This window comes from Hydractinia symbiolongicarpus, chromosome 2, assembly GCF_029227915.1.
Source record: "Hydractinia symbiolongicarpus strain clone_291-10 chromosome 2, HSymV2.1, whole genome shotgun sequence".
Taxonomy (NCBI): domain Eukaryota; kingdom Metazoa; phylum Cnidaria; class Hydrozoa; order Anthoathecata; family Hydractiniidae; genus Hydractinia; species Hydractinia symbiolongicarpus.
In genome coordinates, this window is record NC_079876.1 from 26,260,515 (window position 1) to 26,548,872 (window position 288,358).

The 288,358-nt window shown below is 34.2% G+C and overlaps 22 protein-coding genes and 3 long non-coding RNA genes across 28 annotated transcripts; 12 read left to right on the plus strand and 13 right to left on the minus strand.

Annotated features, from left to right (window-relative positions):
- The first annotated feature begins 309 nt into the window (after nt 1-309).
- LOC130630396 (uncharacterized) lies at nt 310-4,059 on the plus strand. The gene is made up of 4 exons (XM_057443887.1): nt 310-1,689; nt 3,165-3,209; nt 3,299-3,445; nt 3,561-4,059. Exons 2-4 carry the CDS (start codon nt 3,182-3,184, stop codon nt 3,761-3,763), a joined length of 378 nt encoding a protein of 125 aa, XP_057299870.1. The 5' UTR covers nt 310-1,689; nt 3,165-3,181; the 3' UTR covers nt 3,764-4,059.
- A 4,314-nt stretch (nt 4,060-8,373) lies between these two features.
- LOC130630397 (protein FAM32A-like) lies at nt 8,374-10,770 on the plus strand. Its single transcript, XM_057443889.1, has 4 exons — nt 8,374-8,561; nt 8,952-9,111; nt 10,121-10,174; nt 10,324-10,770. The coding sequence occupies exons 1-4, from the start codon at nt 8,491-8,493 to the stop codon at nt 10,390-10,392; spliced, it is 354 nt and encodes a 117-aa protein (XP_057299872.1). The 5' UTR covers nt 8,374-8,490; the 3' UTR covers nt 10,393-10,770.
- Nucleotides 10,771-11,118: 348 nt separating this feature from the next.
- Nucleotides 11,119-26,366, plus strand: LOC130630395 (RNA exonuclease 1 homolog). The gene is made up of 15 exons (XM_057443886.1): nt 11,119-11,548; nt 12,729-12,776; nt 12,872-13,032; nt 13,726-14,454; nt 14,548-14,649; nt 14,933-15,172; nt 15,392-15,731; nt 16,088-16,219; nt 16,609-16,722; nt 17,176-17,249; nt 17,862-17,966; nt 20,091-20,206; nt 23,852-23,990; nt 24,565-24,685; nt 25,804-26,366. The coding sequence occupies exons 1-15, from the start codon at nt 11,449-11,451 to the stop codon at nt 25,935-25,937; spliced, it is 2,655 nt and encodes an 884-aa protein (XP_057299869.1). The 5' UTR covers nt 11,119-11,448; the 3' UTR covers nt 25,938-26,366.
- Nucleotides 26,367-28,309: 1,943 nt separating this feature from the next.
- LOC130630398 (titin-like) lies at nt 28,310-72,600 on the plus strand. The gene is made up of 25 exons (XM_057443890.1): nt 28,310-28,487; nt 29,007-29,053; nt 29,693-29,863; nt 31,947-32,460; nt 33,832-33,946; nt 34,237-34,414; nt 34,504-35,514; nt 35,709-35,828; nt 36,222-36,439; nt 36,647-41,012; nt 42,138-42,277; nt 42,533-42,617; nt 42,847-45,231; nt 45,424-45,648; nt 45,733-46,182; nt 46,757-46,935; nt 47,088-47,325; nt 51,324-51,493; nt 51,645-51,882; nt 52,954-53,081; nt 53,189-53,423; nt 53,501-53,562; nt 53,637-70,482; nt 70,899-71,120; nt 71,485-72,600. Exons 2-25 carry the CDS (start codon nt 29,029-29,031, stop codon nt 72,318-72,320), a joined length of 29,157 nt encoding a protein of 9,718 aa, XP_057299873.1. The 5' UTR covers nt 28,310-28,487; nt 29,007-29,028; the 3' UTR covers nt 72,321-72,600.
- Nucleotides 72,601-76,113: 3,513 nt separating this feature from the next.
- LOC130630400 (UDP-N-acetylglucosamine/UDP-glucose/GDP-mannose transporter-like) lies at nt 76,114-97,553 on the minus strand. Of its 3 annotated transcripts, none has more exons than XM_057443892.1 (13): nt 97,417-97,553; nt 88,987-89,145; nt 88,153-88,186; nt 87,944-88,030; nt 87,720-87,787; nt 86,269-86,340; nt 84,214-84,282; nt 83,876-83,946; nt 79,914-80,038; nt 79,018-79,085; nt 77,887-77,965; nt 77,714-77,796; nt 76,114-76,341 (listed from the first exon to the last, which is right to left on the minus strand). In XM_057443892.1, exons 1-13 carry the CDS (start codon nt 97,536-97,538, stop codon nt 76,251-76,253), a joined length of 1,128 nt encoding a protein of 375 aa, XP_057299875.1. In that variant the 5' UTR covers nt 97,539-97,553; the 3' UTR covers nt 76,114-76,250. The 3 variants fall into 3 exon arrangements, with proteins under 3 accessions (XP_057299875.1, XP_057299877.1, XP_057299876.1); XM_057443894.1 differs by having other exon boundaries at nt 97,392-97,540; XM_057443893.1 differs by lacking the exon at nt 97,417-97,553 and adding an exon at nt 90,871-90,984.
- Nucleotides 97,554-98,112: 559 nt separating this feature from the next.
- Nucleotides 98,113-113,583, minus strand: LOC130630399 (uncharacterized). Its single transcript, XM_057443891.1, has 19 exons — nt 113,416-113,583; nt 110,932-113,244; nt 109,851-109,996; nt 109,093-109,192; nt 108,621-108,905; nt 108,151-108,297; nt 107,553-107,606; nt 107,395-107,463; nt 106,482-106,555; nt 106,278-106,377; nt 105,273-105,370; nt 104,641-104,767; nt 103,239-103,321; nt 102,480-102,584; nt 101,139-101,289; nt 100,625-100,708; nt 100,292-100,451; nt 99,671-99,959; nt 98,113-99,074 (listed from the first exon to the last, which is right to left on the minus strand). The coding sequence occupies exons 1-19, from the start codon at nt 113,504-113,506 to the stop codon at nt 98,919-98,921; spliced, it is 4,632 nt and encodes a 1,543-aa protein (XP_057299874.1). The 5' UTR covers nt 113,507-113,583; the 3' UTR covers nt 98,113-98,918.
- Nucleotides 113,584-113,815: 232 nt separating this feature from the next.
- On the minus strand, nt 113,816-118,590 carry LOC130630401 (uncharacterized). Its single transcript, XM_057443895.1, has 2 exons — nt 118,460-118,590; nt 113,816-115,431 (listed from the first exon to the last, which is right to left on the minus strand). Exon 2 carries the CDS (start codon nt 115,420-115,422, stop codon nt 114,946-114,948), a length of 477 nt encoding a protein of 158 aa, XP_057299878.1. The 5' UTR covers nt 115,423-115,431; nt 118,460-118,590; the 3' UTR covers nt 113,816-114,945.
- Nucleotides 118,591-118,751: 161 nt separating this feature from the next.
- Nucleotides 118,752-135,744, plus strand: LOC130630403 (low-density lipoprotein receptor-related protein 8-like). Its single transcript, XM_057443896.1, has 19 exons — nt 118,752-119,067; nt 121,300-121,416; nt 121,748-121,876; nt 124,902-125,030; nt 125,894-126,010; nt 126,451-126,871; nt 127,272-127,486; nt 127,649-127,771; nt 128,211-128,385; nt 129,797-130,012; nt 130,415-130,821; nt 131,222-131,347; nt 131,964-132,051; nt 132,652-132,731; nt 132,814-132,904; nt 132,990-133,108; nt 133,206-133,305; nt 133,394-133,469; nt 134,489-135,744. The coding sequence occupies exons 1-19, from the start codon at nt 118,929-118,931 to the stop codon at nt 134,543-134,545; spliced, it is 2,925 nt and encodes a 974-aa protein (XP_057299879.1). The 5' UTR covers nt 118,752-118,928; the 3' UTR covers nt 134,546-135,744.
- Nucleotides 135,745-136,602: 858 nt separating this feature from the next.
- Nucleotides 136,603-146,437, plus strand: LOC130630405 (lymphocyte expansion molecule-like). Its single transcript, XM_057443898.1, has 13 exons — nt 136,603-136,709; nt 138,040-138,149; nt 138,878-138,965; nt 139,879-139,963; nt 140,667-140,752; nt 141,178-141,300; nt 141,725-141,862; nt 142,884-143,027; nt 143,703-143,763; nt 144,206-144,312; nt 144,779-144,907; nt 145,540-145,664; nt 146,279-146,437. Exons 2-13 carry the CDS (start codon nt 138,100-138,102, stop codon nt 146,343-146,345), a joined length of 1,203 nt encoding a protein of 400 aa, XP_057299881.1. The 5' UTR covers nt 136,603-136,709; nt 138,040-138,099; the 3' UTR covers nt 146,346-146,437.
- A 213-nt stretch (nt 146,438-146,650) lies between these two features.
- Nucleotides 146,651-158,995, minus strand: LOC130630404 (hydroxysteroid dehydrogenase-like protein 2). Its single transcript, XM_057443897.1, has 9 exons — nt 158,838-158,995; nt 158,491-158,654; nt 157,006-157,174; nt 156,315-156,359; nt 155,996-156,099; nt 155,248-155,349; nt 154,232-154,429; nt 148,645-148,887; nt 146,651-147,336 (listed from the first exon to the last, which is right to left on the minus strand). Exons 1-9 carry the CDS (start codon nt 158,852-158,854, stop codon nt 147,131-147,133), a joined length of 1,248 nt encoding a protein of 415 aa, XP_057299880.1. The 5' UTR covers nt 158,855-158,995; the 3' UTR covers nt 146,651-147,130.
- Nucleotides 149,160-150,940, minus strand: LOC130630408 (uncharacterized). The gene is made up of 4 exons (XM_057443900.1): nt 150,807-150,940; nt 150,375-150,690; nt 150,012-150,201; nt 149,160-149,930 (listed from the first exon to the last, which is right to left on the minus strand). The coding sequence occupies exons 1-4, from the start codon at nt 150,932-150,934 to the stop codon at nt 149,608-149,610; spliced, it is 957 nt and encodes a 318-aa protein (XP_057299883.1). The 5' UTR covers nt 150,935-150,940; the 3' UTR covers nt 149,160-149,607.
- On the plus strand, nt 149,650-151,112 carry LOC130630409 (uncharacterized). Its single transcript, XR_008982068.1, has 2 exons — nt 149,650-149,688; nt 150,614-151,112. It is a non-coding gene; the product is annotated as an uncharacterized LOC130630409 (long non-coding RNA).
- A 721-nt stretch (nt 158,996-159,716) lies between the features above and the next one.
- On the minus strand, nt 159,717-168,325 carry LOC130630406 (PDZ domain-containing protein GIPC2-like). The gene is made up of 5 exons (XM_057443899.1): nt 167,869-168,325; nt 163,631-164,000; nt 163,439-163,551; nt 163,069-163,150; nt 159,717-161,433 (listed from the first exon to the last, which is right to left on the minus strand). Exons 1-5 carry the CDS (start codon nt 168,127-168,129, stop codon nt 161,279-161,281), a joined length of 981 nt encoding a protein of 326 aa, XP_057299882.1. The 5' UTR covers nt 168,130-168,325; the 3' UTR covers nt 159,717-161,278.
- An 889-nt stretch (nt 168,326-169,214) lies between these two features.
- Nucleotides 169,215-180,646, plus strand: LOC130630410 (mucin-2-like). The gene is made up of 2 exons (XM_057443901.1): nt 169,215-169,375; nt 173,429-180,646. The coding sequence occupies exon 2, from the start codon at nt 173,443-173,445 to the stop codon at nt 179,623-179,625; it is 6,183 nt and encodes a 2,060-aa protein (XP_057299884.1). The 5' UTR covers nt 169,215-169,375; nt 173,429-173,442; the 3' UTR covers nt 179,626-180,646.
- Nucleotides 180,647-181,007: 361 nt separating this feature from the next.
- Nucleotides 181,008-185,501, minus strand: LOC130630412 (uncharacterized). Its single transcript, XR_008982069.1, has 2 exons — nt 185,043-185,501; nt 181,008-181,687 (listed from the first exon to the last, which is right to left on the minus strand). It is a non-coding gene; the product is annotated as an uncharacterized LOC130630412 (long non-coding RNA).
- Nucleotides 185,502-188,105: 2,604 nt separating this feature from the next.
- Nucleotides 188,106-193,573, minus strand: LOC130630413 (inactive pancreatic lipase-related protein 1-like). The gene is made up of 9 exons (XM_057443902.1): nt 192,589-193,573; nt 192,113-192,343; nt 191,582-191,719; nt 191,207-191,362; nt 190,361-190,564; nt 189,703-189,945; nt 189,314-189,431; nt 188,637-188,789; nt 188,106-188,251 (listed from the first exon to the last, which is right to left on the minus strand). The coding sequence occupies exons 1-9, from the start codon at nt 192,632-192,634 to the stop codon at nt 188,161-188,163; spliced, it is 1,380 nt and encodes a 459-aa protein (XP_057299885.1). The 5' UTR covers nt 192,635-193,573; the 3' UTR covers nt 188,106-188,160.
- Nucleotides 193,574-193,951: 378 nt separating this feature from the next.
- Nucleotides 193,952-199,292, minus strand: LOC130630414 (ATP synthase subunit d, mitochondrial-like). The gene is made up of 6 exons (XM_057443903.1): nt 199,057-199,292; nt 196,235-196,331; nt 195,381-195,452; nt 195,114-195,176; nt 194,363-194,404; nt 193,952-194,093 (listed from the first exon to the last, which is right to left on the minus strand). The coding sequence occupies exons 1-6, from the start codon at nt 199,275-199,277 to the stop codon at nt 194,016-194,018; spliced, it is 573 nt and encodes a 190-aa protein (XP_057299886.1). The 5' UTR covers nt 199,278-199,292; the 3' UTR covers nt 193,952-194,015.
- Nucleotides 199,293-201,948: 2,656 nt separating this feature from the next.
- LOC130630415 (uncharacterized) lies at nt 201,949-203,217 on the plus strand. Its single transcript, XR_008982070.1, has 3 exons — nt 201,949-202,106; nt 202,532-202,552; nt 203,113-203,217. It is a non-coding gene; the product is annotated as an uncharacterized LOC130630415 (long non-coding RNA).
- A 6,770-nt stretch (nt 203,218-209,987) lies between these two features.
- On the minus strand, nt 209,988-217,723 carry LOC130630034 (polyunsaturated fatty acid 5-lipoxygenase-like). The gene is given in 18 exon segments (XM_057443433.1): nt 209,988-210,320; nt 211,465-211,540; nt 211,543-211,624; nt 211,919-212,106; nt 212,277-212,379; nt 212,678-212,763; nt 213,074-213,179; nt 213,882-213,935; nt 214,751-214,879; nt 214,962-215,004; nt 215,135-215,194; nt 215,383-215,497; nt 215,574-215,670; nt 215,997-216,092; nt 216,611-216,743; nt 216,891-216,991; nt 217,236-217,289; nt 217,607-217,723. Coding segments are annotated over 18 exon segments (1,755 nt in total). The 3' UTR covers nt 209,988-210,205.
- Nucleotides 217,724-217,747: 24 nt separating this feature from the next.
- Nucleotides 217,748-220,368, minus strand: LOC130630035 (uncharacterized). Its single transcript, XM_057443434.1, has 3 exons — nt 220,305-220,368; nt 219,734-220,104; nt 217,748-217,822 (listed from the first exon to the last, which is right to left on the minus strand). The coding sequence occupies exons 1-3, from the start codon at nt 220,366-220,368 to the stop codon at nt 217,748-217,750; spliced, it is 510 nt and encodes a 169-aa protein (XP_057299417.1).
- Nucleotides 220,369-226,549: 6,181 nt separating this feature from the next.
- LOC130630416 (uncharacterized) lies at nt 226,550-234,774 on the plus strand. 2 transcript variants are annotated; one of them, XR_008982072.1, is made up of 3 exons: nt 226,550-226,665; nt 233,147-233,172; nt 233,278-234,774. XR_008982072.1 is itself a non-coding variant. In XM_057443904.1 (2 exons), exon 1 carries the CDS (start codon nt 231,959-231,961, stop codon nt 232,937-232,939), a length of 981 nt encoding a protein of 326 aa, XP_057299887.1. In that variant the 3' UTR covers nt 232,940-233,172; nt 233,278-234,774. The 2 variants fall into 2 exon arrangements, 1 of the variants encoding a protein (XP_057299887.1); XM_057443904.1 differs by lacking the exon at nt 226,550-226,665 and having other exon boundaries at nt 231,959-233,172.
- Nucleotides 234,775-240,042: 5,268 nt separating this feature from the next.
- Nucleotides 240,043-240,595, minus strand: LOC130630418 (uncharacterized). The gene has a single exon (XM_057443906.1). It carries the CDS (start codon nt 240,461-240,463, stop codon nt 240,125-240,127), a length of 339 nt encoding a protein of 112 aa, XP_057299889.1. The 5' UTR covers nt 240,464-240,595; the 3' UTR covers nt 240,043-240,124.
- A 15,419-nt stretch (nt 240,596-256,014) lies between these two features.
- LOC130630417 (leucine-rich melanocyte differentiation-associated protein-like) lies at nt 256,015-259,227 on the plus strand. The gene is made up of 3 exons (XM_057443905.1): nt 256,015-256,217; nt 256,967-257,227; nt 258,060-259,227. The coding sequence occupies exons 1-3, from the start codon at nt 256,057-256,059 to the stop codon at nt 258,196-258,198; spliced, it is 561 nt and encodes a 186-aa protein (XP_057299888.1). The 5' UTR covers nt 256,015-256,056; the 3' UTR covers nt 258,199-259,227.
- Nucleotides 259,228-262,383: 3,156 nt separating this feature from the next.
- Nucleotides 262,384-268,833, minus strand: LOC130630420 (uncharacterized). Its single transcript, XM_057443907.1, has 5 exons — nt 268,172-268,833; nt 267,072-267,161; nt 266,610-266,681; nt 263,333-264,898; nt 262,384-262,959 (listed from the first exon to the last, which is right to left on the minus strand). Exons 2-5 carry the CDS (start codon nt 267,151-267,153, stop codon nt 262,844-262,846), a joined length of 1,836 nt encoding a protein of 611 aa, XP_057299890.1. The 5' UTR covers nt 267,154-267,161; nt 268,172-268,833; the 3' UTR covers nt 262,384-262,843.
- Nucleotides 268,834-277,795: 8,962 nt separating this feature from the next.
- On the plus strand, nt 277,796-286,212 carry LOC130630421 (cytochrome P450 3A4-like). The gene is made up of 7 exons (XM_057443908.1): nt 277,796-278,233; nt 278,872-279,071; nt 279,226-279,496; nt 280,769-280,954; nt 281,132-281,240; nt 281,653-281,803; nt 284,774-286,212. Exons 1-7 carry the CDS (start codon nt 277,889-277,891, stop codon nt 285,003-285,005), a joined length of 1,494 nt encoding a protein of 497 aa, XP_057299891.1. The 5' UTR covers nt 277,796-277,888; the 3' UTR covers nt 285,006-286,212.
- Nucleotides 286,213-288,358: the final 2,146 nt, after the last annotated feature.

The following is a 288,358-nucleotide window of genomic DNA, read 5'->3' on the forward strand; positions in this document are numbered from 1 at the left end:
CGTAATTATTGGATGTAATAAGCCGAAGTCAGATACTTGATTTAATATCAATGTATAGTAAGCTGTATCCAAGAATCATGGTTAAAATAAAGTAAAAATACTCTGCCTAACATCAGGCATCACGATGTGTGATTATTATCAACAAACTCAATTTAAAGGCAAATTAATCCTCGTTTTTTGTAAGAAGCCTAAGCATTTGTGTGCACTCAAAGTTTATTAAAGTTTTGATAATCAAATTTAAATTGTCCTTATTTAACACTGAAAAATCTTTTATTTACAAGGCTTTTTGTCTAAAATGCATGCTCATTAACACATACCAAGTCTTAAGTTACTGAAGGCCCTAATATAATCAAGTTTGTAACCTGACTTTTGGGTTGATTTACCTTCTTGTCTTTTTTCCTTCTAAGAATGTAAAACAAAAGGTTTTTAACATTAAGCTAAGTCAATTTAAAAGTGGGTCACTTCTTGGTTTCCTCCCCTTTTTTTGTAAAATTTTATGTGTTAATAAAAGCATACAGTGTATGACATTCTAAAAATTTAGTTACATATATTGCGTATGTATATATACTTAAAATTATGCCAGGGGTTCATATAACTTAATTTATGGAAACGTTACTGAGAGAAAGCGTTTAAGCCAAAAAAGAAATGTTTTTTTGCATAAAATGAAATTTAACATTGTGATTGACTTTACTAAGTTTCAAGTTTTACTAAGTTAACACAAAAATTAGATTTGAACTTTTTGTGTTTATTTTGCAAAAGTTTTTACAAATTAAGTATGATCCATCATTGAGTATGGTAACTATTGAAACCAATGTCAGTAAATCCTGAAATGTAAAATCTGACACTTTAATGTTCCTCAAAATGAGTATATTATGAAAAGATTTTATTATATGATAATTTTTAACTGGCCATGATGATACTTAAGATATCACACAGTCTTGATTTTAAACCACGAAGGAAAAAAATTAAAAATTATGTGAGGACATTAAAGAGATATATCGGTGAGGATAGGTCCGGTTGTAAGGGGATGGAGGAGACCGGCAATTAATACCTTATAAAAAGGAATTGAATTTGCACTAAATATGTGAAAGTTAATGTATTTTGTAATTTGAATGATACTGTACAGTTTCAGTTCCTTTGTTGCTCTCTTTTGTCTTTTTCCTGTTTTCAGGTACTATAATAAACTTTCAAGGAATTTGTAGAAGACGTTAGCAAGTTTTTTCAAATTCTACTGGAAGATATAACATGGCAGTTATTTTAAATGAAAAACAATCAGATAAGTACCTCTTATTAATTAATTTTATATTTAAATGTGTACTATACATAAAGGCGAGACCATTTTCATTGTGTAATGTAATTTTTAAGTTATTTTAACAATTTTGAAACCACACCCTTTTTAAATTTCCTTCTGTATAAAATTTGACATGATTATGTCATTGTACCACCAGTAAAATCTTTGCTAATTTTTCACATCAGTATTTTTCATGACTACTCTGTCACAGTTAGTTTGGACAGCCAAATGATCATGTCATTTGATTTTTTGACTGCTTAATTCATAATGCAGTTACTTTAGTACGAAAATTAACATTCTAGTTGTAAATCATTTAGGAAATTTCTTTACATTAACAATGGCAATTGATCACATATGAGAAAAAAGTAGAGGATGAGACATACTAGAGGATTTATTTGGTAAGCATATACTTTACAAGCTTTTTTCTGAAATCGTAGCATTAAGGGTGGGGAGTGGTAGAGCCTTAGTTCTAGCCTGTGTTTGGAAATTTGATTGTTCTAACTTTATTTTTAAGAGTTACACAATTTTCTAATCATCATAATCCTCAAATAATTCCCCTTGTTTATATCAGTTATTAGTATAGTATCTTACTGTTATAGGACCCCTCATAGTTGCTAGTGACAACAAGGTTGCAAAGTGAGAAAAATGATTAGAAGTTTACCAGTATTGCAGTTAATAGACAGATTGAACTTGTTTGTTAGGTCTACTTTTATACGGAAGCAGTAACGTCACGTAGAATTCAAATCAAGATTTTAAATTACCTGTGAAGCTACTTACGTTAAACGTCTTCTGGATACGTATGGCCGTATATAGTAGGCGAGATATGTTGCTACATTTACTTGTTATATAAAACCATTTGGCACTGAATATTTCCTTTGATATTGTTTTGTTCCATAGCATAGATTATTTGTGAGTTTAGTCAGTAAATTTTAGCTACCACAAGGGAATTAATTTAGCAAGCTTTTGTCCATTTGGCGAAAATTCATTTTTTTCTTGGTATTTTTGGGAAAAATTAATAATAAATATATATATTAGTATACATATAGAAAATTGTTCTGAAGTATTTCATTATATCGTCTGCACCAGACAGTTAGGGACCGTTCACATATTACGTAATAAATTTTTTATAAATATCCAAATAAATATCCAAATAAATATGTACAAAATTGACTACTGTATTTTTTTGTCACTATGTAGCACCTTGTAGATTTTTTGACCATTCTTTAATTTTATTATTAAACATTCATAAATAATAAGATTCTTTCTAAGCATCCGAAAATATATACAGTACACTCCCGATAACTCGAACGCCCAATAACTCGAACTTCCAGTAACTTGAACTGTTTTTGAATTCCCGTTGAACCTTCACTAATACTTTCTCACAAAAATCACTCGATAACTCGAACCCCCGATAACTCGAACATTTGTTAAGTCGAACCTGGACAGAAATTCCCCCGATAACTCGAACTTCAGAGGAAAAATGAAAACAATCTCGGTAAAAAGTGACTACTTTTCTTTCAATAATATAAATTGTTCTTCCAAAGTTGACAAAAACTTTTTTCTCCTGTATTTTAATTGACAGAGAGAGACGTTACCGCTACAGTGAAACAGAGTCACATTAGAACTTTTTTCAGTGATGTATAACTATGACTGTATTCTTGTTAGAATAGAAAAGAAAAAAAAATTTTAATAACTCGAACTATTTTCACTTATCGGCCAAAGTTCGAGTTATCGAATGCCCCGGTAAGTCGAACATTCGATAACTCGAACTATTTTTTTGGTCCCTTGAGGTTCGAGTTATCGGGAGTGTACTGTACTGATAATCTAGAAATAATTTGTGATGTTTTACAACTGATTTATTTGTGTTTTTTAGCAAATATAGAGAAAAAAATGGCGGCACAAATTAACTTAGAACTTGGTAAGTATATTATTGATTTTGTTACTATTAGTGGTATTAATAAATAAAAAAATTATACCTGTTATTATATATTATACCGTTTTTTATAGTTTCACTTTATGCTAAATTCGTGGAGCACAGGATACAACATCCTGGCTCCATGAATTATCGGTCGTTTGGCCGATGGCTAAAGCAGGGTGGGGTCGAGTGGACCAATGAAGAAGACCCCACCGAAACAGCTCCCAACATGGAATTGAGTAAGAAATCACTTTTCATGTATTCAAAATTTTGTTAGGATCTAAAACTTTGGTATACCTTAGGTATTATCTATGTTACTTATTGTATTAACCTTTACATTATTTTTTCTTTAAGTGCAAGTATGGACAAAATTTTTACAGTACAGACTTAGACATAGCGGGTCAATGGACCTAGAAGTGTTTGGACGTTGGGTGCATAATGGCGGGGTTGAGTTTTGTGGTGGGCGACGGGATCGTGGTAGAAGTAGCAGTCGTGGTTGGAGACGCGGTCGTGGTGGGAGACGCGGTCGTGGTGGGCCGTATAAGCCACAATATTAAAATGTATTTTTATTACTAACCCTTTGTAAAACGAGGTGCACTTTTTTTTAATAAAATATCCTAAATTTAAAATGGGCCTAAATATTGCCAAAATTCAAACAATTGCTAAACTATTTTTCAGGCTGAATTTAAAATAAATACTTTGAAAAAAACAACATTTTTTCCATTGAAAAAAATAAATACTTTGAAAAAAACAACATTTTTTCCATTGAAATTAACTAGATAAACAAATATTTTGTCTACCTTGTTTTACGAAGGGTTAGATGTTATTAAATTTGTTAATTATCTTAACTCTATATTGAAGAATTTTTTTATTCCCTTGATAGATTCAAAATTTTAATGTCAACTGATGGACACCATCATAAATTAAGCTATTCCAAAACGAATATCAAATGAGATATATTTTTATCCACCTTGTTGCGACGGGTAAACGTAAAGGACGGGCGATCCCGTGGATTTTTACACGGGCAGGCGTCGTCTGTCTGTTCGTGCCTCTGTTTGTCTTTTTGTTACGGAAATGTGATATATAAAGGATGGGCGACCCCTTGTTTTTTCAAAGGGCTACCAACTAGTCTCTATAATAATAGCCGTCGTCTGGCTGTGTGTTCAAAAGGGTTACCGCGTCCTGTTACGGAAACACGAAATGTGATATATAAAGGACGGGCGACCCCGTGGATTTCTCCACGGGTTAACGACTAGTCTCTTTAATAATAGCCGTATTTTGTCGGTCTGTCCGCGAGGAATACGTCGTGTTACGGAAACACGAAATGAGTTACATAAAGGACGGACGACTCCGTGGAATCTTCCACGAGTAACCGACTATCTCTTTAATAATAGCCGTCGTCTGTCTGTGTGTCCGCGAAAGCCGCGTCCTGTTACGGAAACACGAAATGCGATATATAAAGGACGGGCGACCCCGTGGATTTTTCCACGGGTTAACGACTAGTCTCTATTATAATAGCCGTATTTTGTCTGTGTGTTCAAAAGGGTGACCGCGTCCCGTAACGGAAACACGAAATGTGATATATAAAGGACGGGCGACCCCGTGGATTTTTCCACGGGCTAACGACTAGTCTCTTTTTAATAATAGCAGTATTCTGTCTGTCTCTACGCAAGATGGTAACCACAGTAGCATGACATGAAATGCAGTATATAGCTAAAGGACGGGTAAACTAATTGCCTACCCTTTTCATGCCTTTTCTTATGCTGTTGCCTGTGCCTCCCATGCCTTGCTTACCCCTGCCTTGCTGTTTCCTATTCCAGTTTCCCTGCCTGCCTTTGTCGTGTCTTTGAATTGCCGTCCTTCCTATGTCTTTCCTGGTGCCTGCCTACTATGCCCTTGCCTGTGCCTTCCATGCCTTGCCTACCCCTGCCATGCTGATTCCTTGCCATCCTTCCTATGCCTTTCCTGGTGCCTGCCTACTATGCCGTTGCCTGTGCCTTCCATGTCTTGCCTACCCCCCTGCCTTGCCGATTCCCTGCCTGCCTTAGGCCGTGCCCTTTCCTTGCCGTGCTTAATGCCTTTGCCTTGGCAACCTCTCCGCAACACTTTCTATACTGGTTTCTCATGACTACGGAAAAATCACAAGATAAATTGGGCAATTATATATTTTTTTGTTTTCAAGACCGTTGCTGAAAATTTTACGACGAGATAAAAATAAATATTTACCGCATTGTAAAATTTCGTTGATGTAATCTTCATTTTCATCATCGGACAAAGAATCGTCCGTAAACAACCAATCTAGGTCGCTGTCGCTATCTGAAATATCTGAATACATTAAAACCACTTTAAAAAACACTAGCTTTTTAAATAAATTTTCGTGTTTAAGAAACCCTGTCGTCTTAGTTCGTCTCAATTCGTCTCCGTGATTTTACCGCAGCGTCTTAATTCGTCTCAATTCGTCTCCGTGATTTTACCGCAGCGTCTTAATTCGTCTCAATTCGTCTCCGTGATTTTACCGCAGCGTCTCAATTCGTCTCAATTCGTCTTAAAATATTTTGTTCCACTTTTTTTATTCTGAGACGAATTGACAAAATATCGTCTCCTGATATTTATGAGACGATTTTTAAATCGTCTCAATTTCAATTAAGAACAAAACGAGACGAATTTTTTTTAACTTTTTCGTCTTATAGCGTCTCGTTAATGGGACGAAATTTGTGGACGATCCCTAATGAGATTTCGGAATTAGGATATATACTGTCTTTATTTTTTTATCACAGAGGAGCAAATTGGACTTTAAACTCCCGTTTTCAGTTGTAAAGCCTAAAGAAAATGCTAAAAAGAAGAGGCTTATTTGAGAGTTTTGCAGGTTTTCTTTAAATTTGTCTACTTTTGTTTATGTGTCAACATCATATTTTGAGGCTCGCTGGTTTTGCTTTAGCAAAACTATATAAAGTTCCAAAACATGCCAAATCCAAAGCGACTTTAAATTTCACAAATTGTAACCTAATGCAAGATCCAAAGGGCTGGGATTTAATTTTGATATCTAAATGTAAACAAAAATGTAAGTCTGTCAAAGAAGCCCTTTTTAACATTTTTTGCTTGCTTTGCCACTAAGAACAGTGGGTTCAAAGTGCAACTTGCCTCACCACAATAGAAATTAAGGATGGAATCCTAATTTTGAAATTATGTATTTACTCATTAAAAACCATACTCCTTATTACATGCACTCAAAATTAGTTTTAGCAATAGATAGATAGATAGATAGATGTGCATATTTTACATGGCTAGCCTCACAAATATCGAGGGATATACCCTGTCTATTATTTCCAGGAGGGGCCATGGCGTAGATGGAGAGTCCTAGAGTATTTAATGCTCATTTTGAGCTACGCAGACCCAATTAGAGCCCGCGCTCTACTAGACAACTCCCGGCAACATCCAACGGCCCACACAGTGTGCCATCTTCCCAATTTTTCACATGGCTTGGGTTAACCCGGGGCTATGGTAACATTCACTCGCCCATGTTGAATCGCCGTCAAGAGGAATCGAACCCTGGTCTCCCGCACAGAGTACGAGAGCTATAACCACTAATCTACCGGCGCCAATGCCACAATCACCAAACTAGAGGAGGTTCTAAAATAGGTTCACACTTCCCTTTGTCAACAAAAGCCTTCTCGTTTAGAGCTGCAGAAGTGTGAAGTAATCTTCCAGACCAAGTGACCTGTAATGGAAGTCAGCTCTCATTTGTCAAATTCCAATGAAGATCACTTTAAAATTTTTGTTTTAAATTCTTTTTGTTTTTCAATTTTTACAAATTATAAAATATGTTACTATGTTTGATTTAGCCGAGGCAGTCTAATGTTTATCATTTTTTTGTTCTTGCAGTGGCCCCCTGAACTCACAAAACTCACAAAACCCTTAAGAGATGTAATTATAACAAAAGAGAAACGACTGCCGCCACGCAAAGTTGTGACAGCGTGTACGTGGTAGATTACATTCAGACTGTACTGTATATAAGCGAAACAATCTTCTCAACTATATACTTTGTTTTCTTTTGGATCAAATACATAAGTTTCTTGTTGAGGAATTATTTAGTATGGATAAAATTGTTCTCCAAGGTGTATTATAAAAAGCGTCAACAAATGATCCTGTTTCTGAATCCTAATGCAAATCCTGGTATATATACCAGGATTGCAAGATCCTGCGCTTAGCGGTTTTTCTTGACTGTAATTCATATTCAAAAGTCAAACTTTTTAAACATTAGGACTACTGGCCAGTGGTTAAGTGATCAACGATGATGTTTAAACGTCATGGTCAAGAAATTTTCTTTTTAATTTGTTTTCAATCTTCTGGGTAAAACTTTGTCTATTTAGGAACCCAGGGTTAAATTTTGAGCCTAATTTACTCATTGATAAATTTAGATGCATCAATGTAAACAAAAGTGTGCAGTAAAGTTTGCTTATTTTTAACTTCCAAATCGGAAAGTTTTTTTTTACAGAAGGGAGTCATTAAAAACTTAGATGAGTTGCAAATTGGTACAAAGTTTGGTATATGTGTGTGCAACCTAACAGGCAAGAAAAAGAAGGACTACACAGGCCAAATCATCTATATTCTATATAATTTATAGATTTTCAAGAATGCAAAATTGAAAATGCACTGGAATTGTTTTTTCTTAACTATTATATCATCTATTCAACAGACAGACTTTATATATTTTCATGTTAATCTTTTTTTGCTTAATTTTTTCAGTCGTTGCAGTCTGTTGTTTATATTTTTGTCTGTACAAATGCATGCACATACCCATTGTTTTTAATGCAAAATCTTCCTAGGTCCAAAAAATAATCTTCCTAGGTCTAGTTTGATCACATACGTACTCTTAAAGAGATTTCGGGTAATTTGGAAGCTGGAATTATTTACTGTATGAGAAAAAACTTTGGGGGGACATTTTCTTACCTAAGGGCTTGCCAGGTTTTTTGTACACTAGGGCAGAAATATGAACAAAAAACCTTGTTGTCAGTGATGAATCCAAATATGCCACTCATTTTACTTTTCTTCCTTAAAAATTAGGCGATGTCAACACACATCCAAAAATTGAAATGACTTAGTTGAGTTGTTCCTTACTAACTCCTGGACTTTCCCTTGCCATACACCAATATATACATCCAATTATGTCAATTTAATAACAAAATAATACTTTCCCATCTGTACTGTAACAAAATGTGAATTATTAACCTATAAACTCTTTTCTTTAATAAATTTTTCAGTGTAAAAAGATTCATACTTAGTGATGGCAGATGATGATCCATATGATGGTGTTACAGGTGGTGGGCTAAAATTAAAAATTGGAAAAATCAAAAAGTAGGAGTTGTTTTTGGATAATATACCAAACTAGTCGCTAACCTGTGGAAAAATCTACGGAGTTGCCCGTCCTTTATATATCCCATTTCGTGTTTCCGTAACACAACGTTTTCCTCACGCACAAACAGACAGAATACAACTATTATTAAAGAGATTAATTTAATGATGAAATTTTGTAAATAAACAACAAAATCTTACTACAAATATACCAGTAGATCCAATATTTTGAAGGTGGTTAGAGTGAGTAAAGTAGTAACATTTTAAGACATAAAAGTTGTAATGTGTTTTTATTGGTCTAAAATTATGACAGCAGTTATTGTAGGACAAATGTGGCATCACTAATGCTAATAAGTCTTATTACACAATGATTGTTTTTTTTTTAAATTCGAGGAACAAGAAGAAGAAAAAGAATAAAGCCAAAGATATTGTTGAGCAGTCTAGCCATCCAGAGGTCCGTTCTGATTCACCTGTGCCTCAAGATGCTGTGACTAGTAAGAAACCCAGAAAAACAGCAGCAGAATTAGCTTTTGAAAAGTCACAAGAAAAGAGAGTAAGTTAATTTTAACAAACAGCTTTTTTCCCCTCAAATTTTAGATTGTAACCAATATATGTAGAAGCTAGTCATTGCTTTAAAAATAGGAACATAGAGATAGATAGATGTGCATATTTTACATGGCTATCCTCACAAATATCGAGGAATATACCCTGTCTATTATTTCCAGGAGGGGCCATGGCTTAGATGGAGTGTCCTAGAGTATTTAATGCTCATTTTGAGCTACGCAGACCCAGTTAGTAGGGCTGCGCTCTACTAGACAACTCCCGGCAACATCCAACAGCCCACACAGTGTGCTATCTCCCTAATTTCCCTCACATGGCTTGGTTTAACCCGGGGCTATGGTAACATTCACTTTCCCATGTTGAATCGCCAAGAGCTATAACCACTAATCTATGGTGCCACTATGCTAAGGAACCGTGTACCTACTGTAAATCCAAATTGTATTATTGTAACATTAGAGTCAGGAGAAATGTGATTTGCACTCCCTCTAACCCCGTGTTTATGTGTAAAGATTTATCACTATTGTAAGACTTATTTCTCAATAAAAATTTGAAACGTCTTCACCACAATTTTACCTTTTTTTTTAATTTTTTTTACATTATCTCCAACAAATAGAAAACATTAGGTGATTATAAAATTCATAACCAATATCAGAGAGCAGTTACATAATATAATTTTTTTAATTTTCTAATTGACCACCCACAATTATATATTCTGCCAAGCAAACTGAGATGTGTAAAATGAGATGTATGAAAAATTTCCAGAGTTGCACCACATATAGATCATTTAGTTCTTTTTACTGTTTTTTACTTGTAAACTGCCTGAATGCGTTGTGGAAAAATAGACGTATTAAGTTAAAACTGGAAAATAATGTTACGAATCCAATCGTCTATGAAAAGTTTTTTGTTTGTTGTTTGTTTTTGTTTGTTTGTTTGTTTGTTTGTTTCTTTATGTTCAATGTATTATTTTTAATTCTTACTGAATATCAAGTTTAAATTTCTAGGCTGCTGAGCGAATATTAAAAAAAGCGTCAAAAACTCATAAACAAAGAGTTGAGGTAGGATTTTTATTCTTTAGATATTACATTACGACTATTTTATCAGAATAAAAAAAATTTCGATCAGAAAGAAAAAAAAATTGGCAAAAAAATCACGAAATATAATGTGCTATAGTTGACAGTTACAATATGTTTTGCTTCTTCTTTAGGAACTAAATGAATACTTGGGTGAGCTGTCAGAACATTATGATATACAGAAAGTGAGCTGGACTAAATGATTTTGTCACCAGAAAGGATTTTTTAGAATTGTAATAAAAAGATTTTACTGTCTGATGATATTTAAAAGACGTTTTATTTCAACTTCTTTATTTAAAAAGTAATTTGCAAACAGCCAACTTTCTATACAAGTTCCAGCTATTTTATTTCATCCTGATATTTAACCTTTCCAGAAGGTTAAATTTTACAAGGGTATTTCATTCTTTGTTAGTAGAGGTAGTATAGATTTTTTTCTACGATATTGTTTCGTGTTTATTGTTTCTACGATATTGTTTCGTGAATCTGCTGCCTTGCATTGTTTGGAAATTTATGACAATGATGCTGTGAATATTCTTTTTTATTTTTTAATTTATTACGGAAATATATAACAGTAGTTATTCGTTTTGTACCCTGTCTATGCTTCTGAACCTGAAAATTAATTTTTAAATTTTTATATGTCTGGTGCATTTAATCATTTAAAATTTAGAAACAGGTATATAAACAATATGTAAAACAGTATGTATCAAAATAAACATATTTTTGGGCGTATATAATGCACGGAATAGGAATAAATTAAATTGACAAACCTTTTCCTGATCTAATTCAATGTCAGAAACTTTCCTGTCCAGAATTTTTTACTAATTTCCACATGATTATTAAATAGCGAAAGTACACTCTATGAAAAAGGTCTTTTGTAATTTGTAAAATAAATCTTGGTAAGAAGTAATTAATATTGATTTTAAAGTTTTTATGTTAACATTCATTTTGATATTCCATTAACAATGTACAAATTCCTGTAATGTTTATCACTTTTGCAAATGTAGTGATTTTGGACTTTTCTACATTTTAAATTGCAGAAGGTTATTATAACTACCATGGTTTGTACTTTTGACCTTTAGCTTTCAATTTTACGGTACAACGTCAAAATATTTCTAAAATGACTTTCAAACTAAGTTATATACAAAAGAGTTTATATATATTAATTTAAACCTGATTAACATGTGTGTTATATTTTAGTCTTAAAATAAGAACATATATATACATTCCGTAGCAGTATCTTAGAGCATACTGGACTTTTAATGTTCCCATCTAGTGGGTTTTTTCGCAATGCGTTTTGTCCGTTCTATCAACACGAGTTGTGTCACAGACCATATTGTCATTTTAAGCACGTAAAACAAGGTAAGAAATTATTTATAGTGGTTTATAACTAACCTTTCTAATTCAATTTATTTTACACTTGCAGAAAATTGCTGACATGAAATTTCAATTGCTTTATGTTGTTAAGAGATTTTTAACTTTGGAGATTTTTTTTTGTCTTACAATCGCCTGCCTGCATGGCCAGTTGACTCCTACAGCATTGCTAAAAGCATTTAACTATTAAAAGTATAAAATCAATGGTCAAACATCATAACTGCATCATTAAAAACAGTTTACAACCACCTGTGGTTTAATTAAATTATTATAAAGTATGATAAAATGTATTTAGTCTGCGGAAAAATCCATTGGAAATCATCCATCACTATTTGTAGCTCCATTTTGGCTTACAGACAGAAATATGGCCAACATTTTAATATAGATTACATTATAATCATTATATTATAGACATTAGTCATTAGCCAGTGGAAAAATCCGGTAGTTTGTCAGACATCAAATTTTTGCCCATCATACATGTTTCTTGCATCGGTATTTTCTAGATTTTGTCTGCCTGGTAACATGAAGTAATTAAGTTACTCAGACAGGGGTTTGAAATAAAGCTTTGGGGCAGCCATTTGAACATACAGACACTATGTTTAGCATTATGATATAGATATTTTTTTGCCTGTAGTCAAACTAAGCGTTCTTTTAATTTATGCATCTGAACTAAAATGTTTTCATGTCAAACTAATGTTTGCAGATTACATTTTATTTTTATTTATGTCAAATTTATTGTGAATGTAATAATTTTCTCTGGAAAAAGAGAAAACCATTGACTATTATTAAAATAACTATAAAGAGGTGGTATTCATTTCAAAATTACTGGAAAAGGACAAAAAAACTTGCACGCACAAACAAATTTAAACACTACATGCATAACAATATCCCTACAAACAGTACTTTTTCAAAAAAAGTTTTTATATACAATTAAGATCTTGGTGAATTTTAAGGCGTCTTGCTTAAAATGATTAGAAAGAGTCTAAAACGACTATCCTTGGGATTCCAGGCCCTGCCAAGTCTATGTGAATTTCTTTATACTTACAAGAGGCGAAAAAAATTGTTATCAGGAGAAAAAATACTATGGCAATCAAAAAAAAGTGTTGTGTCTCTGTCTTTTATAATGAATTTGATAGTGGTTTAATTTATAACAAACCTGTTTATCTAGAGAAAAAAGAAAAAGAAAAACTAAAGAAAAATGAAAGTGACACGAAGAGTATGTTGAAGGATTTTTTTCAATTTTCTGTTAAACTCTTATTTATATATGTGTGTGTTTTCAATCTTTATATTATTTGTCACATCATTCCATAGATAAGAATTCAGTTAATAAGCAGAGAAGTTTAAAGGAAGTTGATGGTTCAACATCGCGAACAGAAGCACAAAAAACTAAAAGTAATGACGAGGATGATGTTATGAAAATAGTAAAGAACATACCTCCATCAAAACTTGTTGAGTATGCCAAAAGAAAACAGGTTTGTTTTTCTTCAATGTGTTTATCTTCTCAGGCTTAGAAATTTGGCGGAAACGATTGTTTCGTTTCCCTGACGTTTCCCCAAATCAATAAAGACGGTCAAGATAAATCGTTTCCCTTGGACAATTTTTCAAATTATAATAATTTTATATTATAATATATATATATATTTATATTATAATATTTTACTACTATGGAGTAGGTCTTGTTACTAACTAGGGCGATTATGAAATGGTTCTCCACTCGGTTTAAAGCTAATCGTTACCTTCGTCAATGTATCGTTTCGGCAAGGTCTACTTCACAGAAACGAAAACTACAATGATTTTTGTGTTGCAGAATAAAAAATACTAGGTAATGACATCTAAAATCTCCAAAATAAACCTAAAAAAATGATGATACTTCTAGAATCTTTCTTAGTTTAGACCAAAAATATTGATTCCTTTTTAAATCTCCTAAATTGTTTATTTTAAAGCATGCATTATGATTTTGTAAAAATAGACTATTACCTATAAACACTCTATAATGTCCTTTTAAAATTGAGTCAAATCTCCTTTGAAATAATTTTTTATACATTAGTGTTTTTTCCTAAATTTTGACCCTCAAACCTTCTTAATTCTCCTAAGTTTTAGAATGAAGCAGCTAAAAAATGGGTAAAAGGTATTTTCAGCATTTTTAATATTTTTATTTTTTTTAGGAGGAAAAAAAGTTAAAACATTTGTTAGAGTTGATTGACAAAGAAAACAAAGAAAAAGATCGCACATCCACTTCATCTGAAGGGGATGACCAGAGAGGATTAATTGATGCCTTTTACAATAAGACCAAAGTCATTGGGCAATTCACATCTGATCGCGTGCAGATAAATGATAAACCGTCACTAGATAATATTACACCCACTTTGAATGCAGTGGAAAGGAAAGTGTGCGAATGCGATGACCCAGATTGTACCGGTTTTATTGATAAAGTGGATAAAGACGAAAATGTATTTTGCTATAATGAGAAGGAAAACTCAGATGATGACGATTATAGCAATAAACATAAAGTGAAAAAGAAAAAGAAAAACAAAAGAGCACTTTCTGATCTTGATTTCTTCGGTGTTGATTCTGTCAAAAACGATAAAATTTTAAAGCAGAAAGCAAAAAAGAAGAAATTGAATAACAAAAGTGAGCTTGAAACCAGAAAAGAAAAGAGAAATATTGACTTTTCAGGTAATCAAGCTGAATTTCCAGAAGATGGTAATGTATTTAATATTATAAATGACAATAATAAAGAAAAAATCAGGAACAAAAGCTGTGATGCTGGAAAGTCTGTGGATATAAAAATGAGAGTAAACGAAGCTGGTATAAAAGACTATATTGCAGAAGATTGTGTCATAACAACTGGTCAAGCGAGTTTAAAAAAGAGGACTGCTCATTCAGCTGAAGAAGTAACTTTTTATCATTGTGTCCAAGTAGCTATTTCCATATACTAATGTTTATTGAAACAAATACAGTAATTTATAATTCTAACTTTAATTTAGGTATCCCGAGCTCCTGTTCAAGCAAGGAAAACAAAAAAGGCAACCTTGTCATACGTTTCACCTGGTCTGGCAGCTCCACCACCGCCTTCCTCTCTACAAAGTGTATGTCACATTGTCCTGTTCTTTAGTTATATAGGTCAAGCTGTGCAACAGTTGTGGATTTACAACCTTGTTGCCTGTAAAAGGGTTTTAAGAAAGCCAGTTTTCCGAGTCACAGGGAGAACCTAGGGATAAGGTCTTATGAGAGACATTTTATTCCTATAGCCAGCCATTTCAAGAAAGATAGGTCAATTCTCAAGGAAATCTCAGGGAATTTGTTTGCAAATATTCCATAAAGAAGCTACAGCATAACCATATGCAAGTTACTTTTTTGCCTTTCTTTTAGACCTCAACTGTACCAAACGTGAGTGCTAACATGGGTTATACAACTGAGACAGGAGTCTATGTTGGTAAAAAGCGAGTTGCTCATGCATTCGTTCCTCCAGTTGTTGAGGAAGTTAAAAGACCCAAACTTCCAATCGAGATAGGTGGAAAATTGCCGCATTTGTTACGTCAACGTTTCTTGAACAAAATAATTGATGAGTTAATGCCAAAATGTAAATCTGAAGCTGTCGCATGTGAAAAGGTTTAATTTTTAAACGTAATGTTATCTTACTTGCACAGAAAGATTTTACTTTTCATGGTTAATGAAAGTATGATAATCATTCGTTTCTGTTGCATGTGAAAAGGCATGAAGAGTTTTGAGGAAATATTACAATTGTTTTACACTCACAGGAAGAATAATTTGTATTCCCCTTGTCTGTGTTCTTGTCTATAAATTATTCTGTACTAGTGTTACATTTAGGGTTTTGCAGAAGAAGCTGTCGCGTACCAACGCAGCTCTCGCAAGCAAATTTACCTTAACTTATGTGCAAACATAATAAAGAGAATTCGCGGTATGCCTGATTTTGTCCCTACGATGGAGAGCAGTTTTAATCCTTTAATGACAGCTGCAACGACAGTCCAAGTTGTGAACCGCATCAATAGCTCTTCCCTACAAGGCTACAAGAAGATCAATACGGAGAAAAAAGCAATCAAAAGAGCGATCAAGCCTCCCTCTTCCACACTGATCAATGCTGCCAGTGTTATAGCAACATCATCAGCAACCAAAAGAAGGTTGTCTGCAGAGGTGGTTGAATTGAATGGTAATAGCTTATACCAACTGTTTGATAGTTATACGAACTAATGTAGATGCAACACTTATTCATTCAATCATTTGCAATTCTTGAACTGTTGTAGATATGCTTACTGTTCTTGATTTTCAGGTACATTTTTTCTGACAAGGTTAGAAAATATTTGCGAAACTCAATAATAATGTTAATCGTTATAATAATAGCCGTTGTCTGTCTGTTAAATTTTATATGCAGCTTTTACACCTGTAGTTAATAGACAAAAAAACATAAAAAATTCTGTAAGAGGGTACTACTTAAGTATTTTCTTAAAGAAAAAACTTTTATTTGTATTGTGGCTGGATTTATCGACTGCATTGTTTACATTATAGAATCCAACTTCTACCACCACTTACAGCAATATCTTCTCTCGGATACTCAACTTTGGGAAAACAAATATCCACGTGAAGATCCTGATAATTCTGAGCTAACTATCATTAAAGATTACACACCTCAGAATAATTGTAAGTGGCTTTTGCACTGGTGTTTTTGATGAAAAAATTTTCTTGGAGGAGGAAAGAGCTTGTTTGGGTGTTATTTATAACAATATGTTAGTATTAGGTCAGGAAAAAGAAGGAAATATATTGAATTTGACGTCTAAATTTGTGCTACTTAAAAAGATATCATGGACTATTAATTTTCTTATTTTTTAAAGGCTATTCTATAAATTGTCTTTATTTTTTTTTTGCATCTTTGCATGTGTTAAATTTCTTACTTTATTGTTGGTCGATCAAGAAAAAATTGGAAGGGCCAGAAATTGTGCATACAATAAAGTAACACCCTGGAGGAGGATAGGTTCTTCCTGCTCTCGATATTTCAATATTTTTGTGTTAATGTGTTAATTTTGTGTTAGTACTGAAAAGATTGTGTTGTCGATGTGGCAAAGATTATTTCATGAATTTGAAGGGAAAATATGTTACACGTGAAGAATGTCACTTCCACTGGGGAAAGTTACGGAAACGAAAAGGTATGGAAGTATAACATATACCCAGGTTTCTTTTAACATAAATTTTATTCAAAATGGTGCAGGGCTTTTTGGGAACATCCAATTTCAGTGCCTAGAAAAAACACAATTTTAAAATCTATGAAAATTGCTTTATTTCTTTCTTGTATGATATTTCCAGGGTTTTAGATCTAAAGAACATATCTTTATGAAGAAACACTAAACACAAAAGGAAAAATGATGGATATTTTAACCCTTGTATTTTTGCATACTTTTTCATACAACTGTCTGTGGAAACATAACCAAACACATGTAACAAAACAACCACACGACTGATTATGATTATAAAAGATTTATCAGCTAGATTCCCCACTGGCGCTACTGACGGCCGAAATTATTTTGTGGATCAACCTCTGGGGGTATAATGCTTGTATTCTAAACATAGACAACTGATTTGATTTATTTTTTTATTTTAAGAGAGGGGTGCTTGGACATCGTATTTTTCATGTTGTGAATCGGATGGTAGTGGACAACCATGTTCCATGTGTAGGGTGAGAGCTGTGTTTATTTGATGTTTTATTGGTACAAACCTACGAAAACCAAGAACGCTTTTTTTTCACAAAGTTTTCCCAATTTTTAAGTGAAAAAATATAATGCCTTTATTCTTCGTGATTCATTAAGAAAGCATTAAAAACATAGAAGGGAAGAGAGTTTTTTGTAATGGTGAGAATAGTTGTAAATGCGATTAGATCACGTGCATGAGAAAAAGATTTATTAAGTAAGTCATCTAGCTTTGAAATGCTTAATTTGTGACCCAACTTATGGGAGCTTGAAAGAGTCTGGAGTCTAGTTCTCCCTAATTTCTGACTTTTTAGAAGACCATTCACTAGGTGTGAATAAAAATAACCTTTATAGATGAACATATAACTGTTGCAAAAATCACGAAAATATGTCTTAAGCTATATGGAGGTTAATATCAGCCAAAATGTTTACGCGATACCGAAAAAAAACCGCCCACTTTATGTCCCAACCACTTCAGTCGGTGGTTTTTGATTTATTACCCCCCCTTTCCAAAAAAATACAGAAAGATCACAGAAATATAAGCTATTTCGAACAGATAAAACACGGGTGTAAATACAGAGATTCAGATATTATTTTTATAGCTGCACGTGTGTGATATGATTGGTTCATTGCACAATTATGTATCCACTGACAACTGCGACAACGAGGATGCCAAACGAAAAGTTTTTGCGCTTGATTGTGAAATGGTGAGTGATCTTCTAGCGTGGTGTTGTTTGAAATATTGATGTGGTTTTTGAATGATTCTGATTATTTCTATTTCGTGTCGTTTACATCAAAATGTCTGTTGATTTCCGCCAGCGAAGGCGAAATCTTTAAAATCGCCTGAGAAGATGGATCGATGGATGGATGGATGGATGGATAGATTAGACGGATGGAGGGATGGATAGATTAGACGGATGGAGGGATGGATAGATTAGACGGATGGAGGGATGGATAGATTAGACGGATGGAGGGATGGATAGATTAGACGGATGGAGGGATGGAGGGATGGATAGATTAGACGGATGGAGGGATGGATAGATTAGACGGATGGAGGGATGGATAGATTAGACGGATGGAGGGATGGATAGATTAGACGGATGGATAGACGTTTCACGAAAATAACACCATCAAAAAAGTCTTTCATCAAACATTCAGAAACAAAAAAAAATAAGAAAAAATATAAAAGTATTGATAAATTATAAGGGTTTTTCTGACACTACTCATCAAGTGAGTTTTTTCCTTTACAGTAACCTTAAAGATATTTTCCAAGTTGTTTTTCAGAGAAAAAGAGAAAATAGACAAATTTTCAGCCTTGCCGTTGTTCGTATTTTGTTTTTATTGTTCATCAATTTTCAGGTTTATTATTTTTTTTTCAAAATTGTTCTTATAGAGAAATGAAGTTTATGTAAGTTAAGTTAGCTATGATTTACAGTTTCATTAATAATCAAAAATTGAATTTTAAAATTTTAAAATATTCAATGATTTTGTTCCCCCATATTACCCACTTTTTCAGATTATTGCTAATGGCAGAAATTTTTAAGCCGTAGGCCTTCTTGTTTTTGTTTCGTGCGTATCCAAATTATTTTTTTACGTGTTTTTTCAATTACTTCGGAACTTACTAATTTGCAGTGTCTATAATATACCGATAAAATTGATAAGAGAGTTTTAAATAGAGAATCTGGATGAGAGAGTTTTAAATAGAGAATCTGGATGAGAGAGTTTTAAATAGAGAATCTGGATGAGGTAGTTGTAAATAGAGAATCTGGATGAGAGAGTTTTAAATAGACAATCTGGATGAAGGAGTTGTAAATAGAGAATCTGGATGGGAGAGTTTTAAAAAGAGAAACTGGATGAGAGAGTTTTAAAAAGAGAATCTGGATGAGAGAGTTTTAAATAGAGAATCTAGATGAGAAAGTTTTAAATAGAGAATCTGGATGAGAGAGTTTTAAATAGAGAATCTGGCTGAGAGTGTTTTAAATAGAGAATCTGGATGAGAGAGTTTTAAAAAGAGAAACTGGATGAGAGAGTTTTAAAAAGAGAATCTGGATGAGAGAGTTTTAAATAGAGAATCTAGATGAGAAAGTTTTAAATAGAGAATCTGGATGAGAGAGTTTTAAATAGAGAATCTGGCTGAGAGTGTTTTAAATAGAGAATCTGGATGAGAGAGTTTTAAATAGAGAATCTGGATGAGAGAGTTTTAAAAAGAGAAACTGGATGAGAGAGTTTTAAAAAGAGAATCTGGATGAGAGAGTTTTAAATAGAGAATCTAGATGAGAAAGTTTTAAATAGAGAATCTGGATGAGAGAGTTTTAAATAGAGAATCTGGCTGAGAGTGTTTTAAATAGAGAATCTGGATGAGAGAGTTTTAAATAGAGAATCTGGATGAGAGAGTTTTAAAAAGAGAAACTGGATGAGAGAGTTTTAAAAAGAGAATCTGGATGAGAGAGTTTTAAATAGAGAATCTAGATGAGAGAGTTTTAAATAGAGAATCTAGATGAGAGAGTTTTAAATAGAGAATCTAGGTGAGAGAGTTTTAAAAAGAGAAACTGGATGAGAGAGTTTTAAATAGAGAATCTAGATGAGAGAGTTTTAAATAGAGAATCTGGATGAGAGAGTTTTAAAAAGAGAAACTAGATGAGAGAGTTTTAAATAGAGAATCTAGGTGAGAGAGTTTTAAATAGAGAATCTGGATGAGAGAGTTTTAAAAAGAGAAACCTTGATGAGAGAGTTTTAAATGGAGTATCTAGATAAGAGAAAATAAATTCAGGAATTACAAAAAAAAGGCAATAATTACCAGTGTTGTAGAAAGTATAATTTTTTTTTGATAGTGTTACACAACGCAAGGATTAGAATTAACACGTCTCACCGTCGTTGATTTCAACCTGGTGCAAGTCATCGATTTATTTGTCAAGCCATATAATCCGATCGTCGACTACAATACCAGGTTAGTTTTTACCGCCCCTGTTAGCTTTTTTGTTGTAAACAACGTTTTATATAACATGAAGACCAAATCCTTTGTAAAACAAAGCAATTGGCAAGAAACAGTTCAGTCTGAAGTGTGTAAAAAAGGGGAAAATACAGGAAAAATAAAGAAAAAGGAAAAAATACAGAAAAACAAAGAATCAATATATAAAGGGTTGCATAGCGGAAACAGTGGTCTATGCTCTCAAGCGAAATATTTACATCGTACTCCATGACACATATGAAGAGAACTTTTATCTGTTTCAATAAACAGATTAAATAGGATGTTATAAAAAGATGCTAGAGTATAACGCAATCTTCTTTTATACTTTTTGCTAAATGCGTGCTAGCGTGACCCTAGCCACTATTAAATTGCGAAAAAATAAGCCCTGGGAAAAGATCATCACAATAGGCATTCGTTTTCAGAGTGAAAAAACAGCAAACATACAAATTTGCAGCATAGGTTATCTTATTAGTTTCCATAATTAAACGCACTTTTCCGTTTCCGGGATTTTTTTGTTTGTTTAACAAAAAATCTAGCAAAATGGGAGAACGGAAATCAAAAAAATCTAAATACGCGCTTAGTAAAAACCTTAAAAACATTTTCATACAAGGTAGAAGTAAAGATATCTCTATGGTTAACTGAGCAATGTTACGTGTACTCTCTCATAGAGCATTCTGGCTATTAGCCTGCATTCTAAGATTATAAATTAATTTTAATAGATCTTTCCCGAATTTCCTAATTCTGCCAAACAGAACAAATTACCTAATTTTGAAAATTTTCTGTTCCTTAAGTGCCTCAACTGCAAAGTGAAAGTTACGGTCAAACCCTTATGTAGCCGAGCTTCCTAAGAATATCCTTGTTTTCAAAATAATTATTTTCTTTAAATCTAAATAAAATCCAACCAGATTATATTGCACTAAAAACTTCATTTTTGTCATGATAATCTAATATTGTATCTGAATATTCTTATTTAAAGAGCACAGAACCATTAAAAAAATTTGCATGATATCAAATTATTATTATTTTTGAAATTCAAAAAAGATTTATTGATCATACTTTTCAATACGTTTTATACTGTGACTACTCAATAATTGTGGTTTTTATTGAGCTATATAAACAAGCTGAAACGCATCGCAAAAAACTAATTTGAATACAACGGGCCGTTCATAATTTATAATATTAATTTTTTTTAATCTCCTTTATGTCATGATGACGTCAACGCATGTCCATACTCTTACTCCTGACCTCCCCACTATTATTCTTCCCCACAGTGGTAAATTTTCGTCCTATAAGTAAATGTGTTCCAATCATAACTATAACAGCGGGGTGTTTCTGCTATAAACAAGTAAATACAATTACAAACGAATCAATACACATTAATTTTGTGGTTTTTAAAGAGCTATATAAACGGACTCAGGTTAAACGTATGGCCTGTATTTTCATTACGCCAAAAGAGGTCATCACAGTTATGTTGTTCATTCTGTGTGGAATTGTCGCATGTTTCTGCGATGCTGAAACGCTACTTCTACGCTTTATTGGTACAAGAAAGGAGATACAACAAGAATCATCAACATCTGCATCAAGTGAATTGTTGCTTACGAGAAAAACAAGAGATATGAACTTGCAAAGTGTGAATGAAGATGCCACTCGTGTAATTATAATGAAAGACGATGCAAAGATTTGTGTGGTTTTGAACTAACGTTTTGTTTTAAGCCTATGTATACACCCTTATTGAGACATTGGGATAATTACAAGGTAGAAGAATGGAACGTAACAGTTAAAATGATGGTTTTCGGAATATATTTGCAGTTGGTGCTTCTTATCATGTTCATACAAGAGGGTGAAGAAAATAGCAAAGGAGGAAAGATTTTCTACAATCAGATAATCTTTGTTATCAAAACAACATAAATTATTATTTTGCTTTATAACTTTTTTATCGTGGTAAAAAGTTCAATGTAATCCAATAAATATCTTTACCATTTTCACCTTCTTATAAAGCTTCCCGGTGCGGGAATAAGTGTAGGATAAATATTTCAAAACTTGCAGTTGTAAATGCTATTATAAATTGAATATAATTAACATTCCGAAATTTTTGTAGCTAATTCTTTTCTATGTGCAGACTACGCCAGTTTCTGCAATAGAAAGTCGAAACTGGATAAAAATATATCGCAGAAACATTTGTATTAGATCTGAAGTTTCTCGACAAACACAGGCATTACCTACGGAGTTTACGGGGCCTGTATCCTCACGAGCTTATTGGTAAAAAAATCAGCAAAACAAAGTGGTTGGTAAACTTATTACGGTAAAAAATATTTAGTGGTTTCAAACAAGGAGCTTTAAACCTGTTGGTGCGAAGTAGTAGTCACTGAGCCAAATATTAGTCACTTTGGGCGCAACTTATAAAAATATGCCAGCAATGCAGAAGTTAAAAAATCCGAAGCAATTAAGTAATACTTATCCAATAATTTAAACCAAAGAATTACATTCTCCTTGAAAAACCGCTCTAACAAATTTAAAGAGAGTTTAAAAAACAAAAATCAACCGCGAAATTTGATTGTTGTTTTTGTCTCACTTATTTCAAGATCCATATTTGCCATCTAACAAAATTTATTAGGTAAGCGAGCTGTCACATGACTGTTTTCATAGCATTGTCCATTGTTTAACATATTGAGAAACTTCGTCCCAGACCTTTTGTGTTTGTTATTCAGTTGCGTACACAAAGACTGTTTTACAAGTTGGTACGCAAATCGCAATTTCACCTATATCTAAGAAAAATGGTGAAAATTTTTAATAAGCCCACTCCGCAATAATACGAGCTAAAATGCAAAATGGGCTACGCTTAGCTCCGCAAAAATGAAAAAATACAGGAATTAAAAGTAATCTGTTGACTGTTGGAAAAAGGCGTCAAATATCGCGAAAATTTCTCTGTTGTACATTCTGAAAAGATTTAGAACGATAAACTACCTAAATATTTGTGAGGACAAAATTTCTAAAATCACCCCCACAAATATGAAATCACCTTTTTATTATTGGTACAGTTATCAATGGGAGTCCTGCAAAGAGGGTTTCATGGTACATTTAAAGTTCCATTATGAGTTACGAGAGCAGTGCGAATACGCAACTGTTCAATTTTACAACAACCTAAGATATCAATTCAATTCTCAGGCTAAGTTTTGAGCAGAAAGGATTCACACTTTTACAGTTTCTGTCATGACATCTCGGGAGTGAACCCACAACCTGCACTGGAAGCGAAGGTTGCCACTCGATGTAACACTTATTTCAAATTTAAATTGAGTTATTCAATTAAATTCATAGACTGGAAGGAAATTGACTGTTGCGGGCATCGGCACCCCTTTTTTAAAAAATTCAAGGTTTTAACGGATCGTAATGTGGGCTGTTTTATTAGAATATTTAACAAGGGCGTTTTAAACTACCTATCTGTACAGTCTTCTGTAATGTTTACACTTGCCAAAAACTTGCAAAAGTGTCCTTATATTTTCATACAAGATTGTAGTCTACATTTAAACATGGAGGTCCATGATTTAAGAAACAGCAAACTTGATGTTCGTGTGACCACTCACTAACTTACATTTAAATTAAAACAGTATTTTTCTTTTTTTTTAGATTCAGTGGAGTGACAAAAGAACATCTGCAAGACGTGACGACAAGTATCGACGATATACACGACATTTTGTTGAACATGTTTGATAAAGAAACCATCCTACTAGGCCACAGCCTGGAGAGTGACTTTAAAGCACTGAAAGTAAGTGGGCCTGGTTTCTGTATGTAGTAGCAGACCCATGAGTGGATATTGTAATGAAGTATATTAGTATAGGATATTAGCGTAATTTTTATTTTCGCGCAAAACTTAGTTGAACTGCGAACTCCTGAGCAATCGCTTGTTGACTTACGTTAACGAAAAACGTAATGCGCGAAAAGAGTCAATTCAAGGGTGTTTGTAAACTGAACCCACGACAAAATATAACGCGTTAACGAAAAACGTAATGCGCAAAACTGAACCCACGACAAAATATTACGCGTTAACGAACAACGTAATGCGCGAAACTGAGCCCACGACAAAATATTACGCGTTGACGTATTTACTTACTCGTGATATTTTATTCGTGTTTCTATATTTAATTTTTCTCATCTCCTTTATAAGAAATACGACTGCTTTGATAGGTGCTTAGTTGAAAAGAAGACTTTGCTTTCATATCAATAGAAAAGAATGCTTAAATAAGCGAATACGTCGAATTGTTCGATTTAGTTAACTGATTTTCTGTGACAGACGCATAAGACGTAGATCACATTCAATACTAACACGTACACCTTTTTAGTTAATCCACAGAAATGTAGTCGATACCGCCCTCGTGTTTCCGCACCGACTTGGTTTACCGTTTAAAAGAGCGCTTCGTAATTTAATGGCTGAACATCTGCAGAAGATTATTCAAGATGGAGGTTAGCTTATACGGTTTTGTTGTTGTTGTTGTTGTTGTTGTTGTTGTTGTTGTTGTTGTTGTTGTTGTTGATGATGTTGTTGTTGGGGTTTTCTTTTGTTATTGTGCGCTTTAGATTGTTTGTTTTTAAAACAAATAAAAAATTTTTATCAAGAGACGTTGAATTTTAGTTCTCCATTAATTTTCGTTAAACGTAAAAAAATTGTGATAGGTTTAATTTGGTGCTTGAGTGAAATTGGGTTTCTGGTGGGGATTACAATTCGCGAATGATAACGAAAAATGCTAGTTTTTGTGAAAATCGAGTCACATTTGGTAAAAAAAGAGCTTCGAAAGTATTTTGACTAAATTTACCAATTTTTCCAAATTTTCCTAAATTTTCCTAATGCAAATTTTGTCTATGGTAGCTCTTATATGAGAAACAGGGGTCAAAGAGGCTCCACCGATTGGTCTTCAAAGTTAAGATACATCGTGGCTAAACCAGTTACTTGAGCGCTTGAGGGGGTGCGGAAAATAGCTAGAATAAATGTTCGCTTCGCGAGAAATATTTTGAGGAACGAATTAAATTTTTTTATTAAGAGATTAAGTAAGGTTTCACGGGAATGTAATTTTGTCATTCTGCGGAAATAGGCTAGAACATTCCCTACGGTTGTTGGTCATTTAAATAAATCCTTTTAAATCGACGAAAGCTGACACTGATCACTAACAGGCTAAAATCTGGATCCAAAATATTGATTTCTCCTAAAATCTCCTTAAATTAATATGGTTGCGTCCATTTTTTTTTTAAATAGTAAATTTTTGTTCTTCTATAAGACGAAAAATTAAGCATTTGTGTATCTTCCAACAGGACTGATAAATTTTATTTAAATAAGTGCAGGAAAGATTGAAATAAAAAGCCTCTCTGACATACAAGAAAAGAAAGACTTGATTATCAGTACTTCTCTATTTCTTCCTAAAGTTTTTACAAAATTTTCCATGGACGGATTTTTATACATTTTTTGTGTGTTTTTTCTAAAACTTCAACCCGAAACCTCCTAAATTCTCCGAAAGTTACAAAGTTTTACATCTGTGGCCACCCTGACGAAGTAAAAGTACGCTTATATTCTGTGTCAAACTGTTTAGAAGCTGGTCACGATTCGTGCGAAGACGCGCGTGCGTGCATGGAGCTGATGAAATATAAGTTTATAGAAGACAACAAGAAAGTGAATAGACCAAACAGTTTCAAAGCTATTCCGTCGTCATCGCTGAAGCTGTGACCGTGTTGTCAATTTTAAAACTGTCCATCGTCGTCATCGTTCAGGCTTTGATGGCGTCGTTTTCGTAGTGGGTGAGCTGTGACGGTGTCGTAAGATAGCAAAAGAGACCCTTGTACCAAAAAAGGTTGTTTGTTTGTCGCCGACTTGCTCGTGCTGAGCGACACTTAATATACTCGTCTATAATCGATGCGATATCTCGCACAAAAACCCGACAAGTCGTCACTCATAATGACTTTCACGGATGGTAAGAGAGAATCGAACGTAGTTCTCGCATACTAGCGTTATGTCACGCCACTTCAAGTTGTTGGCCGTCAATTTACTTTACTTGACTCATGAAAACAGATCGATGCCTTTCTGTTTCGTTGACTGTTTCCATGCCACATATTTTATTTGCGTTATTAATATTTACAAATTAAATTAATTTATCGACGTTATTTTTATTTGTTATTACATTATAAACTATAGAAATGATTATTTACCTCTGTTGGTGATCACAAAGTTTTGGTTATAGATTGCGAATTCAAATTTATTTTTTAAACTATGACCAGAAATGCCTTCTAGAGTTTTTGTATTCGCTATCAAAATTTTTTTAGGTTTTGTTACGTCAATGTTATATTTAAATTGATGAAGTTCGTATTTCAAGTGTACAACAAATATCAACATAAAGTTTACATTTTAATCATTCGCCTGACCACCCATCTTTTTGCCCCCGTCGCCCATTCCCTCCTTCCCCCTTCTTCTCCCATCCCTAACAAAAGAACACCTCAGATAACCCACCACCAACCCGTTTAACGTTTAACCCACCCTTTTCGACTCAGAAAAAATGGAGCTCTACATATATCAACAAGCCAGGCGTTTCCGATGGATGTTGGATCGTATTCGCACAACTTACGAACATGAACAGCGACAATAAAAGAACTATTTCACTAATGGTCTACAACAGTTACTTTGAGGGGAAATTATTGCAGTGCAGTGAGAAGAAAATCATGAATGTGAACTTCATCACCAGAACTTTGTCATATAATATTTTCAACAAGAGCTGGAGAGAAATGATCAACATTATCCTGCTATGTCATCGTTTTTTTATTTAGATGTGAAAATCACGTACTGCAACGTCGTTCCCAGGGCATTTGCTTTGTTGATGAAGCTGATAGGGCCGAAAGGCTTGGTCACTCCGTACTAACGGCTTAGGGGCCACAAGATCCTGGGGACGAGGTTGTAAATACTGGTTTGCAAAAATAATCGTGAGTAAGCGCTTTAAATGTTGACTTAAATTGACCTGCCAACTTCAGGCTGAGGTATTCATATATTTCTTTCAATAAATCATCGGGGGACTGGAAACAAGGTTACTTAATTAGCTATTTCTAAGTTATAGTGTGTTTAATAATAACAGAAATATGTGCAAATTAATTTTGAACAATAGACTGCGTTTAAAGTGATTATTAAGTTGCCTGGCAACAAGCAGTGATTTAAAATATAGATAAAACGTAAAGTAGCTGCAATAAAAAAAAATTGTATTGATAGATAAAATACAACAGAATCAGATCCGCCTCGAAATCCTTTGTGTTAGATCGATAAAGAGTATTAAAATGTATTCCTTGTTAGTCATTCTATCATACGGCTGTTCAGAAGCTAGTACAAAGTCAAAACGTGTTTAATTGGATTGTTTATAAAATATGTCAACCTCTTCGCCAGGCGTATATCGAAACGACGATGATTGAGGTTCAGCTTTGCTACGCCAGCAGAAATACGGATTAAGGTTGAAGTTTTTGATGTGCTGTATAATTCTTAGACAAGAAACAATATTTTTGCTGGAAAACACCAATTTTTGAATTAACCTGCATTTGCCTTCAAACTTACTCTTAAAAATCTCAGAAACTTTATCCCAGTTCTAGGTTTTAAGTATGCTGTTTTTTCTTACCGTTGTAACGTTGCCGTGTTGCCTGATGTCAAAAACGCTAGCGCCTAATCCAAGAATCCGTGGTGACGAAGTTGGCGTGTAAAGTTGCCGTTGCGCTGTTACACTTGCGTAATAGTTTACTGTTATTATTTTGCCGTTGCGCGTAATGTTACCGTTTTTGAGTTGCCGTTGCGCATAATGTTACCGTTTCCAAGTTGTCGTGGCGCGTAATGTTACGGTTTCTATGTTGCCGTGGCGCGTAATGTTACTGTTGCATGCATATTACCACTGCACTACATATGTTTTTCTAAGACTTAATAATTTGAATGACATGGCCACTCAGAGATAATTAGCGTTGATTTCATGTTCTTTTGGACTTAATTGGTTGAATACAACTTCAATGATATCATAGATCCCTGATGAGATCTAATTTGTATTTTTGCATAAAAACATTTTTTTTCTTCAAAATAATGAGGTTCAAACAACAACAAAACAAGTCACTTGACTGCAGAAAAGCAACCTGTTTAACGAGAGATTTGTGGTGCGAGAAAGCAATTTTTAGTTTGTATTAAAAGTTTACACAGAATTAACAAATAAAGAAAAATTAATATGAGAAAATACTGAAAAATAATTGCATATTTAGTTTAACGGTAAGTGTGTCCGTTTTTTAATTCTGTCATATTTTTTGCCGACTAAAATCCGTCAGTAACACGTTGGTAACACGTCAGTAACACGTCAGGATCGTATTTATTATTGTTGTAACTTCATTGATTCGGTTTTTGACATAAGCTATGCACATGTCTGAAAGGAAAAGGTATAGAACTCACAAAAAAGTTGTGATCTAACTCGACAGATATGCATTTTTTTTGGTTTATACTATAGGCTTAATATTGTGACTTACACGCTCTTTAGCAACCTGAGACTCAAATCCTCTAAAAAACGGTTTAATTGCTCAGTAAATATAAAGAAGTCTATCTAAAGTCATACAACTAACACGTGATAGAACTAAAGGTCATTAATTAGCACACACATTGATCTGGTTTCCAAATTAAACTGTCAGCAAGCGACGAAAATGATCCAATGACGCTTCTCCCAAAATGTTGCTTTTAAAAAAACGTGTATTTAAACTGCCCTCAAAAATTATCTTGCTCTTCTTGTTTCTCTCTTAGGTTAAAAATACAGAAGAAAATAATGGCGGAGGGCGGATACCCAACAGGTAAGTTCGCTTTGAACAACTGTGCAAATTCGTGATTCAACTACACAAAAACAGTAGCACGTGTTTTTTAGGTGAGATCGAATGGTGCAGAGACCTAAGCATTTGACCATTATGCATTTTTGCATTCGTTTGCTTACACAAGATGTTTCGTTAAAGGGGCTACGAAACGGCTGTTGTTTTTTGACTTTAGTGACTTACACAAAAGTCGAACTAATGGTGGTGGAAAAGTTTATAATCACTGGGGACAAAAACAACAACTTAATTAAAGCAAAATATTCAGGGTATTGTATTATGCTGAAAATAAAAAAATTAAGCAGTCTGGAAACGATTCTTGCCTCCCCCTTGAAATAATAGTATAGTATAAAAAGGCATGAAAATTATCCATAGTATTATAATTAAAAAACACAACTTTGGCCCCAGGGCATCTTGTATCTTTTCTGATATCTAGGAAAGTCACAAGATGCCCTCGGGAAAGCAATAACTCCACTTTCCAAAAAAGTATAAATGAAGTTCTATTACTACTATATTTTAAGTGTTAACAGCTCAGGGATCAAGACGTCCTGGGAGCGAGTATGATTTTGCTAGCTACTTTTACCATATTTTTCCTGTTCTTCAAGTTTTTGAATTTCTGTTATCTAGATGGTTCGAAGTATATTCACGCGTTTTATGTGTATCCAGACGCTACAGATGAATCGCAAGCTGAAGTTGAACAGTTTCGCGAGGGTGTCCAAATGGATCCAATCCAGGCTATGGCTGGCTTTGAAAATGACTTTAATAATTACTTATGGCAGAAACGCACCTTCATACTTGGTACGTTTCTTATGCTCAAATTTGGTCCTGTACTAATTCTTAATTAGCAATTCTGTAATTAATGACTCCGTTCGCGAAAAAGCTGTCTCACGAGGATAAAACTGAGAAATACACATCTGGTAAAATGCAAAATTCTGGTAAAAGGCTTTCTTTTAAAATTCCCCATTTATCGAAATTGCATTGACGCATTCTCTTATGAGCTTTTATAGGCTCTACAAAACCTCGGAGGAACAAAGTTCGGCGGATGATTTTCCTCATATTTTAAAAAGCTTGGATTCTTAAAGAAAGCTTGGTTAATAACAGTCTTAAACTCGCCAATGCTGCAATTAAATTTTCTTTTTTAAAAAAAAAGTTATTTTTTGGAGCAGGGAGGCATAATGCTTTTTTAATAGTCAAAATCGAAATGATGTGAAATCTTCTCGGCTTCAATAATAAAATTGCGTACAAGCTCGTACGAGATACGTTCATGTTATTCTCCTTGCTTTTCAAGCTTCTTAAAAATTCCGCTCAAAAACGGATTGGAACGGATCGGAACGGACAAGTGTGAAATCTGATTGGTTGATAAAATCTTCCGTTCCGAACCAAACTAAAAGTTGAAACCATTTCAACTTTCCTTGCGGGCAGGAGCGAAAAAAAATTATAAACACAAAAGAATAATTAGAAGTTAGCCAATCAAATTTAAGTATTTGTCTTGTTTCATTCTGATCCGTTTTGCTTTTGAGTGGAAAATCACCTTTTACTAAGAAAGGATCTCTTTGTTCTTGGCGGCTTTCGCGAATGATAGTTTTGAGCACAAATTTGTTTGTTAACTTTGTTGTTTTTACCTTCAGAAATGTGTGGTGTTCTACAAGAATTTAAAATTCATTTAATTCGGTTGAAAGAAAATACCATACGCAAGCAATAAAGAGACAATAAAGACGTGGAATACGAAATTAAACTGAATTGACAACCTTTTTTTTAAAATCTATTTTCTGCTCAAGTGAAATTAAGAGTCTATTTACTCGTTCAGTTAAGGAGATTAAAATATTTAAAATTTAGAAATCAATATTCTATGATTAATAGAAAGATTAATGATAAAAACAGTTTGAAAACTTGGACAGGTAAACAACGGAAAAAATTGAACGTCAAGCATCTTCGTTCCCGTGCTTCTTATCTCTTTTTTGACACACCTATTAGCTTTAATAATAAAAAAAAAGGACAAGTAGTTCTGGGACCTAGGTTGGTGTTTATACTGTCTACACATTTATGCTGACACTAGCATCTTTGTTTCTACCAACATTGCCTGTGTTTGTAGAATGCCAAATTACGTTTTTAAAAGAATCTGAAAAATACGTTTCATCTGTTCTTCCCGTTCACAAAAATTTTTCTTTTTTTATTTCGTAAAATAATAAACATTTACAACTGAATAGCCCAACCTCGTCTCCAGGGCCTTGTGGCTCCTGAGCCGTTATTACGGAGTGACCAAGCTTTTCGCCGCTATCCAATTCATCAACAAGGCAAAATGCCATGGGAACGAGGTTGTAAATATGCTACATCATAACTTATGTTATAAGTGTTTTCGAGAGTTTACTGACACGATACGTCTTACAGAGGGTTTCAATTTGACCTTCAGAAGTTTTACGGCTTTCAAGATGAATTGTTATCTATATTATAGTTATCCGACTTTTCGTATGTGAGTCAAAGATGGTAGCTGTTAGTAACGGCGGACGCACCATTGTGTCCAGGGATTTTCGCCTTATTATACGGAGAAGACGGAAAGAGAAGAGACGAGACGAGAAGACGTCTTGTCTTCTCGTCTCGTCTTGTCTTCTCGTATCTTCAGACCAGTTCTTTAAACTTTTTAAGCAGATAAAATTATCAGGCAAAATTGGTTCTGGAGAATATATTAGAATTTAAGCTGCTAAGAAGTTTTAATACGTGTTCAAAATTAGCAGTGTCATAATGGATCTTTTGAATAAATATATGGTTTTAATAGGAATGAGATCAACGAGATATGAGATCGTTTAATTTCTCCTAACAGTCATCAATACCTATGATTGTCTAAAACAATTAGTTCAAATAGTTAGTTGTTCTTCAATTTTAGGACATGGGAATGGACCATCAAGTCACGCTGAATGGTATCGCACGCCATACACGATAGAACAAAACGTGATCTCACCAAGTAAAGCATTTATGCGAGAACATCCAGCTGATGAAGAGCCTAACAGAGCATTGATGTTACCCGATGGTTCCATCACGGAGATAACTCAGTACACTGATCTGATGTGCAAAAAGGGGGTCCAAACTGAATTTTATGTTGTTTCGAAGTCGTTTCCTGATCTAGGATTCAGCGTTGTGCAAAACTTTCGCAAGGTAAACGACATGCAAAGTGGGATAGAGACCTATATTAGAGGTGAATGTATTGAATACAAGACGAAAGAAGCTCCGACTGAAGACATACCTACCAACAGAGTTCGGACTTTGGAGGAAGTGTTAGCCTCGTTTCACGTCCAACGACAACTAACGTCTAAAATTTTATACTTGAGCAAACCGCTATTGAAGCAAAACGAGCAGAAAACCGTCAAACGGTTAAATACTCGATCACCACATTGGACAAGGTAATTGGATTGTCTTCATTTTATCTCTATATTATGATGCTTGCGTAACAAAAAATGGTAGCTGTAAGTAGCGGCGACCGAATTCTCGTAAATATTTTCACACGATTCAGTCATTACTACCTTAATAGACAAAAAAATGCGTACAATATTTTCGGTTGTTAAGATTATCCGTCGGGCTAAGTAGTTGTCACTCATAGATAAAATGTCCATTTTAAAGTTTTCAGTCAAGGTAAACGGTAAAATACTCAACAACTCTTTGCTCAAATTTTAAGTCAGTATTCTAATAAATAATTTGTCGGAAAAAAGATTAGCCACTCATAAAATATTTCTTCACTTGTGCGTGATATATTTTGTCCGATAATATAGTTTTCTACATCATGTCTGGCCAGCTGATTTTTTTTTGCATGAACAAACCGTATAAAATATAATTTTATCAATCAAAAATTTAAGCCATGTTAATTCCTCTCTCAAGTCTACTGTGTCTGCTAGTCTACAACCTTGATTCAGTGCTAACAAACATATGGTTTTTCAACGCCCCTTTTTACCACTTAAAAACGCTGTAGTAAGTAGAAAATGGCGTAATACCATTTTTGTCCCCAGAGCTCTTTGAGATAAAAGCTACTTTTTAGGTTTATTTTAAAGAGCTCTTGGAACGAGGAGGATTACGTAATGCTTCATATGGTCACATTTATAACAGTTAAAAAGGGGGCTATGGGTCGCATGTGTTTGTCTGGAAGAACAGTGATAATATAATCAAACAGCTCACATGATTCCTTGCTTTTAAAAACATATATTTTTCTTTCCACAAAACATTGCTTCTCGAATATCTCGAGTTTGAACAAGCTGTTCACAAAACATGCGAATTTTATTTAAAATTATTTTCCTTCGTGTTCCACAGTTATAACAGTTCTTCTCCCTAAACTTAAGATATTCAAAAATAATAAAAAGTATATACATATATTTAGCATGTAATAAATTTCTAAAACGTAGTAGCAAAAGTCTAAATAATAAGATTTGGAGTAAGGTTAGGAATAATGGATAGGCACAGGCGTTAGAAAAAAACAAAACACTTGAGAAGCTGTCGACGCAGAGATGGTTGGTGCGTGGGACACAAGGAACGTAAAATCTGGTAAAAGAAAATAATCACACTACACGTATATACAGATTTTCATCACAAATTTAAAAAAATTGTAATCTCCATTTCTTTTTTGTACAATTAAGCAATCTGTTTTGGATTGTTCAGTATTAATTTGATTTGATTTGAAAGTCTGCAGACTAAACATTGATTTAGTGGGGAAACGCTTGCCAATGAAACCACAGACTGATTTTTTTGTTTGCTTGAAACTGTTATTGCCAAGTTTTGTGCTTTAGACGACCGAGAACAATCACAAGACCAGGTCAAAGGGACGTTCATACTGTACCTGGAGACCGTGAGACAAGCACAACATCATCCGAATCAGAAGGAGATAAACCAAAAGGCAGAAAAGTAAGTTTCAGTCAACTAAACCATTATTTGACAGGATGTAGTAGACCTGCACAATTTTTGAGCAGGGGATAGGCAGAGGCGAACATATCTTAACATTTTGGATTGGGTATAAACCCATCCTCTGCACAAGTCTCCAAACCAAATTTTAAATTTAACCAAATTTATCAATAAAAATCTTTTTTTTTTTTGTATTTTGGGGCGTTGGGAACCGGGGTTGAGCCCTTGTACCCTACGATGTCACGGCCCCGTTTTACGTATTTATCTGCACATTTTTTACACGTAATCTTCAGGTGACGTCTGTTCTTGCTGTGCAAATCAACCAGCAGCATTTTAAAAAATCTTCCACGCCATCTTGGTTTCGCAAAGAAACCAAACAAACAGTCATTAACGAGCTTCGAACTGAATGTAATCAAATCATGCAAGAACGCAACCGTATGATTGGTAACCCGCAGAAAAAGCAACCGTTAGGTATATTTCGCATTATTTGTCTTGCTGGACACACAAAACAGTGTAATTTCAAAAATTAAAAAAACCGAGTGTTTTTATTTTAATTTTAGGTCCAGTTGAAATACCCTTGCTATTCGGTTCATCACAGTCTGATGATATCATAGAGGACTCCATAACGAACTCACCTTTAGCAAGGAGGAAAATACAAGTTCCTAATGTGATTCTCACTACAAAATTGCATCGTATGAGCAGCAAAGACTCTCAATCTTCAGTTGATCCTAAAAGTTCGACATCTGATGACGACCAGTTTGTGCACATTGATTTGTCACCCTTTCAGGATCTACCGGACAAGGAGAACATCCCTGTCACGCGAAAAGGAAGGGAAATTAAATTTCATGGTATCACAAGCACGAAGAAACACGGTAAGGAACTTGAAGATGAGCTTAAGGAAGTGCAAAGCTCTAGAACGGACGAGGTGATGTATAAGACACATCAGCTAGAACGACCACCGCAAATTCGGATTCGTCCAAATTCAAGAAGAATCTATACTCCGTATACAGATAAACCCAAAGGCAGCACTACGACACGTGCCTCTGTTCCACCTGTTTCGCTAATCGATATGGAAAATACGCTTTCCCAGTCAAGGAGAGAACGAGGACACCTTGTTCAGTTCGTCTCTCAAAGTTCTTTAATTGACAGCACAGACCCCTCTGACCCTTCCAACCCGGAAGATACTGAGATGGTGCAGCCTGTGGTAGAGTCCTATTCGTTGCTCCAAGAGCCTGAATTCCAACCTTTTGTTTTCGAAGACGATGGCAACGAGCTTCAAAATCTAAAAAGAAAAATAGAGAGATCAGCTGATTTTACTGAAACGAAATTTATAATCAATGACAAGAATAGAGAGTCTACAAAACCGCCAAATAAAGTTCAAAGAGTACACTCTAAGACAACTGAAACTGATAGTTACACCACTGTCATCCTACGAAGACGTAGATCCGTTGATTACGAGGAGATATCTGAGGTGTACGAGTCAGACGACTATCAAGATTTACTACCGAAACCAGAAGACGTGATTGAAATCAACACTGATGATGATTTTGTGGTTGTTAAAACAGGACCAGGTAAAAATAATCCTTTTTTTCTTTGTGATCATGTTTGCATTAGAGATTGTTAAGAAAATTAGAAATAACCACGCCCTACGACAGCGTTAGCACGTAACAAATAAACGTTTGAAATGGCCTACGTAAAGGGTTTGGTATCCCCCTCCCCTTAAACATCGTGTCATAGGACCTCACCTAAGAACATTTTTATGCAGATTATAAAAGTCATCCAAAAGACACTGACAAGAAAGAAGAATACGAGGATATTACCATAGTAACAGAAGCTGTAGTGGAGAACATACGCGATATGCAGAAGGATTTTGACAAGCTGGATGGTAAGATATTATTTGACCAACGCCATGCGAGTACCATACCAATATCATGGCAATGTAACATTTAGTGTTATGTTATTTAATTACAACCATCACCATGCCAGCACTCAATTAATACCTTTTAAAATTTAGTCACGTATTCAGGATTCGCCTAATAATGGTTTCGACCATGCTTCAAGTTAGGAAGATTGCACTCTGTTTAAGATTTGAAAAATATATCCTGTCTCCTTGGGGTTTCGACCATGCTTCAAGTTAGGAAGATTGCACTCTGTTTAAGATCGGAAAAATATATTCTGTCTCCTTGTAGTGACTTCAATACAACATTCAGAGGGATAGAACATTTTATTACCTCGATATGGGATTAATTTTATTGACCATCTTGTTTTACATATTTAGATTTATTACCAGAAGAGCAACTTCCGCCGGGTGAAGAACTAAGTGAATTTTCCACAGGACAAACAATCACAACTCGATTACGTAATCCAGGTCGTAATGTACGGGTACTTGAAGCAGAATACATCGAGGTGGAAAAAGATAAGACAACCAGGACGCAATCAGAGCGTGTCATGTCGTTGGAAACTGTCATCAGAGCATCACAAACTACTAATTTCAGGGTCAGTTGGATATTATTTGTATAATTTAAAATCGCATAGGTTTTTTCATTTTCGTAAATTTTGCCTTTAATCTTACTTGTTTAATCTTAAATTGTTGTGTTTATTCATATGATAATCAAAGGTCTTCAATTTTCTCCATACTTTGGACAGTTTTCGTTTATTCAATATTCATATTTCATCTATTTACACAATCATTCGCGTTTACAGAATTCCGTGAAAATCATCAAACATGAGCAGACTACAACAGAAGAGGAAGAAGAAAAAAAAGGAATGAAAGAATCCAGCACTGTAGACGCCATGCCACCCATTCTTAAGGATGCGGTGAAACCAAAGCAACCAAGGGTGGTGAAGAAAGATCAACTGACTAAAGAAATGATTATTCACGAAAGTAAAGTGTTCAGCAGCGAGTATGAATCATCTACTGACGAAGAGGTTTCGACGGATGAGGACACATCTTTTGCTGAGGTACTACTGCCTGTGGTATACGACGTTGGTATGTCTGGAAGGAAAAGAACAGCCGACAAAGATAACCTTTTAAAGGAGCTAGTCCTGCACGAGAGTTATGTTCCATCAAAAAGTTCAATCTTCCATGTGGAAGAGGACCGGCAGCTGCTTGAGAAGACGGAGTATGAAACAAGAAGTGAATACATGTACAAGAGAACACAACACAGGAGGGATTCGTTTGAATCTTCAGACAGGAAATTTCGCATGTCGCATTTTGATTTTCTGGACACCACCACCGATGAATATGCGACCACGACAGAAGGTACCTCCTCTGATGAAGAGCGATTCACTGACATTCCACATGTTCTTTCGTATTCTGACGAAGATGAAGAGACCTTATCGGAAGGGAGTATGCCAGAAAGCGATGTTGAACTAAGTTTACAAGAGTTTCAGAAGACTTTGGATCGCAATGAAATGGTTGTTTCTATTAGACAACCTGTTGAAGAAGAAGAAATTCCATGTGATCGATTCCAAGACGTGCAAACAGACGTCGCGTTTGAGGACTTGTTTCCTCCTGAAACAACACAACTGGAGTTTGTGGTAGAACCCATTGACGCCGATGTCGGAAGTGTCACTGTTCACAACCTTGAGCACACGACAAGGAAAAGCACCACAGAAGTCCCTGTGAAATCCAAAGAACGCGACGTTGGTGGAGTAACAATCCATTCACAAGAGAGGACAACCAAGGTAACTGATGAAGAAGTTATAGTTTCGTCAAGAGATAAAAACATTGGGGCAGTTACCATCGTGGAAGAGTTTTCTGAAATTTTAGATAAATCAAGTAGAACATTTATCACTGTTCGTGATGATCACCACCACCCCCACCATCTTGCTCCTGATCAACTCAGTATGCTGGAGGTGTCAGTGGAAGAGGATAGTAACGACGAGGAATATGTCATCGTTGATTTTGTTGATGCACCTGAAAAGATAATACAAGACGAAGAATTTGATAAAAACAGTGTTGAAGAATTGTCAGAAGCGGAAACAAAAGAAATTGACGAAGATGATGTTGTGACTGAGAAGACGAAGTCAAGAAAAAGAAAACCTCAAACAGAGGAGGACAATGAGATTGAATTAAAAAAGAAGCCGGAACCGGTTATGGATGAAAAAATAGATCCAACTACACACGATCTATCAGTTGATACTAAAAATAGTTATTCTGATGAGGAGGAAAAAAACGAAAACGAAGAAGTTAAAATTATTCACATCGGGTCTTCTTTAGATGATCCAGCAAATTTGCATCAGGAGCCAATAAAAGAAACGTTTAAAGAAATTATCGTTCAGGATGTTGAGCCAGTTGTTGAAAGCTATCCAGAACCTGAACCCACAGATGACCTGTCATCACCTTCATCAAGTGAGGACGAGGAAGAAAAACCAAAGGAGGAAGTACAAGAAACATCATACGAAACAAAAGTAGAAAATCCAGAATTGGATTATGTAACTGTGATCGAAGAAGTTGTTATTGAGGAACACGAGACAGCGAGAAAAACTTCAAACCCTGAAATTGATGAAATAGAATCTTCTTCCTCTTCCAGTGAGGAAGAACCAGAAATTTTTAATGAGGAAACTGAAGAAGTTACTGTAATTAAAAGGGAAGAGGAAATAGAGCCAGAAAGTGAAACATTTGAGGAGATTATCGTTCAGGATAGTGAACCAGTTGTCGAAAGCTATCCAGAACCTGAACCCCAAGACGATCTGTCATCACCTCCATCAAGTGGGGACGAGAAAGAAAACCCAAAGGAGAAAGTACAAGAAACATCATACGATACAAAAGAAGAAAGTCCAGAATTGAATCACGTAACTGTGATCGAAGAAGTTGTTTTTGAAGAACACGAGACAAGAAAAAGTGTTTCCAAACCAGAAGTTGATGAAATACAATCTTCTTCCTCTTCCAGTGAGGAAGAACCAGAAATTTTAAATGAGGAAACTGAAGAAGTTACTGTTATTAAAAAGGAAGAGAAAATAGAGTCAGAAAGTGAAACATTTGAGGAGATTATCGTTCAGGATAATGAACCAGTTGTTGAAAATTATCCAGAAACCACACCCAAAGACGATCTGTCATTACCTACATCAAGTGAGGACGAGGAAGAAGAACCAAAGGAGGAAGTACAAGAAACATCATACGAAACAAAAGTAGAAGATCCAGAATTGGATTATGTAACTGTGATCGAAGAAGTTGTTATTGAGGAACACGAGACAGCGAGAAAAATTTCAAACCCTGAAATTGATGAAATAGAAACTTCTTCCTTCTCCAGTGAGGAAGAACTGGAAATTGTAAATAAAGAGACTGACCAGGTCACTGTGATTAAAAAAGAAGAGATTAAAGAACCAGAAAGTGAAACATTTGAGGAGATTATCGTTCAGGATACTGAGCCAGTTGTCGAAAGTTATCCAGAACCTGAACCCCAAGACGATCTGTCATCAACTTTATCAACTGAGGACGAGAAAGAAGACCCAAAGGAGGAAGTACAAGAAACATCATACGAAACAAAAGTAGAAAGTTCAGAATTGAATCACGTAACTGTAATCGAAAAAGTTGTTATTGAAGAACAAGAGACAAGAGAAAGTGTTTCTAAACCCGAAATTGATGAAATAGAATTTTCTTCCTCTTCCAGTGAGGAGGAATCAGAAATTTTGAAAGAGGAAACTGAAGAAGTTACTTTAATTGAAAAGGAAAAGGAAATGAAGCCAGAAAGTGAAACATTTGAGGAGATTATCGGTCAGGATAATGAACCAATAGCAGAAAGTTATCCAGAAGCTGTACACCACGATGATACATCGTCGTATTCATCAAGCGATGGCGAAGTTGATGATCTTAAAAAGGATGTTATGAAGATAACGTATATAACTGAGAAAGACGAACAAGCAGTGGATTATGCGACTGTGATCGAGAGACTTATCATTGAGGAGGACGAAATTGTAAACATTGTTCCAAAATCTGAAAATGACGAATTAGAATCGTTTTCTTCCTCCTCCGAAGAAGAAAAGGAACAGACTGCTAATGAAATCATAGTCCAGAACTATGAGTTAACAATAACTAATCCCAGTGATACGTCTTCTACAACATCAGGTGATAAGTCAGAGGACAATTTCCAGCATGTCGAGGAGGAGTCTACTCATATCGTTCAAAGGGAGGAACCAGACACAGACTATGTGATCACGATCAAAGAAGTTGTAATGGAAGAGCACCAGAATGTGAGTTTTTCACGAACTGAACTTGACGAAGTAAAGTCCTTATCTCCTTCTTCTAGCGATGACGAAACAGAGAATGTCGGTTCAGAACCGGAAGTACAGAGTCCAGCTGAAGAGGAAAAAACTGGAGAGCCAGAAAGTGAGGTGTTTGAAGAAATTGTCGTTCAAGATGACGAACCAGTTATGAAATGTTATCCAGAAACTAAAGATGATATTTCGTCTTCCTCGAGTGAAGAGGAACTGGAAAATTTAAATTCACAAGCTAAAGAAATCAATGTAATTGAAAAGGAGGAGGCTAAGGAGCCAGAGACATCTGAAAAAATTATCGTTCAGCGTAATGAACTTACTGTTGAAAGCCTTCCAGAAAATTTATTTCAAGATGATCTCTTCCCCCATGACAGGGACCAGGAAAGCACAACTAAGAATGTTAAAATAAATGATGACGTTGAAGTGATAGATGATACTAGAATTATTGAAACAGTTCAACATCAGGATTTCTCCGAATCAGATTCTAGCGACGATGAGCAACATCGTGACAAGACCAAATTTTGTATTGACACTGTGACGGAAGAAGATGACGACTTTGTGTCTAGTGTCAACGAAGAATCCGAGATTGACGAGAAGAAAATAAACTTCCCTGAGCCAGTCAAAGATAAACTAACCGAACACCTTCCCTCTGATGTCACTGAAGTTGTGGAAGTTAAAGTAGAACATGTCAAAATCGAACCAGTTGAAAGTGAGTATTCATCCGATGACGGCGACATCACACCGACACCATCGGATAATAACGACGAAAAAGAAAGTCCAGCTGTGCCAGAAAATTTAACTGTTGAAGTTGATGAAAAGAATACGATATTCTTGTCAAGTACAGAAGAAGGTAAATTAACTCTATTCCTTGATGTATATCCTCTGTGAGAGAAGTGAAAATGTAATCTTACTTGACCTAGGGACACTGTACCTGGGGTCCAGGGCGCGCTGTAAGCCCTTTGATGGGGTCCAAGGGTGAAGCCCCTGGAAGCCAACGCATTTTTAGAGTCCTAAAACACGTAAAACGGCTTTTTCGGTCCTGGTTGTTGTGTACTGATTTCGTTGGTAAGCGTCACTGCATAAAAAATTGTGGAGTCCCCCCCATTCCTCAGCCACCTTAGTGGTGCCGCCCCTGTATACTAAATAAGAGGCGTCTTCCCATTTCATTACTTTTCCATAAGTCTGTTAATTTTATTTCTGAAAAATATTTGCTTCTTTGAAAAAGTGGATCGACTTATTACAAGCTCGTGAGCTTGTATTAAAACGCAAATGCGTCCTACAAGAATGGAAATTTTTGCCTCTCTGAGCACCGACACGGGAGTCGTCGTGTGTTCGAATCTCATCTTGGTAACTTTTTTTACTTTTTTTTCTTTTTTCTTTTTTAAAAAGATAAGACAAGTGTTCAAAACACTTGTTTAACTAACTAGTAAATAAAGGTGTTTCCACCAAACTTTTTAAAAGTGAATGTAGGCAGAATTAACTGAATTAATGAATTTCGCAAATTTGGGGGTTTGTGGGTTTGTGGTCTTTCTTTTTCCTGTCAGTCGGTTCACCCAAGACGGACCCATCGAAAATTAAAAGTTCGAGGAATTTTCCGTTCAGGAAGGTCTCACAAATCAATTTTGAAAAATAAGTGTGTAACAAATATTATTGCGTATCTGAATAGTAAAATATGTCGTGTCTAACTTCGTAACAAAAATCCCAATTTGATAGACAGCTTTTTGTAAACTTTATTCGCGAGGTTGTTTGCGTATATCATACGTCTTGTTAGATGATAGGAAAAATGAGGAGGTTTCTTACAATTGAATTTGTTCCACTGTTAACATGATATCATTCCCCAAGTATTTTCCAAACCGTTTTTGGGAAAATCTTGTTTTTTCGGCTCCATGCATCAATACAAAAGTATCTAAAGAATAAAAAAAATCATTTATAGTTTTGTTCATTGACAATTTAAACATTAATTTTTTCCAACCAGGTGCAATTAGACTTGACGCACCGTCATCCGACTTAGAGAAAGTCATTCGCTCAAATGCCACCATTGACGAATATGTTGTTATCACCGTAAAGAAACCTGACCAACCAAGCTTTGATGAAGAAAGGTCTCAAGTACAGAAGGTTAGTATATTTGGTCTCGCTTATTAGCTGGTCATATTACCGAAGTTTAAGAAATTTGTTTGTGTAATAGAGTAATTACTAATAGTATTATAAATTATTATAAAATTCGAAAAGTAACAGGAAAAGCTTACAAAGTCCCACAATATCATATTATTCCACTGATTTCAACATCAAATGAAATATAGTTCGCTACGCTCGAAACTAGAATGCCCAAATATAGAAACGCCCAGATATTGGAAATTCTCATTCGTTTAGAAATCTACCTCAGAAGAAGTGTGCGGCCAACTTGACGAAACCGATAAAAGTTCGTCGTTTGAATCGTCTAATGACGATGAACCAGGTATGAAAAATTAATCGTTGCTTAGCAAAAAATCATCCATTATTGTTTGCTACCCGTTAAAGAATTTTAAATTATGTTTTGGTTCTTTCGCCGATCGGTATGGCTTAGCATTTATAAGTCTTGTTAAAGCGTTGTCATGGCGACTGACGTTAGGAGTCATAACGAACAGAAAGAAAAATGTTTCTATCTAAAGTTAAACCTTCTATATATTTACGTTGTTGTCTTTCAGTTGAAGAAATCGTAAGCGTTGCGACTGAACAAATTGTCGAATCTTCTCCCGTGCTTGACGAGATAGTCGCCGACCAACAAGAAGAGACAACCTACGACTCCACTCTTTCTGACGTCGACATTATAGAGTACGACCTTGTTGAGACGCCTTCTTTAGTTGAAAATGTTGTCGCTTTAGAAGAACGAGCTGAAAAGGACGAAGTACTGCACGATACGGAATTACATGAAAATACATTTGTGAGAACGGAGTCTACTTTGGAAGCGAATAAAAAAGAATCGCCGTTAACCGTGGAAAATGTGGTCGCACTTACTACGGAAGTGTCATATGAATCAACGAACCGTGATTATGTTATCATGGAGCCACAAGTAGAAGAAATAGAAAGTATAAATTTAGCGGAGGTTGAGCATGGAGAAACTCACGAAAAAGCAGAGCATATTCAAAACACTGTAATATTCGAGGCTGCTTTTCCACGTATTGTTTATCCGTTTCGTAGATCCACTGTTGAAGTGCCGGCGGACGAGTATCCAGAAAGTGCTAGCGATGCCGAAAGCGAAGACGATATATTTGCAGAAGGAGAAAAAGAAGAGTCCGAGGAGGATCCAGCACCATATAATGACGAAACTTTGGTTGCAGCTACTATCTTACAGCCAGTTTCACATACGCCAACCTTTTTCTACACTGGTGAAGAAGACGAACAACTTGGGGAAGACATACAACTGCCCACAAAAGTTGAACTTTCTTCAGACAATGATGTTTCTGCCAATGAAAGCGATGTTGACACCCTAAAATCCAGTGATAATGATGATGAAGAATATATACACGTGGAATTTGTGGAGCCTGTTGAGTCTGAACCAACAGAACCTGATGCAGATACACTTTTCTCTTCAAAGCATCACATTGATATCAGCAAGCAACCAGATGTTATTTCTCTCAGATTGGGTCTAACTGAACCTACTGGACCCATAGATGAAGAAGTAAGTAAGTGTTCCTCTTCGGAGACTGTAGATGATGCAGTTGAGGAGATGACTACACCAAAATATGTGATAACGCCTGAAATAAATTCTGTAGATGAGTCAGTCGAGCAGTTCGATCCGCGTTATGTTGATGTTTTTGTAAAAAACGTTACCTCGGACGATGAGCTGAATACTTCAGATGAAGAACCATCTTCTATAGTGAGCATCACATCTGATAGTATCGAAGAAGAGGTTAAACGAGTCATAGTTGAACCAGTCGAAAGCTTACCTGTAGATGAAAAAGTAGATTTTAAAGAACCAGATGGTATATTAAGTCAAGAACCAGTACTCGAAAAGAACGAAACAGAAAGTCTTTCTGACGGAGAACTAACAACATCTGAAAAATCCGGATCTGAAAAACCCAATGAAGAAGAACCCGCCGCTGAAGAGTCAAGCACTCAACCCGATTCGCCTCGATTCACTACATCATTTGACGTAACTGTTATAAAACCTAACGATCCATATACAGTGTCCTTGAAATATGTTGATGTGACAAGCGCCCCCCTTCAAACGCAAGAAGTTAACTTTACAAAATCGGAAGATGAAATCGACGCGTCATCCGAAATATCCGAAGAGTCGCCTGATGAGCGTCCTGACCTAACGTTACCATCCGATGAAGAAATACTCGAGGTTGAACGAAGTCTGGAGGACTTGGACAGGGAACTGAAGCTCAACGAAAATGTTACATTGCAGTCACCTATAAAAAAAATCCCCGATAAGGAAACTCTTCGCGAAAGCGTCGTAGTTGACACCATATTAGAGCCGAAAAAAGCACAATATGAAGAGTCCTTGCCGGAAGAATTTATGACAATTGGCGATGTTGTCGATATAGCCCAGCAGAAGTATCATAAGGTTGACGTTTTTTCATCCGAGCCGCACGTCATACAAGTTGCTCGCGCTGAAGAAACCAAAAAAGTTGAACCCCAAGAAGAGATTAAGCAGGTTTTTTCGCAACGAATGAAAGGCAAACACTTATCCCAAGTCTTTTCCGACGAAGAAGAGTTACAGTCGGATATCATAACTGGTCGTTACACGCCAGTAGTCTCCACCGTAGAGCTCGGAGTACAAGAGAAGTTCGCCATCAGCGATGATGAATCAACTAGCAGTGGGATCAATGATACTGAAGATGAAGAAGAGCATAAAGAGGATGAGGAGAACAAAGAGGATGAAGAAACTAAAGAAGATCCCATACAAGAATTTGTGGTGGAAAAACCAAAAGAAAATCGTCCTTATGACGAAGGTTATTCTTCGCCTAAAGAAATCAAGTCCTTTGACGTTCAAGCGATTACTCAAAAACCAATCGAGTTTGAAAGTCTATCTGAGATCAAGCCTGTAATATACGATTACAATGAACCAATGTCTCCTACAAAAGGTAACCATTCTCATCTCTATGCATTGTTTTAACGGTAGCCTCAAAGTACAACAAATTTGGTATTTAAAGCCAGAGAAACAGGCCTAATAAATGAGGTGGTTATTTCTTTTTCTACAGTCGGGTACAAATTAAGAATAGGCATAAAAAACCTGCATTTCCATAATACCTGTATTTTTCTGCTGTCTTGTTTAGACGACGACACAAAAGCTGGCCGAATCTCTCCAAAAATGCCAGAATTTCGCCAAATCGAACGTATGGTATTAATCGAAGATGAAATTCCCGACGATTTAAATGAAGTACACATTAAAGAAATTGTACCCGAAGAACTTTTTCCCGATGGTGACCCATTCGAAAATGAGGAGGAAGCAGATTCTACTGCAGAGGAAGCTGATGAATCAGACACCAGCACTGACAAAGGTATAAACAAATCATTGTCCCCTCAATGTTGCGTTGTATTCTTATGTTACTATTAAACGAACTGGTAAATTTTAATATTTATAGATTCGACTGATGAAGAACCCTCTTTCGTACCGCGCCCCCTGACGTCACATAGGCAGAAATTAGGAGATATATATCAAAGACCAGCACAACAAGAACCTGAAAAGGTCCCGGAAGATGACGATGCACCAGAATACGACATTTCAAAGTATTTATCGTTTGAAGAACAAGAGCTAAAGCAGATAATGGAGAGTGATGAACAACAAGAAGAAGATAATAAAGAAGAAGCTACTCCAATCAATATATTATCATATTTCTCTGATGATAACACACTTAATGTTAACGAGGAACTCATCATTAATGAAACAAGGGAAACGGAAGTGTTTTCAGTACCGGATGTAGATTACAATCAAGACAAAGAAAAAGAGGAGGAAGGAACAGATGATACGAAAGATTCTGATCTAACAGATGCAGAATTCGAGCCTCATGAAAAGGAAAAGCTGAAGGAAAAAGGTAGGAAACGAATTATGTAGTGGTTATTCTGAAATACCTTATCTCCGCTATCTGTACATAGATGTAGTGAGTTAAAGGGTTTGGATCTTAGCACCATCTTTTTCCACCTTAGCACCATCTTTATTCTCTACTTCAAATATGTTTGTGCAGCAAGTGTTTATTATTGGGGCTTTTAGTCCGCAAAACTTTTAATATGTATGTCACGCGAATTTTATACCAGACAGATTACGAGCATTACTGTAGACTAGTTGATGGCACGTGAAAATACAGAGGCTTGTGAACGCCTTGTACATACTATGTAAATATTACTCTGGAATTGTTATTAGCTGGCGTTAACCACATCATTTTTTGGTATGGTCATCGATGCACTGTACGCATCAAAACCATCTAGTTTAAATTCGTCACATCTAGCGACGTTCCATGCTTATTAATTTAAACCTTGGTTGTTGTATCAATGTACCCTTTTTGTTGTTATATTTTCCCTGTCCTGATAAAAGATAACTAATCTCAATGCATATGGCGTATTATTTGTGTATGAATATGACTCAAGAAATTTGTTTCAATATATTCTTAGTGATCCAAGAGAGAGAACTTGAAGAGTCTGGCGCAGGGTTTTCATTCAAATACGGCATGCATATCATCGAAACTGAAGTGGAAGAAAAACCTGAGAAAGAAGAAAGAAGAGTTGGGAAATTGGTTATACCTGAGTTGTTTGATAAAGAGCAAAAGCCGAAGGAACGTTCTGTTAGAAAGGTAAGTGCTTTATATATATTGTTTTGGAAATATAGCTAACGTGAAGCGTTTGTTTTGCTGCTTGATGAGATAGAAATGATTTCCTATATACATTCTCGTATGCCGAGTGACTTCTATTTATAATGTTGACGTCAATTCTTTTTATTGATTAGATTGAAAACACAAAACCGATCTTTTACGTACCAGAAGAAGTGGAATTTTCTGGTGAGGAAAAAGTCGAGCCGTCAGACGTAGAGGAGAAACTATTGGATAAAGAAGTTAAAACTCCTACAGAAGAGGATCAGTTAGAAGATGTTGTGGCGCAGCCACTACAAGAAGCAGTTGTGGAATCTGTTCCTAAAGTTTGGCTGGAAGATCCAGAACAAAATTTTCAACTTGATGACGATAAAGGTATTGCTTGATTGCTTTAAAAATACCCCCAGCAGAATGTAATTCAGTTACTCCTGCATTTCTTAATAATATAATCTTTGTAACATTGCAGCATCATTAGCGACACTTTGTTCTGTTACGCTTAATTCTCTTTTATTTCTCTTGATTAAGTGTTACTAGTCTATAAAGCCCGTGGAGAAATCCACTTAGGCAAAAGGTCAATAAAAAGAAAGTTGCTTTAGATGTTTTGCTGACGTCAGCAGTGCAATGCAGATATAAAAATTCGCGAAATTTGTTTATTCTTTGTCTGTAATGTGTAGAGGTTGAAATGCTGGTTAAAATAATGTACAGGATCATATGTTCTCGACGAACGCCTAAGGAGATATCACGGATTAAAAATTTTGCTGATGTCAGCAAAGACCCGTCAAAACCTTAAAATTTTTTTTTAGAAATTTTATACCTGTTGCCTTCATCATATAGATCTTGAAACGCTGATCAAAAAAATGTATAGGATCATGCATCTTTGACAAATGGTTGCAGAGATATTAGGGTTTGAAGGTTTTTTGATGACGTCATCAACCCGCCCATTCCGAAACGGATTTGGGAACCCAGGTTTGGGAAAATTACCCAAATTGGTCCTGGGTGGTGCCTAGTTACCCACGCAGTGAAAAATCATTGACGTCACCACCTCGTTTCCAAGCTATTTAGCCTCAAAATTTTAAGTGCACTGTAGTGGCTTCATTAATTTAATATAGGATATTGACGTTAAAGTAGTGTAATTGACGTCGCACCGTAACGCCCTAAAATTTAACATTTGAGACATAATTTTTTCGGCGACTTCAAAGAAAATTTCGGCGACATAAAAGGAAAATGAGGATATCCGCTATGACCGTCACATACACTTCGTATTATTATATAAGACTAGTCGATTAGGCCCGTGGAAAAATCCACTTAGGCAGAAAAACAATTGAAAAGTTCTGTCATTTGAATTTTGATGACATCAGCAAATATTTCAGTATATTGAATATGCCTTTTACTAAAAAAAATAATCTGAAAATGCATAAAAAGAAAGTATATAAGTCATAATTTAACAAAAAAGTTCTTAAAATCTAACACAAAATATCAAATGTCAAATTGAATGAAATCCTCCCAACAAAACTTCAGACAAAATATGAAAAACAATGGCATGCAAGGTGTAAAATCTAGTTAGTAGAAAGTTACAACATTGACAGTCACAACCCAGACAGTTACGACAACAATAATAATAATGTCAGAAACACATATCTCAAATATGTATACATCTTATTATGTGATTATGTTGAAAACCTTCAATATTTTAATCTGAAGTGTCGAAAAGAAAGGCTTGCAACAGTAAGCACAGATCTATGAAATAAGTTCTTTACGCATTTTAAACATTGTCTTTTCCCTAAATGCTTATACAACAATACAACCTGAATAATATCAAAAAGCCAAACTTAAACAAACACAAAACACCTAAAAACAAAAAGTTAAACTTTGAAAAATCATTTATTTGGTTGCATACCATCCTCTCCCGCAAAAATATGCACAAAATGTAAAAATTAACCGGTTAACAAAACAATTTTTTGTCTAATGATCCGTACTGACTTTACCAAACATTTTAACCTGAAATGTCGAAAAAGCAATGAGCAAGGAGTAAATTTCAAATCAACAAAAATCCTTATTTTGAAAACATTGTATATATATATGGTCCTTCCTCACAAAAGTTTACAATAAATGTAGAACACAAAGGTTTATGAGGAGCAAATCAAAATATGAACAAAAATCAGTTCAATTGGCATATTCTATATTGTCTTCAGCCATAAAATCTTCCACAAAATTGATATGAAACCTATCAAATTCAACTCAGAAAAAGCAGTCATTTAAGTGCATACAAAAATACAACTTGTAGAATATCAAATTATTATTTTTAGTATATATAATTGCATATGGTCCTCCCTCACAACAGTTAAATTTTTGCACTAAATTTGCAACACAAAATACAAATTCTAAATAATTCCTATGGTTTTCCTCAAAAGTTTAATCAAAATATAAAAGATGAGAGGTGAACGACAAAATCAAAGTTTGGAGAATTTAATTATTTTGGTATATATATGTCTATTGATATATGCCCTTTATAACAATATTTCAATCCAAAATGTGCAACAAAATCAATTATTCTGATGATATTGCATACACTTTTTCTCCACAAAAGTGCAAAAAAAGAATGGTTGTAGGAAATACTTCTGATTCAACAAAAATCAGTATTTGCATCTTGTACTCATTAAATATTACCCAAAATTTCAAAAAACTGTGATTTGGAACGCATCAAATTTATAAATAGAGAGGGATCAGTCATTTCGGTATGTTGTACATAGTCCTGCCCAAAAGAATTTATACAAAATATAAAAAAACACAAGTTTTTTCGGTGTTGTACTCCCTCAAAAAAGTTGAAACTTTTCTTAATTGAGACAAAATGCCATAAACAAAAACATTTTAGTCAGAACATCTAGAACAACAAAAATCACTACACTTAAGGTACCAGAATTACTACATGTTAAATAAAAAATCGTTTCGTCATATTGCATGTAACCGATGTATATAAGTTTAGTTACACAAAATGTGAAAAATACATTATTTGCATACACAAATTGTGAAAAATACATTATTTGCTTAAAAACAGTCCTTAAACTCTTCTTAAATATTATGTAATACTTTTTTAAAAGTTGTTGTGGCTTGTTAATTTAAGCTTAAAATGTCAATTAAAATAAGTTACAGTCACATTCTTAGCAAAGACCACTAAGATTAGCTTATATACATGTAAAAAGCAACATAAAACTGAAGCTAACATAAGGTAGCTACAGCAGCTAATAGCTGGTCACTTAAATATAAACTGGAGACTTAGCTAGGTATAAAGAACATTGCAACATCAAAGATTTTTTTCGGCAACATCAAAGGAAAATGACGATATCAACTTTGCCTGTTACAGACACACAGACACACTCTCCGTATTATTATAAGAGACTAGTCGATAAGGCCCGTGGAGAAATCCACTTAGACAGGATAACAAAGAAAAAAAACCGTCATTTAAATTTTGCTGACGTCAGCAGAGACCTGTCAGAACACAAATTTTTTTTCTTCAGAAATGTGTATGCCTGTTGCCTTCATCGTATAGATCTTGAAACGCTGATGAAGAAAATGTATAGGATCGTGTACTTGTGACAAACGGATGCAGAGATATTAGGGTTTGAAGGTTTTTTATGACGTCATCAACCCGTCCATTCCGAAACGGATTCGGTGACCCAGGTTTGGGAAACTTACCCAAATTGTTCCCAGGTAGTCCCTAGTTACCCACGCAGGAAATGACGTCAGTTATTTCCACCCGTTTCCAAGTTATTTAGCCTTAAATTTAAAAGTGCAATGGAATGGCTTCACTAATCATACTTTCCTTTGACGTCAATATTGATCTAACGTCAAAGTTTGCTAATTTACAGAACAAATTTATAGGCGATGTTTTATAGACTTTATCAAAGAAATTTTATCCACTTTGCAAAAGTCACAGACAGAAGCTCCGTATTATTATAGAGATTGACGTTAGTAGTAGAGTTATTGACGTCGCGCCGTAACGTCATAAAATTTAGCATTTGAGACATACTTTTTTCGGCGAATTCAGAGAAAATTTCGGCGACATCAAAGGAAAATGACGATATCCACTATGACCGTCACATACACTTCGTATTATTATAAGAGATATCTTCTCCAGGAAAAGTAACTGCTCTTCAAATTACGAGTAGAACTTTAGTGTAAGACATTTTATTTTGCCATACTACACATTCCTGTTTGTAAGCTTCCCTTTGAAATATCTTTCACTCTACACTGAGGCATAATAACAAGGAAAACAAACACAGCAGACGTAATTTTATGTCTAAAAAATGTTTGCTCAAACTAAGTGGAAGCTTGCTAACTGTATCACCTCAATAGCTCTCTGATTCATTATTTAGCACCTCACCTTGAAGAATCTAGAACAGAGTTTCTATCCACGTATATGACAGATATCATCGAAACTGAAGTGGAAGAGAAACCTGAGAAAGAAGAAAGAAAAGTTGGAAAATTGGTTATACCTGAGTTGTTCGATGAAGAGAAAAAGCCGATAGAACGTTCTGTTAGGAAGGTGAGTGATTTACATATATTGTTTTGAAAATATAGCTAGCGTTAAGCGTTTGTTTTGCTGCTTGATGAGATAGAAATGATTTCTTAAATATATTCTCCTATGTCGAGTGATTCCATTTACGATGTTGATGTCAATTCTTTTCATTAATTAGATTGAAAACACAAAACCGATCTTTTACGAGCCAGAAGAAATCGAATCTTCGGATGAGGAAAAAGTGGAGCCATCGGAAGCAGAGAAGAGACTATTGGATAAAGAAGTCAAAACTCCTACGGAAGAAGCTCATTTGGAAGATGTTGTGGCACAACCACTACATGAAGCAGTTGTTGAATCTGTCCCCAAAGTTTGGTTAGAAGATCCAGAACAAGATTTTCAGCTTGATGACGATAAAGGTATTGCTTGATTGCTTTAAAAATACACCCAGCAGAATGTAATTCAGTCACTCCTGCATTTCTTAATAATATAATCTTCGTAATATTGCAACATTATAAGCAATACTTTACTCTCTTACGCTTAATTTCCTTTTCTTTCTTGTGATTAAATGTTTTACTCTCTCCAGAAAACGTAACTGTTTGCTTAAATATTTTCTTCCATGTTTGTACGGGGTAAAAATAAGTAGATTTTTAATGTACTTACTAGTAAACATCACAAATAAGAACATTGACTTCTGATAATCAAGAATATTTTACGTACTATAGTAGTAGCAGCATTTTATAACCTTCGTTTAAACTACTTTGGAGTTAAGGAATATCTGTCATGACCAACAACAATATCTTTTTCATGTTTTGAGTCTTTGAACGATGAAGTTTGTTATGATGAGATGGCGCAAAGTTTAATAAATTTACAGACCGGAAACATTCAACAACAAATCAAACGCGCAATATAGAGGCTTCATCTGCATTCACGAATCGTTGTTTTCTTTATTTTTTTACTCGCAAATTTACATAAAATATGTTCGTCACATGTTGTTCAACATTTTTGCTATTTTGATCTTCAACTATTTCTTGTTCAATTATTTTGTACGTATTGACCTGTGGCCATCAAAATGAGAGAAAATACGTCCCGTTGTTTTTTAATAAAGCTACCCGATTGGCAAATGTGTAAAAATACTGAGCTATAAATAATTGAGCATTAACAAAGATGTAAACAAAAACTGTTATTTTTAACAGACTGTTTTATATTATGGGTCTAGTGTGTGTGTCGTTCTGCAAAGTTCTAAGTGAAAATACCGTTTCTAGGTGAAAATATAAATTTTTATAACTCTACAAATATTCTCAATATCAAAACCTTCTTAGCCTTTGTTTCAGGACTTTTTTGGTATAATGGCTAACATGTAAATTGATTTTTTATGGAGCAGACCAAGCAAATCGGTCATCATGAACTTTTATTCAGCAGCTGTGCCGTACATAGTTTGTCTCTCCTTTAAGTGTACCACTTCAATAGCTTTCTGATATAATATTTAGCACCCCAAGAAAGAGAGCTTGAAGAAGTGGAAGAGAAACCAGAGAAAGAAGAAAGAAAAGTTGGAAAATTGGTTATACCTGAGTTGTTCGATGAACAGAAGAAGCCGATAGAACCTTCTGTTAGAAAGGTGAGCTATTTAAATTTATTGTTTTGAACATATAGCGTGAAACTTTTGTTTTATTTGTTGATGAAATAGAAATGATTTCTTATACGTCAATCCTTTTGCTTGATTAGATTGAAAATACAAAACCGATCTTTTACGAGCCAGAAGAAATCGAATCTCCGGATGAGGAAAAATTCGAGCCATCGGAAGCAGAAGAAAACCTATTGGATAACGAAGTTAATACTCCTACTGAAGAGGATCAGTTGGAAGATGTCGTGGCACAACAACTACATGAAGCAGTTGTTGAGTCTGTCCCCAAAGATTGGCTGGAGGATCCAGAACAAGATTTTCAATTTGATGACAAAGGTATTGTTGAAATGCTTTAAATTGTATTCAAAATGGTGTAGCATGTTTTCTGATTTTGTGTAAATGATTTATTGTAGAAAGTGACCATAAAGATAATGATTTTGACAAGCCTCTTGTTGATTCAAATCCATTATCCGAGGTCAGTACTTTTCCTTTATCTGCATGAACAAATTTGTTTACACAAACTAAGACTTTTAAACAACTTCCTTCTAGGACGAAAGTGTGTCAGAGGAAGATGAGGACAATGTGAACGACCGAAAAAATAAACCGGTTTATGTACGTACTATGAGCGGTTCAGTAGAACATTCTGCCAAAGTTTACGTCATTTCCAGCTACGAAGCCGAAGTGATTCCTCCTCTGCTTCGAGAAGAAAAACGCTTTGTTACAGAGTATCAAGCTACTCCTAAGGAGCATGAACCATTTAAACTAAATGAGAGCGTTGAAGAAAGTGTCCGAGAAGATAATGACAATTATAGCAGCGATGGTAAGGAAGATGGTAACATATCAGGAACAGAAGAGGAGACAACAGAAGAATATGTAAAGCCTTTAGAAGATGACAAGCTTCCTGTAGTTAAAAAACACGTGATCGATGAAGAAAAAGCTCGCGAGCATGAGAAGTATGGCAAGTACATACTTCCAAATGAAAGTGACACAGAAGTCATAATTATTGACAAGCTGCAGGAACCAACGATTGACGAAGAATCTTTTCCAACGCCTGCAGAAGAGGTCAAAATAGAGCCTGTACGTTCTACTGATGCGAAAGTTGATTTCCCTGACCTACCATCAGATGGAGAGTTTAAGGTTGAGAGGCCTGTTCCTATCGACGAAACACAATACGAAGAGTACGTAAAGTATGAAAGGTTCGGTATGCCAAATGATGAAAATGATACCAATTCCGTTATATTTGATGTACCAAAAAAGCCTTCTGATGATGACGTTGATGATGTAAATGAGGACGATAGTGAAAGCGATGATGAGCCTAGGCCACGATCAAGGAAGTCTCAAGGAGATTGGGAAGAGATAAAAAAGGTTGGGGAATTAATGCTTCAAATAGCATCACCACATAAACAGGAAGTCCCCGATGACGAATTGATTCTCACTCCAGAAGATGAAAAAATTGCTTTTAATAAGCCTAATGAGTTTGCATTGGAGTTTCCAGAAAATGGTGACCAATATGTGGAAGATAATGAAGAAATTGAGGAGTTTAGCAACTACTTAGAGTTGCAACGTCCTTCTTGTACAACAATGAACGTTTATAACGAGGAAGAACTGGGAAATGTAGAACCTGACGAAAAAAGTGTGGTTCTGCCTGTAGAAGTAACTGAAACGGCCGAGAAAGAAGAAGTGTTTCAGAAAAATTTTAATGACCCAGTCGTATTAAGCGAGGATGAGTTAGAAGAGCGTAAAGTTGTTGGTAGAATGTTTCTGCCTGATCTCAATAGAACAGATGGAATTATATTCGAGTCCCTTGCAGATCCAAAGTTTATTGAGCCGGAAGAAGAACTCCCTGCATACGTTCAGATTGAAGAAAAAAATGAAGAATCTGAAAAGCAGATAACTGAACCTGTTAAATATGGAGAGACTACTACTCTTGAGAGAAAAATAAACAGTCGACCAGTAACGTGTGATTTTAGGTATCAAACTTCAAACGAAGAATCTCCAGATGAGGAAAACAAAGTATTTATCCAACCAATACAGGCAGAGCCTATCTTACATAAAGAACCTGAAGAACCCCAGTTAGATTCTGACAAGGAAGACGATCAAGAAGACGAACCAAACAAACCAAGGGAATCTTCTACAGTGTACAAGAAGGTTGATGGGAAACCAATAACAATTGATTTCAGATATCAGCCTTCAAGCGAAGAATCTCCAGTTGAGGAAAATAAAATATTTATTCAACCAATACAGGCAGAGCCTATCTTTCATAAAGAACATAAAGAGCCCGAGTTAGATTCTGACAATGAAAACGATCAGGAAGACGAACCAAACAAATCAAGAGAGTTTTCTACAGTGTACAAGAGGGTGGATGGAAAACCAATAACATTTGATTTTAGATATCAGTCTTCAAGCGAAGAATCTCCAGATGAGGAAAACAAAGTATTTATCCAACCAATACAGGCAGAACCTATGTTACTTAAGGAACCTGAAGAAGCCGAGTTAGATTCTGACAAGGAAGACGATCAAGAAGACGAATCAAACAAACCAAGGGAATCTTCTACAGTGTACAAAAGGGTGGATGGAAAACCAATAACATTTGATTTTAGATATCAGTCTTCAAGCGAAGAATCTCCTGATGAGGAAAACAAAATATTTATTCAGCCAATACAGGCAGAGCCTATCTCACATAAAGAACATGAAGAGCCTGAGTTAGATTCTGACAAGGAACACGATCAAGAAGACGAATCAAACAAACCAAGGGAATCTTCTACAGTGTACAAAAGGGTGGATGGAAAACCAATAACATTTGATTTTAGATATCAGTCTTCAAGCGAAGAATCTCCTGATGAGGAAAACAAAATATTTATTCAGCCAATACAGGCAGAGCCTATCTCACATAAAGAACCTGAAGAGCCTGAGTTAGATTCTGACAAGGAAAACGATCAGGAAGACGAACCAAACAAATCAAGAGAGTCTTCTACAGTTTACAAGAGGGTGGATGGAAAACCAATAACATTTGATTTCAGATATAAGTCTTCAAGCAAAGAATCTCCGGATGAGGAAAACAAAATATTTATTCAACCAATACAGGCAGAGCCTATTTTACATAAAGAACCTCCAGAACCCGAGTTAGATTCTGACAAGGAACACGATCAAGAAGACGAAACAAATAAACCAAGAGAACCAGAACAGCATAGAAACATGAGTAGCCTTCCTTTCACAGATACAACAGATGATATTGTCTTTGATACGAAGAACGTCTCCGATACAGAGCTAAAACCAGTCACTGATGACGAACTCGAGGAATACAGAGCTGTGGGAAAAGTATTTCTTCCAGAGGTAGAACATGAAGAAATGGATATTATTTTTGACAAGGAGCAACCACAAGAAGAAAATAATAACCCAGTGAAGGAAACAGTCTTTGTTAACGAGACAACGGAAGAAATTATAATAGCAGATGCTTTGAAAGATGTAGAGGAACAACCAGCCAATGAACATTGGGAGGAACCTGGGGAGCAACAAGAGGTGGAACCAGAGTACAAAGAGACTACGTCTATCATACTACCAAAACCTAAGAGATTTGTACCAAGCACTGTTTCTCACGTTGTGGAGCAGAATATAATCATGAAAAAGAAGCATGCTGATTATAGAAAAGACGTTGCTGATCATATAGAAAGACCTAAACATTCGATACTTGACAAGCCTGAGTTCTCAACAATCAGTACTATTCTCCAGAAAGAATACCCCCAAAGGAATGTTTTATTTCATGTTTCTGAAGAGGAACCAAACAAACCTGTTGATACCTACGAAGAATTAATTGTTAAATTTCAAGATGAGGAAGAAGCTCCGGAAGAAGCTAAACCGCAAGAAACTCTACCGGCGGATAAGGATGAGAAAACAGTGAGACTACCGGTAGATGAAACTATTGATATAGAGGTTATAAAAACAGATTCCCCTGTCAATGACGAACCAAGTGATGGTGAAACTGAGAGTTCCGATTTCGTAGGTCACTTCTCTGTTATTCGACATGATTCTGTTACTAGCATTGAATCGAATGATCGTCTGAGTATCATTAGTAGCATGAAATTGTCAAAAGACGACACTGTTCCAGAAAATGATGAGGAAGTTATTAACGAGATCATAGAAGATAAAACTCCTGAAGAGCTTACAACTGAGAACAAGATCTCAAAAGAATTTACTGAAGAGGCAGAAGTTTCCATAATTAATGCCACAGCTGAATTAAACGATCTACCAGACCCAATTTTTACAGAACAGGCTAAAGAGGACACCGGAGTTGATGTTGTTGTGGATGATACCCTTTCAGAGGAGGTTTTAAATGAAGCTGTTGTGGAAGAACCAATGACAAAAGATAACAAGCGCAAACAAAACGAAGATTTTCTCTCACGATTCGAACAATTAGGAACTGCTACAAAACGGACGTATGTGCAGCAGAAAAAGTCGCCCGAAGAAGAAACTGTTCCTTTTACACCACTAAACGATTTGATTTTCCGTTCTGTGTATGGAAATGATTACATAGCAACCGAAGAAACAATTGAGATATTAGACGAGCCTGAAGAAACAATAGAACATCCAACAGATGCATCGGATGAGATTCATCCTCTAACGAATAAAGAGGTAGATAATAGTACAGTTATTACCATCCCACTTAAAGAAAAAACAGAATTAAAGTATGATGACTATAAATCTGACAAATCTACGCCTCAATCGCTGAGCTTTCCAGACGAAAATCAAGAAGAAGTGTTAGAAAAAAGCGAAGAAAAATCTTACAAACTTGACCTGCCAATTGACGAGGAAGAGATACAGTATGTATACACTGCAAAAACAGAATATGTGCCTGAGTTTGAAAATGATGATCTATCTTCAGAAACGTCTTCTGACCACGAGAACTTTGAGCTAGTTCATCAAGTATCTCCTAGAACGAAGCGAAAAGCGTCTAATGAATTAGAAAACAAAAAAGTTGTTGCTCCGATTGCGGTTGATGATGCCAGAATAGTCGTCAGACAGTTATCTATTAAGGAGCAAATCTTTTCTGATCTTGAGAAAGAAAGGGGAAATAAATTTTCAGATTATCCGGTAGATGAAGGACTCATCCCAACACAGGTGAAAGAAGATGAAAAATTACCAGACTTTGACGACAACGACGAAATGCTAGACCATATTACCCAAGAGACGGAAGTAATCGTTAATGTAAAGGATTTAAGAAAGACGCCAGATTCACCTCAGCCTACTATTAAAGAGATAATTTTTGCTGATCTCGAGAAAGAGAGAGAAAATAGAGGCCAGTCGTTGGAATACCCTGTTGATGAAGACATAATACCAACGAACGTAAAAGAAGATGAAAAATTACCAGATCCAGATTTTAACGATGACAACAAATTACAAAACAAAGTTATTAATGAAACAGAAGTAATTCATGTTAACATGGATTTGAAAAAGACGCCAGATTCACGTCAGCCTACTACTAAAGAGATAATTTTTGCTGATCTCGAGAAAGAGAGAGAAAATAGAGGCCAGTCGTTGCAATACCCTGTTGAAGAAGACATAATCCCAACGAACGTAAAAGAAGATGAAAAATTACCAGATCCAGATTTTAGCGATGACAACAAATTACCAAACAAAGATATCAATGAAACAGAAGTAATTTATGCTAACATGGATTTGAAAGAGACGCCAGATTCACCTCAGCCTACTATTAAAGAGATAATATTTGCTGATCTTGAGAAAGAGAGAGAAAATAGAGGCCAGTCGTTGCAATACCCTGTTGATGAAGACATAATACCAACGAACGTAAAAGAAGATGAAAAGTTACCAGATCCAGATTTTAGCGATGACAACAAATTACAAAACAAAGTTATCAATGAAACAGAAGTAATTTATGCTAACATGGATTCGAAAGAGACGCCAGAATCACCTCAGCCTACTATTAAAGAGATAATATTTGCTGATCTTGAGAAAGAGAGAGAAAGTAGAGGCCAGTCGTTGGAATACCCTGTTGATGAAGACATGATCCCAACGAACGTAAAAGAAGATGAAAAGTTACCAGATCCAGATTTTAGCGATGACAACGAATTACCAAACAAAGTTATCAATGAAACAGAAGTAATTTATGCTAACATGGATTTGAAAGAGACGCCAGAATCATCTCAGCCTACTATTAAAGAGATAATATTTGCTGATCTTGAGAAAGAGAGAGAAAATAGAGGCCAGTCGTTGGAATACCCTGTTGATGAAGACATAATACCAAGGAACGTAAAAGAAGATGAAAAATTACCAGATCCGGATTTTAGCGATGACAACGATATACCAAACAAAGATATCAATGAAACAGAAGTAATTTATGCTAACATGGATTTGAAAGAGACGCCAGAATCACCTCAGCCTACTATTAAAGAGATAATATTTGCTGATCTTGAGAAAGAGAGAGAAAATAGAGGCCAGTCGTTGGAATACCCTGTTGATGAAGACATAATACCAACGAACGTAAAAGAAGATGAAAAGTTACCAGATCCTGATTTTAGCGATGAAAACAAATTACAAAACAAAGTTATCAATGAAACAGAAGTAATTTATGCTAACATGGATTTGAAAGAGACGCCAGAATCCTCTCAGCCTACTATTAAAGAGATAATTTTTGCTGATCTCGAGAAAGAGAGAGAAAATAGAGGCCAGTCGTTGCAATACCCTGTTGATGAAGACATAATACCAACGAACGTAAAAGAAGATGAAAAGTTACCAGATCCGGATTTTAGCGATGACAACGATATACCAAACAAAGATATCAATGAAACAGAAGTAATTTATGCTAACATGGATTTGAAAGAGACGCCAGAATCACCTCAGCCTACTATTAAAGAGATAATATTTGCTGATCTTGAGAAAGAGAGAGAAAATAGAGGCCAGTCGTTGCAATACCCTGTTGATGAAGACATAATATCAACGAACGTAAAAGAAGATGAAAAGTTACCAGATCCAGATTTTAGCGATGAAAACAAATTACAAAACAAAGTTATCAATGAAACAGAAGTAATTTACGCTAGCATGGATTTGAAAGAGACGCCAGAATCACCTCAGCCTACTATTAAGGAGATAATTTTTGCTGATCTCGAGAAAGACAGAGAAAATAGAGGCCAGTCGTTGGAATACCCTGTTGATGAAGACATAATACCAACGAACGTAAAAGAAGATGAAAAATTACCAGATCCGGATTTTAGCGCTAACAACGAAATCCCCGATACTCCAGAAACGACTGGAGAGTTTGTTAGTCACGTCATTGTTCCAGAAAATTCTCAACCAATTAAACCAGAACTTACATACGAGGTTAAATTGGGAGATCACGAAGTACTTCATGCAAATCTTAATGAAACACCTAAATCACTTCCAAGAGTCGTGAAAATAACTCGAACTACTCAACATACTGTTACGAATGAGGATAGCATTCCCGTAGATGTCGATAATGCCTTGGACACGAAGTCGGAGCCAGAAGAAGTAGAAAATCTACCAAACATTGTATTCCCTGTAACTTTGAATGACAACGACATGCCTCAAGAAGACGACTCTTCTTCTGAAGAAGTAGTAGACATCACGCCAGTTAACGAAGGAGACGAAATACCTCATCCTTCTAATTACAATATTAAATTTTTGGATGAGGTTAAAGAAATTGTTAAAAGGGAGGAACACGAACAAAATATTCCATCTGATCAACCGTCTTTATCGGAAGACGACAAACCGTCAACAGAACGTCAACCTCCATTGGTAACACATAATTTCACAATAATTTCACCTGTTGTTGTGCCTTTACCTGATGACAGACACGAAGATCAAGATTTTATGCTAGTTTTCAAAGAAGATGATATCTCTCCGTCACCGGTGAATGAGGAAATCAATGAAGCTCAAGAACCCTTAGTTGAGAAGGAACCGGAGTTCCCCGATCCTCCCCACACAGAAGAAATTGTTAGTCACTTTGTGGTTCCCAAACATTTGGAACAAATTGAACCAGAAATCACGAAGGAGGAAAAATTGGGAGATCCCGAAGAAACTACTGTAAATTTCAATAAAAAATCTCAGCCACTCCCAAGAATTTTGAAAGTAACTCGAACTTCGCGACATACTGTTACGAGTGCAGATGGCCGAACTGTAGATAAAATTAGTGATGTTAATAGCGACTTGGAAGACGTGAAACCAAATCAAGAGTCAGAGGCAGAAGAAGAAGATCGTTTACCTAACATTTTATTCCGCGTACCTTCAGAAATGTTGGAAGAAAATGACCGAACTGTAGATAAAATTAGTGATGTTGATAGTGACATGGAAGACGTGGACAAAAATCAAGAGTCAGAGGCAGAAGAAGACGATAGTCTACCTAATATTGTATTCCATGTATCAGATAGTCTTGAGCATAAAAACGTGCCTAAAAAAGACGATTATTCGCCCGAGGAAGAATTAGAATTCACGCTAGTTAACGAAACACCTCATCCTTCTACTTACAATATTAAATTTTTGCGTGAAGTTAAAGAAATTGTAAAAAGAGAGGAACACGAAGAAAATATTCCATCTGATAAACCATATTCATCGGAAGAGGACGAACCGTCAACAGAACGTCAATCTCCATTTGTAACACAAAGAATAGTCACACATGTTGTTATGCCTTCACCTGATGACAGACACCTAGATCAAGATGTAATGCCAGCCTTTGAAGAAGATAATGTCCCTTCATCACCAGTGAATGAGGAAATTATTGAAACTCAAGAACCTTTAGTTGAAAAGGAACCGGAATTCTTCGTTGCGGCTGATACTACCAAAGAAATTGTTAGTCACGTCGTGGGTCCCGAACATCTGGAACCAATTAAACCATTATTAACAATGGAGGAAAAATTGGGAGATCCCGAAGAAAATCACGTAAATGTCAATGAAAAATTTCAACCACTTACAAGAATTGTGAAAGAAACTCAAACTGCTGGACATACCGTTACAAATGAAGATGACAGTCTTGCAAATGACGATAATGAGATGGAAGACGTGGCACTAGGTGAGGTATCAGTTCCGGACCATCTGTCAAACATTGTATCTCCTGTAACTTCAGATCTGCTGGAAGGCAACAATATGCCTAAGGAAGACGATTCTTCGTCCGAAGATAAAGTGGAAGTCAAACAAGGTAAAGAAAGAAACGAAACACCTCATCCTTCAAATTACAATATTAAATTTTTGCACGAGGTTAAAGAAATTGTTAAAAGAGAGGAATACGAACAAAACATTCCATCTGATAAACCGTATTCATCGGAAGAAGACGAACCATCAACAGAACGTCAATCTCCCATGGTAACACAAAGAATAGTTACACAAGTTGTTATGCCTTCACCTGATGATAGAGACGAAGATCAAGATGTTATGCCAGTCTCTGAAAATGATGATGAATATCCTTTACCAGTTGATGAGGAAATCGAAGAAGTTTACAAACCTGTGGTAGAGAAAGAACCGGAATTTTCCGATACGGATATGACCGAAAAACATGTTAGCCACGTCGTGGGTCCTGACGATTTTGAACCAATTGAACCAGAATTCAGAGAGGAGGTAAAATTGGGGGATCCAGAAGAAATCCTTAAAAATTTCAATGAAATATCTAAACCACTTCCAAAAATTTTGAAAGTAAGTCGAACTACTCGAAATACCGTAACAACTGAAGATGGTAGACCAGTAGATAAAGTAAGTGGTGTTGATAGTAACTTGGAAGACGTAAACACAAATCAAGTGCCAGAGCCAAAAGAAGAAGATCGTCTACCCAGTATTGTGTTCCGTGTACCCTCAGATGATTTGAGAGACCACTCCATGCCTGAAGAGGGCAATTTTTCTTCGGAAGAAGAGGTAGAAGATAAATCAATTATCGCTGGCGACGAAGCACCTCATCCTTCTAATTACAATATTACATTTTTGCATAAAGTCAAAGAAATTGTTAGGAACGAGGAGCACGAACAAACTATTCCTTCTGATCATCCGCGTTCATCGGAAGAGGACGAACCATCAACAGACCACCAATCTCCGTTGGTAACACAAAGAATAGTCACGCATACTGTTACGCCTTCGCCTGCTGACAGGTACAAAGATCAGGATACAATGCCGGTTTCTGAAGATGATGATGAATCTCCATCAGAAGTTAATGAAGATATTGAGGAAGTTTACGAGCTTTTCGTGGAGAAGGAACCCGAAATTCCAAATACTCCGGATATGGCTGAAGAACTTTTAAAGCCAATCGATTTTGAGCTAATTGAACCAGAATTCAAAGAACAAGTAAAATTAGGAGATCAAGAAGAAATTCTTGTAAATTTCAATGATAAATCTAAACCACTTCCAAGAATTGTGAAAGTGACTCGAACTACTCGACATACCATAACAACTGAAGATAGCCGACCTGTAGATAAAGTTAGTGACGTTGATAGTGACTTGAAAGACATAGAATCAATAAAAGAGTCAGAAACGGAAGAAGTAGATCGTTTGCCAAACATTGTATTCCACGTACCTTCAGAAAGGTTGGAAGAAAATGGCCCAACTGTTAATAAAGTTAGTGATGTTGATAGTGACATGGAAGACGTGAACACCAATCAAGATTCAAAGGCGGAAGAGGAAGATCGTCTACCTAATATTCTGTTCCGTGTACATTCAGATAAGTTGGAAGACACTGAAACACGAAAGGAAGATGATTCTTCTTCTGAAGAGGAAGTAGTAGTCAAGCCGGATAAAGAAAGAGACGAAACACCTCATCCTTCCAATTACAATATTACATTTTTGCATGAGGTTAAAGAAACTGTTAAAAACGAGGAGCACGAGCAAAATATTCCTTCTGATCAACCGTATTCATCGGAAGAGGACGACCCTTCAAGCGAACGTCAATCTCCCATGGTAAGACAAAGAATAGTCACACAAATTGTTATGCCTTCACCTGATGATAAAGACGAAGATCAAGATGTTATGGCAGTCTCTGAAGATGATGATGAATCTCCATTACCAGTTGATGAAGAGATTAAAGAAGTTCACGAACCTCTGATAGAGGAAGAACCGGAATTTTCAGATACTCCGGATATGACTAAAATAGTTGCTGGCCACGTAGTGGGCTCTGACGATTTTGAACCAATTGAACCGGAATTCAGAGAGGAGGTAAAATTGGGAGATCCAGAAGATTTTATTGTAAATTTCAATGAAAAATCTAAGCCGCTTCCAAGAATTGTAAAAGTTACTCGAACTACTCGACATACCGTAGCAACTGAAGATAGCCGATCTATAGAGAAAGTTAGTGATGTTGATAGCGACTTGGGAGACGTGAAACCAAATCAAGAGTTGGAGACGAAAGAAGAAGATCGTCTTCCTAATATTGTATTCCGTGTACACTCCGATAGTTTGGAAGATAACGCTTTCCCTAAAGAAGACGGTTCCTCTTCCGAAAAAGAAGTAAAAGCCAAACAAGTTAACGAAAGAGACGAAATATCTCAACCTTCTAATTACGATAATACAATTTTGCATGATGTTAAAGTAACTGTTAAGACAGATGAACAGGAACAAATTATTCCTTCTGATGAACCGTATACATCGGAAGAAGATGAATCATTAACAGAACGTGAATCACCATTGGTAAAACAAAGAATGGTTGCACATGTTATTATGCCTGCACCTCGTGACAGAAACAATGACCAAGATAAAACGCCAGTTTATGAAGATGATTATGTCTCCCCATTACCAGTTGATGAACAGATTGAAGAACTTCACGAATCTTTGGTGGAAAAGGAACCAGGTACTCGGGATATGACCGAAGAACTTGTTAGCTACGTCGTAGGTCCTAAAGATTTCGAACCAATTGAACCGGAATTCAAAGAGGAAGTAAAATTAGGAGATCCGGAAGAAATCCTTGTAAATTTCAATGAAATATCTAAACCACTTCCAAAAATTGTAAAAGTAACTCGAACTACTCGACATACCATTAAAAAAGAAGATAGCAGTCCGGTAGAAGGTGGTGATGATAGTGACCTGAAAGACAGGGAGGATAAAAGGAATGCGGAGGAGGAACATCTACCTGCTATTGTTTTCCATATACCTTCAAATAACAAAGGGCACACGGAATCATCTACGGCAGAGGATTCAGTTCCTGAAGATTATAATGTTATCCCACTGCCTGTTAGAGAAGAAACTGAAAATGAACAGAACCTATTTGTGGATGAGAGACTGGAATTCCCCGATGTTCCTGATTCAGTTGAACCAATTGTTAGTTATGTGGAGGCTCCCAAAGATTTAAAATTAATTGATTTAGAATATACACAGGAGGTTAGTTTAGGAGATTCTGAGGAAATTCCGTCGAGCTTTGCTGGACAATCTAAGCCGCCACTAAGAATTGTGAAAATGGCGCGAACTACTCAACAAGCTGCTACAAACGAAAGTGGAAGTCCCGTAGAAGATGCTAGTGATGTTAGTGACTTGGAAGATATGGAAGAAACAGGTAAAACAGAGGAAAGACATGAACCGGTTATTGTGTTCCCTGTCTCTTCAGATGATATTAGGGATACCGATACAGATATTAAGGATGATTCAGTTTCTGAAGATTCTACTAAGTTTTCATTACCAGTTCACGTGCAAATTGAAGAGCATCAGGAACCACTGTTAGAGGAAGAACCTCAATTTCCTGAAGTTCCTGATTTAAGTGAACCAATTACCACATTCGTCGAGAATTCTGAAGATTTGAAACCAATTGAATCAGAACATACCGAGGATATCAGATTAGGTGATCCAGAGGAAATTTCTTCAAATATTGCTGATCAATCGAAACCGCTACCAAAAGTTGTGAAAGTGACGCGAACTACTCGACGTACTGTAACAAATAAAGACGGTAGTCCTGTACAATATTTTTATAGTAACTCAGAAGACGTTGATTCATACGGGGAGAAAACCTCGCAGCTGCTAGAAAATGAAAGCTTGCCTACTAATGTAGACCTTGACCTGCCTGAAGAGGATCATTCTTCTTCCGAAGAGAATCGTTTTTCTTCAGAAGAGGGCACCCGAGGCAAACCAATTGGTGGAACTGGGGATGATCAGATAGAACCACCTACGTCAGTACCAACAGTTATGGATGTGAAGCAAAGAACTCACCATGTAAATGGAGTGATTGATTCTTCTTCTGTAGTTGGTGATAATAACAGTTTAGATGAAGAAGGTTATGCAAAATTGAGTAAAACGCTAACTAGTATCGCCAAGCCACATGAAAGTGACCCGTCATTTGCAAAGGCGTCTCCCTATTCAAACAAAAACAATATTATCCTTGAAGTGCAGGCTTCTTCGCAGGTCTCTACAGAGAGCGTCGTGGCTGTGGATTCTGATACTCCTGATAATACACCGGCTACCTTTGATAATGGCGGTTTGGGTTACCCTGAAGAAGACGGTGGGGTGATCAAAGATTGGATGTCTAATTGGCTAATGCCCGAGAGGAAAGATCCTCCAACTGAGCAGAAAGCTGTTACTGACAAACCAGAGGGAAATAAAAATGAAGAGTTTAATCAAGAAAACAGTTTCATAGTGCTTCCAAATTCAAAGGAAAGGCATAAACAAGAGGCTGTGACGCCGGTGAAAGGAGGCGTTTTGTCCCGACTTGTGAACGAAAGTAATATTGAAACTAAAAATAAAACGCAGAATGTTAGGTCAATAAAAAAGAAGGAAAAAAAGCTTGCAGTTGACCAAAACACCCCATCTAGGGAGAGTGATGTTGCTATAACCGTAGAATCTAGACGAGATGTAAATGCCTCAAACACTCAATCTGTAGTGGAGATAGTGAGTCAACCGATTGCTGTATCAAACGTTCAAGAAGCCAACTTGTTAGCTGATCCTGATTTCCCTGACCAGGACAAAAGTGATCGCGGTAAGACTCAACAAAAAATAGAAAATGGAAGCACGTTCACAGTGCTGTCGACAGAGAACAAGCCAACCGTTTTTGATGAAGAAATATACGATGATCCTAGTGAACTTGATAAGCGCTTCCGTTTCGTAGATGGTCACACGACTAATGTAAAAGAAGTAATTTACGATCTGCCTGAAACTAATGACTACGCCCCCCCTCGTGTAACCAAAGTGAAAAGAACGAGCAGGAGACATACAAATCAGGTAATTAATCAAAACCAAACAATTAGGGTAGATGTTAATTCATCTCCTGCAGCAAGCACGTCTCAGCCAACAGAATTAAACGTACATTATAAAGTTCCTGCCGGCAACCTTCCTGACACTAGCAGCGACTCTAATGTGCCACCGGATGACGATGAGTCAGTCATCTATTTAGATGAAGACGGGCGCCCTGTTTCACCTACCCTTGTCGCCATGCTCAAGCAACAACAGCAGCAGCAAATTGAAATCGATGAAGAAAGCATTCGTTCTGTTCATATATCGCCTAATGAAAGCACCGCACCAGTTCCGAAACATACTAGGAATTACTTAATCACTATTAATAGTACAGGCAGACAGACACCTGTTAGTGAAACACATCGCCAGGTAAACTGGCCAGAAGATGAAGAAAGTATTAAACAGATTGAATCTTCAGTGATCGTTGATGACGACCCTAAAGAATCGGAACTTGCTGCATTTTACTCTGTGCACAGACGCGACAGTGTGTCCACAACTTCATTAAGGGAAGGTTCCATTAAAGGTATACTGTATGGTGCCAACCCGAGAGATAAGGACCTTCGAGGTTTCCGGAATACGAATCCTGTTTTGGACTTGGAAAGGCAATCCGCTTCAACTGTTGCATCGAACACAGAACGTAAAGAGCTTGTTGTTAAGTACAAGCAAGGAGTTGAGGATATTTTAGAAGAAAACAAAATGCGTCACGTTGGGCAATGGGTGACAACAGTGCACATACCAGATGGCAGCAGTACTACCGATTCAGCACCTCAATCACCTAACTCCGCTACGAATATAGACGTGTTGTGGCATCCATCCACACAAATGGATGTATACTGGAAGTCGGGTGCAATTCAAGACGATAGTTATGTAGAAAAGAGTTCAAAATATAACGTTTACTGGAAATCGCATTTGGAGAAAGAAAGTCACCCTGTAAGACGCAGTCAATCGCTCACTCGTTTAACACCAAGAGTTCAGCTAACTACGTCTAAGACAACGAGAACTGAACGATCGCAGCGCGAGGAACGCTTGCTTCATCCGCGAAATTTATTTTTCATGAAAAACGCCCGCCTTGGTGGAAGCATGGAAAGTTTATTCCCCTACGATTCAAGTGACTCCGCAGACAGTTACGATGACGACCTTAATGATGAAGATCTTCAGGGTTGGATTGACGAACCCTCCAAACACTCCCTTGCTGTTCCATCAAAACATGTGGTACGGTCACACTCACTGAAATTAGATACAGAGACGAACTCTCTACAGCGAGTGGAACCGTTGAAATCACGTGACTTGATTAGCGTAAAGCCAAATCGCATTGCTAGCTGGATTGTATCTATTAAAGAACAACCGATGCGCATTATCGCTAATTTTAAGCAATTCACCAAAGAGATACGCAAACCGAATGGTTTGACTGATGAAGAAGCATTCTTTGTATATTGTTATTTGTATGGCAGAAACAAATGGAAAATCGTAGCACGCCTAAATCAACAGGGAATGATGGTTAGCATCAAGGCAGCACGAAAACGAGGCAACAAGTCGTCACAAAAAAGTGATTTGACAGAAGCTGAAATCGAAAGAAGATTGTTTGAAATTGCTGCTAACGGAAAAGACAGAAATCGTTTGCACGCAGTGGATGAAAACGAGGATGATATTCCCTACGCAAGGCTGGAAGAAGATGACATCCTGCTGGAAGATTTTGCACACCAGTTACGTCAGAAACGCGCAAAGCCCGTACCTATCGGGAAATGGTTTATCGTATTGCGAACTGTACGACAGGACAAAATCAAGACGTTTAAACAATTCAGCGAAACATATCATAAAGTTACGCAATTGACGGAACACGAAAAATTTGTTGTTTACGCCTTGCTATATGGAGAAGCACGTTGGAAGGTGTTGTTGAGTGCTGACAAAAAAAGCAAATGGATGGGCGTTTATGTCGAACCTCGGGAGATTCCAGAATACCTGCGGGAGTACGAAGACGTTTCAGACGCACAAGTACGCAATGCTCTGATCGAGTTAGCTATAAATGATCCCCTTACACGGAGACAATTAATCAAGGCCGGTTTTAAGTTGCCTGAACAAGAGAGTTTTTCCAAGCCTAAGCCTTTACCTGGATCGCTACGTCACTGGGAAACTCGATTAACCAATCACCGACAAGAAGGGTTATCAATGGCTGAATTTGAACTCGCTTTTCCAGATGTAAAAGAACTGACAGAGAAAGAAAGATTACTATTATTTGCATTTTACCATGGTGACCAAGAATGGGCTGTCATGATTCAATCGAAAGACGGGGGTCAACAAAATGGCGGAATAAAATTCAAAACACAGCGAGTTCAAAGCAGTTTAAAAATAGAGGAGTTGCTTGTTGAGCTGGACAACGCAGATGTTTTTGATAAACACCACCTCGAGAAGTTGAGTTTAATGTTGGCAACGCCCGAACACATTGCCGAATACCTAACTATGTGGAGTGCAGCTCCAAAAAAAATTGTCAACACCTATGAAGAATTCAAAGATGCTTATCCACAGTTTGCTGATACGCCCTCGTACGAAAGGTTTGTTGTGTATTGTTTGGTGTATAAAACACACAAGTGGATGTTACGTGTACAGAAAAGTACGCAGACGAGTGAAATTTATTTGAGACTTGCGCTCCGTCATGTGCATTTGGATAGCGACGAGTTTTTGATTGAATTCGAAGACACTAGCTCCCTTGAATGGATGCAGTCAGTAACTTCAATGGATGAAATAAAAAAAAATTTGAAGCACGCTGGGTTTTCTATTCCCATTGGTTACTTTGTAACAAACCGTAAAATAGTGCGAGAATTACCCACTTCCTTGCAGCAATGGTCAAACGTTTTCGATGAAGGTGCCTCAGCCAAAACTGACAGCTTGACAGAATTCCAAGATATGCACCCAGACGTAAAGAACCTACCACTTCGAATACAACTGCTACTTTTTGTACATTATAGTGGTTTTGAAGAATGGGAATTAGTTTTAAAATCCGATTTCGGTCCTATATCCAACTCTGAAGCGATATATTCTGTCGTCGACAAAACGAGAAAAAGACGACGATCGTCTCGCAAAAGCGCATCTTCGTCGGGCGCTAAGAGCATACGATCGAACTTTTTAGACAGAGCTGATGGCTATATGAAAGTTCATAAGAAAATTATCAGAACTGAGAGGATGGAAGAAAGTGTGCAGAAGACGCAATTTTCATCAAAACCAGGAAAGAGAAAAATTTCCTATGCAGGTTAGCGATAAATTATCTGTATTATAATGCGCCCCTATTTTTGTCTGTGTGTCTATCTGTCTATCTGCAAACCAAATATGGCAGCTGCGAGCAGCGACAGGTTTTTCGCATAGGTTTTTCTACGGCTTATGACTAAATATATGTATTTTTACACTCAGCACTTTTGAGCCTGTATATATTAAAACACAAGTTATTTTTTTTAAACAAAAAGTTGACTAACTCATGTTCCTATTACATGAAACTCTTGGTTAAAACTACGGAAATGACGCAACGAGTGAAAATTGGAGTAAATTTTCGTGTTTCGTTACATAAACTCATAACATTATTGGTATGAATTTATGTAACGAAACTTATGTTGAAAAATTCGTCCTGTTTTCTTTTTTATTTCCATGCTTAAGTATTTCTCTTTTTTTCAGGAGAAATTCGTGACATAGCAATTGATCCTTCCCGAATCTCCCACCTCGTTCCCGTGTTGGAAGAAGAGGAAGAAAAGAATTCGGTGCCAAAGTCGTACGAGGAATTCCGCGAGAGATATTTGTCGCATGCACCGAACGCCACCGAGAAAGAATTATACGCGTTGTATTGTTATTACTACGGCAAGGAAATATGGAAAGTCGTTGTTGAATCCGAAAATAAGGGTACGAACATCACCTTTTTTTATCGGTTATCTAACTATCGGTTTTTTTATGTAAGAAACCAGTTTATAAGAAACTAACTAATCGCCTTTCGAAAGGTTAAGAAACTTTTACTAGTTGTAAAAATGTAAAAATTTTAGGTCAGAAACTCTTTTTACACTTGACATTCGAATATTATCATCTGACACAACAAGGATCATGCAACACTATAGATGATCAATAAAACGCGAAGGCATTACTTTGCCTTTTCTAGTACATTAACCTCAGAATTTCAGCAACTTGTTTGTTTGTTTGTTTTGTTTTTGTTGTTGTTTTGTTTCGTTATTTGATAGTTTGTTTAACTGTTTGCTATTTCGACTTTTACCAGATTGCTTGCAAGATATGAGTATTGTTTCGACAGAAATGCGCAACATTGATCTTCCACACAAAGATGTCCGACCTGAAACTATTGCTCACTGGATTGGTCAAATCGAATCCAACCTCGGTCAAATTAGCATTTCAACGCTTGACGATTTCAAGCGAAGTTACCCTGAAATTAAAAACTTATCCGATTCGGAACAATATCTATTGTATTGTTACTTCCATGGGCGTTGCTTTTGGAAAGTCACAGTTCAACCTTCGACGGCCGGTGGAACTGTTGTCGCGCTCCGAGTAACGCCGATGCGACGACACGAAGAAATTGAAGAGGAGGGGGATTATGACTTAGATGACGTCATTAGCACACAAAGTGTTGCTGGTTCAGTCGTAGTTGATAGAGTAATTACATTGCCGGAATTCGAAGACAACTTTCCACAGCGAGATTACGACAACGATGATAATGACGACGACGACTTTGAGTTTGTCGACTTTGGACAAGTGACAAACAACGACACGACTCTTTATGTTGCTGAGGCGGGAGAACAAGTTGTCGATGAAGCCATTTTTGTCGTCGAAATACCAGCGGCATCAAAATACACCAATCGCCGTCAAACAAACGTTAAGCGTGCTGAGGTCAAAACTAGTCGTACGAGTAAAAAACGAGATAAGTCAACGCGTTCGGTAAAAGAAGATAAGAAAATGTTGGGAAAAGCTGACCAATTCTTGAAATATAATCCTAATTATACACCGAGAACCAGAAAGAGAACTTTAGAACAGACGGCGTCGGACGAACACGACGAACATTTAGACTCTTTAAAACGAGCTATGAAGGATGATGCGTCGTGAAATATTGTCGCGAATTATTTAAATGTCGTGTAAACAGTTTTTCTATTTTATAATTTTTTTTTTGTTTATACTTTTTTGCGGAGCAAATAAATCAAAGGTCTAAAAAATTAAGAAAAAACGAGAACATATTTAGATTTATTTTGAAGCAAGACTAGCTAAAACTCCACATAAAGATAAAAAATAATTTTTTCACGTATCGCATTTGAAAGATAATTTGTAGAATAATGTATATATGAATCATTTCACTTTTCTTTAGTTTTTTTAGGAAGAAAATATTTTCATTTTTTAAGTTAAAAATCCGTTTTCTGCTCAAAGCTCTTGCACTGTAGTCACAGTGTCTGACAGTTTTACAACCATACCCCCTTAAATTGATACTGTAAGTGACAGTTTTAGCCGTACGGGGTAGCCTGTGTTTTAATTTTTATTAATTTAAATTAATTGCGTGTTCACCCGGACATGCGACATGGTTTACAAGTACAAAGCGCGGGTGTTTGGCGCGGTTTACCTGTAATTAAACGCTCAAGCTGGCGTTCAACAAAAGGCCACCCAGCTAGTTTATTGTCAACCTCGTCCCCAAGGTGTTGTGGCCTCTGAACCGTTATTACAGAGTATCAACAAGGCAAAATGACCTGGGAACGATGTAGGTCTATTGTCATAATACTCGTATTCCGTTTGTCGTCCAAAAAGTCGGGCTTAATTCCGCACGCAATCTTCATACTGCTTTGACCACTCGCGCAGTACGATTTTCAAGCAACAACGGTCTCAGAAATCTGTTTAATGTCTAAATGTGTCTACAATCGTGGATAAAATTATTAATATAGTAAAAGTTTTTTATCAATTTTTTAAAATATGGACAAAAACGTCAAATGGTCAACACTGTACAGTTGCAGGTGGCAAATTTGCCACTTCTGCGCAAGCACCTAGGTGAAAATTTGCTAGCCTTATTCTCTAGCATCCCACACAATGAAATAATTCACGTCGAGCTTCACGACGGTCCCGCTATTAATACTTGTGTCGGCGAACACCAAAATTAACTTTCTTCTTTTAATATAATTTAGTCCATGATTGTATAAGCAATACGCTGTACAGATGGCTGCGTGCGCAGAAGTACCAGTTTTGCCAACTACCGGCTGCAGAGTATTAACCATTTGACTATTTCGTATTTGAGAAACCGTGGTCTCTTTTTTCACGATTAATTCTGAACTGCTACTGAATGGTATTTTGAGATAAAATATGTTGCTACTATTTCTGTTATGGAAACTGAAGTTGCGGAAAAGTTACAAGAGATTACGCCGAGAACGATGAATCGAAACACTAACCAATATTTGCGATTTAGATTATCATAGTAAGCGGTTATCCCGTCAGTTAGTCTTATAATATTTTAACTATCACAGGAACTTATTCTGCAAATTAAAAAAACTGTCTGCTTTAGTTAGCTACACGAGATGTGACAGCAGGCGAAAGCTTGTGTTTTTATTTAACCAAAGTTACGGTGTCTTTTTGAATTTTTCAAGAGAATATTTATTCACAGATTCGCCAGTTTTTTCTAGGATTACGCAAGGGTTTATCATTTATGTTTACCTAAATCGATGTTATGCGCGATTAAGTAAGTATACCTCCACTTTAGCTCCCACCAGGCTATGTGGAATGCTTTAGCTGTACTAAACCGCTCAACTTACCACATACATATACCACCAAACAGCAAAAATATGCAAAAATTGTTCGGCTATGCTCGAAATGTCCTCGAAACAGCCTTAAATTTATAAATTAACAAGAAAAACTGAGATTAAACATATTCTGTATATCCCGATTAAACATTCTAGTTTAAGAACGCAAAAGCACATAAAAAAATTTAACGTCGCATAAACACCAATTTTTGTGCTAAAAATTGCGTTCATCACAAAAGCAACATAAAAAACCATTGTTTGCAGCAATAAGCAGTATTTTGCATATCTCGAATTGTTTTTGTGATTTAAGGACGCAAAAGCACAAGCAAATATTTAAAGCCGCATAAACACCAATTTTTCACAATTTTGTTGCTGAAACTTCTGTTGATCATCAAAACAACTTGAAAAACCTTTATCTGTAGCAAAAATCAGTATTGTGCATATGTCGGTGTGTTTTTTTGAATTTAGGGACGCAAAAGCACATAAAAATATCTAAGGTCGCATAAACATCAATTTTTCACATTTTTGTTGCAAAAACTTGAGTTTTTCACAACAAAAACATAAAATACCATTATTTGCAACAAAAAACGGTATTTTGTATATTTCGGAATATTTTTTCAATTTAAGGACGCAAAAGCACATCAGAATATTTAGAGTCGCATAAACACCATTTTTTAATGTTTTTGTTGCTAAAACTTGCGCTTATCACAAAAACAACATAAAAAACTAATATTTGCAGCAAAAAGCAGAAATATCTTTGCAGTATAAGGGCGCAAAATAAGTGGCATAAACACCTGCAACTAGTGTACATTAGGAATTGTATTTATTTGTGTATTTTTAAAGGCAGAAAAGTAAATAATTTTTAGGATCGCAAAGATTCCAATGTGATTAATAACTACAGGAGAGAAAAATGTGACAAGAAAGCAATTACACTTTTTTTTTCTAAACAAAGTTATTTTTTTCTTCACTTTGAGACCTAACTTTAGTCGGGGGAAAGCGATGTGCTCGAAGTCATTTTTTTTAAAAAAAATACGCGAAAATATTAGATTGCGTGAAAATGGTAGCTGCAAGTAGCGGCAGGCAACTTCTCGTAGATTTATTTACGGCCTAGTGGTTACCGGAAACACACACACATGCCTCTCTACGATTGAATCGTCTAACGATTTGTTGTTTTGCTGAAATAAAAAAAAGACAGACGGGCAGACGTATACTGGTATTATAATATAGATTAATTAGTATTAGTATTTAGTACATTAATATATGTATATCATTATGAAGTGCAGAAATTATGAATTTGTTTCTTGGAAATACTTTTCCAGGGCGGCAGACGGTAGTTTATCTAGGAACAGGCACCAAACCTGAGGAAGCAGGTTATTTCAGGGGAGTTCGATACATATATGCGTTAGGTAGCTATCAAATTTTTCACAGCAAACCAAACAGGCATTAAAAATCATTTTTACCCTACCCCCGACTGCAACACTGATTTAAGTGGAATGCTTGTGAACGCAAATCTCTTGCAATATCCTTATATTTCTTGGTTCACAATGTACAGTGAAAGTAGCTTTATCTGGAGTAAACGTAAAACGCGAAAATCAACATTTTGCTTTCTCTTCAGCAAAGAAATATCTCAGGAGACAAATTTCTGCGAGTTTATATTTGTTCATATCTACGAAATCAAAATATGGAAGTCAGTTAGATATCGGTTGGAGATCTGCTAATAAGATTTCCAACCTCGTCTCCAGATGCATGTAATCACGTGTCCCGATGTCAGAAAGACACAAGTTTCCCTGGGGACGAGGTTGCCAGATTGCCCTATAAGCACCTTGTCATCCGCGCAGCTAAATTCTCGTGGAAATTAACAACCTTCCAGCCTTTTCAGAGGTTACAAACGCATGCAAAATCGCAAAGGAGGTGGGGTAGGGTTAGATACTTTGACGCCAATGAAAGAAAAAAAGTATGTAGACGAGGGTTGAATTTCACAGAAAAGAGTTTCGAATCGCTACAGCTGCTCTCCATCTGTGCGTTCTATCATTTCTATCCCTTAACTCAAATTTAATGTAGGCCGCTAAATTAAATCATAACAAAGCATTTCGCCTCCCCGCATGAAATGATAAAAAATACACAAGTTTAATAAATATTACTTGCAGTGAAAATATATTTATACATTGCAGATTACGTTATATTTACCGATATCCAAATCCGAGCCTATATAACTAACACATCATTGGTTTGAGTATGGGTAGAAAAACATCGTGTTTTATTTTCAAACTTTGCCACTTGAACTGCTTTGTGCTGGCGGCGTTGTAGCAGGGTTGTATAGTACCAAATAAGAATAAATTATACTACCAACGATGCTAAAAATAAAAGTAAAAAAAATGTATACATATACAGTAGGAATCCGCTAATGAAAATATAAACAATGTAAATGTATTCTTTTTGGATCGGATTGGTAGCTTACAACTTCGTACACAAGAATGACTTTAAGCTCTACGAAACTGCTTTGAATATAGAATATTTGAACAGGTCATGTATCAAATTTGAGCATGTTTTGTATCCAATAATTCGCTAACTTAATCTTAGTAATTAAACTTTCGCAAAAAAGCAAGAAAATTTACCCCTATTTACGTAGGACCGAGTAGGGGGGGGGTCGGTCTTTGTTAGCTTATGATACGTGTTATAATGGCCGAGAAATTTTTAAAATAAGGCAGTACTTCCAAAAGTTAAAGAGTCAAGCATCCCAACGTTTTTTTAAATATCGTCTATAAACAATCACAAAATATGTTTTGTTTACTTTATTAACTTAACTGAAAAGAAGGATTTTTTAGGCGTTGATTTGTCTACTGTAAAATTATAAACAACAACAGAACCAAATTATAATTGCGGTCGCTGGACAGCAGGTACACTATCCGTTATATTTTTGAAGTATCTATATTAAAATACCCGTATACGTCTTTCCGTCTATCACGCAAAATGGTACCGCAAGTAGCAAGACACATACAATGCGGTATTAAAAAGACGAGCGAAACCGTGGATTTTTCCACGGGCCATCGACTATTTATTTAAATTTAGCTGTCGGAAACCATGAAAATGTCTACATGAATTTATTTTTGTCAATTTACCACAAATTTGCAAAATTTAACAAACGCAAAAACTCATTCTTTATTCTTAGTAAAATTTCAAAATGAGGAGAATTGAAAATAACACACAAAAATTTCAAGATCAATTCAGCATTATCGAGGATAGATTTGAGATATTTAAAATCATGGCAAATAATACGACCAATCCAACATGATTTATGTAGAATACATAAATAACTTGAAAAGTAAAGAGCTTTCCAAATAGAAGCTGCACAACATGACACTATTATCATTTGTCACTTCGGACTTTCTTTTAAAGTAAACTGTTGGATTTCTTTGATGCGTGGTTTTTCAGTCTTGTTTCTCCGCGGGATTTACTGGAATTGTAAAGGAGTTTTCTCCGACGTTAGGTTTTTATTTTTTCCAGGACTTTAATTTCACGTAACGAGTTTCACCTCTCTTTGTAGTCATGTTTTATTTTTTATTTTTTTATTTATAATAAAATCTTCTCTCGTTTCTTGTACACCAGCTGTATTTAAAAAGCCGGGGAAAGTTTCACTATACGTAACATGTGTACAAGGAAATATGTCGTGGTTGAGTCTTTTAACTCAAATAACAATATCCATAAAGAAAAAAAAACGAAGCATACCTAATATTTAATCCTAGAAAGTTCGTCCATGTAAAAACATAATCTCCACCAATGACCATACCAAAATATGTTACTAAAACATTCTAAAACGAAAACAAAAACCGTGATTGGTTCACTTATACAATTTTAATAATAACAAAAACCGTGATTGGTTCGCCTATACACCGACTTACCTTTAGACATCCAATGATGGTCGTAGTTAACGCCGAGTTGGCTTGTGTACACAAAAATAATGAATAGTTTAATACGAAGCTGAAACAAAAAGAAAACTTCGTGACTACGAACTCTAGCTAGTAAGTTAATAATTTGGAAATTTAAAATTCTTAGGACACGATTAGGCAATTTCTTTTAACTAAAACGAAAAACGCAGTGCTTGACCTGCAAACACAGCCTGGCTGATAAGATAAGGTAAAGGGAGATATATATTTTGTCCAAGATTGTCTCATGCAATCTAAAGCAAGCATATTATGGGTAGGATAAATGGGTCACTAATTTATTAACTCTATTTTCCACAAATAAATTTGAAGTAATTTAAAACGTTTGAAACCATCGAATACATCCAATAATCGTCCATTGGTTTCACCAACGACCCTGAATTGACTCCTGGGCAGCAATGGATGACAGATTTGAGTATGTTCAAAATATCCCTTGAAGTTTAAGTTTTTCACTCGGTTAATACGATACGTTATCGATTTTCCTAATTACGCACTTGTTAGACAAGGCGGCCCTAGATTAAAAGGTTCATAATTTTAGATTTTAGGGAAAATTTAGGTGATTTTGGGGTCAAATTTTTTAAGAAAATACTGAAAGCGTAAAAAAACTCTTCCTAAACTTAAAAGATTTTGGAAACATTTTAAGGCGGAAATAAAGAGTTGCAAAAAAGAATAATCCAGAATCCAGAGGATACTTATCTGCATTATGTATTAAAAGGAATCCATATTTTAGGTCTAAATTCGAGAATATTTAATTGATTTAAGTTTTGGCCACCTTTGTCAGATCCCAAAACCATATAATTTGAAACGTCTGTTCACGTTGGCACACATAAGAATTGACACTCTTTTTATAAAGCAAAATTTGAGTAGATTGGAGGAGTTATAATGAAAATATTCAACCCTTTTTAAAAAGATAACAGTGTTTTGATAAAAACAATGCTTTACAAATATGGCATTTCCATATATTTTGAAAATATTAAATGAAAGTTGACGAGAAGGAAGTTGCTAAAAATCCTAATTGTAGAGGAGATATGACGAGTTGTGAGGAGGCGTGGCAACCTTGAAAAATGTCTATGTAAAATTTTTACTTACCCCATTATACAGGATAGTATAAACTGGACCACAAACTTGACTGAATTCCAACTTTCATATCGGTAAGCCTGGAATGATTTAAAAATAAAACAAATATTTAGAAGTTACCATTATGGCTGATGGCTGTTTAAAGAGATAGACCTTTTTAGAACAACATTAGCCAAGTTATCCATTTTAAAAATTGTGTAAGAACACCAGCAGTGAAAAGAACAACAACAACAACAACGTCGATTAAAAAAATCAACTACAGCATCAGTTGGGAACAAATTTTTGACTGAAAGGTGCTAAAAATGTGCTAAGAATATTCTTTAAATTTCACAAGATTTCAGCTTCAAACTTTTCATGTTTTAATGTTATTCTTTATTAGATTATTATATTGACCCAATGGGAACCAAACAGCTATGGTTTTGGATCATACAGCTTTAGCAGGGCCATATATCCACAGACAATAACCGTGCATTATTCACTTTACTGCTTGATGGAGCGACGACAGATAGAAAAACTGTTTTATTCTGTTTGCATTTCATTTTACTCAAAATTTGTTTATTATGCTACTATTATTATTCCGAATATTGATACATTATATTACTATTATTTCAAATATTTATACAGGATATAGCCACTTCAGTGTTGGAAACACTGTTATCAATGTGGGTCCTGTGTTTAGAATGTATACATTAGGTATACACCGGCATTACCTACCCAATTTCCCTCACATGGCATGGGTTGACCCGTAGCTCTTGTAAAGGCACTTGCTAAATATGCCTGCACAATACAGTGATGCAAAAGGTGTTACAGAAAGAGAAGATGGAGAGTGAAGATATCAGAATTAGGAAGCAAATCCAATCATATGGATGATTACATAGAGTGAAAAGTAAATTTTGAGTTATGTTTACCTTTTCCATATCGCCAGTGTATGTAGCGAGTATCACAGATGGAGCCAACATAAAGAGACTGTTGTAAAACATTAGGCCATATTTACCAAGATCTTTAGAGTCTAGTTTCTTCTTCATGTACACACCTACACGAAAATTTGAAAAATAAATTGGTTAAGCAAAAAAAATCTTTTGTTTTCGCTAACAGGTACCTAGCATTAAGTTATTTCAATGCGATTGTAAATCTGCCTTTCATTACGAATACTCAACAGTACCCTCCTTCAGCCCACTGCAGGGGGAGGCTGCATCCCCCAACCCATATATGCCCTTATGTGGATACCAAATTTTTAAAGGGTCAAGGGAGAAAAATGTAAACCAATGCTAATTTATCACTTCGCACCGAGTAAAAAAATTGTCTGATAAGAAAAGAACAGCCTGTATGCATCATAAAAAATTTGCTTTTGCCTTTGCTTCTAATCATTCTAATTGAATCGCATAAATGGAAGCCATTTGGATGCATCGTTAACATATAGTCTGAAGCAGCTTGAGTGTTGTGACTGTGACTAAATTTTATAAGTGCAACTTTTTCACTTAAATAACTTGGGGCTGTTTTATGGATGGATTTAAACATAGTAATGCCATGATTAAAATTTAGTAAATTCTTCAATTCAATATTTGGTTTATTTATAAATGTGCTTATATTCTTGTACAACTTATCTGCTTTATTCAATACAGACTTGTTAGCATTGCATCATGCAGAAGAACAGTAGTATAAATAAGGCATAAACAGAGCATTAACTAATAAATTTTTGGTGTCAGATGTCAAGTTGGAACTGATGTATCTTATTTGACTAAGTTTGTGATAAGATTTACCAACAAGACTTTTTATCTGATTTTTCCAGCTCAAATTTTTATCAAAAATCACACCAAGATACTTCACTTTGCTTTTAGATACCAAAGGAATGCCATCAAAACGAATAGCTACATCATTGCAAGACTTTAATCTAGACTTATTACCAAAAAACATAACTTCTGTCTTACTAGTATTTTAGTGAGCTTTTTTAACTTAAGCCAGTTACTTATATCTTTCAAATCCTGCTCTAATGACTATTTCAGTTCTTGGGTCGAGTCACAACTGCAAATGATTATTGTGTTATCGGCATAACGATGGAAAAAAGAAAGTTGTATGGCCCATTTCAGGTCATTAATGTACACAAGAAAAAGTAAAGGGCCAAGGACAGATCCTTGAGGGACACCATGTGATCCCTCACCAATGACGTCTGATGTGCAGTTGTTTACTAACCTGTCTTCTATCCGAAAGATAGGATTCTAGCCAGAAGAATGCAGCATTCCGAAAACCATAGCAAAATAATTTCTTAAGTAGGATCTTATGATCGACAGTATCAAACGCTTTTTTTAAATCGATTAGTACCGCCGCAACATATTTATTTTCCCCCATTTCCTCTAAGATAAAATCTGAAACTTGTGTCACAGCAGTGAATGTTGAGTACAATTTATGAAAACCAGATTGTTCTGGGTTCAAAATATTGTTATCTGTTAAGAAAGAAGTCATTTGGTAGTGGATCACCTTTTCAAAAACTTTCATTGCAACTGGAAGAATAGAAATAGGTCTATAATTATGTCAGTGGGATTACTAGACTTAAAAATTGGTGACACTCTTTTACTTTTCCAACAAATAGGAACATACCCACTCTTCATAGAATCATTAAAAAGTATGGTGAGCACCGAACTGAAGACCGGAAGTCCAGCTTTTAGAATTTTTACACCAATCATATCTGTGCCAGTGGCTTTATCATATTTTAATGAAGAAATTAATTTACTGGCAGTGGATTGGGATATCTTTCCAAAGTTTAAATCATGTTTATTTACATCAACTTTGATGTCACAAAGTCTCTGTTGAAAAGTTTTCAGCTAATGTAGCCCCAATAGTTGCAAAAAATTGTTAAAGTTATTTGCAATCAACTTAGGATCAGAAATGTTCACACCAGCATTTGATATTATTTCTGGAGATTTTTTATTTTGCTTGCCTGGTACTAGCTCTTTTAGTGTTTTCCTCAACTTTTTAGGATCTGACTGGGATTCGTTTAGTTTACTAATGTAGTGACTGCTTTTAAGAAGTGGAATAAAATGAGAGATGGAATAAAATGAGAGCTGGAATAAAACCAGAACTGGAATAAAATGAGAAATGGAATAAAATGAGAATTGGAATAAAACCAGAACCGCATTAAAATGAGAACTGGAATAAACCAGAACTGGAATAAAATGAGAGATGGAATAAAATGAGAACTGGAATAAAATGAGAACTGGAATAAAACGAGAACCGCATTAAAATGAGAACTGGAATAAAATGAGAACTGGAATAAAATGAGAACTTCAATAAAATGAGAACTGGAATAAAATGAGAGCTGGAAAAAATGAGAGCTGGAATAAAATGAGAACTGGAATAGAATGAGAACTGGAATAAAATGAGAAATGGAATAAAATGAGAAATGGAATAAAATGAGAGATGGAATAAAATGAGAACTGGAATAAAATGAGAACTGGAATAAAATGAGAACTGGAATAAAATGAGAACTGGAATAAAATGAGAACTGGAATAAAATGAGAACTGGAATAAAATGAGAGCTGGAATAGAATGAGAACTGGAATAAAATGAGAACTGGAATAGAATGAGAACTGGAATAAAATGAGAACTGGAATAAAATGAGAACTGGAATAAAACGAGAGATGGAATAAAATGAGAAATGGAATAAAATGAGAGATGGAATAAAATAAGAACTGGAATAAAATGAGAACTGGAATAAAATGAGAACTGGAATAAAATGAGAACTGGAATAAAATGAGAACTGGAATAAAATGAGAACTGGAATAAAATGAGAGCTGGAATAGAATGAGAACTGGAATAAAATGAGAACTGGAATAGAATGAGAACTGGAATAAAATGAGAACTGGAATAAAATGAGAACTGGAATAAAACGAGAACCGCATTAAAATGAGAACTGGAATAAAATGAGAACTGGAATAAAATGAGAACTGGAATAAAATGAGAACCGCATTAAAATGAGAACTGGAATAAAATGAGAACTGGAATAAAACGAGAACTGGAATAAAATGAGAACTGGAATAAAATGAGAACTGGAATAAAATGAGAACTGGAATAAAATGAGAACTGGAATGAAATGAGAACTGGAATAAAATGAGAACTGGAATAAAATGAGAACTGGAATAAAATGAGAACTGGAATAAAATGAGAGATGGAATAAAATGAGAGATGGAATAAAATGAGAACTGGAATAAAATGAGAACTGGAATAAAATGAGAACTGGAATAAAACGAGAACTGGAATAAAATGAGAGATGGAATAAAATGAGAGATGGAATAAAATGAGAACTGGAATAAAATGAGAACTGGAATAAAATGAGAACTGGAATAAAATGAGAACTGGAATAAAATGAGAACTGGAATAAAATGAGAACTGGAATAAAATGAGAGATGGAATAAAATGAGAACTGGAATAAAATGAGAACTGGAATAAAATGAGAACTGGAATAAAATGAGAACTGGAATAAAATGAGAACTGGAATAGAATGAGGGTTGAGAATGGCCAACAATATTATTTCAAAAACTCCACAACATCGACAATGGTTTTTTTTGCCGACATAATTCTGCTTATTTTTAACATTTGTTGATCTTAATAATTCTAGAAACATTAGAACATTTTCCAACAAAATAAAGGATGGCGACAAGGATACAAACTTGATGACCACTAAATCACATTTCACTTTTCAGTTGTTTATCAAATGCTTTTTTAACAAGTCACTTATCAAAATTTTTGCTTTTCAGAAAAATTCCAGAACACGCCTTAAAAGCGCTATTCAAGTACATTTCCAGTAACGACTTAAGAAATCTATAGAATTCCGGAAGTATTGACCAACTTAAAAGAGGTAAAAAAAGGGACCTACCATTCGCTGCAGTGGTGAGATTGTTGATCATAATCATTAAATAACCAGTAGCGTCAAAAGCCAAATCAGTGCTGATAAGTAAACAATAGTTAGAAGTCTAGCTGTACTTAACAAAGATTCGCAGGTATCAAAAGTTGTAGATAAGGAGTAGTAACATATCTTAAGATAACTAAGCAAAAAATATAAATCTGCGTACGTTAACAAATGTTTTTTAGAACAAATAGCAAAGTTAAGAAAATTTAAAGAGTTGGGCAAAAAACATTGCTATGAGGCTGCTTTTTTTCTTTCTACTACACTTGGGAAGCTTTGATAAATATTTAGAAGATCAAACAAATTACCTCGCAGCAACAATTGCACCAAGCAACATTAAATATACAGAAAGCTGTATTGCACAATTTGGTTGCTTCCTAAATGTAAAAAAAAAAATTGATCCCAACAGATATTTTATTTTTAACCATCTTGTTCCTAAAGAATTCTATGCTTTTTATATTGCTTCTGATTGCAATTGCTTTCTAGACACTTCAAAGTTATTAGGAATAGTCATAGAACTAGAGAAGGAGATAACTTTCTATTGAGCTACTGATGCCACGATGGGTGAGCAAACAGGTGCTACATATAAAACACAAACAAACACAGCTTTTAATTTGCCCAAAGGAATTTATTTTGACTTTTTAATTGCTGCAAGGTATCGTCAAATGTTGCGCAAAGTTCCTTGTTCAGAGTAAAAAAGATTGCGAACACCTAAATATGAGTGTGCTAAGAAAATACTAAGACATTGGTCTTAAGACAAGGTAGCCTTCAAAATCACCAATTGTGATCATAATTATGGGTGTGGTTTAATTTTGCAACAGCAATAAATTACCGCACTGTTCATGTCATTTTTGGACGTTTCAGAGGTGTTACAAATTTTCTGTAAAGTCTTAAAATTCACCTGTAATGTATAATATAATATATATTATTTATATTTAAAATTAGGATGAAGTTATAAAGTAATGTTCATAGTGATCTTCATTTTTGATTCTTTAGCTATCCCTAATTTTAAAATGAAATATTAACTGACAATAATCCTCTTTTTTGCCATGGAAAAATTTGTTTATAATAAAAGATACAAAATAATCTTCATTAAATAAAAGAATTCAAGTGCACTGTTAAATAAATATTAATTTATCCACAGGCAGAAAAAAGGCGTATTAATTTATATATACTTTTCTAATGATGCAGTTAACGCGCAAGCTAACCATCAATTGATTTTTCCCCCAAAAGTTTTTTAATGGTTAACAATTATGTTTTCATTAGATTATTAGTTGCTTTTCTATGCTAGAAAAAGAACATTTGGCGTGTACACATCTAATAGAATTCCCTCAAAATTGCCAATTCCTTACTTGTGTCAGCAAATTATTGCTGACTGATTGCAATGGACTCTGTCATCAGCGATATTATTGCTGACATAATTTTTGGCTAATTTCCTGAGTTTTAACAGTTGGTCTGATTTTAATAAAAGTAAGGCTTCAATTAAATCTCAAACATATTACCATTTTTTCACCCTCTCTTTAAGCTTTATCCAGTGAGAGTAATTTCTTAAAAAATTTCACTCAAATAGGGGAAGTACATAAGTTGGTTTATATGTGTTTTGGTCTGCAAAATACCACAAATAAACCTAATTAGCTGGAAACTCATCCTGATATAATACCTAGAAATGCATGAGTGTGAAAATATAAAATTTTATCTAGTTAGGCGTGGTGCCTATTTGCCTTGCCTAATACCTAGTGAATTGTGCATCAATGAATTTATTTGCCAATGTAGTCTTGAAATAGCTAGCTAGCTCTTTCAGAAACTCCCCCAAAGGTTTTTTAAGCATTTACTAGCTATTTGGTACACTTGCTGATCAGAGAATTAAATTCTCTGATCGCTTTAACTATTTTAGCCACCTTACAGCTTGTGTAAGGCATTTAGTTAATCATACTTTTGACAATTTAACTCTAATACCTACTTGAGAAGTAAAGTAAGACATCAGGCTTAAAGGAATTCCAGATTCAATTAAAGTTACTAATTCGCATGCAAAAAGGGTGGATGTTTTGTAAGTATGTTTTCCAATGCTTTAACCCAAGTGTTTACATTTCATGTGCATAAAGCAGGAGTGTTTGATGTCACTTAATGAGCTACCCACACTGCTTTGTTTGTGTGAAAACCATTCTGCACATTTTTGAAATCGCTCTAACGATACGGAACTATTACATACAAAACCATTGTTTAGTTGTGAATGTAGTATTTTTACTTCAGATAATTCTCTCCACCTTTATATCTTGATTTATTGTCTTTAAAGTTACAAAATAATGTTAAGAAAAAGCAGTAAAACAAATACTGCCACAACAAAGCACTGAAATAAAGGTTACCTTAAAACTATATATTCACCAATCATTGTAAATAAAATTGAAAATCTTCGTAGCACTGTAAACATGGGTAAACTAAAATGAGAAAACATTGTTATTATAAAGTTATAAAGATATTTAAAATTCTTAAAGGAAAAAAACAAAGGCTAAAATGTATTTTGCTGTATTTTTCAGAATTTGTTTGAACCGGGGATTACAGGACAAGTACACTTTTATATCTTCTTTACATGAAAGTAAAAACAGTTCTTAGACTTTTGACCAGGGAAATATTTTTGCTTTGCTCAAAAGGGTTTTTATATTTTTAGTTTCTCGTCTCGTGAAAATCAAAAAAAATGTTTTACAGCTAAAAATGTACCTTGATCTTTATATTGTTCAAGTTTTATGGTGTTTCTTGTAAGTAAAACCTGCTTCAGCAACCCAAATATTATGTAATTCAAGTTATCATTTTGATATCAAAATCTTTGAAGAAGAACGAGTTTAGCTACCAAATTGACAAAATTACCTCCACAACAGATATATCAATTTTATAAGAAGGTTGCAGTTTGTGTATTCCTATTTTTGCCACATCTTCATAGAAAATACCTACAATTGCTAGACAAGCTGTTGAAGCCTTTCTAGTTTCTTTCAGGTTTCCTTCACAAAAGATTGTCTTAGTTGCCTGCCTGTTTTATTAATACGCATGCATTTGTGTTAAAAATAGCTGACAGACAACATACAAAGAATAAGGACTGTGTTGTGGAGACATCATTTTACTTCTTGTTTTCCTGACTTACACTGCGACTGGTACATGTTTTTTTAAAGGCATCCATAGCCTTAGATTTGGTCATTTTTCAAGCATATGCAAGAATTATGTAAAGCCTAAAAAAATGTTGTGAAGTTATCTTTTTTGTTTCTTTTTTCTTTTTATTATGTCTGAATTAAGCAGTATGTAGTGAGATTTAAGTTGTAATTACTGATGTTTAAAATTCAAATGCAATATTTTTCTTTCAAATGAGCATGTTTTGAGCCTGATTATGTGTTTTGCATTCGCATATTACAATAAATCATTTTGCTATTAAGCATAAACTAAGCATATTTTGAGCCTGTAAAAGTACTTTGCATCCTTATGTCTCAATTGCTTTTAAAAAAACTTGTATATAACTTCTAGTTGAAATTAAAGGCTGATGGCTAACAATAGCAGAATAGTAGATTGACCTGTAGAAAAATCCACTTAATTCAGAATGATTACCTAAATAAAACTTTGATCAACAAATCTCCTCCTTAAGCAAAGAAAATTTTGTTATGCCACTAATTTTACAGCTTGAAATGCTATAATGTATAATAATCATGTGATTTGATGAGCGGTTAAGAAGATATCAAATTTTAACAACTTCAACAATGTACATATAAAAAAAAGCCATCAGGATAAGAATATCTATAACATTTAAAGCTTATAAAATGTATGATTAACTTACTTTAATGTTTTTGTACTTCCTAACCCGAACACCAAGTTGAAAAAGAAGAACAAAGGGAGTGGAAATACCTAAAAAGCAAAATTAGGGTTTGGAAAAATTGATAACTTACCAATGTCTCTGTGCCTATATCCCTTAACAGGGAGTTGAGCCTTTATTGGTACAGTTAAAGAAAAAACACAATAGAATCCTTGAGATATTGTAAGCAATGTTAAAATTCTGCAAACCTTCTTCACTGTGTCTTTTCCAAATGCAGGAAATGTTATGATACCAAGAGATCGTGCTAATAACAAAACAACCACTGACGTACACATCTAAATATCAAAGCACTGTTTCTCATTGTGTTGCATTGTAACAGTTTCTTTCTTTCTTTAATAATTATGTTTTAACTATACCAAACCTGACAAAAATGAATATAATAAGAACAACAACTAACCTGTCCAAGTCCCAATGCTTGAAATGAAGGGAATCTAAGAACAATCACAGAAAAACCCTTGGGTGAATTTCGCAGCACAAATTAGGAATTTGTCCCAGGATAAAATCCATGGGCGAATTTTGTTTAGAAAAAAATTAGTGATAGGATTGGCTGGGATTTTAAAAAAGTTCGTAAAAGATAACGGATTTGCTTTTTTGTTGAAAAATTCTAATAACCTGCAACACGACTTTGCTGTATGGAATACAGGTATGGTCAAAGAGATTCATCTATGCAGATTTGGTAAGACTTTGTGTTGTTGAATTGTGTATTTTAAATTCACTTACTATCTCAAAAATGAAAAAACATAAACGTTATTTTTATTTTGTTCATGAACAAAATGCACTGAACAAAGCAGGCCTATCAATAAGGGGAGAGCAATGGCTCTTGCTCAAGCAAAGGCTCGCCCAATTCTGAGAAATAAGAACCCATTAATTGCTCCCTCAGTTCCAAAAACAGTTTTTCTGGCTGAGCAATATCAATTCATCTCGCATGGAAATCAATGTTCACTTTCTTATTATTTACAATAAAAAAGAACCAAAATATATATAAAAAAGATAAAATAAAATAGATAAAAAGACTTTCTGATAAAATATGCATTTATAAACTTATTCTATTTATTCAGATTTTTAAATTATTGTAACCTTGGGGGAGCGATTTATTGCTCAGGTCTTTTTTTCTTATTGATAGGCCTGCATAGAACTCTTAAAACTATCCATCACAAAATTAAGATGTGGAAGTCTTGCAAAATCAAGTGATGAAAGTTTTAAACCCAAAAATTTTTAACGTTAAACTCACTTGTATGTAGTAAGAATATTTTTGTTCACCATTACAATAAGCATTGAACTTGACGCATAGAAAAGCGCTGTGGTTACCTTCCGGAACGTGCTTGCTGTTTCCTGCATGATTGGTGATGCTTGTACAGTTTCGATACGTTCTTGGTTATTCTTTTGTTTGCTACAAACAAATATATTAAAATTAATATTAATTCAACAATTTTACTTACTGCTTTTATATTTAAAAGTTTATTTATCGATAAGTGCTACATCTTGCTTTTCGCCAGCGATATTGCCAAGTTTTTTTTGGATAAAATGATCTCTAATTAAAAAGGATTGATAAAACAGTAAGGGATTCCCTTCACTGTTGTATGAAGGCCAACTTTTTTGTAAAATATCTATGTCAAATATATATACCAAATTACTGTCTGTAGCTATAAAATGACTATGTACAAACTTTCAAATATTGATGGCCTTATCAATGCTCACAAAGCACAAAGTTAACATGCCCGTACACAGTATTCATGTTGTTATTTAAAAACACTTTGGATTAACTCTTGCGAGAGTGTTGTTAGCATAATCATACAGTGACAAGATATTTTCAAGGAATTACACATTAAAATAAAAAAATAACTTCTCCAACATCCTGCAATGGGAAAGAGCATGATAGAGCAAGACATAAACACAATAGGTCAAAGATAAAAAAAGGGGGAAATGCATGATTTGTTGAAAATGTAAAAAAGTGTCCAATCCATCAAATTAACCTAATTAATTAAGTTGTTTCTGTTTACAAATACATGTAAGTATTCATTGTACATCAATTGTAACTTGTCACTGTTATTTCCTACATTTACTTATTTATTGAAAGGCTTACAATTATCTAAATAATAATGTGTCTTTGTTAACTTGTCAGAGATAGGTGTTTTTAAAACAATTAAAATTAAATTAGCCTCCACAGAGAAGCAGGAAAAAAACAAATTAAAATAAATTAAATATGCATAATACAACCTATCCATACTGATTTATTGGATAAATTACGATAGAGGTATCAATTATACCACAAGAGACGTATTTCAGTTTAAAAAAATCCATTCCTTCTGCCTTTTACAGTAATTACAATGTTAATTAACTGTATGGCTTATGAAAAATATCCTTATCAGTAAAAATAGATATGATACATGCTTTTACTAAAGGCAACAAAAACAAGGACTAAACGTAAGAGATGTTTGTAATTGGTTTTTACCAATCCAGAATTAATCCAGAAACTGTTTAGAGGAATAGTTGGGATTCAATGAAAAAGTAAGCATTTCTTTTATGGACAAGTATATAACTTTAAATTTTTGGTTGACTCTTTACCATTATTCTATGCAGTCAACAGTAAAATAAAATTCTCATTTTTCTATATTCTATACTCAGTTTTCAGTTCAAATGGTATCAATGGTAATCATTGATATGGTTTTGTCAGTTATCTCATGGATCCTTTGGTTTTGCATGTGACATGGTTTAGTGTCTTGTATCTGTTATCATTCCCATCTATAAATCTTTTGGTCAAAATTGAAATCTTGTGATGTAATATTGAAAATATATGGAAATCCGTTAATACTCCCACCACTTTAAACTTGCCTTGAATCTACTTTCTACTAGTCAAATCAATATGTTTAAAGTGTTTTTGAATCTTATGCTAATTTTTTAACAAGCTTTAATGAGAAGTGGGCATGAATTTAATAATCCTAATAAAACAGATTATAATTAAAAGATTAAGAGATTAACTACAAACAATAGATTTATACTTGTTCCATGCCAAGTCTAAAATTAGACAAAGTTTTGTTTGAGGAAAATATAGTAAAAATGAACACAAGACAAAAAATGAAGAAATTTACAGTAAATTTTTAAAATTATACCTTACCTGTTATCAGTCATTTTAATAATTTTTAAACAATCCACGACAAATTTTAAACAAATTTTTAGGAGAAAAATAAAAGAAATAAAATAAAAAAAGGAAGTTAAAAAATAAATGTTTCCAAAACTCACATTAACTTGTGACTTGAGATTTGAATTTAAAAAATATACACTGAAAAAACAAATTTTCTTACAAACACACGTAAAGTATTATTTCATTGAAGAATTTTTTATCAACAAAAACAAAATGAAGTTTTATTCTAAATTCTTCTTTACTAGATTTTTGTTTCTATTTAAATTTAGTTTGTACATACTTCCTCGTTATTCAAAGAAAAGTGCTCAAACTTCAGGATTATGATATGAATGTATGGTATAATATCAAGTTTGCATTTACTTAAAACTAACCGTAAGACTAAAGGAAAAATTTATTCTTAAGTTGTCAATAAAAAAGCTAGGTGTGTGACACATCACACACACCAAAATTGTTTCTATAGTGTCTCGAATTTTTAATTCTTATGAATAGTTGGTTGGTTTTCACAGGTGCGAATTAGACCTGAAAACACCGACCCTAATTTTGTTTCATGCAAGCCTCGAGAATAATCAGTAACAATCAGTAAGAGTAACAATGTGGTGAAGGGTCTTTGTGGTGAAGGGTCTCTTTAAGAGACAAGAGAGGAGTTGAACGTCCTCCACCATACCTTAGTTTAAAGGGGCGATTGTGGAAGTCCCATGAAATGCCACATAGTGATGGTGTTACTTTAAAAAACACCCAGTCCGGTCTGTGAACAGTTGGCGCTAGGAAGGGCATCCAGCTGTAAAACAATGCCAAAACTCTTTATTAATGGCCGTAAGAATATTTGATCAGACAAACTGCGTAAACAGGGCTGGAACTCTAAGGAGTGAAGGTGTTGCGCACGGTAAGACAGATGTCAGGTTTGAGCATCGTTAGACCGTTACCCAGCTATCACATCACAAGATAGATAACACTAGGTTGAGGATGGCTAGTGTAAATGTTGGTAAGAGGTAGAGCAGGTGAAGTAGTTAAAATGTTAGAACGTAGATCTGTTGATATGTGTTGTGTTCAGGAATTTAGGTGGAGAGGAGCTTCAGTGAGATTTGTGGAAGGTAGGAGGGCAAGGTATAAGCTTTTTTGGATTGGTAATAGTGATGGATATGGAGGAGTTGGCATATTCGTTGCAGAGAAGTGGGTAGAAAAAGTAATAGATGTTATGCGTGTTAATAGTGGTATTATAGTGATAAAGTTTTTGATAGGTAATAGGATTGTCACTTTTCTGGCAGTTTATGCTCCACAATGTGGACTCAGTGAGGAAGATAAAGATAAGTTTTATGATGAGTTAATAGCAGTCACATCAAAGTTTGGAGACACTGAACTTGTCATGGTGGGCGGCGACTTTAATGGTCATGTTGGGAAGTCATCTGAAGGTTATAGAGGTGTGCATGGAGGCTATGGATTTGGGAGCAGAAATAAGGAAGGGGAGAGATTGCTTGAGTTTGGAATGGCAATGGACATGGTGGTTTGCAACACATCATTCGGTAAGAGACAGAGTAGGCCGATAACATATGAGAACAGAATGGGTAATGGAGGCTATTAGGAAATTGAAGATTGGCAAGGCTGCAGGAGTATCAGGTATTGTTGCAGAGATGGTAAAAGCATCTGGATATATTGGAGTTGAGCTTATTACAAGTCTTGCTAACCAGATTATAAAGGATGGTGCTATTCCGAATGAGTGGCAGGGGAGTGTAATAGTGAATTGTTTCAAGGGCAAGGGTGATGCATTAGAAAGGGGTAACTACAGAGGTTTGAAATTGGTTGATCAAGTAATGAAAGTTATTGAATGTGTGATTGATAAGTTACTTAGAGAAAGAATTGATACGGATAAGATGCAATTTGGTTTTGTTCCAGGGCATGGCACTACAGATGCAATATTTTTACTCAGACAGCTTCAGGAAAAGTATTTAGGAAAGAGAAAGAATCTCTATTTCGCCTTTGTAGATTTAGAGAAAGCTTTTGATAGAGTGCCACGTAAAGTTATTTGGTGGGCTATGAGAAAATTAGGTGTGGATGAGTGGCTAGTTACGATGGTAATAAGGATAGTGTAAATGTTGGTGTACATCAGGGTTCTGTACTTAGTCCTTTGTTGTTTATTCTAGTCTTAGAAGCGCTGTCGATGGAGTTCAGAACAGGTTGCCCATGGGAGTTATTGTATGCAGATGATTTGGTTCTCATAGCAGAGTCGATGGAAGAATTAGTTGAAAAGTTTGAGAAGTGAAAGAAAGGACTAGAAGAAAAAGGGCTGAAGGTAAACACAGCAAAGTCTAAAGTCATGATAAGTAGCATTGCAGCCAAGTGTGACCTTGTAGTTGGAAAGTGGCCTTGTGGAGTTTGCAGGAAAGGGGTTGGTAGTAACTCAATTTTTTGTCAGACCTGCAAGCATTGGGTACATAAGAAGTGCAGTAGTATTAGTGGAAGGTTAAGAGCTGGCATACAGTTTGTATGCAAGCGTTGCAAAGGTGAGATTATAGAGAATGAAGTATTTCCAGCTTTAATGATGTACAACAGTGGCTCGTTAGAGATAGTTAAGAACTTCTGTTACTTAGGTGATATGTTGGGCAGTGAAGGGGGTGTTGGAAGAAGTGTTACTTGCAGGATAGGTTCTGCTTGGAAAAAGTTTAGAGAGTTACTTCCTTTATTGACTAGCAGAGTCCTGTCAATTGAGGTAAAAGGTAGGTTGTATGAGGCCTGTGTAAGAAGTGTTATGTTGTACGTTAGTGAGACATGGGCAGTGAAGCAGGAAGATCTTGACCGTTTAGAAAGGAATGATATGAGAATGGTTAGGTGGATATGTAATGCCAGTCTGAGAGACAGAAAGAGTTCAAATGAGCTAAGAAGCAGGCTAAGTCTCTGTAGAATTAAAGATGTTATCCAGATAAGAAGATTGAATTGGCTGGGGCACTTGGAAAGAATGGAGGAGGATAATTGGGTAAGAAAGTGTAGAGACTTGATAGTTCCTGGGGCAAAGCCCAGAGGCAGACCGAGAAAGACTTGGCAGGAGGTTATAAGGACAGACTTGATAGAGAGGAAGTTGAGTTTAGATCTAACACAGTCTAGATCAGATTGGAAGAGGGTCATTAATATACCCTGTCCAACCCATGCTAGCATGGAAAACGGACGTTAAGCCGAGAATGATGATGATGATGATGATGATGATGATGATGATGATGTACAGTCTATGTACAGCAATGCTAGAAGTCGTGTCAGGATTAACAATTCACTTAGTGATGAATTTAGTGTATATGTTGGTGTACATCATGGTTCTGTACTTAGACCTTTGTTGTTTGTTCTAGTCTTAGAAGCGCTGTCAATGGAGTTCAGAACAGGTTGTCCATGGGAGTTATTGTATGCAGATGATTTGGTTCTCATAGCAGAGTCGATGGAAGAATTAGTTGAAAAGTTTGAGAGGTGGAAGAAAGGATTAGAAGAGAAAGGGCTAAAGGTAAACACAGCAAAGTCTAAAGTCATGATTAGTAGCATTGCAGCCAAGTGTGACCTTGTAGTTGGAAAGTGCTATTGTGGAGTTTGCAGGAAAGGAGTTTGTAGGAACTCAATTTTTTGTCCAACTTGCAAGCATTGGGTACATAAGAAGTGCAGTAGTATTGGTGGAAGGTTAAGAGCTAACATTCAGTTTGTATGCAAGCGTTGCAAAGGTGAGATTATAGAGAATGAAGTATTTCCAGCTTTAATGATGTACAACAGTGGCTCGTTAGAGATAGTTGAGAACTTCTGTTACTTAGGTGATATGTTGGGCAGTGAAGGGGGTGTTGGAAGAAGTGTTACTTGCAGGTTAGGTTCTGCTTGGAAAAAGTTCAGAGAGTTACTTCCTTTGTTGACTAGCAGAGTCCTGTCAATTGAGGTAAAAGGTAGGTTGTATGAGGCCTGTGTAAGAAGTGTTATGTTGTACGGTAGTGAGACATGGGCAGAGAAGCAGGAAGATCTTGCCTGTTTAGAAAGGAATGATATGAGAATGGTTAGGTGGATGTGTAATGCCAGTCTGAGAGACAGAAAGAATTCAGATGAGCTAAGAAGCAGGCTAAGTCTTAAAGAATTAAAGATGTTATCCATATAAGAAGATTGAATTGGCTGGGGCACTTGGAAAGAATGGAGGAGGATAATTGGGTAAGAAAGTGTAGAGACTTGATAGTTCCTGGGGCAAAACCCAGAGGCAGACCGAGAAAGACTTGGCAGGAGGTTATAAGGACAGACTTGATACAGAGGAAGTTGAGTTTAGATCTAACACTAGTCTAGTAAACTAAACTCATCATTTTTCCCTTTTTGATATTTTTGATAGAGAAGAGAAAAAAAAATATTTACCACAGCTTCTAATTGTTTGGGTTTAATTGAAAAAGAAAGTGGAACTAAAATGTTTGAGATGACTTTTGAAACATCCGAAATAGTCGCCATGTTCAATGAAATAAATTAAATCCATAATTTTAATCATCAGCCTCACTATAATATAATTAAAAGGGTGTAGCTTTCTTTATTAGTTTAGTTGATACGGCCATGGATCAACAAAATTGTTGCGCAACTGCCTGCAAAAATTAGCCAATCAGAAAGTAGCAGTTGCATTCCTACGGTAGGTTAGTCCTGTCTCTCTTTTCAGCGATAGCGCGCTAAAAAAAGCAGGGTTAAAAAAGCAGGACAGCGCGAGAGCAGAAAAGAGAGACAGGTATCCTGTCTAATCTAACACAGTCTAGATCAGATTGGAAGAGGGTCATTAATATACCTTGTCCAACCCATGCTAGCATGGAAAACGGATGTTAAGCCGAGAATGATAAATCATTTCGTTCACATTTTTAGTTAGAAATAAGAGGGAGGTAAATCCTCAGTTAAAAGTTCAAAACCGAAATAAATAAAATTGGGTGGGTTGACTCTGCTTTGAAAATATGTCAAAGTTTCAAGTAGACCCTACTCAACCATACTCTTCAGGAACTAATTGTAAAGAGGGGGTGTAATAGAGAGGGGGGAATACCAAGGGAGGAATAATTTTGAAAAGATTATAAACAGGGGGTGGTAATAAATGGGACGATATGGATTTTTGTAGAAATCCATAAATTGGGGGTGTGTCATTAATGGAAGGGGGCGGGGGATTTTGGTAAGATTTGTTTTTCTTACGCTAATTTCCAACTATTATCTCAAGTAACAAATGTATTCGAAATGTTGTGAATATGATACCCTCGCATTGCAATAATAATCAAAAGAACATCTTTGTGTTTGTTTTTAACAAACATTGATTTAACACTGTTGTATAGACAAAAGTTTTATTAAAAGAGGTTGTTCCATTTTATTTTACCTGTAGAAAGTGATATTTTCTTTCAAAATCCTTAAACAGGAGGGGTTGCTAATAAACAGGAGGTTGGTATTTTGACAAAAACTCCAAAACAGGAAATAAAAAGGAAATAAAAAATAAATGGAAATGGGTGGTGATTTTTTTTCAAAAATTTTAAAAAATGAGCGTCAGCATTTGGCCCTGCCGATGTAATTGCTGACTTAAAATACAAAGATACCGTAGTTGCATTGTTAAAAAAAATGCCGACATAGTTTTGTTGTGAAATTTTTAAATAACAATAATCTTGTTTTGTTTCAGCTACTCCCACTCCTTGCGACTACAAAATAATTACATTCCTTTTCTAGTAAGTTAGGCTATCATCAAATAAAATCATTCAGGCTACAGAAATAATGTGGTGCCATTCGATTTGTAATAATAATCGAAAAAAATGTATATATATCTTATTTAAAAGAAGTCCAGAAGTTCTTTCTCCCACACGACACAACGGGCATTAAGTCAGCCCTGTCCTCGGTTTTGTGAGGAGAGATGTTCTGCGAGGACTTTAACAATTGGGTCTCCTGTAAAGTTTTGCTTCATGTTAAACTGTACCAATGACCTTAGATTTAACACAGTCTATATCAGATTGGAAGAGGGTCATTAATATACCCCTTCCAACCCATGCTAGCATGGAAAACGGACGTTAAGCCGAAAATGATGATGATGATGAGTGACAAGCATTTTTTAAAGCATGTCACCAGTGACTTCTACGATATACAACTTATTGATGCCCTAACCTAATGAAACATAAAAAGCCAGTTGGCAATGAACTACTAACATTAATTTTTTTCCACATCATTTAAAACAAAAATGGTTTCACCGACATGTAAAAAAGTTTTCTTAGCACGTTTTGTATGTTCAACGTTACATGGAGAGTCGTCTATAATTCAACAATATGAAATGTTCGATTAGCTAGCTACCTTATTCAGCCTTATTTGACAATTTGCAGTTTATCCAGACTTTTTGTTTTATCCCTCAAAATATCTATCATTCCCTAACACATTATTTCATTATGCAACTGATTTTGCACACATTTCGTTTCGCAATACAAATACTGACATTATACTTGTGTTATTACTTGGAAGTACAACAATTAACAGCGAAATTAATAAAAATGAAACTTTACCACGCAAAAATTCTATAAAACGTGCCTTTGTTTATCAGGAAGCCATATTGAATTCGTGTCCGTGAGCTCACAGACCTCACCTTGCGCAATTTGCGCAGCGAACTTCCCGGTTCGTCTGTGCGGATCTCCTTGGTGCGCGATTTGCATGAGGTTCAAAATTTTTTGTAGAGTTTATTAGACTGGAGCTACTTATAGTTTAAGGGGATCGAGGCTGAAATACTTCTTATTACTTTCCTGTCTCAATAATCTTTTAAAGCGCGAGAAATCAGTCGAATTGCTTTTTAGTAAGGGCCTCAAATGCCTTGTTGCACATGTGTTTCCATTTAACTCCAGTCTCGTCCAGAGAGCTTCGTATGCTCTCTTTTGTGTGCGTGCGCTAGCCACACTTCAGAAAGCGAAAAAGAACCCTGGGGATGAGATTGCGTTAAACCCGTGACGCGGTGACCGCCACTTAGAACATTTTATGTTAGAACCGACCTTGGGCTACAGTGGTTTTACATCTACTGGAAATGTATATACGGAGGAAAATCCAAATTCCTTATTTTTGCAGTAATTTATTTTTGTTCTATGTCTTTAGTCACACTTTGCAGTATTAATGCGTTGATTTAAAATCCGGAAAAAATAATTTTTTTTTACGCACTAGACTAGTAAAAGAGAGGAATTCTGGTCTTTTTTCACTTCGGGCTCAAAATTAAAGTTCAACAATAATAATAACAACATGTAAATTGATTTTGATATTTTTTAACAAAAAGTAAACCCACGGTAAATAATAAATTCCCAACTCCAAAACCAATACGTTCTTCGCTTTCTTATATTTGACGAGAAAAAAAGAGCTGGTCACAAAGGTGTTTGTAGACACAAAGTTGTCCTTCTCGAAGATAAAATGTGACCTTCAATGACAGAAGCTAGAAACACTGTCATACTCACAAAATCGTCGATGTAATAATGCTAAAATACAACCTCTCCCAAAACGGAAACACGTGCGAAGAACACGGCAATTTCATATTAACATACAAAAAACAAATATAACAAGTGTAATATATAAAAATATATAAATATTGACAAATTCTGTACCACTGCCCTAAAACCTCAACGAAGAAGATATGTAAATCCTCACACTACTTTAAAACCTATCCGATGGAGAAACAAATATTTATGCAACGTCATTCGTACTTTATTAACTCAGATGCTTAGATAAACTTCGTTTCCATGTTTCAAAAAAATCTCAACGTCAAAATTCTAGTTCAATACCAACAGAAATAAATAAGCTTTTTATGCATGCAATGTAAAAAATTTATATTAATAAACCAAAAAAAAAATTAACAAACATTTTAAAGTTACACTGACCATCGAGTGGAACAAAATTAATTGATACCTTTACAGTAAGTGGCATTCCACTACATTACCATTCTTTTCCAAGAGCCGTATACAACCAGCATCTCTTTCCACAAACTTTAGCGCTGCACCAATAGGGAAAATAAGAATCACACTATAAGTCGCTATCTTCACGACACCCACTCGCTTTCATTACACAATCTTTACAACTTGAAAGATGAGCTCGACCGCGACACGTTCCTGCGCATTCGACATCACACCATGGATGGCAGGTACCAACTTGTCATCGAGGTTGGGTAAAAGTTGGAGAGGCAAGGTAGTGAGGTTGGCACCAATTTTGTATTCAACCTAAAACAGTGAAGGAGCAGATCTATACAATTAAGGGCCTACATCTTAAACATTCGCACTGTATTTGACAAAATTGTGCTGAAGTTTAACCGATCCAGGATGTTAGCTAGCTTTTATTTTGTCCGTTAGAAGAACAATTTGAATTAGTTGAGCTGTATTTGCTTCTCAAAATCCCCCATACAAAGACGACGAGTTAGTATCAAAAGAATCGCCATGAGCATTTACTAGGACTATAGAATTTTGAACTTTTTTCTCCTTTTGCCATCATTGGCCATCCTAAAGACTTTCAAGAAACTTTCCATATAGACCCTAACATAAGTGAAGTTCTAGGTGACACACTGCGGTCATATGAGACGTGATCACAAGAACATAAAAATTTTACATTTCACACTGTTTGCTAGTTCAGATAAACCCAAAAAAAATTTTTTTGTGTGTTTTGGACGTGATTTGTTTTACACGATCCATTCGTATTTATTTTAATATGTTCTTTTGACAAAAAACCTTGATAGAAAATTTAAATGCTTAGTATTGATTATTTTACTAACCCCCTTGCAACTTGAAAGAAATTGTACAATAAGTCGAAAAATGTAACTCACAAAGTCTGCGGCTAGATTAACTCTTAACCCAATTCTCGTCATCTCCAAGGCGATCAACGTCATTAAATGCGGCGACAACGCACTCATGCAAGCTTTAGCAATAGACGAAGTCATCTGACCGAGCTCTCTCGCCGAAAGACGTTGGACAGTGTCATTATCTTGCGGTAAAAAATACACTTCCACCCAGTGTATTTTTGCTGTAAGGTTGTTCGATGTATAGTCGTAACTGTGTCGTATTTTCATGTTTGTAAGATTATCGAATGACGTAGCGTCAATTGGACTGAGTAACCTGTAAAGAAATTTCAATGTTATCGAAGACAGTCTTGTATGTTGCTGAAGACACTTCGAGCGTGATTATTACGGAAAACTACAACACTGGCTGACAACTAACAACAAACAACAACAACGACAAAACTAGCAAACATAAAGGGCGTTAATATAGTTAAAATTCACCATTGTTTAATTTTTCTACAGAGAATGATGGATATTCATTGTTTTCAAGGTTGCCTGGTCTGATTTAAATATTTTAAAATTTATCTAAACTGACTTAAATATTCAAGTCCGCCACCCACCCTGATTATGCATGTTTTTATGTTACATAATAAGCTAAAGAAGCACTACCTTGGTCTTTCCACAACGTCCGCTGTGCACCATTCTATACCAACTTGAGAAGACTCTTCAGAAGATGGCGCGCCAGCAGTGACGGAATATTCCTTCATATTTTTGATGGCAGCTTTAAATTCTTTCATCACATCCGTGGTCACTTGTACCATAACTCCGTCTAGAAAAATCACATTATAAACAATTTTTCGCACAAAACGTTCGGGCGCCAAATGCGCCAAAATATAAAAACAAATCTCGGCGACAACACAAGAATAAGAAGTAGTAACGCAAGATTGTCGTAGAGATTTTGGGTAACCGATAAGTTGCAATGGTTATAAAGACAAGTTATACCTTCAACAATACTAGCTTTTGCTTTTATCCCTTCTGGATTCGATTTCAATGCTGCGCTGATCACAACAAAACTTGCACATGTCACTATAAGAAAGAAAAAAAAATTCAAGCCTGACACACAACAAAGGGACCAAACGAAACCCTAAAATTTTCCAACAATTGCGAACAGGGAGAAAAACATTGCAGGCTAAAAATTATATAGGTTATACCAAAAATATGAAACATTCTTTGTTAATTTTGTTACCGTCGTTTCCCCAGTAGAGAGGGAACCAAATTTTAAATTAAGAATAGATGATAAAATTTTGGGACGGGAATATTGAAAACAAATCCCTTGAATTTCGAAAAAACCTGACCACCTTGATGCTTAGATCTTAATGGAAGTAAAATTTCTACTTTAAAAACCGTCTAAAAACGCACGTGGGGATAGTTTTCGGACTTCTTACAATGAACTTTTACAATGAAAACGATTGACACAGGTTCAAGAAATCATTTTTACAAGGGTGTAGGTACATACCTTTTCTCTTTTCTTTTAAGACAATGCTCAAAGTCTGTGTTTTGTAACGCCCGTCTTTCTCAACGGAGACCAAATGACCATCGCACGTTGAAGAAAAATTTCCAGCAAGTGATAAAACGTTCTCTTCCGAAGCGTTGACGGCTTTCAATACCTATTACGAGAAAAAAATATTCAACACAATCTTAATGTGAGAGAATGCATTCTCACTGCAGGTAAATACGATGTCATATTTATTTTTATAGTAACAGCCCTTCAGCTATTTTATTACAAGCTCGTGAGCTTGTATTAAAACGCAAATGTGTCCTACAAGAATGGAAATTTTTGCCTCTCTGAGCACCGACACGGGAGTCGTCGTGTGTTCGAATCTCATCTTGGTAACTATTTTTACTTTTTTTTTCTTTTTTAAAAAGATAAGACAAGTGTTCAAAACACTTGTTTAACTAACTAGTAAATAAAGGTGTTTCCACCAAACTTTTTAAAAGTGAATGTAGGCAGAATTAACTGAATTAATGAATTTCGCAAATTTTGGGGTTTGTGGGTTTGTGGTCTTTCTTCTTCCTGTCAGTCGGTTCACCCAAGACGGACCCATCGAAAATTAAAAGTTCGAGGAATTTTCCGTTCAGGAAGGTCTCACAAATCAATTTTGAAAAATAAGTGTGTAACAAATATTATTGCGTATCTGAATAGTAAAATATGTCGTGCCTAACTTCGTAACAAAAATCCCAATTTGATAGACAGCTTTTTGTAAACTTTATTCGCGAGGTTGTTTGCGTATATCATACGTCTTGTTTCTTTTACTTTAGATAACACACACTATCCTGCAGTTATCAGTTCATACACCACCCTGTAATTATCAGTATGACTTAGATCAATCAAAAGTGAGCTCAAATAATAATCTCGGTAATAGCAAAACAAAAGAACACCTATTTTCAGAGTTACCTTGGGATTCTCATGTTTTGGTTTTTTATTTTTCCTAAATAATCCTCGTCCTGAACAGAGGTAAATCAGTACAAAAACCTTGTTTTAACAGGTTGCTTATTTGCTGTATGAATCCCAAAATTTCGAACTTTCTAAGTTCCATGTTTCCTGTATTCCTGTATTCCTGTTCGTATAACTTATCCGTGTTAAGAACAAAAATTGAGGTGTAATCTGATTGGCCAGAAACATTACCACTCAGAAAAATGATCTTAAACATTCTTTCTTTAAAGATCACGAACTGATTAAAAATATTAGGATTTGTTTAGAGAAGAAGAATATTCGAAAAATTCAAAATGGCGGACAAAAATGTCAACACATCCAGTTGCTGACACACAATAAACGCATTTTAGCAATTCTTCATACCTCATCATATCGATGCTGCGGTAAACGTATGATAGTATCTCGTTCACGAAGATTTATTGTCACACCTGCCACCCGTGGTAAAGTGTATTGAAAATTGCGAAAATCCTAAAAAATAAAACACACAGTTGAATCTACCTTAAACTTGATAATACAATTAGTCTAATTGAATGTTTTGTCTAAAACTGCTGTTAAACTTACATCTGCTGGATTCTTTGTGTGTAGTCTACCTTCCACTTAAAAACAAGTTGATTTTATATGAAAGAGCTTGGAAAGTTGTCTAGGTATTATTTTATTTTTTTTGAAAAATTGGTTTTCACTATTTTTGACTTAAAAGTTTCACTAATCATGCATGACATGCGTTGTTTCAGCCATTTAGGTTGATATTTGGAGCATATTGAAATGAATTTTAATATTTAATCATTACAATTATCATTGAAATCAGCGATTGCTTCTCATCATCAGGGAGATGATCGCATAATTAGTGGAAATTTTAAGTCCAAAATCATCTTGAGAACTAATAAATGTTTTTGAAAAAAATAAAAAGATTCATAGACAACTTTGCAAACTCTTCCATATCAAATAAACTTGTTTTTTTACGTGGGAGGAGGTAAGCTTTAAATATACTTGCCTATTTATTTCTAATTTCAGTTTCAAGAACTTCTTGTTTATAAAAAACTCCTTTTTAAACGCTTCATAATTTTGATTCGCAGTTGGAAAATAGGCATAAAAATACAACATAAAAAGGAGAGAAGAACTCACGGCCAACAAATCCAATATAGTTCTTCCAACACCAGAATAAACCGGCGGACGATCCAAAATGTTGGACAATGGACATGGGTAATCTAAACAGATGGTAGACATAAAAAAGAGGATGCGTTGAAACAGATATTAAATTTTAATCGTTTTAACGGGACTTCATTTTGTTTTTATATATTATTATGTTTTAAGGCCGTTTTACATTATAGAAATTTATATCCTGCAATATAATGAAGATAATTGATAAATATTGCAGAATATTGACTTTCAATATCTTAATAAAAACATATGACGCAAATGTTTGCAATATTCTGTGATATTCTTTAAATCAAGATGCGTTTATTAAAAAAAATATTAAAGAGGGATTTCTTTTGTTTCGTAACTTCGCTGATTCGCTCGAGATCAAGATGCGTTTATTAAAAAAAATATTACAGAGGGATTTCTTTTGTTTCGTAACTTCGCTGATTTGCTCGAGATCAAGATGCGTTTATTAAAAAAAATATTACAGAGGGATTTCTTTTGTTTCGTAACTTCGGTGATTTGCTCGAGATCAAGATGCGTTTATTAAAAAAAAATATTAAAGAGGGATTTCTTTTGTTTCGTAACTTCGCTGATTCGCTCGAGATCAAGATGCGTTTATTAAAAAAAATATTAAAGAGGGATTTCTTTTGTTTCGTAACTTCGCTGATTCGCTCGAGATCAAGATGCGTTTATTAAAAAAAATATTAAAGAGGGATTTCTTTTGTTTCGTAACTTCGGTGATTTGCTCGAGATCAAGATGCGTTTATTAAAAAAAAATATTAAAGAGGGATTTCTTTTGTTTCGTAACTTCGCTGATTCGCTCGAGATCAAGATGCGTTTATTAAAAAAAATATTAAAGAGGGATTTCTTTTGTTTCGTAACTTCGGTGATTCGCTCGAGATCAAGATGCGTTTATTAAAAAAAATATTAAAGAGGGATTTCTTTTGTTTCGTAACTTCGCTGATTCGCTCGAGATCAAGATGCGTTTATTAAAAAAATATTACAGAGGGATTTCTTTTGTTTCGTAACTTCGCTGATTTGCTCGAGATCAAGATGCGTTTATTAAAAAAAATATTACAGAGGGATTTCTTTTGTTTCGTAACTTCGGTGATTTGCTCGAGATCAAGATGCGTTTATTAAAAAAAATATTAAAGAGGGATTTCTTTTGTTTCGTAACTTCGCTGATTCGCTCGAGATCAAGATGCGTTTATTAAAAAAATATTACAGAGGGATTTCTTTTGTTTCGTAACTTCGCTGATTTGCTCGAGATCAAAACAAAAAAATTAAGTAACACAAAGTTTAGCAATATATTTTATTCGCATCCAGCAATATTCTAGAATATAAGGCTGTAATGTGAAACGACCTTCAAACAAAAAATACTTACATTTGAACTCAGCACCAATTCTTAGTAGCAAACGAAGTGGAAAGTTTTTCGCCCAAGGTAATTCTGAAGGTTGAATATACAAACCAAACAGATAAGGTGAGGTTGGCAAGATCAGCTTTTGTAAACACTACAGAAAAAAGGCTTTTGATCAGTCATACCACTTTTTTATTACCTAACAAAACTTTTTAGTATAAGCCACAAGTAAATCAACAAATTAACATCAATCATAAGTTTTTATTTGACATTTTTGGCCTAAAATAAAATCTTTTACACCAAAAACCAATTGACGTCAGAAAAAAAGTATTTACCAGGGATTTTACACTCGTTCAGAGTTCACCAAAAAGGAAGGAAAACTCACTTGATCTTGGTACCCGAAGTTAACTGTCAAAAAAAAACATTTTCTAGCTCAAAGTAAGTGTTCCTAGCTTACACTAGATAGAGTTTATTTTAGGCCTTTCAGCCACTGAGATTGTTTCTCAAATCAAGAAAGGATTGATTGCAATATATTTGTTTTCTGTGGTTTTAAAGGCTCTTCAGCGACCGCAAGTATCTCGCACGTGCAAGAACTGTTAAAATCAGTTATTGTGGTATTATGTGTGAGTTTTTTCAATAACCAGTTCAGTTGAACATACCTGCAAAGTAGCTTTAAAAAATAAGACACCAACGTGCTTTGGTGAGCACAGCATGTTAGGATCAAACTCCATTTCTTCAAGTTCTGCCACAGGATTACCTATCAAATGTAGAGGTGATGAAAACAATCAAAAGAGTAATCATGGCAAGAGCAATAAAAGACATGAACTAGAACAACAAACATTAACAACAGAAACAAAAATAAACAAACAAAAAAGACAAAGTTAACAGACAGTAACAACAACAACAACAACAACAACAACAACAACAACAACAACAACAACAACAACAACAACAACAACAACAACAACAACAACAACAACAACAACAACAACAACAACAACAACAACAACAACAACAACAACAACAACAACAACAACAACAACAACAACAACAACAACAACAACAACAACAACAACAACAACAACAACAACAACAACAACAACAACAACAACAACAACAACAACAACAACAACAACAACAACAACAACAACAACAACAACAACAACAACAACAACAACAACAACAACAACAACAACAACAACAACAACAACAACAACAACAACAACAACAACAACAACAACAACAACAACAACAACAACAACAACAACAACAACAACAACAACAACAACAACAACAACAACAACAACAACAACAACAACAACAACAACAACAACAACAACAACAACAACAACAACAACAACAACAACAACAACAACAACAACAACAACAACAACAACAACAACAACAACAACAACAACAACAACAACAACAACAACAACAACAACAACAACAACAACAACAACAACAACAACAACAACAACAACAACAACAACAACAACAACAACAACAACAACAACAACAACAACAACAACAACAACAACAACAACAACAACAACAACAACAACAACAACAACAACAATCACAACATTAATAGTAAAAAAACAATGACAATGATAGAACTAAAGCGGGAACACCAAAAACAACAATAGTGGTAGAGTATTTACCATGTTTAGCTTTTTCAAATACAGCATTCATTTGCTGTAGAACCTTACGTGTAAGTGTAACATCTTCCAGGTTTGATGAACCATGCTTAATTAAAATGACCTAAAAAATAACACAATTTATTACACATACTTTCTGTGCAAAATTAAAAATAACCTACCTTAGTGCTTAATCTCACAAGAACACACAAAAAAGATAAAGCTTACCACTTCCTCTTGGTTTGATGCTCCCATGCCATCAGAAACAAAACACCAACATCTTTTCTCAACACAGCAATCCACTGAAATTTTATAACAGCAATAAGATAGACTAGTGGATCACAAGTAAAAGCGTTGGATAAAAAGTAGCTTCTGATTTCTGATTCCATAGGTAATTATTATTATTATTATTATTATTATTATTATTATTATTATTATTATTCCGAATATTTATACAGGATATAGCCACTTCAGTGTTGGAAACGCTGTTATTAATGTGGGTCCTTTGTTCGGAATGTATACATTAAGTATACACCGGCATTACCTACCCAATTTCCCTCACATTGCATGGGTTGACCCGTAGCTATAGTAAAGAAACTTGCTAAACATGCCCACGGTGTTTTATGTCTGATTAGGCTACTCCTGTGCCTAGGTGCATGACTTTTTTGTCAATTTATACCAGATTTTTTTATGTTTGGAAATCGGGAATTGACATTGTTGGTTAGAGAGTGATTATTATTATTATTATTATTCCAAATATTTATACAGGATATAGCCACTTCAGTGTTTGAAACACTGTTATTAATGTGGATCCTATGTTCTGAAAGTATACATTAAGTATACACCGGGAATACCACCCAATTTCTGTCACATGGCACGGGTTCACCCGTAGCTGTGGTAGAGGCACTTGCTAAACATGCCCGCGCTGTGGACTGAACCACGGACCTTGTGATTACGAAGCGAACTCCATAACCACAAGGCCATGCGCCACTCACTCACTAACACTCTGGGCAGTATTTTGACTAATTGCTGTAGCGTTTTTTGAACGACTCATTCTCCACAATCAAGATAACAGAACTGAATGTAAACAAACAAATTGATTGCAAAGAAAAGAACTGACTTGAAACAAAAAATAACTTACTGTTGATAACTTTTACTTTGACAACCAAATTCTTGTTGACAATGAACGAAATAGGCTCTGCAATATCATCTTAACGAAACAACAACAAATAAATCAATAAAAAACAAATATATGTCACACAAAATGACAACGTACTGAAAATTTCGCCATATATTTACCATTAATTTCGTTAAATAAGGTGGTTAGGTCTGGATTGTTCACAATTCTTGTTTCTAAAATGAAAAAGAAAAGTGTTTTGTAGTGTTTTCCACCTTTATTGCGAACTCTCCTTTACTAAAGCTATATATAACGAAAAATATGCAAGAAAAGTTTGATTAAAGACCCTGCATTTATACTTGCAGTATTTCATATTAATTTTGCCTTACAAAAAATTCCGAATTAGGGAAGACCTGCATATCATATTGCCCAATAATAATTTTCTTAAAAACTTCTACATATATGTAAAGGGGGAAATATTATTATTTCTTATGTATGGAATCTACAATCTTCCACATAATATATGGAGACAAGGTGGAAAATTTCTGTCTCAATATATTGATAAGGGATTGTAGTTGTCTTTTGGTGTGCTAAATTTATACCTTATTAATTTCACCAGACAAATATACTTGTATTAAAATCTATTATTAGATTAATTTAAAAATTTAACTGAAAAAAGGGACTGAATCTTTCCCTCAAACAAGTTTCCTTTTTCGACTCACAAAAATTGTTTTAATGCAGAACTTGTTCTTGAAATAAGTGCTAAAATCCTGTTCTTACCTTCATTATTACGTCGCAAAATAGGTGGGAGGTTGGTGACAGTACTGTTAAACATGATTACTGCACTCATTTCAGACTCACTACGGTTTCTACTTTGGCGTTGACGTACACTTGGAGTATAGGCTGGTAATTGGAAATTCATCATATCTAAATAACAAAAAAGATTGTTGTGAATCAAAATGGCTGACACCGTTTGTATAAAGGGTTGCCCTTAACTAAACACAAAAACAAAACAAAACAAAACAAAACAATTTTTATGCAAGAACCATAGGTAAAACAATGTTTTTCTTCTTCCTATATTGAAATATGTTGATTAAAAGCTTTATAAGAAAACTATATAAAATATAAGATCGCTAATTTTATCGTTCTTGCAAATAAACATCACTATTATCTTTGCTATTAGATTTCTGTAATTTATTTCATGGTTGGCTCAACAGGCTACTACAAAATATGGGTAAAACATTTATTACCATTTACTGGTGAACCAGGAAAACCTGGAGGCCTCATTGTAGGTAGATGCTCCAATGCTTGAGCTGCTGGTAAAACTTGCGCTGGCTGTTCTGAATACCTTCCACTAGAGCTTGGAGCTTCTGAATAGGGAGGAGCATCTGAAGAATTCGAACCTAATCTTTCTGTACGACCACCATCATTTATTTCTGAATATGGTGGTGGAGCTTCAGGAAGGGACGACGAAGAATTGTTGGCTTGGTAAGGTGTGGGAGGTACTGAATCGCCAATTCGTGGTATATTTAAGACTGACAAAAAAAATAAAATGAAAACAAGTCTGCACAATTCCCCAGTTCTCTGGACAAAATTACTCTGCTTTTCTTACCAATACTATTCAGTTGGTAAACATATTCTCAATCAATTATCTCAGACAAATAAAACCCAAATCGAAATAATACTGGGTGTCAAAAAAATAATAAACATCTAGCAATATACCTGCCACCATAACATCACAACATGTCTGGCAAACTCTAGCAGGTTTATAGTCCATGTAAGGTAAATGAAACTTCATGTTACAACATTGGCCACAAAGCACCTACAAAACAAATGGAGCATTTTCAAAATTACATGATAACTTTATGTGACATGTAAAATCTTGGACAGATTTTTTTTTTAACTTCAAAGCTTGTTCTGACAAGGAGTCACAAGTAGTTATATAGGTTATTTTATTTATTTGTTAACCTTCACAGGACTTAGAATCAGGTTGAATTGGAACTATGCCATGTATCCATATCTGTTTAAAGAAATAAAATGACAATTTTTAAATACATACGGCCTTAAAATCCGAATTGATCCAAGTTGACAAATAATATTGAACTTTTGTTGTAGATCTTAAAAAGTTGTTTAACAATTCTTTATGATTGTGTTCACAAAATTCCACTGCAAATCAGCAAGCAAATCCAAAGTTGCAGAGTGTTCCACAAAAATACAATACAAGGGGTATGGTAGTAGTAAATTAGTCTTATTTTTAAAAATGATTCTAACTATTTGCTGCAGGAATCCCATTTTATTCATACGTTTCTTATTAATGATTATGCTGTAGTGTTCTTAGCATAATTGGCTTTTTGTACAACGTGATTAAAGTTTGCTTAAAAAATTTAATCTTCCTGCATACGATGCTTATAAAGAGACACATATATTCAAGTTTTGTATTTAAAATAAAAATAACATTCAACAAAAATGGTAGCACAAACCTTTCCACAGGCCCGACAATGATGTCGTCTTTTGACAACTGTAAATTTCATGTCACATTTCATACAACTTTTAGCATCTATGTCCGGGATCCATTTTGGTGCATACCAGCCCAGATTTCTCATTTCGTCTGTTATTGCTGTTGCCTCTGAAATTAAAATTCACTTTCACTAAGATCTTAAAGGACAACCATATTGACGAGGTAGACCTGATCAAATGAAGATTTTTCAGTACCTACAATACTAAATTTTTTTTTATTTTTTCACTAGTACGGAAGCTGTTGATACTCTTTAGGAAAAAGGAAGTTTTGATTCTGCGAGTTGCATTTTGTAGAATTTTATTAAATTTCTCATCAGCCATAAAAATTTTTCTTAGAACCAGTTTACAAGGAACTGACATTAGACCGCCCAAGTTTAAGAATGTTTGGGAACCTGAATGAATTGTAGACATTAGGGGGAAGCCAAGGTATAAAATGATGTTGGACTTACATTATAGACCTTAAAAAGTTGGTTACCAAGTCTTTTCAAATTTTGTGGGTAAGCTTGTGAAGCCTTATATTAATGTATGTCAAGCCGAGTTGCGGATCCTGAGTTAATGGTCCGTCAGCAAAAAATTAAAAGGCCTGAGACAAGCAAACGAGTGTCATTTTGGCAGAATATTATATGTCAATCAATTCACCTTTATAATATCTTGGAATTGATAAAGTTTTTTCAGATTTTATCCAGGGGGGGACACTCATTTTCTCTGGTAAATTTTACTTTAGCTGAAATTGTTGTTTCGGAACATATGAACAAGTTTTAGTAGTAGGAACTAAAGAGTATTGAGTCTTTAAAAATGTTTCTAATAAAAAAAATTATTTTAACATATAGATAATAGAGCACAAAATTCTTAAAAGAAACCTTTCAACCACTCAAAGCGAACAAAACCATTATAAATATTTTATGTGACTATTTCCCATCAATGTTAAAGGCAAGTGATTATTAGGTTTAAACTTTGCATGTAGACATATTCAGTAAACACTTGTGTGGCCCCCTAAACTTTTCTTGGGCAGCCTTAAAAACTAACAAAAACAAAACAGTTTACCACTAGTAGCTGAAGTTTCATTAGCCCTTGCTTCCTCTCTGTTTTCTTGCTCTGCATCTAGAGAAAATCTTACTCTTCTGACAGAACCAGTAGACCTTCGAGGTTGTTCAGATATGGTGTCAGTTGCCTCTGATGTTTCAATAGTTTCTGTATTATTAGTTTCATGGGTGTCAATGGCAGGTGTTACATCAGTGTTTAATTCTTCAACTATCTCGTCATTTGTCTCTTCAGCAACTATTGGTTCATTTGTAGCAATATTTTGTGAAGTGTTTAAATTTTCAGTTGTATTCTCTGTTGCCGATTCTAGTCCCGTTTCGTTTATATTGTCACCATTATTTGTGTTTTCAAGCTCATTATTGACAGTGCTTATATCATCATTGGACATAAGTATTACAGTATTTTCTTCTTCTGTCACATCAGTCACAGATGTAAATTCATTATTTTCCTGTTCAGATTCAATTTCAGTTTGCACATCGTTTAAACCGCTATTTTGCAACGAAGCTTCCACAGGAAGTGAACATAAATCATGACTAATAGTCTCCTCATTTGAGATCTCCTCCAAGGTGTTTGTAAGAACTTCTTCATCTTCATCATCTGGAGTTAAACATTTTAATGAATTTCTTAGCTGTACAGGGGAAACATCAACATCATTACATTTTGAATCATTACCAACTGATACATTTTCCGATGAAATTTTGGAAGTTAAATTTTCATTAACACTAGCAGTTTCACTACTTAGTTCTACAGTTTTTAAAATATTTATATGTTTTTTTTTTGGTAATTCATTAAAATCATTGCTTAGTGAATTACTAGCAGAGGTAAGTGCTTGCTCCTTGCTGTCACTTGCCTCACAAAGTTCATTTGCAAATTCATTCTCAAGTACAGCAAGGTCATTTTCAAAGCTAGCCATATCAACCAAATCAGTTTCTTCCTTGAAACCAACAACATGTTCACTATTACTACTAACATCTTCAATATTGTCAGAGGTATCCACCACTTCAGTGGTAATATTAGTGGTATTATCAGTGGTAATATCGGTGGTAATATCAGTGGTATTATTTGCTTCAGATGTACTCGGACTACTTGTTACATTAACTGTTTCAATGGTTTCATTCACACTTGTATCATTGTCAACATTAGTGGAAAAGTTAGAACTTGGAGTATCTGTTAATTCTGTAGTAGGAGAAAGGGAAGAATTTTTGTCTTGGTTCTTATCTTGAAATGAAGTCGAAAGAATAAGATTCTCAGCAAGGTCAACTAATGCATCAATATCAGTGGTGTCACTTGATGAGATTATATTTTCTGTTGTTGTATTTACGATATGCTGACCTTCTGCAACAATGATTGGAGAAGAGGTGAAGTCTGGCTCTGATTTTGTGGCTTTATTGCTTGTTGCAGACTCATTACTTGGCTCTTCCACAATATTTTGTTCAATAGCATTAAGGTCACCTAAACTTTTTCTATTGTCATCGTTTACATCTGTTTTTTCTGGCAATACCTGTACATCAAATTGATGTGAAGGCAGTTCAGAATCTTCTATGTCAACCAATTTTATAGGTTCCTCTGGAATGGATAATTCAACATTTAATAAATTATTATCATGACTAGTCTCTACATTCTCAGTTACCGGTATAACTAAGTCTTGATCAATCAAAGAAGTAGTGTTAATAAATTGACATGCTTCGGGCAATTCATGGTTATTATCATTTATATTATTGTCTGTTTTAAGTTCTTTATTAGAAAAAGCATTGGAAATAGGTGGACCCTGCAACAATAAGTCAACATCAATGTCTCTATCTTCATTCTGCTCTTGCTCTAAATTGAGATTATCTGATATGAATTCATCAGGCAAAACATTTTTATTATCAGAAGAGACATCTGTATCTTGATCAGAAGACAGTTCTGTTTCAACCTCGTTATCTTTTTCAAGGGACGATTGTTGTTTTATGTAAGTATCGCTATTTGACACAGGTTCTCCAATATAAACATCTTTTTCAGAAACTGGATCACTTTTAAACACGTCTTTATCAGGTTTATCAACAGAATTTTGCCATTTTCTTAAACGGTTGAAATCGTCCAGTATACTTCTTTGATTGATAGCATATGGTGTGTCCAGCACTTGCAGTCCATCTTCAGTCTCTAAGGTAAATTGACTGAGATTATCAGTGTTAGTTTCACCTGATGTAGCGTCAACAGCATCTAATTCTTGTACATTTAGTTTTAGAGGTTCAAAGTCGTCATTGATTGCAACAATGTTTGTCTCAAATAAGGAGGCAAGTTTGTTTGGAGAGTATGCAGATTGCTCATTCCCACCTGAAAATAAACAAAAAATTTATGTGGTGAATAATGATAATGCACAAGGTTAAAATTTGACAGGATATAAATGGATAAAAGGCACAATGGCATATTTTTGTATGCCCTTTTACTTTATTTTTTGAATCATTTAAGGACTGGGAATGCATAAACAGTAACAAAGTGAAATACCTGTTGCTTCGTTCTCCTCTTCAAAATAACTCACAGGGTTCCATGGTTGATTTAACAAAGTAGATTCATCGTACAGATCATTTTCATTCATTTTTTTGTGTTATGTGCATATTATGTTTATCTAGAATACGCTTGTATTTTTTTCTAAACATACAATTGTATATATGTATATAATAATTACAACTTGACTTCAACAAGTAGAACTGGACACTTATCACTTACTTCAGGCAAGTCAGTAAGGTTTTTAAACTAGCAAATTTTATGCAATTTCAGTGTTTTCAATTCAATTCAGACTCAGCAATTGTCTGTGTGAGTGTGAAATTAGTATTATTAAAGCCTGTTTGTCAACAGCATTTTATGTCAGCAAATTGTCATTATGAAAAAAATTAAAGCAATAAAGGAAAAAAACTATATACTTCTTTATCAGAGAGAGGGAAATTGCCTACTTACACTCGTTTAAGCATAAAACTGTCTAGATTGTGCGATCATAACGATGTCAGCTAGCTCTTTAGCCTTACCAAAAACTTTTGTTTTGACAGAAAACAAAATCAACTCTTAAGACTTGTGTTATACACATTTACAAATATAAATTTTTAGCAAATATTATCAAATTGTATCTATGTACATTAGTTTATCAAAGAAAGATCATAATTTAACAAATCTGATAGAAATACACTGTAAAATCAGACCAAATTCGAAAAAATAATTGCAAAAAACTTATGTAAACACAATTATTAACGAAATTAAAACTACACAAGCAGAAGACTACCACAAAAGAAGTTTCAATACACAATGTATATACAATATGAGAAGTGTAAGCTAAATGTCAATTATATGTTAAGATTTTACCCTCTACCCTAAATCAAATCAAAAGATATTATATAACATGTAAAAACACTCTCGCATGTTCCTGTAAATCGTGTAGCAACAAATCAGTTTAAAATATTTTCCGAAAATTTAGTATTTTATGATATAAAAATATTTAAATGTATGTGGATTGACGTTCAGCTTACACATTTCTGTTTGTCAATCACCTCTAAATTTTCATCAATTACAATATGTATTTAAAGAACTAGTTGGTTACAATGGAAACCTGATAACCGAAATTTTAAGATGCTAAAAAGTCAAATAAGAATATTATTTGCTTGAGTCCCTTATAAATTGAATGAAAAATGGTGAGGAAAACTGCAAGGTTTGAAAGGTAAACATTTTCATTCCATATTAGTCAGGTTAAAGTGGTTGTGTATGTTTAAGAAGACTTGTGTTATTTTATGGACGTCATTTTGGTACTTTTTTAACTTTCAACAGAAATATTGCAAAAAGATAAATTTCACTTTACAAAGTGGGAAAGGAAACATGGTGGCAGATAAACATGAAAAGATCAAATGTTCTTAATAAAATGAGAACTTATATGATTTTTGAAAATAATATGTATATTATATAGTCTATCTACACAAATTAAATACATGACATTGTGTATCTGTTTATTGTTTAAACAAGTCAAAATTTTCAAAATTATTCCCTTTTATACTAATTATACTCCCCTTTCTGTAAAGAATATTTTCTTTCTAATTTCCGTTGTAATTCATCCAATTTTTTCACGGCAGCCTCCTCATTATGTGATGTTCCCTGGTCAACTGCTGGTAAACTGTTTAAAATCAGATCCACATTTTGATCCATAATGGGTTCTTCTGTTATTGTGTTATCAACAGGACTTGACATTTTAGTTGGCTCTGGAGAAGTTTTTTCCATTGACTCACGCCAATGCTTGATACGATCTAAATCATGAAATATAGCTTTGCGATTTATTGAAGATGTATCGTTTAAAACTTTAACACCATCTGCGATGTGAGTATACTTTGATAAATCATCGATATCTGTGCTTTCATCACCATATTTATCTTCAGTTTTTAGACTAGCTTGTTTTGCCAGTTTCAGACGTTCCTCATCTTTTTTAATGTTGTTTATATTAGCTTCAATCAACTTTTGGTCGGAATTCTCATTCATTGTAAATATCTAAAAGCATATAGAAACATAATTCCTCAACCAAGCACATTTTCTTCTTCAAGTTAAGACAAAATTGGAATAGACAATAAAAAGAACACCTTACAAACATTTTAGGCTACAAAGTGTTATACTAAAATGGATCCACAAATCCATTTCAGAATAGATAGGTGTAATAAAGAAACCATTAAATATCTCTGTAATTGTTTGTGAAAAGTACATAATACTATACATTTCCTAATTAGTCCTAATCAAGCTCTACACAATAGGGGTAATAAGTAAACGAATTTTCAAAATATAATTTTTGTGCACATTTTTTTTCTATTGACTAAAACCCGTAAACCCGAACATAAATATATTTGTAAATGAACAGACATTCTATATTTCACACCAACTGCTTTCGATTACCATAATTAAAAATAGGAAATTTGATTGCTATATTTTATAACAAAATACAACCAATTTTAAGCTTTTTAAACTTTGTAGGGTCACCTTCTTATAAATCTAGAACAAAGTATGTTGTTTTCTGGTCATTTTAGAATAAATTGCTACAATTTTTAAGCTATGTCGAGTTGTATTTTGGTCATTTTCAGAGTCAAATAAAAGGATATTTTAACCTTGTTGGCTCGTTTTCTTGTCATTTCAAAACAAAATAAGACAATTTTTAAGCCTTTGTTGGCTCGTTTTCTGAAAAGAAGTCAGAACAAAATATGGCCATTTTTAGGCTTTGAGAACAGACATTTTATCTAATAATAATAATAATAATAACAATAACAATAATAATAATAATACAAACTTAAAAACTTACTTTATGTTTTAAGGGATTGTCTCCTAGATCGTTTAAAAAAAATCGCTTTAAATCTTTTCTTTTTTAATTAGCATAGCATGTGATACGAATTTGAAACAATTTTAAAGTAATGTTTAATTTTTTGAAATCGTTTCAGATCGTATGGAAATCGTTTTGCTATTTTGTAAATCATTTCATTAAAAAATAAAATCGTTTCATAATCGTTTCATATTTGTTTCCGACTGCTTTATTACATTTACTTGAAATTGTTCAAAATCGTACCATTATGATTGTTTCAGTATATTTATTTTAGATTGTTTCAATATTGTTTCAAGGTGTTTCTTTAACATTCTTTTAACATAAAAGAAATTATTAATAAAAGTCTCTCAATAAAACCTACGGGCTGTCACACAGGTTTTTCTATCGCTGATTTCCTTCTTAAATTTTTAAAATGCGATCTGAAAAAGCATTTCTATCGCTGTTCTTTGTTCTTAAATTTTTTAAATGTGAACTAAGGAAGCTTTTCTATTGCCGTTCTTCGTTCTTTTAAAAATTTTCCATTTTAAAGGAAATTGTTAGTTTAAAGAAAAGCTGTTTATTTTTACTTTTGAAAAACTGTTTTACAATAGTTACGATAGAAGATTTGTTGATGATGTCGATGTTGTGTTGAATAAAAGAAATAGATACAATAATTTTACATTTATATATAAGTTTAATTGGTTTTTAATTAGTTCAACATCGTTTCAAAATTCGTTTCAATAACTTCAAAGACTTTTACATCGTATCACAAATAATATTTTGACAATCGTATCAAATCATTTCAGAATTTTTTCTAATCGTTTCAAAATCGTTTCATTTTTATGTAGTTTATACAAAATCGTTTCAAAATAAAATATGAAATATTTAATTCGTTTAGGGTGAAAAACGATGTGAAAAAATATTAAAAATCGTTCCAATTCGTATCAAAACTAAAACGATCTTGTAGACGATCCCTAAGTTTTCTTTAGCGATGGTATTATTTTCGATTTATTGGCTCATTAAAATGCGCAGCCTTACTTAATAATTAAGAACCTTCCATGATGGCACATGGCAGACAAATACGAAAGAGATGCGGAACAAAGATTGATTACAAGATTATATTTGAATTATCACATTAATTTTGTTTCAATTTTTAACTTTCGAACTTATAGGGAAGGTGTAGCTACAGAAACATACCAGACAAAATTAGAGGCCAGAACTGACTTTCATTACACATATTTGCATCTGTGTCGGACAATGTCTGATGTCAGACCACTATTTTGAAGTCTGTCTAAGACAAATCGCGAATCAATGCAACCATTTTAATCATAAACAGACTTTAGAAATAATTTCAGTGGATCTCACATTGGAAAAATCACATCACGGAATTAAACGCAAATCAAGGAAAAAGGACAATTTTGACAGTTTCTTTCTCGCTCAACACTGCGCAAACAGTCACCTTGTTCACCTGCATCTTTGCAAAGTTGTTTTACGCTAAAGTTTAAAGAAGTGTCAAAAGTACAAAGCACTGGGTAAGGTGCTTTGTATATACTTTTTTTAGTGTCTTAATGTCCTGTGTGCACGAATAGTATTTTCTACCTTTCAAAGGTATTGCAATAAGTTGCCTCAGAATGTTCTCATTGCAGATACTTTTTTAAAAAAAATAATTTGCAATAACAATTAATCTTTCAACCATCAAATTTAAAATACCAGACATTCTCCCCTATTGACTTTTGTTTTTTTTCTTGGATGGGGATTGAACATCCAGACTGGTTACTTGGTTTTGAAAAGATCATTAAAGAAATTACAATAAACATGAAATAAAAAAGCTTTCAACCGGCATTGCAGGAAAAACTTTGTTTAGCACATATGCAGATTTTCATAACTGTAATTCTAATTTTATTTAGAACTGTAATTCAACTGTTTTCCCTGCACTACCCTTCTCCTTTTCATCAATTTAGTTTTATTGCCTGGCATTTTGACTAATTCCCTAAATAAATAAACTGCGTTTCAACGCAACTGACTCTGTATTTATACATTTTATATCATAATACAGAACTCTCTTATTATCAATTATGTTTTTACTGTGGAATCAGCGCACGCATATGGTTTGTTTGCCTCGTTAGCAAAAATGGTGAGGTTAGCTGGTCATAATTTTATGGCTTATGTAAATTTTTGAATGAGAAAACAACTATAAAATTAAAAAACAAATTAAAATATCATAAAAGCCCTTACAAACACTTTTTAACACTTTCCATGCCAAATAAACTTCGGGACAAGATGGCAAAATATTTTTAATATCGAATGTTTTGATCCATAGTATAATGTCCAGATTTGCAGGTTAGTAGGACTAGATAGCTCTATCCTGTAAGTTTCATGTCTGTGTTTTATAGTATGTGATGTCATAGTATGAATGATATAATGGCAGCCTTACTAGACCTTGGTCACGCATACTTTCTACTTTTATATATATGCACATTACTTTTAAAAACAGGGTTTGTGTGTAAACAATAATCTTTATAAAACAATCTGCGGTGGAGGAAGGAGATCCAGCGATTCACTTCCGCGTAAACACATGCATTTCCAAATGGAAATTTTGTGTAGGACAGGAGCGAGTTGCTGATGGCTAATATATGAATTAGCGTAAAGCCAACCCATTATGGAAGGTTAAAAGAATGCATCATATAAGGAAATATGCCTTGATATGAATAAGTTATTAAGTCTTGCATTTTGGACGTTAAAATTTGTTTGCCTGTGCAATTCCCTATCTGCAAATGGAACCTCAACTCTATCTCCCAATTTTGCAAAAACAACTGCTGCTACAGAAATTCTCACCACTACAGGTATTGTGGTTTAATATTTAGTGTAAGCAGTTATTACTAATACAATTTAGCTAGAAATGTGAGTAGTGTAGGTGTTTTTTCACCACCATATACCGATGTTTTCGGCAAGTGGGTATCCTTTGAGTAGCAAATATAAACAAAACCTCTTTTTAACGGAGCCAAGCTTCAGCAGTTCAGCAAACAGATCACTTCTTTTGATTCCCTGACTCACTTATGCTTCTTCAAGAGAAGTTTAAGAGCATAAAATACAAAATTAACTTTGTGTAAAAAATATTTGAATTTCACTTCAACTGCAGGTTTCATTTTCAATCTTTAGGTATTAGCCCGAAGTAATAAAATTTAACAGCTTGTTAATTAAGTGAAAGAATAAAAAAAATCGCACACTAAATATTGTTATTAAAAAGTTTTTTAGGCATTCTTTTTTTAATATATTTAAGATGTACCCGGTATTAAAACAATCTTTCTCAACATCTTTTTCTATAGATATAAACTTTTTTCAACTAATCATTATATATGTAAAAGATTATAAAAGTTGTGGTTAAATAAAAAAGTTATTGCCCCTTTTTTGGTTAAAAAAATATCCTTCTAAACATTTTATTTGTATATATTTTGGCAAAACCTATCAATCCTAATACTAATACTATTATCGATATCAGCAGAGAAAACAAATCAAGTTAGCGATAAATAGCTTAGCATTGTTTTTTATATAGCCTTATTACTATTCAATTTCTATTTAGCAATAATTTTATTGTTTTTTTGATCTAATTATAGCTAAGCTATCGATAATTACAGTTTGTTATCAAATTCTTGGAATCGCACATACAGTACTGGAATCAGGACACCTAACATCATGAGCGTGTATCATGTGCAACACGAACAAACCACGATACTATCGTGACCATCGCGATAGAAATGTATAAAAAAATAACGATGCTATCGCGATCGTCACTATTAATCGTGATCATCACGATGGATCGTGAAATTTTACATATATTAATCATAACGAAGGAGGGTGTTACGACATTCAAAATCTTTTTTTTCACGAGATGGGATAAGAAAATGTTTGTTTGTTGATATTTTTATTATTTTTTTTATCGTGAAAGTTAGGGTTGAGCGGGCCCGTAGAACAACATCTCGACAGCATTGTGAATCGTGCGGGACGCGCATGATACGCAATTCACAATATTAGGTGTCCTGATTCCATTACTGTATATAAACGACATATTTATATCATGTTGTTCGAAAAATGCTTGAAATATTTTTATTTAAGAAAAATATCCTTCAAGATAGGGATTAAGCTGATATTTTTTACTTGGTAGTACAGAAAAGTTTATTTTTTTATATTTTCAATTGCTGTTTCTACCTGATTGGGAAAAAGTGAAAACTACTTCCCTTAAAAATAAAAATAAACAGAATTTTTTGTGAATGTTTATTTTCATAATTTTTTTTAAAAAATTAATTTTTCTTCTTTGTAAAACTGAAAGTTTTCTTCCTAAATGATGTAAATATAATGGATCGACTGAGACTTGAACCCACAACCTCTCGGTTGCTGGGTAAATGGCATGCTCTATCAACTGCCCTATCATCTTCCTATCACATGTAAGGCACATTTTTTAAACAAATTTAACGCAAAATACAAAAATTTTGTGGTTTTTAATTTCTAAAGTTTTTTTTTGAAAATATTTTATTTCATATATAATTATTGATTAAACATTAATTAATAAAACATGAATTTATGAGGATTTTGTACAAACAATAATGAACATGAATAATGAAAATGATAATCTTCGGCATGGTGTGAATATGATATCCTTGCATTGCAATAATAATCAAAAGAACATAACAGTTTCTTTGTGTTTGTTTTTAACAAACATTGATTAATACTGTTGTATAGACATAAGTTTTATTAAAAGACGTTGTTCCATTTTATTTCACCAACAGAAAGTGATATTTTCTTTCAAAATCCTTAAACAGGGGGGTTGCTAATAAACAGGGGGGTCTTATCTTGACAAAAACTACTAAAGGGAGGGGTGTTAATAAATGGAAATGGGTGGTGATTTTTTTCAAAAATTGCAATCCTCCCCCCCCCCCCCCCCCCTACAATTATAGCTGCCAAAGAGTAGTGTATTTCAGCCTTAATGTTACAAAATGCTTTAGACATATATTTGGATTTTTTCAGTTTTTATTATTCAGGTTTGTCTAGTATTTATTTATCCTAACTTTTTCCTTCAGAGTTTAAATGTGAGGAAGATCACATAGCATGTTATAATGAAACAAAATGTATCAGTAGAATGTGGGTGTGTGACGGTGATTATGACTGCAAAGACCACTCTGATGAACTAAACTGCTGTAAGTTTAATGTTAATAATAATCACATCTATATACAGCTCCCTTTGGAAAATCCATCTTTTATTTTTATTTATTTCAATGTATAATAAATTTTTTTCGGTAAGGAGAGAATCTAGATTTCATACGCTAAACAAAGATATTTCTAAACAATATTTTTATGGGGGCTTATCTCAATTTTAAAGGGAAAATTGATAAAATTCAGTTTATCAGAATAAATATAAAAAGTTGTCGACAATTGAATATCGAATCAAACATTTTAACTTGCAGAAATTAAACATGTAGAAGTTTAAATTTGAGGATTGATTTAATATGTTGTGTTTTCCGCATCTAGCTAATTTGACGTGTGGCTATGGAAAAATGCGATGTGATAATGGAAAATGCATTGTTAACAGTTGGGTGTGTGATGAAGAAGTTGATTGCAGTATTGACGGAAGTGATGACAGTGATGAGAGAAATTGTGGTTTGTTTGTTGTTGTAGTTGTTTTTAAAATTGTATTGCTTACAGTACAGTCCAGATGTGAGCGTATGCTTACGCTCAAGTTTCACACCTTTTTCTCGGAGGAGGTAGTGTTTGTTTTTTGTTCTTATTAATTATCTTGCGAGTCTTGTAAGTCATTAACTTGCGCGTTATAAACAAAAGATTATTGAAGAAAAAATAGCTTATTATAACTGCGCGTAACTATTGTAAATAGTGTTAACATAACTATTCCCAATAGCATAATTGCAAATGTTATCAACTCTATCCATGTGGCACGAAGAGCCATTGTTTAATATTTTTATTAAACAAATGTTTTGCGTGGAAACTAAATAAACTAGCGAGAAGGCATTGTTGGTTGCGCGGGTTAAATAAAGCTTTTAAGCAATAGAAAATATTATATTTTAACAAAGATTGAAACTTCAATTTTGATAGAAATGTTTTTTTAGATCGCATTTTAAAACTTTAAAAACGAAAAACGGCGATAAAAATGTTTTTTAGATCGCATTTTAAAGGTTAAAAACGAAAAGCGGTGATAGAAATGTTTTTCTAGATCGCATTTTAAAAGTTTTAAAACGAAAAACGGCGATAGAAATGTTTTTTTAGATCTCATTTTAAAAGTTTAAAAACGAAAAACAGCGATAGAAATGTTTTTTTAGATCGCATTTTAAAAGTTTAAAAACGAAAAACGGCGATAGAAATGTTTTTTTTTAGATTGCATTTTAAAAGTTTAAAAACAAAAAAACACGATGGAAATGTTTTTTTAGATCGCATTTTTAAAGTTTAAAAACGAAAAACGGGGATAGAAATGATTTTTTTAGAAAGTTAAAGAACGAAGAACGGCGATAGGAAAGCTTCGTTAGATAGTGTTTTAAGTATTTAAAATGTTATCAACTCTATCAATGTGACACGGCGAGCCATTGTTTGATAGTTTTATAAAATAAAAGATTTGCACGAAAACTAAATAGACAGCGAGATGCATTGTTTAAATCTTTTAAGAGATAGAGCTGTTGGGCGCTAGAAAAAACTAAGACAATGTTTTTAACAATAAAATGTAGCTTGATACTATAAAACGTCAAAAGTTATATTTTTAGATTTTTTCTTTCTTTGGTATTAAAATTTAATTTGTTTTCGAAATCTTATCGCGAAGGGAAAAGTCCTGAACGTAGGGTTTTTCCATGTGCGTTGCTAAACGTTGCTTTTTATAAAAAGAACTTTTAAACGTTTCGCATGTTAAAAAATATGTTTCGACGATAAAGAAATATTACTAAAAGTTTTAAAAGTAGCATTAGTTTTTTTTAAATATTTAGATCATTGGATTTGTTGTTTTTTAAAAGAGCTTGTGTTTTTTATAATATATCGAGATTAAAATTGCGTTACTATAATTAGTTTCGTTGTTAAAAAAAGTAAAAATTCAATGGCAGAGTATTGTTTTTAAACAATGTTTCTTGCTATGCTTTTGTTTTTAACACGAAGCAATTTTTTTCGCGCAATTTGAAAGGAACTCGCTATCCTATTGTTTTTTTAATGAAAGCAATTATTTTTGCAAGTTGAGCGTACGCGTACGCTTACATCTGGACTGTACTGTATCTTTTTAAAGCCGCGTTAGAATTTTTGTTCACTCTTCTGACTTTAAAAGAAACGATAATTAGGCAAAAATTAAACATATTTTAGGAGCTTTGCATCTGCGGAATTAATGTTAAAATTTTCTTTAAAGTTTTTAACGCCTTGTGATTTACCGGAGAACTATATACATGTTTTTTTGTAAATAAAAAAATATTTACCTGAAAAATACATGCCATGCAATATATATGACTTTTTAAATACAAAAAAACAGGTTCCCTTTGAGTATGTTTATTCTTCACATTTTTTTGTATGTAACCATTTGATTTATTTGAGACTAAGTCAAGAAAACAAGAACTTTGATATATCTTCATAGGTAAGTCTTTATAAATGCAAGAAGCAAGAAAATTGAAGTTGCAAAAAAATGTAGTTTTACTTGTTTCATTTTTGATTGTGTGGCTTTCTAACAATTTTAAAACAAATAAATGAAGAAAATTTTCATATTAGGGTTAAGGTATCCTTAGGTAAAACTATATCCGTTCAATTAGTTTCTGTAACACTTGTAATAAATGTTTTCGGACCAAATACAGTACTGTGAGAAGGTTTGTTAACATCAAGGTTCGTGTTTATTTCTTCTTACGCACGAACCACGATAGCCAAGATGCGTATTTTTATAACAATCGTGGACCTCACGATCATGTTTCGTGGACTACACGAACAAAAGTTAGGCATTGCACCGTGGCGTCAATGATAGATAACTTCTATTGTAAAACAACAAAGACCGTATTAGTTCATCAATTAAATTAAAAACTGTTGGCAAAAAAATAAATTAACACTTGTTGTTTTAATTCGTTGTATATAATAAAGCTAGCCAAATAATAGATTTTCATCGTTCGTGAATCAAAATGCGATGTAAAAAAAATATTTCTATCGCCGCTTGTCGTTTATGAACTTTTAAAATGCGATGTAAAAATCATTTCTATTGTCGTTCTTTTTTTTAAACTTTTAAAATGTGATCTAAAAAAACATTTCTATCGCCGTAGACAAATTTAACTTTTCTAGACAAATGACATTTTTTGAAAACAAAAAAAATTAAATTATACTGGCTATAAAAATCTTGGAGCTCGCGAAAATAATCGTGGGACACACCATCCTTCGTGGAGATATTAATATTTGCGTGGTGGCCTCGATAGAATGTTTGAATGTTTGTTATACATAAAGACCACAATTTTATCGTGGTTCGTGTACACCACGCTCCTTACATGAACACAATTTTAACAAACCTTTTCATAGCACTGTACATCAAGAACCACAAAGAAAGCCATTGTATTAATAATATTGTGTTCCAAACTTAACAAGTTGATATCAAACCAATATTTTCTTTTTCTCAAGAAAACGCATAGAAAAGGCATAAGAAGACTACTTAAAATTAGTTTTCATTTCATAGCTAACCAGAATGTGACATGTGCACCATCACAGTTTCTGTGCAAAAACAGTGGTAAATGTTTTGATCTGCGATGGAGATGCGATGGTGATAACGATTGTGGTGATGAAAGTGATGAAGTTAATTGTACAAGTATGTTGTTTTATTGTATTAATGAAATTTGATTCCTAAGCAGGCCTCAAAGTTCTGAGATTACATTTTGTTGTCTCCTTTTTGTTTATCGACTTTGTTGCAACAGGAAAATTTCCATAGATTTGTTAATGAACTAGCGACTAGTAATTATAAAAAAGGTTGGGGGAGTTGTATAGCACTCATTTTGTTTCTTTAGCTGTGCAAACTGCTGCATTATTTCCTCAATGTTTTTGACTTATTCTCTTAATAGCCGAGTCAGCAGGAATTTCTAGGTAAAATGTATAATATACAAGAAAAAAATTCACTGTGATTTTTCATCTGATATTGTTTTTAAATAAACTTTGGATTAATCATATTGAAAGGGTGTGCAGAGTTTTTTGTTCATTCATATTTCTTAAACATTAAACTTATATAATTTTAATGATCCTTGAGTGGCATCCTCAGCAGCATAAAACACTGTTGAAAGAAAGATATCCAGAGTAAAAATATTTCCGCACACCATATAATAGATGTATGATTTTCTAAACAAACCTATCAGAAGTCGGAAGGTTATACAGTGCAGTACTATAAAGATGTCATTGCACACCATCTTGGTTGTTGTTGCTGTTTCTCTGTTATAATTATGTCATCTTTTCTACATATTTCTTGAAAGACATAGCACTGGAACTATATTCAGTGGAATTCATCAGGACACTTTAGTTTAAAGAGGAATTGTTGAAACTAAATAGTTTTAATAAAAGATAATAGTATTATAGCTATAAAGTCGTGACAAGGATGTTTTAATAGAAAATTTATAAATATGTAGTCTGAAAATAACTTCATAATTTTTAAACGGTTACCGCTACCTTAATTATGTTTTATAGAAAAATGCGAGGGCAAAGATTTTCAATGCAGAAATGGAAACTGTATAGAACCACGTTGGCAGTGTGACAACGAAAACGATTGTGGAGATAATAGCGATGAAAACCCAATAACATGTCGTACGTTTTTTTAAACTTGTTTTGTGGTTTATTTTATTGTGACATTATATTAAATACCCTAGGTTATTTTACATTATCCAATATAAATGTCTTGTGTTTTGCCAAAGCGGGATGTATTGTCCTGTACGTTATCTTTGAGCATCAGTAGAAAATCCTTTAAGTTTGCCATTATTTAAACACATAAATTTGCCTAATAAAACATAATATAACATACAATAAAATCATGTTACACATCACAAACGTAATGGCTTTTTCCTGAGAATTTGCAGAAGCACCAGACATTTTAAGATGTCTAGTAACATACGTTTTTTCTTTTGTTTAAATTTCGTATATGCTACATAAAGAAAAGAATCATAAGGATCCTAAGGACAAATTATATTGAAAATCCGTAGGTGTGAGAACAGACAGCCTATTTTATTAGCAAATCAATTTTCTTCCAGCAAAAGCAAGCTGCCGTGCAGGACTTTTTACATGTAGCAATGGCATGTGTATTAATCAGTTATGGGTGTGTGATGGAGACAGTGATTGCGAGGACAATAGTGATGAATTGCCACCTGCTTGTACTGCTGAACATAAAAAAGTTTGCGGAGAGAACTATTTTCACTGCAAGTCGGGTAAAGTAAGCGGTGCTGGAATGTGCATCAAGAACAAGTTACGTTGCAATGGGAGAAGAGATTGTATTGATGGAACAGATGAGGAAGGGTGTCCCTCCGATCGCATTATCTCGCCACACTGCGAAGAGTTCTTATGTGATTCAGGACAGTGCATCTCTATGAAACAAATGTGCAATGGTGTTATGGATTGTCAGCATGGTGACGATGAAAAGAATTGTGAATTTGAATGTAAAGCTGGTTACTTTCGGTACGTATGATAATAGTTGCAAGCAGGGATGTGTTGAAATTATTATGTGGTCTTTGCGAACTATTGTAAGGCAGAAAATTTACACACCTTCACACACCCTTTTATTTTACATCACTCCAGCATCAATTAGTAGTTTACAACTTTTCTTATCATCATTCTCGGTTTAACATCTGTTAATGCTAACATGTGTTGAATGGGTTTTAAAAATACAGAAAGTTTTTAAAGAATATACAGAAGAGTGTTGTTGCCAAGGGTACGATTGTGAAATTATTTCAACTTCTCTTACCATTTTGTTACAACACTTTTTCACTATACATTTCTTGTTGTTTTTTTATTGTATGCACATGATGCATTCCTTTAGCAAACAATTTTTTAAACGTATTTTTTTTCCACCATACAGATGTGCTAACTCATATCAATGTATTAACCAGTCGTTAGTTTGCGACGAGAAGTTTGATTGTCGCAACCATGCTGACGAACCTACCAGTTGTGGTAAAAATGAGTGTGCTAGTAATTATGGTCACTGTGCTCACCAATGTGAGGATCTTCTTACTGGTTATAAATGTCACTGTAATCCTGGATTTGAGCTGGAAGCAGATGGTCATAGTTGCAAAGGTATACATTTGTATGTTGGGTTGATAGCTTTACTTAAATTTTTATATTGAATCTCCAGTATTGTATTTTGTACATTATGATAACCCTTTTCAACTTAAATTGCCCAAAAGTTGTTTTCAGAACTTTTTTAAATGCATCTGTCTTTTTTTGTTTTGTTTTTAGATGTAGATGAGTGTCGTATTCTGGGCACATGCAGTCAATTGTGTACCAATAAAAAAGGTAGCTACAAATGCTCGTGTCTGCCAGGTTATCAACTGGAAGGAAAAAGACATTGCAAAGCCCTAGGTAGGACGGTTTGCATGTTTTTTTCATAAATTATCCAATAACAGAATCAGAGCTCCCTTATTCGTCTTCAAAAGATTCCACAATTAATCATTTGTAAAGTATATGGCATAATTCTCTGTATAAAGCATAAGTACTTAAATGTAAAAAACGTTTTTCAAATACCTAAATTTTTTTGTACCTTAAGCAACTATTCCCTTTTTTTAATATCCCCTAACCTCTAGCAGCCTTTTTGAACCTCTAAAGGCTGAAAAGAGAAGTTGCATTATTTGTTTTACTTGATTGCATAAGGGAAATTGTAAAAAACTGATGCAAACAGATTGAAGCTATTCAGTTAACAATTACAAAAGTGATTTGAAAGATATTTTCAGGTCCCGATTATTTCTTTGTTTTGCACAAACATGAACAACTTGGTGTAGTGTGCTAATTTGTCTTGTTTTAGGATTTTCATTCTTCGTTCTGTTTTCCGATCAGATAAGTATTCGCAAACTGCAACTTCGCCAGTCTCACGATTACCATGAAGTTGCACACGATTTAAGCTGTGTGGTTGGAATTTCTTACTTCGCTATGTATGGTTATGTGTATTGGAGTGATGCAAAAGAACACCAAATCTCTAGGTACGTTACTCAAAAGATCACTTTTCTATTCTTCTATTCGCAAAAGAATAGAAGAATAGAATCTATGAATTAAAATGGCGTCTTTGCAAATAGTTCTACAAATAAAATGTTAAATTGGGAACCCTTTTTTTCATCAATCATTTTAAACTCCTATTTATGCTGGAACAAAATAACAATTAACAAGGGATCAATTGTAAGTGGTATATAGTATTCTCAATTCACAACTGCAAGAAGATTTTCTTCTATACAGTCAGCAAATTTTTGCGAACTGACTTTTTATTTCTAATTTGAACCCTGCATTTCTTCCATTCTATCATAAATTTCTTCATAAAAATCGATTCTGCCTTTTTTTTAAAAAAGATAGTAATCTTAATTCTCTTATTTTTGGCATAACAACTAAATCCTCTTGAAAAAAAAAAATTTCTAGTTAAGATACTTCTATTTTACGCCAATAATTTGTTGTTTTGCACTTTGTTTATTGTTTTATTGGATCATGTTTTCATTTTAAATCCTTCATGTATAGTAAGATATTATTATTATTATTATTATTATTATTTTAACTTTTAAAATTAAATTTTTGTGCAGAATTATTGTCAGTTTGTAAAATTGTGTGGTGACAATCTGGTATTAGTTTGGTATTGATTAAATGTAAAATAATAAATAAAAATAAGTCAAATAATAATTTTCAGTACCTAAGATTCGTGTTTATTGGTCAACAAAATGATGCAAAAAAAGAAGACGTTAAAAATAAATTTTGTGAAAATATAAAAGTCTGCAAAGTATTCTAAATATGCGGGGTTTTTTACATTCAGTGTAAAGCAATAGCTTCTGAAAATCAATGTTCAGTATTATTTCTTTGTAACTTAGAAATCTTATTGGCACAACTTGTGGTTAAAAATGTGATATACTGCAAGGACATATGCTAAAATAAAATAATATTGATTTAATATATAAATAACAATTCTGATATATTTCCTTGTGTTTATCTGTTCAAAGTTCTATAAAAATCAAAGTTATAACAAAAATCCTTGGCAAAAAACATAAAAAAGGAAAAAAGGGTTGTAAACGTCAAAAGTGCTGCACATTTATCTCTATTTTTTTAAATACTGACTATTTTTTTCGATATTTTTAAACTGAAAATGCCACCACGCTAAATTTTTAACCATGTTGGTGATAGTTATTTCATGTTTTTGAGGACTTAATTGGACCTGAAGTTGCGCTAAGGTGAACACTTTTAAATAAACCCAGAATAACTCAATGTCGTTGAAATCTTGTGACTCATCTCAAATATCTTTTAGTTGAACTATTAGTTTTAGGTTGAATATTTACATTCCAAGTATTCCCAGACCTCCTTAAATATCCTTGATTGTGTCTGCATGAAGTGTTTTGATTAGCTCTCATTTTTGTTTAGGTTGAGTCTCCATGAGCCAGGTAAACATGAAATTATTGTTCAGAACATAAAAGAACCTGATGGTGTTGCAGTTGATTGGATGAGTTTGAAACTATACTGGGTGGATGCATCTGAAAAGGTGATTGAGGTGTCCGAGTTAGATGGCAAGCACCGTTCTGTGTTAGTGTCTACTGGTCTAACAGAACCGAGAAGTATAGCAGTTGACCCCACTGATGGGTAAGAAATTTGTTTTTAGGTTGACCACTACTGATGGAAACTCCTTTACAAATCTAAGAGATGGAATTACTTGCAAAAATTACTGCAAAAATGAGAAAAAGTCTCGTGAAAATTTTTTCTGCCCCCTTTTTTTTAGATTTAGGTTTTTCAGTCTGCAAGTTGTAGAAACCGTATGTGTTGTTTTTTTCTCATTAAATTTCCGGTTTTGTCAAACAACAGTACTTCTGTAAAAAAGTCAAAAAAGTTTGGCAAATGTGGGTCGTCCCTGTGTTTGCAAAGGTGCCAGGGTCATGCCTGTTTTACTTAAGAATTTGATTTGAGTAAAAGGTTTAAAGTAAAAATAATATCACCTGTGGGAGAATTTACACAAATTGTAAATGAGTTTTGTATGTCTTTTTTCAGAAACCGGTTCTTGTATTGGTCAGACTGGGGCGAAAACGCTAAAATTGAGCGAATCAGTATGGATGGTGATCTGGAAAGTCGAATCACGATTTTTACTCGCATTGATAGCTGGCCTAACGGACTCGTGATCGACTTTACCATAGAGCGTTTGTTCTGGGTGGATGCGAAACGAAAAACCATTGAGTCTAGTTCCCTGAACGGCAGTGATCACAAGTTTATTTTAGAAATCAGTGGCTATCATCCGTTCTCTGTTGCCATCTTCGAAGATTATGCCTACTGGACGGACTGGGAAATTGAGGCAGTTCATCGAGTGAATAAATTTAACGGGGAGTCGTATGAACGTCTGCAAATACAAGGATACAAGCCGACAGGGATATCAGTGTACCACCCTGTGTTACAACCTTCTGGTACATTTCATAATTTTTTTTGCATGGACTCCTTAAATTTCTTAAATTCTAAAGTTTAAGTGGCTCTGGAATTTTTCTTGAAAAGTTTAAGGTATTAGGATTTTGGATTTTGAAATATTTAGAAATTTATCTTTAATAATTATTAGAATTATTAACTATGTGGACTTTTACATTAACTGCAGTTGATTATGTTAATTTCTCTCTTACGTTCTTAAAAATAAAATGCTCTTAAATTATTTTGAATTTTAACCCCAGAAATTACTGGCCACCCTTATGTAAGCAAGAGACACTACTGCTGGTTCTATTTTTAGCACCAAATTTGTTTTGTCTGTAGTTGTTTTCATAAAACTTGCATGTTTTCGTAATCATCTTTCTTATGTTACTGTGTTTTTTGTTTCAGCCTCCAATCCTTGTAGAAACAAGTTTTGCAGCCATCTTTGTTTATTTTCACATCGCTACGGTCATCGATGCGCATGCCCGACAGGACATCAGCTCATGAAAGATGGTAGAACATGCAACACATCAGGTATATATCGAGCTGATTTTCATAAACATATCAAAATCGTGTTTAACATAACGTTTGATTAAAATGTAAAGTTTGATGGAAACCAAACAAGAAGCATTATATATCCTTTTTAAGAATACTCTCAGGATTCTCACGCCTTCTGAAACACATTAAACATCGTAAAAAATAAAATCCTGAATAATTCTGAAATTTTCTGATTTTTTGTGAAAACTCCTAAACCTCCTATTTGTCAAACTCAAGTTTTTATAATAAATTTTCTTTTGTAGGATATAAGTCTAAAATATTGTAATTTTTCATCAGCTAATACGGAAATGAATTCTGATCAATCTAATTTGTCTTCCTTGTTCATTTCTTTTGACATCCTTTATTCTTGTGTTTCTAAGTTACATTTATTTATTTAAATTCTCTAAAATCTTTTAAATTATGTTATCCCTGTTAAAAGAGATCTCCTTAAAAAACAGCTACCCCCCCCCCCCCCCTCCCACTAAATATCCTTACAAAATTAGTTGCGAAATGAGTGTGAACCCTTTCTTGTGGTTTCAAAACATCAAGCCTTCATTTTCTAAGATTGATTTTCTGGCCACTCAATAACAAGTTGCATAATTTGTTTGTTTAGATGCGTATAATTGTGTTCCAGATTTTTGTTTACGTGGAGGAATATGTTTTAATGAAACTAATAAGAAACCTTCTTTACCAAGATGCAGGTATGTTGTCTATTGAAATGCTGTCATGCCAAAGAAAGATACGACTAGTCGTTAACCCATGACAAAATTCACGGGGTCGCCCGATCTTTAAATTTCACAGAAATTCGCCCGTCTCCACAAAGTGGATAAAATATATTGCATTTGCAGTTTGGTGTGCCCGTAGCACGATTTTTATTGCGCACACAAACACAGAGAATACGGGTTTTAATATAGCAGACTAGCTGTGAGACCCAGCGTAGAAACATCGCGTTAAACCGCCCGTAGTTAGGCGTTGAATGCCAGGTTGAGCTCCTAATAAATACAGGTAGACCATGATCCACATCTGGGGCTGGAGACTTTTAGTACAGGTATATGGTGTGTCACAATAAGTAACAATAGCAATAAACCTTCCGAACGTTAAACGTCAGGTTGAGCGCTTAAGTGTAGGCAAACCATGCTACCGTCCGTGTGTGGAGTGCTTTCATCAGTGTGCCCTATAGGCGACATATCTCGGCTATTAACAAAGAAGATGAATCTCCTTGATATTTACATAATACACCACTCTAACCTTTCTTTTGAAAGTAAACAATGTTTCAGTTCCGCTACTTATTTTCGTTTTAGGTGCCCACTTGGCTTTGGTGGCGCTCGATGCGAGAAGCGGGTTGAGCCATTTAAACCAGTTTATCAAAGAGGTCGCATAGGTGAGATATTTTTTCTGTTATCGCTGTTATCGTCGTCTTTTCTTTTTTTATTTATTTATTTTTTATTTATTTATCTTGTTAGTGAAGTACGCATGCGTGGACGGTTATTGTTTAAATGGTGGAACCTGTGTAGAATTTTATAAAAACCGATTTCTCCTGAAGCCGAAATGTTTGTAAGTACGTTTCTTGGTTGCTGATACATCACCCTGTAAAGAACTAACATCTGTGTTACGCCCTTTATGTTTTCTTGTTTACTAGATGTTCGCGATATTTTTACGGTAAACGATGCGATCGTGATTACAGCTATTTGTTTGTTTCACCACCCACAAAAGCATCAGTCAACGGAAACAAAGAATCGTCTGATCGAGCGAGGCAACGTAAGTGACTTTAATCATAGTGTAAACACAAAAGCTGTTAACGTAATTTGTTTATTGTCAATTTAATTTTTAATTTATTTTATTTATTTACTTTAAGATGAGCTTGTGGCTATTTCGATTTTTATTGTGGTTGGTACTTCTTTTTTAACCTTGTTTGGTATGTTTCTCATGTGTCACTACATAAAGCCACAGCCTGGGTAAGAATTTGTTTTCTATTTATGTTTGCATAACGGTATTTTAACTTGATATACGACGTTGTGCTATTCACACTTTTCCTTTATGTAGACCGTCATTAAGAACGTTTGCAAACCCAGTGTATAGATCGACTACATCTAATATTTTACAAGCACCAAACGAACAGGTAGGGTTTTGTTATGTTGTGGATTTGCGGGTTAAGCGAGACAAAAAGGCGAGAGATACAAAAACCTGTGTAGAGAATTTATTGAGTTTTCTACAATATTTCTAATTTATCACAGGGTGGCCACACCTCTAAACCCCTCTAAAGTCCTCTATTATCCACTAAAAAGATGAAAATATAACCAAAACTTCTGTTTAACTCCTTTACCTTCTTCAGGTACACTAATAATAGTTTAATAGTTTCACTTGCTATTTCCACATGACAGATAAAGACATCGTCTAATTGTTTGGCATAGCTTGGATTTTTTGTTTGTTTCTAAAGTGACAGCTCTTACTAACTGTTGTATCCTATAAAATCTTCTATTTTTCTTCAAAATTTGTGGCCAATCTGTATCAGCAAATCTAAAGGATGTTTGGGTGAGTTTGTGCACGCGTAGTCTGGAATACTCTTTTGAAATGACGAGGTCCTTTTTTTTCTTGGCAAGAACTAGTCATGGCCGTTTTATGTCGATAAAATCAACAGAATACTCCCTATGCAATAAACATGTGGCAAAGAATGTGTTTGCACAGCCAGCTCTCAAAATTCAGATCAGCGTTTTGACAATTTAAAAATTACCCGTTGTCCATTAAAGTCGGAATTTGACTACATGCTTGAAAGATCGATGTTCTTAGCAAACCATTTTAGGACCAATTTTTCAGTGAGTATGCTGAGACACAGATGCCAACGTCAACGCGCCTATAGGGTTACTGCTGCTCTTAACTACGTTGATTTTATGACTATAGAATTACGAGTACCATCATATTATTCATATTTACCGTTATTTAATCGTTATTAAACCACCTTGCAGTTTAGGGGTAAAGCGGCTTTCTTACAGTAAAACGAGAGCCTAAAGCGGTTGGCAACAGTCAAAAAAGAAAAACAGCCTTTCTTAAAGTTATAGTATCTTGTGCCAACCCTGTATATGCACAAAATTCCTCCACAAAATAACAGCCCAAATATATTTGCTTTTCTTCGTTTTTCAGGATACAGAAGAAGAGGATGATTTCGATGAAAATAACTGGATGTTGAGCACCTTGTGACAGAAGAGCGTTGCATTATTGTTACAACACAGTTTTCAACGCTGGCAAGTTTGCGACGTATCATTGGACGTGAATGCGACGAAGTAGTATGGCCAGAGACTTGACGTCGTGTTTGTTTTTCTTATAACAGAGCCTTTTTTTATTTACGCATGCTTATATTCTGTGTTTTGCTTTTTATTGAGATATATTTATATATTTATAGTTGTGTCTATATTTTAGATTATATATTATAAGCCAGTAGGGATGAAAACAGAAAGTATATGATTATTTTTGAAAATCTTAAAGACCATGATCGAAGGGTTAACTTTAAGGTCACTTTAACAGAAAATCATACACCAAAAAACAAAAAATTCTTTAAAATGTCTGCATTTCCAGTCCGCAAATATGCCCAATATAATTTTTGGCGTTTTTTACTTTTACCTGTTAACAACAAGTTTAAAAAATCAATTCTTCATCGAAGGAAACAAAATTAGGTGAATAGATGGTCATAGGTTTTCGAGAGCACAATCTGCCGTGAATATCGTGAATATAAAATGCTGACATGGGTAGGGTCAGTTCCGTCTAAAAGTAGTTGATGTCCAGTCTATCAAAAATGTTTAGATTTTTACTTTCCAGTTTTCAAATCGCAAACTACGAAAGTTTTCAGAACATAATCTGCTTCGTGAAACCTCTGCATTAGATTTGTGCATTGACTCGAAAAGAGAAATTTGCTCGATCCCAGTCATTTAGGTATTTTTTACGCTATAATAATTTCTTGTTTGTATCGCAGAGACATATTTATAAAAACGAAAAAAAGTTACTGTACATATGTATATATAAAAAAGCTTTCGTACAACTTATTAGAAACAGTTTTTTTTAACAAAGTTTTTTATCGGTTGCAATCTTTCTTTTTTCAGTGATATTGTCATTTATTATTTTTTGTTTGCCCGTTAAATTTTTATTGTTGTTGTTGTTGCTGTTGTTGTTGTTGTTTTTGTTTTTGTTGTTGTTGTTGTTTTTGTTTTTGTATTTGTTACTGTTTTTGTTGTTGTTGTTGTTTGATGATGTTGCTGCCATGTTGTTCGGCATCATTCGCCTACGTTTGACTGTGTATAAGTATATTTGTTATATGAAGTTTATATGAAGAAGAAGATATTTACAAGAAGTATTTATTTATACGAAAAACGATATTTATATGAGAAAACTACGACACGTAATAACACTCGTCGTTTTTGCAACTATAAAAAGAATTTTTTTTGTCTCAGTTCGCGTTTCTGTGTGCGAGGAAATTTGATTTTTGCGTTAACCGGTGTCTCTATCTAGCATCATTTATCTAAATCTTATATCCGGACCACCTTAAAATATATGGGTGCATTAAAATACATTGAGGAAATTTATCAAACCAACTCCTACTTCTTCTTTTACACACAACACGGTCTTCGCGTTCAAAAAAATAAACAAAAAAGAAATGCGATCGGAATTGTTTTTTGACTGTGGGATTAGACAGTGAATTCGTACTAGTGTCGCGGCGTAAGAATTTTGTGTTTTAAATGCCATTTTTATTTTTAAGTTTTGTAATTTTCAATTCTACAACTCTTGGCTAAAAAGGTCTTAGCACTGAAACGTAAGACTGATCTGAAACATTTTTATATATGATACCCTTGATAACGTCTTTTCGACTTGTTCCCAAAGGTTTTTTTTCTTCTAAATAGACTAGTAAAATAGCCAAGTAATTACCTGGAGTTTTATTCAGGGGGTTTTCTTAGCATACTCTTAGAACTGCTTTGGGGTTCCATCTCCTCCCTCCACATCCAAAACGAAATAGCAAAACTGTACAATTGCGCGCTAAGAAAGCGTATTTAACTTCTCTGCCACAAAATTAAGTAAGCTGGTTCATTCGCATGGTAAACCGCGTAGACGAAAAATCAATTCTATAAAAGTGTTTCTCTGGTTAAAATAAATAAATGTCAGAGGATTTATAGAAAAGGGTCCTCCTCATACAATGTTCGGGGGCTAAAGTTTAGCGTAAAAAAGACAGTTTGAGTGTAGTTATCATCTGCAACACCTTCGCAAGCATCGGGCCGTCGTGCGGCCATTAATGGATGTTGTTTACCTCGGCAACAGAATCTTAGCCTCGATGACCTTAAAATCTATGGTTTTCCGCAACTTTGTTGATCTTGTTACGGTGAGTTTGTATACAACCAGTGTTAACGTTCCATGTGGCTGACTAATTCTATCAGTTGACTGGCTTTTTTCCTGTAATTGTACTTTTGTAATGTATTTTTAATGTCAAGATTTTCTGTGATTTTTGCGTAGCTTCTTTACCTGGCTGTAATACAATGTATAGCTATCCTAAATATGTCTGGAATTATTTTTATGTGCACATTGTAAACTTTGTGCTAATAAAGCTCCAACTGATTGGATTAGCTAACAAGTAGCTATTTAATGTTTTTCTTTCTCACAATTTGTGATTGTTGAACGATTACTTATCAAACCAACTTCTACTTCTTCTTGTCTATATACAATATAGAAGAGTGTTTTCTCATGTGCAATAGAGAGGTGATTTATATATTTTCTGTGGTTAGCTAACTAGCCTCACTAAGTTTGAGAAATAGCTAGCTATACCTTGTGAACTGTTTTCAGGGAAGATCGCACTTCCCAGCTGGACAATGTGGAGGATTGAATCCAGAAAATCTGAGTCTCCGAATTAGCTAGAGCTACTGACTCCCACAGAATTTGTCTTTATACTTTTCTTGGTCTTTAATCTAAGGATATAGATGGGATGTTCCAAGAAATATTTTTGTGTTTTCTGGTCACTAAACACGCCACCTCAGAAAACGCAGTATATATTTGTCTTGATAGCAAAATCAATGAGGTTCGAAATAGAAGTTTTCTAATTTGTTTTTCTTTTTAATATAGTAATTCTTTATATATAAAAAATTAGCCTATATTTAATTTGTGGCAGGGAAATTAAATAAGCATTTTCAGTGTGCAATTGACAATTTTGTTATTTTTCACAAAAACACTAGTGTTTTCCTTACACTCCCTGTTGTTAATTTTAGAGATTAATCAAGGTAAGTTGGCCTAATACTATTTAAAAACCAATTGTGACTTAAGTCCTCAGGTCTATATTGAAATGAGTCCTGGCTAAAGGAAATTAAAAATTGATGAATCACAAGCTAGAAAAGATATAAGGAAAAGGTTCATGGAAATGTTTTTCACTTATTAAGCATTTTTTTACTAAGGATGGATTCATGAAAGAGGAGTGCATCATCACTGAGTTTAAACAGGTGGTGTGTATAAATCTTTTTAGATAACCTCCTGGTTTAAATAATGTAAAAAAGGTTGTGGGATGTAGTAGTTAGTGGGGCTGACAACATGGAAAAGGGGTAAAAAATTTTAACCTTATTTAACCTGGTTAAAGAACTCGCTAACACCATAAACCCAAGAACATATTTCACTCATTTGTAATATTATACACATAATATACTACATATAATACTACATATCTTTAGAATGCATGTATTCAAGAAAAAATTTTATGCATCAAATAAAGAGTAAATATCTTCAATAAAATGAGTAGCAAGAAGTTCTCTGGTGCACCTTTTGGCATTCAAAAAGCTAGGTTTGTGGGTTTTTAAAGTTGTTTCCTACCAAAGTAAATATAACTGTTAAAGAGATTCTTTTTGGCAGAGAGCAAAAGTTACATTGACAATCAATTATGCAAAGTAGTAGTATTGTTCCAAATATTAAAGATTGATTAAATTATTTTTAACATGAAATACAAACTCAAAATTTTAAACAATCTATATGGTACACGTTGTTTAAAATTGTCAAATTAAGTTACTGTTAGGTCTTTGATTGTTTTAATCGCAACCTTCTATAAGAAGTTCTTATTTTCATGAAAGTAAACACTATTTATAATTCAAATATGCAGTTTGCTTTAGTATATTTTTTTTGCGATTTTTTTCTTTGTTTTAACGCAATAAAGACGCTAAAAAACAAAGCAAATTCCAGTCCAAAAATGCATTGGGAACAAGTCAAATAATGTCCTCTCGATCAGCACAGTCGTGCGTAATATATGGTATCACATTGTTTTGTTGTATTTTAAAGAACATTTTTAGTTCCAGGCAATAACTTTTTACCAAATAAAAAAATGTGTTAGCATCTTATAGCCTGAATTGACAGAAACACAGTGCTGTAACTCTTTTCTTTACTGTCAAAGAATCTTGATAATATCAGAAATCATATTTTTGTTAAAAAAAACCTTACAGTATTCTTTAAACCTAAGAATTATAATCGTTAATTAACCTTTCTCCATCATAATGTTAGTTTTATGTTAACTCACTCCAGATTTGAAGTGGCTGGAATTCATCCTAAGAGGAGACCACCTGGTACTTTAACTCAAGTTAGTTATGATAGAAAGTCCATGTTACCTTTGGTATGTATATTTTACTTTCACATTTTTTCTTTGTGTTGGGATTAGCCAACAAGATTGCATTCAAAAATTAACATCTATTTTGTGACATTTTTAGTGTCAACAGATAGCGAGAATTTGAAACGATACTAGGCCAAAATTGTGCCTGGCATCGTTATTTAGATCCAGAACATGCCTTCCAAAAATCAAAATAGGCTTTGTTTCTAATGCTATTGTTAAAGTTAAATTTTAGTAGCTTTAGGTTATACTATAAGACTTTTTGCAAGTTCTAAACTATTTTTTTGTGGTGAGCACCAGTCATTGTTATGGAAGCACAAACCTTTTTGTACAATTATAGTTCATTTAAATAATGTGCCTGACAAAGACATTATAAAAGCAAATGTTTTTCGGAGAGGTATTGTATATACTGAAACAATTGTGGAATAAAAAAGTGCAATAACCAAACTAATGAAATTTTTGAGATTTTTTCCTTACGTTTTTTTTTCTTTTCTTATGCTATTGCAAACAAAAAGCCTCACGTATAGTTGATATTTTTAAGCCTACGAGTTTCTAACACGTTATGCTTTAGTGACTTCCGAAAGATAATTTCAGATTAATGATTCATGAGCTGTAATACCATCATTAGTCTCTACGCTTACTTGTGTCTTAAATAAGCCACATTTGACAACTTTAAAAAGACCAAAGTACAAGAGTTCTTACCAAACTATCTTGTATAGAATCAAAACTGTCAGTAGTGGTCGATAAAGGTTTGAGCAACGTATGTTATTTTTAGCTTATAATTGCTCTTAAAAAAAGATAATGAAGTATCAGCCGCTTCCCGGCCTTAGCATTTTTGGCAAAACCAGAATTATGTTGCTAACTCTTAGCCTGTTTCTTAAGTTTGTTATTAACCTTATTATTAATCTTATTATTCTAGAGCCGAAAACTTGGACCAGGGACATACAACATAGATAATGCCACCTTTAGTGCCAAAAATGTTGCAAAAAGTGCATCAGGACCAGGTGACATACCTTTCTTCGTAAAATATTATAGATTCATGAAATATTGCATTTCTGATTGTTTTAATAAGGCTTCTTAAGTGTAAGGTGATTTTCTTAAAAACATTTGGCACAAATCTGTAAATCTACTACCTCATTTGGTGTAGATTTTGTTGATTAAATCGGATTTTTTGGCATAGATTATATTTGATGATTCGAAAATTTACCAAATTATGTATATATGTAGTTATTTTGGATAATGATAAAAGGGACATTATTTTTCTTTAAAGACGAGTCATATTTAATAAAGGAAAGAGACTTAAAATGTACACTGTGTTCATTTCTCACCCATGATCTTAATGATACCATCAAGCTCAAACTGTTTTCAAAGAAACGGATATATATAAGTTTTCTTAATTTGATGTAAATTTGATGCGACACTAATTTTTCCAAATTCTCTACACCAAATTTTCTCCCAACGAGGTTCTGTAAACTCGTTAAAATTATGTATCATAAGACCATACTAGGTTTTTTTACCTGATAATACCAAATTATTTTGTGACTAAACCAACTCAACTTTTATCCATAATTTGATTTTTTATATTACAAGCCTGATTCTGTTTTCAAAATTAACCCATATAAACAAAGGAACTAGTTATAACTTTAGAAAAAAAGTGAATCAACCAACTTTTACATGAGCTAAATTAATTAATGTATATTTTTGTAGGTTGGGAGCGAGCATATGAAACTAGTCAAGCTGCAAAAATACCTCATCTGTTGTACCGAGAAGAGTGGAAAAAGAAACAACTGCAAGTGCGTTTATTTGTTTGTTTGCTTGTTTGTTTGCTTGTTTTGTTTGTTGGTTTATTTATTTATTTGATTGTGTGTTTGTTTGTTTGTTTTATTTGTTTGTTTGTTTATTTGTTTGATTGTGTGTTTGTTTGTTTTACTTGTTTGTTTGTTTATTTGTTTGATTGTTTGTTTTATTTGTTTGTTTATTTTTTGTTTGGTTGTTTGTTTGTTTTATTTGTTTGTTTATTTTTTGTTTGATTGTTTGTTTTTTTGTTTGTGTTCAATAATTTATGTTCTTATTGGCAAACTTACAGAACGAATCAAATGGACTCTTAAGTAATATTTCTTTGCTGTAAACTCTCAACATCCAATAATAATTTATCCATCCAGTAATAATTTCATTTATGTATTTGTTGTTTGCATAATACACTTTGTTCTTCTCATAGAAATGCCTCCTTGGTCCAGGTACATACAACATTCCTGATTCATTTGACGAGTTGAGCAAGAAACCTGGCAGTAAAAGAGGTGTATGTCAGACAAGGGCTCCAAGATTTGACGATTCTGGAATGGTTGGTTGTGTTCTTACAATTTTTAGAAATCCTATTGAAAAATGTTTATTTTTGTTTTTCATTTCCATGTGATTCATTGCTATACAAGTTTTGTTAAGACGAATATCATTCGTAAAGCAATCCAGAAACGGACTTAGTGAATTTTTGGTAACATCACTTCACAGACCCTCTTTATGTTTTGCTAATTTCCTGTTTTTAATCCTTAAGATTTTTTCCCTTCTTATATTTTGCTTATTTAGAAAAAACACTTTGTAAAAGTTTAGATTGTATTGCCATGTGGGATTTGTGATAAAGAAACAATTTTTGGACCTGGGAGTAAATTCAATATTAGGTGACCCAGGAACTAGAAAACAACGTAAACGAAAATCACCAAAGCTGCAACGTCAAAAAACAACAACAAATGCATTGTATAACTGTTCTTTAGAGTGATGTTCCTGGTCCTGGAACTTATGGTAAAGGTGGCATTCCTCATGCACTACTCGAGGAGAAACAATTAAAATCAGCAAGTACCATTGGTATGCTTGATGCTGGAGCATCTGGTAAAAGACAGTTACCAGAAGTTGTAAGTGTTTCTAACAGTTTCAATAACGCATATCTGTGAAATACATACATAATAATCATCATCACTCGAATCTCCAGTAACTTAACCTATTTGTTATTATTTTGTGTTTCTATTATTATTGTTACTAAATTCATCGAAAATATACAACAACTAGTCGTTAGCTCGTGGAAAAATCCACGAGTTCGCCCGTCGCAGCTAAGCTACCATTTTGCGTGACAGACAGACGGACGGACGGACAGACGTATACGGGCATTATAATATAGATTAACAAAATTCCAACTTAATTCAAAATTTGATGACGTTATCACCAAAAATGCTGAAGTCATCAATTTTTTTCACCAAATTGTTTATCAATACCTAGACATCACTCGTGGTAAGTATCAAGTCCAACGGACAACAATTGTAGTAATTACACAGGGAGGAGTCCCTAAAAGGCCCAGCAGGAATAGGGTTAAACTTGCAGTAAAAGTGTTTTGGGATTCTCCTTTAAACCTTCACTAACCTCGAACCATTTTTGTGTTCCTCTGGTGCAATATTGAGTAGACAATCTGTGACAGTTACTACTTCTTTTTTGTAAAAAAAATTTAATTGCTCATATACGAGAGATACAATTGTTCTGCTTCAGTAAACTTTGGCCTTTACAAACCCAGGCCTTTATCATTTATATATATATTTTTGTTTTGGTTGGAAAAACTATTTTTATTTTCAATTTTGTGTTAAAATTTGAGTTATCGAATGTCCCGATAGCACAAAAGTTTTTTTTATCCCTAACAGGTTCCACTTATTGAAGATTTTTTTCACGTTTTGCAAAGCATTATGGTTATAGTTTTTCAATTTTTCTGAATATACATAGTGATGGTCACCTTCTTCTCTTAAATCCTTGCTCCCATAATATTTCTAGGACATCTAACATAAAAAGTGTCTATTATTATACTGGATCTGCTCCTAATTCTGTGACTACATTTAGCATATTGCTATTATCACACGGCTTTGTACAAATGCTTTCTGCTTTGTTTTATAGGGTTCTGCTCTGTGTCCTGGACAGTATAACTGTAAAAGCTTCACTGATGAGTTGGCTGAGCGAGTTATTAGTAAACGTGGTCCCTATGATTTGTTTACTGGTGATCGAAATAAGCCTATCACCGTTGGTCATTTCGCTGCACCTGTGAGTTTATATTATATAACATTGACACACTTCGTATATAATATATTTATAAACAATATAATTTATAAATTCTCCCCAGAATTTTTTACACAAGCGGTTTTTTTTACCCTCCACATGCTGCTCATAGGTGAAGATGAATTTTGTTTTAAAGGTTTCGTTTTTTAGTTTTTTATTTATTCCCTCGATGATTGGTTTGCTTAGCTTGCTTAAAAGATTGCCTAAAAGCGAAGGTCATCAGCACCCGTCCTTACAGAACACGTAATTAACACAAACTATTTTAAGCCCTTCACTTTCGAAAGCGTTTTGCAGATCCTAAAAGCTTATTGAGAGATTACATTTTTAATTTATACCTCGAGTTATCGGATCACCCAAGATTTAGCAGCGTATATTCTTTTTATGTCAAATTACAGTTATCGAGTCATCTAAGACTTTGTAACGAATATTCTTCTTTTATCGAGTTACAGTCATCGAGTCATCTAAGATTTTGTATCGTATATTCTTCTTTTATCGAGTTGCAGTTATTGAGTTATCTAACATTTTGTAGCGGACATTCTTCTTTTATTGAGTTACAGATATCGAGTCATCTAACATTTTGTAGCGTAAATTCTTCTTTCATCGAGTTACAGATATCGAGTCATCTAAGATTTTGTATCGTATATTCTTTTGTTGTTGTAGAACAAAGCACACTTAGGACCTGGTGAATACGAGATCAAATCATTTTTAGATGGACAGAACAGTAAGAAAAGATGCTTCTGTTTGTATTTTAAAAATTGTAGTTTTTGTCATGCATAAAATGTTTTGTTTAATTAATTTTTGTTTTCTTGATTTTTGGTCTGTTCGATTGTTTTTGGTATTCACGTTTCTTGTGGTTATTCAATCGCGATAGCGCGATGATTTGGTTTCAGCTCAGGCTTATCGTCATTTCGACGTTTATTAAGGAGGTTTACAACAATTACTTTTATATGCACTATATTCACAAAGTGCGGGAAAAATGTGCTAATTGATCTCTTATTTTAACCTCTCTATAAATTTTTACATAATATAAGTTTGTTTTACATAAAAACTTTTTCTTCGCGATTGTTTTTATGCACAGCATTTTCTTGCTGATGTTAATTTTGTTATGGTTGCGGTTCTTTGTTTGTTTTGTTTTGCTTTTGAAGCGTCTGTCTTTTTTTCAGGTGAACACAAGAAAAGACAAGGAAAATTCGGGAAGGTTGCTCGCTTTCCAGATGTACCATCAGATCGAATTCACTGCAAAACATTGTCACAATGGCCACGAAAATCAGTAAGATTTAACAAACTTAAATTTTGTCACCTTAAGGGAATAAATTTTATCTTATAATTGTTTAAAATTTGCTTTTATTTAATATTTCCAAAATTTATCGATTCGTGGAAATAAATTTACGCTAAATCTTATGTAGAACCTTTCTCAATGAAATCTTGGTAAAATAAATTTACGCTTGTGCTAAAGATCGTGAAGTCCATGTAAAAAAAATATCTACTCAAGGTACCATGTTTACGCTTGTTTTTGTCGATTTTGATGTCACAGGTTTAAAGCAGTGAGCGTTAGAAGTATTGCTATAAGCTTCTGGTCATGAACTTGACGCTGCTAAAGGGGCGAGTCTGGCGGAATAAAGGTCTGCGTAAAACGACCCAGTGTTCAGTTCAGACTGTTGTAATGAAAACGAGCGAGACAAATTTATTTTTTCAAGCAGAAGATGATAACATCGAGTTTGTCATTCTCATTTCAGGACGAACCTGGTCCTGGTAGTTACGATCCAGTGGATTTGTCGAAACCAGAACCATTATGCCGACCACCCTTTGGTTCGACCTCTGAACGGAACGATAAAAAAGCTACGCAATTTTTTCTTGGAAGTAACGTAAGCTTTTTTTTTTGCCTTCGTGAAAGCAAAGATATTTTGTAATAATTGAGAGCATTCAAGATGGACGTTCGTCCTTGGCGGAGGGAGAGTGTCACGTGGTGCTAACAAAATCGAAAATTGGAGGGGGGTATTTGTTTGGCGTGTGTTTATCTTTTTCTTTTTCAGGTTTTTTGTTTGGTTCTGTATGTTTTTCGCATTACGTTATATATAACGTTTATATAAGCGTCACGTGGACTGACCTCTCGTTTCTTTTGTCAAGGTACATGCAAACAAATTTCTTTAATAGCTTTGTGTTTTGTTATTGTAGAGAGGATAGGTAACAAATAATAGGTATGACGAAAACAAACCCGACTAATCAAGGGAAAACATAGTGAATATTTTGACGAACGTATTTTTTGAGAATTTCTCCTTTTCTTTTAACAGTTTTAGTTCAGTGTATAGAAACAACCCAAAGATTTTACGTTGATTAGAGGACGTAAAATATCCGTCTGTTTATAAAATGGATTTCAGTTTTTCATTGGATGTTCTTATTTTTGCATGTCATCAATTATCCTGTATTTTTCACTTCGGTGCTTTTTTTAAGTTTTTCAAAAAAATTGAGGTATTTAATTTTTGCATATATATTGTAGAATCCAGTTGGTCCAGGTCGTTACAACATAAGTCAGTGGCACCAAAAACAACACAAGAACGGTAATGTTAGCGCTTTTAATTCTAACACCAAACGATGGGACGCCAATCGAGATAAATATTTAATGTAAGTTTAAATATTTTTTAACTTGGTTGAAGTTTTTGTGAGGGAAGAATTTCGTCTTCAATTCGCAATGTAGGGTGTTATCTAATCGCTGACGGCTTGTCAACCTGTTGTTTTCTTTTTGTTGTGTCATTCTCCTTCTTTACTCACTTTTCCCGCGTTTTAGTTCTTACAGTTACGTTTGACTCTCGATGACTCAAACTTTTACGGGACCTTAAAAAGGTTCGACCTATCGAGAAAAAGTGACTTTTGAAAAGCTTTACGAAACTTTTGCAGAATAGCTCTAATTCCTCAGCCGTAATGACCAAAGAAGTTAAAATATAATTTCCAGAACTTTACAGGCCGTGTCTGTAACAGCCAGCCATGCTAAAGTTCCAGAAGTCCGGGAATTGAGAGAAAAATCCCAATTGAAAACGAGATTTCACCTTTCCACATTCGAAATCTCGAGAAAGAACTTTGTCAGTGAGAAGTATATACTGAGGTAGTTTTATCGCTTACGGATGGCGGAAGAGACTTCTTACCGGTTTAACAGTGGTGCATCGATTAAAAGCCAATTTACTCCTAACAGACTTCAAGTTGCCCTTATTCAGAGTTGTATAATTGTTTCTATTTTTTAGGGAAAGAATACGCGCGAAAGATGTGCCAGTTAAAGATCGTGTATTTTTGGTACCTTCAGAAGTTTAAAACATTTTGGTAGTTATTCTCATGTGAATATTGTAATTATTATCTGTAGAAACGTATATTTTTTTAATTATTACTAAAATTAATTCCTTTTTCTTAACGTCTTTTTCTTAGTTTGAATTAAATTTTCCAAGAATCTTTGCAAGCTAAATAAACAATCGCGAAATCAAAGGAAGTTGTCGTTTTAAGGGGAAAAACTTTCGCAATCCGAAGCAGAACCTTTCTTGTTCCCAGTTTCCTTAAATGTATTGTCCAGTGACACTAAAACGTGTTAAGTACGAGGTTACCAATCGAATATAACAACGACGTATGTTGATAAATTACTATAATTTGAAAAAGGAATCATGAAAAGAGGAACCTAAAATCCAGTGAGAAACACATGCGCCCCAAACTTTCAATTCACGCTGATTATTCGTTTTGAACAACAGAATGGAAAGTATTTAGTTTTATATCATATCACCTTCGTTCTCAGGGCATTTGGCCTTAAACGGTTCAGTGACCCTGGGGACGAGGATGATGCCATTTCGCATTTGTAAGTGCATCCATATTTTTTCAAATTCAACTTTTTCGGCTCGAATTAGATTTATGGGGACACAATTTCCATTGGATTCAAGATTTCCCAAACTACAGCCGTTTTATATTTACAATGCAATATAGTATTACCAGTATTGCGATAGATACACTGCGGTGGAGGGCACACAGTATATCAAATGCATTTTTAAATACTTTGCATAAAAATAATTTTTTGCAAAAAACATCCCCGCTACTATATTTCACGTGACACCAGTCTATAATTTCGATTTAGCCTGGACCGACTTCATTAATTTTTCTAATTTTAACGCTTGGGACATGTCTCCTTTGATCTTCAGTTTCCCGCCCATAAAAGCTTGCATCGAATTCAGTTCTCCATTGAACATTTTCTCAAAGTCCACACTGTCCATGATCATTCTGCAGGTCGCTGCACTCTCGTTGACTGGGTTGAAAGTCACTGAACCTATGAACAACCGGATAAACAAATGCTTTTGTAAACAAATAAAAAAATTTTAAACAGGAAGGGAAGAAAGGTTTGCGCAACAAAAGATTGTGGAATTAAAGAAGTTTTAGTGGAAAAAAAACATAACTTCCGTAACTAAGTACTGAATTGGTGCATGACATTTTAGAATTAATTATTGCGAATCTGATATTGAGTCAAAAAATTGCAAATTGAAGTAATGGATCCATGAATTTTTCCTCGAAATCGTTTGATAATTTTTTTCATCTTGGTTATTAAGATGTTCATTGAAATTTTTTTCCTCCTATAAATATTTATATAACAAAACAACGACAGAAATAACTCGTCTTTTTCCTGGAAATCGACAAAATTAGATGGCAAATTTGATTTTTTTTTTCTTGGGATTGCGGAAATAAAGATTTCGAATAGATCTTTCCCGAATTTCCTAATTATGTCAAACTCAATTAAAGAGGTCGATAAAAAAATGATTCTTATCTCTAAGTTCCTTAGCAAAAGGTAGCATAAATTACTTAATTTTGTAAATATTTCTGTTCGTTAAGTGCCTCAATTGCGAACTGAAAGTTACGGTCAAACCCTTCATAAAGCCGAACTTTCCGAGAATAGCCTCGTTTTCAAAATAAATAATTTCTTCAAATCTAAATAAAATCCAACCAGAATATTATATTTCTTTAAAATCTTAAGTTTTGTCATGGTAATTTGATATTCTATCTGAATATCCTTATTTGAAGAGCATAGAAACATTTTAAAATTTTGGATGACGTCATAATTATTATAATTTATGAAATTCGGGAAAGGTGTATTGCGTAAATTTTTCTAGAAATTGCGGTAGAAAAGATTGTAATTTTGAACAAATTCGCAATCCTTAATTCCGCAATATTTTTTTGCGCAATAATTTCTTAGGTAGGGTTTACAAAGCTTAAAGATAAGACAAATAGGAAGCGGCGAAAATGTTTACTTGTTGGAAATTCGATGTCCTTTTAAAATATAATTATTGTTGATTATTTTTCGTTATTTTTCGCAAGTTCCTAAAACGCATTTCGAAAAGATTAACTTTCGCAATCTAGTCATGCTGAGATATTACGGAAGCACAAGTGAAAAATTATATTCGCGAAATAGTAGCACTTTTTTTTAAGATAAGGTAGCGTTCAACCGAACTTGCTCGTATCACAAAGGCTAACCATAATTTTCTACAAAAAAAGAATGACTAAAAAAACATTTGACATCAAAATATTGTTTGTACGAAAATAAGAATCTTCGTACAAACAATATTTTGAGCTCGCTCCATCTTACCTGCATCGTGTTGCAAATCAAGCAACCAAACACCTGGCTCGGCACCGGTTAATTCGAACGCATAAACAGCCGAAACTTTCCGCACTAATTCTTCATTTAAAATGGACTCGATGTGATTGAAGAGTGTCGTTACACCTGCTGTTGGACCAGATTTCTCCTCAGTTTTTCCTCCGATATTGCCTGACCTGTCCATGAAGAAGTCCTCTGCCCCGTCAACGAAGTAATCAGGGATCAAGTTGGCACCTAAAGGGAAGAGCTATATATTGTGGTGGTATAATTGGCATCAAATCCAGCAGCATTCACGGGTGGTTCGAAGCGGAATCTAAGAGTTAGCGCATGCGCGGGTTTTTAACGACATCCGTGGAGGAATAATGGCGGCCGGCATCAAACTACGTAGTCAAAACAAACCAAGAGCAAGTTTAAATCTATTGTTATCCTCCCATCTAATATTCCAATAGATCTAATTTAGCCGTAAACGAACATGTGATAAGTCAACGAAGAGGCTCAGCGAAACATTTTTGTTGTAGTGGAGCTAGGTACGAGGAACAAGACTACTCAAGTAGATGAAAGAAAAAATCAAGATTTTTGCTTATTTGCGTTACGTTGCTAACGTCAAGGTAATTAACTTGTTATTCAGAGTTTTCTAGGGCTGTAGAAAAGTTATTTTACATCAAGGACACATGGCCCTAAGAGAAAAATACAACTTTGAAGTGCTTTCAGTTTTTTTTAATCAGAAAATGACTTTTGAAGTAGGCATATTTTTCACAGTTTCACGATAACTATCAAATACGTATGAAAGCTTCAATATCGTTTAACTAAGCCAATGTGGCATTACTGTGTTATAAATTTGCTAGAAACTGGTTAACACAAGGTTGGTTAACATAAAATATTTATATATATACATGCTAGGTAGGCGACAAAATACAGTCACATCCACTTAACAGCTAGTAGAAAATTCTGTCACTACTCTTCCTCGCCTTTTGTAAATTTACGCTTTTTAGCTGCTGGCTTCAAGTCTTGAGCTTCTGGATTTGTTGTCAAAAGGTGCTGTTTCATAATGTATTTGAGCCTGTCAACTGGGTTTTTGATGTTTGAATAATTTATTCTCATACGATGCAAATCGTGGTGAATAGATTCTCCACCTTGTTCACCATAAAAACCTAAGCCCGTTCTCCACTTGTTTACAAAATCCAATACATGGTCTTCTAGTATGTGCAGCTTTGGACTGATGTATATTGAAGGCCAATTAACTCTTAAATAACACATGAACTGATTGATAGATGTCTCTAAAAGTTGGTTAAACAAATTTTATAAATTGACTTTTCTACTTTTAAGCATTTCATAAAAATCAAACTTGCATATTTTACCTAAATTTGATAACATTTCTTGGGTCATAATACATGAAGAATTGAATATTGAGTGACACGAACCATACAGCTTGAACAGTTGTTCAAACTTCTTGCATGTTTCTTGACACTCCAGATATAAAACTTGATCATCACATTGATTCTGTACAATTTCAGGAATACGATCACATAAATACTTTATGTTGCCATCCTATAATATTGTCTACTGTTTGTTGTAAACCAATTTGTGAAATTATACTTATGCATAATACAATTTCATATTTTTCGTTTACTTTATCTTGTTTCAATACAAATTGTATAGCATTGTATTGAAACAAGATAAAGTAAACGAAAATTTTTATAAATTGCAAAAATAAATCTAACCTTGAGCATTTTATGACAATGGTTGCCAATAAAGCTTTTTCCGTGGTACGCCTGCCTCTCAACACCAAGCTCCTGCAGTGTATCGTCTAGGGATGATACGCAAGGACCAGATCCAATTTCCAATTGGTACTTTTCTTTGAATGCTTTTATGCTTCTATGTTTCTCCTTCAGTTCAAATTCTAAGTTATCCAACTCTGGTTTGTAGTTTTTTTCAAACTCATCCTTGGTAATTTGTTTAGATATAACCATCCAGTTCATATGTTCCTGCTGGTTATCATACTCGTCCTCCAATTCTTTTGACTCATTTTGTAAATTGCTAAATATATACATATATATATACATATATATATAGATATGTTATAAAGAAATGCAGCCCAAGATATGATTGGAAGTAGTATTAATAATAATAAAAATCTAGTAAGGTGTACATACATTAAAATTCTCATATTTGCCATAAACTCTGCAAATTTAATATTAATTTCACCATCAGTAGTTTGAGCATGAATTGTGGCAATTCTTAAATCAACTTCTTGACAGTAGCTTTCCAAGTTGTTGAACATTTTTAAATATATCCCAAGTGTTAGGTGGAGCCCTGGTATAGCCACCTATATAAAAAGTAATAAAAAATAGGTTTGCTGAATTTTCATAACATTGCACGAAGTACATTATACTTACTTGTTCTAGGGGGATGTTAAAGAAGCAATCATGTATCACATTTTGATAGTGTTTGGCGTTTTTCACTAACGATCCATTGTCACGAAATCGCTGCAGGTTTGTGTTCAAACTGTCCAAGCTACGTTTTGGAAAAGATCCACGAATAAATTTTGGGATGCAAAGTTGGTCAGTCTTTATGCTGCACCAGAGACAACAGTGACGGCCTGTAAAATTTAAAACACTAAGGTAATTTTATAGATAGATTTTATTTTATATAAGACACATTGTATTATTGATATATAATATACACATAATTTTTTTAAGGAATCTGAAGTGATATGTGCCCAAAGAAGGAACTTTTGAAGCTATTTTTGTTTTTCCTTAATGTGAAATTTGATATTTATTTTAATTTAATAAAACATGTCATTACCATTTGCCCCACTAATTCCATACATAGCACATAAATACTCGTAATCTCCATACATAAAGAGACGGATCTTCAAATTATTCCACTTCTGTTTTTGTAGAATCCTAATTTGTGGTTTAAATCTTTCTAAGCAGATTCTTAAATTTGTCACGGAATCCTTTGCCTCAAATATGCTGAAGATGGTCGTATTTTCTTTGCGATTAGGGTTTCTAATATTTGCCACTTGATAGCTCATTTTGAAACTGTTATCACCATGGTCACCACCAATTTTAACATGTATTTCATCATCCGGTATAAATGAGTGATGAACTAATTGATTATTTTTACTCAGTTCTGTTAACCGGTTTAATATATGACCTACAACATTGTAAAGGTATACCCAAGGCTTGGGATCTACAACAAGCTGCTTATTACTACTACTAAATTTTCGAGTTAGAGGAGCTAGCTCAGCAACAAGCCCTTTCCCTATCCACTTGTCTGCAACCTGTCTTGTTGTTTTTTCAGATGCAAGTTTGATGTCAAAAGTGGCAAGCCATCGGGAAATATTTCGCATAAGGTTCCATGGCAAATTCAAGGTGGCTTTCATGGCGGCAGCAGTCTCAGCTGGAATGGAGACATGATGGATTTCTGCGATTATTTGTTTTCGCTGCTCCTTGTCACATTTTTTCATGATCGCAGCTGTTTGTTTCACAAATGCATCATTTGAATTTCCTGAAATCATGTTGATTATATTTTTAGCTGTTTTGCTCCGATCAGATAAGCTTCTTTTACTACTTTCATTTGATAACTTTCTTGGCATGCTGATCGGTGTAACCGTTATTGGCTAAAATAAAGAAATGTTTTTTATTTTTAGTCTTTGTTAGATATATAATATATATATATATAGTAGAAATATGAATAATTTTCAGGTAAATGCAGAAAAATATGTATATTCTAAATGTTTATTTATATACCTGTGGTCCTTTTGTAGCAAATTGAATTGTTTGATTCGGTAGTTTTGACTGTTTAATTTTGATACCAACCAAATGTGTCATGCATTTTTCAATAATTGTCGGTACAGGCTTAGACGGACTTAGCTTTAAAATGTCGTTGGGTGTCATCAATTCTGGCTCAATGGTTTTTTTCGGCCTTCCACCTTTTTTAGATTTTATAGGCCGTCCCCCTTTAGATTTAATTTTCGAGAAATTTGATGCACTGCCTTCTTTCCATCTTACTGGGCATTTTGATGTTTTTGTGCCCCGCAAATTACAATTTTGCATTGTGCAGTAACATTTATTACAAAATTTTGGTGGATGTATTTTGTTTACATCTTGCTCAAAGTCCTCCTGAAATGCTGACTGAAGGCCAGAAAGGTTTTCCTTTACAAGATAGGAAACTCTTCCATTCAAAATATTTCCACATATGCGACAAAGTTTGGTTAGATCTGTATGTTCTGCCATTCTATAGCTATAATTATTCTAAAAAATAATATTATGTAACCAGTTTAATCGTTGCCTTTCCAATTATATTTTTTAACTTAGTCAAAAGCTTTTTGCAAACATAAAGTTTCACATTTCATGACCATAAGCTTTTTTTCCTGTCTGTGCCACCATTTTAAAAATTTGAATTTTGTTCAACTTTGATGACAAATATTTTTCAGAAAAAAACTGAAAGCAGTATGGAACTTTAAAAAATAGAAAGTATAATCCTTGGGCTTTCGTAACATATAAGTTTGATTAGGTGAAAAACTCTATATAACGTTATAGCCGACCTGTTAGCTAGGTCACTTTTTGACTCGACATTTACCGTCTCGTCTTATTTACGTTTGTTGCGCTTGGAAACGACAACAAAATTGTTTTTTGATTTTTTCCACAGCATCTGAAGACCTTAGATGCTAGTTAAATAGATTTACATAAGGCCACGCGAGAGTAAAATTTCTGTTATCGACATTAGAAGTTGTGCCTTTATCAGCAACTTTGTTACAAAATTTTGGAAGCTCGCCCCAGACTCCCGGCAAATGCGCTTAAATTCCATTGTACGGCCGTTTGAATCACCCGTGCATTCGGAGCAGTAAAAATGATCGAATTTAAAATTTAAGTTCTCCCTAAAGTAAAACAATAAAAATATAAATGTAAAAAATTTTCCGACTTTATCAAAGAGACAAATAAAATCGAAATTGTTAGAGATTTTTGAATCAGAAACAATACTTTATTAAAAAGGGGTACCCCTTTTTCCCCTGTTTATCCCAGAACCTGATTCTTTCCATGTGTATTTTAGGTTTTCTTCAAGAATATCAAAAAATGTCCACCATTTTCCAAGGTACCTTGAAGGTAGAAACTTTCGCGGAAAAAAAGTTTGGTGGAAAATAAATTTGGCATAAATGACGAAAGGTAATTTGTCGGGCGACAAAATTTGACGGGAATTTTATTTGGCAGAGAGCTAAAATAAATAATTTTTGCGGGAGGTGTTGATATTCAAAAATGGGCAATGTACGCTCATTGCTACGTGATGTTATTGATATCTCATGGTACAGAAAAAAATTTGTAATGTCAAGCTATAGATTTGTGGACTTCTAACAAAAGGATTAGATCATATTTTTTTTGATGACATCACCTATCTGATGAGGTGTACCGGCATTTTTAGATCAATAAAGAAAATTTGATAATAACCGAAAATTATTTGCGAGCCAAAATTTTCTGTCGACCCTGAGTGACGACAGTTTGAGGCGAAGCACCGACAAGTGTGAAGAGATAATGTTTATCTATGCTGAAAAACACAATAAAATCGTTTATCGTACCTTTCACCCAAGAATAGTCCTCTAAATCTGTAACACCCACTTCTCTTAGAGCTTCCTCATCGATAGCAAAATTACCAGTGTACGAACGACTATTTCTTGTCAGTATCACATAAGCTGCATCAGCCATGATGTCGGGTTTACGACTTTGATTCATTAATTCGTCACCGCCTAGCATTTTGATGGCAGCTGTTGCTATACCTACAAGAAAAGTGCATAATGGTGTCTGTATCATTTTTGTGCATTCGCAATTTGAGAGCTTTAATCTCAATTGTGTAAATTTATATTGTTGCGCTAAATGCCGGATGGCAAAGATGAGATATATTATGTGATCCATTTTTCGGATAGGTGTAATCCTAGCTACATTCTGTAGCCAAAGTGACAAGCTAGCCAACCAAATTATGGCTGCGTATACATGCTGACATGTTGCAACTAACATAAAATAATTTTTTTTAGTTTTATGCTCAAAAGAACTGGTGAAACACAATTTGAATACATAAATAATTTTATTTTAAATATTAAAGAATATTTTTGTTGGAAGTTTAAAAGAACTGGTGAAATTCAATTTGAATATAAAACTAATCTTATATATTATATGTGTATCATACTCGTGCGCAATTTTTCTAACCATTACACTACCTTTTTATAAGAAAGGGACATGCAAGAAAGTAGTCCTCAGGGTTCCAGGGTATTTGTTGACGTCAAGTTACGCCCTGCCAACGTTTCGTTAACAAAACTCTTAACGATGTCTGAACGCTGAAACTAGAGAAATGCTAAAGACAATTACAGTAGGCTGGATGGGTTGAGTGGTTGAATATTTTGGCTAGGTGTTGATAGGTAGAGTCGAGTCTGGGTGTAGGTGTGAACACACGGTACTACCCTTACAGTAACGGCAGTTCAAAGTCTTCATTTCTAAAAAGAACCTTAGTGATTTCAAAATTAAGGGATCATGTGTTTTCGTGTTCTATTTTATTACTCGATGTTTCGGTGAGGATACTTCATATTGTACAAATAAATACCTGTCTTCGGCCACAGAGCATTCACAGCTACACCATCATTTCTGAATTCTTCGGCCATTCCAAGAACGCACATGGACATTCCATATTTTGCTATCGTGTAAGCTAGCATAACAAACGAATACAACCATAAGCGAAAAAACAATTTCGCAACAGGAAGAAAGCTGCTTCACAGCTCATTTTTAGGATCGGGGGTTTCCTTTTAACACTCAATCAAAACGGTAAATACAGCTTCTCCAATCTTTATCGGAAAGATGGGGTCCAATCATCGTTCATTGGGAAGGAAGGTCTATTAATAGAACTCTCTTCCCAATAAACTTGGGTGTTTTGTAGGTGGAAATGCCAGAAGTCTTTAGTTGTAAGAATTTAGATGCGCTTGTGACCTTTTGCTTAGTTTGCTTTACTAATAAAAACAATTATCGAGCCCAACAAGTAATTTTCTCTACTTTAATTTGAATTTAAGCAGCCCAGCATTAAAAAAACTCACCAAACTGGTGAGTTTTTCAAGGGTAGGTACTTATTGGAAGAGCCGTTTTGTTAAATTTATTTCGCAAACATTTGGCACTTATAGGGGGGGGGGGCTTAATTGATGTATTACAGTAATTCTTACAGTATGATAGCTAACACTGAATGGCTGATTGATGTGTTACAATTATTCTTACAATATGATAGCCAATAAATGGCTGACTGATGTTTTAGAATAATTCTAAACGTGTATACTCAACACAGAATGACAAAAAAAAAATCTTACCTGTATGGTTTTTGAACCAGACTGGTTTCATGTTAAGCGGTGGACTGATATTTAAGATGTGAGGATTTTTGCTTTGTTTCAAGTATGGTAGACAAGCTTGAGAACTAAATGACATAATATAAAAGTCACTCCCCATTGACTTTAGGTCTTGATTGAATAGTCAATTGACTTTAGTGAAGTATGCAAACCTCAGAACTACAGCAACTTTTATTTAATTCCAATTTACCTGGTTTAGTCTCCAAGCATTTATTTAATATCCATTTATACAAGCAAATATTTAACCTTAAGCAAACACACAAAAACAAAATAGAATGATTACCATAAATATGTTCCCCTCGTGTTGATGGAGTTCATCAGATCGTACCTACGAAAATAATAACAACTTATTTTTAGATAGCATTTCAGAGTCTTAAACGAGCTATGAAAAAGGCCAAATGATTTATTGCAGCGTCAGAAAAGCTGTGTTAGTATACGGAAAGCAACTCACATTATGAGACTAGAAATAAAGCCTTGTTTTCACTGAGGGTGATGAGCCCATCACTTTCCTCAAGGAATCATCACTTGGGGAGAGCTACTTATTAAAAAGCGATGAAACTTTTTTGTTGCCTAGATCTTCATTTACTTAATGATTTTTTGTTTGTCATTGGAGAATTTCCTGTCTCTAATTACTATTGTCTTCAAGATAAACATGTTTGAAAAGTTCCATCATCACCACAAGCCTTGTCAAAATATTTCTAGTGGGTATAGCTTGTCCAATCAGATCAATTGATTTCAGTACGATATGTATATACCATTTTTTGAAGTGAAAATCTGGTTTTAGAAGTGCAATTTGCCACTTGCCTAGCCTTTTTCCATCCGTGTATAATGCTCAGTAATGTATGACAAAAAAAATAGATTTTGTTGATTGAATTTTTGGACTTTTAAAATGAGACTGATGTTACAAAAAATATGAAAAAAACAATATGTATCTAATAAAACTCAAAGAATAAAAAATAAGTACAACAATATACCTTTTCATTTCAGTTTCTAATGTCCCTGTTAAGCTTATAGCAGATGCATTGTTTACCAGAATATCAATACCTCCAAATTTCTCAACTGCTTCTTCCACAGATTTCTGCACAGCTTGGTCATCTCTGATATCAACAACACAAGGTAGACATTGGCCTCCTGCTTGTTCAACTATTAGTAAAAAAAAACTTCATATCAAAGCAACCAATAAAGGAAAAAAGGAAAAAGGCTTTTTTCAAAGGAAAATTACCCCTTTTATACTGTTTTCAATGGTGTCTGCATTGACAAACATTAAAAATTTCTCCATTTGAGAAAAGACATTAAAAAGCTTATGAGGTATTTATTCAATCAATTGTTTACCCGGGGTGGTCAACAGTTAAATAAAAAACCCAAAAACGCAAACGAGATAATGTTTTGTTAACATATAAGACTATAAAGAAAATTGGCTTGAAAAATATCTTCCCCAGCATTTCTTGTTAGCATGTGGATGTTTGTTTATTGCTGTTTAAAAATTTAAAGACATCACCTCATGGCTGTCTGTTTTTTTTATTGATGTTATTTCGCCTGCTCTGAAAGAAATAGGATTAGTTGACAAGTTACTTCAGTTAATACAATCAATAACAATTTTGGGTAAAGAAAATTTTGCAATTTAAAAAAAAAGAAATTTTTGCATCTCAAAATTAATTTTTGTTGATGACCAAGTTAGTTATTTTAAACATTAAATACCCAGTTAAAGATGTATTGAAGGATATATAGATAGATATGCATATTTTACATGGCCAGACTCACAAATATAGAGGCATGATATTTACCCTGCCTATTATTTTATTATAGTCGTTAGTCCATGGAAAAATCCAGGGGCTCGCCCTTCCTTTTTATATTGCATCACATGCTTCTCGATACTTGCGCAGCTAAGCTACCATTTTGCGTGACAGACAGACGTATACAGGTATTATAATATAGATATAAACTATAGTCAAAGAGTAGTGAGTGGGATTACCAGATTGGAGCAAAAGCCGTTTTTTAGATAATCACACAGTAAGATGGTACATGCTTATGGCATGGCCTTAGAATACCCCTCTCATTTTAATTTTACAACTGAATTAACCTACTTGACCAAGGTGTAGGTGGCAAACAAAAACAATGCATTACAATCACGTCCGTTAAGGTTAGAGTCCCAAACTTATAGAACAGGCTGGTCACGTAGGTAGGTCATATAGGTTACTTTGTAGAAAATCCATCATCAAAATACATAGCACACGTTGGTCACGTAGGTAGGTTACTTTTATAGGAACTGTTACATATTGCAAGGGGGTATTCTTAAAGGTGAGTGCATGGGGGTGATTCTGATATTTTCCGAATCAGGTTAATAAAATGAAGCTCTGATCGAAAAATTGGCAGATTCTGAATACCTCATGTCTCCATGATCATAGTATTTTTTAGAACCACTCATGCACACACTCTTCAATGCGACACGTAATACTTACTTTCTTGAGCAGCAGTGTAAACAGTACCAGGCAATTTTGGGTGAGCTGTCACAGTTTTCGCAGCTATCACGATATTAGCACCATCTTTTGCTAACTTTAGTGCAATGGCTTTTCCAATTCCTCTGCTAGCTCCAGATATATACGCAGTTTTACCTGCAAGTTGCCTGTGTTAAAGTAATACGATACAAATTAAAGAAGGAGAGAAAGCTAAAAACCACATCAGATATATAAAAATGGACAAATGTTTCACAACGTTTCTATTATTTTTCTGAATCTTATAATATTTTAATATTTTGTAGAGACCATGACTATACAAAGCATCAAATTGAATTAACACAAAATTTTACCCAGTATTTAATGCCATTTTCTTTCCTGCAGCCAGTCACGCTTACAATGTTGTTTTCCTGAATGGACTTTGCCCCCTCGCGGCATCTTTTATATCTCGTGAAATGTTCACACGATGTCCCAGGTGGCAATTATATTTCCCCTAACAAAGGGTGTATCCTTTTTCGGCATCCAGGTAAGTTGTTCTACTCAACCTCGTACCCAAGATCTTTCAAAAATCGAGTTATTTAAATTTTTTTTATCCAACCTCGACGCCTCGCCGTCCCGATATAAAACTAAAGAAAAGAGCGTCTCCCCCTGCAGAAAAGGCATATCACTTCATTCGCAATTATATTGAAAATGTTTTTTTTTGCATTCCTCTTTAGTACCGACTGATAGCCTCGTGATAGATGGTTTGCTTCCAGTGTGGAAGGTCCTGGGTTTCAACCCCGTTGAGTATTGCCAGAGACTATAAAAGGTGTAAATTGTTTCTTCCTGCTTAGCGTCAGCATGAGAATAGGATTGATAACTAAGGCAGTTGCTGTCCTAGCACGGCTTTCGTAGCTTAAATAGGAGCTTTAAATGCACTAGAACCTCCATCACAGCAGGACCTCTGTTGATAGCAGCACCAACAGAAGTAAAAAAGCTATCCTGAATAAATAATTTCAATATTTTAATTATCTTACGCGCGCTTTCGCTTTCAAAGGTCATATATTATCACAACGGTTGCCTTTATCGTGCCACTGCCCTTAGTACCGCCGTTTTTGTAAAAGGTCGATAATATAACAACATTCATATTTTTGCCAACCTTCCCTCTTCTCGTTACAAGTCATATCCTTCGTTTATATGTGGTATCATCTTGGCATGGGAGAACAATGTGGCCAGAAATCAAAACTCAGTCATTAATAATTCTCTTCCTTCTACACAGAAATCGTACATATAAAGTTAATCTATTTATATATCCTGCGCACAACAAACCTTGTTCCCAGTGCTTGCTATCTTAAGGGTCAAAATTGTTTATATATTAAAGTACGTAAGAAAAGAATGAATGATTGAATGAATGAATGAATGAATGAACAGAAATAAATATATCAGTGAATGAATAAATGAACAAACGAACAGACAAAGAAACAAACGAATGAATAAAAATTAATAGACGCATGTGTTCCCACTTAAATAATAACATTGTATGTTCCTATAAATAAACTTTGAATGTGGCCTCAAAGTATGTGTAATCCTGCAGTATTATGTGGCGATATAACCCTCGTCTCCAGGACTTGTTAGGCTTTTTATATTTGAAAGGCCTGAACAAGTCCTGGGGACGAGGTTGTATAAACCCAAAAGTCTCATGTATGGTTAAGCATGCTTTAAAAACCAAGAATAGAAGAAAACTAGTACTTACTTCAAAAAAAATCTTAGAAAAAGTAAATATGAAAAATTAAAATTAAAACTTTTTGCGTTAAAATTTTTGTGTTACCGCACTATCTAGCCATTAGCGCCAAATACACAGCGCGTAAATAACAAAAACACCTTAAATCCAAAAGAAATAGAAAATTTTTTGCGTTAAAAATTGTGTTACCGTAATATCTAGCCATTAGCGCTATACATATCGCCTGAACAACAAAGAACACCTACAATCCGAAACGAAGAATAAACTTGAGGAATAAAATGAAATGAAAGAATATAATATGCGACACATGAGAACAGAACAGTCTAAAAAAAAATTGCATTATATATGAAGCGGAAACACCGGTAGACACAAAGCATGAAAATAAATCGAAACAAAAAACAACATAAAAGAATAAACTATTCTTTAAAAGAATGCACAGGAAATTGTTCGTAAAAAAAAAATATGTGAACATAAAAAAAATCCTTTCTGTTTTCTCTTCTCTCCTAAATTGAGATAAATTGAAATACTAAACAAAGTAAATTGCAATAAAAATATACACCGTGGAGGCCAAACGCCTTAATTTTCAAGTAAACGCCCTACTCCTTAACCAAAAGCCCTATTTTTTAACTAAACGCCCTACTTTTTAACTAAACGCCCTACTTTTCACCAAACGCCCTACTAACCAAGAAACAAAACGTGAAAACTGCAGAGAACGTCTTAAAAATTTTGACGTCAACACAAGCCTCTTCCCACAACCCAACCAATGATTACATATGAAAAGAACGATTTAATGAAGCTGCATTGATTTTTGTTTCAAATTTTGGGTTATTTTCCTTATTTTTCTCCCTTCGGGATACTCATTGAAAAAAGGAGTTTCAAGCTTCATAAATTAAAATCTTATTAAAAAAAGTTTGCAATCATTTTCTCATGTTTATAATACTCACATGATCTTATACAATAAGATTCTTTCCGTATTTTCATAAGTGATGTGCCCAAAAACGAAATATGGGAAGTTCGTAAGATACCTTAAAAAAATTTAAATGTATAAATTCCTATATTATATTTAAAAAAAATCTATTTTATTCGGCCAGTTTTGGCGTCATTGATTGCCCCCCATATGTCAAAGATAAAATCATCTGGGAATTCGAAGTCTCCAAGTTGGCCATCAACAGCAAGAGCGTAATCGCTTGGATTTTCTAAATTGTTACCAAGGTCAATAAGCGTGTTTGCTGAAATAAAAAGAATAAAAAAACACTTACAACGACAATGTAGCAAATTATTGGTTTATCGCCATTTTTTCACAACACGTTAGCTAGTAGCTTCCGAGAGAAAAAATATCCACGAATTATTTTTTCAATTTTTTCTTCTTTATTTAGCGAGAAGAAATTTTCGCAAAAACTTTCGAAAACCATAAAACCATATAAATAACCGCCACTTCAGCTTAAAGGTTCGATCAAAGCCCTATTCTAATCATTGAGACAAAACGCTTATTAGAATATAATTTTCAAATATTAAACCTGAATTATTTTATTTTTTATATATTTCATATTTTACTTTAATCGTGTTTTTTTAACAAAATGACGGATCGCTGGCGTGCTGCAAACACGAGAAAGTTGTTCACAACATTAGAAGACTGGTAGTCTTGTGGTAGACCCGTTCGCTTTTAGTACGGGAGGTCTTGATTTCAAACCCCCGCCGAGCTATGCCAGAGACTACAAAAGTGTGAATCTATCCTTTCTGCTTAGCGCTTAGCAAGAGAATAGGATTGATATCTTAGGCGGTTGTTTAGTTGAGCGATTGTTGTGCTTGCACGATTTTCGAAGCTCAAAAGGGAGCTCTAAATGCTCTAGGACCCTCTTCGGAGAAACGTCGTTGATAACAGTACCAAAAAGGAAATCCTGGATAAATAATTTCAATAACAATAGAGATTGAATTCGGGTTAAGTTGTTATTTCAGAGTAAAACCTTTTGGTGTAGTTTATGCTGGTCAAACTATAGTGGTTGTATTATATAAACTTAAGAAAAAAAATTTAGATTGAAAAAGGATTAAAATATTCATTAAAATACGCAAAGTAAACATGACGCTTTATATCTGAAGACACTGAAGGCGAAGTTGTAAAAGTGTGAACTTGTTGTTGTAATCTACTTGCAAATTTTTAGTTAAAGAAACATTATCGACCGCGTGTACCATTTTTGAAATGAGTGGTGAAAAATTCCAGAATTAATTAACTCCATAAAAAAGCATTATCTCCATCAACGTACGCGTACACTTGGTCCGAAATGTAAAATAAAGCTTTTTTCGCGAAAATTTGTGACCGCGAGAGTTGAAACTTGTCAGGTAGACAATTCTTACGCAGTTTCGCGAAAAAAAAAACCTTCGCGAATTTTGAGGGTTTGAATATTTCGCACTCGAAAAATCTTGCATGTGATAAATGCATCCATTTAGAATTTCGTGTACAGCCCGCTGGCGGTCGCCTACCCACGTGTTTTTTAAACTGCACTAGTTATGGTGTAACCTAGCTATCTGATAGGTTCTTCATAAACTTTATTCGTGGTTCTGACTAGAGAATATATCTCACTCCTTTCAAAGAGGCTTAAGTCAAAAATTTTGAGCATAATGAATCTTATTTTTGATCGTTGCAAATGTGTTTTCAACTTTAGGTGAATGGCAAAAACTGAGTTTTAATGAAAACCGGTTTAAATTAAACCAGTTTTATTTGGTGTGTGTGGGGTATTATTATATTTTTTAATTCGACTTGACACTAAGTTTTTTCCAATTCACACTTACAAGCGCGCAAAATAAGCAAATTATAGAATGCGAAGATTAGCAGCATTGGTAAATGTCAAAATAAAAGACATACTAACCTAGCTCCGGATCTCTGATACCAAGAAACTTTTCCAAGAGATCATCTATTCTACTTATTGCTTTCCCTTCCCACGACGGAGCCTTAAAAAATGTATATTGAAAAATCATAAGAAAAACTTACTTCTGTAAGACACACACAGTGAAATCAATTGTATTATTAATAACATTTTTTTATGGAAAAGAACTTTTTATGAATTTTGTATTATAAAATAAAATTCCCTGAGTTAATTTTTATTTAAAAAATTATACAGGGAAAAAAATTTCGCGGTTCACCAACTCATTTTCTTTGGAAATATACTTTTACGAATTTTCCAAAAACCGCAAAAGTTTTTTCCACAAACACCTTTTTTCCTAAAGTAAACAACATACCTCTTCCACGACAGCAGGACCTTTCGAACGTAATCTGAGAGTAGCGCGACCTGAACCAACTATTTCTGTATTTTTAGACGAGCTACCTTTGCCTTGCCTTGGAGCAATACCATCTAAAAATAGTTATACATTCCCAGTTAAAATCACCTAATACTCAGAAAACAAAAAATTATATGCCAAAGTCAAACTTACCAAAACCTCCTTTCATTGGTTCATATAATTTCAAAGTGAATTCAGTTCCTTCCGGCAGCTCCCTTAGTATTTTAGCAACTTCAAAATGGCGCGATCCAACAACGAATTTCCCGTTTATTGAATCAATATGATCACCTACGTGCATCTGCTCATACTTTGCTGCCACGCTACCGTCTCGAATGCGTTTAATGAAAGCCAAACCGTTTCCGTTATCAGTAATTGTGAGACCTAATGCAGCAGCATCTTTAGATATGGTAATGTTTTTACAGTTTCCTTTGCAATGCGCAAAAATAAGATCTTCCAAACCGATCTGTCCACCAAGCAGTTTCTCCATATCCACTTTTGGACTGTTTAAGGTACAAAATAAAATCTAGAACAAAAAAAAATAAATATATGATAACTTTGTTGGTACCACTGTCAAAACATGTTCCTATCGATAAAGCTATCTTAACCCTGTTTAGGTAGGGTTTGGGGCAGGTTGAGACCTTTTTAGAAGGGGGGATTTGCCACTTCTATAAAACTTGCACAGCATGTAGCTCACCAAAGTGGAAATGAGTTACAACTGCTGACGTCAGCATTGCCGTTACTTTTATAGTCAAGTTTGAGTACATTTTAAGACATTTACATATTTTTATAAATTTTTATGAAAATATTGAGAATATTTGCGGGAGATTTTAAAGAATAACGTCACAAGTAAAGAAAATTATTTTTGTAACAATTTCAATGCATTTTGTAAACAAAAATGTGACAAAATTTTTGTAATAGGAAAATTGAGGAAAGTGTTTATTCCTACATTTATTAAAAACTAGTCAATAAAGCACGTGGAAAAATCCACTTACTAGCCACAAAAACAATGGGTTGTTTTAGATGTTTTACTGATGTCAGCATTGCATTTCTAAAACAAAATTGGCGAAATTTATTTTATCCGTTGCCTGTAACGTGTAGATGTTGAAACGCCGATCAAAATAATGTATATAGTATCATTATGTAAAGATTTAAGGGTTTAGGAATTTTGCTGATGTAAGCAAAAATCCACAAAAACACAGAAATTTGGTGACATTAAGTGTATCTGTTGCCTTCAATGTGTAGATCTTGAAACGCTGATTAAGAAAATGTATAGGATCATATACTTTTGACAAACAGTTACAGATATATTGTGGTTTAGAGATTATAAATAAAAAAAATCCACTTTGCCTGTTACAGACAGACAGACACACACTCCCTGTATTATTATAAGGAGTTTTGAGGAGACTTTTAAAATAGAGGGGAATTGGGCAGTTTTTGGGAGGCATGGAAAAACTGCTTTAAAAAATTTTTTTTTTAATTTTTTCATCTTTTTAATTTAAATTTATGAAACTTTCATTACGGAAGAAATGTTAAAAATCACACTTTTGTTTTACTGATAGCAATAAAAGTTCCACACCTTCTCGTAAATGGAAAACAATAGATTTAATACATTTCTAGTTAATCACATAAACCGATGGGGGTAGTAAAAACCCTAACCACTTTCCCTCTCATCCAAAAAAAGGGTTAAGATAAGACTTTTGTAATCTGGTTTTCTCTTGTTAACAAAGCCTCTAAGCTAACAAAGTTCTAAGTTTGAAAAGAAAAAAGATTTTTGTAAAAAAACAATAGTCTTTTTGTGCGAAAACTTGTAGCCCACTTAATTTTTTTATTCTTATAAATGCAACACATTAGCAACCAGTGCCAGCTAAAATCCCAATGCCATTTTTTTAAAATATACGGAAATACATTGAATTAAACAGTTTAAATAGTTTATGGAGGTTGATGAGCCTCTCAATATTTGTCAAGTTAATTCTTAACTATCTTTTTAACATTATCCTAGGGTTAAAATAAGGAAAACAAAACTGACTGGAAATAAAATTCACATGGTTGTTCACACCAGCACCCCAGCAAAGCAATTGCCTGAATTTTAAATCTATATATATTCTAATTTGATTTTTCTTTAATTATATACTACAGTTATTTATGCAATTATATAATTATTTTTTGTCTACTTTTGGAGATTAATTTTTGTGATTTTCCTTAACTTACAAATTTTTGTGACAGAATGTAATAAGAACAGTCTTGATGCAAAGGAATGTGAGTTTAGATCTAACCTAATCTGGATCAGATTGGAAGAGTGTTATTAATATACCCTGTCCAACCCATGCTATAGCACAGAAAGCTGGCATTAAGCAGAGAATGATGATGCGACCTGTTTCAATGGAGAAACTGGAGGTTTCTCACCAGAAACAATTTTGCCACATATATACACGGATGTGACATTATATCTTCCATCTTAAATACAGCAGGTCATTGATATGGTTACTGATGAAAATTGAGAAACCGTACCAACATCAAAACAGTTTCCTTAAAATTACAAGCTTAGACATTATGGTTTAGCATGTTAAGTTTTAAGACCTAAAAACATCTGCATAATATGCAGATACTATAGGTGAAATCATCTCAGTCTATTCATAAAGGTATTGTGGTATCATAAAGGTATCATAAAGGTATGACCTTAAGAAATTACAATGAAACAACAGGAACACCTCTAATAAAGCCAAAGGTCACTCTGATATGAAGCAACAAAAGTGACTGCATGATAAAGGGCTCTTTAAGAAACCTGTGGACAGCCACATGTTGATGGCAACATGCTAAATGCAGATAGCAAAAAGGATGATTTTGTAGTTGTTGTTTTCAATATTAAAGAAAATGTAGACATCACAAATATGTGGTGTTGAACTGACTGAGTTCTGAAATAGGATTAGTCAGCCATTTTGCAAATAAAAATTCAATATTTATGGATAACTGGAATGCATTGTGTAAATGAAGCTATTGTGCACCACTTCAAATTAGTTCTCAGAATCCATGGCACTCATGATCAGCATTATAAGGCGGTGGATAATGGCTGTGGGAAGACAACTAACAAGCATATAAATATTTTTTGTTGTTCTATTTTTATTCCACTCTGTGTGGCAAAAATTGTCATAAAATATAGGGTTAGTCAGGTAACTTTAACATCAAATATTTGTGACTTTTGGTTAGCATCTCCCTCTATAGTAGAAAATCATATTAATCAACTCATTTATGACAGACATAAACAAGATGTAAACTTAAAAAATCTGACATTATTAACATTCCAAAGACGTTATTTGCAAAGCAAGGGAATGGGCGTATATATACGATGCAAAAAAAAAATTTGAAAAAGCGTGACAGTTTTTTGTCAGTTAGGAAAAACTGTAAAATATGCTGTTACATTATAAATAAACTACACCTCTTTTAGGCGTCTATTGCATCCTACTTAAACAGCAAATCACTGATTTAAACTGTTAAAAGCAAGATTCACACACTTAAGCTGAAAGTCGCACCTTCTTTTAGTACTGGGAAGAAGGGAAATGTGACCTACAACTTTTCTAAGCCAATAAAAAAATTGATGAAGGAATGTGTGTTTTTACGCAGAAACTTCCTCACCTAAATAATCTTTTTTTAATTTTTTTTGTTCAATGTTTCAAATGTTCATCTAGATTCAACTAATTTTAAGAACACTTGAATTTCATATGAACATAGTCAATAGTATTATGTAACTACATCGATTAATATTACAATGGCAAAACTGCATCGCAGTTCAATTACAGAACTCTAGACGTAAATCAACCTACATCTGATTCCGTCAGTGATATTCACTTACTTGTAAGATTACGTTTTCCAAAATCACGCTCCTTGATTCAAATCATCAAAGACCGTTATGGCGATTCTTTGTAAGATTGATTTGAAAGCTCAAGAAGAATCACTTAAATAAGCTGTAATATTCATCTTGTTTTCATTCAACCAAAACAGCATGTACATGCAAGATGGTGGCAAGTCCATGTTTCCACTGCTTATTATTTTAATATGTCTGTTGGTAGGCCAAATTTTAAGTTACACGTTCATTAAAGTACAAAAAGACAATGCAACCAGGCTGTATATATACATATATATTAGTATTTAAAATGTAACACAGTATAGTTAGGTAATGATTTGCTTATTGAAGCTATATTATAGATTTAATTTTAAGGTAATGTATTAATTATACTGTTACAGCATTTAAAAGTTTTATCTATCTAATTATACTGTTACAGCATTTAAAAGTTTTTCCTTAACTGTATGTCACTGGCAGCCTGAAGGCAGATTTATATACAAGCGTTTGAGCTCTATAAACAGCTAATAGCTCTTTACATAACATAACATAATACCTCATCTAAGGGCACATTCAACCCTTCAGATATTCTTTGATAAAGTTCTTTCACGTTTGAAAAATTTCCTATTTTGGCAGTGGGGCTTCCATGTGCTAACTGGGCATTAAAAGCTAATTGTCTAGCCATTTGTTGAGCTTTATTTTCTTCCTGAATCTTTCGAACCCGTTCTTCCTTAGAAGCGTCAGCTATTTCGTCTTGTTTGTCTGATTTTTCTTTCTTCTCCTTATCCTTATCCTTTTTCCCTCCAAACAAAGGCATTTTAGGTTCTAGCTAGGTTTCTAGTTTCTACGATAAATTTGTAACATATAATTATGAATGAACTTATATAATAACTACTAAAAACTTTAATCAGTTTAACATTTCGATATTCGCACGTCTGGCATAACAATTTGTTGGGAAATCTTAAAGCACCAGCAGAATAGAAAAGATCCATCCAAAACAGACATTGTTTTTCTTTTTTATCTTGCTTAGTAGAAAATTCCAACAGAAATCATATTATTTTTAATCGGGTTATCGAGTGCTTAATTAATGATTAATAATTAGTTTAACAGGATATACAGTGAGAATAAAATCGCTGGATAACCGTTTTCCCTGGAAACACTGCTAGCATTCTACACTTTTTGGGAGTAACACAGTGACTGATTCACGTTTGCATCTTCTGTTCACTATCTCGTTACTACTTCCTTATCTTTATTATTAGTTACAGCGGCGCACGGGATGAGTTTAAAAAGATGGTTATAACCCCCACTCCTTTACACACCAACACGATTTGAAAACACAGTGTACAACACTTTTTATTTTATTAAAGCATGGCGAAATTTCTTCAGGAATATTTTAACCACAGACATGGGTAAAACAAAACTTGCCTTTAACGGTTTTTTTAAGTTTTTACATCATGGTTTGGCCCCAATCTAAGACGCCTAGAAAGCCCTGGAGACGAGGTTTAGTTTTGGTGCCCAACAACATAATTTCTTCTTTTTTAAATATTTGAGAACACTACAACTTCAGTCCCAGGGCCTGATGTTTTCTTTTTTTCATATGAGGATGAAACGTTGAGTTCTTGATATTAACAGTAATACCGCGTGATTTTTTTAAAAACAGAAATGGGGAGTTACTATCAACAAATTAAATCCTAAAAATGCCAAGCATGTTATTAAAATGTCGAACTGCATGTAAGTAATATTAAACACAAATAAATAGATAAGAAAATAATAATATTGAACGAAAACTAATCACGTGGAACTAACGAACCAATGACATAGGAAACAATAGGCCTTAACGAAACATTGAATGCGAGCAATTTTAATTTCTATAGCCAGTTAGTTAAAATGTTTTTTATATAAAAAAGGAATGGCTGTATCAAGATTTCTAAATCGCATAGGGACACATTAATTGCAATGCGAAAAACGTTATAAAAAAAAGTTTTTAATATCCTCAAGAGAGATTTGTGTTTATATTTTACAAGATAAATACCTATATAGAGTGATTGATGTGAAGTTGTAAGGTATGATTTATATAACTTTTTTTATATTTATTACATTTTGTAGGGATAAATCTTATGCTGAGAAGTTCAATCAATTTTCGCTTTAATAACTGACAAGTATATCTTTCTTAGAGAATTTTTTTTTGAACGAATGAAACGAAGTAATTGACTATCATAGATAGACCTTTTTTCTTGGTTAGACATATTGTTTTGACTTTGTTATTAACGTTCTAACAAACAAATTTTACTTCGATTATTTCCAAAACTGCTTTGCAAATTTTTCACAGATTTATTCGTCTGGTAAATTATGTTGACTTTAGCCTTTCCTATTATTTCACAATATATATAACACACAGAAAATAGTAACTTGCTTTCGTTAGAGAGCGTTCTTAGTCTTTTTACAAGTAAAAAAGTTCAAATTTCGCACTTCCTTCCTTTTCTGGGCTGCTTCGCTAATTTTACTAGCGCAATTTAATCATCGTTCTGTGATAACCTAAGTGGCCCGGGGGCTCGTCACACCCGCCATCTTTTTACTCTATTATTGCTAACATAGGATAGGTTTGTGCAGAAGATGCGTTTTAGGCCACTTGAGGAGGTTAAAATCTCACAACATTTTCATTTGGCGGTAAATAATTCCTATTTATTTATCAATATTTTTAACCTTGATTATAGCTTAACAATTCTGCCTGGTGTCGATTGATAGCTACATATATTACTGTACTAAGATACCTTTGATCTCTTTGGGCGAAAACACACCCATAAACGTCGTATACAAGCTCAACAGTTTTATGACTTAGCAATGTTACATAATTGGTCACAGATACGTAAAAAGAAAAAAAATTAAATGGTCACGATTGTGAGCGGATTTCTAGAGCATCAACAATCTCGTGACAGGGCAATCTGCCTTCTGATTTTTTAAGAATTTTTGAGACAGGGTAAAATCTTCTGATGCAAAAGCAAAAAATGGAAATTTGCTTAACTCTTGTAAACGCAATTCTTTAACGATTCCACTTTTGTATATAAACAACCGAGTTGCTAAAAGCTGTGGCTTAGATTTAGCTGGAAACTTAGCAACCAGTTTACAATAATTTTTGGCAGCGAACTTTGCGTAAAATCTTAAGTCATTTGCTGCCATTTTTGAACCAAAATAGAAATACAGCGGCTTGAGGCGTGGAAAGTATGCTTTTTGTTACCAAAAAAGTCATAATTTTATTTTCTTCCATTTTTTGCAAAATCAAAAAAAATATCGCTTCTAAATCGATTCTAATATTACGGCATATTTTTTTTCTGAAGTGCTTTTTTCTTTCTCCACAGGAACAGTCTTGTCTTTGGCAAATGCACACTTAAGTTGGGCTTAAATCCGGCTAAAAACACCTATTTTCATGATTTTTTGTATAAAAAATGTTTAGGTAGCGAAAACGCGTTTGGTAGCAACTACATTTAAAAATACAATCTTCTGGCATCACAAAGCAGCATGCATGGTATATTAATAAAAAAACTTACCCTTGGCAAATGCACTTCTAAATACTAATACCACCGGTTAAATAGACGTAAGATTACAAATGTTACAAATATTTGAGAACACAACGCTGTAAATTTACGCTTGTCTCAGGAAGACCTTTCTTGCAATGCAAGTTAAAATTCGAATGTTTTTATTTTCGTCTTCAGAATAAGGGATTGGACAAGGTTATATGACTGGGGGTAGCTAATCTAACTATAAGTGACAACTAAGTGATATTTATTATCCACAACAATTTAGTTTGAAGATACCTTATTGGAAATAAAGTATCAGGAATATCTAAGTATAGTCTTATTTTTTTCTTGTACCGTTTCATAACAGAGTATGAGATAACAACAAAACGAATGTTGCCCCGAACTTTCACAATTGCTTACCTCTTAGGACCGCTTTAATACACCTAGTTCCCAGTCCCTTTCCATAAAAATGCGGCAGTGTACCGGGTAGCTACGATAAATTTGAAACTTTTTAAACCCGGTGAAACACTAAAATTAGGAAAATAGCGAGCGTAGAAAAAATCCAACCGAAAAACAAACAAGCAACTCTTGTCTCAGAATTTAAGATACAAAATCCGAATTTTCACGACCGACACCCAAAAGTTGAAACATGTAGAAGATTTGCTACGCCCGCATGGCGGTATTCTGAAGGAACCAAGCAGACATGAATTTATGACCAATTTACTCCCCGTTGTTGCATAAAAAAAAATGCGTAATGGAAAGATAATATTAGCATGAGAAAATATTTAGACTTCAACCCAAATCTTAACCTGATTTCTGAGAAACTCGGTTGTTCAAAAAAAACGTGTATTGTCATGTTCCACTTATAATATCTTGCTAAGCATGGAAATCTGCAATGGTATGGTCAGTAAGTTTTTTTTATAGGCTGCCATATGTAAAACGCGCCATATTTGTTTTTAATTTTTCGCAAAGTGAAAAACAGAATCTAAACAATTATGGCTGATTTTAAAACTGCAAATAATGCGAAACGATTAGGAAAAACTGTCAACTAACCGCCGAACACAATAATTATGGAAAAACCTTTGTCCCCATGGCTTGTTGCCTGGTGCCAAAGCGAGTTTCTTCGCCGCCAGTCTCGATGTCAAAAAGGCAAGAACTCCTGGGGAAGAGATTGTTTTTCTGCGTGCTTTTGTTAGTAGTATTGTCATATGAAAGTATTACTTTTTTTAAACGTTCTACCCAAATAGAACAACCTTAAAAATTCTTCTCTAGAAATGTTCGGAGAGAGAACGGCAACTTTGTTTTGCTGGTTTTAACCTTGGAGGAAAGAATACGGATTCATCAAATTCATCATCAAATTATCTAATTGTTTTTATAACCAATCATAGTTGCGAATTGTTTTTCACGAATAATTTAGTCACACAACCGCCAAAATTTCAAATTAAGTTTCTATACAGACACCTGCTAGAACCTCACGCAGTGTTTTAATAGATTTAAAAGAGTTGTTTCTCCTTCCGTATTCTTTCCTCCAAGGTTTAACTTGTTTTGTGCATGCGTACTGAAAGAAATTACATACTTTTCCGGCGTAGATGGTCCCATCCTTGATACGTTGAGTCGCTATAAAGAAAGTCTTGTACTGTAAGTTGTAGAATCGGAAAAAAAGCTTTGAACACGTCTGCCGCACACGGAAAGGTTCACCTTAGGGCCCACAAATTTGATAAAAATACCATACTGAGATCATGAATAAGTTTAAACTGTGTAAATCTAGCATAAAAATATCATAATTACATGTGGCGTCGAACATCGAAATTGGCGTTGTAGTTGTAGCTTTATTCTTCATCATACGTTTTAAGCAATTTCAATCTATTTTAAAAAATCTATTTTGGCAAAAAGGAATTCTTACATCGAAAAGTCGTACGTACCCATCATACCCTTATTAACCGCTTACATTGTTATTTCCACCACTTGAATACTGACAATGCTTGCTCAGAATATGTCTTCTATGCAATCAACATGGCGACTATTTGTCACGTTATCCATAACCATAATTCAGTATGCATAGCCAGCTGCAGCTGAACTCGCCCTAATTTATTTTCTCTAGTAAGTAAACAGAAGTAAACAGGTGCCAACAAAGACAAGTGATAAAAAAAAACGCGAGCCTCTTTTTATAGCTCTCTTTAACATATACTGACTCAGCGTGTGCATTTAGCTTAAAATCTGATCTATCTTTCGCAGTAAGGTTTCTTAAAAGTTGCACAATATTTCGTGTATTAATACCCCTATTCTATTTAAAGCGACTGCCAAAATCCCTACTTTGTGCTGGAAATAAAATAAATTTGTGCTTGGACCAGACTGAAAATTACTAGCAACCAAAAGTAAGGGATTCAAAAATTTACTAAAAACGATTATAGAATGAAGTGTGTTCATTGTGAAACATGAATGGCTTGTAAAGGGGCTAAAACTGAAATTAATTTTTTTTAAAAAACAAACATACGGAAAAAAATTGAAGATACATTAGGAACGACTTGTAGAAAAACGTTTAGATTAAGTTAAATGCGTTTTAGAATTTACTGTATATGTTGATTTGTTTATTTTTTCTAGATCTACCTGCAAAGATGACGACGGAAAGCGTTCCACAGGAAGAATCATCCCATGCGGTCCGTCCGATTGTCAACAATATAAAAGTTATCAACTATGCTATGAATATAGTACCGAATGAAAGCGGACCAATCAAGACATTGCCCAGAATAAAACCCGTTGAAAGTTCCAAACCAAGTGTGATACCAGGTGTTAAAAGAACCTCGTCAAAAAAGGTGCAGCCGCTTAGTTCATTCATCAAAGGCGATGCAGAGGAAACAGAAAATGGCTACGATGCGTTTTCACCTGGCAGTGTTAATCCGACTACGACTTCTTCATCTGTAGGCAGGGATGCAACATCTATAGCAATTAAACTTAATTCGTCAAATAATTCCGATAAACTTTCAACCGTAAACAACAATGTCCCCGACGTAATACCCACGTCGATTTTTTACTCCCAACCTGCTAGCAATTCTGAAAATTCCAACTCGAACAACGGTGCTGTTAAAAGCTTTGTAAATTCCTCAGCCGGACCATCTCTTAGTAAAGAAGAGAAAAAAGGGGAAAACGTTGAAAAAATCGTGAAAACAATACAACCTCCAAGTATGCATAATACTAAAATCCTAAACGAAATTCAAACAGCTTCATCGAGTAAGCCTACTGGAAGTAGTAGCCTGACCAACCAACCAATCTTCTTTAATCCTAATGCCGTAAAATCTGACCAGTTAAGCGAGAACATTAAAAATGGAGCAAACAAGACGATAACGTTAGCTGGTCAAGAAAAGGCGCCAAAAATTGAAAAGAAAAATGAATCTAAAAAAGTGAATAATATAGTAAAGGAAAAGAAGTCTGCTTCGAAACAAGCTAACATGATTGAAGTAAAAGAGCAAAACTGGAAACCAACTGCGAAATCCGCCACAAGTGCAAGTTCTAAAATTGTTGTTGTATCTAGCCAAACTTTAGCCCAGTTGAAAAAGCAACGTGAGAGGGAAGAAAATGTGGAGAAGCCGAAAAGTATTGAAGTTATCACAGATCATGTTAGTTCTAGTAACGGACGTTCCACAGAAGAAACAAGTGAAAGAAGTACTAATTCCAACTCAGAAAGGACGAAAAATATAAACAGTACTTCTAAAGACCATCCAGTTTACAGAAAAACAACTGTAAAAGGTCCCACTGAAGATTCTACTTCCTCTTTAAAGCTATCTGAAGCAAAAGTGAATTATCAAACAACCGCTTTAACTACGCCTCAAACTGCAAACCAGGTTAACCATATTGTACCAATGAAACATGACATTTCAAAAGGAAGCAAACCTGTTTATACCACGACTAATGTTTCACGTCAGCAAAATGTTAAAGAAAAGCAAACTAATTTGGAAAAAAAGACTCAAGAAAAGACCAAACGCGGACCCACTAGTGATGATCAAAGGAAAGTACGTCTAACGAAAACACATTCAACTCACTCTGACAGCTCTATTCCTCAAGTGAGAAAACCTGCACTGAAAAAACAAAAGTCAGATAGTGCTGTGAAAGTCCAAACCTTTAATTCGAAACCAACTAAAACCATCGATGGTAAGCCGACAAACAACAAGACTGAAGCTAGTGTTAACCTACATGTCACATCCGACCACAAACGACATGCGGAAAATGCTACGATCATACGCCAGCTTGATCCTACTGTTATCTCGTCCGTTGTAGCTAAACCCACTGAAACTGTAAAAACTCGAACACAGGACATTGTTAGAACTGTATCAACCGCCCCACCAAATAGAACAACAGCAACTCAAAACACAGGAGAACACGTTAAAACTTCTGTCGTCAAGACAAAATCAGAATCCACTCGTGTGATCAAAACAACAGAAACAACAAGAAATTCAGCTACGACTTCTGTTTCCGCAACAGTGAAAACATCAAATGCTGACATATCGATAAAATCACAAAAGAAACACACAACCGATGATGAGATTAAAACAACCACTGTCCAACCTACAGGAACTGCAAAGTCTGAAGTGAAACGAATGGGAACACCCCATGCAGTAACCAGTTCAGAAGCACCAACTACCACATCAAATCTAAAAAAATCCGCTGCTAAAACAAACATAACCCAAATAGAAACCAGTCACAAGCCAGTAACAACACCTTATGCAAACCAAAATACATCAGTAACCGCAGCGTCGAAAAGTCAATTGGATTCCACCTTTAAAGCAGCTACAATTTCAACAACAAGTACAGCTACTTTGGGATCAAACTATGTCATGAAACAATCACCTGAAACATACCCACAAACTAACCTGGAGAAGCATATATCAGTAACAAAAAGCGAAAGTGTAGTAGCGGTGAAGAGTCATGGTTCCCAGAAAACATTTGATTCGCTAGTATCCAAAGTAGAACCATCATCAACACCAGGACTGGCTACCACCAATAAAAATGTAGAGAAGAACAAGATGTTTCATGATTCCAGTTTGAATCATAGTAAACCTGATGTACTAGCATCTACAGTGGAATATTATGAACAAAATCATACCGAAAGCAAATCTAAAAATAATGGTAAACAAAGCAAGTCTGAAGAAAAAAAAGCAAGAAAGGACAGTAAAAAGAAGAAGAAAGAGAACAAAAGTTTATCCAAAGCCAAATCAGACAGCGAGAAATATAAAACCAAAAAAGATAAAATGCTCCTATCAAAACAAAAATCCACTGGTTACAATCAAGATCAGCAAAAAAATCAACTTTTAAATCATAACGCCGATAAGTTTACAGCAGAGTTGCCTTTACGCAGTAACAACAATATACCTGCACCCGTGTTCACAGACGTCGTAGGTAGCAAAATCTCCAAAGTTGTTCCTGAAATCATAAAAAATGATACAATAACAGACGTTTCATCTGCAAAGGATGTTATTCATAGTGCTGTCAAAAAACATTCTGATACATCGAAGTCTGTATCCACGAACATTGCATCAACTGCGGCTACAGATCCGGAAATCATCACAACTCAACTACCAAACAAGCACGACTTTATAGAAAAAGAGGCTAGCCTTACACAAAGTAAAGAAGTCATTAAAACCACCATATTGGACACGACGAAGCCTGCTGTCACAAACCAAAATGAAATCCAAAGGAATGAACCTTCAAAGATTTTATCTAGTGTTTCAACCATCACCACAGATAGACAGTCTGGTGGAGAATTCATGTCGTCCTCAAAAGCAATGTTGTTCCGAAAAGCTTCTGAAAATCACATAGTTAGGGGAGATAGACCTGCATCCAGCAAAGCTCCACTTGAAAGTAGAATGTCGCTACCTGTGAATTTGCCTAAAGAAAATGCTGAAGAGATAGCACAGAGTTTACAAATTAACAAACCAATTTTGACGGTTGGTCAAGCGTCATCAGAGCAGTTGCAACCAAAACCGGAAAATAAAAAAGAAATTGGTGTCCAAATGGTTTTACCAGAAAAAAACAAAACCGACCAGGACATTCTACATGAACATCTAAATATAAAAGAACGACACCAGGTTAAGAAATCGTCTTCCGTAAAGAGATACGTAGATGTAGTCAACAAAAAAGAAGACATTGCTCCCATTTTGAATGATTCATCAAAGGGAATCAAGCGCACGAGAAGTTACTTGGAACCCAATTCTTTAACAAAGAAGAAGATAAACACTGATTTGACAACAATAATGCCTCCAGAACCTCCTGCAGAATTTTATGCTCAGTATACAAAGCCAGAAATAACAGAGGAGGTAGTTTCAACGGTAACCGAAGTTCGAAACGTTGAAAGTTATCCAGATCCAGACGTGCGAGTTGTAGAACCGCCTAAAGCAACTCGCGATAACATTCAAGCTAGTAACCGCAATGCCACATTTATTGCTACAAACAATTCTCAAGCTTCCGTGGAGGAACTCAAGCCACATGCAATCTCTTCAGAAGATGCTGAGCTTATACCAAAAAGGAATCACACTCCACCTATTGTGTCTGCTAAACCAAAACCCATGAAAACATCCGTGGATAACTCCTTATTTTGGGGGAATTCCAAAGAACAATCTACCCTGTATTCAGAAACTACAGGGATGATACAAAATAAGACAGCCTCGATGTCAACCACAAAACATGAAAAAGAAATTAGTATGGAGAAAGTGGAAGCAGGATCTATTGCAGTTGAGAAGACCAGTAATACATCCAAGAAAGCGACGTTTAATACCGCAGATTTAAGTGAAACAGACCCAATAATGGACGTCGCTATATCAGAAAAACTAAGCAAACGAAAAGCACCACCACCTCCTGTTATGCCAAAAACATCGAAAGCTATAAGATATTCAGCATCAAAAAAAATCGAAACTCGGTACAGCGTCGAAACAACTAAGGAAACAACCTCGGATGTAGAGGCCGTGCACAATCCGAAAAAAATGGAGTTGCTGCAGAAACTAAAGGAGAAGTCTTCGACAAGTTTTGCGGAAGAAAGTAAGATTCAACCACCTTCTCCTGAAGAACCTTCTCCCGAGCCACTTTACGCAAAAGTGATAAAGAACAGAACTAACAAATTAGACGAGCAGCACCAAGGTGGAGAGATCGAGCGAAAATACGATGGAAATTTGACGAATACAGTGATGGAAGAAAACCATCGTGAAAGCAGCAGTTATATCACCACAGGAGAATATCAACAAGGAAGTAATACTTTTATCATCCCAGGAGGAGAGTTACAAAATGTTGATAAAACAGAACATACGCTCGACGTTTCATATGAAAGTCCTTATGCAGAAATATCTAATATATATCCAGCCAGCAGACCATCCTATCCTGAAATCCCAGATCCTGATTATGAGGACGACACCATAGAATTTAAAATGACCAACAGTCAGAGTGTAATCGCAGAGGAAGCACCTACCATGAACTTGGATGCAGGTGTTGTTGAAAAAGAAAAGATTGAGGAAGTTCCTGCTTTAGATATCAATCAAATTGCGGTAAAAACACAGAATTCTGAAAAACAGGTGGAAAATTCTTCTCCGGTGGAAAACTCGAACAAAATGCCAGTTATCCCTGATCCTGACTATAAAGCATCTGCCATGGGAGCGGATGTAGGTGCTGTTGAAAAAGAAAACATCGAAGAAGTTCCTGTGTTAGACATCAATCAAATTGTGGTGGAAGCAGAACAGTATTCAGAAAAACAGTTGGAAATTTCTTATCCGGTGGAGAGTACTAAAGTAATGCCAGCAATTCCTGCACCTGATTATGACGAGGTTACAAGAGATGAAAAATTGCAAAGTATTGGCACAAGTAATCATCCAGATGCTGATCTTACATCCACTGAACCAGAAAAACAGACAATTGTAAGGTCAACTTCAATTTTAGTCGAGAAAGAAGAGAACTTGAATTTGTATAGATTGATTCACGGCAAAGACAAAAACATTGAATCTGTTGAAAAGATAGAAGAAACTCGCGTTAAAACAGACCAGCAGGACAGCAGCACTCCTCCTGTAAACAAGAAAAAGGCAGCACAAAGTGACTCCACCTCGGACGTTCCCAAATCTTTATTAACGCTATTTAAACCTACCGAGGTAGCGGCCCAGAACCAGCCTAGAAAAGTTGTTGTTAGAGTCGAAGTACCCGATGAAGAGACAAAAGGAAGTCGCCGATTTAGTCTCGGTAGTTTTAAGAAAACAAGACAAGGCAGCAAGCATGCTGTGATATCGCCGGATGTAGCACCAAACGATTCCAACGAAAAAGACGAGTTTAGAGCAAGGTCGCATTCGTCTCGATTATCTAGTTTTCTTGACAAGGCTAAATTTAGAAACAAATCGAGGAAAAAAGATCACAAAAGACCACAGAGTGATATCATATCAGACAGTTACATGAACTTTTTATCTGGTCCTGATATTAGTGCAGAGACCGAAAACATGTTCAATACTTTTGAACAAACCAAAGAAGAGAGTACATCCCAAACTGTTCCTTTTTCAAATAATTTACCAGGTCTATCAGCCGCCCAATCATTAAACTTTCTAAAGAACGAAAATAATTATCCTCAGCCTTTACCAAACACGAACATGGAAGGCTTTTACGATATAAAACAGTTCAAGAAAATTGAAAAAACTGCTCCGGAAAAAGCGTACTTTGAAGACAGCGCTGATAACTCAGATGAGGAAGAAATCACCTACGAAGGAGATTACATTGACGCCTCGTATGAAAAACGGAAAATGAGAGAAGTACGCGGTTTCGACGGATTTATGATGTACTGAAGGGCGTTTAATGGCAAATTAATTTGATCGGATGCAGAAGTTATAAGTTCGCAATGGACGTGACGCAAAACAAAAGCGTGGAGAAATGATACTTTCTCTATTATATATTATACACTTGCTATATAATCTTAACTTTCCGATTTAAAACAATTTAAACATTGTTATTATTTATATCGAATTAAAATAATGAGGATGTAGGTTAGCGATATCTGCTATGCTGGATTGCATCGGTTTGCGTTTTCCTTGCCAACCATTTCTTTTGTAGCGACTTTAACAGGCTTATTAGCACATTTTCTTTGTAATATATTCTTCTCGTTTTCAAGAGAACTTTCGAACACAATTTTAGAATTTTTCGTAAATAATAAAGTTATTGGATCATTTATAATTCATTATTTCTTTCTTCACTTTACTTCACTTCAAACGTTTTTAAAATGAGTTTAAATGGACAAGCATAAATAGTGGTAGCGAGTTTTACATAAAATTTAAAATTTAGAACTACATCTAATTACATTTATCTTGCTCCCTGATCAGTAAATTCAAATTATCAACAATCCTCGATACTAAAGAAAAATTCAGTTTTTTCAAGATAACTTTGATGACAAATTCGTGCGTCCTTGACAAGGAATCATAACACACTCACCTACGCAAGAACAGTTTCAGTCCACACCCTTTTGAAATTAGTGTTGATTTGGGTTTTTACCCGGTCTTAGATGCCCCATTGAATAAATCGTGACGTATATTCCTGCTATATTAAGTTGAGTAATTTACTAAAGCGACCACGGTTCGAGTAAACATCTAGTGACATTTGTTATAGGGGGTGTAAAAGATGTTTTTTATTACATTTTCATTCGAAGGAGATGTTTAAAAGAAAAGGGGCTTTTTATCAAAGCGGTTTAGTATTTTTTTTACACGAATCAGCGTACACCAAAGAATGCTGCCAAGTTGTATTTAAGGTTAAAAATATGTTATTGTTGATAGAAAATTTGTAAATTATTTTCATTTTGAATTCTCAGCTCTTTTCTTTTGACTCCTTCCTCTGTTGTCGTCTCCTCTCTAACAGAAAAGCACTTCGTTATTACTGTTATCAATAAAGAGCACTGGGAACAAGATTAATGTTATGGGTTTGTTTACATCATACTACTTTTTCTATAAAATGTATATTTATTATTGAATGAAATCTGGTGTCTCGATTCTGTGCCTAAAACCAACTCGTTTTAAGTGTTTTGGCATTTCTTTTATATAAAAAAACAAACACGAGACGTTATAAGGCGTATACAAACTCTTTTAAACGCTGCAACCGATACTTCAGCCGCAACCGCCCTAGCTATGTTTTTAACTCAGTTGCAACCTCCCTTTCTAATCAGAATCTAAAACGCAAACAGTTTCATTCAGGTCACTTTATCTTGCATACAAATTCAATGTTCAAGAAGGCGTATACAAGCCAATGTAGCTAATTATAGTTACAAAATTTATATTCAACACAATGCTATATATACAAAGTTTAATAAATATAGACTTTATTATCTCTTGCAGTAAATACTCTAATATGGCATATCTTTTTGTAAGTTCCGTAGGTTTTAGTACATCATAAAATCATCAAAACCTTTGATTTCGTCATAAACTATATCAGACGAAGATCCGCATAATACATCTTCAATAACTTCTAAACTACTCTTCGGTCGACGTCCAGCAATTATCTCTTCCTTTATGATTTCTTCAATTTCCATACGTGGCGTTGTTTTCTTTTTTACAATGTGCGCCATGCGCTCGTCAATGGTTTCCCCGTAACGGGAAAGTCCGGTCGTAGGACTGCTGGGCTGTGAATTGCGCACAACATCGTAATATGTGACGCGAGTGTGCTTCCGTGATTTTGAAGTGAGCTTAAATCTTTTAAAAAAGCCCTTTCCCATCGCGAAGAAAAAATCTTTAACAATCCTTTATATTTTTTTCAATAATTCAATAATAGTTCAATAATTTGATTTAATTCTAACCGAATTCTAGTTTCTTTGTTTTTGCCGTCTCATCAACGCACGTCAGCACTGCACGTCGTTATTTGAAGTCACTAAATATAAAGCGTATATTGGTGACATCACAAAAGTTTCTAATCATACAAAAAAATAATCAACACTACAAGTCTAAGAATTTATTTAGGAGACGAAATTTTATAAAATACACTTTTGGTAACATAATCGCAGGGAAGGAAATACACCAGAATTCAAAATTATTACAAGCTCGTGAGCTTGTATTAAAACGCAAATTTGTCCTACAAGAATGGAAATTTTTGCCTCTCTGAGCACCGACACGGGAGTAGTCGTGTGTTCGAATCTCATCTTGGTCACTATTTTTACTTTTTTTTTCTTTTCACTATCTTGCCTGCGAGGGTGTGTTTCCAACTCGTAACTAACTAACCAAATGGTCAATCGCAACGTCACAGATTTAAACTTCGTAACAAAGTACTTGTAATTCATCTAAATGACATTTCAGGCCAAAATTGGTATTATTTTCGACAAAATTTGGCACAGTTAACAAAAAATTATGATTGTGACATCATAATTTGGATTTTTTTCACCTAAATGTCATTTTAGGCCAAAATTTGTCTGAAAATTAAAACTACTTTATTTTCGACAAAGTTAAAAAAAAGTATGCCGAACATGATGGTGCCATCAAAGTTTTGCTTAATGTCATTTTAGGCCAAAGTTGGTCTAAAAATTAAAACTGCTTTATTTTCGACAAAATATAGCACAGTTGACAAAAAATTATGCTGAACATGATGCTGACATCAAAATTTTGATTTTTATCACCTAAATGTCATTATAGGCCAAAATTGGTCCAAAAATTAAAATTACTTTATTTTCGACAAAATTTGGCACAGTTAACAAAAAAAGTAGGCTGAACATGATAGTGACATCAAAATGTTAATTTTTTGTCAACTAAATGCCGTTTAAGACCATAAACGTTTCAACCGCGCAACTTTCAACCATGAATGATAGGCTGTATTTTTTGTTAGCAGAAATTGTAGAATTGGGTTGCATTTTCGATGTTTCATAGTTGTGCATTTTTAATAGCGAGATTGCTTAAGCACCTTCTGCATCTTGTATATTGTTTAAAAAGATAAGTGTTGAAAAGATGTATTTAACTAACTGGTAAAGTAAAGGTGTTTCCACCAAAGTTTTCCAAAGTGAATGTAGGCAGAGTTAAGGTCTCCCCAAATGCCTGGAAAGTAGTCTGCAAAAAATAAAATTTCCACAAAAATACGTAAGAGAAAAACGAAGACGCTACACCTTATATAATTAATGACAAGAGCGAAATTCTTTTCGCTACGCTAATGACACGCCAACATAGTGAAATATGATTTCGGAAACACTCCGAAAAACGTAAATTTTTCGATTCCCTTCCTCTTATTTGTCTCCGCGTCATAAGCGTACAGGAGTGACAGTTCTGGTAATATATTTTTTTAACTAAAGCCATTTCCTTTTTTAAACAATTAACATCGTATATTATTTTTCTTTTTCTCACTGAGTGACTTTCTTATACCCGGTCCTTTTTTTTGAGGGGGGGGGATTACTGAATTTCGAAAATTTTAGGTGCAGCTTGTGGTTTTTCTTCTTCCTGTCAGTCAGTTAACTCCAGACTGACCCAACGAAAATTAAAATTTCGAGGAATTTTTCGTTCAAGAAGATCTCGTAACAGAAATCACAATTTGATAGACAGCTTTTTATAAACTTTCTTCGCGAGGTTGTTTACGTGTATCATACGTCTTGTTACATTTTAATTTAATACCTCTCCTTCACACGAGGGAAACATTAAAACAAAATATAACAGCTAAGAAATACCTTTCGACAAAGAAGTCAGAAAAAATCGAAGTCATTGGGTTGATAAAGAAAATCAACCTCCCCAACTATTGGAACATCCTGTTTAAGACCTTGAAAATCAACCTACCCCAATTTATTAACACGCTAACTATCGATTTGATGAAAATTATTATACCCCCTACTTCAATAAGCCCCCTCTAGTTCTTAAATTTCGAGATGTTGACGGTAACAACTGTTAAATAACGATTTTGCAATGAGAAAATAGTTATGCGCACGCATTTTGGTAGGTAGAAAGTATAACCAACAGACCAGAGTAAACAAGAAAATGTAGTTAAAAAAAAATTACACTACGTTTTCAGGCATTCTGATTAGCTTAGCGCTCTAAACGACGCGCTTTTACCTTCAAGAACGGGTGTGACGAAGTAAAAATCCAAAAATGCTGTGAAATATACTTTTGATATAAAAAAATTGAAATACCTTGCTTCTTATTTAACAACATTATAGGTCTTGTCAAGCGAGTTATACTTCTCAGTCATAATACGTAGTTATATATAAGAATTAATGGCGTGTATAAAACAATATTTAAAAGTACACCATGGGAAAATTATTGTGCGACTAATTGCATAGATACGAAATGAAGTTTTGTTGTATTAAAAAGTGTTTAGTAAACTTAGGTGCATCTTAGAACAGTACTAGTCGATAGCCATTTGTTATTTGTACCTTTCGTGCATGACCTGATATTGGTTAACATACAGATAACAGCTTTTATTATAGAAACTAGTCGCTAATCCGTGGAAACATCCACGAGGTTGTCCGTCTTTAAGTTACATGCTATTTTGTGTGCCCGTTAAACGACACTTTTCTTGTGGACAGACAGACAAGATATGCGTCTATTATTAGGGAGAAGCGTAAGCAAGCAAGGTAAAAATTCGTTCGAATCAAAATGCAGTACGAATTTTCGCAACTTTTTACATTGAGGGAGGTATACACCTTTCCCGAGACCATGAGTCATACTTTTTTTAAACTCGCAAAATATGAATACCATATTTGAATTCAACATAGTTTGTTTAATTTATGTGTAAAAGTTTAACTTGATACGCCAACAGAAAGTGCTATTTTGAGGAGATATACATCACAGTGTCTTCTTAATGCTCAAGTTACCATGTCCCGCCTCGTTTTTAAAAAGAGGTTGGACATGCCACAAATCTTTAAATTAGAATAGCAGGTTGTTTACTTGCTGCATTGTTTCGAAATTTTCTTTGTTTATGACATTTTTGATAAGGAATTGAAATCTGTTGTCCGTCCTTTATAAAATTCAACAGAAAAAGTTGCGGCACATCAAAAGAATAAGTCTCGGGAAAGGTGTATTGATTTTACATACATTCTACATTTTACATATTTAACATTCACATGCATATTCAAGTTGCGGAAAATTAAAATATTGCCAAGAACATGTCGCTATTCTGTGAAAACTTCACGAATAATTTTTTCAGCAGTTATGAAGCCTATCTACAAATTCGTACGGTATATTGTATATCCTGCATATCTCTCCTATACAACACTTAAGAAGTCTTGTATTCAGCTTGATTGAAAAAGTTAACTTACACGCACTTATCGCCAATAATGTCTTCACCTTGTTCTGAATTTTTTCTCAGTTTTTAAAACTTATATCTTTATGTGGGACCTGATATTGAACAATTTGGGTAATGATGCGTATAATCAGTACAATGACACGCCGAATAACAATAAAATAAAAAATAACCAAACGGCTTGTCATTACTGATTTGGTGTTACATCATGTATCAAAATAAATTGCCGGTCATGATAAACCATTATTTTTACATTCTATAAAAGATTTATATTACAAAACCGCGCGTCATATCAAACCGCGCGTTATATCAAATCGAATCGGCAAAAAACAAGCAATTGAATATACACATACCATTGTAGTTATGCGAGTCATGTAGAATTGACTAAAAATGATTACTGTTAAAATTACATACGTGATAAGCACTTTTTTTATCTTAGTAAATCTTGCTTTGAAAAGTTTGTGTATAACTTTTTATATAATCTTTTATCTCTTGAAATTGCAAAACATCTCGACAATGAAATGGAATTAGGCTCAATTAAATTGTGATCTCATGCTATTGTGTGACTCACTGTCAATCAGTCATCGTTGAGTAAGAAATAAAAGGGATGTTTGTATATTGCTTCATTAACATGTGCATGAGTATGTTTTATATAATTACTCTCGCGAGATATATGATTTCTCCCTTTTTTTAGAAGAGAAACCACAGAGATAGTACATTGTATAATGAAAAGTTCGCATAGCAAGTTCTTATGATATAAGAAAAATTCGCATCGCATAATAAAGAGAAGTTATGCTTTAGTAGATAGAAAATTTCACGAATAAGAAAATTCGCAAATTTTTTACATTTCCAGAACGTAAACATTTGAAGGACTTTCGCGAATCGATTCTCTTGGACAATATTGCGAGCATATGAACACCCTCGCGAGCATACAAGCACCCTCATCCCCAGGTTTTTTTGCCTTTTTATATGAGAGAAGACGTAATACTTTATATAAAAAAGGCAAAAAAACCTGGGGACGAGGGTGGTATAACGTAAGAAACTCATAACATTATGTCATAAACACGTACATAGTGGTAAACTCTCAACAAGGCGTTAAATTTTACGCCTTATGGCGGTTCTGGTATTCCATATTTCTGCTTTAAAGTTATAATTACTTTTATCACTGAACGTTGACATTACAAGTATACAAAAATGTGATGCTAAGATTTTAAATGTCGGACAGGAAAATTGATATGGATTCATTCAGGAAATTGTCTTGTTACTTATTCCACAAAAATAAACTGTTTATTATTCTCACACAATGGCGAAAATCTCAAATCAATTAATATTTTTATATTAATTTACAAATTCTTCTACACGCGATGGTTCAGTCTTCCACGGATCTCTGTTTTCATCATAAAAGTCAACAAAAATTTTAGTCACTAATTTAATAACCTTTTGCCAACTAAATTTCTGAATTTTTTAGTCACTTATTGCATACTAATTTCCAGGTCCACAATGACCACGAATGTTTGAATTTTAAATATTTTTTTTTCTTATTAAAGACAGGAGGACAACAAAATCTGTATAACTCATTTTAAGTGATTATTTTTTTTTTTTTTTTTTATTTGAACATTTTCAATGATTTGGTCATCAACTTCTGCTTCCTTTTTTTTCTTCTTAACTCTTTTTTTCCTTTGAAACGTTATTCAAACTGATACAAGGTTGTTTTTCGTGTTCTTTTTCTTACTGTTAATTAACAAAAATGGCTATAAAAAAAAACAGCATAAAATGGTCAGTAAAAAAATCGTCAAAATTTGTTAATCACCAAAAAAATATTAGTCACTTAGCAAAAATGCTGTCACCTTTTGCGGAGCACCAAATTTTCGCTGGAGCCCAATGTTGTTTAAGATTTTATATTTTACTTGTTTCTTACTTGTTGCTTGTTAACTTGGGAAAACAAAATTCAAGTGATTGGCTTCAAAACTAAACTTTTAGTCGCATTTGTCGTTTCATTTTTTTGCACAAGAATTGTCTACAAAACCAAATTCCTAATCTTTCTAATATATTCTCACTTCAGGTCGGCTGTTGTACATGCTGTTTACAAGCTGCTTCGTTTGTTAGAATTTCAGCCTCATGTTGATAATAAAATACTGCTTCTAAACAAACAGCGTAAGGCTCCACCTCGTCCCCGTACGTAATCACAGGCATAAAAGAGCCTGAGGACGAGGTTGCGTGTATCTTTAATCATGTTATCAGGACATTTTACCAGTTTGAAGCGGAAACAGACTAGTTACCAGGAACATGCACACATGTAACATCATTGTTTTTCTTATCCAATATTTCAGGACGATACAATCTCCACACAGAGAAATACATTTAAGTGTATAACATAATTCTCCTAAGGGTCGCTTGGCCCCTGAGCAGATTTTAGCTAATCAGAAAGGCAAAATTTCCTGGAAACGATGTTAATTGTATAATACACATTGCAATCTAACCTTGATTATAGGTTCCTTAATGCACCTAGTGACGTTTGACGACATAAAGTCTTGGAAACGAGGTTGCCTATACTTGATTATCTTATTTCATATTCTCTTTTACAGAGCTAGTAACTTATAGATGACCAGCTTATTTATGGATTGCTTCGATACATCAGTTCATATATCCTATTTACCACCAAATAAGATGCTGCTGGGATTAATGAGTTTTCGAATCTTAAAATTCAAAATGCTTACCTGGCCTTGTTGTTATGGAGTTCGCTTCGTAATCACAAGGTCTGTGGTTCGGTTCTCAGCGCGGGCATGTTTAGCAAGTGTCTTAACCACAGCTACGTGTAAACCCATGCAATTTGAGGGAAATTGGGTAGACAGTGCCGGTGTATACTTATTTTTACTTAATTTTTACGCCAAGAAGCAATGGAAATTCCGCCCATTTTGTGTAAACTCGCCGTGCGATGAGAAGTTGCAACAAAGAAACGTTCATTTATTAGTCGAGAGGAAGCCTCATTTTACTGCCACGAACCATGTCCCCAGTTGTTTCCAAAAAGTTGCAATATAATAATGTGACGGAAAAGCAGTCAGGGAAGAGATAATTCGTTAAAAAAAATCAAAAAAATAGCTGGTATTTTTTTATTTTTTTATTTATTTATTTATTTATTTAGTTGGACACGAACTTATGGACGCTTGTTGGAAGACTACTCCTGAATCATAACTGTTTAACCATTTGTTGTAGCAGGCGGTGTATCTAAAAAATTCACGTGATTAGATTAAAAGCAGCGTGAAAATAAGAAAATCAAAAAAAGATTTTGACACTTTGTGGGCGATTCAGCTAGTGGAAAAACTTTTGGATAATAATTTTAATTTATCTCTGGTATCCAAAATTTCCGACGGCAATGACAATTCGGTATTTACATTAAAAAGTATATCCACTCTACAAAACAACAGAGCAAAGGAAAATGGATCGATTACCCGATAAGCAAAATGTCGGGGTTTGGGGGTCTGTAATGTAAAAATTTATGTTTCAACTTCATCTTCGGCAAAGTAAAGTTAGGAGTTATCAAAAAATTATCAACGTCCGCCATCTTTTTAATAATGGTATCGTAAAAGTTTGTCAGCCTTTTTGCACTTACTCTGTGTTGGACCAAATAGGTCGCACTGTCATACCCCTCAAGTACCATATGTCGATGATTCTATCATGGCGAAGATTGACTGACTGCACAACTCCAAGATCTTTTTTCAGCAACACATTCAAATGCTCAATGCTACCAGAGTCATACGTGTGTCTAAGTAAGCAGAATAGGAGTTTTTACAGTTTTTGTTCAAGAGCATTGCATGAGAGTTGGTGGAAAAATCAAGGATAAATAAATTTAAGAACAGGGTTGTCTCGTTTAATCAAAATGATTCTTAACTCGACCTAGGAGAATCTACGCATCAATTAGAGTTGGTCGTTAAAACTGGAAAGGAAACGTTTTATATGGGCAGTTCTTTGTTGACGTTTGTTTTTTTCATACGTGTTGTAAGCAACACAGACTGAGTACTTTTTGACGACCATTCTGCAGAGAAGCTTATGCCAAGGCAAGTTATCCCTGGAAGGACGATGTCTTTCGTGTGTAAAAACATTTAAGCGATTTTAAATACTTCAATCCAAAATATATAGATGCATGACAAATGCATAGATTGAGAAGAATCGGATGCACTTTTCAAAACTTCTTTAAGCTGTCGTGTTTTCAAAACATGGAATCAGAATGAGTAATAAACTAAATCAAATGCGGAAAATAATTTAATGCTTCTAAAAAGTAGGACTTACCGAGGCAAATCAATGGTCTCATTGTTTTTGGAACCAATAATTTTTACTGTCACAACACTACTTGATAAATCTCCAAAAAGTCGTTTGTCGGTATAAAATCCAAATATATAATGGTATCCTAAACAGGACTTTTACATGTTACATATCAGCCAATCAACACCCTTACATGTTATATATCAGCCAATCAACGCTCTTACATGTTCTATATCAGCCAATCAACACTTTTACATGTTATATATCAGCCAATCAACACTCTTACATGTAATATATCAACCAATCAACACTCATACATTTAATACCAGCCAACCAACACGCTTACATTTAATGAACAATAAAGCATACAAGTTCTCTAATAGTTAATAAACATTGGCTAGAAAAGTCTAACATACCACAAAATGGAAACTCCGTGTGTGTTTTCAAATAAAATTTAACGCCATCTTGTTTTTGTTCCGGTTTCATCGCGTGATATCCCATACGGGGGCAAGTACTATTAGAGCAGAACACACAATTGCCCTTGGTGTAGCTTTTGTAAGAAGCACATGGAACTCCATAGTATGGACACTGGCTGTTAATGGATTCCATAAAGTATCTTACTGCACGGTAATGACTGCAGGCTAAGTACTGGACCACACCTAAACATGACAAAGTAAGTGATGCAATAGGGAAGAACAACACTCTAAAAAAACGAAGTATTTAATAATTGACACGCTAGAGACTCCATTCCAGCTTAATTTTTTTTCAGCACAAAAAAACTTAGAGCCACTTTTATGCCTCTAACTGAAACTGCTAATTAATAACCCATATAAAAGCGAATTAAACTTCTTCTCCGTAAGCTTTCAATTCCGTCAATGTCACGATAGCAGATGGACGGAAACAGGGTGGCACGTCAAAAAATTGTCAGCATAAGAACCATGAATACTTCCAGATTTTCGAAGAAAGATTAAAGAACTTCCTTTAATCCGTACTTTTGTATCTTTTATTGTCAACTGTCATTGCGCGCCCCTTAACGAAATATTTTTAAGTACTCATTATAAATAAAGTATGTACCTATATCCAGCTTTCCACAACCCAACTGATGGAAACCTCCGTTAGGATAGAAGTCAATATGTCCCATTTCTTGTATTGTACCGAAGCCGTTGATTAGAATCGTTTTACCGTCTGTATGAACTACGTCAACAAAGTCGGCGTCAGTCGGATCTAGCCGGACGTCAATGTGTTCACTTTCGTAGTAGGGAGCAGCTGGATCAAGTCCTAAATAAATAAATCAACAAATAAGTAAATGTGGCGTGACTGATGAAAATCGGAATTATATTGTTGGTGACGTTAGGTTGCTTTTCTCAAATTTGCAAATAATTCAAATATACTGACTAATAAAGAATCATATTTGACACCTGACCATTCTCGTCTCCAGAGTTTGTCAAATCTTGAATGTTTTCAGATTTACCTCAAGTATAAGTGTATAAGACATGACAAAAGTGAATGTCAGTTTTTTTTTACTTTTTTTCTACGCTGACACTTAAACACCATTCCTTGTACTCGCGATTAGACGAATTTTCAAAATGGTAGGGCTAATACTATAAATCTAAAGTTGTTTGACGATTTCCCAGCTAATACAAGTTTATTAAATTTATCGGAGTATTTATATCCTATTTAATTGATCGGGATATTTATATCTTTGTTTAATTTAGCAAGATATTTATACGCCACAATAAACTTTTATAGTTAGAACGGGTGAAAGTAATTCTAGAAGGTTGATTTAAGAGAAACATTATTAGACAATCTTTGTCTTTGTCTTGTCCAATATATTATTCCTCATCAAAACAAACCAAGCTTTCACAAACAGTAACAATCTGGGAACAACATTGTACACTAAAAAAATAACTTCATTCAAACCTGTAATTCTCCCTATTATCATTCCTCTCCTTTTCAAATTTCTTCCGGCGTACCCAACAATATGTGCCCCAATAGAAAAGCCAATCAGATGAATGTTATGTAAACTCACACCAGTGTCATTGTGCAACACCTCCACCATGCGAGACAATTGAGCACCTGAATAACATGGTATATATTCTGTTATCAGGTCGGAGTATCGTTGAGGGGTAATAAACCTTGAATATAGTTACACTGTGTTACATTCGAAACGCAAGAGGTTGCAGGTATACTGTGCTAGTTCAGGATGGTTATCAGTGCCTATTAATTTTTAATTTGTTTATCAGAGACTAACAATTTCTCTAGCATGCTAAAACAATTATTAAGATACTGACGTACCAACAAGTCTCGCGTTTCCGTATGCTTGATGGTAAGGAAACCCTGCTCCATATGACCAGTCAGTAAAAATCACATTCATGTCGTCATGTTTGAGTAGCTCATCAATGAACATCTGGACGTACCACTGCTTGCGAGACTCTAAAGTATGAAAAACAATGGAAACAATCTCTTATAAGCGAGAGCTACATAAACTGAAGAGAAGTTATTTTGCGCATCACTAAGATACTGCCTGGCAGTGAGCGGTAATCGATCAGCGGTCTCAAGAACTGGGAGCCACGAATGAACCCACTAATGCCGCTATTGCGTGCACGTATTATAGTGAGCGCAAAGTAGCGTTTCTTCAATATGATATATACGGCTTAATTTTCCCGTTATTACCGGAGGTCCGATCAGGGTAAAACAGTCTCTGTTGAGAACAAACAAACAGATGCACAATGATAAAAAACATCGGTATTAACAATAATGATAATCAAACAGTAACAATAACAACAATAACAACAACAACAACAACAAAATGAAAACAACTCTCACCAATATAGCCATGTACCAGCATCACTGTCTTTTTGTTCGGATCAAAATTATTCGCCGATGGAGAATTGGGTGCAGTCGGATTCAAAAATAGTGGATGTATCGGATTTTTCCTAGTGAAGTAAAGGAAGGTTGTTCCTACTTCACTGGGAAGTTCGGGTAATTGCACAAATGCTTGGTTGAATGGGAACTGACTGGTGAAGCATCCATAAGGAGGGTAACACACTTCATCCGCTGAAATTTATTACGAGTTATTAAAAAAAGGTTGTGCAGAAAATTAACAATAATATTTTCACCACCACCCAGCAACCGCCTTCGTAGTGATAGTGTTTATTTTATATGCAAGTAAAAATTCGGACATGCTAAAACGCAGAACATGGCCAGGCTTAAAGATTATGTTATGCATATGAATTAAACAAATTTGAAACTTAAACGCTGGTTTGTGAGATTTAAGAACAAAGAATTATACAGCAACATACCCGCTGCGATACCAAAAATAATCAACAGCGTAAAGAAATTAACCATGCTTAGTCTTCTTCTCTGAAACAACCAACTCTGATGTCTAAGTACAATAAAGAACCTTAGGGATGAGCGAGGCTGTTTTGATATGTATATACCCCGTGGTACATGGCATTAAGGTCTAGTTTACATTATATTGTATACCTCCATAATTGGAGGACTTACATTCAAGAAAAGTTGAAGAATTGCATCGATGCAAAATTATATTTATATGGTATGTCAGTGTTGCGTAAGTAGTATTTGGTTAAAAGTGTGCTTACATATTACTGCTACCCGTTATACAACTGATACAGTTTTTTTAAGTTCCGTAGGACGTTTAACGTGTAAATACAGTTTTAATCGAAACCAAAACATATGGCACACTGAATAAATATCAGTAAACGAGCGTATATCGCTATGTTTACACAGCCGTGAACATTCACTCACGCATAAGTAACTGCTAGTTCTGCTAAGATAAACTTTCGCTTTGATATGGTCTCATATTATAACGCTGCGTACCACACGGATATTTATTGTAGCAAACGCAGGTTATGTGAGCATATGTTAAACTCTGCACGGACAAACTTTTGAGAAATTTGTAAAAATCTTTGTTATCAGGTGAATTTTCATTAAGACGAAACAGAGCTAAACTTTAGTCGGTTTCTCAGCGAAAACAATTCCCATTCAGGAAACGCGCCTAAACGTGCACATAAAAATGATTGTATATTTTGTTTCAGTGCTCTCACCGAATCAGTCAGCTTAAAAGTTTCAGCATGACTCAGATTAAACTCAAATCAAAAGAAAAACGACGTAATCTTACTCTGGTATAATTCGCCAATTTTACCAACCGAGATCCAGAGAAAAGTAAACATTGGCCAATAATCGCTCTTTGGTGGATTCTATTGCGTTTTTTATAATGGACATTCATCTTTACGCGCGTTTTTATCCCCAGTAAGAAGAAAGAGATCTGGCGTCGTTTTTATACAAAAAAATTACATGAAATTTAATTTTTGATAAGTTCACGTTTTTTACAAGCATATCAAATTTTCGAAATAGAGTACATACACTCACTGTCGTGATAAAATAGAGTTCCATCATACCTAAAACTTAAAATTTGAATTAGGCTCAATAATATTCTTGGTTTTTGAACAAATGCGAGCCTGATATGCTTGTGAATTTCATGGTTATAAAAAACATGCAAAGGGTTCAAGAGCACTTTTTCTACAACGTTAAATACGTCCTCTATAGAAAACGAATTACACGTCACCCCTACGCCAGCCTACTGTAAGCTAGCTAACTAAAGCACCCAATATAATTGATGAGTAAAGAGAAAGAAAAAGTAGGTTACTCAAACGTCAAAAACATTATTTTATATTTAGTAAGGAATATACAACTAATTTCAAACGTGTTATCTCCAGCCAATTTCGCGAATTTCAGCATCGACTTCTCGTTTCATGTCTGGATGACTTGCCATGAACTCCTCCGTCTAAATAAAAGAAAGCAAACACACATCAATATGTTGGATTTATTGTTATTCATTTAATATTCATTTATTGGATGAAGTGTCTTTTATCAGTTATCTTCGACCACAGCAACATCAACAGAAGTAAAAACAGAAAAAACAACAAACAAAAAGTAACAGTATAAATAAAATTAAGGTGAAACACAGATAGAAAAATAAAGAAAGACACAAATAAACAAACAAAAATCATAGACAGTAAAGATAAAAACAAATAAACAAATAAATAAACAAACCGTCATTTCTTCAAATGGTTTCTGATTTCTGATCTTAGCAATCTAAATAACAGATTATATGTAAACCTTTTTTTATATAAGCAACACGAGGCTGAGATTACAAGTACCGCCAATTGCTACTTGCAAAATTTAATTGACAGGGCACTTAGGGAAAGGAAAAAGCGTTTTAATGGTACAAAACAGGGGTCAGGCTTTATACATTTTTAGAAAATATACAGAAGCAACCAGCTTGAATTTGAAAAAGCATGTTTCTAAATAAAAAGCCAATAAAATTCTATGCATATGGATCGTCAAATTTTGTTTGAACCCATAGTCCTGCCACAAGACAACACATCAAATAGAAACACCAAAAACACCTAGTTTCCTGAGTTTACCATGTAATAAAATGTTAAAAATATATTAGGATATTTCGCCCCAAACACTAGTTAGCTACGTAAGGAAAAGTGTCCAAACATTGTTAGTTATTGTTTACCTATGAAGGTTCATATAGGTAAACTGTTCTCAAGATGTTTATTTATATCATTTATTCTACAAATGTCTTTTATTCGCCTCCTACAATTTCTTTGGCAATTGGTAAAAAAAAATTTTCCACAATTTTTGAAGCAACTAAGCGTATTAAATTTGGTATAAAAAGAGCGTATATCTTATCTTAAAACTTCATTAGGCTTCTAAGAATACTTATATCTGGACATTTTAACGAGACAAAACAATTATAATAATTAAAACTTGAGCTGAACAATCAAGCTTATACCTCTTCTTGTAATTTTGAAATCTTTACTTGTTTTGCTTTTACGGCTTCCACTATCTCAGCTTCCTAAAAAAATAAAAAAACAATGCGAAAAAAATAAAATAAATAAAAAATAAATAAAAAAATAGGAAAACAAAAAATATAAAATGAATAAAAACACTATACGTAAGTTTTTCTCAAAGCAGGGTAACATTTAGATCTAACCCGATTTTTAACTATTTTTGCTGGCTAAATTGATCATGAGTTTTCTGGTCACTCTGGTGCACTTACAATTTGTTTTTCTTCAGCAGCAATCTTTGCAGATTCTGTGTCTTCTGGGTATGGTACTGTAACTTTTGAGTACTAAAAACAACAAAATTTTTAAATTGTAAACAATTGTCACAAAAGAATGAAGTAACCACCACAACAAAATATTGATTTACGAAAAACGTATTTTTAGAGGAAAGACATCTTATTATGCATGTGTTTGCTTTCTATAAATGTTTTCGTTATTTCCTTTTTCCTTTGATAAGTCGCCTTAAAGGGATTGGGATCTGCAACTTGATTTGCAATCAAATTTTGTGGGTAAGCTTGTATAAGCCCTATATGTTTACTCACAAAATTTGATTGCAAACCGACATGCAGATCTCAAGCTGAGTTCGTCAGCAAAAAATTAAAAGGCCTGGGACGAGCAAACAAGTGTCATTTTGGCAACAAAAAAATTATGTTAATCAATTAACCTTTATAATATCTATGCATTGATCAAGTTTGAATGCACACCCCTTAACAGGTCTAAAATTACTGATGAAAGAAAATGTCCAAACTTGCAATTACTGAAATATGGCATGATAATTCATGCAGCATAATTAAATCTAAAATTCTTTAAATATAAAAATCTTGAGAACAAAAACAGCTTTTTAAAAAATTTAAAAAGACTTGTTAGCTAACTTTTTAAGCTTAAGTCTAACATCATTTTATACCTCAGATTCCCTTTAAGTACATACAAACAGACAATACCGAAAGTAAACAAGGTGGAATAAATGATCAAAGAAAAATATATAAACAATTTAAACGCCATTACGAAAGAAACATTACTTCCTTTGTGTAACCTAAAAATATGTTCTGTTTCAACCAATCAAGCTTACCGCTGCATAAAATTTCTCTACTAAGGCTTTTTCTTTCACAGCATTCTGATAAAACTTCCAATCAATTGGTGCTGGCTTTTCCGGTAGCGACTCCAAGCTAAATTTAATAAACATTGCTTTTATATTAGATTATTTGTCAAGGTAATGAGTTTTACTGAGAAAAAGTTCTGTCTGTAGAAAAAAAAAATATGTCAGCATTCCGAGTGTTATCTGGAGCATAGCAGGAAAGAAGACGATCAGATGAGCACATTAAATAAAGGGTAAGCCACTGGACAAGTGCCATCTAATCATTGTTTACACAAAGTCACATCTGTATTTTGCACTGGTTCATCAATCAAAAAAACACTTTGCCGTACTGGCAGATTGGTGGCTATTTAACTTAGGTTGACAACATAGTATATTTTTTTGTTTGCTTAATTGAGGTCACACATGAAATTGTTCTTAAAGGAAGCACACCCAAGCGTTAGGTTTTTAAATACTCCTTAAATTGTGCAAACGGCTTACTTTACCATGGTGTTAGTTCACTCAATCGAGAATAGAAAATAGAAAATACGGTCATCCTAAGCCAAATAGTGTTTAATATATATAGGTGGTAACAGGGTCATGTGCAGAGTCACGCAAAAAATATATCAGTGAAACTTACGTCTTTGTGATATGTTTACTTCAGTGGCATCTGGATAAATTGCATGTATGGTTTATCAATGGGTATTTCAGTTATATACCAATTTTTTAGCAATTTAAGTTCAGATACAGTACAGTCTGAATGTAATCTACAGCGTACACGGTACTATCACACCTTTGCGTGGAGGACGGCAGTCGTTTGTTTTTTGTTATAATTAAATCCCTTAAGGGTTTTGCGAGTTTATATTTGCGTGTTAAAAAACAATGTGCTCGCGAAGAAATATTGAAGCAATTATATTTCTTGTAATAGCGAGATGCATTGTGTAAATGTATTGATAAGCCTTAAGTATTAGCGTGAAGTAATTAAATAATAAAAATCTTTTGCAAAGTTTTATAATACATTGCGCAGGAATGCATTGTTGATTCAATTACTTAAAAAGATTCCAGCGCATTTAATTTAAGAAACATATGAGAAGCATTGTTCACAACTATTAAATGACTCGCGCATGTTTTTATTAAAAGAATACAACTACGGTTTATTTTTGTAAAACAAATGGTGTATAATCTGAAATAAATACAATATCTACATTTCTCAATGAAAACATTTCCTTCTTAACAAACAACGTAAAATAATCATTCCGCATACTTTTTTATTGAAACAAATAAATACATTTCCATCGCCGTTTTTCATTCTTAAACTTTTAAAATGTGATCTTAAAGAACATTTCTATTGCCGGTTCTCGTTTTTAAACTTTTAAATTGCGGTTTAAAAAACATTTATATTGCCGCTTTTCGTTTTTAAACTTTTAAATTGCGATTTAAAAAAACATTTCTATCGCCGCTTTTCGTTTATAAACTTTTAAAATGCGATCTTAAAAAACATTTCTATTGCCGCTTCTCGTTTTTAAACTTTTAAAATGCGATTTAAAAAAACATTTCTATTGCCGCTTTTCGTTTTTAAACTTTTAAAATGCAATCTAAACTTTTATATTTAATTACTGCAATTAAAATTTTCAAAAGAGTTTGCGCAAAATAGATTGCAAAAATTGATCTTGCAACCTATTGTGATTAAAACAATCGATCGCGTGGGGTCATTGTTTATCATTGAGGCAATTATTTTCCTAAAAAAAAAGAAGCTATGGCAATGTTATTGTTCTGTGTAACTATTCATGCAAGTTTCGGGTCTGCGGTAGATTACATTCAGACTGTACTGTAGATAGATAGGTGTGCATATTTTACATGGCTAGCCCCACAAATATCGAGGTATATACCCTGTCTATTACTTCCATGGCTTTGACGAGAGTCGTGGAGTATTTAATGCTCTCTTTGAGCTACGCAAACTCAATTAGGGTTGCGCCCTGCCAGACAACTCCCTGCAACATCCAACAGCCCCCACAGTGTGCCATCTTCCCAATTTCCCTCACATCGCTTGGTTTAACCCAGGGCTATGGTAATATTCAATTGCCCATATTGAAACGCCGTCAAGGGGATATGAGCCTGGTCACCCATACAAAGTACAAGAGTGATAACCACAAATGCGATACTGATAACCACAAATGCAACATATTCTTTATATATCTACCCAGTCAAACAAAGATGTATGGTGATTTTTGCTAATTAGGGTAGCATGGCCAAAACGTCAGGCTAGAATTATCCTAGCCTGACGTTTTTTGCCTCAAAAAAAAATTACTGTGGGCAGAAGTAACAAATATCTGGTGTTAAGGTCATTTCAGCCCCAAAAGTAGGGTTGGTGGGTCAGCAAAAAAAATTAAAATTGAAGAAAATTGTGTCTCACCCTCTCAATATCTATGATAACTGGCAGACATTGTCTTACTGGAGCTTTCACGCATTGTTTTAACTAGTTGTCAAGACTTACAGCCAGCATTTCCAAGCGAAGAACAATAGAAAACCTATTTGGAATTAGCGCAGCCATATTTATTGCCTATTTTAGCATCTTTTTGTTTAGCTACATATAATATTCAGCACTAGTATTTAAATCCTAGACACTTTATAACCGCCTTTTCTCTGACTTAGTGTTGATACAGAGTTAGTCATTTCATCCAGAATTTTAAGCATGTTAACCTGATTTGAGAATGCAGATAGCTAGCTAGCCAGCTAGCCAATAGCAAGAAAAACATATTTCAAAATTCAAGCTTTAGCTAGCTACAAATTATTTTTACACTTCAAAAAAATTGACTTACCTTCCTTTAATAGTTTCATGTCTGGTTCGAAAGGCATTAAAATCAGCAGCAGCTGCCTTTGGAATTGTTGACCCAAGCTTGAGCCAGTCAACGGTTTTGACAGCTACACGTTTTGACGCCATTGCTCTTGTTTGAAATTTCTGGCCAGGATCGCTGAAAAAAATGGAACCGTTCAAAATACCGTATCTGAAAATAACCGAGGAGGAGAATAAATCTACCATTTTGAAGTTTCTCCACCGTCAGTGTTTTATTTGTCCTCGGCTTTAAACTTGCAACTGATTCAGATCAAGAAAAAGTGGCAGCGGGGAGTCTTTTCTTGCTCTTACTTCTTTCAACCGTTTTTATTTTATTTTGTTACTCCAATAAGCAGCTCGGGAACTGGTAAAAATCACTTTTTCCTGTGCTGTTTTTAGTAATTGATAGGAAGCAATGTGTGATGCCTAGGGGTTGCACAGGAAATTTGTCTTATGAAATGAATAATCAGGCATTTGGGTATAAGTAAATTCCTGTTATTATTTATTCTCATTATTAGGGAATATTGGCTGACAGGACATTCCATGTAACCCCATCCTAGCTATGTTTCAGTATAAACCAGTTACAATTATTTAAGTAGCTTCAGCCATTTCTTTATCATTATGTCCACAAATTTAGAGCTTCTGTAGCCCTCTTTCTTGGGTCAGGCTGGGTCAGGCTGCTGTTTTCTTGGGTCAGGCTCCTATTTCCATAGCAATAGTGCAAGGACATTTTGTTGATGAAGTTGTTGCAGGTGTTGTGGTTACACTGTAGCCAGTTGGAGACAGAGTAGCAAACTGACTTTGTGTATTTATGTGTGATTGCATTAGCGTCAATGCAAGGTTTTTATGGAGATTTCTTAGTGACTTAAGTTCCATCTTTTCTAAACTGTCAGCATCATTCCATATGTGGTACTTTCGCAACATATTCGGATTAAGCCTCGTTCTTAGATATTTTATTTTATCTGCAAGATAAGCTTCTGTTGCCCTGAATCCAGCAATAACAATAGGCAAAAGACCAACGTGTCAAATTTCAGCAAGCAGATTAACAAATTGTTTTTTTATCCATTGCTTAATTGTATTTGCCACAACTGCTTAATAGGACCAAAACAAGCTACATCAAGAGGCTGTAGCCAGGACCCGATCCAGAAAGTTATGTTGGGCGTCAATAGCTCCTGTGGCTAGCACAGCAGGCGAAAAACATTTTCGAGACTTTGCGAGGGTCTCTAAATTGGCTAAAACAGCCTTACCTGGAAATTAGAAACTCAAAATGCCTCTATAAGACTGTTGATATTTTCCAGTAAAAATACTACATGAAAGATGGCCACCATATTTTTTCTCTTCGAAAGAATAAAGTTTTTATCATACTTGTCCCACGAAAAACAGTGCTGCGAGTTTTCAAAACGATTTTTCTTTCTGTTAAGTTGACTTAAAGTTCCTTTTTTTTCAAAAAAAAAAAAAATAATAAAGGTAGTTAAGTTTACTTAACTTTAGTTAATTGCTAAACGACATGGACTGGCGTTAGTACGGTAGCGCGTAGCTGTGGTTGCCATCTTAGTTTCACAGGCCTGGGCTCCAATCTTCACTTTGTTCGTTCGGCTCTTTTAGTCACGGTCTCGCTCCACGATTCCTCTTTCGCTCGTGCTAGCCAACAGTAGTTGTGGTTTTACCGCCCACCCATCCCGTCAGGGCATTTTTACTGTTTAGTTCATTAGGTTTTATTCAATGTGAATATTTTTAGGACATTTATACACGGGAGATGTATATATTTTGTATACGTTGTATATATATTTACTTTGCGTTCATGTGGTCTGAAAGACAGGGTCGAGGGGGTGTGTTGTGTATTTTAAACTCATGCTGGTATTCTTAAGTAATATTTTGCTATTCATGAACTATCAATCTTAAGCTGTCCTTGTTGGCAGTTTGTTAGAACCTGTCTTTGTTGACAGTTTGTTTAGAACCTGTCTTTGTTGACAGTTTGTTTTACTTATATTGATTGACAGTTTGTTTATGTGATCCTTGTTGACCACACTACATTTACGAGAAACTGTCTTAGACAGTTTGTTGTGGTCTTTGTTGACCTCTGTTACAATTAGATACAGTACACACATATCCTCCGAGACCCCTCATATCCGCCAAACTTGCAGTTTTTATTGTTGTTTTTCCCTGCGCGTTGTCAGCAATTAATAAATTATTTGCTTGTTGTTCTAGTTCCATTAAATAAACAGGCTACATATCAAAGTCTTTTTTTATTATAGAACATAGTTTTTTCATGAAAATATATCTTGTCTGTGATTAAAGACTCCACAGAAAATAAGAAATCATGTAATTCTTAAGCATTTTAAAGTCTCTATTTAAGCCCCCAAATAAGATTTTCTCAAAATAAGTATGCCTATGTCCTAATTGACCTGGATCAGCCCCTGGTAGAAAATCAGTCGTGTGGTGGGAGTTTTACAATTGTCACATCTTCTGTAAACAAGTAACAAAAGCATTCTTTGCATAACACTCTCAATAGATCTCTTAAACCACGAGCTTAATACATCAGTGGTCATCCATCCCAAATCCAAAACAACATACAGTGTGTTTGGCAAGGCTATATTCCTTTTTCAGGTGTTTATATATTTTTCGTACTAAGAACAAGGAGAGTGTCTAACGCCTGACCAGCTGTGCTACATGTGGCTTGTTATATTTTCGTGACCAGCTCCACTTTGTATCCCTTTCCGCCTCATTAACTGAATTAATATGTACAATGTTCTTTTTCCTCTGCCAATGTGCAATTGTGTTTAAAATCTTTTAATGGATGTGTTTAGTGTTTGCGGATTGATGCTCTAAGAAAATGTTGCGTCATAAATCGGTTCATACAATGTATTATTTATTTCACAGGACATTCGAACAAACAAAAAATGTCTGCTCCACCACTTATGCCACAGATTATGCATATGTTTCGATTAAACAGAAAAGCAATCTGGAAAAACCTTGCAGCTGCACATGTTTCCACAGCATTTGTTCTTTATGCTGTATATAAAATTCCTGTTTCAGGTACAGTTCATTTGATTTATTGATTGTTTTATTTCATTTTTTGTAGGATATTTTTAAAAAGTTTAAAAAGCTGTTTCTTTATTCCCGAACATTGTAAAAAAGAAGCAATAAAAGACATATTAAGGGAAGAAGTCTTCATGAATGGAGACCTTAAAAGAAGCACGAAAAGTAAAATTTTTGCATCTTATATCTAATTTTTGCAACGACTTGAAAATTGCTATTTTCCCAATTTAGGGAAATTGGAGTAATTGACATAACCTAATAAATAAAAAATCTGATAAAAAAATATATAAAACAGAAAGCAAGGGAGATATATGTACTATTTTAACGTCGTAGGCTGTCAGTGCCGCAGTTTTTTGTTTTAATTAGAAGAGTGTAGGCCTTTTTGTGCAACATCATTTTGACGATTTTTTTTTTTACTTTAGAAGAAGCAAAGAGAGCATCGAGTAAGTACATTTTCTTTGCAAGTTAATCCATAAGAGATGTAGGGAAAATCAAGTATTGGGGTGAGGTAGAGAGTTGTGTGTGATAAGCATACGAATGGGAAACGCTATGTGGAAAATTGTTAAATAAATGCGAGTTATGTTATTACACGTCGCTTTTAATGAGAGAGACAATGCTTTTTCACTTAAGGCTGAGATTATAGATACTTTGCACTGTTCTCGTAAAGTATTGGGAAGATTGAAGAAGTAAAATGATAGATTGACAGTAATCTTGCTAAAAAATAATTTTAAGGGTATGAAGTAAGGTAAGGGACTAAGGTAACGGAATGTTTCATATAAAAATTTTTAAGGCTGTAGGTAAGGAACCTTAAAAAAACTTTAAGGTTAAGAAACATGTTTCATTTAAAAAAGGCATTTTTCATTGTCTTTTAACACGAATACTTCAGTGGGATAGAAAATTTTCTTCAAAATTTGAAGTTTTAATCACCCTCGATAGAGTGTATCTGTGGATATGCGTGTTTTTTGGGGGACTTTGAGAAAATGTTTTTTTTCTTCTTTTTTAGAAACTTTAAACCCATGGCAAGACTCTGGTCATTAAAATACAACATATTGTTAAATGTTTAGAACCGGATCGTATACTGTTTCATAAATGATAAAAAGTTGTATTGTATGTGTTTTCCCCATAAACTTTTAACATCATTTAAAAAATGAATGAAAAGTTAACAGACGAATATCAGTTTGACTGGACTGCATAGTACAATCAACTGTGATTTTACTCTTTACGTACTAAAAGAAAATTTTGCGGATTTGATAGTTTTAACAAAAATCCGCGATATTAATTTCTCCACCCAATTCCATTTCCACCAAAATAATTTGTTGTACTGTCCGCCTAATTAAATTTGCCCTAAAAATTCCTATCCCGAGTAACACCGGTAAATATTCATAGGCCAATCTATGTGTTGCGAAATAAAATGACTATTTTGCGAAAAAAAAATACGAAATTTAAGTTTAAGGATGGGTCCTAAAATTGCACGATTATTGAAATTTGGAAGGTTAAAACTACGAACTTCGAGCTGCTATCGTATTACTTCTGCCCTTCTTTTAAGATATCACACGAAGTAGCAACGGGATTTTTACTCAAGGAAGGACGATGCAAAATTTATCGGTCACCATTACACTCAATTTTCGCGCCAGGGCTGCGGGCAATAATTAAAAATCAGATAAAACGGTTTTAGTAAAATAAAAGGTCTTGTAACGTTAAAAAGGGGTCCTGGCATAGGTAAAGGCGCTCCTTCTGTATTGGGAAATTTTATCAACTTCATTGCAGCATTTCCAGTTTTTTGCTGCAGGCCATTCACAAATGTGTCTTTGATATAATTAATCAGGTGCCGCAAGCGACCCTAAATATGTCTACAATCTACTGTTTGTAGACCTTGCGTCTAGCGAGCTTAAAATCATGGAAACGTACAAAATAAGATTAATAAAACAACATTAAACTTCATTCAAATGACGTTAATAAAACATAGCGTACACCAGCAGTCCATCCTCGTCCCCAGGGCTTGTTGCCCAAGGGCCGTTGCGCTTACGTGACGGCTAAAGTAATTTCGCCGCCTGCATCGATGTCAAAAAAGGCAAAAAAAACTGGGGACGAGGTTGACCAGCAGTCACATGGCATTTTTACTTCTTATAGCTGCCTTGTAATTTTGCAGATTGTGTAGTTGTTAGTTTTATGTTCGTACTGATATCATTTTCCTTTTGTGTGTCAGCTGAAATTTTATCGTGTTTTGATTTTCTTATTTTTAAAAACGTGAGAGGAATAAAATTTTAAGATTTTTCACTTGATGTTAATTCTCAGTTTTAAAGGGCCGTTTTAAATCAATGTATATGGTTTTTTCTTTTTTTAAAAGTTCAGAAACTTGCTTTTAAATTATTGTGAAAAAAATAGCATTAAAGGATAAAAAAAAATTTTTGCTGCTCGGAACCCGCTACTCACACAAAACAGTGTTGGCAATAATGCCATAGTATGTGTATTTGTAGATATTTGCCCATCAGCAGTTTTATAGAAGAGGTTTTATGCTAACTGCTTATATTATGTGAGTACAAGATTTTTGAGTCCAATTGGCACTACCTTTTCACCCATTTCAGAGTCCTAATGTTGTGCAAATCTTTTCTGTCTTGTCTAAATAGTCCAGAAAAGTAATAACTGAAATAATCCCTTGGGACTAACGGACTCCATGATAGTGTTGGTGCTGCTGGTTTAGATGATCCCGAATGATGATGGATATGCATGAAGGTTGATGACGGATGGCAGTGATTGATGATGGTTGGTGATGGATAAAGAAGGTTGACAAAGGTTGATTGATGATAGATGATGGATGATGATAGTTTATAATTGTTGATAGTGATAGATGATGGATGGTAATAATAGTTAATAATTGGATAGCGATGGTTGATGATGGATGAAGACGGTTGAAAATGGTTGACGATGATTGGTGATGGTTGATAATGATGGTTATGGTGAATGGCGATTGTTGATGATGGATGAAGATGGTTGATGATGGATGAAAATGACTGATGATGGTTGATGGTGGAGGGCGATAGTTGAAGATGAATGACGATGATTGGTGATAGACAATCATGATGGATGATGGTTTGCGCTGGTTGGTAATGGTTGAAAATGGATACAGATGGTTAATGATCGTTGATGATGGTTGATCATGGTCAATTATGGAATGGGCGATGGTTAATGATGAATGACAATGATTCAAAATGGTTGATGATGGATGATAATAGGCGATGATGGATAGCAATAGACGACGAAGTGATGATAGATAAATGGTGATGATTACAATGCTTGACAAGATAACTTTATTTTTTGAACTAGAGTACAAATTCCTTTTTGTTCAACTAGCCCCCAACCCCAAATGATATAAGCAAGTGAAAAAAAAACATTATTTGCCAACGAACGAAATAAAATTATTGTGAACTCCTACAAATAAGGTTCAAGTCGGAAAAATCGTCAGAATCTACTTGGGTAAATATTCACAATAATAAAAAAATATAATACTTTTATAAAATATAGTAATTGCAAAAATCAATTGCGAAATGTAATTCGCAGTTACTCGGAAAAGTATGTATCTAGAACACTTATCTGTGTGCTTCTTTTTGCATAACCTTGCCGCGGGTTCAAGTTTAGCAAGGTTCTCCTCCTCACCGTTCTCGCAAAGCTGTGTTTGTTTAAGAACCGACAAAAGACAGACGAAGAAAGTTGGAAATTCTTTTTTTCGGTGAGCTGGATACTTCAAAATGAACCCTCGGAGGCTCTGTGAAAACAGGACCGCGGAGATGATAGCATGAGCAAGTAACACTTCCATTCTCCCTAAAAATCGAGTTTGACTTGTATTTAAAGTCCTACTAAAAAATGTGTCGAATATGTGATAGATAATATAGCTTAAGTAATAAAAAATCTGATTAAGCTGAATCTGATATAAAGTGGGCCTGATATATAAAACTGCTTTATATATACGCAGTACTATCGCTTGTTCCTGCATCTCGGAATCTGTTATGATAAGCCCACCAGCGAATACACCTTTCCCGAATTTATATTTTGTAAAATATTGCGTGCATGAAAACGAGGCAAATCTTGGTAAACATTATTCGCGTTCATATAAACATGGAGGAAGACAATACTATGAGAGATATTTTGCTTAAAATAATTGAGGAAAATATAGATTTAGTCTTCGATGAAACTGAAGAAAAAGCGTGAGGGAAAACATGGAGGGAATGCCACCGTTCACGATAAAAGAAATTGAAATGCATCGACAAAATTTTTTTTTTTTTTTTTTTTTTTATTAACTGTCTTTCAGGCACTTCCATATTTTACAATGGCTATTCGTCCTATTAAAATAATAATAATATTTAAATAAAGAAATAAGTTATTCTATAAAAAAATACACTGTAAAACTGTAGACAAGATTAGCAGAGTTCAAAGTGGCGAAGGATTGAAAGACATCGATATAATAGATTCTGACGGAGAATTAAGACCAGAACATATGAAAATGAAAATTATACACTAAAATATATAATAAAAAAAATATACATATATTAAATATATTTATTAATCGACGGGCTTAAGAAATAAAAACAATCGAGCAAATGAACAAAAATTGAGACTAAGTAGAGCAGAAGGAATAAATCAAAGCATAAAGTATTGCTCGTGGATTGGTCTCAATCGGTCAGTAGATGTTAAGTTAGGATATTGAGAAATTGTCATTTAAAAAAAAAAAAAAAAAAAAAAAAAAAAAAAAAAAAACTAGGTATGTTGCATAATAAAAATCGCAAGACCATGGTCTAATAAATATTTTTTCAAAAAAGTACGAAATTTTTTGTGATCAGGTTCTTCCCTGATAGCTTTGGGAAGATCATTTAGAAGGCGACTTGCCTTACCAAGAAACAATTTCTCCGACACATTGATTTCATACTTAGAAATAACTTCGTCAACATTACGAGTTCCACGTCCAGCAATTCTCAACTTGAAACCTTTCAAATACGATGGAAACTCAACCTGGTGAATCGATTTGTGGGCAAGTTTTAAAATTTAAAAGTGTATTTGTTGCTGGATTGGTAGCCAACCAAGTTGTATTACATCCTCGAGCGTGGAATATCTCAGCGTTACAAAAGACGCAATTCTGCACAATAGTTTATCAAGTTTTTTCAGCTGGAATAGTGGCAGGTTTCAAAACAATGAACAGCAATAGTGAATTTTCGAAATTAGAAGGGCTTCTGCCAGTTGCTTCCGCAAACGAAATTTTGCTGTGCGACGAAGATAGCGAAGAACGTATAGTTTCGCATAAACTGATTGAGAGAGTGTATTGATATGGGTTTCCCAGGTTAGATTTTGATCGAACTGGATGCCAAGAAGTCTGTAAACGGTAACGCGTTCGATCAGTTGGTCCGAGTGGTGGATATGGAATGTTGAATGGTTGGAGTTCATGAGGTCGTGAAGTTTTGCCATTCTCGGTGTTGACAAAAGCATGATTTTCGTTTTTCTGTTATTGAACGCAAGATTATTTGTGGTCGACCATTGCTTCAGCTGGTCTAATCGTTGAGTCAAGTTGTTGATTGTAGGTTGTATGTTTATAGTCTTACAATGTTCATAGATACTTGTATCATCTGCATATTGGTTTGTGGTCCCACCATCGACGATGTCTTGTAGGTCGACCGTATAAAGGTTAAATAGTACAGGACCAAGAATTGAACCTTGAGGTACCCCAAATAACACTGTTCAGTAGTCAGATTGTTTGTCGTCTATCTGAACGAATTGGCGGCGGTCACTGAGGTACGATAACATCAGCATAGCAGCATTGTTGGAAAAGCCTATCCTTCGTAATTTAATCAACAGGGTTTTGTAATCTACAGTGTCAAATGCTTTTGAATAGTCCAGAAATGCTGCTAGCGTGACCTCGCCTTTGTTCATCGCATTGGTCACTGTTTTTATTTTTTTGTTTTTTTTTGACAGTTTTTGACAGTTTTTAGACATTGATGTCGTCACCAACATGCCACGTGACCTTATCCAACCTTTTGGCGAATTTCATAACAAAAGATTTATTATGCGATGCTTTATTCGATTCAGCTTCATTTTTCTTGCTTAAACGGAAAATATTTGAAATATTAAAAGACGCATGCGTAATGTAATCAAATATACGCTGGCTTGACTTAAAAAAGCAGAGCTTCAAAAAAATACTGGTCCTGCTTATTAAATCATTCGCTTTTTATAAATACTCCAGTACTTTGAAGGAATTGTAAATTACTGCAAAAGCTCCCATTTATATTCTTTAGCGTTTGTAAATTATTTAATATACCCTAACGGTTACTGGCAGAATGGATTTAGAAGAGCAACCGTGAGAAACCACACAGCACTTTAGTGAATGCTATTTGAATTTGAAATGAAATTCCTTTCTTAAGTAGTTTTCCTCCAAAACTAACCAAGTAGTTAAATGTAAAGTAGTCTTTTCTTTCTTGGATTTTTAAATGATTAAAATAAAGAAGAAAAGGATGAAAAGGAAGGAAAAAGGAAGAAAAAGGAAGAAAAAAGGAAGGAAAAGGAAAAAAACTCAAATACAACACAGCACTTAGTAATTGGGATGCTGATTTATACATAAAAATCCTATTTAGAATCCTAAATTCGAAATTGTGGTAAACAGCACGGTGTGGCAATTATTAAGACTTTGGAGCGTGGCTGAAAGTTTAGGGATGAACTATACATATCTGCTGATAGCATTTTCACATCAACAACTACATTTGCTCCAAGTAAAAACAGAATTTTTAAAGACTTAGTTATGGTCAGCCCTGTAAAAAGTAATGCTGACAAAAAGGTATCCATCTAACGTTATATAATCCTAGAATTATTGATTGTTTGTGTAACATAAATCCAAGAAAATTTAAACTGCAAGAAAATATGCTTATGGTTGACAAACGGGTTGGTTTTGCTCATTGTATTGACAGTACACGAAAAAGAAAAAACAACATTAAATATGCGAACTTTCTTGTTCGATCTACATTGTCACACCAACTACTACCGTTAGAACATACCATCAAGATTGTTACTAATATTAATATATCAAATACTTCAAATAAATCAAAACATACGAAACACAACCCTATGAGTTTATTGATGTAAATCCTGTATTAATCCCAAAAGATTAGGGTAAATTAAATCAACAATAGACACACAGCTAGCTGTTTAGTAAAGTCGTTTATAGTATCATCAATTAGTTTTTCTTTTAACATTGAATTCCTCAGGTTGTTCTTCAGTGATCTCAGCAGAATCAGATGAAGAACTTTCATATGTGTTTTTAGAATCTGTTTCGACTACTACAGGAAGTGCTCATTTTTCGGATTTTTCATTTTTTGTGTTGTATTATTTTGTTTGAACCGTAAATATATATGGCACAGAGCCATTGATTAATGTTTTCCGTTCACAACCAAAACCTAATTTTACACAGTGTACTTCAAAGTGGACTTCGCATACTTTTGTGTTCTTGTTTACTGTGAACACATCTTACCTCCCCTTCTACGATATCTTGAAATGATGCTTACCCATTGTTTTATCAAACTTGGATCCGATGAAAATGAAAACATTCCAATGCCTGTTTAACTCTGGGTTTATTAAGAGTCAAACTTTTGCATAACAGTACGCAACAAGAGTTACCAGGTCGAGAGGTTGATGTACCTGGATAGATTAAATTATGATAAATTTCTTGCTGACCTTTCTGATTGCTACTCGCATCACAAATACATATTCTTCTTTTACAAGACAAGTATGTTTTCAAATACATTATAAGTGGTTTCGTTAAGAAAAACCTGCAATCCTTTAAAAATATACACAATAAAAGATCATTCACAACGCATAAAAGTATCACACTCACCAGCTGTATTTTTAGTGTTTACAAAGAAGTGCCTCGTTTTCATGCCGATGATGTAATCGATAATTTAAATTCGGGAAAGGTGTATTGAAACAAATCTTCTGGTGTTCTCTGTTAAGCTTCTAACAAAAAAATTATCGACTTTTTCTGGTTTCAAATGTTTCTTAAATTTAGGGTGGTTTGGGTGTGTCTATCTAGCCGCTCAGAGAATGATGTGAGGACCAATTTGTCTTTAAATGCTGATTGCATTTGGTACACTGTCAGGATCCAGACAATCATAAGGGCGTTTTCTTTTTTCATTTCGTTCCTTTATTGTGTTACTTATCCTTCTCAAAGATTTCTGGAATCTATCACGAATAAACAATATAAAGTAAAATCAACGACAACAACAAATAGTGAAAGATAAAAGTGTATAAATTTCGTGAAAAAAGTTGGAAATAAAATATTGATTCCAGTATCTGATTTTTTTAAAGAAAGACTTAGGGCGTGTTTAACAAAAGTCGACATGCTGGAACTAAACAGTCGCAAAAATGTAGCTACAGTCAATGTTGTGGGGTGTCGGAACAAGTTAAAGACCGTTTACACATGTCACAAAGTGAACTTAAACAGCGTTGAGTCTTTTCAGTCCACGGTATATTCTTTTGGACTTGTAAATGAAAAGTAACGTGCCATGTTTGGAAGTGACGAACACAAGAGTTCAGCCCTTTATAGGACAGTTGCGACCCTTTATAAAACTGTCGTTTTCTGGACAACTACTATCGAAAAACACTAAATTTTATTGACGTTATGGAACGTCGAAATTGTCCCGGCCAGTTTTTTTTTGTTATTCGATAAAAGAAAACATATCACATAGAAACTTTGTCTTCATAATTTTTATGATATGTACGAGGTTAAAAATCAAGTAGAAAAGAGGGAAACTGGCTATACCACTATCTCTCTATAATGCAATAGCAATATATTGATAGTAGATAGATAGATGTGCATATTTTACATGGCTAGCCTCACAAACATCGAGGGATATACCCTGTCTAAGGATCATGGGTTAGATGTGGGGAGTCCCAGAGTATTTAATGCTCATTTTGAGCTACGCAGACCCAATTAGACAACTTCCAGCAACATCCAACGGCCAACACAATGCGCCATCTCCCAAACTTCTCTCACATGACTTAGGTTAACGTGGGTTACGGCAACATTCACTCGCCCATGTTTGAATCACCGCCAAGGGGGATCGAACCACTAAACTACGGCGCCACATATGTATGTGCGCAAACTCAGTTTGTGGGAAGACTTGGTTCTCAATAAAGTGTAACTATTGAATTTCCAATAACACGAATAACAAAGTGACTCAAGAGATGTTACAAAACATCGTAGGGGTAAAATATTTTAATTTTAAACTGTTTCACAAAAATTAGAGAGAGTTGAGGACAAAACCTAGGCTATTTTGACCAATTAATTTTCGATAAAAGTCCTAAAAACGAAGTTGGTCATTACCTTGCAACAGCTTTTAGTTTATTAGGTTCATATTGGTACTGTATTTCGAAATCGCCCAATCTTCGGGTTGCTTGTTTAAAAGATTGGTAACCACCATAATATCCAAAATCATTGATTTCTCTGGTAAGTGGCTCAGTATGTCTTTTTCTGTGATTTCTTCCTAAAAAGGTGTTTGTTGTTTAGGTGTGCAGTCAATTGAGGGGGTGAGAGTACATAAAAAAATACCAAACGTAAAAAAAGATCCACTTTATGTGCCCGCGTGGTGTCAGAAAGAACACAAGTGAACGATACCAGTCACACATTTAAAAAAATCTTTGTCTAGTTCTAATACACAGTTTATTGGTATATTCTCCGTTTTCGATACACTTAACTTTTGTAGCTTCACAATTTGGAGCGCATGTTAGACAATCTAGAGGGTTAAAATTTAAAAATATTCTGCTTAGTAGCCTCGAACTAAATACGAAAGGTCGATGAATTTACAATCTTTCCCATCCCCCAACTGAAAACATGTGACTTCGCCTCTGTTATTTGATGCATTATAAATGACAGTTAAGAAGGTTAAACTTAAGTTATCTATTTCCCTGCGTTTAGTAGTGCTTCTTGCAATATTGAGCAGCCGCCGAATTTCTCGATTGATTAACGCTAATTTGATTGGTTAACTAAAACTGGGTAGTACAGTATGCTCAAAATACTTAAAAAATGCTAACAAAAACGTATGTACCAAAACTTAATAATATTAGAAACAGTCTTGACACAGGTAGATAAAGTAAACACTCCTCCACAATGCCAAAGTTATTTAAGAGGATTCTTACTATACTGTGTAAAATTCACAGCTGCAGAGGAGAGAAAAATAACAGTGGATACAAACTTGATTAAATCATCTACATTTGTAAATTTTCCTTGGCCAAACACACCCTGAAAAAAAAGAGTTGGTCGTCCATGCAGTCATAGGCTATAAAGGTAAGCAAAAACGCTGAATATTGCGTTTCACGTTGATTTAACACCTCTATGATCTAACTTAGCATTGGAAAGTTTCATTTCGTGCTATAGATGCTGTGTAGCTACGATAAGGAAGTAGATACTGCAAAACACATGTTAAACGCGCGACATCAAGCGACACACGCGTACAACAGTCGCAGCAATGAAAAAGTCGCAATGTTGCATGCGAGCTGCATTAAGTTTATTTAATAAGCATTTTTATATACGCTCGTACCTTGATTCCTGCACCTTCTTTCTCATCAACTAACAATCTTGCAAATTCTTGAAGTTCGTAATCAGCAGTGAGTTTGTGTGGCTCATCTAAGAAAGAATTAAAACCATAAAAATAAACGAACTAGCGAACGGAAAAGTAACGGAAGAAACAGCAAATCAACTAGCGAACAAACTAGCCAGCGAACAAAGCGAACAAACAAACTAGCAAGCAAAGAAACTAGCGAGCGAACAAAATGAACAAACAAACTAGCGAGCAAAGGAACTAGCGAGAAAACAAAGCGAACAAACAAAGTAGCAAGTGAACAAACTAGCGAGCGAACAAACTAGCGAGTGGGCAAATTAGCGAGCGAACAAACAACCGATTAAACGAACGAAAAAACGAGTGTAATTTTTTTACCTTATATGTCTTGTACAACATCAGTGACGTAATTGGTTATAGCCTCGTTTAGGAGTAATGCATCATCCCGGTAATAGTACTTGCTGAGATGCGCTGTATCATCAACCTGAAACCAAGATACATTTTATACAATTTTTAATCACATGCGAACGAGGCTAAAATATACAACTTTCATTCACAACGAGGTTGGAAAAGGTTGGAAAACAAAAGCTACTTAAGAACAATGGCAAGACTGAAATTTACTGAGGAAAAAAATAAGGAAAATACTAAGACAAAGAGATTTGTAAAATAATTATTGCCATTCTAGGCAACTTGTCCTTAAATAAATTGCATCGCAAATATTTCGATTGTACTGTGAATGCTCAATATATTAGAAAATATAAGAACATTTTGTTGCTGAATATGTAAAAAAAATAGGTAAACTTCAGGCTAAAGGGCAACCTCGATCCCAGGGCCTGTAGAATTTTTTGATATGAAGATGAAACGTTTCATCCTCATATCAAAAAACGCTACAGGCCTTGGGATCGAGGTTGGCTGGAGGCGAATTTCTTGGTGGGAATTTTATTAAAACTTTCTGGTCACAAAACAACTACATTTCACACGAAAAAAACATCAGAAACATATCAGAAAATATCTGCGGTTTTTAATAAAGTAATCATCGGTGAATATAAAACGTGTTGTGTGCTAGCCTGGTGTTTGCGCAAAACACTAATGCACTGTACCAATCACACATTTAAAAATATACCCTCTATTTCGTACTCCAAGGTAGTCTAAACAAACACTTCGCGTTATAAAAAACATTACTTACCCCTCTTGCTTTCAAATTCAACCACCATCCCTGTCCAGTCTCCATTTTTTCCATCTAATAAAAAAATCAATCAAATTATCTATATTATAATGCCCGTATACGTCTGTCCGTCCGTCTGTCTGCCACGCAAAATGGTAGCTTAACTGCGACGGGCGAACCCGTGGATTTTTCCACGGGCTAACGACTAGTGTCAATAAATTAACGTCGACTGTTATATCTTTTTTGCAAAATTTAAGAGTATCCTTGCCCAATTTTAACCTTATTCAATTTTTTTGTAATAACTTCTGATGCATATTATTTCAAAGGTTGAAATTTGTAGACTTTTCATTATTTTTAGTTAGCTTCAGAAAATTTAGTTTTACGTCATATCTGTTGTCATGGTTACTTATCTATTAACAGGGGCGCTCGGAAAAAAAATTCGCGGAGAATTTTTTTTTTTGAAATATCCTTAACAACATTTCCAAAAACATATTTTAACCTTTTCATGCTTCTCTTAACTATTTTTATGCATCTGAAACGTTTGAAAGTGTGTCTCTAATTCCAAGGTTTACCTTCGTCCACTTTGGTCTGTTTTCGGATTCGGAAATGTTTAGCTGACATTATTTGGGATTATTTAGCCTCCAGCCACACCTTTTTCACCCAGCTACTTAGAGCGCCTAGAAAACCCAGCCTAAATAGGGTTCAGGCCTTTTTTAATACCGTACTAGGCTACTACATTACTGTACAAAATGTTACTAGAAAAAAGGTCCAAATCTCAAAATTTGTACCCACAAGCAATCATTCACGCTTCTTCCGTATTAGACACACCCAATTCAAAATTGCCAAAGCAGCATGAAATTCTCAGGATGCGAATTTCAAAGGGTTTTTACTTGCCCCACGCATTTTTCCAGCTGCTGACTGTTGTTCAATTGATGTTGCTTCGAAATTCTATAAAAGTTGCTGCAAAACGACCATTTTATCGAAAAATACGTTTGACCAGGCTTGTAGCTGCGAATTAACTAAAGCGTTTTATGCAAAGGATGTCACCCACTTCTTCGACATAAGTTAAAATGTTCCATCTATTCCTGGGGTCGTGGTAACGTCAATCCATCCATTTCGCGCAGTCAGCTTTTTGCCACCACGCCTAAAAATAATAATAATAATTAAGATAAATAACATAGTAATGGTATAAATAAGTAAATGATTCAACTTTTGCGACGAACTGGCGTATAGTGTACGAGGCTCTGATTTCGGTTAAAGGTGGTTTAGCCTACTGTTGTATGTAGTCTTTAGCATATGAGGAACTTAGCAAGGAACTAAGTGACATGAAGAAACTATGAAGTTAACTTGTTCCAAAGAGTACTTAAAGTGTTATGGCAATTTAAAAGTTAACTATAGGAGAAAAAAATTTCTAGAAAAAGTTGGTTGTCTACATATCTGGCCCAGCGTTTAAGTTACTTGTGTAAGATTTTATATTTATGTTTGAAGTAAACGAGGAAACAGATATAAAAAACAACGTTACCAGTTGATTGCAAGTAGGTATATAAAATGAGCCATAAGCCTAAACAAAGGATGAGAAGGAGAGAGTTCTCGATGCATTGTAATGCAAACTGATTCCATAAATATGTGAGTAAATCATACAAACATAATGAGAACAATATTAATAAAAAAACAAATTTACGAATAATCGAACGCAAACAATAACAATCATACCTAAATGAGTGCATGCTTGATGTACGACTACATCAGCGTTATTGTAATACATTTTGACAAGTAACCATTTTAATGGAGGATCGCTTGGTAGAAAGACCTAAAAATTATGCAGGATTAGGTAAGGCACTTTGTAATTTCAAAGCTTGCTCAAACGTTGTGGATCTCTGCGCTATATTAAATTTGTTATTTATTGAGTTGTTTACATCAAGTGCACACTTACTGGAATGTTTACATCAAGTGCACATTTATTGAGTTATTTACACCAAGTGCACAGTTACTGGAATGTTTACACCAAGTGCACAGTTACTGGAATGTTTACACCAAGTGCACATTTATTGAGTTGTTTACATCAAGTGCGCACTTACTGGAATGTTTACACCAAATGCACATTTATTGAGTTGTTTACACCAAGTGCACACTTACTGGATTGTTTTCAGCAGGCTGTTGAAATAACTTAATAGCAATTGGCATCAGGTCACCATTAGGCTTTTCATGAAAAAGGGCTATCGGTCTTGTCATCTAAATACAAAACAAAACATGAATCAAGCGTAGAAAAAAAATTGGTAAAGTCGTAGAAAATTATACGTGAAAGGAAGTAGGAAGGGGCCGCTTATAAATTATACCGCAAACTGATTCAAGCATTAGTCTTGGAATCTATTATGTCTTTGAATTCCTTTTCTGGCAGTTTATACTTTGTGTTTTGTGAACAATAATATTAATGTCTTTCTTTTTTAATTTATAAACAGAGAAGTAAATGTTTTCTAGCCGGGAGCACACATATCGCACTGCGTTGGAAGAGCACACATACTGAAAAGGACAGAGAAGTAGCTTTCCACTGGTAGCTGAATACCTCCATGCAGGCAGTTTTTAACGCAAGTCAACTTTGTCCCCAAGGTTCCCTGGTGCCTGAACCGTTATCTCGAAAGGAAAAATTCCTTGAAAACATGATTAACGTATAATTTTTGCAAAGTTCTCCTCGCAAAATTGAAAAAATTAAAAGCAAGAGGGTTAAATACTCTGCAAAACGAATAAGCTACCGTGCGACCACTTCGTACAGATATTACTTCAATATCCTTCAGATCAATAATATAGATCTCCTTTTTATCAATAGCTTTGCTGAGTGACTTCCCGTCAAGAAACGGTTCAACCATTTCGCTTGTAACTGCAAAGCTGTAAAAAAGCAAAAGTGATTTAAAATAAACGTCTTAACTAGATTTTTATGCATTTAGCAGGCACTTTTATCTGCAGAAAAACAAAGAAAGGAACAATAAAATCTAAATAACTATCAACACAATTAAATCAACCATATTGACCTACTTCTCAGGTATGGAAGTACACAGTGAAATTAGGACTGGGTTGCATCCACGTTATCTTTAAGCGCCAAATTCTTTATCACTCTTCAAATCTATTGTGTAGCCCTGTGGTAGATATATAATTTTATACGCTAAATATACTATAGCGAAACATCTCTAACAGCAGACAACATTGGGATCTCAAAAAGTGTTCTTCTGCAGAGGTTATGCAAGGGAAGAGGAGATGGAGACAAAGAAATGACGCCTGTTAAATAGAGTCCGGTATCAGAAAAATTTAGATCTCGCATATCGCATGCGAAATCTAAATTGCTCTATGTAGTAGATAATTAATATACAAAAATTAATTAACCGTGTTCCACTTCTTTTGGACAATCAAATGCATTTTACGAGATACAATATCCCACTAAAATAAATAACCAGGATTGTTAAAAACAATGACGAAGATATGAAACTTCGTCCCCAAGACAAATATCAACAGCCTAACAAGTCCTGGGGACGAGGCTGGAATATATGTCTACTAAAAAATATTGATGTCAAAAAGTGCCAAAAAGAGTTAGAATGATTTGACTTAGTTTATAGCATAACTCCATCACTTCTTAAGGCTCTCCTTAATGCAATCAAACATGACATAATTGCAGTTCGGTATAACAGGCACAAAATGAAAGCGATATTTTTGCATATGTCAGTATCTTAGCTGCACTTCATCAAAAGCCAAATCACACGTCTTCTTGTTAGATCAAATTTGACGTTCTTTTCAAAGTTCTCGGTTGATAGTTGAAAGCTATTATGTTTTTTGGTAATTATATGTTGCAATTTGTCACTTAAAGGAAATTGCATTTATTGCAGAAAAATCTGTTAGAGTTAATTTCGAAGCAGTATTACTTTACTTTTCATATAGTCATTAGAAAACTGTTCCTCTGGCGGAAGTTCTTCTATCTATAAATTAAAATATACATCAATTGGATAATGTAATTGCACACGTCCTTAAGATCCCTTACTCAGAGCCTTTTTCTCATTCTGTCAATCCTTTAAACGAGGTTGGATTACACTTTTTCCTCTTTCATTTTTTCAACCAGTTTCTTAAATTATACTTTGAGAAGTAAAGTAAACATGTGTGGCACAAAAAGCTGCACTTTTATACTCCCCTTTTGTCCTGAAGGCATATTTTTTTTAGGAATGTAAAAACGATGCCGAAAATAGTGAGTCAAATGGTGGTTAAGTCTTTCGTCATATTAAAAATCACATGTTAATATTATTTGCGAAAAAAAGCTTACACTTATTTTTTTCTGGCAACGAAACACTTAAAACGTGTTCAGTTTATTGACAACACCTTTACTCTATACCTTATGACATTAGAGATATCATAAAATCTCTTTAATAATAGCCGTATTCCGTCTGTCTGTCTGTGTGTCCGCGAAAGCCGCGTCCCGTAACGGAAACACGAAATTTTTAAAATGTGCACGAATATCAAATGCGATATATTTTTATTGACTTTGTTTTGACCGCTCGCGCGTGGAACACCATTCACAACGCCTGATTCTTTAAAAAAAAACCAAGATTTTCGCGACCAGAAAGAATCCAAGATCTTCGCGGAACGAAGGCCATTTTGATAATGGTCGTGTTTGTGGTCAGTGTGTGAGGTTTGTAGGCCTGTTTGACTTTTTTATCTTCTAAAAGCCTTATATATTTGTAATATTTGTTTTCTGTTTGTTTTCAATGTTAGGATAAATATATTGTCACGTTTTTTAGCCACGTATAGATCTTAAACGCACCAGTTTTAGGATGTTTGGCTAGGAACGAAGATTAGCTAGCTATCTAGCTAGAGCATCACTTATTGCTATTATGTATGGTATAAGAGCTTTTTATCCTAGCCAACATTTATTTTTATGTTGAGGCTGTGGCTATTTAGCTAGCTCCTTAAAAAGTGAAAGTATAAAAATGCAGTTTGGCTACAACAATATTCTTAAGCAATATATAATTTTTATGCTAAATGCAGTTAGCTAGCTAGGTATAGCTACATATTTTATTATTTTTCTGCAAACTTTTTCTGCAAATGAAATGGCTGAGCGATTGTTTTGGCTGGACGAGTAACGACAGGCTGTTCCCTGTGTTTTTATTTAAACCGAAGTTGCAATGAACATTTTTGGAAAAGGGTAATACGCCTTATGCGCCTGTTCAACTGTGTTTAACTGTACTAAGCGGTTAGCCCAGTGTTAAAAACAGACTGTTTTTTGTAAAAGGCTGTTACGCCTATGGGCATGTGCAACACCTTTACCTGTATATACTAAGGTCAGCCCACCACTGTGACAATTAATTTTTAAACTTTCTTGGGAATCACGCCTGGACTAACCGCTCAGCCCTGTGTCTGCGAGAAAGTTTTTTTCAAAAGGGTATTATTCCTATACGCTGTGCAACACGGTTTAACTGTACTAAGCGCTCAGCCCAGTGTCACGATTAATTTTTTAACTTGCGCAAAAAGTTATTCTGCAAAATGAAATAAAATTGACGATTGTTTTTGCTATGATGGAGTAACAACACTTTGTAAACTCTGTTTTTATATCAGTTATCGTTGCGGGAAAGTTATTTTTTGAAAAATATGTTACAGTCGCACACTATAATGGTGTATGCGCTTCAAAAAATTAACGACATACTGTATACCTGTACTAAAGCGCTCCACCTGATCGTGTGGGAAAGTTTACGGCTCTTATTAAGCGCTCCACAGAGTGTTCAATGCCGGATCACACCTTTACTTGTGGCTTAACCCGGCGTTTCGACGCCGGGTTTCCCAGCTAGTATAATTATAATAGTAATAAATAATAATTATAAACAATGATAAATAATAATAACAAATAATAATAACAATAGATAATAACAAATCTCATTACTATACTGCAATGTTACACCTTCATTTACCTGTCTTGGTAACCCTAAACAATCCTCACAAAACCTGTAATACTTCCGCTTCTCTTGTAACTCCTGTGAACGTTGATTCACCCTCTTGTCAAACTGAGGCAGGATAGAATCATACACATAAAATACATATTTCTTCTTGCCGCTGATCCATCTATGAATTGGAAATGCAAATTCTCTATCTTTCAAAAACATATCCTTCAATGTGGAACCAACTTTGGTGTGTTGTTTTACTATGATATACTCCAGAAACCAGTCGTCTTTGAATCCTTTGGTGCCACGCGATATTTCTATAGCAATGATGGTCCCTAAAGAAACAGAACATACGTAGTAGAAATAAACAGGAAAAATAAGAAAGAATAAACGCTTTTAGAGTTGATGATACAATGCAGTTGGATCTATTTTGTGTTTTCCATAAAGGCTTGTCGGATATGACTGCGAATAATTCATTATTGGGAAATCTCAATGTTTATAGAAACTATAATTATAATTTGATGTTGAGAGATGCCGGCTCCTTTGCAATCTCCAGTTTTAACGATGATTTCAAAGTCACTTGATGAGAACGCTCCCATTGTTTTGGCTAATTAGCTGTGTGTATATTTCTAAAGGAAGTATGCTAAAGAGAAATGTCAACAATAGGATGTTCTTATTTGTATAATATCAAATACAACAATTTTAGAAAAGAAAAGTTGTGGATTTTCTTCTTCGACGAACCTTTCATTTCATCATTTCCTTGTTTAAAAGGTTTGCGAGGTGCTGGATCATAAAAGTTTTATATCACCCACCTAACGGAAGTGTATGCTAGTGAGACAAACAAACAAACAAACAAACAAACAAACAAACAAACAAACAAACTTTGCTTCGCTACTTCGCTGCTTATACGGTGTTCTGCTTAAATTTTAGATTGGAAATGTAATTAAGAGTGGTCTGTTGAGCGTTAAAATATTTTGAAAAGGGTATCTCTCAATTAATCAAGTTGTAAGAATTGGCATCATCTAAACAAAGCCTTGCTAGAAAATAATTACGTTTCCACAAGGTAAGTCCAGCATTTTGCAAAAAGTGTGCGCAAAATCCAGTTTCTTCTTAACTACTTTTATCCGTTTTATAAGAGCAGAACGCAGCCTTATAAACTCTTTTTTTCAAAACTTCATACTGTAGTTATTTGATTAACCGCGCCCCATTTTAAAATACATACCTCAATTTTCTTCTTCAGAGTTAAGTGTAAACAAGAAGCCCTGGGGGCTCTAAGAATTTCCGCTCGCTACCAAATTATTTGATAACAACCTGCTAATTCGTTGTGTTATCGTGCCAAACATTCGAAGAGGTTTGATGCATGAAGCTGTGAAAATAAAGCACACAAGCGACATTATGTCTTACAGCAAACGCAAACAAAACGAAACGTCTCAAAATAAACTCAGATTTTAAAAGAAATTGCTAACAAAAAATACAGCCTATCATTCATGGTTTAAAGTCTTTCAAATCGGTATTTAGTTGACAAAAAATTAAAATTTTGATGTCACCATCAGTATTCAGTATACTTTTTATGTTAACTTTGCAAATTTTTGTTGAAATGAAGTAGTTTTAATTTTTGGACCAATTTTGGTCCAAAAATGAATGAAAATGAAGAAGAATGAAAATAACGCGAGCAAGTTTTTAAAATCTAACGAAACAGAGCTTAAGGATATTATGCGCAATGCAATGTTAGCATCTGATGTTGACCAAAACAGTAATGCATATGTCAACAATGAGGATAAGGTTATAAAGCTAGATGATATGGAAACTGGTGAATCAACAGAGAGCGTTCCCTAACATACACTAAAAAGGGAAGAGATAAATAACAAAAAGCATTGTGGAGATTGCCACGAGGTAAAGTTCAATAACAATATTTGTACCAATGAAGTTTCCAATGTTGATGGAATTGGTAGAGGAGGATTGTCTTGCAAAGAAGAATGCATAAATATTAACATCAAGGGGGTAGTGAGTTTTAAAGATTCAAAGAATACGTTATCTATGCTTATAAAGAAAAGAAGTTTCAACATAACTAAAAATCAACACAAGAGGATGAGATATTTTAACAACAGAGGTCTAATTTTGACGTGTTTATATGTAGGTTTTATGAATTACAGGATAGATTTGCGAAAAATAAAAATTCCTTCAGATATGAAGATCTAAAAAAGTGGAAGTTATAAACATGTCATTGGTGGCAGGATAAAACAGACGAGGTAGTTTTACAGAAAGTGTATTTATATTTATATTACCTTGCCAATATATATTTTTCCATTGGTGACATTTTTTTGCTCTAATGTTGCGACAGATACAAGCCTCCACAATATTGGGACAGGGTGGCAAATGTTACAGTAAGTTGTCCACACAAATAATTTTTGAATAATATGTCATATAAAGGTTAAATGGCTCTACATGTCCACCTATCTTATAACTGATAAAATATGACTTGGTGAAAAACAGGGCCGTAGCAGTCACCCAAGTTTTTGGGGCTCTAAATCAAAAGTAGTTCATCGTCTATTGTTTTATGGGGGGTTCCAACGACATCACTTGTTTTATACTCCTCTAGCTGGTAGCCTACTGGAAAATGCGGACCCTATCTTTACAACGTCAAAAAGAGCTAGCCCCGGTTGCAGTGAATGTAACTGGGACTAGCAACCAATACCACGGTCTGCGAAGGTGTGAAAATTGGGAGAAAACCATTGTTAAGGTCGGTTTAACATTCTAACCAAATAACCTAGATCCTAAGTCTTCTGATATCGACAAATTTATTGATATTAACAAGTTCAGTCTGTGTAGAGCGTAAGTATTATGGATACAATCTTCAAATTTCAGCCTCTTACCTAAAATAGTTTGTCCTGGGTTATAAATTCTTACCTGAGCTCAAATATGTGCCTTTTAAATGTGCAGAATTTTGATATGATCAAACAAAATCTTCCTGCAATGTCGTCTAACCAATTTTGTTTTTATGACACTCAATTGCGTTGTTTGATAAATACATGAAAATAATTTGCTTTCTATTCTTTTACGATTGCTTACTTTTTTACAAATGACCAAAATAATGAAATCCTCTACGTAAGAGTGCGGGATATATTGTGCCAAATAAAATATGTCTAATTATTTGATAATGATGATGCTACGTGAATGAAAGGGGAGGGATATAAGATATAGTTTTTGGAAAAGGGTATTATGCCTATAGGCCTGTGCCACACTGTTTAATTTTACTAAGTGTTCAGTCCGAATTAATTTCTCAACTTTTACAGGAACTTACTCCGCAAAATAAATTATTATTAACCGGTTGTTTTTGCTGTGACGGGTAAAAACGGTTTGTAAGCTTTGTTTTTATTTCAGATATTGTTTGGGAAACTTATTTCTGAAAAATATGTTACAGTTGTAGCACTATCATGGTGTATGCGCTTCACTTAATTTACGACCATTGTTACAACATACTGTATACCTGTACTAAAGCGCTCCACCTGATGGTATGGCACAGTTTGCGGTTCTTATTAAACGCCTCACAGAGTGTTTAACACACGGTCACACCTTGACTTGTGGCTTACCCCGGCGTTTCGCGCCGGGTTTCCCGGCTAGTCTACATAATAATACGCTAAGTGTGTCTGTCTGTGTTCTGTGACAGGCGAAGTGGATGTCTTCATTTTCCTTTGATGTTGCGGAAAAATGCATTTCTAATATGTCACATTTTCTGACGTTACGGCGCGACGAAAATAACACTACTTTAACGTCAATCTATATAATAATACGCCAGTTCTGTCTGTCTGTGACTTTTGCAAAGTGAATAAACCTTCTTTGATAAAGTCTATAAAACATCGTCTATAAATTTGTTCTGTAATTTACCAAACTTTGACGTTAAAGTAATATTGACATCAAACGAAATTATATTAAAATTAGTGAAGCCATTGCATTGCACTTTTAAATTTGAGGCTAATAATAATACGCCAGTTCTGTCTGTCTGTGACTTTTGCAAAGTGGATAAACCTTCTTTGATAAAGTCTATAAAACATCGTCTATAAATTTGTTCTGTAAATTACCAAACTTTGACGTTAAAGTAATATTGACGTCAAACGATAGTATATTAAAATTAGTGAAGCCATTGCATTGCACTTTTAAATTTGAGGCTAAATAACTTGGAAACGGGTGGAAATAACTGACGTCATCTCCTGCGCAGGTAACTAGAGACCACCTGGGACCAATTTGGGAAAGTTTCCCAAACCTGGGTCCCCGAATCCGTTTCGGAATAGACGGGTTGATGACGTCACCAAAAAACCTTCAACCCTAATATCTCTGCAACCGTTTGTCAAAAGTATATAATCCTATACATTTTCTTGATCAGCGTTTCAAGATCTATATGATAAAGGCAACGGGTATACAAATTTAAAAAAGAAATTTTTGTACTTTTATTAGAGACTTTGCTGACGTCAGCAAAATCTTTAAACCCTTATATCTCATTAACCATTCATCAAAAGCACGTGATTACATACATTTTCTTGATCAGCGCTTTAAGTTCTACACAATAGAGGCAACGTAAAAACAAGGTTCTAATTTTTTTTTAATGATAGATAGGTGACGTTATCAAAATTTTTATAATGCATCAGTGGATTTTTCCACGGGCCTTATCGACTAGTCTCTTATAATAATACAGAGACTGTGTTTGTTTGTAACAGGCAAAGTGGATGCCTTCATTTTCCTTTGATGTTGCCGGAAAAGTTATGTCTCAAATGTCAAATTTTCTGACGTTACAGCGCAACCTCAATAACACTACTTTAACGTCAATAACCTATATTAAATTGATGAAGCCATTCCAGTGCACTTTAAATTTTGAGGCCAAATAACTTGGAAACGAGGTTGTGACGTCAATGTTTTTTCACCGCGTGGGTAACTATGTACCACCTGGAAACAATTTGGGTAAGTTTTCCAAACCTGGGTCCCCAAATCCGTTTCGGAATGGACAGGTTGATGACGTCATCAAAAACCTTTAAACCCTAATATCTCTGCAACCGTTTGTCAAAAGTACACGATCCTATACATTTTCTTGCTCAGCGTTTCATGATCTATGCGATGAAGGCAACAGGCATACACATTTCTGAAAAAACAATTTTGTTCTGACATGTCTCTGCTGACGTCAGCAAAATTTAAATGACGGTTGTTTTTCTCTGTTATTCTGCCCAAGTGGATTTTTCCACGGGCCTTATCGACTAGTATATACTAATATCAATAAGTTTCAGCTAAACAAAGTATTGTTCAATATTTTCTACAGGTTACCTTCAGGACATTTTGGGTGACCTTTATTGGTATCCTTTTAAAACTACAATCAATGATGAACTGTGTTACAATGGTTTGTTAGATAACACACAGGTAAGATTCCAATGGATATATAGTTGCTAATTTGGGTTGAATCATTCTTTTAAAAGATCAGTGTTACTTCAGCTACTTGGAAAGTTGAAAGAGACTCTGATTATTCTTTTGTCGCTTTCAACTCTGGCCACTTTCTTTCACTATACAAGTCAATAAATGATTTTATCATTCCCACACATTGATTGGAGAAGATTCATTAATATTTTATAATTGGTTTAAAATCAAACTTTTTTGGTGTCTTCTGATTAGAATTTATAGAAGAAAAGCTCGCATGATTTTCAAATTTCACTACAGCTACGCAAATTGAATTAGGGTCAATGCTCTGCCAAGCAACTCCAACGGCCTGCACAGTGCGCCATCTCCCCAATTTCCCTCACATGGCATGGGTTAACCCGGGACTATGGTAATATTCAATTCCCATATTAAATCGCCGTCCAGGAGAATCGAACCCCGGTCTCCTGCACAAAGTACGAGAGTGATAACCACTAAACTACGGCGCCACTTTTGTGAGGCTAGCCATCTATTTATATATGCAGAATAATTATATGTGGTACGTACAGTATAATTAACCGCTCATACAGCTACTTATAGGATAGATATTTTTTCCTAAATTTCCACCCTTCTCTTCGTTATCGACCATATTTATGTAGATCCACATAAAGTTGTGCTTCAATTAAAACTAAAAAAATGAATAAGAAACGATTGTGCAAAGAAGTTATAAATTTTACTGTAGCTAGCAGTATTGTTAAACAACAACACATGGAAAAGACACAGTTGGTTGTTAAGAACACAAGGAAGTTTTTAACGGCTGGTTGTACTATGCGTTATACTATATATTCTGTTACAGGTTAATCATCAGTTCACCCTGACTGTTCGGTGCAGCAACAATAAACTTTTGTCAAGTTTCGACAAACGTTTCTGCAAAAATATTAAAATCATCCTGTGCGAATTATATATTATATATTCTTATATAAATTATATATTCTTGTAGTTTCAACCGTATTTAAGTTCCTTGGTGTAGCATTTGAGTTGCTTGGCGTAACAAATGGGTTGCTTGCTGTAGCGCTTTGGTTGTCTGGCGTAACAAATGGGTTGCTTGCTGTAGCGTTTGGGTTGTCTGGCGTAACAAATAAGTTGTTTGGTGTACTTTTTAAGTTGCTTGCTGTAACGAACGGATTGCGGTTTTAATTGATCGTTTGTGTTTTTTAAAAGCCTTTTAGGTGGTGAACTATTCGAATCTAATGCGAGAACGAATGAAAAAGAAAGATAGAAAGAAATTTTTGTTATTGTTACTGCTTCGAAGAAGACGACGTAGCCTGGAAGGAAAGGAGTTAACAAAATTACGAAAAAGGAAACGACTTTGGGTCAGAAAGGCAGGGAAAATCTTTCAACCAGAACACCAACTCTTCTTCATCTTCTTCAAACGTCATTTTTTTAATTTTATCAGCCATTTCAGTTTTAGAATGACCTTTCACAACGAAACAGCCCAAACAGTACGTATTTATTTTTATTTAACTTCTTTGACGTCTCTTTTTCAATTGTTTCTAGTATTTATTCCCGTCCTCCCCTCCCCTCCTGCTTCCTCCTCCAGAGGAAGAGAGATCTGTTTTGTTTTTGTTTGTTTGTGATTTTCAGCAATTGGGGCATTGGATTTTTCCTTTCTTTCTGTCAGTTTGCCCCAGACTGACCACTGAATAGATCATATTTAAATATAATCATATTAAAAAAAAATATAATCTGAAAAATACAAACATCTGCAATATCAATAAAAATTCATGAGGAAAATATTGAATGCACAACACTGGTTAATATGCAACAACATATAGCTAAAACTAACTATAACTAACTATAGACAGTTGGAAAAAGTATACATTTGTGATAATCTGTGAAATCAGTAGTGTAGCATAGACTAGATATTATTGTTTCTCGTGTTTGCAACACCGGTTTTATTATCATCCATCATACAGTTTTAGTCACTAAGAAGGTAGCTAGCTAGCAGGACTAGCAGTGATGATCACATTAGTAGCCTATCAAGCCGCAATTGGTTCATTTCATTCAAGAAAGTCACCACAAAATCAATTAGCTTCCCACGTTAGTGATTTTGAAACATTTTCAATGACACAAGAATTATTGTCATGGAAGAGTTTCCTTTGTAATTTTCTTATTTGTGTTGTAGTGGTCATTATTGAGTTCAATATTAATATGTCATTTTTGAAGTTATTACAATTGCTGGCTGATGGCGATGTGGAAATTTATTCTGGTCCAACATACAAGATTGTTAAATCTGTCCAAGGAGCTTTCAACCAGGCAGATGCAAAATATGGAGAAACTTCGGGTATGCAATGTGTTCCTAATGCATTATTTGCCATTATTTGGTCAGTAATTCACAAGGTCTCACTATGGACTAGTTGGGATCTGGACTATATACTAAAAAAACGGTGATACTATTTTTAAATCTTTGAATAGATTTGGTGCCATTTCCTTCGATCAACTCCAAAATTCTATTACCGTTGAAGGCACACCAGTAACTGTTACGTTTTTGAATCTTATCTCAGGAGAAACAACACTATCTGGAAAAGCATTTCTGAACTTTGATGGTGACCTGAGTGGACTAATGTTCATGACAGGAGGCTTCACCACTTCGATATTTCTTTACAAAACACAATTCTTTGTATTTGATTCTCACAGTCGAAGTAGTGATGGTTCAGTTGTTGCTGATGGACACTCTCTTTTGATGAAGTTCAAGAGGCTTTGTGATGTAGAGGCCTATATTAGAGACTTTTATTTGCGCAAACAGAGTCTAAATACTGCCAGATACAACCGGTGAAAATTAATCTGCAGCTTCTATCAAGAGACTGAAGAATAGAAAATATTATCAAAATTTAGTTGGTAGTGCTAAACACAATCAAAGAAAGGAACAAATGAAATCATACAGTGCTAAACAGTCTGATAAAAAGAAGTGTACCCAATTAGGTGAATGTGACATACAAAAAATTATGAAAGCAAAATATACAAAGAAAGTGATCAAGTTCAGACAAGAAGTTGCAAAAGGCCCATATTATGTTTGTGTTGTTTGCAACAGATGTCTATATCGGCGTTCAGTTAAAATATTCAAAGATGGATATGCAGAGTTAAGTAGTGATTTCTATTATTCCTATGTTATCAGCTTTGATAATGAGGCATATATATGTCTGACATGTGATAAAAAATTGAAAAAGAAAGTTGGCCCATGTCAAGCTGTATGTAACAAATTATATATATGTGAAATACCAGAAGAGTTGATTGATTTGAGAAAATTCGAAAAAATCAAAATTTCACGGAGGATTCTTTTTAAAAAATTCGTAATAATGCCAAAAGGGCAATCTCCGAAAGTGAAAGGTACAATATGTAATGTACCACTTGAGGCAGATGATGTTTGTAAAAATTTACCTAGAGGTGCTGATAGCAATGGTGTAATTATGCTAAAATTGAAACAAAAGCATGTTTTCCATGGCCACGTACTGTTTGAACCAGTAAGACCACATGTTGTTAAAGCTGCTCTGTTATATTTGAAGCTTAAAAACCCATGCAAAAATTACAATAAACATGGAGCAGTTAAACACTAGTTCGATTATGCAAAATGAAAATTCTACTGATGAGAATGAGCAAGGTAGCTCTACACATGACATTCCAGAAGAAATAGAGGAAAATCCCTTAGATCAACATAGACTTGGTTGTAATGAAACTACATTGACATCTGAGATTCCAGTTACTGAAACTGAGAATGTTTCGATCGCTCCTTGTGAAGGTAAAAATCCATTGGGTGTTTTGAGTGATCAATTCTGTGAAGGGTTAGCACATCCATACTTATTTCCCACCGGAGTATTTGGGTATAAAGTTGATCGTAAAATCAAATTATCTCCATCTAAGTATTTCAATCAAAGGCTATTTAATTATAATTAAAGATTTGCATCAGAGCCAGATTATATATTTTTTGTTCATTCAATTTGGCAACAACAAAGTTTAACTAACAGTATCAATATTGCAATGAAAATAGTCAGAAGAAGCCAGCTAACTGTGGGTATGCTCATTAGAAATTTTAAGGTAACGGTAAGTTCATTTGTGGCCAGTGAAAACGCATATAGTTTCATGAATACTATCAAGGGAGCTCCAGCATACCGGAGAAGATTTTTGATCGAAGTTTTAGCTATGGTTAAACAACTTGGTTTGCCCACATTTTTCCTCACATTATCATGTGCTGATTTAAGATTTGGTAAACTGAATGCGCTTGACATTTCTGATGAAGATATAGATAAATTGTATTATTTTGAGTGGTGTAAACTATTAAATAGTAACCCAGTTTTATTGGCTGGACACTTTGAATATAGAGTAGAAGTTTTCTTCAAAGAAATTATTGATGATGGTCCTTTAGGAAAAGTAAAATATCACGCCATTCGTGTCGAGTTTCAGTTTAGAGGAAGCCCGCATGTCCACTCATTCATATGGTTTATCGATGCACCTGAACTTAGAATAGAGACAAAAGATGAATATTTGGCATATATTGATGCTATACTAAAAGTTCACCTACCAAACAGTAACCTGAGTTGTACAATCTAGTGAAGTCATACAAAATACATTCCCATTCTAAATCATGTCGTAAGTATAAAAATGTTGAATGTAGGTACAGTTTTGGTCGATATTTTTGCGACCGCACCATTATCGCTGAACCATTATCTGATGACCTATCATGCAAAATCGTCATAAGCGTCATAAGTGCAGTGCTTTGTCTGTTTCTAGTGAAACAGACTATCAGATTCATTTTAAGCTCCTGTTTTGTTAATAACTATTTTGTTGAAGGATTGATGGCTTGGCAAGCGAATATGGATATCCAACCGGTCATAAATTATTACAAATCAGTTAGTTATATGTGCGCATATTTTTCAAAGTCGGAAGATGAATCCACTGAGGCAATGAGACAGACTGCAAAAGAAGCTTCACTGACGAACAAAACTACATATGAACAAATAAAGTCAGTTGCTAAAGCTTATGTAACTAAGCGGAAATGCTCCATTCAAGAAGCGGTTTATCATGTTATGCCTGAGCTTTGACTCCGAAAGTCTCTCCCAGCTGTCATATTCGCAAATAGTAATATCCCAGAAAATCGCTATAAAGTTTGCCGTAGTGAGGAAGAGATCAGAGAACTACCAGCAAATAGTATTGATATATTCAAGCGGAATATGTTAGATAGGTGCATAGATAGACCTAATGTAAAATTTTCGAAAGGGAAGTATGCTATCGTTGATGCATTGTGTTATGCAGAATTTCTTTCCCATTATTACTTGAAAACAAATGATCATTCAGAAAACGATAATCAGCCTACAGTTCTAGTCGATGATATCATTGAAGAAAACCATAACCCAAATATGTACCCAAGTGTATTGCCACTTATGTCATCAAAAGAAAAGCTAAAATGTCAAAGGGTTAAATCTGTGTTGCGGTATCACGTACCGAAAAGACACAAAAAAATTAGAAGAATATGCCCATCACATGTTGCTCATGTTTTCCCCTTTCGAGATGAATCTACACTAAAATGTCCAGATACTGGTAGTTATATGAGTAAGTTGATGCAACCAACAGTGCTGGACATTGTCAATGAGAATAACATTTTTTTTAACCATTCTCAGATTTAATGGAAGATGCAATCAATAATTATCACAGGGACATGGTCAATAACTTAGATTTACATGCTCAGTAAGAGAATGATGAAGTACAGGAATTATTGAACACTGCGGAGACAATTGAAGATTATGAAGAAGAATGTCTTCTTGATGAGCAATCTATGGTACCTTCTACTATAGGTAACAACACTTCACCAATTCATGATGATAAAATCAATGCAAATATAAGGACATTGAGCCATAAACAGAGAGAAATATTTGAAGTTGTTATAAAATGGTCAAGAGATTGCATTAAAAATTTATCAACTACTGTGAAATCACAAATTGATCCAATATACATATTTTTGACAGGTAGTGGTGGTTGTGGGAAGTCGCACCTTGTGAAAACTATTTACCACTCATTGACAAAAACATTGTCTTATCATTCTGGGAAATATGACAAACCAAAAGTATTACTTCTTGCACCAACTGGAGTAGCTGCAGTTGACATTATTGGAACCACAATTCACCCAGGATTAGCTATACCTGTCGGAAATTTTCAAAAATCCATCCCTAAATTAAGTGACAAGAAGCGTGCAACATTAAGACAAAAGTTATCGGAATTGAAAATTATCATCATTGATGAAATTTCAATGGTTTCAAATTACTTACTGTTACATATTCATCAAAGATTGATTGAAATATTTGGCGTGTCACAGGAAATCATGTTTGCAGGGATATCTGTGATTGCATGTGGTGATTTTTATCAACTCCCTCTTATTCAGCAAAGACCAGTATATGCAGAATATCAGGATGCAATGCTAAATATGTTTTCACTGTGGAGGCTTTTCAGAATTGCAGAACTCACCGAAGTTATGCGCCAGAAAGGGGACAACTCTTTGATTGATTTGCTCAACAAAATCAGAATCGCAGGGCTGGATGATGATGCCGAAACTCTTCTAAAATCCAGGTTCATTTCTGATTGTGACGATGATTATCCAAAAAATGCTGTACATATATGGGCAGAAAATAAACCCGTATCGGATCACAACAATTGTATGCTCGAAAAACTGGACACTCCCTCAGTAAAGATTGATTCCATCGATACCATTCCAAAAAATGTACCAACAAAGCGCGAAATCGAGATCAAATGGAAACTGGAGGACTTGCTCGCACTTTAACGTTGAAAGTTGGTGCAAAGGTTATGTTGACGGCTAACATTGATATTGAAAGCAAACTCACAAATGGACAAATAGGAACTGCTTATCATATTAAGATGGATAGTGTAGTTAATGACCTGAAGGTGGTTTATGTTAAATTTGAAGATGGCAGTATTGGAATTAAGCAAAAGAATGCAGATGTATATGGAAAAAATGTAGTACCTATAACAAAATCAGAAACCAATATTTTTCTCAAAAAGAGTGCTTCATCTGTGACTAATAAAATAACACAATTTCCATTAATGTTAGCATGGGCATGTACTGTGCATAAAGTTCAAAGTAAGCAAATTCCAGATGTAGTGGTGAGCTTCAATCTGCTGAAAGAGAAAGGTTTTAATTATGGTCAAATGTATGTAGCGCTGAGTAGAGTGACTGCTATGAAGGGATTACATTTTATAAGAGAATACAAGTCACCTGCTATACTTGCTGATCCAAAAGCCATTTTAGAATACGAAACATTGCGAAATAATTATATCATGACCCCTATCAATCGTTTATGTAAAGATGAATCATTATTGACCGTCATATTGCTGAATGTACGATCACTGAAAAAACATGCCACTGATATTTTATCAGATAAAGCTTCATGTGATAGTGACATAGTGTGTCTTACTGAAACTCAGATTTCTAACAATGATGACTTGGGTTTGATCAATTCGACCTTGAATCAATTCACAATAGAGCATAGTATAAGCAATGATAAATTTTGCAGGTTAGCATGTTGTGTTCAATCAAATATCGGGATTGTTGATATTTGGACGTTAAAAGGTGCGCTGCTGGTTACTGTAAAAGTGTATGCTATTCAGGAACAAGAGTTTAATATTTTGTTGTTATATCGTAAGCAATCACTATCAGTGACGTACTCTCTGTATGAAATATCACACTTTGTGTCTGTCTGTCTTTCAAGGTAATATCTATATTATTTTAGGAGACTTTAACATTAATGCACAACTGTTAACTCTTCTATTCAACTTGAAAATGCATTAAAAAATTACGACATTATTGTCAATGAACCGACTCACATTTCAGGATCACTTATTGGCCATGTGTACATTAAAAATGATATTTGCTGACTCGCTGAATGTAACCTATATGATAAAAAATGTTTGTTTTTTCAGATCATGATGCAGTGAAAGTCAAAATAGTCAGTCCTCTTTTTTTTGTTTGTTTCTGTGTGTGTTTGTGCGCTTTGTGTTACAAAGTTGATACACTCTGACAGGAATAATTTGTATTACCTTTATAATTGTAGGCGTCAGCCAATACACCGTCTGAGTGCAAATGTGTTCCAAGGAGTCACGATTTTTTTGCAAATTGTGTTGTCGGAAAAAAAGAATTATGCTTATCTCCTTGAAGAATTTAGTCATATAACGATTAAAAAGATTTGATCCACCCATGATGATTGACTAGTCTATATAATTTGATTTATTACGTTATATTTATCAAGAGAATGAAAAGATGCTAAGCTAAAATGTCATAATTATGATAGAAATTAATCAGGTTTCTCAGAAAAACTTTTTAACAATTTAAAACAGATGTGATACGTGTCTCAATCGATTTTCTATCTTTTGTAATTGCTCAAGTTTCTTCACAAGAAGTCGTTCTGTTAATGAGAATTTTACTTGGTTGGAGACGGGTTTTTATTTAGTGGTTCCAGGACTGAGACACAAAAGTCTGAGACACTGACTGACAACAAGTTTATAAGGTTGCATACTTGAAATTCATGTCTCATGTCCTGGTAGTTTTCAGTTCATGGACTTATTATCTTACTTTTGTTCAAATGTTTTTCATAAACACAGCATATAATTCTTATATTTTACAAAGAAAAACTTTCATGTAAACTATATTTTGGTGTATATTGTATATCGAAAAACGTTTATAATTTTTTTTTATTTTTTTCATTTTAAATGTTTATAACGCATGTGAACTCAATAATAATATGAAGCAATCTGCACAACACACGAAGTGTTACAGATGAATAATTGACAGTCTCGGCGGTGTATTAGAGAAAGCGAGAACTCATATTGGTTATAATCCTTCATATGATAAACATTGTTGTATCCATTGAAGTGACAATCAAAAGCAAATTGTATGAAAATAAAGCAAGTGGTGATAGACAGTTTATCGAACCAAACGATTATACGAAAGCATGAATGAAGCACACATGTTTCAACTTTACATTTCAAGTATCCTTCGCTCCATTCATAGAAATGGTGATTAAAACCGAATACATACGGGTGATTAAAATATAGTACAATGAAGTCAATACACAAAAACATGAAGCATGCGTGTTACACCAGTGATCATACAGAAAGAACATAAATTTATAGCTGTTATCAGCTGTGTGTCTTATTGTCAGACATGGACCTGCCCTATGAAGAGAGCGAATGACCCGGAAAGATTTACTAACTCTGCTGATCAACTTATTCATTGTTTTTTTGTCCGGAGAGACACATTCGTTGAATTTGGAAAACCAACAAAATGGTTACGGTGCTATTCATCACATGTACAGTCGGACATTCGTTTTGGTAGTGATGATTTTGGAAGTTAGTTGCATCCACTTCATATTAGGCGTGTTGTGTAGGCGTGTGTGCGTGTTTGTGCAGGAGGAAGAACATTGAATTATTGAAACAAACCTTGATAAATAAATGTTAAAATATGCATAACAAGTTGATAATTTTCTACCAATTTTACAAAACCTAATTTTTGGTACATGGCTGCCCTATCAGGAGAGATTTAGTAAACGAAAGTTTGTGTGATTTTCTACAAGTTTCTTATTTTTTTATTACTATAAAAGGAGTCTCATATGACTCTGCCTTACCCACGTGTGAATGTTTATGCGCACTTCATCTCGTGCTCCAGATGTGAGAATGGCGTCGTCCATCACCTCCTTTGCCGTCAAAAGTCGTATAAAATAACTTCTTGATGCCTTATCCGTTTTACTTGAAATTTGCAAGAAAAAAATTCATGCAGTCCATCACTGTGATGAACCAAAAAAATAGGAAAGATTTTCTACTATTTTACTGGTTCTAGAGAATGAGATTACGTGATGACCCGTATGTCGAAAAATATTCAATATTAAGACTAATAATCAAATTATCGATAGGAAGCAAAAGTCGTCCCCAGTCTTCTTAGTTTTTCTCATTGGTACGCGCACGCGGCTATCAAAGCAAGAGCCATACAGCTCTGGGTTCGACGTTGGGTATGAAGCGTAAAGCCCGTTTTCCACTCAGCGCACAACCCGTGCGGGCAGGAAAAAATACGCACTCTGATTGTTTGCAACAAAAGAGCGCAGTTTGGAAGTTCAAAATTTTGAACTTTCAAACTGCACTTTTTGGTCTCAACCAATCAGAGTGCGTATATTTTCCGCCCGTGCGGTCTGTGCGCTGAGTGGAAAACGGCCTTAAGGGAAAAACTGTCTTTCTCTGCTGTTTGTTATTGGACTTTAATCGGATTATACCTCAAACAACCTCGTTCCTAGGGCATTTTGTCTGTTTTTGATGTGGGTAGCTACAAAATGATACGCAACACCGTCTACCATTTCGAAATTTCGCCAGACTAAACAAATCTAGTCATGTAATTCAAAACCTGAAGTTCACGGCTCAAATGAGCGCCCTTCGTAGAACCAAAAAAGGGAGCGCTCAATTTGAAACTAAGATCTTGGAGGCGCTCATTTGACATGAAAACCAAAAATTCTTTGACTTGCAATTATTTGGAGACTTTTTAAGTATGGTAATTTGTAAACATGTTCTGTTAAAAGTTGCAAGTTGAGAAATTCATATTTGCTTTCTTTCTTCCCCATTGGGTTACTTTTTGTTCCTTCTGCTCAAATTTACTGGACTGCAAACTTATTCTTGCTTCTTTCAATCAGTGTCCCGTCAGATGAGCCCCCCCCCCCTCCCCCCCTTAGAGAATTTCGAAAGGGCTCTCATTCAAATTACTATTTCGTGTCAGAGTTGCCTGTTAACAGGAGTGGTTTCACTTCTCTATTTCTATTGTCATATGATAACGTCATAGGTCATTTTGTCCCATGGCAATACAAATTGTCTTTATTGAGCTACTGACGTAAGTGCTAATGTATATACCAAGTTTTATTCCATGACAGATACTAACACTAAGGTTCTCAAATATAGATTTTTCAAAAAAATTTCTTGAAGATTTGAATTCTGATTGATTTCCATTTTCTCCTTAGAGAAATCCTTTGTCTTTATACCACCTGTTAATGTTCCTAATAATATCTTACATTCTTATATTACTTTTTTCATAACTAGTACTGTGAATAGTTTTAAAAAAGATAAAAGAACAAGAATTTCTAAGAAAAACATATTTTCTTCAACAATTGTCTCATTATGACGTCATCACCTCCTGTGGTGACATGTCAACCTAAATATTTTGTCACTAATTCAGTCACAACATATTGATGCTTCTTTGTGCCAAGTTTTGTCACTTAAAACCAAACTGAACAAAAGTTACATCCCGCGGGCACTTTATGCCCCCCCCATACTTACGAGGGTCAAGAAAGCCCGTACTAAATAGGGTTAAAAGAGCGTTTTATTTTTGTCAATAAACATGTTTCATTTTTCATAGCATGCATGTTTACAAGTTTTGTTTTGAAAACTACAGTACGTTGTAAATATTGTTGTAATTATTTATATAAACAGAAGGTAGAAGAAGAAAAAGATAAGCGAGTAAATTTCTTTCAGTTATGGTAAAAAAAAAAATTTGTTAACATTTTTACATTTACATGTTTCAAGTTAAGTTTTTGTCAGTTAGCCTGTAGCATTCTTGCATCTTCTTTTGTAATAAGTACAACTAACCATTCTTCCTTAACTTCCATCCACTTCGTCATTGTAAAAAAGTTGTGAGTTCTGCACATTGGAACAATAAACAAACATGCCATCGCAGCGAAAAATGGCCACATGGGCTCCAACTTCTCCAACTTTACAGCAATCTTTCACAACACACATCACATCGTTTATTGTATTCGTTTTGTTTTTATAAAACTGAATCCAACTCACACCAGAAGAATGGGTGCAACCAGAAGTATTTTTTACGTTTTGTATAAGATTTGTATCCTGCAGTTGATATATCATTTTGTTAACGAAATCTGATTAAACTTTCTACACCAGAAATAAAAACACTTGTGTTATCAACTTAAGAAAGGCGCCAAAAATGCACAAAAGCGAAATACTTTGTTTTCTCTTTAAATTCGTTTCCAGCGTTTATGTTATTCACAAATATAAGACAGCAGCAAAGTCCTGGTAAGGAGATTGCATTATACTCGGTTAAAATAACTCGGTTCTGAGAACGTTTTTATTTTAAACAATTGAATCAATTCGCTTGAACGTTGCATTGTTGTAAATGTATTCAGTAAGCAGTTTTTTATTATTCTTGCAGTAGTAAAATAAACCGTCGAAGTAAAGAAACTAATTAAAATTGAAATGAGATATTACGCTTTTAGTAGTCAATAACCTAAAGATGTCGGTACATAAAAAATAAATATTTTATTCACGAAAAACTTTATTTTCATCTTATACGTGTTTTTAGTTTATTAGCATTAAGAACAATTTTGACTTTAATTATTAAAACACAAAAAAATTCGCTAGATTCAGCCAAAATTTAGACGCTGTTTTTAAAAACGATTATGTGTCAAAAAAGAGAAGAAAAATTACACTGTGTGAAGGTGTAGTTAATAACTCAAAACGAAAGTTCTCTACACTCGTACAGCAGCACGTTTTTTGAGAGCGCTTAATCCAACTAATAATAACACACGTAAAAGCGACTTCGGGCTGTCCAATTACAACAGAACACAGAGGTCTCCTCTGGGGTCGTTTTCACCTCAGGAACCTGAGCACAATACTTTTTTCGTGTGAATAAACATGGTAGATTTTTCATAACATTTAAAAATTATGTTCTGAAATCTACTGTACGTTGTATAAACCGAAGGTGAAAAAAAAACATCAGTTAGTAAATTTCTTTCAGTTGTGGTAAACAAAAAAAAATTTTACATTTATGTGTTGCCAGTTATGTTTTTTTCAGCTAGTCTAATAGCTTCCTTGCTGGTTATTCGCATCTTGTCCTGTAATGGATACAGCTAAGAATGTTCTCCCGACTTTCATCCAATCCTTCACCGTAGGGTGATTGTGAGTTTTACACATTGGAACGATAAACATCTCAGTGTAGCCAGCAATGGTCACATGCGCTCCCACTTCTCCAACTTTGCTGCAATCCTTAACAACACACATTGAATCGTGTTTGATATCCGTTATGTTTTTATAAAACTGAATCCAACTCACACCAGAAGTATTTTCTACGTTTTTGATAAAACTTGTCGTCATTTTGTTAACGGAATCTGATTAAACCTTCTACGCCAGAAAAAACGCGGTTGTTTGTTCAACTTAAAAAAGGCGCCAAAAATGCACAGAAACGAAATAATATAAATCAGCAGGAAAGTCCTGATAAGGAGAGTGTTTGCATTATACTTGGTTAAAATAACTGAGTTTTAAGAACTTATTAAACAATTGAATGAGTTCTCTAATTAATATATCAACAGGAGTTATTTAATTCTTAATTAACGTATCAGGAGTTATTAGCTGTGGAACACATAGCTTCTAGTTTCGGCTGAAAGCTCAAACAAAATCCTGATCTTCTGGTATTTAAGTGAAGATATGCGTATCTCGGACGCGGTTAGTAAAATTGACGTTTAATCTTTAATTTGCATAGCTCAGGTATGGAAAAGATTTTTGTTTTTTGTGAATACTTCGTGTGTTTTCTATGCTTCTGTATGCTAATAAAGATACCATCACATCTATGTAAATCTTAGTAAAATCATTTTATTATCTTGGCTATATTTGACATAACAGGCCAGCTAGCTAACGTGGTCAGTGTCAGTAGATAGCAATACACGGACAGCTAGTTATTTTGTGCTTTTCTCCCAAGTTTTTTATTTAATTTGGTATGAGTGCATTTTGTGCTATCCATCGTTATTACTCCAACTTTACAGCAATCTTTCACAACACACATCACATCGTTTATTGTATTCGTTTTGTTTTTATAAAACTGAATCCAACTCACACCAGAAGAATGGGTGCAACCAGAAGTATTTTTTACGTTTTGTATAAGATTTGTATCCTGCAGTTGATATATCATTTTGTTAACGAAATCTGATTAAACTTTCTACACCAGAAATAAAAACACTTGTGTTATCAACTTAAGAAAGGCGCCAAAAATGCACAAAAGCGAAATACTTTGTTTTCTCTTTAAATTCGTTTCCAGCGTTTATGTTATTCACAAATATAAGACAGCAGCAAAGTCCTGGTAAGGAGATTGCATTATACTCGGTTAAAATAACTCGGTTCTGAGAACGTTTTTATTTTAAACAATTGAATCAATTCGCTTGAACGTTGCATTGTTGTAAATGTATTCAGTAAGCAGTTTTTTATTATTCTTGCAGTAGTAAAATAAACCGTCGAAGTAAAGAAACTAATTAAAATTGAAATGAGATATTACGCTTTTAGTAGTCAATAACCTAAAGATGTCGGTACATAAAAAATAAATATTTTATTCACGAAAAACTTTATTTTCATCTTATACGTGTTTTTAGTTTATTAGCATTAAGAACAATTTTGACTTTAATTATTAAAACACAAAAAAATTCGCTAGATTCAGCCAAAATTTAGACGCTGTTTTTAAAAACGATTATGTGTCAAAAAAGAGAAGAAAAATTACACTGTGTGAAGGTGTAGTTAATAACTCAAAACGAAAGTTCTCTACACTCGTACAGCAGCATGTTTTTTGAGAGCGCTTAATCCAACTAATAATAACACACGTAAAAGCGACTTCGGGCTGTCCAATTACAACAGAACACAGAGGTCTCCTCTGGGGTCGTTTTCACCTCAGGAACCTGAGCACAATACTTTTTTCGTGTGAATAAACATGGTAGATTTTTCATAACATTTAAAAATTATGTTCTGAAATCTACTGTACGTTGTATAAACCGAAGGTGAAAAAAAAAACATCAGTTAGTAAATTTCTTTCAGTTGTGGTAAACAAAAAAAAGTTTACATTTTTACATCTATGTGTTTCCAGTTATGTTTTTTTCAGTTACTGTAATAGCATTCTTGCTGGTTGTTTGCATCTTCTCTTGTAATGGATACAGCTAACCTTCCTTCCTTGACTTCCATCCAATCCTTCACCGTAGGGTGATTGTGAGTTTTACACATTGGAACGATAAACATCTCAGCAGTGTGGACATCAATGGCCACATGGGCTCCCACTTCTCCAACTTTACAGCAATCTTTCACAACACACATCACATTGTTTATTGTATTCATTCTGTATTTATAAAACTGAATCCAACTCACACCAGAAGAATGGGTGCAACCAGAAGTATTTTTTACGTTTTGTATAAGATTTGTTGCCTGCAGTCGATATTTCATTTTGTTAACGAAATCTGATTAAACCTTCTACACCAGAAAAAACGCGGTTGTTTGTTCAACTTAAAAAAGGCGCCAAAAATGCACAGAAACGAAATAATATAAATCAGCAGAAAAGTCCTGATAAGGAGAGTGTTTGCATTATACTTGGTTAAAATAACTGAGTTTTAAGAACTTATTAAACAATTGAATGAGTTCTCTAATTAATATATCAACAGGAGTTATTTAATTCTTAATTAACGTATCAGGAGTTATTAGTTGTGGAACACATAGCTTCTAGTTTCGGCTGAAAGCTCAAACAAAATCCTGATCTTCTGGTATTTAAGTGAAGATATGCGTATCTCGGACGCGGTTAGTAAAATTGACGTTTAATCTTTAATTTGCATAGCTCAGGTATGGAAAAGATTTTTGTTTTTTGTGAATACTTCGTGTGTTTTCTATGCTTCTGTATGCTAATAAAGATACCATCAATCTATGTAAATCTTAGTAAAATCATTTTATTATCTTGGCTATATTTGACATAACAGGCCAGCTAGCTAACGTGGTCAGTGTCAGTAGATAGCAATACACGGACAGCTAGTTATTTTGTGCTTTTCTCCCAAGTTTTTTATTTAATTTGGTATGAGTGCATTTTGTGCTATCCATCGTTATTACTCCAACTTTACAGCAATCTTTCACAACACACATCACATCGTTTATTGTATTCGTTTTGTTTTTATAAAACTGAATCCAACTCACACCAGAAGAATGGGTGCAACCAGAAGTATTTTTTACGTTTTGTATAAGATTTGTATCCTGCAGTTGATATATCATTTTGTTAACGAAATCTGATTAAACTTTCTACACCAGAAATAAAAACACTTGTGTTATCAACTTAAGAAAGGCGCCAAAAATGCACAAAAGCGAAATACTTTGTTTTCTCTTTAAATTCGTTTCCAGCGTTTATGTTATTCACAAATATAAGACAGCAGCAAAGTCCTGGTAAGGAGATTGCATTATACTCGGTTAAAATAACTCGGTTCTGAGAACGTTTTTATTTTAAACAATTGAATCAATTCGCTTGAACGTTGCATTGTTGTAAATGTATTCAGTAAGCAGTTTTTTATTATTCTTGCAGTAGTAAAATAAACCGTCGAAGTAAAGAAACTAATTAAAATTGAAATGAGATATTACGCTTTTAGTAGTCAATAACCTAAAGATGTCGGTACATAAAAAATAAATATTTTATTCACGAAAAACTTTATTTTCATCTTATACGTGTTTTTAGTTTATTAGCATTAAGAACAATTTTGACTTTAATTATTAAAACACAAAAAAATTCGCTAGATTCAGCCAAAATTTAGACGCTGTTTTTAAAAACGATTATGTGTCAAAAAAGAGAAGAAAAATTACACTGTGTGAAGGTGTAGTTAATAACTCAAAACGAAAGTTCTCTACACTCGTACAGCAGCATGTTTTTTGAGAGCGCTTAATCCAACTAATAATAACACACGTAAAAGCGACTTCGGGCTGTCCAATTACAACAGAACACAGAGGTCTCCTCTGGGGTCGTTTTCACCTCAGGAACCTGAGCACAATACTTTTTTCGTGTGAATAAACATGGTAGATTTTTCATAACATTTAAAAATTATGTTCTGAAATCTACTGTACGTTGTATAAACCGAAGGTGAAAAAAAAAACATCAGTTAGTAAATTTCTTTCAGTTGTGGTAAACAAAAAAAAGTTTACATTTTTACATCTATGTGTTTCCAGTTATGTTTTTTTCAGTTACTGTAATAGCATTCTTGCTGGTTGTTTGCATCTTCTCTTGTAATGGATACAGCTAACCTTCCTTCCTTGACTTCCATCCAATCCTTCACCGTAGGGTGATTGTGAGTTTTACACATTGGAACGATAAACATCTCAGCAGTGTGGACATCAATGGCCACATGGGCTCCCACTTCTCCAACTTTACAGCAATCTTTCACAACACACATCACATTGTTTATTGTATTCATTCTGTATTTATAAAACTGAATCCAACTCACACCAGAAGAATGGGTGCAACCAGAAGTATTTTTTACGTTTTGTATAAGATTTGTTGCCTGCAGTCGATATTTCATTTTGTTAACGAAATCTGATTAAACCTTCTACACCAGAAAAAACGCGGTTGTTTGTTCAACTTAAAAAAGGCGCCAAAAATGCACAGAAACGAAATAATATAAATCAGCAGAAAAGTCCTGATAAGGAGAGTGTTTGCATTATACTTGGTTAAAATAACTGAGTTTTAAGAACTTATTAAACAATTGAATGAGTTCTCTAATTAATATATCAACAGGAGTTATTTAATTCTTAATTAACGTATCAGGAGTTATTAGTTGTGGAACACATAGCTTCTAGTTTCGGCTGAAAGCTCAAACAAAATCCTGATCTTCTGGTATTTAAGTGAAGATATGCGTATCTCGGACGCGGTTAGTAAAATTGACGTTTAATCTTTAATTTGCATAGCTCAGGTATGGAAAAGATTTTTGTTTTTTGTGAATACTTCGTGTGTTTTCTATGCTTCTGTATGCTAATAAAGATACCATCACATCTATGTAAATCTTAGTAAAATCATTTTATTATCTTGGCTATATTTGACATAACAGGCCAGCTAGCTAACGTGGTCAGTGTCAGTAGATAGCAATACACGGACAGCTAGTTATTTTGTGCTTTTCTCCCAAGTTTTTTATTTAATTTGGTATGAGTGCATTTTGTGCTATCCATCGTTATTACTCCAACTTTACAGCAATCTTTCACAACACACATCACATCGTTTATTGTATTCGTTTTGTTTTTATAAAACTGAATCCAACTCACACCAGAAGAATGGGTGCAACCAGAAGTATTTTTTACGTTTTGTATAAGATTTGTATCCTGCAGTTGATATATCATTTTGTTAACGAAATCTGATTAAACTTTCTACACCAGAAATAAAAACACTTGTGTTATCAACTTAAGAAAGGCGCCAAAAATGCACAAAAGCGAAATACTTTGTTTTCTCTTTAAATTCGTTTCCAGCGTTTATGTTATTCACAAATATAAGACAGCAGCAAAGTCCTGGTAAGGAGATTGCATTATACTCGGTTAAAATAACTCGGTTCTGAGAACGTTTTTATTTTAAACAATTGAATCAATTCGCTTGAACGTTGCATTGTTGTAAATGTATTCAGTAAGCAGTTTTTTATTATTCTTGCAGTAGTAAAATAAACCGTCGAAGTAAAGAAACTAATTAAAATTGAAATGAGATATTACGCTTTTAGTAGTCAATAACCTAAAGATGTCGGTACATAAAAAATAAATATTTTATTCACGAAAAACTTTATTTTCATCTTATACGTGTTTTTAGTTTATTAGCATTAAGAACAATTTTGACTTTAATTATTAAAACACAAAAAAATTCGCTAGATTCAGCCAAAATTTAGACGCTGTTTTTAAAAACGATTATGTGTCAAAAAGAGAAGAAAAATTACACTGTGTGAAGGTGTAGTTAATAACTCAAAACGAAAGTTCTCTACACTCGTACAGCAGCACGTTTTTTGAGAGCGCTTAATCCAACTAATAATAACACACGTAAAAGCGACTTCGGGCTGTCCAATTACAATAGAACACAGAGGTCTCCTCTGGGGTCGTTTTCACCTCAGGAACCTGAGCACAATACTTTTTTCGTGTGAATAAACATGGTAGATTTTTCATAACATTTAAAAATTATGTTCTGAAATCTACTGTACGTTGTATAAACCGAAGGTGAAAAAAAAACATCAGTTAGTAAATTTCTTTCAGTTGTGGTAAACAAAAAAAAGTTTACATTTTTGCATCTATGTGTTTCCAGTTATGTTTTTTTCAGCTAGTCTAATAGCTTCCTTGCTGGTTATTCGCATCTTGTCCTGTAATGGATACAGCTAAGAATGTTCTCCCGACTTTCATCCAATCCTTCACCGTAGGGTGATTGTGAGTTTTACACATTGGAACGATAAACATCTCAGTGTAGCCAGCAATGGTCACATGCGCTCCCACTTCTCCAACTTTGCTGCAATCTTTAACAACACACATTGAATCGTGTTTGATATCCGTTATGTTTTTATAAAACTGAATCCAACTCACACCAGAAGTATTTTCTACGTTTTTGATAAAACTTGTCGTCATTTTGTTAACGGAATCTGATTAAACCTTCTACGCCAGAAAAAACGCGGTTGTTTGTTCAACTTAAAAAAGGCGCCAAAAATGCACAGAAACGAAATAATATAAATCAGCAGGAAAGTCCTGATAAGGAGAGTGTTTGCATTATACTTGGTTAAAATAACTGAGTTTTAAGAACTTATTAAACAATTGAATGAGTTCTCTAATTAATATATCAACAGGAGTTATTTAATTCTTAATTAACGTATCAGGAGTTATTAGCTGTGGAACACATAGCTTCTAGTTTCGGCTGAAAGCTCAAACAAAATCCTGATCTTCTGGTATTTAAGTGAAGATATGCGTATCTCGGACGCGGTTAGTAAAATTGACGTTTAATCTTTAATTTGCATAGCTCAGGTATGGAAAAGATTTTTGTTTTTTGTGAATACTTCGTGTGTTTTCTATGCTTCTGTATGCTAATAAAGATACCATCACATCTATGTAAATCTTAGTAAAATCATTTTATTATCTTGGCTATATTTGACATAACAGGCCAGCTAGCTAACGTGGTCAGTGTCAGTAGATAGCAATACACGGACAGCTAGTTATTTTGTGCTTTTCTCCCAAGTTTTTTATTTAATTTGGTATGAGTGCATTTTGTGCTATCCATCGTTATTACTCCAACTTTACAGCAATCTTTCACAACACACATCACATCGTTTATTGTATTCGTTTTGTTTTTATAAAACTGAATCCAACTCACACCAGAAGAATGGGTGCAACCAGAAGTATTTTTTACGTTTTGTATAAGATTTGTATCCTGCAGTTGATATATCATTTTGTTAACGAAATCTGATTAAACTTTCTACACCAGAAATAAAAACACTTGTGTTATCAACTTAAGAAAGGCGCCAAAAATGCACAAAAGCGAAATACTTTGTTTTCTCTTTAAATTCGTTTCCAGCGTTTATGTTATTCACAAATATAAGACAGCAGCAAAGTCCTGGTAAGGAGATTGCATTATACTCGGTTAAAATAACTCGGTTCTGAGAACGTTTTTATTTTAAACAATTGAATCAATTCGCTTGAACGTTGCATTGTTGTAAATGTATTCAGTAAGCAGTTTTTTATTATTCTTGCAGTAGTAAAATAAACCGTCGAAGTAAAGAAACTAATTAAAACTGAAATGAGATATTACGCTTTTAGTAGTCAATAACCTAAAGATGTCGGTACATAAAAAATAAATATTTTATTCACGAAAAACTTTATTTTCATCTTATACGTGTTTTTAGTTTATTAGCATTAAGAACAATTTTGACTTTAATTATTAAAACCCAAAAAAATTCGCTAGATTCAGCCAAAATTTAGACGCTGTTTTTAAAAACGATTATGTGTCAAAAAAGAGAAGAAAAATAATTACACTGTGTGAAGGTGTAGATAAAAACTCAAAACGAAAGTTCTCTACACTCGTACAGCAGCATGTTTTTTGAGAGCGCTTAATCCAACTAATAATAACACACGTAAAAGCGACTTCGGGCTGTCCAATTACAACAGAACACAGAGGTCTCCTCTGGGGTCGTTTTCACCTCAGGAACCTGAGCACAATACTTTTTTCGTGTGAATAAACATGGTAGATTTTTCATAACATTTAAAAATTATGTTCTGAAATCTACTGTACGTTGTATAAACCGAAGGTGAAAAAAAAAACATCAGTTAGTAAATTTCTTTCAGTTGTGGTAAACAAAAAAAAGTTTACATTTTTACATCTATGTGTTTCCAGTTATGTTTTTTTCAGTTACTGTAATAGCATTCTTGCTGGTTGTTTGCATCTTCTCTTGTAATGGATACAGCTAACTTTCCTTCCTTGACTTCCATCCAATCCTTCACCGTAGGGTGATTGTGAGTTTTACACATTGGAACGATAAACATCTCAGCAGTGTGGACATCAATGGCCACATGGGCTCCCACTTCTCCAACTTTACAGCAATCTTTCACAACACACATCACATTGTTTATTGTATTCATTCTGTATTTATAAAACTGAATCCAACTCACACCAGAAGAATGGGTGCAACCAGAAGTATTTTTTACGTTTAGTATAAGATTTGTTGCCTGCAGTCGATATTTCATTTTGTTAACGAAATCTGATTAAACCTTCTACACCAGAAAAAACGCGGTTGTATGTTCAACTTAAAAAAGGCGCCAAAAATGCACAGAAACGAAATAATATAAATCAGCAGAAAAGTCCTGATAAGGAGAGTGTTTGCATTATACTTGGTTAAAATAACTGAGTTTTAAGAACTTATTAAACAATTGAATGAGTTCTCTAATTAATATATCAACAGGAGTTATTTAATTCTTAATTAACGTATCAGGAGTTATTAGTTGTGGAACACATAGCTTCTAGTTTCGGCTGAAAGCTCAAACAAAATCCTGATCTTCTGGTATTTAAGTGAAGATATGCGTATCTCGGACGCGGTTAGTAAAATTGACGTTTAATCTTCGATCTTAAAAGTTGCATAGCTCAGGTATGGAAAAGATTTTTGTTTTTTGTGAATACTTCGTGTGTTTTCTATGCTTCTGTATGCTAATAAAGATACCATTACATCTATGTAAATCTTAGTAAAATCATTTTATTGTCTTGGCTATATTTGACATAACAGGCCAGCTAGCTAACGTGGTCAGTGTCAGGAGATAGCAATACACGGACAGCTAGCTATTTTGTGCTTTTCTCCCAAGTTTTTTATTTAATTTGTGCTATCCATCGTTATTACTTCTTATGTTATCTTTTACCAACGTGAAGTTAGCCACGTGCCATTACTTTACCCTTAACTAACAACATTTTTTCGAAGATCCCATAAATTTCCATTTTTTCTCGCTAACAATCTTTTCATTTTAAACCTGATTTCTAACCACCTTCTATTTTCAGGTCGGTGAACCTAAGCACTAGGGAATAGTATGGGCCTGCATCTTAATTTCTTTGTTACCAAGGTTCAGTGTGTGCAAGCCGGAACTACATCACAACCAGGGGGTGGCGACCCAAACTCGTCCCCAAGACCAAATATGAAAAGCATAACAAGTACTGGGGACGAGGTCGACTGGCGACCCTGGAACTTGTCAATTTCGCAAGAAATTAATACTAATCAGCATTATTGTTTTTTTAACAATATTAAAAAAAGTCTTGTCTTGATGTTTTTTTACCAGCCTCGTCCCAGGTATTCTTAAATCAGAAGGTTGACTTTATGGACTGGCGCCGAAAATTCGTCTTATTAGCCTTCAACTAAGCACTAGCGGCTCCAGGCAACAGAGCCTGGGGACAAAGTGACACGTTTTCTACTTTGATTTTTTAAACTATGATATATCTACGGGAATGAGCATAATTAGTTTATAATTTAAAATATTTACGGAACACCAACAAAAAAAATCAGATGATCTCATTTCGCAACACAATCACCACAATCTTTTTAACAAGCCGTCTCATTACCTCATCAACACCGATTGATCTTTACCCTGGACTCTCATCCAGAAGTATCAATGATCATACAAGAAGAGATTGCAATTCATTTCCATTAACCTCTTCTGTGCAATTCTATCGAATAAAATTTGCAATCGATATTTGTAGATCGGCACCGCAAAAATACCAAGGTTATTGGACGTCAATAATTGCTTCCAACTCTCCGTGTCCGTTCTGGATGGACGATATTCACCATTTAGTTTCAATACTATTGGCATCGATACAATCAAACTGCACCGCATGGATTAATAATTGTGGATCATAAAGCAGCACTTCATCAACCGCTTGAGCTGCATCTGGGTGTTTTAAAAAAAGTTCATGTTTTTCATGTTGTTCGATAGAAGTTTAATCTATTTGTTAACCAATCCTTGTCAATTTTGAAAAAGTTAGCCCTATCTTTAAAACGCTGCGGACAGAAGCTGATAATGAAAGAATGCCGCTGGATGGTCTTTAGCTTTTGAATTCTGCAAAGGTTTTTGCAATAATATAGCAAAGCATCACCATAATGTCTTGAGAGCTATTTGTTTCAGCAGACTATCTGTGGTAAAGTCAAACAGTTTCTTATGTTTCTTCTGCCTGAGAATCCAGATGGTGGCATAAACATGTTCATTTTTTCAGTAAACATTGTCGTCTTTCGGTGTTTATGGATCTATATACGAGGGTCCGTTCTAAACAAATGTTCGGCCGGCCCCGTGTCCTTGAACTCGTGATTTTGTGGATTTGCATTTGCAAAGTCTGGTTTGTATTCATCTTTCATACTATACTAATCTAGTTGGCAACCTCTCTGTTTCCAAAGTCTTTTTTAGTATACCCTGATTCGTTGTAGTTGTGTAGTTAGTTAGTTTTTTTTTATCTTCACAACAAGTTTTCTGCAACGAAATTCAACCTCATAATTAGTATCAAAATAACACTACTTCTTGAGTCACCCCTCTCCCTTAACATCTCTATTCCAAGTTTTAGAAACATTAATAAAACCCAATAATTCGTAGAGGGTTCGCCATATTTTCAGGGTAGGGAATGTTAATATATATTTAGACCCTATCTTACTTGTATCAATACACCTCCTCTAAGTTGTTCACTCATTTTCTAAACAAAGTGAATTTAATAAGGCCTTGACCACGTGCATTATGGATAATTATTATTTTCTGAAGAACTATAAAAATAGTCTCACTACATGACAATTTAGTATGTTGTTGGTAGCAACCCTACATAAAACATATGTGAAGGAATTACATTTTTTTTTTAAATTAATCACAAAAATTTGATTCACTTTTCTTCATGGCCAGAGCCTTCTTAATTCATAACACTTTACTTCCTTTTTTTTCAATTCTTAATACTCTCAAAATGAGCAATAAATACTCTAGCATTCCCCATCTAAACCATGGCCCCTCCTGGAAATAATAGACAAAGTATATCCCTCCATGAGGCTAGCCATGTAAAAATACGCACATATATCTTTCTCTCTTGGATCCTCTCTGTAGGACTCTTGATAGAAGTACCAATAGGAACGGAAGAGGCTATCCTGGGTGAACAATTTTAATATTATATAATAATAATAATAATAATAATAATAATAATAATAATAATAATAATAATAATAATAATAATAATAATAATAATAATAATAATAATAATAATAATAACTGTGGTAAGCAGTAAAGTGATCAATATATTGGTGGCTAATATTGCTATTGCTTTTCCAGAAATATCTTGAAAAATACAGACTGCTAAACTTTCAATTTGCTGTACCAAGTTAACAGTAATTTTTAAGTGATCTTTCTCATGTCACATTTACATTATGTTCACATAAATATATTAAATATTAAATAAAATATGTTATATATATAATATACTTTTTTATCAATACACTCAGAAGTTTACCTATAGGCACCTTCTCAGAGTAAGTAGCATTTAGAATCACAAAACCATCCAAGAATTATGCAGCTTGTTAGCTATAGCTATAGGTATTTTCACTTTTAACCAAAATATGAAATAGAAAAATTTGATGTAGCCAACTGTATTTTACATGGCGTCTTTTACTTTTACTTTTTCTCTTGAGAACTACCTATAGTAGTAAAAACTGGGTTAGGAAGATATCGAATCTATCTTTATATAGACAAAGTTTAAAAAAAATATATTTATATACCTTAAGTTCCAGCTGATACTTCTGTCGGTCCTGCTTGATCTCCTTCTTTTTTTCGCTAATGCAGGCAGTAATTTTTTTTGTAACGTTCGACAAGTAAAATTTTTCTCCTTCTTTTACTACCCAAGGTAGTAAAAGAAGTAAACGTTTTGTTAGCTTTAAATATGCCAGAATAGTGGTTTTATCTCCCCTTCTTAATCTTTCGATCATCTTTAAGGAAAGAAAGTTTGAATACAACTAACTTTCATTGACTTCCTTAATTTAAGCTTGGTTTCTATAATAAAAACCATAACTGTTGTGCAACTGTTATGCAACAAGATGTAAGTTATTGGAAACCAAGTTTAAAAAAATTTAAAATTAAACTTACCTGACCACAATTAACATTGATTACGATAACTAATTTTTTTCCTGCTAACATTTTCTTCATATGATAAAAGCTGCTTTTTGGAAGATACTGATTTTCAGAGAATGATTTACCTCAAGCATAGTTGTATGAACTGGTTCGGTTATTTTCCCAAGATCCTTCATCAATACTGGCTCGTTAACTATTTTTATTAACTTTGAGTGTGCCTCCAAGCCTATGATAAGCCATTCTTTTCTTAGCATGTCATTGTCAGAGAATGTATCATGGTCACATTTTTTATGGTGCTTATTATGCGATAAAGAGTACTTATTTACGCAGTGATGTACGACTTGAACCTTTCTACCAGCTCCTGGACATTCCCTGTGCGTGTTGCTATGGACCAGTAAAGGTCGTTAATGATGTCTGGTGCCCATTTTCTTAGGATTTTTGAATGTAAGGAAAAATTCAAATTGAAAACGCAGCTAAAATGTATCTCCGAAAAAAAACTAGGTGATTTAGGCGCCTTTTTTTAGATTCCTTTACAACTTTTTTAAGAATTCCTTCTCCAATATACCATGTATCAAATTGATGATGGATTTTGATGAACCTAGATTCATAAAGAATTTTTGGAATTTTTATATATTGACATTGACTAAGTGTTTTAACCACGACACACCTCAACAAAAATAACATTACCAAGAATCTGTCCTCATTTTAATTGACGCGTGCCTATCAGTTGAAAATTTGCAGATTGAAACAGTTTTGACTGGTATTGATGCAACGAATAAATGCTTCTTTTCCATTGCCTGAGAACTAGAAACCTCCTAAAAAAATTCCAGACTTGGTGAAGGGTCTCTTTAAGAGACAAGAGAGGAGTTGAACGTCCTTCACCATACCTTAGTTTAAAGGGGCGATTGTGGAAGTCCCATGAAATGCCACATATAGTGATGGTGTCACTTTAAAAAACACCCAGTTCGGTCTGTGAACGGTTGGCGCTAGGAAGGCATCCAGCTGTAAAACAATGCCAAAACTCTTTATTAATGGCTGTAAGAATAGTTGATCAGACAAACTGCGTAAACAGGGCTGGAACTCTAAGAAGTGAAGGTGTCGCGCACGGTAGGACAGATGTCAGGTGTGAGCATCGTCAGACCGTTACCCAGCTATCACATCACAAGGTAGATAACACTAGGTTGAGGATGGCTAGTGTAAATGTTGGTACTCTGAGAGGTAGAGCAGGTTAAGTAGTTGAAATGTTAGAACATAGATCTGTTGATATGTGTTGTGTTCAGGAAGTCAGGTGGAGAGGAGCTTCAGTGAGATTTGTGGAAGGTAGGAGGGCAAGTTATAAGCTTTTTTGGATTGGTACTAGTGATGGATATGGAGGAGTTGGCATATTCGTTGCAGAGAAGTGGGTAGAAAAAGTAATAGATGTTATGCGTGTTAATAGTTGTATTATAATGATAAAGTTTTTGATAGGTAATAGGATTGTCACTTTTCTGTCAGTTTATGCTCCACAGTGTGGACTCAATGAGGAAGATAAAGATAAGTTTTATGATGAGTTAATAGCAGTCACATCAAAGTTTGGAGACACTGAACTTATCATGGTTGGTGGCGACTTTAATGGTCATGTTGGGAAGTCATCTGAAGGTTATAGAGGTGTACATGGAGGCTATGGATTTGGGAGCAGAAATAAGGAAGGGGAGAGATTGCTTGAGTTTGGAATGGCAATGGATTCAGTAAGAGACAGAGTAGGCTGATAACATATGAGTCAGGTGGTTGTAAGACACAGATAGATTACTTCCTGGTTAGAAAGTCAGACAAGAAAGTGGTGAAGGACGTGAAAGTTATATCGGGGGAAGAGTGTGTTTCCCAGCATATAGGTTGCTGGTTTGTGATATTATCTTGAAGAGTGTTAAAGAAGCCAAGGGAAAGTACAGGCCCCGTCGAAAAGTCTGGAAGCTGAAGGAAGAGATTGTTGCAAGACAATATAGTGTAAAAGTTCACCAGTTAGCCCACAATGGTCAATGCGATAGTGACAATGTTGAAAGTACTTGGACTACTTTGAAGAATTGTCTTCTAGAAGCTTCTGATGATACCTGTGGGTGGACGAAAGGACCAGCTAGACATAGACAGACCTGGTGGTGGAATAATGAGGTTGACCAGTGTATAAAGGAAAAGAGGAAACTTTGGAAAGAGTGGAAGTCAGGTGGTAGTAAAAATATTTACTTAAAAGCTAAGCTCCGCGCTCGTACAGCAGTGTATAAGGTAAAATCAGAAGCAGAGAGAAACAGATTTGCAGATGTGTTAAGAAGGGAAGACCAGCGCAATGAGATATTCAAGATAGCAAAGCAAATGAAGAAGACCAATCAAGATGTTGTAGGTGAGAAGTGTATACGTAATGATGAAGGTGTTTTGGCTAGCACGGAAGAGGAGAAAAGGGTAGCTTGGAAGAATCATTATCAGAGGTTGCTTAACACTGAGTTTGATTGAGACGAGGATAATTTGTCTGATAATGATGTTGTAAAAGGACCAGCTATGCAGATCAAGACGGAATGGGTAGTGGAGGCTATTAGGAAATTAAAGATTCGCAAGGCTGCAGGAGTATCAGGTATTGTTGCAGAGATGGTAAAAGCATCTGGATATATTGGAGTTGAGCTTATTACAAGTCTTGCTAACCAGATTATAAAGGATGGTGCTATACCGAGTGAGTGGCAGTCGAGTGTAATAGTGAATTGTTTCAAGGGCAAGGGTGATGCATTAGAAAGGGGTAACTATAGAGGTTTAAAGTTGGTAGATCAAGTAATGAAAGTTATTGAAAGAGTGATTGATAAGTTACTTAGAGGAAGAATTGATATAGATAAGATGCAATTTGGTTTTGTTCCAGGGCGTGGCACTACAGATGCATTATTTTTACTCAGATAGCTTCAGGAAAAGTATTTAGGAAAAGGAAAGAATCTCTATTTTGCCTTTGTAGATTTAGAGAAAGCTTTTGATTGAGTGCCACGTAAAGTTATTTGGTGGGCTATGAGAAAATTAGGTGTGGACGAGTGGCTAGTTACGATGGTACAGTCTATGTACAGCAGTGCTAGAAGTCGTGTCAGGATTAACGATTCACCTATTGATGAATTTAGTGTAAATGTTGGTGTACATCAGGGTTCTGTAATTAGTCCTTGTTGTTTATTCTAGTCTTAGAAGCGCTGTCGATGGAGTTCAGAACAGGTTGTCCATGGGAGTTATTGTATGCAGATGATTTGGTTCTCATAGCAGAGTCGATGGAAGAACTAGTTGAATAGTTTGAGAATTGGAAGAAAGGACTAAAGGTAAACACAGCAAAGTCTAAAGTCATGATTAGTAGGTTGGTAGTAACTCAATTTTTTGTCAGACTTGCAAGCATAGGGTACATAAGAAATGCAGTAGAATTAGTGGAAGGTTAAGAGCTGACATTCAGTTTGTATGCAAGCGTTGCAAAGGTGAGATTATAGAGAATGAAGTATTTCCAGCTTTAATGATGTACAACAGTGGCTCGTTAGAGATAGTTAAAAACTTCTGTTACTTAGGTGATATGTTGGGCAGTGAAGGGGGTGTTAAAAGAAGTGTTACTTGCAGGATAGGTTCTGCTTGGAAAAAGTTCAGAGAGTTACTTCCTTTGTTGACTAGCAAAGTCCTGTAAATTGAGGCAAAAGGTAAGTTGTATGAGGCCTGTGTAAGAAGTGTTATGTTGTACGGTAGTGAGACATGGGCAGTGAAGCAGGAAGATCTTGACCGTTTAGAAAGGAATGATATGAGAATGGCTAGGTGGATGTGTAACGCCAGTCTGAGAGACTGAAAGAGTTCAGATGAGCTAAGAAGCAGGCTAAGTCTCCGTAGAATTAAAGATGTTATCCAGATAAGAAGATTGAATTGGCTGGGGCACTTGGAAAGAATGGAGGAGGATAATTGGGTAAGAAAGTGTAGAGACTTGATAGTTTCTGGGGCAAAGCCCAGAGGCAGACCGAGAAAGACTTGGCAGGAGGTTATAAGGACAGACTTTATACAGAGGAAGTTGAGTTTAGATCTAACACAGTCTAGATCAGATTGGAAGAGGGTCATTAATATACCCCGTCCAACCCATGCTAGCATGGAAAACGGACGTTAAGCCCAGAATGATGAAGATAATGATGATGTGGCACATGCGCTTTATAAATATTTTGTTTACTTTTTACTTAGTTGCAAGCAGGGGTGAAAATTATTTCTTCCCTTAATTTTGTGCTTGATTTAAAAAAAAAGCATCAGTATATTTTGTTTTCATTTTTTCTGTACGTCATGTGGTACATATTATAACAGTCTCCCATTTTCGTTTTAAAGATCATAAATAAAAATTAGCTTTTGTTGAAGGTGTGCAAGCAGGAAAGCTTGAACTTTAATAAATAATATTGTTACCTCCGATGATTATTGAAAGGGTTAAGATAGCAAATTTGTACTTTATATACTTTTGTGCTCATTATTTTTAGCAGACACTACCTTTAATTTTGCCATAAAATAATCTACTAATTTGCAAAATCCTTGCTGAAATGTTTGAATATACCAACATATAACATATTTCCAGGACCAAAATACATACTGGTAACGTCACACAGTAGGGTGAATTTTTTTCTAATAAAACTAATTACACATCATTAAAAATTTATAAAAAATGACGCAAAAAATACTAAAACATTACGGTATATATTTTTTGGTTGATACTGAGATATTAGCGCTCGAATTTGTATTTAAGTTTTTAGTCAAAACGCCTAAACTGGTAAAATAAGATGTAATCTTATCAGGTCTTAAGAGTGTTTAATAAGACTTATATGTGCTTAGAATTGTTAAATGTACATTAATTTTTATAATCAGTATGGCCATCACTTTCTTTTTTACTTTCATGTTGCTGAACATTGAAGTTGTTTGTATAATCTCATCTTATATCATAGTTCCAACTCCTTTGATTTGGGTTTCCACTAGCTGTTTTTGCAGTGCATTCTGCAGAAAATTTCAATTATTCTTCCTTTTTCCATTGTATCATTGGTCTTGGCAGTTGTGGTTTTAAATATATTAGTCAATTTATTTGTCCGTAGTATTTCGAAATGCAGGACCATAGATAATTTTGAGATATTCAGCATTAACATAAAGGTTGCGGTATAAGATTTATTTTTTAATTTTTTTAACTCTTTAGGTAGTTTTAGGGATCAGAAACGTCGTAAAGAGAGCGGGCTAAAAGAAGCATCCTCTAGCAGGCCATTGGGCAACGTAGTTTAAAATACAACCCTGTATGAACACTTTTTGCAGAAATTCTACAAACAAACATCCAATGAAATATTCCATTATTAGTTGAAACTTAATGTTTTTTTTGACCATGTTTCACACCCAGTCTTAATAAAAAAATTATTCTCATCTTTTAGAGTTATATAAATTATATACATCAATATATACAGGTCTGGCACATGTCTGGCACAATTTTTTCCAGTGAAGAAAGCGTTTCAAAGAAAAAGAATGGATTCCATCTTAACCTGGCTTTTCAAAGTTTAGAAGAAATACCTGCAGATATCATAAGGAAGCATGCATGTCGAACCACATCAATTGATTTGAGTTACAACAATTTCAAGTATCTTTTCATTGCCATGTTTTTACGTTTTACTGTACTGCAGCCACCAGCTATACATTGGTAATGTTAAACCATAATTTCTTAAATAAATTTGGCCATAATTAGAGCCGATAACAGTTTTGACTCTGCTTTGAGGGATAAAATTAAAAATGCTGTCGAGAGATAAAAAATTTAGGTTTTACCTAGGTGGAAGGCAAGTTTACTAGGAGAATGTTGTTGCCTGTGGGTTGGGGAGGATAAAACTATGAGCCTCATATTTCTTTTCCTTTTTTGCAATTTATTTCGAATGCCAATGGCGAGTCCAGAAGTTTTTTGTTATTAAGGTTGTACTGTGATAGTTGTTAACCAGACTAAATGCTTAAATGTCTAAGAACAAAACCCTCTTATAAATTGTTAACAAAACGCCTAAATCATTTTCCTTACCTAGGGACAATGTCAAGTTTTTCATGTAATGCTCTTATAGACTTTTTTTAAGGAGATTGGCAATTTCCGCAATATAATATCTAGTACAATTGGTGCATTGCCCTTTTTACTCGGCTTGAATATCATATTAGTATTGTACTTCTTGATAATTAAAGTTTACGGTAACATGTAAATTTCAGACGTCTGTATTTTTACTAAGGATTGTTTAATATTTAGAGTTATTTTAAGCTTTTAGTCACACTTTTGCACTCAATTGTTAAACTTTGCATGGTCCAAAAGCTGAAGTTAGTTTATGATTGTCTTTCTTAACGATTTATTTCTATAAGAGAATTGCATTCGTTTTATGACTTTCAACGACTTCACACCATAACAATCGATCACAATGCACTGGGCTGCCATGTAGCCTTTCCTGTCCTGGAAAAATTAAGGCTGATTTCTATCAATGCAAATCAAATTAACAACCTCAGTATCTTTATTACAAGACTGAGTCAAGATGTTCCAAAGTTAAAATATCTTAGTATGATGAAAAACGAAGCTGCTCCAAGTTATTTTAATGGTGGGACGAAAGCTCAAAATCAGGATTACAGGTACATTTCTTTAAAACGCCTTTAAATGAATGTGAAATTTGGGCTTCGGTCTTGGTGGTGGTGTTTAAGCACGATTAAAAATAAAGGTTTGCTAACGGTACATCCCAATTTAAAACACTCAGTTTTAGAATGTTTAGTTCCACTTAAAACCACTTATAAGAATTCTGTGCGGTGCGGCTTTCGTCCTGTTTACAAAAAGTGGATGGACCCGCGACAGAACAGTGGCACAAATCTGTATAACAAAATAGAAGATGATTAAAACATTACGTACAGTTTACGTTGTTTTGGGATAGATTAGTGACCGAAGCTTAAGTAAAAAAGTGGATTAAATGCCTCACTGTATTAGAATCAGGCTTTTTGTGGAACCCATACCATTTAATTGGTACTAACAACCCATGAGACTGCAGCACGGAAGAAAGTCACCAATTTTTTTCCGTTTTTTTAATTTTAATATGTGAATAGCACTACAAAATGTGTGTTGCATAATTATGTAACCTTTTTTGGTGTTCAAAAGAAAACGTATGAACTATTGTAACTAGAGTGTATATAATGTTGCTTTCCTACCTGGACTATATAAATAAATAAATAAATAAATAAATAAATAAATAAATAAATAAATAAATAAATAAATAAATAAATAAATAAATAAATAAATAAATAAATAAAACTAATAAGAATTACGATATTTTGTGTGCTAAATGTGTGCTATGTATGTGAAATAGCCATGCTTAAAATATGCATGACGGGCTAATAACTAGTCTTGTGACATATTTATATTATACATGCTGCTCTTTTTTCTGCAGATATAAAATGTTGCCACGTTTTGCTTTAGACATTTTGTGATCAGTCATTTCGCTTACCTGGAAAGCTTAGACGGTGAATCAGTCACTGAGCAGGAGAAATCTGATGCGTATGAAATATATGGACGAAGATGGCGAAAAAAGAAGATAGCACCAAGTCGTGCACTGTGAAATGATCAAGATATGTTCAAAATATTATTAAGCTATAATTTATATATATTTTTACCGTGCTGGTCACTAAGTTTACTGTTACACTCCTTGAACTGCAACTAAAATATTTTTGTGTACACAGGTTCTGTCGGAGCAAGAACGTTTGGGTACAGAAACGTTTTAATTTAATTCCGTAGGAGAAGTTTTTGTCTTCCTAAGACTCTCTGCTTCTAAAATACATAGCTCTTTCTCTTTTGTTGTGTAAAACGTCTTAAAAGTTCTTATTTATATTTGTGCATTGTTGTGTTACGGCCCTTTCTCATAGAAACTAATTGGGTTTTTTTTGCATTCTTTACGTAGCTGATTTATAACAAACTTATTATTAAGAGTTGAGGTTTTAATTTAGGTCAAAGTTAAAGCAACTAACCAGCCTGAAAAAATTGGTGCAAGAAACCTTTGTACAAGAAAGAAATTTGTTTTCTAAATAATGTGGTAATTCAAGAAAAGAACACATCTCTTGTGAAACATGTGATTTATGTAAAAAAATCTTCGCTTTAGGACATGGCCGTTACATTCAAGTTTTAGGGTGCTAAACCAAATCTTCTTTCACGTTTGCAGCAACTACCACTTCAACAGAGGTTGTTTCCCCATCTTCAAAGTTTTGGTTGTATATCAATTTCTGCCGTTCTACCGAACACTTGAAAATCTCCACTGCAACAGCGAAGCCATTGAATAGGCGATTCCTCTATAAATTCTGTCTCAACTGTAAAGATTTTTTTTGGAAAAATTTAAGTTTCATGTTTCTTTTATATATATATAAAATATTTTGTTAAAAGATTTGCGATCAATTATTTTTTATGAATATTATAATAATATATAAATGCATTATTTTGTGTCGTGGAGGTGGTTTGTAAATTTTATATTCAATAAGGTAACACCTCGCATATACTTTTAATGGAATTGGATAAGTGTTATGTTTTGTTGTGAACATCCATTAAAAAATGTATATGTATTAAATAGAATTCAGGGATTAATTACAAATCGCAAGGATATGCCCTTTTAATCGTTTTTTACCAATCCCTCATTGATGTCATATGGTCGGATTGTGACCTTTCAGAATAAAAATGACGTAAACTTTGTTAGCCGGTTTGGTCAAGTCACCAATTTAAGTGAAATTTTGCGAATCGATTAACCTTTTATGAATAGACATTTTAATAAATTATTGCGGGAGTTTTTATTTCTAAGTTTTTTTTAGTGAAAAAATGTAAAAACTATCATGCAAACCAAGAAAAAATATGTATTTCAACCTGGAATTTAATTGAATCAAATCAAATTGAAAAATATTTGTGAAACTTTTAAACTGTTGTAATCTTAACCTTCGGAATGTCTCTACCGTTAAAATAGTTCCTACCATACTTTTTTTAATATTTGATAATTAATATTTGTACATATTATCTTCCAGATACGTTAGATACATTAGATACATTAGATAAAAAACAAACAAAAATAAAAAAAAATGGGAGACGCTGATATTGTACTCAATGATTTAGTTGACGAAGAAATGGCGCGTCAAAAAGCCGAGTTGGATCAAAAGAAATCAACTAATAATAAAGAAACTCCATCTATGACTCGCTTGTTAGATCATATCGCCTTTGGTAGTGTGCGTAACATTCAAAATGCTACCAAAGAGAGAGTGTCCGTTGTACCGGAAGTCGCTTCCAATCTAGTTCACGGCATTACAAACAACATCCCGGACATTATGCCGGATATATTACCGGATGCGCAGAAGATTGATAAACTTGTTGTGACCGGAACTGTAGCAGCGTATGCGTTGACAGCATTTGGTATCACCGGTGCTGTGTATTTCTCCATGAAAACAGTCAGAGAGATTGGACAATGGAGACAGTGGTATCGATATCGAAAACTTCTAACTAAAACGAAAAAGGTTTGATCACGTGTGCAGCTTCCTTTCAATGGATTGGTCTAAAGATAGAGCAGCTTCGGTTGTGATTGGTTTAGATTTAGTGAATACTGCTATTTGATTGGATATAATTAGAACTCTGGTTTTAACTCGAGAGGAATACAAAGTAGATATATACACAGAGACAATGCTGCAAAAGTTTTTCCTATATACTAACTACATAAATATGCACCACGTACTATATGAACATCGTACATTAATATGCGGAACATATATAACATGTATTTATGATGTTTATGGTGCTTTGAGAAATATGACAATTTTCAATTATGTACGTAGCTTATTTTTTCATGTTTTGATTTCATGGTTAATATTTGTGTAACATTACTGAGCCTTGTAAAAGGATTTATCATCGGAAATATTCTACGTATGTTTAATTTTCTGGTTTTTATGAACAGTTTCTATGAGTTGCGAATTTCCAAATTGACTATCTTTTGATTAATTCTTGCGAAGGCTTATTTTTCGCGATTTTAAAAAAAATACATTTCGCGAAGACTTTTTTCGCGAATCAGTTCTGTCGAGGTACTTTGCGAAGATGTTTTTACGCAGATGAACCAATTTAAGGTTTTTTGCATCACAAATCCACCTTTTTCCGCAAAATTTCGGGCCTATTTTTTTGTGATAAAGGATCTTTTGATTAAACTTGCTGATATCTACAGGTTGGTCATGATTTTTATCAACAACAAAAACAAAAAAAATATATACCGAGAAAACCAAGGAAGAGTGAAACGAAGAATCATTTTGTTTGTCTAAAAGTTTCGCAAAGTTAATTTTAGCTAAAAAATTGCTTTCTTGTACTTTCGGAGTTGAACCTTGAATATGGATAAAAATCGCAAAATTTAAGGTGGAAAATATGAAAAAAGCTTAAAAAAGAGTTGTTGTTTTTTCAAAATTACTGAGTCTCTTGTTTAAATATGGAGAAAAAAACATTTAAAATGTTTTTATTGTTATGTTCAAACTGAGTGTATATTTTTGCGAGAGAAACAGAAATCATTTTCGTTTTAAACTTTGCGCGTATGATTTTTGCGCAATAGGACAGATTGATAAAATCTTAGCGCATTTTAATAATCGCAGCGAATATTATATTTTCTTAAAAAAGAATACAAAACTACTTTTGCACTTTTTTTTTTTTAATTTTCGCGTAATAACCACTAGATATTGCGTATTTTGCATTTTTTGCGCGAATTCACTAGTTAGCGAAAAGGTTGCTAGTAATGCTGTATCATATTTTTGCAAATACTAACATTTTTTTAGTCATTAAATTTTACGCATTATCTCAGCTACTGTTAGTATGTTTATTTTCTTAAAGAGATTGTAAATAAATTTTATACGTTCGTAAATCACTAAGTGAGATTAACGTTCTTAGAAATTCCATTCCAATGGTCCGCCTAAGATAGTATAACAGTTACTCCAACTTGCTTGCATGCCATACATGGCAACGCTACGCTACGCTACATACACTGGCAACGCTACGTTATAAGTACGCCGGAGTGGGGACTCAAATGTGAAATCTTACCTTGAAGGAAGAAAATCTTCCGATAAGAAATCAAAAATTGCGAATTTTGATGGAAAATTGTTGCGAATTTTGATGGAAAATTGTTGCGAATTTTGATGGAAAATTTTTGCAAGTAGAACCCTAAAGACTTATTTACGAAAGAAATTTTTGCGAAGGAAATTTTTTCAAAAATCAAAGGTCATTTTTCATATTTTTAGGTCTTTTCATGCAAGTTTGATTATTTATTAATGAATTTTGCGCAATTTTTTTCTCTTATTAAGGGCGAATTTGCCTAATTTTTTTCTCCCAAAAGTTACATTTCAATATACTTTTCTGATTTCTGAATTCAGTAGGTTTTGCAAGTAAATATAAACAGCTAAAATAAATCGAGGGTCAGTAGTGTATCCCATTCTCGTCCCCAGAGCTCTTTCAGATTAAAACCTTAGTTCATCTCAAAGAGCTCTGGGGTCGAGAATGGGTGTATTCTTGCGTTGCCTCATCCTTAGAGGAAAGAAAACGGAAGAAGAGACAACTCTTGATCCTATTAAAACACACCACAAGGTTATAGCAGGTGTCTGTGTGGAAAACTTAATTTAAACTTTTGGCGGTTGTGTGACTAAATGATTAGTGAATAACAATTCGCAACTATGATTGGCTATAGTCCAAGGCTCATGCTAACCTTTTTCTTTTTGTCAGTATAAATGTGAAATTCCACTCAAGAAAAAAGAACAATTGTATTTTCTTCACAATATTTCTTTCACAACAAATGATGAAGTAAAAAAGCTCTTTCTGAGAATATACTCTTAACATATATGATACTTAAAAGTTAATAAAAAGCGTATGTCTATAAAAAAATGTTTACAAAATTAAAAAAATGTAAAATATATTTACAGCGGCTGTATACATCTTGTTTAGTTTTGTGCTTTATAAACACGAGATAATTTCATGGCAATAGTTGAGCCAACCCTACAAATGGATCCTTGCTGGTTTCGTAACTCCCTCTTAGCTTCCGAAACTAACATCATGGGCACAGCGTAAATAGAACCCCACTTACATGAAATTTTGAATTTTTTAGCGAAACTTCGTGAATTCAATTTTTTTCCACAAAATTAGACGGAAAAAATTGCTCTCTACTTTTATATGCGGCGTAGCCTTCACGTATTTTGTGGTTCATTCTTCGAATCCATTATTTACCACGCAGACTGTCGCGCTTTCTTTCTTGCGTGGTAAATCCATGCAATTAGTCCCCAAACAGTTCCAACGAAACACAGTGCAACTGGCGTAATTACCAAAGCTGGCGGTGGACCTAAAATAAATAGAACTTAACTTAAAACATTTTTTTTAATTTATTTTAGAGTCACACAATTAAATAATCTCATTAACCCTAAAAAAAATTAATTACACATATTTGGGATATACATTGTTAAATAACCCACGAGTATTGGTCTAATAGTTCAAATATCTGTATTGGCGAACAACACCAACAATTTTTTCTTGGACCTTTAAAGAAAATTTCCATGCGCAAAATTTTTGTTCAATGGCTTGGAAAAAGTAAAAGAAAAGTTAATATTGACAGGGTAGTAGGGTTTTTATTGCAAATGATAACTTTTGAAAAGTCAAAATCTATCTTTATGAAGATTACTTAAAATTACGCAGAAAGTTAAGAAAAATCTCCTTACCAGATCGGCGATTGATGGACGCGGCATCAACTTCCGGTGGTGAATTATTCGGTAGCATTCGAATGCTACTCGCATTTTTATTAGAGGATTCCATCGTTGAAAATTCTACTGGATGCGTTTTTACGATCTGGTTGATTTCTTTCTTTACTAGTTCTCCAAGTTCTTTTAAAGTATAGCCAAAAATATCCTTTTCTTCATAAGTTTGCAACATGCCAAACGTGTACTTTGTGAACAGAGTCACCTCCGTGATGTTCTTGCCATCCATACCGTACACTTGAAGAAATTCATTTCCCGTTAAACCTTGTATAATCGCAAGATCCAACAAGGAAACATCCTTAAGTTTCTCGAGCGGCCACGATTTTTGATAAATCCTTTGAAAATCAACCAAAGTTGATTTTGTGATAATTTTCTTAACTGACGATATATATGCCGCGTTAATTTCTTCCGGGTCGTGACGTAAATTTCCGTCCTTTATCGATGCCACGGTTTGTTTGCGTAACAAATTAACGAAGAAATCAATCGATAAATGCTCGAGTCTTATTTTACTTTGCGACATAATAATATGGAATTTCGACATGCGTGTTTTCTCGATAAACGATCGCACTTCGTCCGGCATGCCATAGTAGGACATAATAACCCCACCCGGTTCGCGGGCAATGATGATCATTATACTAAGAAGTGTTTTGTTTACTATGCTATGTTGTATGTGATTTTTATCGAGAGCTAATATTAACGGCATTTTCAGCATTCGATACAAATCACTCATTGCAGCGTCCATTTTTGCGTAAATTTCACCAAACGACACGTTATACGATTTCGCTACTTTCGTAAAATGGCAAACGCTTCGAAACGATGCTTCATTTAATACTGCAATTTTTCGCGGAGCTTCTGAATAATAATTTAACAAAGCTTCCAATGCATGATGGGGAATACGATACGAGTCTGAAATTAATTTCAAAATGGAGCTATGCAGTTGCGGAATGTTCCCATGGTTACCGTTTGCTCGATTTTCTCGCTCAATAATTAATTCGAACGATATAGCATTAAGTTTTTTCACTAGAGCTGTTTTTATTTTCGGTTTGATTCGATCAATGACAACTTGAATATCTAAAGCCAGCGCGAATTCCAACCTTGTGGCTAACTGTTTGATATTAAAGAATTTAAGCACACTATGGTATGCTTCTGTAGTCACATGTAACGCTTTACAGCGCGCAGGTACCAAATATTTCTCATAAAGTCCACTTGTTACAGGCTGCTTTGAAATTGCGTCACAAACCACGTGTCTAGGATTTTTCCCAGAAGGCCATGGTTTTGAGCCTGTTGCACTGAATATGGTGAACTTATTCATGGGTTCCAAGGAGAGGATTTTCTCAAAGGTTTTGTAAAATGTCATTTCCTTGTAAAGTTTAAAACACCATAAAACCTCTAAGTAGGAGTGCGTCTTGATATAGTCCACTAAATCTGGAGAAAATTTAAACCCGTCCATAATTCTTGATTGGTCAACGCCTGTGAATTGCTTTGACAGTTCGAACAAATTTTCATCATAAACCTCATCTTTTGTTTTACCTATAAGATTGAGTGTTATATGTTTCATAATTTTCATAATTTTTATTTATTTCACTTTATTTAAAGTCGATACTTGGATAAAATATATAAAATAACTTACAAAAATAGTTAGCCTAAAAGGCAAATTAAAATCGACTAAAAAAAAGTGGTAAAAAAACTAAAGTAAAATCAAATGATAAACCGGACATTTATAATGTAATTGCACAAGCACGGTGCCGGTAATAGAACTGAACAAAATCCTTGATTTTTCACCCTCTCAAGTAAATTGTCCCATAGCTGAGCAGCTGTGTATGAGAAAGACAGAACACCATAACGTGAAGAAAAAACCCTTTCCCGCATGGTAGAGCATGATGATCGTAAACTATATGGCATAATTTTAAAAGTAAAATGAATGTTAAGGTTTAGCCTATTCCTTGTTTTAAATACCTCTTGCAATAGAAAACGACAATAGAAGACGACAATAGAAGACAAGAATAAAAGACCACAATAGAAGGCGACAATAGAAGGCGACAATAGAAGACGACAATAGAAGACGACAATAGAAGACGACAATAGAAGACGACAATAGAAGACGACAATAGAAGACGAAAATAGAAGACGACAATAGAAGACGAAAATAGAAGACAAGAATAAAAAACGACAATAGAAGACGACAATAGAAGACGGCAATAGAAGACGACAATAGAAGACGACAATTGAAGACGACAATAGAAGACAACAATAGAAGACGACAATTGAAGACGACAATAGAAGACAAGAATAAAAAACGACAATAGAAGACAACAATAGAAGACGGCAATAGAAGACGACAACAGAAGACAACAATAGAAGACGACAATTGAAGACAAGAATAAAAGACGACAATAGAAGACGACAATAGAAGACGACAATAGAAGACGACAATAGAAGACGGCAATAGAAGACGACAATAGAAGGCGACAATAGAAGGCGACAATAGAAGGCGACAATAGAAGACGACAATAGAAGACGACAATAGAAGACGACAATAGAAGACGACAATAGAAGACAAGAATAAAAAACGACAATAGAAGACAACAATAGAAGACGACAATTGAAGACGACAATAGAAGACAACAATAGAAGACGACAATTGAAGACGACAATAGAAGACAAGAATAAAAAACGACAATAGAAGACAACAATAGAAGACGGCAATAAAAGACGACAACAGAAGACAACAATAGAAGACGACAATTAAAGACAAGAATAAAAGACGACAATAGAAGACGACAATCGAAGACGACAATAGAAAACGACAATAGAAGACGAGAAGTCAGAAAGAGAACACGTTAAAGATAGAAGCACGTGAATTTCAGTATTTATAATACTATCAATAGTTACACCTAAAAATTAACCCTAGATGGGTTAGATAACATCGTAGTGTCAAGAAGATTCAAAGAAGTAACATTAGTATCAACTGAATTTTCAAGAGTGAGCGGCTGGTATTTACTGGAATTCAATTGAAGCTCATTGTTGGCGAACCACGTTAAAAGCTTTCTAAAGGCATTCTCAAGATGTAAACCAAAACAATACAACTACAAAATGTATTATTTTTGCAATATTTTCACCCAAATTCTGATTGGTTCGCCTTTGGTCAATAATTAATTTACGAAGTAAAAATAGTTTTTGTTGTGTGTGTGTCACTGACAATGATTATAGATGTGAATGGGTAAAATAAATTTATACTCACCGTGTTTTTTTACCACATCAATTATCGGTAGGTTAAAGTTCTGACTTTTTTCTTTCGAAACATCATATATTTCTAAATATAAAGTAAAAAACATTTCCCATGGCGATACACCAAAATCTGACAATGTCTTATTTGTGCAAAGGTTAAAGCATTAAAAAATTATCACCACCATATTTTTTTTAGCTGTTCTTTTTTTGTTCTTGTTTTTTTGTTAAAAAAATTAAAACGTGTTTTTTTTGTTTGCGATTCATGTGCGAAAAATATTTTGCAGAACAGAATTCAGATAATACTTTGCAGGCTACCATTCATGTAATACTTTGCGGAACAGCATTTAAATAATATTTTGCAGAACAATATTTAGATAACATTTTGCAGAATAACATTCAGATAATACTTTGCGGAACAGTATTTAGATATTGTTTTGTAGAACAGTATTTAGGTATCACTTTGCAAACAACTCACTCTTTCGTTCTTTCGCCTTCTTGATTGTATCGCCATCCACAAGAGCAGTTATGAGTAAAACTAGCAGAAAATTCTCCACCATTTCTTGATCTAGTGAAAATTGTTATTATATGTGTTAATTTACAGAATAAAGTTTGGGAACACGAAACCATTATTTCAGAGTGTTAGCTAGATAGCTAGATCAATGTTTTGCTTGGCAAATATATCCATTATGCTTTTACCAACAGATCTTGTACCGACAAGCTAATTAATTAAGAATACCACGGCAGATTTAAAAGCATGAGTTTGACAAAGTTTACTTCGTGATCATTGAAAAATGCCAAGAATTATTCAGTTAAGTTACTGCTTTAACTACAACCTTGCTTGCAGATTTTTTTTGTTTTTAAAACTTCCAGAACGGGAAATGGAAACTTCTTTTATGGAAGACGTCTTGGTTCTAGTATGGACAACGTTTGTTTAGGAGTAGTTCCATAAAGTGGAATTAAAATGCAAAAATGATGCACAAAATATCATCACCAATAGACACATTGCAAAATGGAGGATTTAACATTATAGTGATTCTCTATAGAATAATAATAATATCTGAAGAATATTTGAAAAAAAAATTAAATTTATGATAAATATGGTAGTATATAGGTTCGTCATGGACCCGTGCGATGACGAACCTATATACGACAATATACACTACCAATCATATGGTGAAGGTTTATCTCAACTTTTGAATTTGCTACTTTCGTGCCCTTGTAAATTCATTTAAGATCATTTATTTAACAACTGCTATATATTTCGTGTCATTTGGAATCTGAGTAACAAGAAATTTGAGTTGGAATTTATCTATAACTTGGAATTATGAAAGAAAACCAGAATTCAGTATTCATTTAATTCAAATTTCGCGCATCTAAATTGCTTATTTACAAAATTATTTTCACACCAATTTATTTATTAATCTAAGTTACAAGAAATTTGAGTTGCAATTTATCTTTAACTTGGAATTACGGAAGAGTACGAGAAGTCAGTATTCATTTAATTCAAATTTTGTGCATCTAAATTGGTTATTTACAAAATTATTTTCACACCAGTTTGGTTATAGATATATTTACCTTTTTCCTTTTAAATCTTGCATCTACGTTTTGTCCTTTTCCATGTTTACCTTCTCCCGAAAATTTTTCTCGTTCTTGAAAGTTGATTAAATTTGTGTGAATATCACGCTTAAAAACAACTCGCTTTCTTATTTCCCGCTTCTCGTTTATATAAACTTTACCATTCAGATATAAACATAAACATTGAAATGTTTGATCAACTAAATCAAATTCAAAACTTTTCAAACTTGTTTGAAGGTGTTTTCTATCTCCTTCCAAAAAACAACTCTATAACAGCCTTAAAAACTAAACCCAAGTACATTCTACGTGTGAGAGGATTGAACACAAGGTTGGTTTAACGCATTTGCAGTATCCTGAATGACTCAGCAGGACAACAGCGTTTGAAATAAGCAAAAAACTTGAAAACGGCATTAAACGAATGTTCGCTCGTTTCAAGGAATCATTCAACCGTAAAACTAACTTACTTTGAAATATACATTTCTATGTATTAGCGAGGCGAAAACAGCGCGAAAAAAAGTATAATAGACTATTAAGGATGCTGAAGTTAAAAAGAATGTACTTTTATTCAATTTCCTCCGGCGATCGATATTTCGCGATCATGTTTTTTGCGATCGCTACCGAACTTCTGTCACACGATGAATATACGAAAAGAGATTACGTAGATTCAATTTATTTTTATCAAACAATTTATGGAGATCTTTGTTCGCAAAGTAAGGCTTATTTATAAGTTTCAGATAATTAAAATGATTGAAACATTGATGTACACAGAAATTATAAAAAACCGAGAGTATGTTAGCTAAAAAAACGAGCGCGACAACAAGATAACAAAATTGATCGCGCGATTTCTAATAAATTTCACCATCTGTCCTAGGCTTGTTGTTAGATGTCATACCTGAAAAAGAACTTCTTGAAACATGAGTGATCTATGAATTTAAAATGAGCATTTCTAAAGCTTAAACACAACCGCAAGAAATCGCTTTTCCGATTGATTTCTGCAATTGGAAAAGGCGTAAACAATCACAACAAATTTGAAGTCAGATTATTTCTAAATGCACAGTGTAAAGTGTCAGTATTTTTGTTTAAAGTGTTGCTACTTTTAAGTGTTGTTGAGAACTTCGAGCGGCACAAAAAAACAATGCGAGTGGCTTTGTTACAATGACGAGAAAAACAGTCACCGGCCTTATTTAATGAAACACTTAAAGTTGTCTTTGTTAACCAAACTTTGGATACTCTTAACCTTTTGTCCATCCAGTCTAAAATGTTTTTAAGTCCTTTTTAGAAATACCCAAAACGTCTCTGAACGTTCACTAACAGCCTATTTACCTCTTTTTCCCTAGGCTAACGGAAAATACTGGACTTTCTGTCTCAACTTAAGAAAAAATGATGAAAATGATGGCAACATATTATAAAAATATATAGCTAGAAACAAAAAACAGCCTAAAAGCTGAAGTGATTGGTAAAACAGTGCTTCGGGGAGGAGGTTTGAGCTGGCAATCCTTTTTTCTCTTTTTTTGATCTTGCAGAAGCTACAGACTAGCAATATTTATTGATGACTAAAACGAAAAAAGTTTTAAGATCAATTTTTTTTACTATCAACATCGAGAAAAAGCAGGAAAATTATGACTTCCTATTTTTCTTTGCTTCATGTGATCAATATCGCGGCAACTTTTCTTACCCAACGTTTCCGCAACGTTTCGAACGAACACTTCCACGCATCCAAAACAACAACATTATTCAAATCAGCTGCAGTGATTGTAATTTTTTCATACTATTATAATATTAGACGTGTGGTAACCTTTAAGCGCTATTTATTGTTTGTGATATTTTTGCATTTTGCATTGTCCATTCAGCAGCCAGCTACAGATGGTTATCTATCAGAGACATTGCATAACGTATCAAAGCATTGCAAACACATATTTTCCACGAAAATTTTACCTAAAAAGAGTCTTTTTTATTTAAAATTATTATGGTCCTAAAAATCAAATATAAACATATTGGACCTTAACAATAAATAAAAATAATCAAATGTAATTAACTCCCTGATATGGCAAAAAAACAAAGAATTTTTAACAATTAGGCACATTTTTTAGTAAAAGTTTGTCAACACAGTAATTTTTCAGAAGTAGTAGTACAAATTTAACTTTTTCTTAACCCTTTTGAAGGGTTTTTTGCCTTTTTAAAAAGATATGCAACACTAGCCACATAACTTCACACTGCTCACAAATCAAAATGACTTAGTGTAACTCTCATAGTTTTAATTTTGATGAAAAAATGTATGCCTAAATTAGACCCAATTGGCACCATCTTCTAGCTCCTTATGATGTGATGCACACAGTCGCTTGCCAACGGCTTCCAGAATTTTGAAACACTAAAGCAAATCCGCTGAAATTGATTTATTATGTGCAAAAACGGTATGAAAAGGGTATCTGGATAAACAATCGCATGCCCAGTCTTTTTTTTCACTCTGAAGCAGTCGCATTGGAATCCTACTCGCTCAGTGCAGCAAAAAACAAATTGATTTAAACAATTTGACCTCTGATTCAACACGTACACGTAACAAAGCAAGCAGCTAGCTGCAACAGCATTTTCAACAATACTTGAGATTTGCAGTATTTTAGCTATGCTAGTAACAGTTACATTTATAAACCTGGTCTTTAAAACAATAAAATTCAAGAAACTTAAACTGCAAACTGACTCAACCAATTTTGAGGTAATAACGGATAAAAATAACAAACTCTTCGCAACAAATTAACACTTGTTGGGCAGACATGATTTTCCATCTGTTGTGTAATACATTTCTAAATAATTTTTCAAAATGACAGTATAATAGAATATATTTTCACCTTTAAACATTTTGGTTCTAAATTACAACCTTGAACTTTCGAATGCAATCTGAAGCTACGTTCACATTTAATGCTTAAATGTTGTAATTACTCAGACCTTACATTCTTTAAGTAAAAAGCTTTTATGAAGTGTTTTCAAATGAAACTTGTTGGTTTCTTTAGTTTAACCCTATTTGGTATGGGCATTTTTACCCTTGTAAGTATGGGGGGAGGGGTGGACATAAAGGGCCTGCGGGCTGTAACTTTTGTTCAATTTAGTTTTAAGTGACGAAACTTGACACAAAGAAGCATCAATATGTGGTGACTTAATTTAGTGACAAAATATTTAGGTTGACATGTCAGCACACGAATTGATGACGTCATAATGAGACAATGGTTGAAGAAAATATGTCTTTTTTGGAAATTCTTGTTTTTGTATCTTTTTTAAAACTATTTACAGTGCTAGTCATTAAAAAAGTGATATGAGCATGTAAGATATTATTAGGAACATTAACAGGACAACATCGGATTTCCTTAAGGAGAAAATGGAAATGGATCAGAATTCAGATCTTCAAGTATTTTTTTTGAAAAACCTATATTTGAGAACCTTAGTGTAAGTAGCTGTCATGGAATAAAACTTGGTATATCTATTAGCACTTATGTCAGTAGGTACTCCATAAAGACAATTTGGATTGACATAGGAGAAAAGGACTTATGAAGTCATCATATGACAATAGAAATAGAGAAATTGTAGGAAATTACAAATATGCTGGTCAGTAAATTACCAATATTCTGGTCTGAAAATTACACAGCATGCATGTCAACATTGTATGATGACTTTTGTCACTGTCACATACATAATCCCAAATTCATACAATTGGTTAGTTTAGAAAGCATTTATTTTTAGCACTACAGTAAAAAAGTTGATTAGACTTGGAAAATGCCCCGGGCACTTTATGCCACCCCCCCCCCCCCCCCCATACCAAATAGGGTTAAGCGCTGCAATGAGTTCGATTGAGGGAGTGAACATGAATTCTATATTTGTAGACGATTACAGGGCAAGGAAAAGTAGCGTCATGTTAAAATTGAATTACATCCACACTTTAATATAAACAGATATACCTATGATAAACAGACTTTTTGAAATCATTAGTCTTTTCACTTTTAGGTTACAATGTCCAATAGCTGTTTTACTTTTATTATTTCAGAAATGTATTACGAAACTTTACCTTAATTACAAGCAGTTAGCTAAGTTGTTACCCGCAGTTCAATATTGGCTGCTAGGAGTTTGTAATAAATTTTGTTTGAATAAAAAGCATCTAGTTGCTTTGAATAAATCAATACCCCCGGATAATAAACCATATTATAATAAAATCTATTTGCAAGCGTGGGTTGGTACGTGCCCTTCCCAAGTGATTTGTGAGAGTAACTATGTCATTTGAATTTACATGGCAAACGCCTTCATATTATGAACACAAAAAGCTCCACACAAAAAAAGAGCAAATGTTGAAAATCAACCGCGATTTTCGATCTAAGCTTTGGAAACCGCGATCAACAATGCATCATATATTCCAATTTCTTTTTTATTTTTAATGAAAGTTGGAAATGCAATATACACACAACGGGGCGCTGTTTTCATTGGAATATGTCTATAAGATAACCTGCTTTCAAAAGAGAAAATAAGCTATTTAATTATAATAATAATGTATTTCATTGGGAAATCTACATAGCTTTTAAAAAGGCATGACAGTATGAACAAACATTTAGCTTTACAAGTTGAAGTATGTACGAACGTTGTAGATAAATTTTGTCAAGGTCAAATAACATTAGAGCATTTCGCAATTTGCAATTCGCAATTCGTGTTTTTGTTTTTGTTTTTATTGCTGACATATTAAAGTTAGGGTGCAGAACAAGATAGACCACAAAGGAAACTTAAGTATCTCTTTATGGCATAGTTATTTCACTATAGGTAAACTCTAGGTGTAAGCAAATTAATTCTACATTTACAGCAAGAATATTAAATGAATTTTTCTGATGTTTGTTGATTCTTGCCACCCTGTTTACTTATCTAACTCAAATAAACAGACAAAACATTTTGTTTTTTAAGTAATTGTTTATATTTCATGTTAATGTAAACATACATTCTTTATAAGCTGCTTAATGTGTACAAGCAAATCTAGTCGAAAATCCGTGGAATTCAAGCAAAGTCGATTAAAATATATCGCATTTGTTATTTGTAGCTAGACGATTTCTTGTGGTGTTTTGCATGACTTAGTGTTGGCCGACAGACAGACAACCAACGGCTATAATCAAAGACTAGTCGGTGGCCCGTAGATAAATCCACAGGTTCACCCCTTTATAATGTACTGCATCTTCTGTGTCTCGTTACTTGAGGTACCATTTTGCGCAGAGACAAACAGCATACGGCTATTATTACTGAAGATATTTTGAATGACAGGTTAAGCACTTAAATGCAGGTAAACCGTGCCATACATCCAGATGGAACACTTCAGTACATATATATAGCATGTTGCATATATAGTGGAGTGCCAATCGCAATACAGCGTTTCGCGTGTAATGTATATTTGAAAACATAACTTTCCCTCTATTTTAGCTGAAATAAAAACACAGGCTGCAACAACTCTTTTTCTTAATATGGTCATAAACTTTTTAAACTTGCTTGCGTATTAAAGTACCCCAAGAGAATTAATTTCCGCAAAAAATTCTTTGACAATAAAGTTTATGTTGGCAAGTTTTAATATCTGGCTAGAATTGAAGTTCGTGAATATCGCGAAAGAAAGAATTTGATTGTGTTTTGTTTTAGGATTTTTATCTCTTTTTAAGAGCTTTTATGTAGAGGGGCATAAAATAAAGACTGCTGAAGTTGAAAATCATACTATATCATATGCACTTCTGGGTAATTTTCAAAAAGGAAAATAAATCCAAATTTCGCGAGATATTAATTTTTGCGAATTTCGGGAATATCCAGTTTCCCAATAATTTTTTCGCGAAATTGACTAAAAATGTTTTTTTAAATCCGTATTTGTTAAACAAAATACTTTACAAAATACTAATTTATTTATTTATTTATTTATTTATTTATTTATTTATTTATTTATTTATTTATTTATTTATTTATTTATTTATTTATTTATTTATTTATTTATTTATTTATTTATTTATTTATTTATTTATTTATTTATTTATTTATTTATTTATTTATTTATTTATTTATTTATTTATTTATTTATTTATTTATTTATTTATTTATTTATTTATTTATTTATTTATTTATTTATTTATTTATTTATTTATCCTTGTTTACAGTTTAATCTTTACAATGAAATTGTCTGTAATACAAATTGTGAAATATGTTGGAGATTTTTAAAGTACATATTTATTATTGTTATTGTTGGTTGTTATGCGTAAAATTACATAACAACATAATTTGACGCATATTCAATGATGCCCTTAAATCACGTGAAACACGAAACGACAAATATAGACTAAACGAGACACATACAAATTAAACGTGATGAAATATATTTTATAGCTTATTAGGTTGGTAAATAAAAACCGGAGGTTTTATGTTATCTATATGACACAACTTTCATGACACTTGAAATAACTTACCTTAATTGTTAGTTTCGTTCAATTATGTGAAATTGTTTATCAAATTCTCCTGCTTTCAGTCCTGTCTTTAAGAAGTTTAATACAACAAGAAAAGAGAAGAAAAGAGTAGGAAAGTGAGGCACGGCAGTAGCCGAGTTGATTTTTAAATTTACAAGTACGTTGGACGGACAAAACACCACCGATTCATTTGAAAAAATGACCCGGTACTGTTATTTTTACTCTTTAATGTGTGACGTTTCCTTTAACAAAGTCAATTTCTTGTACTTATTTATATTTGAGTAGTAGTGCACCCAATATGAAATATAATTAGAAAACCTAAGCATGCTAACTTAACGATTGAGGTGGGATATATAAAAGTCGAAAGAAATACATATATATGCCTTGAAAGACAGGTTGTTGTAAACAGTACTGAAACGAGTGCTGAGAAAAAATCATGCGGACTACTGTTTAATATATCAGAGTCGACAAAAATACACATGTTGTAAACAGTGCTGAAACTAAGTTCTGAGGAAGAATCATGCGGACTACTGAGATACGAACAAACAAAAGCTACATGCCAGTAAGAGTTGAAAACATATAATGCATTTTAGCAAAGCATTTTTCCCTGTCGCAAGATTTTAACATGCAAGTACCAGCATAAATAGATACTGATAAAAGCGAAGTCTATGTTGAATTAAATGTTGAACTGTTATTGCAAACTAAATTAAATTGCAAATTAAAATATCATTACTAATTCCGGGGGTAACAACTTCCCTTCCAACACTTGATTTAAAGTAATAACATACACAAACGTCCCCCCGGTAATAGACAGAATTCTATTGTTTAATCATATCAGTTTACATAATTACATAGGTTTTTGTTTAAAGACAAACAATACTTGACCTAGTTGGGACAAACATGAAGTGAAAAAAGAGCTGATTTGTTTTAAAAATTGTCTTCTTAAATATTTCAACATTGGATACGCGTCAATGATTTTAAAGTCACTATATTATGTTTAAAAACTTAGCTTATGGAATTGTCTTTATAAGCATGGCTATTACATTGTATTAATTTATTTTATTACTATTTACATGGGTACATAGCCTATAGATGTGTTTTAGTGTATATTTTCAAGCTGAATTTAATGTCGCTTGATATAGTGAATGTGCTATGCACTTATAGTCTTTGATAATTAGCTATTTGTTTTAGTAAGTCTCGTGTTTAAGCAGCCAAATGTTTTAAATTTGACGTATTGCATATTAAAAAAAATTTTGTAAATTTTTAAAAATTAGATAATAAGATGTCAATTTCTTTTTAATCCTCATGGGAATAACTATAACACATTTATGTGTGAGAAGTTGGTCCAAGTATTTACGTGTATCGGAAATAGACCACTGAGAATATGACCTTTACAACTACCTCTTTAACTTTAATTAGTGTTTATGAACGTAATTATGGAAGTCAGGCTTTTGTCAGTCTATTAAATAATCTCGTTTAATTTAGTAATAACGAGAATACCAAACTTTATGACAATTTGAGATAAGGTATTGTCAAATTACTAATTGTTCGGCCCATTGCCAGGCATCTCCCGTCTTGTACCGACGTGCAAAAAGATCATTCCTCACCAAAAAAGACCATTCCTCTCATAGCTCAACTTTAGCTAACTGATTCGACAAAATTAAATTAATGTGAATTTACTGCAGTAATAACAGACTTCGAAACTATCGTTTTAATTGTACCGTGTTTATATTAGTTACTAGCCGATAAGACCCGTGGAGAAACCCACTTAGGCAGAAGAAAATGGGAAAAAATAGGTTGTTTTAGGTCTTTTGCTGACGTCAGCAGTGCAAGAACAAAAAAATTGCCGAGATTTGTTTATCTGTTTCCTGTAATGTGCAGAGATTAAACGCTGATGAGAAAAACGTATAGTATCGTGTGCTATACGTTTTTTCTCATCAGCGTTTAAAAAGGTTTAAAAAATTTGCTGATGTCAGCAAAGACCCTAATAAAACTACAAAAAAATTTCTTTTGAAATTTGTATACCTGTTGCCTTCATCATATAGATCTTGAAATGATGATCAAAAAAATGTACACCCTCATGTACATTTTACAAACGGTTGCAGAGAAATTAGGGTTTGAAGATTTTTTGATGATCAACCGGCCAATTCCGAAACGGATTTGAGGAATCAGGTTTGGGAAAATTACCCAAACTGGTCCTAGTTGGTCCTTAGTTACCCACGCAGTGAAAAATCATTGACGTCACTACCTCGTTTCTAAGTTATTTGTCCTTAAAGTTTTAGGTGCAGTGTAATGGCTTCACAAATGTTAATATACTTTCATTTGACGTTAATATTATTTTAACATAAAAGTTTATTACGGAGCATTTTTCTAGGCAATGGTTTATAGATTTTATCAAAAAAAATTGTGAAGAATATAATCCACCTTGCAAAAGTCACACACAGATAAATAGACAGAAGCTCCGTATTATTAAAGAGAAGAAAATATTACTTCAACTTTTACTCTAGAAATATAAACATTAAAAACCATTAAATATATCTGTATTCTTTTTATAAAGTTAGCAAAATCCATATGTATTTTCAAAAACATAAAAATTCATGAAGATTTCCGTACAAGTGTTACATTATCAAGTGATAATGTAATACTTCATAATATAACACTATTAAGAAAATCTTTGTGCATTTTTATATTTTTTAAATAGAGTGTTTTTTGAAAATACATCCGTAGTGGAAAATCTTTTTAAAACCAGTCAGTTCCAGATACCTTTAAAGTGCATGCGTCTTTATGCTATAAGGATGCGTAAGTGGAAATAATATAAGTTATATGTGTCTTTAATAATCGTGTTCTGTCTGTCTCTGTGCAAAACGGTACCACAAGTAGCGACACATACGAAATGCGGTAAATAAAGGACAGGCGACCCGTGGATTTATCTACGGGCCACCGACTAGTTTAATACACCATATCAGCGTACACTATATTAACGTGCGCTAATATATGACTAATATGAATAACATATGTACTGACATAGGAACTCTATTCCAGTTGGTTGCAACCTGAATGTGATGCTCTCATGCTGACATGTGCATGCTTAAAGATAAAGCTAGGATTTGGTAATGATCCAACTTATTAGAGTTAGCGACATATTGAGTTTATGTACCCAACCTTATGAATTTGAGATTTTTACATTCTGCCTGCTTTTTTGTCTAGGATAAAAGAAATATTACCACGACATTTAATTTCATTGTTACCATAATTACTTGTAAACATGAATATTTCATCTTCTGCAACAGATGAATTATTGCGAAATGCAATTTACGTTATCATTTTCTCACTGTTGTTGTACTTCGTTTACTGGTATGCATATGGACGACTTCAATTATTCAAGAAACTTGGAATTCCTGGTCCGACTCCAACTCTTTTTTTTGGTAACACCTACGAAATCTTGAGAAATCATCGAGACAGATTTCATTTGTATGTTCATGAAAATTTATCAAAGTATGGAGGGATGTTCGGCATGTTTACGTATGGTGTTCCGACTTACGTTATAACAGATCGTGCGTTGCTCAAAGAAGTTCTTGTGAAGCAGTTTGATAAGTTTAGTGACAGGCAGGTAAATCTTAATTTTATTTTGTTCAATATTCTAATTCCATCATTCTGTGGTAATACCTTAATAAAAACTAAATGGGAAAACTTTCCTTATAACAACAATCTTAAGAGTTAACTCAAATCGATCACTTACAAAAATGCGTTAAAAAATCTACATTTTTGTTAGAGAGTTTGTGTCGTTTGAATTTTCACCATATTCACTCGACCGAAACCAACGCTTCTGTATTGTCAATAATCATTCACTCGGTAAAAAAATATTCAAGTGAGTCCGCCGGTTGTTACTTGCAGGTACCAGGCATGTGTAACAATTTCCGTCTAATAAATTAAAATTAGCTAAACACTGAAATATCAATTCATTAGCTATAATATAATCCAACACGCCTATCTATAATGACTGTGCATATGGTCGTGTATCTAATTATTTTTCTATGTTGTCAAAATTTGTGGAGCTTTGATATATCGGGTCATCTTGAGAATAATAGCTGACGTTATATATTGAAAAGTTAATGTTTTCCCAATAACTATTAAAACAACCAATCGGAACGGGCGAATAATTTCTAGCACGTGACATAACGCTAACCATAGCGTATATTAACATGGTATCTTATGAAAATTCGTACAATAACGCAGATTTTTTTTTAGCATTCTCAAACACGTCCATATCCTTTAAATTTGATGCTGGGTCAGCTCATGGGTGATCATTGGAAATTTGTACGAAGCAAGTTATCGCCATCGTTTACAACTGCAAAACTTCGACTGCTTAACACTTTGTTCAATGAAGCCACTGATACTGCTATTAAAATTATAGAAAAAGAGAGGCATCATTCTGTTGATATGGCTAAGTATGTTCAGAAAACTATTTCTGGAGAGCTCTTTATGTGCTGAAACATTTTTGATTGCAGTGATCAAACATGTTTACGAGGAAGACTGGAAGATAATATTTAAAACTTACAAGTAGGTCGCATTCGGCAATATCATTACTTATTTTATTACTAGGATCTTTCAAGGATTCTCCATGGAGGCAATTGTTTCATCTTCATTTGGAATAAAGACTGAGTCTCATACACCCCTTAACACAAAGATGCTGTCTCTTGTCCAAGAATTCTTCTTGGATGCACCAGCCTGGCATCGTCTGATGAATTTACTCCCTATGGGTAATTTCCTGCAAAGAAATGTGCCTTGTCGATTTTACAGTGTTTTAACAGAACTTTTTGCGCTTACAAAACCTGTGCTTGTTGAACGCAAAAGCACTGAGAATAAACAGCAGGTAAATATGTTTAGAACAAATTAATGAGATCCTGAATGCATCCACTATAAAATTAAATAGGTTATTAATTATATACACCAGTTGGTAGTCTGTACACATTTCTATAGTGCATATTCCAAGCATCGCTCTTTCATCTGTAGCACAAAGTAGCGAGTTAGCATTAACTAGAGGACTTTATTTCTTAGATTCAATGTTGCACTATTTTTTTATTACCTGACTGATACAAAAAAACAGTTAGTATGAAAAATCCGATGATTTGATTGGTTTATGGCTCATTAAAACAGGGCTTTGTATGGAGCCGTGCTAACCGGTTTGAGAAGCCATTATTAAAATGTTTACATAAGAGCATAAAATTAAAAACATTTCCATAGCACACAAAAAATATGGAATCGCTCACCTAAAACTATCTTTTCGTTTTAATTCATATAAACAATGATTCGAATTTGTTTTGTGAACTTAAAAAAGCTTAAAATCGAACGATCTTAAATTCCAAACGTATAAAAATTGAACATGCGCTTTTATTTCGCCTTGGTCGCTTAGGAGTAGCAACTTAAAAAATAGCTTTATTGTTTTTTGTTCACAAAGGAGTGTTTATTTTCAGATAAGATACAGTCAGGTAATAAAACGGATACTGCCGGTTTTGATGTTGCACTGTAAAACACAAATCCCGCAGTTTTTGACCTCGAGCTTTGTATTTCACAGTACAACATCAAAACCGGTCAGTATCCGTTTAATGTAATGTTTACGACAACCTTGCCATTGGGCTCCTAACCTTGCGCCTAGAAAATTATGAATGTCTAGAAATAGACGACACGTATACGGTCAAAAGTATCATTGCGAAGATTGTGGATTAAAGGAAGTACTTTTAACAATCGGTAGTATCGTTGTTGATGAACGGAAGTATTTTAAACTTTTGCAACTAATACAAAATGATTAATAGAAACAATAACTTTGAAACTAATCATCCTTATATATAATACTTTATATAACATATTAATTATATTAAGCATTGACAAAAACAATTAAAGCAGAACTAAATAACCCCCAAAGTGCTTTTTTAACAACGACTTATAGTCTGGATTTGAGCAGGTAGGTTGTCCATAACGTTGCTCATGCTAGCAGATATCCTGTGCGCATTTAAACGTGTCTTTGCCTGTTACTATTATGTTGTTTTAAACTTTTAAGTTGTATTTTTTTTTAAAAAAGTTAAAATTTAGCTTGTTTCTTTCTTACTGTTATTACAGTCATTAAAAAATCGTTTTGTTAACATAGGACTTATTGCAGCTAATGATAGATTCACAAACAGCAAACAACAAGATTGGATTGTCAGACGACGAAATATTTGCTTCGTGTTGTATATTCCTTGCAGCTGGATTTGAAACAAGCAGTTCCACACTTTCAAACTTAATGTTTGAGCTAGCTAAACATCCAGAATATCAGGAAAAGTTGTTTGAGGAGGTAAATTATTATTTTACGCAGAAGCACATACACTAAGCCTAAGCCAAACTGCAAGAACCACATGAATGCATTTAATACATCAATATTTAGTTGTTTCCCATGATTGGAAAGTAAAATTAATTGAAATGATAAGGCAAAGTAGCTAATGCATACTTTCCTTGTGTTTTCCTGTATTAGATAAATACGATTTGGAAAGACAAGTCAGTAGCACCAAGTTATGAAGACGTACAGAAAACGAAATACATGGATGTTTTGATTGATGAATGTTTGCGAATGTATCCTCCAGGTATCACGTCTTTAGAAATGCTTTGCCAAAAAAAAAAAAAGTAAGAAGGGAAGAATGTTCTGTGTGAATGTTTGACGATGAGCCTTCTTTTCTCGTTTCTTTATGGTTTTGGTCGTACCTATTGTTTTTCCTTATGTCTCTATGTTCAATAGGCTTAGAATATCGCAAACCAAAAAAGCCCACCGTAAGTATATAAGTATAAATAATAAGTTAGCTGTGTATTAGGTCAATGTTATTTTGCAGTACTTTTCCAAACTGATCTTAAATTTTATATAACGAACAACATTGGTAACGTCAAAACTACTTTTTATTTCTATTTCAAATTAAGATTTAATTTTATATCTAAGAACTCGAACGCTTTTATTTGTTTAGTGCTTGAAAATAAAAGAGGAAATCATTTTGATTCTTCTAGGATCATTGATAGCACGTGCATGTAAAGAGGATTGCACAATAAATGGTGTGAAGTTCTTCGCAGGAAGTAATGTTATGGTGCCCATCTATACCTTGCATCGCGACCCCGCTGTCTGGGAGAAACCAAATGAATTTTATCCAGACCATTTCAGGTATTTAAATTTTAACCTCATTCAGTGTTCATGTACGTTTTAATTATTTAAAGGTTAAATCATTAAATTATACTTTTACGTAAAGCAGTTTTCTGTTTGATAAAATTGTTTTACTGTTGTGTAAGGAAATTTTCTATATCCCCCCAGGGGCGGATCCAGACTTTTTCAAGACTTAGTCAAGACTGAGTCTTGAATTTAGCAGCTGGGGGCTAAATTTTAAGCTTTGCGGGTACAAAAATCGCCGAAAAATTGTCTTCCGATTTATCTAGTTATTAATAAAATTGACCAAAAGAAACGCTAAGCTATAAGAAAATCTGCTAAGAACATCTTTTATAAGAATCAAATCTCCGTCTTACACGTCTTATTTTAGATAGATAAAAGCACTAAAAATAACAGGGATTAACTACAATAAAGTGAGACAATTGTGAATATATTTCATTATTTATAAACTCCTGCTGTTTCTGCCAATATCAGGCTTCATCAGCATGACTAGGTGAATCAAATGATCACACCAGCCATGGACAGCAAAATAAAACACAATAATAACAAAAACAATAAGAATATGGAAAGATCAGGATAATGAAGATGAAATATACGTACATGTGATATGATACAAACACACCTCAACCCATGTATTTGTTCAGATATATTTGTTTATTCATAGGGCTAAACTCAAGTTTCGTTTGAACTTTAAAAGAAGAATTAAGAAGGGCTTTTTACTGCTTTTTGCATGCTGAAATAGGAAAATGCAACTTTCAGTTAAGAAAGTTGCAACCTGGAAAAAGGGGAACGTAATGATTTGGCTTGAAGTCTACACCAGACTTAACAATATCTTCATAACAAAATAAAATTTTTAACTGATCTTCATCAGGTAAAATAGATGGGTGTGGCAATATACACTGTGTAAAGAAAGTTGTAACAAACTGTAACAAACCGAATTGTGGGTAAAATGTGTTAATTTTTCTCTTTATTACTGTTGACAAGGCAAGTATTGATAGAAAAGGAAACCATGTCTCGTGGGTACAGTTGTTGATTGCTTCTGCTTTAACTGCCTCCTCAGGAGAAAGAGTCATATCACAAACAATATGGGAAAGGGAAAATCTGAATAAACTTTTCTCAGATATAAAAATATTTGCCTTTTGGTTTTTAAAAGCAAATTGAAAACAAGGATGATTGGAATAAAAGGAAGGATGCAAGAAAAGTTCTATGGATGTCAAGATTCTCAAAACATCAACAAGAGAATTATCACCTATGCCTATACCAACGATGCTGAGCTGTATAGACAGTCTCCTGATGGATTGGATCTAAAAATAATATATTTTACCATGACCTTTTACTCAACAAACTTTGTTTCTTAATAGTCATTCGAAGAGTTGTTTATTTTCATCACCAACCTTACTTATCCAGATGTCAAGTTCTTGCTTCTAATAACAACACAAATATTAATTGAGAAAGAATTCCTCCGCAATGCTGAAAATTCTGTTCAAAGCTCATATTACAAAAACAATACACCTTTATGATAATTCAATTGTACATGCGTTCCTATGGCTCTTCATCGTTTTACAATATCGGAAAAAAGTTTTCTCCAGTTTTTTAACTTTCGTCGTATCAATTTCTTTCAAATTTTCAGGAAACGTTAATAATAATAAGATACAACTTATGTGTACTTTTCATTAAAAACAAAACGTGGCAAGAAAAGTTATCACGAAAAAACGTGTTTTCTCCTTAATAAACTCTTATAAAAGTGTAATGTTTACCTCCTCTGATTGCAAAATAAGCTGCGATGGAGTGTTATTTTTTCCGAACTATAGTAAAGGTGTATTAGCCCTAGCTATTAGCTAATTAAATCTTTTTGTATTTGGTTTTAATAGTCTTTTGTATAAAGCTCTCCCCAACTAGCTTTTCGTAGCAGATATACTGAAAACCTTTAAATAAATGCAAGGTGTGTTGGAGAGTAAAAAACATACTTCTCACCTTAAAGCAATAATTCCTTTATCTTCACACCTCGCCTCTCAGATGGATGGTATATATCTGGACCTGAATTCCGATGAAGACTTTTACCAACCAAGGGATAAATATCCCCAGACAACAAAAATGCTCGAGAATAAACACGTTCTAAAAGTTCTTTTTGCATTTTACGAACAGATTCAAAATTATCACACTTTAAATCAGTAAGCACCCGCGCCAACATATCTGCTGCAGCCATAATCAATAATAGTACGGAAAGAATCCAAGCCAAAAGGCGTGAGTCTTTGACTAATCCTGACGGATGGGAGTTAAAACTATAGCCTAACAGGTTATCAGTAACCACACAGTACGGAACCTAAATTTCCTTCGCCGGCTGCGGGCCACATATTGTTGGACTACGCATAGAGTGTGAAAATTACGTCACGATTTTGACGTCACAGGCCCCTTAGGTGAGATGGGGAGGGTTGCGGGCCATAGCTATTTGATTTTTGACTGACTGAGTGACTGATTAGTCAAAATGAATCAGTCAAAATCTGTAAGCTATAATTTGCAACCCTCTCAGTCTATATGGTAGCGACGTCACAACTTTGACGTCAACATCGCTATAGGCGAATTGGAGAGGGCTGTGAACCATGGCTTTTCGCCGTAAAAAAATTACAATTTTTAACGCCCTCCGTTTGCAACGCCTGGATCGTCGACATCTTCGCTTGGCTAACATTTTTCGTCAAATTTACACTTAGTCACGCGACTTATCTGACTAACCCTGGATCCGCACCTGATCCCCTTATTCTATTTCCAATCCATGTAACTTTTGCCTGTGGCAAAATAATACCAATGCGTTAAAATGTCCTCTAAGTTTGCAAAAAATAAGTTTTCATTGACTCTCAATCATAAACAACAACTGGTACTTCTTCATAATTGGAAAAAAATGAAGAAGCAGGGGAATAGCTAAAACCAAAAATTCTGAAATATATTGTTGCTATATGTTGCAATTTATTTTAGCGATGAAGCAAAGAAAACTCGACGCGATACCGATTACATGCCTTTTGGTTATGGTCCGAGGAATTGCATTGGTATGAGATTTGCCGTTATGGAGATAAAAATCATTTTGACAAGATTGATTGGAAAGTATAAGTTTTCAATGGCAAATGACACACCAGATGAGTTAAAACTAACAATGGTTATTACAAATATAGCACGACATCCTATACCATTAAAAGTGGAGGAACGTTAACATCTGCCCCTGTTTACGACGATGGAGTTTTTATGTGAAACCAAATTAATGTTTTGCCTTTGCTCATGTTAGAATTTCTGAAAACGTTTATATAAGCATTTTTAAATTTCATCTCGAACTAGGAGAAGCTGATTTCTTAAAATATCGAGATGAAGTTATATAAAATAATGTTTTTTGATAATACACGGTTTGTTTAAGAAATCTCAAAATTTTAACCGCCTAGTCATCTTTCTTTTTTCTCTATAACTTTAAATAATAGACTTATTGTTTTTAACTTAAAATCTCCTGGTAGGCAGATATTCTTATAAAAAGTGTATATTGTTCAGACTTTCTCTATGCAAAATGCAAAAGATAGAGAAAGTTTTACGAGAAAATTGAAGGAAAACTTATCCGACTTTGGATAATTTACTCTTCTTTTATAGTGTTAAATGTCATATGAAAAGGGGTACCTGTGTTTCCTAGGGGAAATTTATGATGGTAATTCGGTTACTAATTTTTAATAAAATAATTTTTAATAACTTTAAGGAGTGTTCATATAAGGTAAAGTTGACCGGTTGACCAGGCTGAATTTTTTTTTACGTTCATATGAGGCAGGCGGCTGACCTGGTTAAGCGGGCAGAACAAAGTCACGAAAGTTTGTTCAAAACAACGATAAATAACAAAATAATAAAATTTAATGATAATGTTATTCATCTGGAGTCTTTTTATATATTTATGGTTCTTCGTGTATATAATATAATATATAAGGTTATATAAATTGGCAATAGAGCTAAACATTCGATAATTTGTTCGTACACAAAAGTTATAGTTTTAGGCCTGCCTGTTATGTCTGTAATATTCTTTTAATAATTGTAGATGGTTTAATATTCTCTATAATGAAACATTTTGTTCTTGTCATGAGTTAGTTCAAAAGAATATGTGCACATAAGGGCAGCCATTTCAAACCTTCCATATCTTCTAACATCCTAACGTAACAAGGAAAAGAGCAGAAAATTTAAAGAAATCAAGTGTCGAAGAGTGTTGAAATTGAGTTACATTCTAAAATTCTTGCTTTCAGAAAGGAGACTTTTTTGTGGCAGCCAGAAAAAACGTTTTGGGCAAGAGAAATTTCTTTTTATATTTATAAATCCTAAAATTTACCAAGATGACTACTATAATAACAAATAAATAACTATATTTCACAACTAAGTATCTATATATCTTCCTAGCAACATTTTTACAGAATTCTCATGGCTGCATAAGGTAAAAAAATAACTAGGTTTTAGATGTATTTACTAGAAAACACCAAAAGTAAGATCTTTGACTTGAGTTAACTAAGAATATGTTACGTACTATAGTAGTAACAGCATTTTAAAACCTTCGCTTAAACTTCTTTGAACTTAAGAAATATCTGCCATGACTAACAGCAACGTATTTTTCATCTTTTGTGTCCCTCTGCCACAACATACTGCCAACTTCGAACGATAAAGTTTGTTATAATGAGATGGCGCCAATTTTGAATAAATAAACAGACCGGAAACAATCAACAACAAAAACAACGCGCAACAAATATGGTGGTTTTATTTTTACTCTCAAATCTTTACTTGGAAATTTGTTCAGTAAGTTCCGCAGTATAAAATATATAAAAAAGGTTCGTTTTTTCTTTGTGTAATGATTTTGTGTTAATTGAACGCTCACAATAAAGAGAAATATATTACATTGTTTTTTAATTTAGCCACTCGCATAGCAAACGTGTAAAAATACTCAATTATGAATAATACAGCACTCACAAAGATGTACACAAAATTGATTTATAGAGAGAGCTTCTTTTTGGAGCAGACAACCAAATCAGTCGGTCTGGTCTTTAAAATCAACACTTATCATGAACTTATATTCAGCAGCCGTGCTGTAGGGTAGTCCGTCTCTCCTTTTTGTTTCTTCGAAACGCAGATAATAATCGTATAGTCCTATTCTGTTTGCTTAAAATTATTGGGCACATCTTTATTTGGGATTCTTGAATACCAAATTAAAAAACGTTATGCTTGTAGGCAAACATGAATGCACAAAGGGGCTAAGGGGTAAATAGAAATCCCGTGGATTTTTCCGGGGTTTGACAAGTAGTCTAACAGTAGCCGTTTTGTTTTCTGTGCGATACCATAGTTGCGCCCGGAAGCATATAAACAAGAAATGTAAACTTTGAAAAAGTACGGATACATCAAAAAATACAAGTAAGAAAAGACAAAAAACAAGTTTTAAAAAGGTAAAATATTTATCAGATAAGCTTATTGTACACCTAAGTATATCATCAGACTACAAACAACTAAAATCAAATTTACATATGCACAGATATAAAGGTTTTGACAAAAGCTCAAGGGATCTCATGTTAACCAGTTCTAGATAAAACATAATGTCTGGCTGATAATTGGTTAAAGGTGTGAACTTTTCAATAAATGCAAGATCAAAGGAGCTATCGCTCCATAACCATTTTAACGTATGAACAAGCAGACAGGAAAAATCCACAGGAATTCGCCGTTGTACATATTTTTCACATCGGTATTTCGTGCAGTCGCTATGGAATCACTCTGCAGCTTCAGTTACGAGATTCTTAGGTCAATTTTACTAATATCACGTGACTCTTTCTCGGATACATAGCGCCTCAAACGTAATTTGTGTTAATCTAATTCTAAGCTTGATGGCCCTGGTCGGAACTAACGGAAGAGCGTTTTTCAAGAAAACGAAAAAAGGGTATGTATATCGGTATTATGTTTCGTGTGATGAATCCATTCTTAGCCTCACTCACACCTCACACCTAAAGCCAGCTAGCATAAACTGCTGACTGCTAGCATAAAATTAACTACTTAGCTGGGATAAAACTACCAATATAGCTAGCATAAAATTAGCTATTTTTAGCTTAAATTTCAGATTATACATATTAAAAAGTGTATAGTTATTTAACCAATAAAAAATTCGTTATCTGATTTCATGGACCGAATTTTTACTGATACGTTGTTAAATTCTAGTGCACCGTTTAGGTAAAATACTTTTCTAGACGTTTCAAGTTTTATACTTGGAAGTCGTAGGATATTTTTTTTGATTTTTGTGTTTTTGTCCATGATTTTGAAGTAGTTTCCTAAGTTTTCGCATGTTTTCCCCTCAATCTTCGTCTGAAACGTTTTTGAAGGAATTCAAGTGAGAGTCGAACAGTATGTAAGCAGAGGAATCAACATAGTTTTGTATATTGTTACGGTTGCATTGATTGTTAGTTGAGATAGAATGCGTTTCAGGAGGTACATTCTACCTGACGTGTTTTTGTATACTGATTTGATGTGTTTATGTAGGGATAGTGTTTGGTCTACTTGAACACCAAGGTATCT

Coding starts and splice junctions, on each gene's coding strand:
- LOC130630396 (XM_057443887.1), top strand. CDS start 3,182: ATGGCGGCACAAATTAACTTAGAACTTG. Junction 3,210..3,298: donor ACAAATTAACTTAGAACTTG/GTAAGTATATTA, acceptor CGTTTTTTATAG/TTTCACTTTATGCTAAATTC. Junction 3,446..3,560: donor AGCTCCCAACATGGAATTGA/GTAAGAAATCAC, acceptor TTTTTCTTTAAG/TGCAAGTATGGACAAAATTT.
- LOC130630397 (XM_057443889.1), top strand. CDS start 8,491: ATGGCAGATGATGATCCATATGATGGTGTTACAGGTGGTGGGCTAAAA. Junction 8,562..8,951: donor AAAATTGGAAAAATCAAAAA/GTAGGAGTTGTT, acceptor TTTAAATTCGAG/GAACAAGAAGAAGAAAAAGA. Junction 9,112..10,120: donor AAAAGTCACAAGAAAAGAGA/GTAAGTTAATTT, acceptor TTAAATTTCTAG/GCTGCTGAGCGAATATTAAA.
- LOC130630395 (XM_057443886.1), top strand. CDS start 11,449: ATGTTCCCATCTAGTGGGTTTTTTCGCAATGCGTTTTGTCCGTTCTAT. Junction 14,650..14,932: donor CGCCTTCCTCTCTACAAAGT/GTATGTCACATT, acceptor CCTTTCTTTTAG/ACCTCAACTGTACCAAACGT. Junction 23,991..24,564: donor GTGACTTTAAAGCACTGAAA/GTAAGTGGGCCT, acceptor ACACCTTTTTAG/TTAATCCACAGAAATGTAGT.
- LOC130630398 (XM_057443890.1), top strand. CDS start 29,029: ATGGCGGAGGGCGGATACCCAACAG. Junction 53,082..53,188: donor TAGAACCTTCTGTTAGAAAG/GTGAGCTATTTA, acceptor TTGCTTGATTAG/ATTGAAAATACAAAACCGAT. Junction 71,121..71,484: donor TGTTGAATCCGAAAATAAGG/GTACGAACATCA, acceptor GACTTTTACCAG/ATTGCTTGCAAGATATGAGT.
- LOC130630400 (XM_057443892.1), bottom strand. CDS start 97,538: ATGCAAATCGCGCACCAAGGAGATCCGCACAGACGAACCGGGAAGTTC. Junction 89,146..97,416: donor TGGCTTCCTGATAAACAAAG/GCACGTTTTATA, acceptor ATTTGTTTGTAG/CAAACAAAAGAATAACCAAG. Junction 80,039..83,875: donor TCTCACCACTGCAGCGAATG/GTAGGTCCCTTT, acceptor ATTTTCGTGTAG/GTGTGTACATGAAGAAGAAA.
- LOC130630399 (XM_057443891.1), bottom strand. CDS start 113,506: ATGAATGAAAATGATCTGTACGATGAATCTACTTTGTTAAATCAACCA. Junction 104,768..105,272: donor TTTTTAAAGCTACTTTGCAG/GTATGTTCAACT, acceptor TTTTTTCTGTAG/TGTTTACAAAAGCTGATCTT. Junction 100,709..101,138: donor CTTAAAAGAAAAGAGAAAAG/GTATGTACCTAC, acceptor TCTTTCTTATAG/TGACATGTGCAAGTTTTGTT.
- LOC130630401 (XM_057443895.1), bottom strand. CDS start 115,422: ATGAATGAGAATTCCGACCAAAAGTTGATTGAAGCTAATATAAACAAC.
- LOC130630403 (XM_057443896.1), top strand. CDS start 118,929: ATGAATAAGTTATTAAGTCTTGCATTTTGGACGTTAAAATTTGTTTGC. Junction 126,872..127,271: donor TGTAAAGCTGGTTACTTTCG/GTACGTATGATA, acceptor TCCACCATACAG/ATGTGCTAACTCATATCAAT. Junction 127,772..128,210: donor AAGACATTGCAAAGCCCTAG/GTAGGACGGTTT, acceptor GTCTTGTTTTAG/GATTTTCATTCTTCGTTCTG.
- LOC130630405 (XM_057443898.1), top strand. CDS start 138,100: ATGAGTAGCAAGAAGTTCTCTGGTGCACCTTTTGGCATTCAAAAAGCT. Junction 138,966..139,878: donor GAAAGTCCATGTTACCTTTG/GTATGTATATTT, acceptor TTATTATTCTAG/AGCCGAAAACTTGGACCAGG. Junction 144,313..144,778: donor CACAATGGCCACGAAAATCA/GTAAGATTTAAC, acceptor TTCTCATTTCAG/GACGAACCTGGTCCTGGTAG.
- LOC130630408 (XM_057443900.1), bottom strand. CDS start 150,934: ATGTTCAACAACTTGGAAAGCTACTGTCAAGAAGTTGATTTAAGAATT. Junction 150,691..150,806: donor GCAAATATGAGAATTTTAAT/GTATGTACACCT, acceptor GTATATATTTAG/CAATTTACAAAATGAGTCAA. Junction 150,202..150,374: donor ATTGTCATAAAATGCTCAAG/GTTAGATTTATT, acceptor ACAATATTATAG/GATGGCAACATAAAGTATTT.
- LOC130630404 (XM_057443897.1), bottom strand. Junction 154,430..155,247: donor TGCTCTGTGGCCGAAGACAG/GTATTTATTTGT, acceptor CTTTTCTTGTAG/GTATAGCAACAGCTGCCATC. Junction 147,337..148,644: donor TGATTTGCAACACGATGCAG/GTAAGATGGAGC, acceptor GGTTGTTCATAG/GTTCAGTGACTTTCAACCCA.
- LOC130630406 (XM_057443899.1), bottom strand. CDS start 168,129: ATGCCTTTGTTTGGAGGGAAAAAGGATAAGGATAAGGAGAAGAAAGAA. Junction 163,552..163,630: donor ACCAATGAAAGGAGGTTTTG/GTAAGTTTGACT, acceptor AACTATTTTTAG/ATGGTATTGCTCCAAGGCAA. Junction 163,151..163,438: donor GTCCTGCTGTCGTGGAAGAG/GTATGTTGTTTA, acceptor ACATTTTTTAAG/GCTCCGTCGTGGGAAGGGAA.
- LOC130630410 (XM_057443901.1), top strand. CDS start 173,443: ATGACGACGGAAAGCGTTCCACAGGAAGAATCATCCCATGCGGTCCGT.
- LOC130630413 (XM_057443902.1), bottom strand. CDS start 192,634: ATGGTTAATTTCTTTACGCTGTTGATTATTTTTGGTATCGCAGCGG. Junction 191,363..191,581: donor CGGAAACGCGAGACTTGTTG/GTACGTCAGTAT, acceptor CATGTTATTCAG/GTGCTCAATTGTCTCGCATG. Junction 189,946..190,360: donor TTGTGGAAAGCTGGATATAG/GTACATACTTTA, acceptor TGTCATGTTTAG/GTGTGGTCCAGTACTTAGCC.
- LOC130630414 (XM_057443903.1), bottom strand. CDS start 199,277: ATGGTAGATTTATTCTCCTCCTCGGTTATTTTCAGATACGGTATTTTG. Junction 196,332..199,056: donor CATGAAACTATTAAAGGAAG/GTAAGTCAATTT, acceptor TATTAAATTTAG/CTTGGAGTCGCTACCGGAAA. Junction 195,453..196,234: donor TAGAGAAATTTTATGCAGCG/GTAAGCTTGATT, acceptor TGTTGTTTTTAG/TACTCAAAAGTTACAGTACC.
- LOC130630035 (XM_057443434.1), bottom strand. CDS start 220,368: ATGGGAGCGTTCTCATCAAGTGACTTTGAAATCATCGTTAAAACTGGA. Junction 220,105..220,304: donor TGGAGATTGCAAAGGAGCCG/GCATCTCTCAAC, acceptor CTGTTTCTTTAG/GGACCATCATTGCTATAGAA. Junction 217,823..219,733: donor ATCTATTGTTATTATTATTT/GTTATTATTATT, acceptor TTTAATTTATAG/ATAGAAGAACTTCCGCCAGA.
- LOC130630416 (XM_057443904.1), top strand. CDS start 231,959: ATGGAAACTGGAGGACTTGCTCGCACTTTAACGTTGAAAGTTGGTGCA.
- LOC130630418 (XM_057443906.1), bottom strand. CDS start 240,463: ATGAAATATCGACTGCAGGCAACAAATCTTATACAAAACGTAAAAAAT.
- LOC130630417 (XM_057443905.1), top strand. CDS start 256,057: ATGTCTGGCACAATTTTTTCCAGTGAAGAAAGCGTTTCAAAGAAAAAG. Junction 256,218..256,966: donor TTGAGTTACAACAATTTCAA/GTATCTTTTCAT, acceptor TATTTCTATAAG/AGAATTGCATTCGTTTTATG. Junction 257,228..258,059: donor GCTCAAAATCAGGATTACAG/GTACATTTCTTT, acceptor GTTTTGCTTTAG/ACATTTTGTGATCAGTCATT.
- LOC130630420 (XM_057443907.1), bottom strand. CDS start 267,153: ATGGTGGAGAATTTTCTGCTAGTTTTACTCATAACTGCTCTTGTGGAT. Junction 266,682..267,071: donor GAAGGCGAAAGAACGAAAGA/GTGAGTTGTTTG, acceptor CTTTATATTTAG/AAATATATGATGTTTCGAAA. Junction 264,899..266,609: donor TGATGTGGTAAAAAAACACG/GTGAGTATAAAT, acceptor TCAATCTTATAG/GTAAAACAAAAGATGAGGTT.
- LOC130630421 (XM_057443908.1), top strand. CDS start 277,889: ATGAATATTTCATCTTCTGCAACAGATGAATTATTGCGAAATGCAATT. Junction 279,497..280,768: donor GCACTGAGAATAAACAGCAG/GTAAATATGTTT, acceptor TTGTTAACATAG/GACTTATTGCAGCTAATGAT. Junction 281,241..281,652: donor TTTGCGAATGTATCCTCCAG/GTATCACGTCTT, acceptor TGATTCTTCTAG/GATCATTGATAGCACGTGCA.